The sequence below is a fragment of the Carcharhinus amblyrhynchos genome, chromosome 9 (assembly GCF_965287045.1).
Source record: "Carcharhinus amblyrhynchos chromosome 9, sCarAmb.v2.hapA, whole genome shotgun sequence".
NCBI classification, from domain to species: domain Eukaryota; kingdom Metazoa; phylum Chordata; class Chondrichthyes; order Carcharhiniformes; family Carcharhinidae; genus Carcharhinus; species Carcharhinus amblyrhynchos.
Window position 1 is genome coordinate 36,716,819 of NC_137332.1, and position 243,793 is coordinate 36,960,611.

Here is a 243,793-nt window from a genome sequence, read left to right on the forward strand (position 1 = left end):
AGCAAAAATAGGAAGGAAGATTATTATCTGAATGGCTATAAATTGATAGGAGGGAATGTGTGAGACCTAAACTCATACACCAGTTGCGGAAGGTAAGCATGCAGATGCAGCAGGTGGTAAAGAAGGCAAATGATATGTTTGCCTTCATAGGGAGAGGATTTGAGTACAGGAGCAGGGATGTCTTGTTGCAATATATATAGCTTGGTAGGCCATACCTGGAGCATTGTGTGCAGTTTTGTCTCCTTATCTGAGGAAGGATGTTTTTGCCATCGAGGGAGTGCAGTAAAGGTTTACCAGACTGATTCCCAGAATGGCAGAACTGACATTTGAGGAGAGATTGAGTCAGTTAGAATTATATTCACTGGAGTTCTGAAGAATGTAGATTTGGCTTATCATAATAAATGTGTGTGGTTAAGGGATAGGGCAGGGGAGAGGGCCTGGATAAAATATTCTGTCAGAGAGTCACTGCAGAATTGATAGGACGAATGGCCTCTTCTGCACTATAAGAGTTCTATGAACCTCATAAAGGCGTATCAAATTCTAACAGGACTAGACAGGGTAGATGCAGGAAGGATGCTCCAGATGGTAGGGGAGTTAAGATCCAGGGGTCATAGTCTAAAGATGCGGGGTAAACTTTTTAGGACTGAGATGAGGAATAATTTCTTACCCAGAGAATGATGAACCTGTGGAACTCACTACCCCAGAAAGCAGTTGAAACATTGTATGTTTTCAAGAATGTTTTCATTCATGTTTATGAGGGATTGCCTAAGAGAAAAGTGAAAGAGAAGAGGCTTATCCATACCATTTTTATTTTGAATTTGCACTGTTCTACATTGAACTTATGCAATTTTTAACTTCAATAGCAGCCTTTCATGGAGAACTTTATTGAAAATGTTTTGCACATCTAAGAAGAATACATTTGCTTTTCTATTGTTCGCTGGAGAAGTTACTTACTCAAAATGTCATGGAGGTTCATTAAGCAGGATCGTCCTATTCTAAACCCTTATATTAATTAGATCTTCCCCATATATACAATTCAGATTTGGTTAAGACAATCATTTCCAATAGCTCACTGAGTATTGACATTAAACTTATTTTTCTGAATGCTCACTGAGTATTGACATTAAACTTACTTTTCTTGAATATGGATCTTATACCATCTTATCTTCAACTAATGGCAGATGGGATCAAAGATTATGGGGAAAAAGCAGGATTAGGCTATTGAATTGGGTGATTAGCCATGATCATAATGAATGGCAGATCAGGCTCGAAGGGTCAAATGGCCTTCTCCTGTTCCTATCTTGTATGTTTTTATGTAATGGTACCTATCCAATGTTTATTTTTGTTCTCAGGATTGTCATCTTCAGTTACTCTCAAAAGCTCCCATATTTTGCTATGATTGTGTCCATTATGTGCCTTTTAAACAGGTTTTGAGCCTCCAACACTTACATAACAAATTCCTTTCATCACCGAAAATAATATGGCTGTAAAGTTTTCTAGTCAGTTCTTCAAAAAAGTATTCATTAATTGTGATGAATTGTGTACTAGATTATCAGATTATTTAGGTTTATTTATGAAAGTTTTAAAATATCTCTGCAATCACAAAATGTCTGTACTCACGCTTATAGCTCTGCTTCTAGTAGCTTCTGTGACGTCTGTTTACTTCACTTTGAGCCCACACCCAAACTTAATAAATCAAATGTCATGAGCGTAGGCTCACATTATCAAACATAGATCTGTTGAACCATTGAACACCACAGTACATTCAATTGTCTAGGCTTAGTAATGATCTTATCCAATCTAATGAAGTTTTGTTACACCGCTTCTAAGTATATCCTTCCTTTCATACATTGATTAAAAACTGCCCAGTTGACCAATGAAGACCAACATACCATTTGCCTTCCTAATTTCTTGGTGTACCAGCATGTTAACTTACTTGATTTCTTGTTCAAGGACACCACATGAATATGAACATTTAATAGCTTCTCACCATTTCAAAATATTATGATTTCCATTCTTACTACCAAAGTGAATATCCTCATAACATTCTATAAATTATACTCCATCCAACACTTTCTTGCCCATCCACTTAATCTATTTATGTATTTTTGCAGAGGGTATCCTCCTCACTGTTTCATCTAGATTTGTAAAGCCTGTTTTTCTTTCAAATGGTGGTTTGACTAAGCATATCTTAGGTTTGCATTATAGAATCATATCATGTTGCCTCATAAGTATATAGGTTTTGCAGTTGGATTTATTCTCCTGATGATGCTGCTCTGAAGACTGTTCTGTGTGGATCTCAGTGGTTTTAGTGGAGATTGGATCACCTTGGATTCACTTGAACTCGATGCTTTCTTAAATTGCCTCCATGCAATGTCTGTCAGGCTTGAGTATGGGTTACATTTCAAATAAGAATTGGGACCTTAGCTGTTCATGGCCTGTAACCGGATGTTGTGATCACATGTACCCCCACTGTAGTTACAATTTTCTACCTGCATGATGGAAAGCTAAGGACCTAGCTAGCACATTGTGATAACTCCCATGAATTCCATGGGGAATCTCTAATTGATTTCCCCATGGGATATGGTGAGTATGAGTTCCCTTGCTAACAAGCAATGGCCTACCCAAGTGGATCTTGTCAACTGATCCCTTTATAAGGCAAATACCGGGAAGAGACTGCAGAACTATTGCCTTGGTTTGGACTTGTGTGAGAGCTGTTGATCCAGTTGGGACTTGTGAGACCAACAGGCCTAACCCTGGACAACGTAACCCTGGAAGGTGAAACATGGGAAGATGACAGATAACGTAATTTCCATTTTCATTGGAAGGGAGGTTGTTCGCTTCTGTATTAAGGAAGGTATATCTGCTGTATATTTATATCAGTTTGTGGTTTTAATAATTTATTATTGTGAAATTACAAAATATTTGGATTGTAATTTATAATGTATTTGGATTGTAATTTATAATGTGTAATTTGGATTGTAATGCATTTGGATGAATTATTTAAATAAAAAGAAAGTTGGGACTTATGTACGTACACCACGGAGTAGTGGCTTTATTTTATTTACAATAAATACCATTCCTTTACACTCAGGCTTCCTGAGTTATAACACACTGATGACTCCTGAAATGTCTGCCAGATGGCTATGACAATGCAAAATCAGAGGAGTGTGTCTAGGCTTCAGATATTGATCTATTAAACAGTGGGATGCTGCTTTGGAAGCTCTGACTAGCCTGGCTTTACACAGTAAGAAGTCTCATAACACCAGGTTAAAGTCCAACAAGTTTATTTGATAGTAAACCCACTAGCTTTCGGGGTTTGCCCCTTCGTCAGGTGAGTAATGGCTTTGCCATAATCCCTGAGCCAGCTCCCTGATGGCCAGCCAACATAGTTATCTGATCGTGACAATGCCATCAGTGTCTCAGGTTTTCTTCCTTATATCTGTATTCATATTTTAGTTCGTGCTTTTAGTTTGCCAACAAAGAGATTTGCATTGTAACAAGAGCAAATAGGATGAAAATCTTTCTGGTTGCTTATGGTTACTTACAATGGTCAATAATAGTCATATGTCAATTAAATTCACTCTATCTAATTGATGAATGTGCACTTTTACCTTCTAAATGTTGAAAATTGTTGTAGATGGATGTCTTCTGTAAATTTTGTAGACACAGAAAATACAATATAGGCTCAGATTTTTGCCACAGTGAAGGGGCTCTTGTGAAAGTTGCTAAAAATCAAATATGGAGGTCTCAAATGATATCAGAGCAAAGCTCCCTTGCATCTCATGTGTTCTTTATTATCAGTGAAGTTACTAGCAATGCTGATGTGCAGTGTTGATATTTATTGGGCCACCACACATCCAGATGTTAAAGCAATGCTGAATGTGAACTTGGGAAGCTCCACAGGAGGGCTGGGTCATGAATGTTTGTCATTATTCAGACAATTGTGCTGATGAGGATTTCCCTGTGCCTGGCTCAAAGTTTAAAGTTGATTTAGTAGTGTCACAAGTAGATTTATATTAACATTGCAATGAAGTTACTGTGAAAATCCCCTGGTCACCACATCCTGGTGCCTGTTCAGGTACACTGAGGGAGAATTTAGCATGGTCAATCCACCTAACCAGCACATCTTTCTGACTGTGGAAGGGAACTGGAGCACCCAGAGAAAACGCATGCAGACACAGGAAAAATGTGCAAACTCCGCACAGACAGTGACCTGAGAGTCAAGCCCAAGTCCCTGGTGCTGTGAGGCAGCAGTACTAACCACCCACAGCCTTACATCCATGACTGAGAGTGACAGATCACAGAACTCTAAAGAATGATCTCATGCTGAGATGAGACCAGAATATTACTCTTGTATGAGAATGGCCTGTGGAGGCAGCTGTGATTTAAATGGTCTCTGTAAAATACACATATGCAAACCCTGGCCTGACTCCAGTCCTACCTCGCAAAAATAGGAAATGCCGTGTTTAAAGGCAGGACTTTAGCATTTTTAGCAATTTTCACTATTTTCACCACAACAGAGAGCCCCTTCATTGTGGCAAAAATCTGAGCCTATATTGTATTTTCTGTGTCTACAAGTTTACAGAAGACATCCGTCTACAACAATTTTCAATATTTAGAAGCTAAAAGTGTACATTCATCAATTGGATAGAGTGAATTTAATTGACATATGACTATTATTGACCATTGTAAGCAACCATAAGCAACCAGAAAGATTTTCATCCTATTTGCTCTTGTTACAATGCAAATCTCTTTGTTGGCAAACTAAAAGCATGAACTAAAATATGAATACTACAATTAAATTGCTCGGGGAAAAAAAGCTGTTTTTGTTGCATTTTGCAATTAAAGGCCATTTCTAACAGTGGGGACAGAGGCTATGCTTAGGAATTCTCTAACCACAGGTAAAGCTCTTTCCTGGTGGTGACTATGCTATGCAGTTGTCACAGGCTGACGTGTAGGCAATGCAATTCATTAATTGATATTACTCTATAATTTTCATTGGCAAAAAATTTACTTATTAACAAGATTATGTATTTGCTGTAGACAGCATTGTATTTGAAGGTAGTATTGAGTACTTGCAGTTGAAAATAATGTTTCAATTGAAATCAAGGCTATAATAGGTACCTAACAGTCGAGATTCAGCCTTGAATACAGCATTGTTGTTCTGTAAAAAATTCAAGACAAGTATTTCAACCATCCACACAAAAGATGTGCCCAAAATTCAATGAATTATACCACAATCAAAAATAACTTCTTTTTCTTATATACTTGGCTAATGCAACTCACCCCCTCTAATAAAATAGGAAATGTTAAGAGCAGAAGAAAATATGAACCAGTAAAAGACCATTTTGCCCATGATGTCTTTTTCTTTGTAAGCCATGTACAATGCACCATTTCATGACTTCAACCCAACCTTCAGGTAAAACCTGAAAGGTAGATAAAGGTCTGGAAACATTTAATTTTTTTTATTAATTCATGGGACATGGGCGACACTGGCTCGCCAGGATTTATTGTCCATCTCTAGTTTATGCTGCGCATTTTCCTCCTACAATGCATTGCTAAAGAGAATGACCTGGAAGAGCACCTAGAGAAAAAAATTGGATGAGAAGAATCCTTCCCTTGTTTATTTAATTGGATGTGTTTCACTAGACGCACACAACCTTCCTTCCTGATTTTCCCCAATGCACTCCACCTGTGAGATCCTTCACCTCCAAGAGGAAAGTATGTCTCCATTTTAAAAAATGAAAGACTAGAAGCAGCAGTAAAAAATAATAAATGGATTTATTAATTTACACATGTGTGGGATGGGATGTCAAACTATGGTCCTGTCTGTTCTCTCAGATGGACATAAAAGATCCCATGCTACTATTCCAAAAAGCAGCTGGGGAATTATCTTCCGTGTCCCGGCCAATGTTCATCCCTCAAGTAGAGGTTATCCAATCATTATCATATTGTTATTTGTGGAAGTTTGTTGTGCACAAATTAGCATTTCCTGCATTCAGGAGTGACTACGCTTCGAAAAAAAGTACTCCATTGGTTCTAAAGTACTTTGTGATTTCTGCTGAAAGCTCTCTTGAAACTTCATATGTACTACACCAATTGCATTATCCTCATGTACTTCCTTGCTCCATTACTTCATCAAGGAACTTAAATCAAATTTGTCAAACATGATTTATCTTTGACAAATTGGTGCTAGTTTTCATTTATTCATCCATAATTTTCTAAATGCTATTTAATTTTGTCCTGGGTTATTGTCTCTATAAGTTTCTCCACCACTGACATTAGCTGACCAATCTGCCAATACTGGGGTTGTTCTTATTCCCTTTTTAAGATGCATGTAACACGTACAATCCTCCAGATCTCTGGTACTACCCCTATATCCACAGAAGATTGAAAGATTATGGCTTAGCCAGTGCAATTTCCATCTTTAATTTCCTCAATAATCCAGGTTTGCAGCTCATCTAGACCAGGAGACCTTTCTACTTGAAGGACCATCAATGTTTTAAGTACATTTTTTCTAATATTGCTACTGCCTCCTCCTTTGCTGCTATATTGGGAGCAACCTCTTTGCTCATGGAGACAAATGCAAAGTGCTCATTTAATACATCACCCTTGCCCTCTGTCTCCACAAAAATGCTTCCTTTTTGGTTCCTAATGGGTCCCACCCTTCCCACCATTTTACTATTTGTATGTTTATAACAGCCTCATGTAGGACTTCACCAATTTTATGTAGAAAGTGGTGATCTTGAAACTTACTGCATGGATGTCTCATAATTTTGCTAATTGGAGATTCATACTTTCGTGTCTAAGAGACTCATGTGGTGAATTGACCATGCTAAATTCTCCTTCAGTGTATCTGAACAGGCGCCAGAGTGTGGCGACTGGGGGATTTTCACAGTAGCTTCTTGTAAGCCTATTTGTGACAATAATAAAGTAAACGTTAAACTTTATTGTTGAAAGTGGGAGAAATGCTTTAATAAATGTAGCAATGTTTTTGTGTTGCATATGGTATTTAATCAGGATTCTGACTGACCCCAAAGCATTTAAATGATGTAAGCAGCCTCCTGCGCCAAAAGATTAGATGCTGCTGGCTTACTGAGTACATAAAGTGAATTAGTAACATCTCCTGAAACTTTCATCTCCAACGCTAATCCTTCATATTCACTTTAACAACTGACATTCTTGGGATATCTCATCAAGTACTGCACTTGTTAACTTCCTCAATATTTTAAAATGAAAAGTAATTTGGAGGTTAAGTTTAGTCGGGTTGACTTCTTATTACCTCCCTTTAGGGTGAACATAAGAACATAAGAAATAGGAGCAGGAGTAGGCCATCTAGCCCTTTGAGCCTGCCCTGCCATTCAATAAGATCATGGCTGATCTGAAGTGGATCAGTTCCACTTTCTAGCTTTCTCCCCATAACCCTTAATTCCCCTGTCTATCAAAAACCTATCTACTCGTGACTTAAATATATTTAGCGAGGTAGCCTCCACCACTTCAACGAGCAGAGAATTCCAGAGATTCACCACCCTTTGAGTGAAGAAGTTCCTCCTCAACTCTGATCTAAACTGCCCCCAAACATTTGTGACGTACATATTAGTATCATTTTTCAGCTTTCCTTCAATGACACAGGATTAATTATGTTAGCAGAATCATATTCTCTTCAGAGAGAAGTGGTTTTATTAAAATAGTGGGATTAAACAGCAGTCACAAGACATGGAAACAAAGCATGATGCAAGTTTCAGTCCCAATCAAGAAGAGCTGGAGGAAATCAGCACTGAGCTTCAGGCACGTGCATAAGGATTCTGAAATGTTGCTATTTTACCTGACAGGGTGTAGGATAGATAGCAAAAGTAAAATGGCCTCCCATCATCAAGTTCTATGGTGGAGAGATCATAGGGTGATGGGCAGCTCAGAGAAGTGTGATCTCAGTGAATCTTCATGAGTGCATTCATTGAGTCACATGTGATCTGCTAGGACCTAAATCATACAAAAAGCGTTAATCAGTCATTCAGGAGGGCACTTTACCAGTCAGAGTATATAAACAACACTAATGTAGTGTATTATTTGCACTAAAAATTTCCTAGGCTGATATAATGAATTATTTACCATTATTCTGCTAATCAATGTTAAAAAGAATCTATAGATTTGCAGCCATTAGAGCATTCTATTCAATTACCCAAGAGAGGTATGATAGGATAATTAATTTGGTTAAAATATATCATGATGCATCACAGGTTCAAAAATGGCTGATGTTTGAGTGATCCAAGACTGTGCCATAGGAAATAAGCTGAAAAAGTTTCTTCTATATCCTTTCCAATTGCAAAGTGAATCACATGGACCTCATATCTAGGTAGAAATGCTAATTATCTTTCCTCAGGCTAAAGGGACAATCCTTTAAAACAGAGATGAGGAGGAATTTCTTTAGTCAGAGAGCAGCGAGTCTGTGGAACTCTTTGTCGCAGAAGGCTTTTCAGGTCCAGTCATTGACAGTCTTTAAGTCAGAGGTAGACAGGTTCTTGATTAATAAGGGGATCAGGGGTTATGGGGAAAAGGCAGGAGAATGGGGATGAGAAAAATATCAATCATGATTAAATGGCAGACCAGACTCGATGGGCCGAATGGCCTAATTCTGCTCCTATGTCTAATGGTCTTATGGTCTTGTGAGCGTAACCCACTTTCATTTTGAATTCTAAGCCTTCCCTTTGATCGCTAAGAATCAAACCAAACTGGATTACTGTCAGGTGGATTCAGAACAGGCCACATGACCCCCTCATTTTACCCTAATTTTATGGATACAGTCTCAAATCGTAATAATCTTATGAGCATAATAATTGTAACAGGTCTCTAGAATGCAAAATAATCAGATGTTTACATATTGCAAATTAGGTTCAGCAAAAATAAGACCTGCTTCACGACTAGAGTTCATATTCATATGGATGTGAATATATTGTATCAGTGTAGCTTGCTGTGGAAAGGTAATCACCTACTCTCAATTATCTACATCCCCATTCTACCCACTCCGTCATTTCCCTGTACAAAATAATGCACCCACATTCCATCTACAAGCCCTTAATCTCTATTTACATTTTGACAACAATGATTTGTCTTTGGAAAAACAGATTCATGCTGTGGAATTGAGTCATATAGTAAAGCTTGGTCAGGTTCAACTCAATCCACCTTCAAGCAATCGATATACTAAACCTACATTACACCTACATAGTCATAGTGTAAAACCGTAAGGTACAGTTTTAAAAAATGATGTGTAATTTCATTCTGAAAGTTTCTTCAGGAATGGTATCAAATTTCATAAGCCCATATTCTACTGTGCTGCGCTGCTTTTCTTCTTTATATATTGAATTATACTTTTTTTAAAAGTATGTTTATAGGAGTACATTATCAGATAATCAAATTCCCTTTTAATACAATTTTTAGTGACTTATTGTTCTATTTCTGATGTGTTATATTTAGGTGGCACAAACTGAATTATTGTGCAGAGGCTGATAGGGTCCCTATAAAGAGCTTTATTTTGCATCAAAACTGAAGGAGGACTGTAGTCAACTTAATGTAAGCTTTACTTGTGACTAATAAATCAACTTTAACTTTTGGATGTGCTTATTGCCTTATTAGTCACAGAAATGTGCAGGCAAATGACCATGGCTGCAAATCCTCATGCAGTAGGGTGGCATAGTTCATCTGTTGCCTCTTTTAAGACATGCACTCTTCTGATTAACATCCTTTCACTAAGGCTTGTGCTGCCTGTAACTTTTAGGGAGATACTAACAGATGGGATGTATTGGCAGGTCACACCCTGGAGACTCTGCCTTCCCTGCTGTCAATTTATACTTTAATAAGCATTGATTGGCATTTGACAGGACTTTAGAGGAAACCCTGCCTTTAGAGACTCTCTGGTACTGTAGCAACAGTGCTGCAATTGACCAAGGAGGCCCAAGACCAAGTCCAGGAAGTGCAGAGGTCCCCAGGCAAGGAAGGTGGGGATGGCCTGTGGAGGTCATGCTGGGGACGATCGAGGCCCCAGGGGAGAGGCTGGGGAAGGGAGTAAAGTCCTGATGTCACCACTTACCAGCTTAAGTTGAAATAAGGATGGGCTTTCCAGCTGTGGCCTTGTGTGTCCTTGTGTAAAATCACTGCAAGGTATGGGCAGGTGTGAACCCAGAGGGAATCCCATCCCTGCAATCTCAAAACCCATCAGATGGGAACGTAACATTCAAGCTCAAGAAATCCTAAGGCCTTGTTGCAAAGACCTAGGACCTCAAAAAGTAACTGATTTTTGCCCAAGTAAATCAAAAATGGAAGATATTTGAAGAAAGGCAAAGTAGTTAAAACATTCAATCAAAATGTTGCATTTTTGATCAGTTTAGTGATTGTTTCTTTAATAAAAATTGAATCTACAATATTAAAAATTAGTCACTTCGTAGCCCAGAATTTGAGTATTGTTGGAAAGAGAGGCAGGCTGCTGAAACTTTTCATCTTGTATGTATGAGGACAAATGCAAGAATGCCAAATTTCAAATGATCACAACTATTTGTACTTTAGGAGGAAAGAGCGCTGATTTGTTGGCAAGTTAATTCTGATGGGCCGTTGTGTTGTCATGGAGAAGCAATGGGAAACTAAAGGCGCATCACATCCCGGGTAATTCAAATAAAACACAAGGGTTGAACATATTCCTTTTATTTGCAGAGAGAGGTCCCTGCATCTGAATTTATATCACTTCTAGCAAACATAAATGACTGTTACTAGATGATAAAGATTATCTTAAATTGGTTGTTGTATAGCTGTTAGCACACTCAGGATTGTTCAGCACATGCCTAACAGGGACCCCCAAGCTCCCATTCCTTTCTCCATGGCAACGTCTTGACCAATCAAAGTGGATTTACGAACCAATTAGCACTCTTCCTCCTGGAGTATAAATTGTGATTGTTTGATATTTGGCACCCTTGTATTTGTCCTGACGAGTGCAAGATGAAAATCTTCAGCAGCATGTCTCTCTCTCTCTCTCTCTTCAGCAATGTTATAATCAGCTTTCTTTGACGCAAAAAAAAGGACTGATTATTTTTATTTAATGAATATATTTTGTCCAAAGAAGTGAGGTAGTTTTATATTCTCCTTTTGTTCAGTAATTATTTGACTCCTTTTTAGGCAATGAGTGCAATTGGCACATATATTAGTCATAAGCAGGCTGATAGTCCTGTTCTTTTAAGGATTACAGGATGTTCCCAAAGGATAATCCCAAAGGTAGTCTAAGATTTTAATCTAATGTTAAACCTGATACTTGGGGTAGAAAAATGGAACTAAATCAACATACAAGTTAATCCTATTTGCTGCTCCAAACATCACAATTTGGAACTCCAAGATATAAACTAAAGCAATTGGCAGCAGTGTGCATGACTTTTTAATCAGGCTTTCCCTTATGGATAGTGCAGGAGTGAATGTATTCCACCTCCGTTCCTTTTGCCTTCCACCCGTTCCAACATTACAATTAACATAATATATTTGGTGTGTGTAAAAATTAAGTTAAAGAAATGTATTTGGAAAAATAATTTATAACAAGCCAAATTTATACTTCTGCAGGAGGCAGAACATCAATAAATATTTCAAACATTTTGTTTCTGTTGAAGTGTAAAATCAGAAGGCATTCTGGATGGAAACAGCCACAAATTTCTTTGGCCATTGCTTTTGTTAGAAAATCATTCTACAGAAAAAGAGAGAGGATTTTACCAGTAGGCAGGACAATCTCTGTTCATTACTGTTGCATTGTAGCACTTCAGTTGAAATACTCCTCAAGAATTCCCTTGCCCTGAATAAGCTGGAGCATCACCAGACTCCCAGCCTGACAAACATTACTCCATTAGCCATTGATTGACAATCCCAACAAAGCGCTCCCAGTTGACAGGCAGTAATTTGATACCCAGATTGGATTTTTCTGTAGCTATCAGAGAAATGGTGAACTCATAAAATCCCTACAGTGCAGGAGGCCATTTGGCCCATTGAGTCTGCACTGACCATAATCCTACCCAGCCCCTATCCTCTAAATGCATGTATTTACCCTGCTAGACCCATTGACAAGAAGTGGCAATTTAGCATGGCCAATCAAGCTAATCCACACGTCTTTGGACTGTGGGAGGAAACCCACGCAGACATGAGGAGAATGCGCAAACACCACAGAGACAGTGACCCAAGTCAGGAATTTAGGCAGCAGTGCTAACCACTGTGCAACAATGCCTCCTGTTTATTGACTCCCTCCCCAGCATCTGATTGCATCTTCCTCTCTCAGGGTGACTAGGTGGGTGGAACAGTTGAAGTCTCATTGAGTGCATTGGGTAGGTTCAGTATGGGAACCTGCACCTCACTAGGTGCCACCATTCAAAATGACAGAAATCAGGGCTAGCTGCAGTTAAAAGTCAGGGAGAGAGAGAAAGAGGTTACTTGTAGGTATAAGTGAGACAGAAACAAAATGAATGGTGTCCAATAGATGTCCTGCCATCACTATGGTGATAAACACCACGTACTTTCATGAGCATGGGGTCAGATGGGTAGAATTGGACGTCACACATACAAGAATATTTAGGGCAAGAGGCTTAAGATTCAATTTGGAGATTCCGACCTCAATTTCCTGATCCTCTTTGTTCACATTCAGAGCAAACTGAAGTTTCTATGATTTTAGACCATGCGGTAAACACAAACACTGTACCTCAGGGTTTTGTCACAGACTTGATATTGCACAGGAATTCACTACATCACACATCAATTAGGAAACAAACAATATTCACTATGGAAAACATTTTCCATAATAGGCTGACCTAGTAATCAGCTTTATTAGACATTGGAAGCTATTGTTTTTTGGCATCTGCTCAAAACATCATTCCCTAGTTACCGACTCCATCCCTCTCCTGGGATAGTCTGAATTTAAGCCAGCATGTTCGCAACTTTGGTGCCACATTTGACATACAGATTTTGGCCTTATACTCACATGAGCAATAAGATTGATTATTTCCTTTGCTGCAGCATCACTTAACCTTGGCCTAGTCTCAGATCATCTACTAGTGAAACCTTCATTTATTTCTTCACTACCTCTGGACTCGACTATTCCAACATACTCCTGGTTGTTCTCCCACATTGTAACATTGGTAAACTTGAGGTCATCCAAAATTCTGATGCCTGTGTCTTAACTTGCACCAAATCTAATTCACCTATCACTCCTGTCCTACGTTTTCTCCCTGTCAAGTCACTTCTTGATTTTAAAATTTTCATCCTTGTTTTGACATCCTTGCATGGCTTTGTCCCTCCCCATCTCCATAATCTGTTCCAGCTCCATAACCTTTAGAGATATCTATGCTCCTCTAGCTCCAGCCTCGGGAGCATTGCTGATTTTAAACACTTGATCATTCGTGGCTACACCTTCAGGTGCCTAGCCCTAAGCTCTGAAATGATCTTCCTGTACCTTTCAAACTCTCTACCCCACTTTCCTCCTTTAAGGCACTCCCTAAAACCTACTGCTTTGACCAAACTTTTGGTCATCTGACATAATATCTAGATTTGAACCTGGGTCCCTGGCATTAGGAGGCAATAGCACTAGTCTCTGTGCTACCCAATCAGGTATTTAACTGCACAATACAGTTTTGGTGATCTGGAGATGTTTGGCAGAGGAACAAACAAATAAACTGCTCTAACAAGTCTCATTAATGCTGCTTCAAATCTTGAAATAGAATGCTAGGCAGTTGCATTGCTAAGTTGCTATCCTGCATCAGGATTTGAAAGCAGGCCACACTCCTTGCTATCTCCTCGTTGTGCACCACCCCAACTTCAACAACCATCAAACAGGGTTTAGATGTTCCATTGCTAAACCATTACTTGATTTCCTGCTTTGACATTTTTTGACACAATCGTAATCAAGGGTTTTGTCAGCCATTTTTGTCACCTAAACAATTTCTGCAAATGCTAAGTTAAATAGTTTTATTCTTCTATAGTTCTATTTTTAGTTTTTTGCATTAATTTTCTACATTAAAGGCTCTATGACAAATTCAAGTGTTGTTATCAGACTCATAGATTAATTGTGAGAACACTGAAACTTAGAGGTTGTTTAAAAATAAATGATAGAGAATGTCATTTTGCAAGCAAATTACTCAACAAAAAGGCATTGGGAGATTAGCTGGCACACTATATAAGAATATGTTTCTACTGGATCTATGTGCGGTCTATTGTTTACCTGTTTATCTTATCTGTGCTAAAGTAATAGGTGAAAATTACATTTACCGAGAGTAACCCAACATTACATCTTCTAAAAAGTAAAAATAAATTGTCTCTAAAATGAAGTATGACATCAGTAAGTTGCATCAAATTGTGTCTTAGAGCACATAACATTTCATCATTAAATTAATAATTTTCAAATTTCTCATTCTCAAGATGAACTTGCTCAAAAGTGAATTGCAAAGCTTCCCTAAATGAAGTCTGGTCAGCTAGAAAGGCTAGTCATTAGGGAGGAAGAATGTTTGTGTTTAGTTCCAATGACCAATTCTTACAAAGTCTCACAGACTGATTTGTACAGTGTCAGAATTTATTTGGCAAAAGGAGAATAAGGGAAAAAGGTCACTCAATTTCTCCAGGTAAAAGATGTTACTATGGGAACAGATATGGATCCCATCTACAATTGTGTTTCTACAGGATCGCAGGCTTTGCTCCATTTTACTTTCTCTATCTGCTATATTGACTGCTGTGTCCTTGCTGCTTCCTAGTCTTGTTTAAACATTGACATTTTAATTGAATATGCTTCTAAACATTGACTTTCCAGATAGCTGAATTCCCAGTACTGTGCCTCATCCATCAGGACAGTTGCAGAATGACAGGAGGCTGCTCAGCACGTTGTTCCTGTGCTAGTTCTTTGAAAGAATTGTTGTGCTTGCTCTCACATCCTTGTTTTTTTGTACATAACTCTGTAGGTTCCTCATAGAATCTAGAATCTTGCAGTGCAGAATGATCCCATTTGGTCCATCGAGTCTGCACCAACAACAGTCCCATCCAGCCCCTATCCTCACAACCCCATGCATTTACCCTAGCTCGTCCCCCTGACACTAAGGGGCAATCCACCTAACCCACACATCTTTGGACATTAGGAGGAAACTGGAGCACCCGGAGGAATCCCGCACAGACACGGGGAGAATGTGCAAACTCCACATAGACAATGACCTAAGTCAGGAATCGAACCCAGTCTCTGGCACCGTGAGGCAGCAGTGCAACCCGCTGTGCCTCAAGTATGAAATCTACCTTTTTAGCTACCATATTCCAAATCCTGCCAACTCTCTGAGTGACTACAATCAGAAGATCAGACAAGTTTGCTATCGTTTTCCATCCATTGTATGAGACTCTGCACCGGATGGGCTAAATTTTGATGTGGAGATGGACTGGGATAAACACAGTAAGAAGTCTCACAACACCAGGTTAAAGTCCAACAGGTTTATTTGTAGCAAATGTCACTAGCTTTCGGAACCAAGGAACAGCCAGTTCCGAAAGCTAGTGGCATTTGCGACAAATAAACCTGTTGGACCTTAACCTGGTGTTGCGAGACTTCTTACTGGGCTAAATTTTGCCATGGTGGCAAAGATAATAGGCTGAAAAGCCAAGACAACCTCACCTCAGCTGTTTGGGGAAGTGTCACATTTTGTGCCCAATCAGCATCTGATTAGCTGGTGGTGGGGCTCCCCTCACTTTAATGATGGAGCCCCTTTAGGAACCTGCCCCCAAAAGCTGTCAGCCAGTTGGAAGGTTGGCAGATCTTCAGTCTCAGCAGCACCACCAGAAGCAGTGGCCACAGCTGGGACAGCACCCAACTGAGAGGATGCAGCAATGGCCGTCACCTTTGGAACAAACTGAGCGGGGTCGGGGATCGCCGGGGCCATCAGGCAGTCCCTGGAAATGAGGAGGGGGTCGGTGATGGCAGGAGGGTGGTGTTGCAGAGCAGCCATTGTGATTAGGTGCATAGAGTGCCCAGGTGGCAAAGGGCCATCTGCCGCTGGTAAAGTGCCAGCTGTGAGAAGATGTTTAATTAGCCATTTAGATGGTACAGTTAACTTCTTAGTGGGAGATCTGTTCACCACTGGCTAAATGCCATGGCAGTGGGAAGGAATTGGGCACTGTTACCTTCCCTCATCATTTTATGAACCCTAATCCATCTCCCAGCATGTCCCTAGCAGATTGGTTAAATCCAGCCCAACATATGGAAGTCTGGTGTCTAAACTGGATAGTTCCAGAACTGATGCGATGATCGCAATGCTTGATTAATCTCTTGATTGGAACGTATGCAGCTTGCCAACATTGTGCTACCTGCTTATTTGAATAATTTCTGTACCCCACTAACACTAACTCTGCTATTCATTGGCTAGACAGATCAGCAGGTGATGAATATAGTGAGTGGCAAGCACTGCTTAAAGCTAGCCTGCAATGCTGAGAGAGAGATGTATTGTTATCGGAGCAGGTGCTGGAAGCTGCGTTTGATAAAAAAATCTGACTTGGGAAACAATGAGAAATGGCACAACAGAATGGAGAGTGTGCACCAAGGGTTCCAAACACAACCACCGGTGGTTTTAGTGGAGGAGATGGAAAAGGGAATTGGTGCCCTGTATCCATAGGGAACAAGGATGCCCTCCAGGAAATGGGTAGATTGCCATGGAGGTCAATGCCAGATGTCCAGCTTTGAGCACCAGGATGCAGTAACACAAGAAGTTCAAAGATCTCACATCAGTGAATGAATCTAGACGTACCATATCCTATCTAGAGCACCAGTAACCTCAGCTACTGCTCCAATCACCACAACCCCATCTCTTCTCTCCACTAATAACAATCTCTGTCAATCAGAGGTTTACATTAACACTACAATGAAGTTCCTGTGAAAATCCCTTGGTTGCCATACTCCGGCACCTATTCTGGGTACAGTGAGGGAGAATTTAGCATGGCCAATGCACCTAACCAACACATCTTTGGACTATGGGAGGAAACCAGGACACCCGGAGGAAAGCTATGCGGGTAGAGAATGTGCAAACTCCTCTCAGACAGTGACCCAAGTCAGGAATCGAACATGTGATGCAGCACATGTCACCCTAGAGTTAGGCCACAACTTGAGTACTGTATGCCGTTCATGTCCACAAATGTATCATCTCACACTTCTCTGGCTTGAATTCCATTTACCACTTTCTGTCCACCCCCCCCAGTCCATCATTATCATGCATATTATCAGTGGATGGTCCGAGTTGCCCAGTGCCCACCTTTGGATTGCTATGGTGGCACAAATGCAACTGGCACAGAGGAGCTCTGCAGAATGAAGATATCATGACCATTGCCAGGATATTGAGCATTGACCTGCATGCTTTTCTACCTGGGTCACACATCGTTTGGACATGAAGGCAGCAGAAGCTGTCTCAATCCTTGAATAGGGTAGAGTTGACATGTAACATGTGTACCATCCATAGCACCCTGCAACATGAGAGTTCCTACAATCCTGGAGGCATGTGTTCATGCCACCTGCTTATTTCTAGTCAGAGAAAATTAAACGAATTCAGCTTTCTTTAAGTAGTTAGCTTCAGTGACCTCCCTTACACAAAAATGACAAATTATGGCGAAATATATCTTCTGGAAGAAAACTCCGATGATAAGGTACCTTTAAGAAATGTATTTATATCATGTTTCTTGTGAGACGTGTGTTTAAATTCAGTTCCGTTTTATATAGTGCCAATTTGTCAGCAAACCAGGCAGCTCCATGCAGCAAAATGTAAGAGAATAATTGGTTTTGGCTAATGGGCATTTGTTTTAATCTAATTGAATGCATTCTTGTTTTCTCGTTATTTTTCCCTGGGGCTTCAGAGTAGGGTTTTGCTGAGGTTCATTCACAGAGTCATATACTTAAGGGGAGGAGCTAAGCTTACAGGGAAAAACAGGCAATTACTGTTGGGTTCTAAAAGAAGAAAGAGGTCTCTATCTCTCTGGAGGCTGTTGCTTGGGATCTGCTAGGAGAAAAAGATCTCTCCCTGTCTTTCTCTCCAAAGGTGTGCTGGAAGCTTGAGGACTGATAGCCCAAGTACAAGCATGTAAGCCTATGTGTTGCTAACTGATTTTGAAGAAGAGTTTAATTTATAAGAGGAATATTGCTTGAATTGGAACTAATAAAGATAGATTAGCAGTTAAGAATTGTCTCTTATCATCCTCAAGTGTTTCAACTGGTAAAAGTTAAGTTAAATTATTTGCTATAGTTAAATAAAGTTTGTTTCGATAAAAGTTTCCCAGTGTGCCGATAGAATCACACCTGGAGTGAAACACCTTATCCTCACACTAATGCCAAAACAGAAAAACTGCTGAGGTCTAGTTGGTCTTCATAACATACTTTGGGATTTCTGATCTGTATCTTAACAAAATTGTGGGCTCTTACAGGCTTAAAAACTATAATTCCATGTTTGGCTTAAGATTATTGAACTCAAAGACAGTGGATGTTGAGCAATTGTTTTTCTTTTGCAGGTGTTGCATTCAGCTAGTTTAGTTAGGAAGTGCCTTGTGGAATTATGGTTCTTTCAATAGCTAAGGATTTTCTGGGTGTGGAAGAAATCACTCAGAGTGGTTTACAAAAAGGTGGTTAAAGCAAAGCTTTTGGAATTGGCAAACAAGCTGCAATTGACTATACCTGAAGGGGCGAGGAAAGCGGAGATACTTGCAGTGATAGCTCAGTATTCACAATTACCAAAAACATAGCCAGATGCATTGGAATTGGTTGGAATTCAATTACAAATGAAACAGCTTGAATTGGAGGCAATGGCAAGGGAGAAAGAAAGAGAGAGAAAAGCAAAAGAGAGAGAGGGGCAGTTGCAGCAGAACAAAGAGCAAAAGAATTAAAATAGTTTGAACAGAAAAAATAAATGAATTAGTTTGAACTGTGCTTAAAATCTGAGGAAAAAGAGAAAGAAAGAATAGCACTGGCAGAACAAATAAAAAGAGAATGAATTAGAACTCCAGCAACTGGAAAAAAATTTGAACTTGAAATGTTAGAAGTACAGAGGGTTAAAACTGCAAGGCTGGCAGCAGAAATGACAGATGATTATGAATTAGTTCATAAATCAAGGTTTGGGTTTTGAGATCAATTTCAATCTAAGGGATAGAAACTGGGGAAAAGAGAGTTCCTCAGGTGGTAAAGACAAAAGCGATCTCATTGGGTATGGAGAGGTTAAAAGGAATCATATGAGAGTAGAAGAGAAATAAAAAATCTTAGATGTTTTCATTGAAATAAAGTTGGACACAACGTTGAAGTGTTTGAGGCTTAAGAAGAATACTGGGAAGACAGACATGGGGTTTGTTAAAGTGGTAAAGGAAACCATAGTTGAAGCTAAAGTTGTGAAAAAAGATGTGCAACCTGTTCAGGGGTTCGTTAGTAAGTGAGTGCCAGGTCTATTTGTTCCATTATGTAAAGTAGGGTTAGAGATCTGGTGAAGTGGTGGTAGAAGTAGTAAAGAAAGGATCTTTTTCAGGAATACAGTTTATCCTGGGTAATGATATAGCTGTATCACAGATGGGAGTGAGGCCTACTTTGTTTGAAAAGCCAATAGAAAATCAAATTGAGGTGTTGCAGGAAGCATATCCTGGGATATTTCCTGACTATGTGTTAACAAGATCATAAAGCCATATATTAAGACAGGAGGAGAAATCACGGACTAAAGATAAGAAGATTTGAGGTTCAGTTATCAGAAACCATTTTTGACCAAATAATCCAGAACAAAGAAGAACAGGTGGAGGATGAAGTGGGGGTCTTTAGTTCAGGACAGTTGGCGGAATTACAACAGAAAGATGTAGAGATAAAGCAGTTGTATCAAAAAAACATGCACAGTTGGAGAATCTCAGTGTATACCAGAGTATTATTACATTAAAACTGATGTCTTAATGGGTAAGTGGAGACCTTTACATATTCAGGCAGATGAAAAATGGCCAGAAGTTCATCAAGTCTTACTACTGATGAGTTATAGAAAGGAAGTGTTGTGGTTAGCACATGAGGTTCCAGTAGGAGGTTATTTAGGAGTAAGGAAAATACAAAAACATTTGATTGGCCTGGATTGGCATAAGGATGTAGTAGAGTTTTATTCTAAATGTCACACATATCAGATTACCTCAAGCAGTAACCAAACCTGCCATGGGTTTCCCAACAGTGGGTAAGTGGATAAGCCACCTTATCGCAGGTTGCTGAGGGAAGTGTGGGTTGAGTATTGCAATGGAACTAGGTGTTCCTAGATCCAGAGTGGGGGAATGATACTAGAGGATTGGAGCGTGGTAAATGTTAGCAAGTGTGAGGTTATCCACTTTGGTAGAAGTAATCGTAGGAGGGATTATTATTTAAAAGGCTGCAGCATGCTACAGTGCAGAGGGACCTGGGGGTCCTCGTGCACGAGTCGCAAAAACCCAGTCTGCAGGTGCAGCAGGTGATCAAGAAGGCAAATGGAATGTTGGCCTTTATAGCGAGGGGGATAGAATATAAAAGTAGGGAGGTCTTGCTGCAACTGTACAGGGCACTGGTGAGGCCACAGCTGGAGTACTGTGTGCAGTTTTGGTCGCTGCACTTGTGGAAGGATATATTGGCCTTGGAGGGAGTGCAGAGGAGGTTCACCAGGCTGATACTGGAGATGAGGGGGTTAGCCTATGAAGAGAGTTAAATAGACTGGATCTGTACTTGTTGGAGTTTAGAAGGCTGAGGGGGGATCTTGTAGAGACGTATAAGATAATGAAGAGGATAGATAGGGTAGAGGTAGAGAGATTCTTCCCACTCAGAGAGGACAGCAGGGCTAGAGGGCACAGCCTCAAGTTAAGGGGGGGGGGCAGTTTAGATCAGAGTTGAGGAGGAACCTCTTCACTCAAAGGGTGGTGAATCTCCGGAATTCTCTGCCTGTTGAAGTGGTGGAGGCTACCTCGCTGAATATATTTAAGTCACGGGTAGATAGGTTTCTGATAGACAGGGGAATTAAGGGTTATGGGGAGAAAGTGTGAAAGTGGAACTGATCCACTTCAGATCAGCCATGATCTTATTGAATGGCAGGGCAAGCTTGAAGTGCTAGATGGCAAACTCCTATTTTTTATGTTCTTATGTGACATAGTTATTCAAGAAAGGACGTAAGAATATTCCTGATAACTACAGACCAGTTGGTTTATACTCAATGGTGGGTAAAATTCTGAAGTAATAATCAGGGAAAAATTAACAGAGTTGATATAACTTCTTGATGAAGTAGTAGGGTATTGAAAGCGGAGGTCAGGAACTTCAGCCCCCGATGGACTTCGAATTTCCCACACATGCACAGGCTGGGAGCATACCCAGTTCTGCATTGTAAGTTCTTCAGTCCCTGCACACCAATGCACATAGAAGGTAAAGGAAAATAGTGCAAAAACCTAGGTCTGGTGCTGAGGAATTGAGTGCCATTGAAAAAGAAGAGTCCCAGACCCAGGATTGAAAGCATGGCTACATAGATTATCACATTTTGTGGGGTAACATACATCCTATGAACAATATAAGTGAGTAATCATATTGATTGATCTTGCTGACTTGAAAGATAGGCTGGAGAGGAAGGAAATCTCTAAAATTAACTGGATGAATGCAAGTCATGTCTGATGTGTTACTAAAGAAATGTATGTGTAAAAAAAAATTGTTAGGGATTCCAGAGGAGGGGTGTGTCCCAATGCAATACTTTGACTTGATTTGATTTATTATTGTCACATTTATTGGGATACAGTGAACAGTATCGTTTCTTGTGAGCTATACAGATAAAACAAGCCATTCACAGAGTACATAGGGGAGAAGTAAAGGATAGCAGGTAGAATATAGTGTTACAGTTGCCGATAGGGTGAGGAAAGCAATCAGCTTGATCAGCTTTGCACTGAGTCTGGACATTTTTGACTTTACAATTTTGATTATCCAAATGAACTTTAATTTTCAATTAAAAAGTGAGCAGGGGGATATGTTAATTGTGTTTAATTGTCTGCATGTGATGGGCATTAACTGTGGTTTCACTTGAGCTCATTTAAATAAACATAAAATAGAACAATGCTTCTAATGTGTACGTCTGTAAATATATATTCAAGTATATAAAGATTGGCTCCAGTTCCACCCTTCACCAATTGGCTTTCTGAAATAGAACACCCAGGATTATTACTGAGGAGTTGGTACTTATCTCTCTTAGCATCTGCCACAAATCTGCATTAGCATCTCCCTCTTACCACCAAACTACCAGCCACCCCACCGACCCCCTTGCCCTTTGATTATTTCATGAACTATTCCATATTTCGATCACTAACCTTTTCCCAGGCCAGGGGAAATGTGGACAAGTGGGAAAGTTCCAAAAACAGACGGGAGTAGAGAAGGGAAGGAGTCTAACTAAAATGGCAGTGGGCCAAATTATTCTTGAAGATTTCCACAAATATGATTTTAATATTTACCCTTGTGAATCTCATCTGCTGCACCATTAAGTTTTACTCGATGGAGCATCCATGGTTTGTCTTTGGTGAAAGAGTCCATTAAATTGGATTGGGTTCTCACATGGTTTTGTGAAGGGAAGGTCATGTCTCACTAACTTGATCAAGTTTTTCGAGGAAGTGATGAAGATGATTGATGAGGATAGGGCAGTGGATGTTGTTTACATGGACTTCAGTAGGGCATTTGACAAGGTTCCCTCATGGCAGACTGGTGCAGAAGGTGAAGTTGCATGGGATCAGATATGAACTGGCAAGGTGGATACAAAACTGGCTTGGTCATAGAAGACAGAGGGTAGCAGCAGAAGAGTGCGTTGCTGAATGGAGGGCTGTGACAAGTGGCATTCCTCAGGGATCAGTGCTGGGACCTTTGCAGTTTGTAATCTATATCAATGATTTGAAGGAAAATGTAACTGGGTTAATTAGTAAGTTTGCGGGCAACACAAAGGTTGGTGGATTTGTGATGAGGACAATCAGGAAGATACAGCAGGGTATAGGTCATTTGGAGGCTTGGGCAGAGAGATGGCAGATGGAGTTTAATCCAGACAAATGTGAGGTAATGCATTTTGGAAGGTCTAATTGAGATAGGATATATACAGTAAATGGCAGAACCCTTAAGAATAATGATAGGCAGAGGGATCTGGATGTTCAGGTACACAGGTCACTGAAAGTGGCAACATAGATGGAGAAGGTAGTCAAGAAGGCATATGGCACGCTTGCCTTCATCAGCGGGGGAATTAAGTTTAAAAATTGGTAAGTCATGTTGCAGCTTTATAGAACCCTAGGCCGCACTTGGAATATATGTTCCATTCTGGTCACTACACTACCAGAAAGATGTGGAGGCTTTGGAGAGGGTACGGAAAAGATTTACCAGGATGTTGCCTGGCATGGAGGGCATTAGCTATGAGGAGAGGTTGGAGAAACTTGGTTTGGTCCCCACCTTTGAAATGTACCAGGCATCTGTATAAGGTTTTGTCTGGTTCATCTGCCCAGTAGTTCAAATCTACCCTGAAATCAGTCAGTCACAGTAAACATGTTGCTGTTGACAGGGGAGGTTCCGGAGGATTGGAGGATTGCGGATGTGGTTCCTTTATTCAAGAAAGGGAGTAGAGATAGCCCAGGAAATTACAGACCAATGAGTCTAATCTCAGTGGTTGGTAAGTTGATGGGGAAGATCCTGAGAGGCAGGATTTATGAACATTTGGAGAAAAGGCAGACCATGCCTTACAAGCCTGATTGAATTTTTTGAGGATATGTCCAAATACATTGATGAAGGAAGAGCGGTAGATGTAGTATATATGGACTTCAGCAAGGCATTTGATAAGGTGCCCCTATTGAGAAAGTGAGGGGGCATGGGATCCAAGGGGACATTGCTTTGTGGATTCAGAACTGGCTTGCCCACAGAAGGCAAAGAGTGGTTGTAGATGGGTTTTCTTCTGCAGGGAGGTTGGTCACCAGTGGAGTGCCCCAGGGATCTGTTTTGGGACCCTTACTCTTTGTGATTTTTATAAATGACCTGGATGAGGGAGTGGAGGGATGGGTTGGTAAGTTTGCTGACGATACAAAGGTTGGAGGTGTTGTGGATAGTGTGGAGGGATGTCAGAAGTTGCAGCGAGACATTGATAGGATGCAAGACTGGGCAGAGAAGTGGCAGATGGACTTCAACCCAGATAAGTGTGTACTGATTCATTTTGGCAGGTCAAATAGGATGACAGAGTATAATATTAAGGGGAAGACTCTTGGCAGCGTGGAAGATCAGAAGGATCTAGGGGCCTGGGTTCACAGGATGCTCAAAGCAGCTTTGCAGATTGAGGCAGTGGTTAAGATGTATGGTGTACTGGCATTCATCAATCGAGGAATTGAGTTTGAGTCGGGAGATAATGTCACAGCAATATAAGACCCTGGTCAACTTGGAGTACTGTGCTCAGTTCTGGTCACCTCATTACAGAAAGGATGTAGAAGCCATTGAAAGGGTGCAGAGGAGATTTACAAGGATGTTGTCTGGATTGAGTGACGTGCCTTATGAGGATAGGTTGGGTGAGCTAGGTCTTTCCTCCCTGGAGAGACAAAGGATGAGGAGTGACCTGATAGAGGTGTATAAGATGTTGAGAGATATTGATTGAGTGGATGCTCAGAGGCTTTTTCCCACGGCTGAAATGGTTGCCACAGGAGGACACAAGTTTAGGGTGCTAGGGAGTAGGTGCAGAGGAGATGTCAGTGGTAAGTTTTTCACTCAGAGGGTGGTGGGTGCATGGAATCAGCTGCCGGCAGTGGTGGCAGAGGCAGATTCGATAGGGTCTTTTAAGACACTTTTGGATAAGTACATGGAACTTAGTAAGATAGAGGTTTTAGGTAAGCCTAGTAGGTAGGGACATGTTCGGTGCAACTTGAGGGCCGAAAGGCCTGTTTTGTGCTGTAGCTTTTCTATGTTTCTATGTCTTGATGCTGCCTGTTCTGCTTTTGATATAACAATTGATCAGACTAACAGATAAAAAACAACCTTATTCATACACCCACAGCTATAATAATGCTAACCTGCTGTTAACATGAGTCAGTATCTGTTCAACATGCCCATTTTTACTCTTTGCTATGGCAACTAATAATACTCTCTTCAGATTTCAGGGTCAATGCAACCTGTCTTCTGCTAAAGCCTTGTATTCCACATCAAATCAATTTTCTGAATCCATCAAATAAGAATTGATTGATAAAAACAAGGGCTGTTCTCAAATGTTGTTGGCCAATATTCAAAATATTAGCTATGTTTATTGCCACTCATTAGACAATAGACGGAAAGAAAATCTCCAAAACAAAAATAATAAAGTACCTAGTCTGACAGTGTTTTATGCTAAATATTTTATCTGAAAATATCAAAGGTAATAAGCAAGCATGGTGGTTTAGGGGTTAGCACTGCTGCCACACAGCACCAGGGTCCTGGGTTCAATTCGGCCTTGAGTGACTGTCTGTGTAGAGTTTGCACATTCTCCCCATGTCTGCATGTGTTTCCACTGGGTGCACTAGTTTCTTCCCACAGTCCAAAGATGTGCAGGTTAGGTTGATTGGCCCTGCTAAATTGCCCTGTTGTGTCAGGGGGACTAGCAGGGTAAATATGTGGGATAACAGGGATAGGGCCTGGGTGGGATTGTTGTCAGTGCAGGTTCGATGGGCCAAATGGTCTACTTCTGCACTGTTATGACTCTATGATAACCCATACACTGTGACACTTTATTTATCATAATTAAATTATTACCCCACCCCATCCAGAAGCTGTGTATTCCCCTGGGAAAGGAGAATATTAAAATCCCAGATCAATTAGGAAATTAAAATCTGGAAAATTCCTTTCTGACCTCTGCCTTCTTGATCCAGGAGACCATCCTGATCTGATCGACAACACCAGGTACTTACTACTTGTCTGAGATCTCTGCCTCAGCAAGAAACAATTTTAGTTCTTCCTGGAGTATTTGGAGAATCAACATTCACTCTACAATTTGATTGTACTGATGCTCTATTCTCTGAGAAAAGAGAAGCCTACTAACATATCATTTAGTTTTGCTCCAACACAACATGACAGTGCGACTCCTGCTTCTCCCTTACATGTGCAGGTGAAACTCAATCAGCAACCATCCTTGCATTTAATTTCTCTAAATTATAGAGACACAACCTTTTAAGTTTATTTGGATAACAAAGAGTAACTTGTATTATTCCATTTGAAATTAGCATTACATAATGCCACATTTTTGGGATGAATTTAGTTTCTTTCCTGCCACATTCTCACCTGTTTTAAAGCTGTGCCTTTTTGCTGGAGAATGCTTCAAAAGCTGCCTTCTTTATTTATTCATAGGGCATGGGCATTGCTGGATAAGCCAGTATTTGTTGCTCATGGCCCTTGGTGGTGAGCAGCCTTCTTGAACTACTGTAGTCCACATAGTAGGAAGGGACCCAGCGATAGTGAAGAAATGGAGGTATATTTCCAACTCAGGGTAGTGAGTGTTTTGGAGGGGAACTTCCAGATGGTGATGTTCCCATGCATTTACCGTCCTTGTCTTACTAGACAGTAATGTTGGTGTGCTTGGAAGGTGCTGCCTAAGGAGCCTTGGTGAGTTCCTGCAGTACATCTTGTAGCTGGTTCACACTGTTGCCACTGTGTGTCGTTGATGGAGGGAGTTAATAGGATGCCAATCAAGGAGGCTGCTTTATCCTGGATAGTACTTGGTAATATTAGAAATTCGGCTAAACTGCCACACCTCATGCATGATCCTTCAGTATTAGTGAATTATTACCTTCAAACATTGTCACAACTGAACCTGAACCATAAGCCTAGACCCTTGCGCAGGAGTCACCGCATAGCAAGAAGTGGAAACTTTCCATTTCCCAGCCCAGGAATGGGAAGGCCAATGGTAACAGTTCCAGCTGAGTTCAACTAACTCAGCACAAACATTTAATTCAACTGTGTCCTTTTTGGTCACCAAGGCTAAACGTACCACCCCTATCTAAATAGATTAGAATTAGAATCAAATGTTAAATCCCCAGGAGTCCATATCAGTCCACCTCAACTTGTCCCACTCCCCCACCCTTTCACCATAGCTTCACAGTTTTGTTTCATTTCATATAATCATCCAATTCCCATTTGAAAGCAACAATTGAATCAGTATTCACCACACTCTTGGGCAGTACATTGTTGTACCAACTAACTACTTGTTGGGTTAAAAAAATACTTTTCCTCACAAAACATAGGAACATAGGACTTAGGAGCCCTTCAAGCCAGCTCCACCATTCAATAAGATCATGACTGATCTAGTTATGGTCTTAGCCCAACCCTTGCTTCTCATCTACCAAAAATCTGGCTAACTCGGCCTTGAATAAATTCAATGATTAAGGGCACTGTCTTCCCTGCCGTTCACACCACACTCCTGCTGCAGTGAGGTCGGAAAATTTGGCAACCAGCCAAATCTCCATCCACTGCAACTGGATGGGAAAACACTGCGGCATGAATACTGGTAAGATTCTGGCCCTAATGTGTAATGATTTCTGGAAAGGAATTGCATATACTATCAACACTTTAAGAAACAAATTGTCCTCATTTCAGTTTTAAACAGTTCTTAAATTGTGCCCTTGGTTGTAATCTCTCCCATAAGTTGAAACAGCCTCATGGAATCTCTCCTATCAAGTCACCTCAGTGCCTTATACTTTTCAAAAGGATCACCTCTGATTCTTCTAAGCACCAAGCATAGACCCAATGTGTTCAACCTTTCTTTATAAAATAAGCCACTTATCCCAGCGATGAATCAAGTCAACCTTCTCTGAACTGTTTCTAAAGTAATTGTATGCTTTTTTTTCAAACAAGGAGATCCAAACTGTACACAATATTCCAGATGTGATCTCATTGAGGCCCTGCACAGCTGTAGTAAAACATTCCTGCTTTTATATTCCATTTCCCTTGCAATAAATACCAATATTCTATTAGCCTTCCTAAACACTGTAGCTACATACTAATTTTTTGTGAATCATGCACCTGAACACCCCTGATACCACCATAGTACTGAGTTCTGCAATCTCTCTCCATTTAAATAGAATGCTACTTTTTTATTCTGTCTGCTGAAGTGGACAATTTCACATTTTCCCAAATTATACTCTGTCAAGTTTATGCCCAATCACTTAACCTGTCACTTATCAGTAGAATCTGTCGCCTTTCTACAACTTATTTTCTATCTATCTTCATGTCACCAGCAAATTTAGTTATCATATCTTTGGTTCCTTCATCAAATTAATTGATGTAGATTGTAAATAGTTTGTGCAACAATGCTGATCCCTGTGGCACTCCACTTATTACAGTTTGCCAATCCAAAAAAACCCTACTCTCTGCTTTCCATTAGCTAACCTATTCTTTATCAATATTAGTAGGGGGTTGATTTAGTTCAGATGGCTGGTTAGTGATACAGAATGATGCCAACAGCACAGATTCAATTCCTATATTATCTAAAGTCTGAGAAGGTCTGCCTCCTTAGCTTTGCCCCTTGCCTGAGGTATTGTGATCCTCAGGTTAAATCACCACCAGTCAACTCTTCCCTTCAAAAGGGAAAGCAGCCGATGGTCATCTGGGGCTATGGCGACGTTACCTTGCCAATGTTAGCACGTGACCCACAATACCACGTAATCTTATTTTTTGCACTACCTTTTGATGTAGCACCTTAAAATTGCCTTCTGGAAATCCCAAGTGTACTACATCTACAGGTTCCCCTGTACCTATCTTGTTTGTTACTTTGTCTAATAAATTAGTTGAGCACAATTTTTCTCTCACAAATCCATATTCACAAATCAGACTTTGCCTGAGCTCATCATGATTTTCTAAGTATCCTGGTATAACCTACTTAATGAATTCTACCAATTTCCCTATGATAGATGTTCAGCTAATTGGCCTTTAGGCTTCTGCTTTCTATCTCCCTTCTTTTGTTGAATAAAATTTTTCCATTTGCTATATTTCAATCTACTTAGACCCTTCCTGGATCTAAGGAATTTCAGAAGATTATATCAGATGCACCACTATCTCTCCAGCAACTTCTTTTAAGACCCTAGGATGCAGGCCAACTGGTTGGCTTTTAGGTCTAATAGTTTTTCCAGCTGATAGATCCAACATCCTATCCAAGTTTCATATCCCCTTTTAAATTCAAACACTAAAATTTCATCCATATCATTAAATATTACAATCAGATTTAATTCTTGGAGAGAGACCTGTTTACCAAGGGAAGGCTTCTAAAAAAAAAACTTGACTTCTTGAAGAGTTAAGTGTATGTACCAGAATTTTTATATACTCTTAAAATTGTAAATTGCAAATCAAATTTACTTTGTTATACATAAAGTAACTAAAAGGTATCAAATCTTCACAAAATATCCAAACTCAGGATTTGGATTTAGAGAAACTATCCATGGTGAGGCAAACTGGTCAGATTCCTGATGGGTTTAGTTTCAGTGTCTCTCAGTCTCGGGGTCTTGCTACTTTTTCTACAGTGATTGAACCCAGGTTACTGTTGTTGATGTCTCTTTGTAGCTTCTTCTTATAGAGATTCTGGTGGCACTGACCGTGCTTCCTATCACATACTCACAGAACAGACACTAATTAATCACTGGACTCTGCCAGAAGTTGTAATTTTATTGGGAACATGACACACAGTGATCTGTGTTCAATCACTGTCTGTTCAAAGCATACCAACAATCACTGTCCAATCAATTCCCCTGTTTGTTCCATAGTTGCACATTCTATTCTTTACTGCTCCCACAGTCCTTAGCCTGATACAAAGTTAGTCCTTTTAACCATCAGGCTTTGCTGATGTCTTCACTTTGCTGACGTCTTCACTTTGCTGACGTCTTCACTTTGCTGACGTCTTCACTTTGCTGGTGTCTTCAGTTTGTTGGTATCTATATGAATACCCATCAGGCTACACGCTTACCTTGCAGCAATGTAGCTCTCCATCAACTAAAAGCTTGCATGTTTTATTGTCCTTTCAGTTGTTCCTTTGCTATCTCCAATGTAATTATTTCTATGTAATAAATACCTTATTTGTTCCTTTTCACTGCTACTAAACCTTAGATTGTATATGAATATTTTGTACTCATTCTAAACAATGCTATTCATGATGACTACGTATTTTACATTTAGAAGCTTCAGTAGCCTCGTATTGTATGATTTTGATTTGCTGATCTCATACTGTTGTAACTTTAGGTTTTGGTTTAGATATTTTGCTCATGCTTGATGTCAATGATCAGCCCTCACTGCCTATAAACCTATTTTACGCCTAATACCTGAAAATGTAGAGATCTCAGACATTCATTAGAAATTCTTTTCATTGTATTTAGCTCAATGGATCTGTCATAATCTCTCTTGTGACCTCCTGGACCAGGAAATGTGATGGAAGAAAGGTTCTATTAGACCATAGCTTAACTTACAAACTAAGGAAAGGGTTTATTAATAATAGGTAAGCATTCGAACATACAATACAGCAGATTACAGTATTTTACTGAGGTATTCTACAAAAACAAACATTTAACACAGATACAACCCGTTATTAATAATTCTTAACAGACCCAGCTTTCTTTTTATAACCACAGAAGTAGTGATGAAATGTGAGTGTGCTGCCTCATTACCTTTTGTAAATTCAGCCAGAAATACAGTAAATCACAGTAAATATCTCAAACTGGCATATAAATAATTACACAGAGAATATCTGAAGTTTCAGAGACTATACTCTTAAAAGAGCAATGGCATCAGATTCAAAAATCACTTGCTAATTCACTGCAAAATCCCTGTATTGCTGTGGATCTTAAATAAAACAAGGTAAAATGTTCTGCGAAATGGCCATCAGTGGAATCACATATGACCTTCAAGCCTATTTGCATGAAAGAATATTCTGTCTATTGAATGAATGTGAAAGTCATGCATCATGTCTAGCATATTTCAAATACAGTCCTCGGTCATAACAAAAATCGAAAGATTTTTTTAGAAATCAGTATTAAAAAATAGGTTTCTTCATCTATTAATCAGAATTGTGACACAAAATTCCAGATTTAGTCAGAATTTGGCCCACCCTACTCCCAAGCCAATCTGAACTTTTGGCCAATTTTGCAGAGAATTAAAGAAAAATGTAAATAACTGAAATTATCAATCAGAAACTACTATCTTGCTCTTCTTTAATATTTTTATTCTTGGACCATGATAGTTGTAAGTGGAAAACTGGAGGCTTCGAACTTCAGGAGGACTCTTGTATGTTAATGGTTGTGACGGTAGCCATGAAACATCTCTGGAACAGTTTGTCAGGTTCAGGTGGCTGTTTGTCGCAATCTAATTTCCGACTCTGAAACTGCTTTCTAATTGTACTTGGCCCACTGGACTGATTTGAGAGTTCTGAAATGTGTTCAGCTCCTGCAGAGAAATAAAACAGCCATATAAATGATTAAATAGTTTCTGAGCTGTTCCTGAAGACCAATACAAGCTCTGTGTCAAGTTACAGAGTTGGCACAGTAGTTATTAGTTAAGACAATAATTGAGCTTTTTGAGAGATTTGCCTTTCATGATAATGAGTTTTCCTGACACCTATTAGGGGCAGGAAAATTGCCCCTTAGTGTTTGCAGGTGTGTAGGTTAGATGGATTGGACCTTAGTGTCCCAAGACGTGTAGGTTAGGGGGAATTGAACGTGCTAAATCACCCCTCAGTGTCCCAAGATGTGCCCGAGAGGTGGATTGGCCATGCTAAATTGGTTCTTAGTGTCCCAAGATGTGTATGAGAGGTGGATTGGCCATGCTACATTGCCCCTTAGTGTCCCAAGATGTTTACGAGAGATGGATTTCCCATGCTAAATTGCCTTTTGGTGTCCCAAGATGTGCACGAGTGGTGGATTAGCCATGCTAAATTTCCTTCAGTGTCCCAAGATGTAGATGAGAGGAGAACTGGACATGTTAAGATCCCCTGGTCCGGATGGGATTTACCCTAGGATTCTCTGGGAGGCAAGAGAGGTGATTGCGGAGCCTCTGGCTCTGATCTTTAGATCGTCGTTGGTCTCTGGTATAGTACCGGAAGATTGGAGGACAGCAAATGTTGTCCCATTGTTTAAGAAGGGGAGAAGAGACTTCCCTGGGAATTATAGACCGGTGAGTCTTACTTCTGTGGTGGGTAAGGTTTTGGAAAGGATTATTAGAGACAGGATTTATAGTTATTTGGAGAGTAATGAATTGATTAGAGACAGTCAGCATGGTTTTGTAGCGGGTAGGTCGTGCCTTACTAACCTTATCGAGTTCTTTGAGAAAGTGACCAAAGAGGTGGATAGGGGTAAGGCAGTTGACGTGGTGTATATGGATTTTAGTAAGGCGTTTGATAAGGTTCACCATGGTAGGCTTCTGCAGAAAATGCAGATGTATGGGATTGGGGGTGATCTAGGTAATTGGATCAGGAATTGGCTAGCAGATAGGAGACAGAGGGTGGTGGTTGATGGTAAATATTCGTCATGGAGTTCGGTTACGAGTGGTGTGCCTCAGGGATCTGTTTTGGGGCCACTGCTGTTTGTAATTTTTATTAATGATCTGGATGAGGGTATAGTTGGGTGGATTAGTAAATTTGCTGATGACACCAAAGTCGGAGGTGTGGTAGATTGTGAGGAAGGGTGTCATAGTTTGCAGGGTGACTTAGAAAGGTTGCAGAGCTGGGCCGCGAGGTGGCGGATGGAGTTTAATGTGGAGAAGTGTGAGGTAATTCATTTCGGTAGGAGTAACAGATGTGTTGAGTATAGGGCTAACGGGAGGACTTTGAATAGTGTGGAGGAGCAGAGGGATCTAGGTGTATGTGTACATAGATCCCTGAAAGTTGGGAATCAAGTAGATAAGGTTGTTAAGAAGGCATACGGTGTCTTGGCGTTTATTGGTAGGGGGATTGAATTTAGGAGTCGCAGCGTCATGATGCAACTGTACACAACTCTGGTGCGGCCGCACTTGGAGTATTGTGTGCAGTTCTGGTCCCCACATTACAGGAAGGATGTAGAGGCTTTGGAGAGGGTGCAGAGGAGGTTTACCAGGATGTTGCCTGTTATGGAGGGGAGATCCTATGAGGAGAGACTGAGAGATTTGGGGTTGTTTTCGCTGGAAAGAAGGCGGCTAAGAGGGGACCTTATTGAAACATATAAGATGATTAGAGGTTTAGACAGGGTAGATAGTGATAGCCTTTTTCCTAGGATGGAGAAAGCTAGCACGAGGGGGCACGACTTTAAATTAAGGGGGGGTAGTTATAGGACTGATGTCAGGGGTAGGTTCTTTACCCAGAGGGTGGTGAGGGACTGGAATGCCCTGCCAGCTGCAGTTGTAAATGCGCCTAGTTTGGGGGCGTTTAAGAGATCTGTGGATAGGTTTATGGACGAAATCGGATTGGTTTAGATTAGTGGGTTAGTGTTGTTTTTTTTAAAAAGCTGGTCGGCGCAACATCGTGGGCCGAAGGGCCTGTTCTGCGCTGTAATGTTCTATGTTCTATGTTCTTAGTGTCCCAAGATGTGTAGGTTAGGTGGATTGTTCATGCTAAATTGCCCCTTGGTGTCCCAAGGTATGTAATTGAGTGGACGTCTTTCCAACACTTCCTGACTATTCCCCAGAGGGTAAAGAAAACACTATGGATGTGAAGATACACTGATAACAACATGACAGTTAAGAGGCCTATAAACTACTTCCACAGTTGACTTATTATTTCCTTTGCTATTTCTGATCTCCACCCAAGTCAATTATACATTATGCTCTTCTGAACCAATGTCATCTCTCACTACTGCATTAATTTCATCCTTTATTAACAGATCTACCCCATCATTTTCTTCCTATCCTTCCAAATGGCAAACACCTTTGAATATTCAGGTCCCAGGTTTGGTCAGCTTGCAACCATATCTGTGTAATGGCTGTCAGGTCATGCTTATTTATTTCTAGTTGTGATATCAGTTTGTACATCTTATGAATGGTATTTGCATTCCGTTGCAGAGCTTTTAATTCTACCTTTTTACTGTTCTTTCACATTCTGACCTTAAATGCTGGTGTACTCTCAAGTTTGTACACCTTGTCCCTTCCAGTCATATTCTAGCTATTATTATCTGTATCCTTACTCTGCACAATTGCCTTGTCCTTACTTTTAAACTTATCAAATCTCTCCTTACGTGATCCCTCCCCACCATTTATTTTAAGCCCCCTCTACAGCCTGAGTTATACCAGGATATTGGTTCTAGCACAGCTCATATGAAGGCTGTTCCAATGATACAGCTCCTTCTTTCCCCAATTCTGGTGCCAATGCCAATTAATTAAAACCCATTTCTCCCTCAGTAATATTTGAGCCTTGCATCCAATCTTATGTAACCTATGCAAATTTACTCATGGCTCAGGCAGTAAAACAAAGTTTATTACCTTTGTGGTTCTGCTTTTTAAACTTAATCTGTAACTGCTCATAATGCCTAAGGTGAACTTGTTTCCTAGGCCTGTCATTATTACCAACATGGATCATGACAGCTGAATTATTTCCCTCCCACTGGGAGTTCCTTTCAAGCCCTGAGCATCTGTCCTGAACCCTGGCATTGTGCAGGTAACACATCGGTCTTTAGCAGTTACACTCTCACCTGCAGAGAAGACTGCCTGTCTTCCTAACTGTACTGTCCTCTGTTGATAGCAGGTATGTGTTTTCCAGCTTCCCTTCCAGTGTGCAATGTTGAGTTTGTGAAGTTGAAATGTGATGTTGATAAAGATGTAAAAAATTGTAAAAATGCCAGTGAAAAAAAAACATTGTGTAGTCTCTTTAAAAGCTTTTTTTTCAGTGCTTGGAGGTTTAAAATGCAAAGTACGTCCAAAATCCAAGCTGAAACATTTGTATCAAAAAGTCAAGCAGTAGTCTTGACAAAGACTTCCTGTTTGAATTTTGCCCAATCAATTTAAAGCAAACATTCAGCTACCAAGAATCTATAAGATTTGAATTTAATAATGTTGAAAAAAATCAGACCAATCCTTTGTAGGAAAATTGATAGGTCATCACAGGTATAAAAGAGAGTGCAAGAAGGACAAACAGGATAACAATTGCCACCTCTCAAGTCTTGAGAGGGAGAGAGCAGCTCTCCACTCTGCCAGCTTTATATGTGTCTTAAGAGAACACACCAACTAACAAGCAAAAGTTACCAAAAATCGAAAATAACTTAGAGACAGAGGAATCAACCAAGAAACTCCAGAAAGTTCTGAAAGACACAAAACCTGGTTGTATTTTTTTTGAGCGTGAATAAATTCTGTTATTACTTTTTTTGATTAATGAATGGATTTTGTACTTCTTTGAACAGCATTCCAGTCAAATCTTATTTTATTTGGTATGTTACTTGTTTAGTTAAAATTCTGTTAGTTAAATAAATAAGCTGCTAAGTGTTCATCTTAAAGTGAATGTTAGGTATTTCTGTCAGTTAACTATTAAATGTTTCTGAAGGATATTTCACAATTTCCCACACACTTTTAACAAATTACAAGGCGAGGTATTCCTCTTTGGGGAATTTGGCGTTACTTCTCAAAAGCGGGTCAATCTCCGTGTTGTAACAGCAGTGCTTCTGTGTATTAAAACTCATCTGCTTTCTTTCTTCCTGGTTATCCAGCTTGTTTTGTAGTTTCCAAGCTGCCTCCTTCAGTTGCAATGACTCTTCTATTTTTCAGCAAGTGAAAATTAGTTAAATTAATAATATCCAGTTTTCAATAATTGACAGTCAATGCACATTAAATGTACACTTACACACACTCAACAAAAGGCAATAGTATCTAACTAAATTACATATACTTGTAATTTAGGAGTGTAAATTGCATCAGTATTGATAACTATCATGAGGTTATTAGAATGATCCTCCCAAATGTGGAAAATTTCCCCTTCCTGGGGAGCTACCCGTCATCTAAGACTGATATTGTCACAGAGATCCAACATCGTATTCAATCCACAAGACCATCTTCGGACACCTAAGGGCAAGAGACTTCAACAGCAATGACTTCTAGCCTGACATTAAGATCTTGTGCACAAGGCAGTCGTTCTCCCAACTCTTTTCTACAGCTCAGAAATTTGGGCTATGTTCAAGCGCCACCTGAAGGCCCTGGACAGATACCATCAATGCTACTGAGACTGCATCTCTGCATCAGCTGGGATGATAGGCATACTAACATCAGTATCCTTGAAGGAGCCAAGAGCACCAGCATCAAGGCCATGATCATCCAAAACCAACTCTTTTGGGACAGCCATATGCTTAGAATGCCAAAGTCCCAATTGCCAAAGTAAATCTTTTTCACTCAGCTTAGGAAGGCACCTAAACAACAGGAGGACGAAGGAAGCACTTCAAAGATATCCTGAAGGCTTACCTCAACGAGTACAACTGACATCAACTCCCAAGACATTCTTGCTCAGAAGAAACCTACCTGGAGGGACCTCCCAACTGAAGGGATGCAATTCTTCAAGAACAAGAGGAGGTCCAGAAAAGCTGCCTGAGAAAGGAATGCCAGCAATCTTGAGTACAAGGACCAAGTCCACCTCCCAGAAACACCTGCTAAGTGTGCAGTCTGAGAGATGGCTCTAGGATCAGCCACAAAGGACCCACTGAACCCATGACCAGTGACATGGAGTTGCTTCAGTGAACAATTTTACTTATTAGTAAGTGACCAGTGAAGAAGAAGAGGACAACGGCAATGCTGCGATCGCTTCACAACTAATAAATTACAGCAAAAGGATTTGTCATGCAAAAATGTCATATTGAATTTAATTGCTGTTAAGAATTAAATACCTATTAAATTGTGCATTCAAAATCAGTATTAATGCAGCTGACCACCTCCCACTCATGATCAGTGCATGTGCACCTTCTCACATAATGTTTAGGCAATAGAAAAGTCTATTAAATTTGATGTATTTCTTTATGGAGTTGCTGTTTGTACTTCTCTGGCACAAGCTAAAAGCTTAACAGCAGCATTAATATACATTTAAGAGGAGGCAGTGTAGTGGTATTGTCACTAGACTAGTAATCCAGTGACCCAGGGTAATGCTCTGGGTATCTGTGCTTGAAGCCCACCATGGCAGATGCTGAACTTCGAATTCAATAAACAAAACCTGGAATTATAAGTCTAATGGTGATCATGAAATGATCTGATCTGGCATAGATGTGACTCCTGCCACACAGCAATGTGGTTGACTCTTAAATGTCCTCAGGGATGGTCAGTATATGCTGGTCCACATCACGTGAATGAATAGGCATTGCATAATTAATTTTTAAAAAACTAAGATAATGATTATTTTAGAAGTGGGTATACTGACCATCTCAATACAATGAGAGTCTGGTACATCCTATCCCACAAATATTCAACAGTTGCTTTGGGTAGAATCTCACCACCTTTGAAAATCTATTTCCATTGGTGACAAATACATGTCATGTTGCTCATGACATGAGGATTTTTGAGACCCGTCTACCTGTGCAATCTTCATGAGGCTGCCTCCAATATGCAGTTCATTCAGTGGGCCTGCAGCTTTGTCAGGTCAGTAATTCTACCGGGGTCAGTGGGTGCTGCTTAGGAGGCAAAGAGAGCATGAGGGCATGTCAATATGGAGACAATTCCAGAGGCAGGCATCCAATTTAAAAATGATATACTGGTAGCTGGCCACTCGGAGCAGACAAAATCCCTGGTGGAGTGAAGTGTTAGGGTGGCAGGTCTGGAGCTTCCTCTTGTGGCTCCATCAATGGAGCTTAGTCTCTGTCCCCATTAGCTACCCCATCTGGAGGATGTTACCAGGCTCAGCACTCAGCGGGAGGCCTCTCCGATACCAGGTAGCTTCCAGCTGAGCCCTTACTGACCTTTCTAATGAGTTTCCTAATCACTATTTATTGGCCTCGCAGCAATGCTGGCCGGGGAGCCATTCCCAGCGTGACCCCACCTCTGGCAAAATCATCCAGAGGCTGCACAGCGTCAAATCAGTTCCTAGTTCCCTCCTGGTTCAGCCCCCAAGAACACCTCCACAGATCTTACAAGATTCTGTCATTTATTTGGTGCAGTGTTGGTACATCACAATTAAAACTCTCTCCACCACAAAGCCTCTCTCCTCAGTGTAGATGGAGAAAGAATGATACAACAATTATATAATAACAGTAATGGCTTTAAAATGGCTATTCTGTTTGAGAGTTAAGCATGCTGGGATTTTCGGTCAACTTATAATTAAAGCCAGATGCAGGTCATAAAGTTACTGATTCACGATTCTGGTCTGAGAACTATGGCCTGAAGCTTCCTGTGTTTACTAAATAAGGGAAGTTGTTTACCTCTGACAGATATAATGGCCTTAAATTTTATTGGCGTTATGTGTGGGACATGTCATATGAAGTAAGCATAATGGTGTTGTTCACAAGTAATTGTGTTGGACATTTGAGCCATGTGATTGGTTTCTGGTTATATAGTCGACTGGATAACAAAGAGTCTTCTGGAAGCATGTGGAGAATTTGTGGATAAAAAGCATTGCAGTCCTTTGTTTGCCAAAGACAACTATATAGAGATTAACCATCATAATAAGCATGCCCGGAAGGAATTTTCCTCAGAGAGAAGATAGATTCTACATCGGAACTATTTCTTGGCCAAGGTTTTCCTAAACTCAGTAGTATCTATTTTCAGTTAAATAATTAAAGTTAAGGTTCAGTTAAAGTTAAGAGTTAAAGTTCAGTTGAGAGTTAATGTTCAGTTAAGAGTTAAAGTTCAGTAAAAGAGTTAATGAGTTGCAATTGTTTAAGTCTGAGTTGGCACCTGAAATGGCTAAATAAAGAAAGAAATTGTTGAATGAATTAAAGAGTCAACAACTGTTCTTGTTTGTCTCATTAAACTGGAATGCTTGGAAGATGCTTAAATTAAAAGCCAAATAATATCAGTGAGGCAAAAATTCAGATAAAAACACAGGTCAATTAGAAAAAAAAACTTGAAAATTCTTCTCGTACCCCTTTAGGTGGTTGAAACTATACTAGAGACAGCATTTGTACCTACCTACCTATTGTTTGACGTGTTCCCTGTCCGGCTAGAACTATATCCAGTTCTCACTTCGATGAATTCAGTGAATCAGCGCTCACCACAGCCTGTTCCGCAGGTCCAGTATTCACCATAAAAGAAACACATCCTCGTGTCTAATTCACACCTTACATATGCGACAAGACTTGCCAAAATTCAGGCTTAGGCAGAACCTTGCCAGCTTTGAAAATAGTCTTCCACTGGGGACAAATACATATCCCAATCGTGAGGTTTTTTGAGACCTGCCGTCTGCACAATCTTCTATGCAATGGCTTCTTGGCCCAGTCCAATCAGTGGGTCTGCAGTTTTGGCAGGCTGGCAGCTCTGACAAATAACACTCATGCCCAGCAATGACCATCTCCACCAAGAGAGAAGCTAACCATCTCCTCTTGACATTCACCAAATCTCCCACCATCAACACATTGGGGTCACTATTGGCCAGAAACTGGACTGGGCCAGACATATAAACACAATGGATTCAAGAACAGGCCAAAGGCTGAGTAACTCCCTGTCCGATTCCACAGAGCATATCTAACATCGACAAGGCACAAATCAGGAGTGTGATGGAGTACTCTCTGCTAGCCTAGATGAATGTAACTCCAACAACACTCAAGAAACTTCATACTATTCAAGACAAAGCAGCCTGCTTGATTGGCACAGCACCCAGCAGCTGGAATATTCACTCCCTCTATCATCAGCACACAATGGCAACCCTTGCGTAACATCTATAAGATGCACAGCATCATCTTGCCAAGGCTACTACCACAGCACCTTGCAAACCTACAATTTCTACAACCTAGAAGGACAAGGGCAGCAAATGCATGGAACACTGCCACCTGCACGTTCTTCTCCAAGACACACATCATCCTGACTTTGAAATATATCGCCGTTCCTTCACTTTCATTGGATCAAAATCCTGAAACTTCCTTCCTCACAGCACTGTGGGCATACCACAATGACTACAATTGTGCATGAAGGCAATTCATCACCACCATCTCAAATGCAGTGAAACTGGGTAGTAAATGCTGGCCTTTCCAACAACACCCACCTCTGATGAATGAATTAAAAAAAGAGTGCTATGTAATTCTACTGGATTTACAATTTATCAACTTGTGCCTATTGCCACCACATTTCAAAGGGTTTTCAAAGACGAAGTAAGCATATTAATAGCGCATACAATGTCAAACATCTATAAAACCAATTTCAAATAAAGTTAACTTACCAGCTGTCTGCAAATCTAATCCAGTATCCAGCCTGGACTGTGGTTTAGTGCAGATGAAAAGATAGCACAGCACAAAAACTGTGATGACAAATGTTAGGAGAACCACTGCTGCTATAGACAGTCCCACCAGAGCCCCAATACTGAAACAGATTGTACAAGAAGAGATTTGCTTTTACATTTGATCTTAGGATACATACATGTTGCGGTTTAAAATACTGAAAAAATAACAAATGATTAATTTGAGAAAGATTCCTCTGCATTTAGACACATTCGTCCACATATACGATCATGGGAAAATATGAAGTATAAATATGTGACCAAGCATACATCCTTTCCTGATCAGCACATCCATGAAAATCTCAAACTACATAGAAATAACATGAACTGCAAATGTGTGACCATTTCCTGGCTGGTGAATGTTCAAAAGGCCCAAGGCCCACTGGGAACCAGAGTTTCCCACCTGCAACTGCTGATTTAGATAGGTATTTTGAATTTTGTAACAGTAAGAACCAGAAGTGGTGGTTGAACACAATTCACTCTTGAGTGCAAGCATGGCATAGCTGAGTCCCTTTAATCTTCCAAGCTCATGGAGCCAGCCACCATCAGGAACACGAACAAGCATAGCAGTCCCTGGAATCCTCAGTTTAAATCATAATGTCAACAGCTGACTTACAGCTGGACAATGATTCAGTGGTCTGCAAAATACTGTCCAGTTATATATAGTATCATGGGAGACTTCAGACATTGGAGTACCATGCACAGTTCCAGGATCATTTAAAAATAGACCCACTAATAGTTCTAAAGGATTGTCATCCACACCCAAGAAGTCTTCCTGAACTCAACAGTCTTGGAGATGGATTTCAGAAAAAGAAGTGAAAGAATCATCGATCAACTTATGGAAGAATGTAGAAGTCCTTGACATACAGTTCTTTCAACACCACTAAATTTTCTCACAGCTTAGCACACCAAAATTACATCATAATAGTCAGGACCTTCCCAGTTGGGACAGGGAGACACAAATAAATACAGGTACATGAACCAAGAAAGAGAAACACAGAAAAATACGGTGACAGATAGAGATAGTCATAGAGCATATACTCATAGATCAGAGACTCACCAAGGCAACTTAGACAGCACCTTCCAAACCCATGACCTGTATCATCTAGAAGGATCAGGTTAGGAGGTGCATAGAACACCACCCTGCATACCCTGACCTGATGCCAGTCCTTAACTGTGCCTGCATCCAAATACTGGAACTTCCTCCCTAACTCCTGCGTGAATGCACTTAGGCCACATGAACTGCAGCAACTTAAGAAGCGAGCAACCACCACTTTCTTGAGAGCAAATAGGTGGCACAATGGCAAAGTGATTAGCACTGCTGCCTCACTGCATCAGGGACCCAGGTTTAATTCTGGCCTTGGGTGGAGTTTGCACGTTCTCCCTGTCTGCGTGCATTTCCTCCCACAGTCAAATGATGTGTGGATAGATTAATTGGCTATACTAAATTGCCCCTTAGTGTCATTACCAGTGCAAATATGTGGGGTTACGGGGATAGGGCCTGGATGGAATTGTTGTCAGTGCAGATGGACAAAATGGCCTTCTTCTGCACTGTAGGGGTTCTATGATTCTATATATGGAGAAAGTGGGCCATAAAGAAAGGAAAAGAGAGCTTCAGATATTATACAAACAGTGAGGATCAGAACAAGGGAAATAATGTGGTCACAGACAAGAGAACGGAAGAATACGGCAAAACAAAAAACAGAAAGGGAGGGAACCAGAAATACATGGAGAACAACAAACATAGAAAGATGCTAATAAAGAAAATGCTCCTGGTCATTTGCTATCAAGCATGAACATGTAATCTGAGAAAACTATCTAGGAGCAGATTTGAAAAAAATAGAAATGAAGCAATTGTACTCAACAGCTTCAGGATTTTGATCCAAAGGGCATGTTTCTGGCATGGTAAAATATGCGGCGCTTGCAGTGACAAAAATGCTTTAAATTTAGCGAGATGTTTTTTAGAATATAATCTGTGGCTTTAGCTTTATTCTTGTCAAATGTATTTTTCCTGTTTGTGTAACTGAAGTCAGGTACACTTTAAACATCAATTTGCATTGCGGGACTTCAGGGGTGGCACAGTGGTTAGCACTGCTGCCTCATAGTGCCAGGGACGCGGATTCAATTCCTGGCTTGGGTCACTGTCTGTGTGAAGTTTGCATGTTCTCTCCGTGTTTGTGTGGGTTTCCTCTGGGTGCTCCAGTTTCCCCCCACAGTCCAAAGATGTGCAGGTTAGGTGAATTGGTCATGCTTAATTCTCCCTCAGTGTACCTGAACAAATGCTGGAGTGTGGCGACTAGGGGATTTTCACAATGTCTTCACTGCAGTGTGAATGTAAGTCTACTTGTGGCTAATAAATAAACTTTACTTCAAGGCTTATTAATTCTTTGGTGCAAATTTAATAGGTGACTTTTGATACTGGACTACATGGAGAAAAACATCTTACCATCTAAATATTAAAACGCTGGGGGGGCTAGTTGCTACAGTTTAAGTACACAGCACTGGAAATATTTCACCACTATTTCTTTGCTACAACATGGGTGTTACTAGCTACCATCTATCTTACAACACAAAAAAATACATAATCATTTAACATGTACAAAACATCTATCAATGGAGTAAACCCTCTTTATTTATATATTATATATATATTACATAAATATATAGGAGAAAAGGGCAAGGCAAACTAATTCATTGTCATGTATATATTGCAATGAGGAGAATAATTAATTACTATTTCCACATTACAACATGAGATAAATTCATGACCATCTTTATAATACAATATGGATGATGAAACAGTTACTTCCCATAACTCTTCCGTAACATAGCAACTTTTACCATCATATGTTTTGCCGTATTCTTCCGTTCTCTTGTCTGTGACCACATTATTCCCCTTGTTCTGATCCTCACTATTTGTGTTATATATGAAGTTCTCTTTTCCTTTCTTTATGGCCCACTTTCTCCATATATAGAATCATAGAACCTCCTACAGTGCAGAAGAAGGCCATTTTGATAATGCCAGGCCAGTCTCAACTGCACTGTTAAGGGCTAAATAATCTTTATTGGCACTAATGTCGTGCCTTTAAAAAAAACCAAGCCCCACCTAAAAAGTTGCTACTTTGGTCTGCCCGAAACTTGGTCTATCCTCAACTGAGTGTTGCAGATTGACATATTCCGAGGTCCAGGGCTGCACACTGAGGGACACACTAAAGCTTGGGGCAGCCATTGTGGAGACATAATGGGAAAAGGCTGCTGTCCAAGGCTGTTCAGCCATACTGAGGGGCTGTATGCCTAACACTGAATATGAAAGCAAAATTATTGAAATTGTATTGAAGCAAGTCAGGTAGGAATATGTTATATGAAGGCAAGCTGAAGTCTATTGCACTTCATGTGATTTTTCAATTTGAAATGTTTAGTTCCCAAGCTGCATGTCTGGCATGGAATGCATATTGAAAATATCAGAAGGATCATAATTTGTATGGCGGAACTTAAGAGTGAAACATATTGTATAGAGGCAGGCACTTTCTATAATTTTCAGGTTGTTTGGGTTGTATTGTATTTTTTATAAATGTTATGAACATTTTTGGGGGGAAAAGACTGTCAGTGACTCAAGGAGTGTCTTGTCAGCCAATATTAACATTGACGGTGAATATCTTTACTGGCTGCCCTTCCAAGCCTGCAAAACATTTCTTTTCACTTGTTGACCTGTTGTACTGAGACATGGTATGGTTATCAACAGCCCCCAGTCCCCATTCTCAACCTCTGACTCCCCTCATTTCATACAAATACTGACACATATAGCTGAAGGCCATAAATTAAGATGTGAATTGTGTGGTTGTCTTGAAGCACCCCAGCTTTTTTGGAATCTATGCTCTTAATACATAATAATGTAGATCCACATGACTCTGATAGTCATAAAAAACACCATGAAAGTGAAAAGCAAATTACTGTGGATGCTGGAATCTGAAACAAAAACAGAAAATGCTGGAATCAATCAGCATTTGTGGAGAGAGAATAGAGCCAACATTCTGAGTTTGGATGATGCTTCAGCAAAGCTGACCGTTTTTCTGAGATGGTATCAATGAACTTGCATTCCTTAGCACCCAAAAGGAAGAGGAAATCTTTCTTATCAAGGCGTCGAATGAGACAAAGAATGAATTGAAACTGGGAATAAGGTGAGATAGGGTGAGTCAGTGCTGCTGGAGACAGATCTTGATTTGCTTTATTATTGTCACATGTATTAGCATACAATGAAAAGTATTGTTTCTTGCGTGCTACACAGACAAAGGATACCTGTCATAGAGAAGGAAAAAAGAGGGTGCAGAATGCAATGTTACAGTTATAGCTAGGGTGTAGAGGAAATTCAATTTAATATGGGGTAGGTCCATTCAAAAGTCTGATGGCAGCAGGAAAGAAACTATTCGTGAGTAGGTTGGTATGTGACCTCAGACTTTTGTATCTTTTTCCTAATGGAAGAAGGTGGCAGAGACTATAACCAGGGTGCATGGGGTCCTTGATTATGCTGGCTGCTTTTCCGAGGCAGCAGGAAATGTAGACAGAGTCAACGGATGAGAGGCTGGTTTGCGTGATGGACTGGGCTTCATGAGCCTTTCTGGTTCCTTGCCGTCTTGGACAGAGCAGGAGCCATACCAAGCTGTGATACAAACAGAAAGAATGCTTTCTATGGTGCATCTGTAAAAGTTGGTGAGAATCCACCCCCCTAGACTGGCTAACTCGAAGGGTCAGGAACAAGAGGGGGCTGCTGAGAGGAGGAAGGGGGGTGGGGAGAGGAGGCCTCAGCCTCTCAAGCTGCATAACAGGTTTGAGGTTCTTGCTTCCAGTCTGGACGAGGACGAGGGAGGTGAGGTCGGTGAGCAAACTGCACACAGTGCAGTGATGCAGCAGGACATAGGCAAAGAGAAGGTGAAAAGGAACGTAGTTGTAATTGGGGATAGTGGGGTGAAGGGTATTGACACTGTCCTTTGTCAAAATGACAAAGTGCACAGAAGGGTGTGTTGTCTGCCTGGTGCTCGGGTCCGGGATGTCACATCTGGGCTGCAGAGGAACCTGGAGTGGGAGGGTGAGAATCCGGTCGTTGTGGTTCATGTGGGTGCCGACGACGTAGGCAAAATGCGAACTGAGGATCTGGGGAAGGAGTACGAAAAGCTGGGAATGGAATTACAAAGTAGAACCGACAAGGTGGTCATCTCTGGGCTACTGCCTGAACCGAGTGCAGACAGGCGTAGGGTTGATAGGATTAAGGAAGTGAATGGGTGGCTCAGGGATTGGTGTGGGAGGAATGGGTTTGAATTTATGGGGCATTGGCACCAGCATTGGGGTAGGTGGGACCTGTTCGGGCGGGATGGGGTTGGTCTGAACCGTGCTGGGACCAGAGTGCTGGCGAATTGTGTAAAGAGGACTGTAGACAGGGCTTTAAACTAATTGGGGGGGGAGGGTGCGAGGGTAGGTGACATTACGAGGCCTAAAGTTAAGGAGAGGGTACAGGTAAGGGTGGAGGCCGAGGATGTCCCAATAATAAAGGGAGTAGGGGGCATGAGTATGAATAGGGTCCAGGGGAAGGCTGCGATGAAGGCACTTTATCTGAATGCACGAAGCATTTGGAATAAAGTGGATGAGCTGGTGGCGCAGATCGACACAAATGGATATGATCTGGTGGCCATTACAGAGACGTGGCTGCAAGGTGACAGGGACTGGGAGCTGAATGTCCAGGGGTATCAAGTGTTTAGGAAGGATAGGTGGGAGGGAAAAGGGGGTGCGTAGCTCTGCTGATTAAGGATAGCATCAGGGTGGTAGCAAGGGATGATATTGGAGCCAAAGAGCAGAAAGTGGAATCGTTGTGGGTAGAGATTAGGAACAGCAAAGGGAGGAAGGCGCTGGTGGGTGTCGTCTATAGGCCCCCGAATAATGATCTGGAGGTGGGGCGGGCTGTTAACGCGCAAATAAGTGCGGCGTGCAGGAATGGGACGGCCGTAATTATGGGGAATTTCAATCTGCGTATTGATTGGTCGACCCATGTTGGACGTGGTGGGCTCGAGGAGGAGTTCTTGGAATGCTGCCGGGAAAGTTTCCTTGAACAGTGTGTGTTGGAGCCGACGAGGGAGCGAGCTGTTTTGGATCTGGTGTTATGTAATGAGGCGGGTAGAATCAGGGACCTTGCGGTGAAGGATCCTCTTGGGGAGAGTGATCATTGTATGGTGGAGTTTCTGGTGCAGATGGAGGACGACAAAGTGGGTTCCCGGACACGCGTCCTTTGTTTGAACAGAGGGGAGTACGGTAGGATGAGAGAGGAATTGGCGAATGTGGACTGGGGGAGCGCGTTGGAAGGTAGGTCTGCTGAGGAGCAGTGGAGGATTTTTAAGGAGATCTTTCTTGGTGCTCAGCAGAAATTTATTCCGATGGTCAAAAAGGACCGTAGGAGGAGAGGTAATCAGCCGTGGATAACGAAGGAGGTGAAGGAAAGTGTTAAATTAAAAGCGGAGGCGTTTAGAGTAGCTAAGAGTAGTGGGCGAGAAGAGGATTGGGAGAGGTTTAAATGTCAACAAAGATTGACAAAGAAATTGATAAAGAAGGGTAGGAGAAACTATGAAGCTGGGCTAGTGCTTAATATAAAAAAGGATAGCAACAGTTTTTATAAGTATATAAAAAGGAAGAGGCTGGCTAGGATGAACGTTGGTCCCTTAGAGGATGAGAAGGGGGACTTAGTGGTAGGGGATGGGGAAATGGCTGAGGTCTTGAATAACTTTTTTATTTCGGTCTTCACGGAGGAGGACGTGAATAATTTGCCGGGTGTTAGAGATGGAAAGGTGGTAGGACTGGAGGGTCTCGATGACATGACTGTTACTAGAGAGGTGGTGCTCGACAAACTGGAGGGGCTGATTGTGGACAAATCCCCAGGACTGGATGGAATGCATCCGAGGGTTCTGAAAGAAATGGCAGAGGTGATAGTGGATGCCTTCGTGGTTATTTTCCAGACGTCGCTGGATTCCGGGGAAGTGCCGGAAGATTGGAAAGCGGCTAATGTTACGCCGTTGTTTAAGAAGGGTGCCAGGCAAAAGGCGGGGAATTGTAGGCCGGTTAGTTTAACGTCTGTTGTAGGTAAAATGTTAGAATCCGTCATCAAGGAGGAAATAGCGAGGCATCTTGAGGGGAATTGCTTGATAGGGCAGACGCAGCACGGTTTCGTTAAGGGGAAGTCGTGTCTGACAAATTTACTTGAGTTCTATGAGGATGTGTCTAGGGCGGTGGATAGAGGAGAGCCGGTGGATGTGGTCTTTCTTGATTTTCAGAAGGCGTTTGACAAGGTACCTCACAAGAGGTTATTGCAGAAGGTCAGGGGACATGGAGTTGGGGGTAGGGTGTTAGCGTGGATAGAGGACTGGTTGTCAAATAGGAGGCAGAGAGTGGGGGTCAATGGGTGCTATTCGGATTGGCGGTTGGTGACTAGTGGAGTGCCTCAGGGGTCGGTGCTGGGGCCCCAGCTATTTACCATTTATATAGATGATCTGGAGGAGGGAACCGAGTGTATGGTGTCGAAATTTGCTGATGACACCAAGATTGGTGGAAAGGCAAATTGTGCGGAGAGTGTGGAGAGTCTGCAGAAGGATCTAGATAGGCTGGGCGAATGGGCCAGGAACTGGCAAATGGAATTTAACTTTGGCAAGTGCGAGGTGGTCCACTTTGGTAGGAATAATGGTAGGAAGGACTATTACTTACGTGGAGAAAAACTGCAGCAGGCGGCGGTGCAGAGGGACCTCGGGGTCCTTGTGCACAAGTCGCAAAAACCCAGCTTGCAGGTGCAGCAGGTGGTCAGGAAGCCGAATGGGATGCTGGCCTTCATAGCGAGGGGGATTGAATATAAAAGTAGGGAGGTCTTGCTGCGGCTTTATAGGGCATTGGTGAGGCCGCAGCTGGAGTACTGTGTGCAGTTTTGGGTGCCGTACTTACGCAAGGATATTTTGGCCTTGGAGGGAGTGCAGAGGAGGTTTACTAGGCTGATGCCGGAGTTGAGGGGGTTGAGCTATGAGGAGAGGCTGAATAAACTAGGCTTGTACTCGTTAGAGTTTTGAAGAATGAGGGGAGATCTCATTGAGACGTATAAGATGATGAATGGGATGGATAGGATAGAGGTGGAGAGACTCTTCCCGCTCAGAAAGGACAGTAGGACTAGGGGGCACAGTCTCAAGATAAAGGGGGGGCGGTTTAGAATGGAGTTGAGGAGGAACTTCTTCACTCAAAGGGTGGTGAATCTCTGGAATTCTCTGCCTGTTGAAGTGGTGGAGGCTACCTCGCTAAATATTTTTAAGAAGAGGGTTGATGGGTTTTTGATAAGAGAGGGGATTAAGGGTCATGGGGAGAGGGCGGGAATGTGGAACTGAGCCACTACAGATCAGCCATGATCTTATTGAATGGCAGGGCAGGCTCGAAGGGCTAGATGGCCTACTCCTGCTCCTATTTCTTATGTTCTTATGTTGTCCTTTGACATTCTGCTTACCTTTGTTCTGTGATTTACACATTCTGGTCTCTTTATGGCCGTTATCAGCACTCGTCTTAGCCATAATCACCATTATTTACATTCCTTTTGTCTTTTTGTCCATGACATCTTTGTCCATCCCCGCATTTTAACAGTATAAATTTTGTTCTATTTTCTATTGCCTTCAGCTCTGCCGAAGGTTCATCCAGACTCGAAACATTGGCCAGAATTTTATCACTCCGGGAATCTGAGCGGGCAAGGAGGCGGACAATGGGAAAGTCTGTTGATCTCGGGCTGGATTTTATGGTTTTGGGACGAGAGAGGCCATAAAATCCCGTATATTGGCTCTATTCTCTCTCCACAGATGCTGTCAGAGCTGCTGAGATTTTCCAGCATTTTCTGTTTTACTTCTTGAAAGTGGTTCGATATTATAATACAACTGAACCTTCCCAAGGTGGCGGGGGGGGGGGGGGGAGCATAAATAAAGCCAGCAGAATATTGTGCGCATTTGTTTAGTTGTTTTCAGTGGAGGTGGATATTTATGTGCCTGAACATTTGAATTTATTTGTGTCTGGGTCGAAATACAGGAGTGCGTATTATATATCTCTTTTACAAAATACATGTTTCCTTGAAATACAAGTGGCTTTGGAGCTCTGCCTAGACTCAGTAAGACTGACTGAGCTATAAACCCCCGCTAAGCCCCTTTCCCCCAAATTGCATTGCCAGTTGCATGATTCCAGGTAAATTTACTCTGGGCTGGCAGCCAAATGTCCAGGAGTCATGCGTTCCTGGGAACCACCTGGAGTGCAGAGTAATGTTTCACAGCAATGCTCAGATTGAACGACCCAAAGAAAACAGTGCGCCCTTTTCCAGAAAACCTTTGGAAAGCCACAATTCTAGGAAACCTCTGCAGTGAGTCTCTCACATTGTAAAAGACCTGCAGTAACTTCAAGCTAAAGTGGGAGTGCCGACGGTAGCAATAGATACCCACCAAGAGTGACACTGACAACCTAAAACTCAGCATTTCCACACTGAATCTTCTGCCAAAGCTCACAAGAGTTTACATTGCCATTCATAGGGTATGGGCCGTTTTTCTGCGGGGTTCACACTTAGTTTTTAATTTAACAGGCGAAGATAATTTGACACGACTCAGAATAATGGAGTCAATTCAGTGTTACAATTGTGTTTTGGCACTGACTTATTCTCACTGACTCTTGTTTGAGTTAAATCACAAATATGGCTGTTGCGACGCTCATAACAGCAGATTTCATAAAATCCTACAGTGCAGGAGGAAACCATTTGGCCCATCAAGACTGCACGACAATTCCACCCAAGCTCCTATCCCTGTAACTCCACAAATGTACCCCGTAACTCCCTCTAACCTACACATCCTAGGACACGAAGGGGCAATTTAGCATGGCCAATGCGCGTAATCCGTACATTTTTGGACTGTGGGAGGAAACCAGAGCACCCGGAGGAAACCCATGCAGACATGGGGAGAATGTGCAAACTCCGCACAGACAGTGACCCGAGCCGGGAATCGAATCCAGGCCCCTGGAACTGTAAGACAGCAGTCCTAACCACTGTACCACCTTACCACCCTTTTGCTTGATTCACTTTGACTTCACCCTCTATTTTAGGAGTGTTAGCAACAATAAAACCGAGTTGGTCTTCACTTGCCCTGGTCTGGAGGATGTGAGGGTTTATTAAATATTGTTGCTATGTACAAGAAAAGATATACCTTTGTAGATGGCGTTCTAAAGTGTAAGGGATGACTTTGCTTACCTTAACCACCACATGTAGCTGTACTGGTAAGGGAAGAAGCTGTTGGGGTCATCGCAGCAGTATTTGATATCGTTGAAACCACAGCAGAAGACTGCGCTCAGCTGGCTGTCCGGTTTGGGACAGGTGAAGTTGGGAACGAAGGCGTTTTCGGCATTATAATAGCCGCTGCAGTCCGCACTCATGGCTGGACCAGGGATGAAAGGTCGACGAAAACCCGGAGATGGTCCCAAAAACAAAAGCTGGAAAGATCTGAGTCGAGTGAAGTTCTAGAAAGCTTCAGGAGGGAGCCGGTCATTGACCCCAAACCAAGTCAGAGAAAGAGCCCCTCCGGCTCATCGCCGCTAAAAATGATCAAAACCAAAAAGTGGCTGAGGAACCGGTTTAAAACCTACCTCCAGGTAGTAAGGCTGTCTTGGTTCCGCTGACGCGCAACATACATTGAACTATCGGCAGACTGAGAGCTCTTCAGCACAGATTCGCAGCTCACTGGCAGATACTAGTGTGATCTGTCCCAAACGACTAACTCCTTCTTAGCACAGGGTCCCACTTCTTTCACAAGTGGGAGCCCAGAAATGACTTCACTGGAGTGAGCTGACTGAAGGTCCAAACCAAAATCTCCCCAATTGTGTTTACAGCCCACTCGTGGAACGAGTGCATTCTATAAGTAAAATAAAATGCTAACATAATAAGTAGAATAAGAGTCCACTCAGTAAAAGCAAGTAGTAAAGCAAGTAAAGCTAGTAAAGCAAGAGTCTACTAAATCAGTAAGAACACTTTCAATCGGACCTTCCCTGTCCGTTTTTCTCTGTCTCCCGCACTTTTGGTTGCAGTGGATTACTCCTGAAGCCAAAACATTGCCGCTTCGGAATTAGTGTGATCATGACAGCACAACCTTAATGGCTTCTTGACACTCCTTCTGCCAAGTAACGTCAGCAGTGGTGCTATAATGTAAATAAGATACCGTTCCTTCTGATCCTCAGTAGCCAACAGGACAGAGTCTTAATGGCAACAAAATGGTAAATGGGAGGTAAAAGTAGGGATCGGAAAAGAGGATTTGTGCGTGGAGGCAGGGGGCATAGTTTATTTATTAGTGTCACAAGTAGGCTTACATTCAAAAATGAAGTTGCTGTGAAAATGGGGCAACACGGTGCCACCATGCTGCCTCACAGCGCCAGAGGCCCGGGTTCAATTCCCAGCTTGGGTCACTGTCTTTCCAGAGTTTGCACTTTCTCCCCATGTCTGCATGGATTTCCTCTGGGTATTCCAGTTTCCTCCCACAGTCCAAAGATGTGCGGTTTAGGTGGATTGGTCATGCTATGTTGCCCCTTAGTGTCAGGGGGACTAGTTAATGTAAATGCATGGGGTTATAGGGATAGGGTCTGGGTGGGATTGTGATTGGTGCAGACTCGATTGGCCGAATGGCCTCCCTCTGCACTGTAGGATTCTATGAAAATCCCTAATCACTACACTTCAGCGCCTGTTCAGGTACACTGAAGGAGAAGTTAGCGTGACCAATGCACCAGCATGCCTTTCATACTGTGGGAGGAAACCAGATCACCTGGAGGAAACCTACCCAGACTCAGGGAGAACGTGCAGACTCAGTACAGTCAGTAACCCAAACCAGGAATCGAACCTGGATCCCTGGCACTGTGAAGCAGCAGTGCTAACCACCATGCCACTGCGCCGCTCAGGGGAGCCATTCCATTAATATTTTGCATCCTTTTGTTTGGTGCTACACATGTGAAAGAGGAGGTGATTATACACTAGAAAGGATGTAAAATTGAAATGGAGGAGCTATTGAACAGACTTTCTGCACCTAAAGTTCCAATCTTCTTTAGGCTCAGGAGTGGTGACAAACAATAGAAGAATTGCACCTTTGTTCAATAAAAGGTTATAAAGGTTAGAAGCACAGCAACTACAGACCAATCATTTTAACTTTGGTAGTGGGGAACCTATAAGAAACAATAATTTGGGATAAAATTAATAGTCACATGAACAAATATGGTTAATTAAAGAAAGGCAGCACAGGTTTGTTAAGGGAAAATGGTGTTTAACTAACATGCTGGAGTTCCACAAGCGATAATTGAGAGGGTTGATGAAGGCAATGCTGTTGATGTGATATACATAGACTCTGAACTGCATTTGATACACTGTCACACATTAGACTTTGTGAGGAAAGTTATGGCTCATGAAATAAAAAGGACAGCAGCAACATGAATATGAAATTAGCTAAGTGATAGGACACAGAGAGTAGTGGTTAATTAATGATTTTTTGACTGGAGGAAGGTTTGTAGTGAAATTTCCCAGGGGTCAAACTTGGAATGCTTGCTCTTCCTAAAATATATTATTTATATAGACCTTAGTGTACAGGGGATAATTTCAACATTTATGGATGATAAAAAAACTTGGAAGCTTAGTGAAATATTGGGAGGATGGTGTAAAACTTCAAAAATATATAGAAAAGCTGGTGAAATGGACAGACAAATGACAGATGAAGTTCAATGTGAAGGAATGTGAAATGATTCATTTTGGTAGGAAGAACACAGATGGATAATATAAAATAAAGAGACAAATCTAAAGCAAATGCAGGAGCAGAAGAACCTAGGAGTAAATTTGCATAAGTCATTGAAAGTGGCCGAGCAGGTTGAGAGTCCAGTTAATAAAGCATACAATATCCTAGGCTTTATTTATAGAGTAAAAGAGCAGGGAGGCTATGTTAAATTTATATAAAACATGGTTTGACCACAACTGGATTATTGGGTTCAGCTCTGGGCCATATTTTAGGAAAGATGTGAAGGCTTTAATGAAAGTGCAGTAAAAGATTCATGAGAATGGGCAAAGGGATAATGTACTTCAGTTGGATAGATAGATTGGAGAAGTTCGAACTAATTTCTTTGGAGAAGAAAAGGCTGAGAGGAGATTTGATAGAGGCATTCAAATCATGAAGGGTCTGGACAGAGTAGATAGAGATAAACTATTCGCACTCATGATAGGGGCGAGAAGGAGGAGGCATAGATTAAAACATCTGGAAAGCACTTCCAGAGAGTATGGTGGAGGCCAGTTCAATGGAGGCATTCAAATGCAACCATTATCTGAAAAGGAGGAATGTGGAGGGCTGCACAGGAAGGGTAGAGGGATGCCACCAAATGAATTATTCATTCAGAAAGCCTCCTTCTGTGCTGTAACAGTTTGTGTTTCTGTAATTCAGAGGCCCAGACTAATGTACCATACACAAGTTCAAATTTCACCAACTGTCATTCACCAAATCTCAGTAAAACAAGTTGAAGCACTGGTTACAGGTCCATAGCAATGCTCGTGGAATGAGACAAGAATTAAATGCCAGCATTAATATATAGAACAACAGGTTACAAGCAACTCAACTTATCTGTTTCAGCTCAAAGTCTTTGTACCCCAGTTTTTTTCATTGTTTATCTTCAGTGGCTCATCTGAATTCATGTTAAATGAATACCACATCACACCAGGCAAATCTATGGTAAAGATACAGAAGTTAGACATATGCATTCACTGACTGGCTCGGAATTTCTACAAATGATGACAAAATTTGCCTTTTTACGTGTCAATCTTTCAGTCGGTAATTTACAATGAGGTTTCCGAGCATCTTACTGGCATACACCAAAACTTGAAAACCAATGCGAAACAGAAAGAAATCAGAGTTAAGCAATTGGTAGTCGAGAAAAATATATGACATATGATACATTCATTCTTTTATATATGAAAGTAAAGTTACATGCCACCAAATCGTACTTTATGCACACTATAGGCACGTTTTAAAAATTAGATAATAGAGACTTTAAACTTCCTGATGTAACATTCTGAAACCATAAAAACCCATTGAAATACAGAAAATACAGTGTAGACATGGAAATAAAAAGTAACAAGTTCTTAAAACACTGTCAGAAATATGACTTTTAAGACTTGCTACACCCAACTAGAGTAAACTCAGGAAAGTCATTTTTTTGCATAGCATTGGTCATAATGTTAATGAGTGACAGAGGGTAACTCTCAATAGTCCTTTGACAACTAAAATAAATTGGCTCCAAAGTTCTAGGAAACTCCACATGGCATTAAAGAAAGAAGCAAGTCTCCTTTGATTTATTTAGTCTAATATTGTCACTTGCTGCTGACTTCAAGGAAAGATTTCCACCTAGATCTGGGGATCTCTGCACTATGGTTTTCTCTGTTCACTAGAAGATGTCTGGTGACAAGTCAATGGATGGTGGTATCAATGTTCTGATGAAAGGGCATCGACTTGAAACATAATTCTTGTTCCCCCTTCACATGTGCTGCTGAACCTGATAAGTATTTCCAGCATCTTCTGCTTCTTAAGAAAATTATATTTTCTGTTTTCTTTCATATTTAGGGTGACACCGTGGTACAGTGGTTAGCCCTGCTGCCTCACAGTGTCAGGGACCCGGGTTCAATTCCAATCTCGGTGACTGTCTTTGGAGTTTCCACATTCTCCCTCTGTCTGCATGGGTTTCCTTGGACGCTCTGGTTTCCTCCCACAGTACAAAGATGCATGAGTTGGGTTGATTAGCTGTGATAAATTGACCATTAGTGTCAGGAAGAGTAACAGAATAAATATGTGGGGTTACAGGGACAGCGCCTGGGCGGGATTATTGTCAGTGCAAGCTCGATGGGCTGAATGGCCTTCTTCTGCACTGTAGGAATTCTATGATTCCATTCTATGATATTACCTTTACATTTTCATCCTTGCTCTTCCATCGCTGTTATGAAACAGAAACCCTTTCTCCCAACTCTACATATAGGTTCCTTGTCTTTTTTGGAACCCCCCTTCCTTCCTGTATCCATTCTGCTGAAGCTGAGGTCAGAGGTCGGGAGTGCAAGTCACCATTTGAACACCAAAGTGGCAGAGAAATGGTGTTGATGAATATGCACTCTGCCCCTCTGACAATTCAGATGTTCCATCTCAGCTTTCACCAGCGAGAGTGACAGAATTTCCTACCCCTCAGGCAGTCACCCGGCATCCATCCAGTCGGTTTCTAATGTGTGGCACTACTATCGAAATAAGACTCTCTGAAGAACCTCTCTGTTTGATGTCACAAAAGATGATCGAGATTACTTGAACAGTTGGAAGTACAACATGCAATGACAAGTTAAAAAATGACAAGTATAATGAGCACGGCCTGTGCTGAATTTTTAAAAAACTGTTCCGTATTGCGCTTTGTAGTGGCAAAATCGAATAGCCTTTGAGTGCTTAAAGCATGTTTTGTGAGGAAAAAATTGCAGAACCAAATAAGAAATGGCTGCCACCGTAATTCAGGAAGGATACGAAGGTATTGGGGAGAGTGGAGAATAGTTCCAGGGATGAGGAATTTCAGTTATGAAGATAGATTGGAGAAATTGGGACTGTTTTCCTTTGCAAAGGGAAGACTCCGTGGATGTTTTGATAGAGATATTCAAAATCATGATCTTGACAAAGTAAGTATTAACTTTATTTATTTGTTAGTCACAAGTGTCTAGGGCGGTGGATAGAGGAGAGCCGGTGGATGTGGTCTTTCTGGATTTTCAGAAGGCGTTTGACAAAATGCCTTACAAGAGGTTATTGCAGAAGGTCCGGGGACATGGAGTTGGGGGTAGGCTGTTAGCGTGGATAGAGGATTGGTTGTCAAATAGGAGGCAGAGAGTGGGGGTCAATGGGTGCTATTCGGATTGGCGGTTGGTGACTAGTGGAGTGCCCCAGGGGTCGGTGCTGGGGCCTCAGCTTTTTACCGTCTTTATAGATGATCTGGAGGAGGGAACCGAGTGTAGGGTGTCGAAATTTGCTGATGACACCAAGATTGGGGGAACGGCAAATTGTGCGGAGGGTGTGGAGAGTCTGCAGAAGGATCTAGATAGGCTGGGCGAATGGGCCAGGAAATGGCAAATGGAATTTAATGTTGGCAAGTGTGAGGTGGTCCACTTTGGTAGGAATAATGGTAGGAAGGACTATTACTTACGTGGCGAAAAACTGCAGCAGGCGACGGTGCAGAGGGACCTCGGGGTCCTTGTGCATGAGTCGCAAAAACCCAGCTTGCAGGTACAGCAGGTGGTCAGGAAGGCGAATGGGATGCTGGCCTTCATAGCAAGGGGGATTGAATATAAAAGTAGGGAGGTCTTGCTGCAGCTGTATAGGGCATTGGTGAGGCCGCAGCTGGAGTACTGTGTGCAGTTTTGGGCGCCGCACCTGCGCAAAGATATTTTGGCCTTGGAGGGAGTGCAGAGGAGGTTTACTAGGCTGATACTGGAGTTGAGGGGGTTGAGCTATGAGGAGAGGCTGAATAAACTAGGCTTGTACTCGTTAGAGTTTAGAAGAATGAGGGGAGATGTCATTGAGACGTATAAGATGATGAATGGGATGGATAGGATAGAGGTGGAGAGACTCTTCCCGCTCAAAAAAGACAGTAGGACTAGGGGGCACAGCCTCAAGATAAAGGGGGGGCGGTTTAGAACGGAGTTGAGGAGGAACGTTTTCACTCAAAGGGTGGTGAATCTCTGGAATTCTCTGCCCGTTGAAGTGGTGGAGGCTGCCTCGCTAAATATTTTTAAGACGCGGGTTGATGGGTTTTTGATAGGCAAGGGAATTAAGGGTTATGGGGAGAGGGCGGGAAAGTGGAACTGAGCCACGACAGATCAGCCATGATCTTATTGAATGGCGGGGCAGGCTCGAAGGGCTAGATGGCCTACTCCTGCTCCTTTTTCTTATGTTCTTAAAGCTTACATTAACACTGCAATGAAGTTATTATGAAATTCCCTGAGTCACCACACACTAGCGCCTGCTCGGGTCAATGCACCTAACCAGCACGTCATTCAGGCTATGGGAGGAAACTGGAGCACCTGGAAGAAACCTACGCAGACATGGGGAGGATGTGCAAATTCCACGCAGACAGTGACCCAAGCCAAGATTTGAACCCAGATCCCTGGTGCTGTCAGGCGGCAGTGCTGACCACTGTGCCATCATGCCTCCACCCTAAAATTTCACCTCTAGTGAGAATTGAACCCACGATCACTGGTTTAAACATCACCAGTGCTCTGAACGTTCAACTATGAAGCCAACCACAGGGAGATATTGTTCCACTGGTGAAAGGATGGAGAAACAGGAGGGCACTAATTTAAAGTAATTAGCAAGAGAAGCAAAAGTAATATGAGGAAAAACTCTTTTCACATAGCAAATGGTTAGGGTTTAGATGGCATTGCTTGAGAGTGGTGGAGGCAGGTTCAATCAAATCATTCAAAGGGGAATGTAGACTGTTATTTGAAAAGGAAGAATGTGCAGGGTTATGGGGAGAAAACAAGACAATGTCACTGTGTGAACAATTCATTTGGAGAACTGGTGCAGACGCAATGGGCCAAATGACCTCCCTCTGTGCTGTAACATTTCTGTGTGTCTGTGATTCAGAAATGTTCATGTTTAGCAATAACTCCATGAGTATACCAATAATTCTGAAAAGAAAATACACCTCGATATTAAACAAAGAGAATGGCATACTAATGTGGCAAGATCCTGGACCCTTATTTAACTACACACGAGCCAAGTGTACTGGATTTTTATTAGTGGTTTCAATTGCTCTAAACCAATGATACATCAATACTACTGAAGCACCCACTGTGCAGTTCCCAACACTATAATTATTCCTTAGTGGCATTTGGTCAGTGTTTGGGACTCTTGTTGGTTTTAAATCTTGCTCCTGATTCAATTCTGCTGGGCTGTCTGTGGTTTGAAATTAATGGTGGGAGACTGAACTGATTACAATCCTTGGAAGAACAAATGCAGATATTCTATTCGGTTGCTGGGCTGTGCATTCTGTGCTGTTTTTCTGTTAGTTATTTCAAATGGATAGATGGGAGAATGATATTAAAGTGATTAGTGTGCCATGACTGAAAGATTGGCCTCCTTCCATGTTGTAACTTTCTATGATTCTTATTAAAATAACAGAAAAACCTGTCAGAAACCTTCAATAAACTTAGTGAATCCTGACTTTCTGATTTCTCTCCTTCATGATGCCACATCAGCAAGTATGCAACCTAATTCATTTGCAATTCTGTTTTAATCTGATAGATTTTCCTTGGATCTTTAAACCTTGAGAATCTCCAACTTGATAAGTGACGATTTAAATTCCATTGTCACTGAGCGAACCCATGCCTGATGCACCAATTTTCTTTTCAGGAACATCATACTTAGCTGCTTAACACACAATGAGTCCATGTCTAATGCAAATGTTCACTCACAGGGTCACTGCAAATTAATTGCTGGTTACGGTACTTATACTGACAAGAATGATCACGATCAGTCCAGTAATTTTTAGTTTTCCAAAATATTAACGTTGTGCCCACCTCATCTCATTGCCAAGGAAGATTTCATTTCTGTCTTTATTACTTTGAGTCCACAACTTCTCCAACAGTCTATCAGTTGACTCCAAACATAGATGTCAGTGGCACAGTGGTCAGTACTGCTGCCTCACAATGCTAGGGACCCAAGTTTGATTCCCAGATTGGGAACTGTCTATCTGTGCACTTTCTCCTCGTGTTTGCAGGCAGTATCAATTGTTGCTTTCAAAAGTGAATTGGATAAATATCTGAGGAGGGAAAAAAACTTGCAGGGTCATGGGGAATGGAAGGAGAGTGGGTAAGTGGCTTTCTTCTGCACCTTAACTATCTCATGATTCCATGACTCCCATGTCTCTTCAGCTCCAGCAGCATACATATACTTTACAGCACAATACATTATGAATGCTGAAGATCATATCTTGTACTTAAAGTAATGTAGCCATTATACAAAGAGTCGCCCAGACTTGAAACATTGGCTCTACCCTCTTCCATAGATATATCAGACCTGCTGAGGTTTTCCAATATTTTCTGTTTCTGTAGCTGATAAAGCTATCCAGCTTCACCTCACCTTCCAGTACTTGGTCCATTGCCTTGTTAGCTCGCCGCACTTCAGGTGCATATACAAGTGTTTATAAAATACCCTTAAGGTTTTTGCCTCAACCTCCCTTTTGGGCACTGAGTTTGAGAAACAAAAAAAGTGGTCGACTCAGGTCAGGAGACAGTGCCAGCTAATAGTTTATTGATTTTCAATTGATAAAATGACAGAATCAAAGAATAGTTTCAGCACAATACATTATGAATGATGATGATGAACATATCTTGTACTTACAGGGCCCAATTTTACCATCACGTTGCACCATCGCGGGCGCAAAAACTTGGTAAAGTTGGGCATGATGCAAGTAGCGTGATCTGCGCCGACTTCCCAGCCGGTTTCCCCTCTTCCAAGGCCCGGAAATGGCCACAATTGGGACAGCGCATGAAATGGGCACAATGGCCATTGAAATGCGTTTTCATGCATTTAAATTGCCTTAATGGACTGCACGCCCAACCTTACCAATACTTCCCCTTCACTACTGCGTTTGTCCATCCAAAATCGGTGTGAAACAGTTTTGCTTTACAAAAGTCCGATTCGGGTGCTCCAGTTAGTGAGGAGGTAAGTGCCAAGTGTTGATGGCTCTTTGCTTGAGATCAATGGGGGGGTGGGGTCCACTGCCACTCTGTCTGAGATCAGTGGAGGGAAGGGGAGATCCACTGCCACTCTGCCTGAGATCAGTGATGGGGAAAGGGGGGGGGTCCGCTGCCACTCTGCCTGAGATTGGTGGAGGGAAGGGGGTTCCACTGCCATGCTACCAGAGATCAGTGAGGGGGAAGATGGGGTCTGCTTTCACTCTACCTGGATCAGTGAGGCGAAAGTGGGGGAGGGGGGGTCCACTGTGTCTGAGATCAGTGATAGGGAAGGGGAGAGGGGCCCGTTATCAGTCTTGGTGGTGGAAGGGGCGGAGGGATAAGAGTAATGTTATGGGGGTGGGGCAATGTCTATGAAGCCTGGGGGAGGCATTATCCAGCCCGGGAGCGATGTGGCAAGGGAGCTGCATTCTATCTTTTTCTCGTGCACAGTTGGAGGCACCGATCAGAGCTCCAAGCGTGTTAAACTCCGCCCACAGGCTTCTGCATCAAGATTCAGAATTGCTGATTTTTTGCAGGCAGAATGCATATGGGGACACCTGAGAATGGGTCTAAAAGTTGGATCTGAAACACTCCCAGTTTCAAGTCTGCCCAGCACTTAGAATCAAAATGGTAAAATAGGGCCCATAGTGTAACCATTATGAAGTTGGTGCTCTGATGAAGAGTCATCCAGACTTGAAACGATTTTCTCTCCGAGATGCTGCCAGACATGCCGATATTTTCCAGCATCTTCTGTTTTCTCACATTGATCTGACAGATGGTAATGGCTACTTACAGCCAGAAGTGGTAACCTTATTTTAAATCAGCTCCTAGAACACAATGTTCAGTGTTCCTCTTTGGGGAATTTGTATGTACTTGCATTAACCTCAGAGACAAAGATGCAATAATAAATTCTTTGCAACCAGAACTACTGGTGTTTCTTTCTTACAAGAGCATTCATATTTATGGTTTTAAGTTGATGTTTCCATTACTTGCCACATAAACCAATCTGCTTAACAGAACTTAGCATTTTTAGGAAAATGAGAAGAGCTCAGAAAACCTCTGAGGTCCTTTCTCCATACCTGTAACATAAAGCATACCCGCAAAATACTTTCTGAGTCCCCATTACAATTGTGCCCTTATATTTTTTGTGTTCCTCAAGAGGGACTAAGGCTGCTCTCAGCACACAGCAGATAGTTGATGAAGCATTTTGATACTAAACTGAGATTTTGCAGTTGGTTTGATTTTGCATTCAACCAACCAGGCCCTGGTTATTAAAAACACTCAACTGGATGTCAGTGATAGAATAAGTCAGAAATAAAAACTTATCTTGAGAAATAAATGGATGCAAGTCAATTTTAGGGGATAGAATAAAAATATACTTCAGAATTTAAATAACAGAATAAGATGCTTTATTAAAGGAAGAAGTAAAACAGTTTGCATCTTAAGCAAGATTTATAAAGTGATTGATAAATAGTGTCATACATATTCTTAAAAAAATGAAATCTACCAATGTTGGAATTTCAAATAAAAATATTAATCTTTCATTTTGTTTTGCAGATGCTTCCAGATCTGATGTAGGTTTCCAGTATTTTCTGATTTATTTTACAGGAAAGTGTATCAGGATGGCACAGATTTCCATTGCAATGCTGCTTGTGATTTTTTAAAAGTGGGTTTGGTTTTGTTTAATAAAGGTAAAGGGGAAGATTTCTGTGAGGCATTGCTGTAGAAAGAATAAAGGAGATCCTGTGTATAATGTTCACAATGGTTACATAAGAACATAAGAACATAAGAAATAGGAGCAGGAGTAGGCCATCTAGCCCTTCGAGCCTGCCCCGCCATTCAATAAGATCATGGCTGATCTGTCATGGCTCAGTTCCACTTTCCCGCCCTCTCCCCATGACCCTTAATCCCCTCTCTTATCAAGAACCCATCAACCCGCTTCTTAAAAATATTTAGCGAGGCAGCCTCCACCACTTCAACGGGCAGAGAATTCCAGAGATTCACCACCCTTTGAGTGAAGAAGTTCCTCCTCAACTCCGTTCTAAACCGCCTCCCCTTTATCTTGAGGCTGTGCCCCCTAGTCCTACTGTCTTTTTTGAGCGGGAAGAGTCTCTCCACCTCTATCCTATCCATCCCATTCATCATCTTATACGTCTCAATGAGATCTCCCCTCATTCTTCTAAACTCTAACGAGTACAAGCCTAGTTTATTCAGCCTCTCCTCATAGCTTAATCCCCTCAACTCCGGTATCAGCCTAGTAAACCTCCTCTGCACTCCCTCCAGGGCCAAAATATCCTTGCGCAGGTGCGGCGCCCAAAACTGCACACAGTACTCCAGCTGCGGCCTCACCAATGCCCTATACAGCTGCAGCAAGACCTCCCTACTTTTATATTCAATCCCCCTCGCTATGAAGGCCAGCACCCCATTCGCCTTCCTGACCACCTGCTGCACCTGCAAGCTGGGTTTTTGCGACTCATGCACAAGGACCCCGAGGTCCCTCTGCACCGTCGCCTGCTGCAGTTTTTCGCCACGTAAGTAATAGTCCTTCCTACCATTATTCCTACCAAAGTGGACCACCTCACACTTGCCAACATTAAATTCCATTTGCCATTTCCTGGCCCATTCGCCCAGCCTATCTAGATCCTTCTGCAGACTCTCCACACCCTCTGCACAATTTGCCTTTCCCCCAATCTTGGTGTCATCAGCAAATTTCGACACCCTGCATTCGTACAATCCATAGCATTTTATGAGTGTGCATGCAGGACTTTGAACATTCAAGTAAACCAATTGCAACAGTTCTTTTCCCCTTCACGCACCATCCATCATTGTTATCAGCTGTCCCTCAATTTGAGGCTGACATCCACTCAGGGCCACAAGGTTTTGCCATGGGACTTCATGTGAGTGAACAGACTGACTCTCAATTCACACAACGTTGGGCACATGGGCAAGATGTCCCACAGTAGTGGAATCTGGAATGATGATTTACTTCCTTTTCTTCTCTGCCTCTTCATTAAGACATTGTGACTCAAAAGTGTGATGCAGCTTGATGGAAAGTTGTCACTATTTTGAATGATTGATAGCAAACTGCTCCCAATCATTAATGACATTGCTGCTGCACTTCAAGGAGAGCTTGAGCGTCTTTGAAGTGTTTTTTTATTGTCTTCACATGGAGCACTGACATCTAAGGGCTGGGAAAACAGGACCTGGTGGGGGAAGATGCATTTAGGGCTATTTGGACACAAAAATGTCCACTCTATCGTAATTGATTTCTCAGGGATTTTGCCACAGTACTTGTGCACCTGGCTTCAGAAGGACTCTAGTGTTTATTCAATGGTTCTCCCATTGAATCTGGAGGAAGTGACAGAGACATTACTTATGGAATTCCTCATGCATTTCTTATATGTCACTGATAGGTCTCACTATAGTACATGAGTGAGGTGGTGAAAACTGCTCTGCACACTGGGACGCCTATTGACTTTTGAAGATCTTTGTTGTCAAACACTCTGCCGTATTTGTAGAAGGGTGAGCTGGCTTTTGGATTTCCTCATCAATGTTGGTCCTTTTGAGAGAGATGGCTGCCAACATATGCAAAGAATGGAGGATCTTTGAGAGGGTGCAGGTGAAATTTATCAGAATGGAATGAGAGATTGTAGCTATAAGATTAGTTTGGAAAGCTGAGGTTGTTTTCTTTGGAGCAAAGGCGATTGAGGAGGGATTTAATAGAGATTATGACAGGCTTAGATAAAGTAGAGAAAGAAAAACTATTCCCATTAGCTGATGGTACTGCAACTACTGATGGTACTGGGGCACAGATGTTTTGGGCAAAAGATAGAGGCAGAATGGGATGAAGAATTGTTTATGCAGCACCTGGAACTTGCTGCCTACAGGGCAGTAGAAATGGAGATGATCAAAAATTTCAAAAGAAAACTGGATGGGCTCTTGAAGGAAACATACTATTGGAGCTACCAGGACAAAACAGTGGAATGGGGCTGATTGGATTGCTCTATACTGGTAACCTTGAAGAAAGCTGCACACAGAGATCTAATTATCTCTGTGGCATGAATTTCCCCTTTTCTGACTTTAGTTTGAATCTGATGACAAGCCAAGGGCATCATCAGGCAGCAAACAACCATAGAAGCCATTGAAACCATAGAAAATTACAGCTCAGAAACAGGCCTTTTGGCCCTTCTTGTCTGTGCCGAACCATTTTTTGCCTAGTCCCACTGACCTGCATGTGGACCATATCCCTCCACACCCCTCTCATCCATGTACCCGTCCAAGTTTTTCTTAAATGTTAAAAGTGACCCCACATTTACCACTCTCTCCGGCAGCTTATTCCACACTCCCACCACTTTCTGCGTGAAGACGCCCCCACTAATACTCCCTTTAAACTTTTCTCCTTTCACCCTTAACCCATGCCCTCTGGTTTTTTTCTCCCCTAGCCACAGTGGAAAAAGCCTGCTTGCATTCACTCTATCTATACCCAACATAATCTTATACGCTTCTTTCAAATCTCCCCTCATTCTTCTATGCTCCAGGGAATAAAGTCCTAACCTATTCAATCTCTCTCTGTAACTCAGCTTCTCAAGTCCCAGCAACATCCTCGTGAACCTTCTCTGCACTCTTTCAACCTTATTTACATCCTTCCTGTAACTAGATGACCAAAACTGTACACAATACTTTAAATTTGGCCTCACCAATGCCTTATACAACCTTACCATAACACTCCAACTTTTATACTCGATACTCCGATTTATAAAGGCCAATGTACCAAAAGCACTCTTTACAACCCTATCCACCTGTGACATCACTTTTAGGGAATTCTGTACCTGTATTCCCAGATCCCTCTGTTCAACTGCACTCTTCAGAGTCCTACCATTTACCCTGTACGTTCTACTTTGGTTTGTCCTTCCAAAGTGCAATACCTCACATTTGTCTGCATTGAATTCCATTTGCCATTTTTCAGCCCATTTTTCTAGTTGGTCCAAATCCCTCTGCAAGCTTTGAAAACCTTGCTCACTGTCCACTACACCTCCAATCTTTGTATCATCAGCAAATTTGCTGATCCAATTTAACACATTATCATCCAGATCATTGATATAGATGACAAACAACAATGGACTCAACACTGATCCCTGTTGCACACGACTAGTCACAGGCCTCCACTCAGAGAAGCAATCCGCCACAACCACTCTCAGTTCCGATGCGCCACAGCGAAAAACTGCACCGATCTCCTCAGAAGGCAAACACAGGACACAGTGGACAGAGTACCCTTCGTCGTCCAGTACTTCCCCAGAGCGGAGAAGCTACGACATCTTCTCCGGAGTCTTCAACATATCATTGATGAAGACGAACATCTCGCCAGGGCTATCCCCACACCCCCACTTCTTGCTTTCAGACAACCACACAGCCTCAAACAGACCATTGTTCGCAGCAAACTACCCAGCCTTCAGGAGAACAGTGACCACAATACCACACAACCCTGCCACAGCAACCTCTGCAAGACATGCCGGATCATCGACACGGATACCATCATCACACGTGAGAATACCATCCACCAGGTACATGGTAAATACTCTTGCAACTCGGCCAACATTGTCTACCTGATACGTTGCAAGAAAGGATGTCCCGAAGCATGGTACGTTGGGGAGACCATGCAGACGCTACGACAACGGATGAATGAACATCGCTCGACAGTCACCAGGCAAGACTGTTCCCTTCCTGTTGGCGAACACTTCAGTGGTCACGGGCATTCAGCCTCTGACCTTCGGGTAAGCATTCTCCAAGGCGGCCTTCACGATACACGACAGCGCAGAGTCGCTGAACAGAGACTGATAGCCAAGTTCCACACACATGAGGACGGTCTCAACAGGGATCTTGGGTTCATGTCGCACTATCTGTAACCCCCGTGACTTGCCTGGGTTTGCAAAACCTCACTTACTGTACTGTCTGGAGACAATACACATCTCTTTAAACTGTGATCAGTGCTCTTCCACTCACATTATCAGCCACTTCAGGTCTTGAACAGCAGGTTAGGTGTAAGGATTCGCATTTTAATCAGTAATCTCTAAACTGTCTGTGCTTTATATGCTCTGTCTGAGGCCAGAACTCTCCATTCACCTGACGAAGAGGCAGTCCCCTCGAAAGCTTGTGAGTATATTATCAAATAAATAGGTTGGACTAAAACCTGGTGTTGTCAGACTTTTTACTGTGTTTACGCCAGTCCAACGCCGGCATACCCACATCATTCTTCCATTGAGCCAGTGTCTAATCCAATTTACTACCTCCCCATGTATACCTAGCAACTGAACCTTCCTAACTAACATCCCATGAGGGACCTTATCAAAGGCCTTACTAAAATCCAGGTGGACAACATCCACCGCCTTTCCTTCATCCAACAGTGACGTCATCAAGCTGGGTAAGCAGCCAATCACATTGAAGTGTTCTCACAGACATCAAATGAAAAAGTAAATTGCACGGATTATTTTTCTCTTTTTGTTAAGACCATAAGACATAGGAACAGAAGAAGATCATTCGGCCCATCGGGTCTGCTCCATCATTCAATGACATCATGACAGATCTGTTATGATAATCCTCAACTCCACCTTCTCACCATATCCCCATAATTCTTGATTCCTTTCCATCTATCTCAGCCTTGCACATGTTTAATGGCCCAACCTCTTCAGCCCTCTGCAATAAAGGATTCTACAGAATCATTACCAACTGAGAGAAAAATTTCCTTCTAACCTCTATCTTAAATACATGATCCCTTACACTGAGATTATGTTTTCTGGTCCTAGACTAACCCACAAAGAGAAACAACCTTTCAGCATCTCCCGTCTGAGAATCCTATAAGTCTCAATAAGGTTGCTTCTCATTCTTCTAAACTCCAATGAGTACAGGCCCAAACCACTTAAACTTCTGCTCTTTGGGTTGCATGGTGGCACAGTGATTATCACTGCCACTTCAAGGTGCCATGGACCTGGGTTCGATTGCCGGCTTGGATCACTACCCGTGCAGAGTCTGCATGTACTCCCCATGTCTGCATGGGTTTCCTCCGGATGCTCCAGTTCCCTCCCACAGTCAGGAAAGACGTACTGGTTAGATGCATTGGCCATGCCAAATTCTCCCCTCAGTGTACCCAAACAGGCGCCGAATGTGGATTTTCACAGTAACATCATTGCAGTGTAAATGTAAGCCTACTTGTGACACAAATAAATAAATAACAAAATCTCTCCATACCTGGGATCAAACTAATGAAGTAGAGCAGAGACCAATTCCTACAGGGTGAAAAAGTTAGAGAAAGCAAAGGAGTACCTCCCTCTTCTTACCAAACTTCCACACTGCTTGACGTGCACTCCATGCTAGTTGCATAGAGAATGTCTGAATTTCTATGTTCTGAACAAAGGAACTAGCTGAGTCCAGATGTAGCAGAGACATTTCAAGCTAGTTTCCTTCATTAATTAACTCTTTCAGCTGCTGCCAGTAAATAGCGTCTCTCCCCCTACTGTGGCATACGGATAAGACTTAGAAATTAAACTGTACTTGCAGTTAAATAGAATCATAGAATAGAATCCTTACAGTGCAGAAGGAGACCATTTGGCCCATCAAGGCTGCATGACCAAGTCCCACCGAGGCCCTATTCCCATAACCTCACATATTTACCCTGCTAATCCCCTAACACTAGGGTAAATTTAGCATGGCCAATTAACCTAACCTAAATGTTAAATACAAGTACAAACGATATTACATTTTTTGAACGATATTTTACAGGGTGAAATTCATGATTAAGACTTGCACAAGATTAAGGTGGAAGTTGAAATACCAGAAGCAAATATTTAAAAATATTGGCCCAAATTTTGCAGTTGCGAGGAGAGCAAAACTATTAATCATAGCCAAGATTATCCATCATTCAACAAGTTGTAACTTTTTCAAGAGTTTTTAAAGGCTAATAGTGTAAAGGAACAAGCTCTCATCAGTTCAACCATTTTTATTCGACTGCACTCTGCAGGGATTTCAACAGTGAAAAACAGAGAATCACTGACAGCAACTGGATTTCTGCATTTAACTTCACACAAGCAAACTCCAGAAACTGCAATCAGTTTCAGAGAAGTTATGTGAACAAATTCTGACAGTTTCACCATTATTACAACTGCAACATCCAGGTCATTACTTTTTCAGATAAAGACAGAAAAAATACACTGAAGTCAATGCCACCAAGCTTCCACTATTGCTGTGCCCATACTAATCTTTGAGAATTGCTTCCATTGGACATTGAAAGTACGTACCCAAGTAAAGTCAGATATTTCCAGTAAGGCAGTAATGACGCAGAGACATACGTCACATTTTCCACACTTACCACCTTAGGAGCATTGGCTCCTAGGAACACCATCATTTTAATTGTGTCCAGCTTCATCAAGGCTGGTGGAGGGAGTTTACAATTTAAATGGTCCACAGTAGTGAATTAAATCAATAACCAGCTAGTTGAACAAGACAGTCAAGTACTACAGGCAATTTAGAGAAGGACCTTGAAACCATCCCTGGCATCACAAATCTGAGCTACGAGCAAAGAATGGTGAGATTTGACCCCTCCAACCTATGAGAAGCCAGAGACGTGACATTGAACAGGTGTACAAGATCATTAAGGGAATAGAAAAAGTTAACTTTAAGCCATGGAAATAGAATTAAGGCATTAGGCTCAAACTTGTCAAAGGTAATTTCAGGAATTGTGTCAGTAAATTCTTCACACAAAAGTTAATAATAACTGAATGAAATAAGCTTCTGTGTTGAGTAATGGAGGCACAAAGCTGGAATAATTTGAGCAACTAATGTCTTCTAATATCACATCTACAATGGGGAGACATTGGGATTTCTCTGGTTGGACAAATTAAGAGGGCATCACAAGGTTATATTTAATAATCTTGTGGCACACTTCTCCCAGCAGTAGGTTTTGCTGCAAAGCAAATAAAACCTATATTAAGGGTGGTATATTCATTCAAATTAGTTGTTAATAAAAATATATGTTATTAGTTCAGCAGAAATCTTTCATTTTGATGAGGTGTACATCAGAAAATAAAGTGAAAGGGAGAAAATTGGAATGAATTCACAATCAGCTACATCTTTGTTAATAAATGAAAAAAATGGAAAGATAACAACAGTCAAAATAAAAACAATGCTGCCTGATCAGAAAGCAATATAATCATTATTCCAAATTACTGCAAGATTGGAACTTATTTGGTCATCTTTAACTATTGGCAAAATGTTTCATCTTACCTCACTTGTCAATGACAGGACTTAGGTTTACTGAGAATGGAAATGCTAAACACAGGCATTTTTTTTCTATTTTAGGTTTGTTAAATATTTAACACTAAGCATTCTTGCTGGGTACCTTGTAATTCTGCTGGGATTTTTCACAGAAGGCATAAAAACATAATGATTAGCAGCAGAAGTAGGCCATTTCACCTTCAAGCGTGCTCCACCTCTCAACACGATGATGTTGATCTAATGGTGGCCGCAATTCTACTCGGCCATCTGCCCACAATAATCCTTGACTCCTTTGTACATCAAAATCTGTCCAACTTATTCTTGAATAAACTCAATGTGCTCTCCAGGTGTGCAAAATTTCAAAAATTAACGGTCTTTTGAGAGAAAATATTGCTCCTCCTCCCCATTTTAATGGGAAACCTCTTACTTTGAAACTGGACTCTCCAGTTCTAGTTTCCCCTACGAGGAAAAACATTCTCTCAACACCTACATTAGATCACCTCTCATTCTTCTGAACACCAGTGGGGACAGGGCCAAATCTTTTCTTATAAGACAATTCCTTCATCCTGCAAATCAACTGTCATTAAGGAGGAAATTGCGAGGCATCTTGAAGGGAATTGCTTGATAGAGCAGACGCAGCACGGTTTCATTAAAGGGAAGTCGTGTCTGACAAATTTACTGGAGTTCTATGAGGATGTGTCTAGGGCGGTGGATAGAGGAGAGCCGGTGGATGTGGTCTTTCTGGATTTTCAGAAGGCGTTTGACAAAGTACCTCACAAGAGGTTATTGCAGAAGGTCGAGGGACATGGAGTTGGGGGTAGGGTGTTAGCGTGGATAGAGGATTGGTTGTCAAATAGGAGGCAGAGAGTGGGGGTCAACGGGTGCTATTCGGATTGGCGGATGGTGACTAGTGGAGTGCCCCAGGGGTCGGTGCTGGGGCCTCAGCTTTTTACCATTTATATAGATGATCTGGAGGAGGGAACCGAGTGTAGGGTGTTGAAATTTGCTGATGACACCAAGATTGGGGGAACGGCAAATTGTGCGGAGGGTGTGGAGAGTCTGCAGAAGGATCTAGATAGGCTGGGCGAATGGGCCAGGAAATGGCAAATGGAATTTAATGTTGGCAAGTGTGAGGTGGTCCACTTTGGTAGGAATAATGGTAGGAAGGACTATTACTTACGTGGCGAAAAACTGCAGCAGGCAACGGTGCAGAGGGACCTCGGGGTCCTTGTGCATGAGTCGCAAAAACCCAGCTTGCAGGTGCAGCAGGTGGTCAGGAAGGCGAATGGGATGCTGGCCTTCATAGCGAGGGGGATTGAATATAAAAGTAGGGAGGTCTTGCTGCAGCTGTATAGGGCATTGGTGAGGCCGCAGCTGGAGTACTGTGTGCAGTTTTGGGCGCCGCACCTGCACAAAGATATTTGGGCCTTGGAGGGAGTGCAGAGGAGGTTTACTAGGCTGATGCCGGAGTTGAAGGGGTTGAGCTATGAGGAGAGGCTGAATAAACTAGGCTTGTACTCGTTAGAGTTTAGAAGAATGAGGGGAGATCTCATTGAGACGTATAAGATGATGAATGGGATGGGTAGGATAGAGGTGGAGAGACTCTTCCCGCTCAAAAAAGAAGTAGGACTAGGGGGCACAGCCTCAAGATAAAGGGGGGGTGGTTTAGAACGGAGTTGAGGAGGAACTTCTTCACTCAAAGGGTAGTGAATCTCTGGAATTCTCTGCCCGTTGAAGTGGTGGAGGCTGCCTCGCTAAATATTTTTAAGACGCGGGTTGATGGGTTTTGATAAGAGAGGGGATTAAGGGTTATGGGGAGAGGGCGGGAAAGTGGAACTGAGCCACGACAGATCAGCCATGATCTTATTGAATGGCGGGGCAGGCTCGAAGGGCTAGATGGCCTACTCCAGCTCCTATTTCTTATGTTATCTGAACTACCTGCAATGAAACTATATCCCTCCTTAAATAGGAGACCAAAATTGTACATAGTACCCTAAGTTTGGTCTCACCAATGAATATAAGCAGTTCCTGGCTATCAATATTTAAAAATGGTTGTATCACAACAGACATGAGTCTTGTGTTAATATTTTTAAGCAAGCAAGTATTTCTCAGTGCATGTCATACTTTTGGAATAGGTCAACCTACTAAATGTAACCATGATGTTGTCCTATGTCCAAATTGGTTGGAATACGAGATTTCAATTTGAGTCACATCAGTGCATGAATAGCATACGGTGAGGTGGGTATCTGTCATTAGGATTTATTTTACAGACAGGGCAATAAAGCACAAGCATCTGAAATAATTCAGAAACTTTATTCAATGTATTTCTTTAAGAGCTTCCTCAGGTACACTTTTTTTGTGCAGAAATAGCCAAATATTGGAACACTGTAGAGACTACTGACCTCAAAATATAGCACCAAACAGAATGTAAAAGTAAAACAAAAATATCCATTACAAAATGTGTACGTCTTTCAATGTCTGGAATAGAAGAATACTGTTTAATCAAAAAACATTGAACATGCTGTATCACCAGTAAGAAATTTGATCCTCACAATTTTAAGTGATCATGTGCAATTCATTTCTTTGTGCTGCCAATTTCTTAATCTCAATTCCATTGTTATGGGAAAGCATCTAGTGGAAATCGGGAACCCTCTGTGTGATAAAAGGAACACTGGAGACAAGTGCAATCCCAAGATTTTCTTCCAAATCTCCTGGTTACTAATACAGACTGTTATTGGGAACCACAGTAAGTCATCTTCCTCTGGCTTAATGGCTGTTGGAGCTCAAAAAGGAAAAACAAGATAGAAAATATGTACCCACAAATTAAAATTAGGAAATTGTTGATCTCTCGCAAAGTGAAGGCCTGCCAAGGTTTGATACCTGAGTTGAATCTATGATATCATTCAAGGGGGATAAACAATGCTTCTAAACAAAAAACATCCACCTTTTTGTGTCTTGGAACAGCGCCAACCATGTCACCATTCCACCTTTCCATCAAAAAGTATAGTACTTGAACTGGATATTTCTCTACATACTTTTCTGCCTGAAGAATGAGTTACTCATGCTCTTATATTTTAGTGGTAGACAAGAATGGGGTATTTTAACCCTATGTACTTGTCGAAATCTGGAGGGCAGTTAAAATTCTCCAAATGCCTTATTCACCAATTTCCGGCCTAGTTCACTGTGAGCCCGATATTATCCAGCTCTTCAAAGCAGACAGCAAAAGCACCTGCATAAAACTTATGGAGTCCTCCTTTGAATGCATAAATCCAGGATCCAATTACATCATCTAGCCCCAAATAGAATTTTAATTCTGAGGTAAGCGGAGAAGTCACTGAAGCTTTCTCACTCAGTGAAAATAACAAGAGGATTTTTTTTTTTAAATATGCTTGTGGGGCCAAAAGAAATGTTCATCCAGACCCAACAAGGAAAGTTCATTTCTCCCTTCTTCTGGCCTGGAATATCCCTTTCCTACCGGAGATGACCTCAAACTATCCATTTGTCCTTTTTGCCAACAAGACCTCTGCCCCCAAACCACCAACCAGATATAATTTTTCAACTGTTTCAGGTGGGCAGTTGATAAGGCTCAGTGTTAAAGGTGCATTTGCTGTTCTTTTCCCTCACCGTAATTCCTGCTCCCTTTTTAGGATATAAAAATGCACTATTCTGTGTGTGATGTTACATTAGGAAGTTTTGTAGGTGCTGATTTTACTGACCTTTAATCCATAATAAAACATTCCTTTTTACCTGTCATAAATTGACCTATCTACTTTGTTTGTGTAATTTAATCAAATCACCAGTTTAAAGATTACTTAAAAACATGACAGTTAACATCAGACTCATTTTTTTTAAATCAAGAAAATTGCAATACTGTGCAAGTAATGGATGGACTGTTTATCTTACCCACTATGTTTCTTGTATTATTGTATTTACTCACTTACATTTAAGGCACATATCAAACTTGAGATTTACCTCAGCAAAAATTTAAAAAGGGACATAGGCCATAATTCTCTGGTCTCACATGTCCCCCACTGCTTCAGTCAAGAATGGAAAATTTGGCATTCAACCAAATGTCCGTTCACTGCAGCGTGACAGGAGAATCCGGCCCATACAATTCATCCTATCTCTGGGCAGCATGGTGACACAATGGTTAGCATTGCTGCCTCACAGTTCCAGTCATGTGGGTTTGATTCCTGGCTTGGGTCACTGTCTGTGTGGAGTTTGCACATTTTCCCCATGTCTGCATGGGTTTCCTTCGGGTGCTCTGGTTTCCTTGCACAGTCTAAAGATGTGCTGGTTAGATGCATTGGCTATGCTAAATTGCCCCTTAGTGTCTCGGGATGCCTGGTTAGAGGGATTAGTGGGGTAAATTGGTGGGGTTATGGGGATAGGTCTAGATGGGATTGTTGTCGGTGGAAACTTGATGGGCTGAATGTTCTCCTTCTGCACTTTATGGGTTCTATGGTTTTTTTTAATCTACACATAAGAAAACAACCTATGTTCAGCAAATCTGGTGTGCTGGGAAATGAGATAGTGGACTGTGTAAGACAGAATTGATAACACAAAAAACAATTGTTAAATAGTGGTGTAAAATGGAATCATGTAACATTAGTCATTACATAGCATTGGGTTAAATCACAACTCATCTTTCCTTTTCACAATGAGTTGCCTCACTAGCGATGCAATCTTTGGCTTTATTTCTGCAATTGGAACAGAACTTTCCCAAACATCCACGACTTCACCATTCGCATCCACAAGATACTTCCAGAAATTCCAGTTTGGTTCCTTGCCAGTGGACTCTATAATTAAATTCAGAAATAATTCTTATTATAACCATTGTATTGGTCCGCTGGTTAGGTGCATTGGCTATGCTAAATTGCCCCTTAGTGTCTTGGGATGCCTGGTTAGAGGGATTAGTGGAGTAAATACCATACATGGTAATTTGATGAAAACACTTGAATGGTTGTTTTCATTAACAATTGCCATTTACACAGTGGCTGTCATGAAGTGAAGTCTGACACTGATCCACAGAAGATAATAGAAGGACATGTGCTTAAAGCTTGCTCAAAGTTAACCTTGCCAAGTCGATTTTAAGGAGCATCTTAAAGAAGGAGAGGTAGAGATGTTTAGCAAGGGAATGAGATAGAGAGGTTTAGCAAGGGGATGCCAGAGCTTTGGGCCCAAGGAATCGTAAGAGTGGGAACATGCAAAAGGCAAAACTGGAGGAGCAAAGGGTTGTAAAGCAGAAGGAGGTCACATGGAGAGGGAGCATTAAGTTCATGGAGGGATTTGAAAATAAGGATAAGAATGTTAAAACTGATGCGTTTATGTCAGTGAACATAGGGGTGGGGGGTGGGTGAATGGAACTAGGTTTGAGTTAGGAAAGGCAGCACGGTTTTGGATGGACTTAGGTTCAGGAGGGTAGAAGGTGGGAGACCAGCCAAAAAAGGCATTGAAATAATCAGATCTAGAGGCAACTAAGACAGAGAAGAGGGTTTCAGCAACACATAAGCCGCAACAGAAGTGGGGACAGACAGTGATATGGAAATGAGATGGTTTTGGTGATGGAAAGAATATGGAGTCAGAAACTCAATTCAGCATCAAATATGATGCCAAAGTTGAAAACAGTCTGGTTCAACATCTGGTAGTTCTTCTGAAGGTGGCAATTTTCAAAGGGAAGAAAAGAAAGTGTATGGAAAATGAAAGGTTTGGGAGAATTCTGATCACCACGAATTGAAGCTTACACAATAATGTTTGGCCCCAGTGAATAAATCAACTGGAACATATTGAAACAGCAATATTGAGCCAATATAGTAAAGTATGTTTTCTCTTTATTAACTATAGATGTGGCCGTACTTTGAATACTGAGTACAAATATTTATATTTATACATGGGTGTTGCTGGCTAGGCCAGCACTTTTGTTGCCCGTCCCTAATTGCCCTTGAGAAGATGGTGGTGAGCCATCTTCTTGAACCACTGCAGTCCATGTGGTGTAAGTACACCACAATGCTGTTAGGGAGGGAGTTCCTAGATTTTGACTCTGTGACAGTGAAGGAACAACAATTTAGTTCCAAGTCAGGATGGTGTGTGGCTTAGAGGGGACTTGCAGGTGATGGTATTCCCATGTATCTACTGCCCTTTACCTTCCAGGTGGTAGAGGTTGTGGGTTTGGAAGATGTCCATAGTCACCAATGGTCACCATAGTACAAAAAGAATATTGAGTTTGTTGAAATGATACAGCCGACAGCAACCAGAATAATTGTCCGGATGAAGGGATTAGATTGTGAGGAACAGCTATGTAAACTGGGCATATTCTCACTAAAAGAAGTCAAAATAGGCTTTAGGATTCTAAAGAGTCCAGAATATGTAAACATGATGAACTGTTTCACCTTTCCAGAGAAGTTGAATTATGTATACAGTCTCTGCTTGAATGGGATAAATTCCAAACTAATTTGCAAAAATATAGAGCCAGATTCTCTGACCTCGCTCACAGCCAGAATTCTCTGATCCTGCTGCAATGAATGGAAATTTAGCTGAGCGCCAAATTTTCCATTCTCACAGGCAGTGGCGGTGGAGAGTGAACGGCTGGAGAATTCCGGCCATAATTTCAGAAAATGAATGGCGAGTATGGAACAAGTGCAATATGGCAATGTTGGGTGCGGATAAGGTTTGTTAATTCAAATGCAAATCAGATCAATTTGTTTCGGAAAATAATGCTGCAGCATAATAGGAATTTGAGATGTGATCTATGTTAATTGCATGCTTGGGAGGGACAAGGTGACTTTGGGGTTATGATTCCTAAAGCTTTTCATAACTGGGGGAGGTTTCCTCACCTCATGTCTAATTGATTGCCATGATTAATTAGCTCCATTATTGCTGTCACATGACTACCAGAATGGTGGAAAATGAATTAGATAAACATTACTTTTATTGTCTAGCAATTCCAATGTCTCCATGTTCCACTGTTCAATCCACTGCTATTATGTTTTACACAAGATCAGTTTTAATTCCCTTAATTTTGTTTGATTTTTCCTGGAAAGTGGACAAAACTGACAGGCCAGTGCTTATTTGCCTAGTTCAGGTTGCCAAGGACATCAAGTCATGGAAATCCTTTTATACCTGACACTCTCAATTTGTACCAACTCAAGAAATTGACCTTTGTATCTGAATATTAAATGACTTTTGAGTTTCTTTAGTTAGCATTTTAGCAACTTTAAAATAAAATTTTCCTTAGAAATGTTTATCTTTCCTGGGGAGCACAGAAATTTAATTGAGTGAGTTGGCAAATCTTTCGACACATGAACAAACTAAAACAGATTAATAAAGTTTCCAAATGAATTCACTGATGAATGGGTTTATTCCCCAGAGAATTCAAGACTTTAAACAGGAATTTCCTCACCAGCTGGAATCTCTTGGGATTAACAGCTTCACAGAGGTGATGGTCACCTCAGGCTTATAAATATCATAATTGCATAGGTTCAATTCCAGCCTTGGGTGACTGCCTGTGTGGAGTTTGCAAATTCTCCCCGTGTCTGTATTGGTTTCTTCCGGGTGCTCCGGTTTCCTCCCACAGTCCAAAGATGTGCGAGTTAGATTGATTGGCCATGCTAAATTGCCCCTTAGTGTCAGGAGGATTAGCTAGGGTGAATATGTGGGGTTATGGGGATAGGGTCTGGGTGAGACTGTAGTCGGTGCAGACTCGATGGGTCAAATGGCCTCCTTCTGCACTGTGGGATTCTATGGTTCAATGATTAATGGCCCAAGGGTGTCTAAATGTTAAAGGGCAGACTTAGTTATGATTTGACAGATGTTTAAAATAGATGATGAAAGGTTATATTGTGCTCATGTCGACAATTTGCTTCACCTGAATAGATAAGGGAGGATTAGGAGTCATAAATGCAAAAATAGAACTAGGTCAGATATTACGAGACTCTTCCTTTCGCACAGAATGTAGGGTCTGTGGAACAGGGAACCAGCTCGTGCAGTCATGTTGTTTAACTGATTTCTTTCATATGCTTGATGGACCATTTCCAGGCTGCTTCAATTTCAAGCCATTGTTAAACTAGCTGAACTCAGTGGAGCTGATGGTTAGGCACACAATTGCTCGGCAAGAGAAGGAAGAAATTAGCTAATGCTCCTGATACTGATTGTGATATGTGTTGCACTCCTGTGTGAAGTTATTACACAGCTCGACAAGTAATCCTTCTGAACAGCATGAACACGTAAGCATAGATACAAGAAAATGTTATTTAACAAGCAGTATTTTTTCTTAGCTTATTTTACTGCCCAATTTCAAGGAACGTTGTATAGATGTGCGGGTTAGGTTAATTGGCCGTGCTAAATTGCCCCTTAGTGTCGGGGGGGTCTACGTGGGGTTACAGGGATAGGACTTGGGTGGGATTCTTGTCGGTGTAGGCTCAATGGATCCTTCTGCACTGTAGGGATTCTATGATTCTATGACATGTATAAAAACCTTACCAAGGCCAGTGTTCTGTCATCGTCATTCCTTATTTACAATATGGTCAAAGTTACGGTCAGCAGCTACACATTACAGGTCAGCCGTGAAGTGTTTCATCTGCTTTCCTGAGTGGAGCTAGCTGGTTTTAAAACTCCTGCTTCTCCTTCTGTGGTGGACGAGCCTTCACTTGCCTAATGGTGGAGCTTGTACTCTACGAGGCCTGCAGGCAGGTCAATTGATGATCTCCCGTGGCCATCGTAACTATGGTTAGTTTAAAATTCTAACCCTGCTTCTCATCAGGTCTGGAAATAATGGAGGTTTGAAATTAGTTTTTTTTAAAAAAGCACAACATTCTCTTTTTGCTGTTCCCTATTTGGAAACCGAGGAAAGACTCCTTCTCGTTTTAAAAAAATCACTTACAGGTTGCGGGAATCGCTGGCTAGGTCAGCATTTATTGCTCATCCTTAGTTGCCCTACAGGAGGTGGTGCTGAGCTGCCTTCTTGAACTGTGCAGTCCCTGGGGTGTAGGTACACCCACAATGCTGTTAGAGAGGGAGTTCAAGCATTTTGACCCAGCAACAATGAAGAAATGACAACATATTTCCAAGTTAGGATGATGGGTGACCTGGAGGGGAATCTCCAGGTGGTGGTGTTCCCAGATATCCACTGCTCTTGTCCTTCTAGATGGTGGTGGTGGAAGGTGCTGCTAAGGAACCTTGGTGAGTTCCTGCAGCGCATCTTGTAGACAGTACCCACTGGCAGTAGTATTATGCAATAAATGTTAACATTTATATTTAAAATGATTCTCATTGCAGCTCCCCCCTCCCATTCCCATTCCTTTCACAGTTCCAATCTATTCCAGCACAAACATCAACACCAGTATCTCTTCTTCTAAAGCATTTAGCAACTTCATGGATTAAATAATAGGGGAACTTTCCCAAGTAGTGTTTCTTTCATTGGAAGTGCATATTAAAAATATCACAGTAGCAGACGTCACTTGATGTCTGTGGAAAGGTTGGATGGCAGGGTGGAGGGGGCGGTGGGGGTGTCAATAAAATTGACAAAAGAAAGAATGGGAAAATATTGTTCCTGCTTTAAACAGGTGCCAATGTCCAGAATATTCAGAACTCCTACCTCAGGAAAAATGAATGCGCGATTTAAAACTGCCCAGAAAATAAATGCATCAACACACGTTGGGACTTACGGGAACCCTGATACAGTGATTGGCTGGTCTGAAGCAATGGATAATAAAATAAAGTTTATTTATTAGTCACAAGTAGGCTGACATTCACACAGCAATGAAGTTACTGTGAAAATCCCCTGATCACCACATTCAGGCACCAATTCGGGTGCACTGAGGGAGAACTTAGCATGGCCAATGCACATAACGAGCACGTCTTTCAAGCACGGGGATGCAAGCAGAATGTTATTGGAAATTCACATGTGAGTTCTGATAACCTCTTCTCATGGGGAAGCTAATGCAGGTAGATTTTATTAATAATTTGTTTCCTATTTCAAGTCAATGGTCACTCCTAACTTGTAATGAATCTCATTCTTACCTGTTAAGTATTTGAATGCTGCATTCGCACCAGGGCCTTTGACATTGACCTTACTGAACATTGGAAAGGTCACTCCATAGGTTCTCCGCACAAACCTTTCAATCTCCTGGTCAGACCCTGGCTCTTGATTCCCAAACTGGTTACAGGGGAATCCCAGGACATTAAAATGCATTGGGCCCAGTTCTCGCTGTAACTGCTGCAGTTCTTTGTAGTGATTTTCTGTGAAGCCACATTCACTGGCAACATTAACAACTAATGAGATCTGAAAAATTCGAACAGAAAGATACCAAATTACTGCAATTTAGTATTAAATACACTGCCACACAACAGATTTGTAAGAAAAGTTAAAGTTCATGTAATGAAAGGGATTAGAGGCTCCAGCAATGTGGATACAAATTTGACAGAATAATAGGAAACAGAGTAATGGTCAGTCAACATTTTTCAGGCTGGAGGAAGATTTGAGATGATGTCCCCAGGATGTTGGGACCCTTACATTTCCTTACATTTGGGATGTTGGGACCCTTACATTTATATATATATAAATGATCCAGATGTGCAGGGGACAATTTCAAAGTTTGTAGATAACATGAAACTTGGAAGCACTGTAAATTGTGAGGAGGACAATGTAGGACTTCAAAAGGACATAGACAAATTGGTGGAGTGGAATGATTGGTGATAGATGAAGTTCAATGCGGAGAAATATGAGGCTATGCATTTTGATTGGAAGAACATGGAGAGACAATGTAAACTAAAGGGTAAAATTATTAAAGGGCAGGAGCAGAAGGACGGGTGTAAATGTGAATAAATCATCGAAGGTGGCAGGACAAGTAGAGAGAGCAATTAATAAAGCATACAGTATCCTGGGCTTTATTAATAGGGGCATAGAGTATAAGAACAAGGAGGTTATGTTAAACTTATACTAGTTAGATCTCAGCTGGTAAATTGTGTGTAGTTCTGGGCACCACGCATGAGGAAGAATGTGAATGCATTGGAGAGATTATAGAACAGATTTACACGACTAGTTCCACTTATTTAAAGTGACGTGCTAGAAGAAGCAAATATGGTGTGATGGAACAATCTACACAATGGGTGGTTCGGGTCTGGAGTGCATTGCCTGGTGTGGTGCAGGCAGGTTCAATCAAGGCATTCAAGAAGGCATTAGATGATTATCTGACTAGAAGCTGTGTGCAGGGGTATAAGAAAAGGCAGGCACTAAGTCATAATGCTTATTTGAAGAGCCGGTGCAGACACAATGGGCCAAATGGTCTTCTTTCTGAGCTGTAACAATTCTGTGATTCTGTTACAACAGAAGTAGCAACATAGTAATGTTACATATACAGCACACTTCCCAATAACCAAGAGCCCAAAGACTTAATATACTGCAGAAGTGTCCAAACAGGTTGCCCATGTGGTTTGGAACCTTAGAAATAAGCTTGGGATCCCTTCTCTATAATTTTGATGTACTGACAGCGAGAATCAGCTTTATTGTCTCTTTGAAAGTGATCTAGCATATTGGTGATTCAAAGAATCACAAGGTTGATTATAGTAAAACTTGGTATAAATTACTGCACTTACCTTTGGCAGTAATGCCAAAACTCAACCTTTATGCTGAGTTCAACAAGATAATTGGATTAAGTGCCTTTGGAGGCACTCTATCAAAGAGATGGTTTTCGCTGGTATATTTAGAAGCAGTATTGGTGCACCAGGCATACCAAACCTACGGAAATATCAGAAGGTTAAAAAAAAAACGTCTACCCAAGACTCTGGTAAAGCATCAGGACTGGGTGTTTCCCCATCAACTGGAGGCCCTGCAATTTCGACGGAAATGCATAAGATCCACAAAAACCCAAGGTTAATATTGGCAGGGAGGGCGGGAAATGAAATGAAATGACTTCTCTGGCTACCTCACACAATCAAAACCACTCCAGAAGACCATGTTTATATTACCTGACATATGAAAGTCACAAAATGCATCTGCAAAACATAAGTTTGGAAGCATGGGGACTCTACCCCAAACTGACAAGTAGCTTCAGCAAATTGAATATTTTGGAAGTTTTTACAATATCCATAGGACTGGAAAAGACAGTGGGTAGCAATTTAGTAGTCAGCACGTTAATTAAATGTTCTCTCCTCGGGCTCAATTTTAAATAAATTGACAAAGGAGTAACATGTCAAGATATTACATTATTGTTGTGAATTAGTCATCAAACTTCATACTGATTATTTGTTTTACAAAGACTTACATTTTACTCACATAACCTTTCAAAGTAGAGTATTTAATGCATCCATGCTAATTGCAATGCTTCAAACTGTTTCTTCAGGTCATCTGTAGCTCTCACCATTGATATCTTTGTATGGTTTACAACAGGTCATTGCCTGCTCATTTTGTTTCACCCTGGTGGTAATTTCTTGTCAAACTGGATTCTTAACTTTTGGGAGTTTTGACAGGCTTACTCTGCACAAAATGAGCTCTGAGTAATCGCTAACTGATGCATCATTGAATGGAAGTGTAGTTGCAAGGCTAAGCTGTAATTAAAGGCAATCTACCTGGTGTTGGGTATGTGACTGAAGAGTTTCCTTGTTACCTTATGTAGTGCCATCAAAGTCACCTCTTTGTGAATGTAGGTGGATCAATAATGACAAGCATGTAGAAGTCAGACATGAAAGTGGCATGGTAAGCTAGTTGGAATCTTTAATAGCTAACCAATAATGTATACCATCATAATTTTAATTCAGAAGCCAAACAAACATAATAATTCCTACATGCTTGGATAAAGCCATGGCAACTAACAGAAGCATTCTTGCTTTCAGCCAGATCTGGTACTCTGCCTCAGCTGTAAATTTAAAATATTCTTTCCCCTTTCCTTTTAGCACTGTTTCCAAGGCAACAATTCATAGAGGGGTGGGGGAAGCAACAGGCTTCTCTGTCATTCAGCTGACCTTGCGAGGACAAAGATATATTAAAAGTGGACCAATTAAAAATGTATTATTGGAACAATGCCATTACTGGATCCGCAAATGTTCTGAATATGATGAGCGACGCTTTGTAATGCCATTTGCATTTTCACACAGACATAAGACTTTTTTTTAAACAAAAAGAAAATTTCTTTATTATGCAGTCTTTTAAAGCAATTACTAAGAGGAATTAGACAAGACAACAATAAAATCATGCACAGAACCCTCTTCCCACTTGAATGTTCATTATTCTTTATATATTTTCTCTTTGTATTGACTCCCTATGTCACTACTCCTTAGTGTCACCACCAATAGCACCCACCCCCGCCCACATTCATACAGACAAACAAAATCCTGTGATCATTATCTCACAATTAAAAAATGTCATCCTTTGACATAAAAGTTCAATAGTTTTTAAATGTGATTGCTGAGGACAATGTTACAAAGTTAAGATTATGATTGCTTCAGAAAATTTGCTTCAGAAGGTTAGGGGGCATGGAGTTGGGGGTAAGGTGTTAGCGTGGATAGAGGATTGGTTGTCTAATAGGAGGCAGAGAGTTGGTATCAATGGGTGCTATTCTGATTGGCGGTTGGTGACAAGTGGAGTGCCCCAGCGATCGGTGCTGGGGCCTCAACCATTTACCATTTATATAGATGATCTGGAGGAGGGGGCTGAGTGTAGGGTGTCGAAATTTGCTGATGACACGAAGATAAGTGGAAAAGCAAATTGTGCGGAGGGTGTGGAAAGTCTGCAGAGGGATCTAGATAGGCTAAGCGAGTGGGCGAGGACCTGGCAGATGGAGTACAATGTTGGCAAGTGTGAGGTTATCCACTTTGGCAGGAATAATAGTAGGAGGGATTGCTATTTAAAGGGCGAAAAGCTGCAGCATGCTACGGTGCAGAGGGACCTGGGGGTCCTTGTGCATGAGTTGCAAAAACCCAGCCTGCAGGTGCAGCAGGTGATCAGGAAGGCAAATGGGATGCTGGCCTTTATAGCGAGGGGGATTGAATGTAAAAGCAGGGAGGTCTTGCTGCAACTGTACAGGGCACTGGTGAGGCCGCAGCTGGAGTACTGTGTGCAGTTTTGGTCGCCGCACTTGCGCAAGGATATTTTGGCCTTGGAGGGAGTGCAGAGGAGGTTCACTAGACTGATACCGGAGATGAGGGGGTTGAACTATGAAGAGAGGCTGAATAGACTGGGTTTGTACTCATCGGAGTTTAAAAGGATGAGGGGGGATCTTATAGAGACGTATAAGATAATGAAGGGGATGGATAGGGTAGAGGTAGAAAGATTCTTTCCGCTCAGAAAGGACAGCAGGGCTAGAGGGCACAGCTTCAAGATAAGGGGGGGACAGTTTAGAACAGAGTTGAGGAGGAACTTCTTCACTCAAAGGGTGGTGAATCTCTGGAATTCTCTGCCCATTGATGTGGTGGAGGCTACCTCGTTAAATATATTTAAGATGCGGGTAGATAGGTTTCTGATAGACAGGGGAATTAAGGGTTATGGGGAGAAAGCGGGAAAGTAGAACTGATCCACTTCAGATCAGCCATGATCTTATTGAATGGCGGGGCAGGCTTGAAGGGCTAGATGGCCTACTCCTGCTCCTATTTCTTATGTTCTTATGTTCTTAGATTTCTTCAGAGGATTTTCTCTACTGGAAAATATTAATTGAAAGCTTGGCCACATGCCCATTCCAGTATTTTGACTCTAATTCACTTCGCTGTCTTCTCAAATACCAGTTTTCTTAAAACTATTCCAATTGACCAATTGCACCCCCTTGTGGAAATTCAATAATAAATGTCCATTTTTCTTCACCAGAGCTTTAGATAAAGGGAAATTTCATTTATAATCACACCTTTCATGAACTCTGGCAAGCAAAGGCAAGATGGCTAAAATTGCTTTTGTTAAATGAGTGAGCTGGCTACGTAACTGCAATGTGAAAATGGGCGGCACTGTGGCACAATGGTTAGCACTGCTAACCCACAGTGTCAGCAACCCAGGGTTGATTGCAGCATGGGTCACTGTCTATGCGGAGTCTGCTTGTTCTCCCCATGTCTACATGGGTTTCCTATGGGACCTCCAGCTTCCTCCCACAGTCCAAAAGACATGTTGGTTAGGTGGATTGGTCATGCTAAATTCTCCCGCAGTGTGCTCAAACTGCTGGAGAGTGGCAACTAGGGGATTTTCACAGTAATTTCATGTAATGTAACGTAAGCCTACTTGTGACACTAATTAAATAAAATTGTGGCCGCAGTCTCTTTGCCTTTAAAGCTAAGGAGGAATAATGGATTTGGCTGAAAGCAGGAGGGCTTCCAGCATCTCCCATGGTTTTATCCAAACTCATTTAAATTACTGAAATGCAGCCTGAGGGCTCAGCAGGCATTTGACAGCCTGAAAGCTGTATTAACCACTGCTGTTGTATTGGCCACATCAAATTACACAAAACCATTCAAGATGGCCCAGCCTTTGAGGTGAATGATGTGATTGTCAGTGCTGTACTATTGTAAGAAGACAACAAGAGAACAGAATGGCCAACTGGGTGTTTTTCCAAAAAGCTAAATGATCATCAGAAGAAATATTCAACCATTGAGAAAGAGACCTTGATTTTGTTTGGCTTTGCAACATTTTAACATTTATGGTGTCGCTAATTCATCTGAGACGATTGTGTACACTGATTAAAATCCATTAACGTTTTTGGAGAAATTTAAGGATAACAACGCAAGACCATTTAGGTGGTGTTAACTGTTGCAGCCATTGAATTTAAAAGGTATACATGTGGCAGGAAGAGAGAATATGATTGCCGATGCTTTGTCATGCATTTAATGAAAGAAGAAGGAATGTTTGATAGTGGAAGACAAGGACTGAAATGGATTATACTGCTGTTATATTTGCATGTTTTGATTTTATAAAATGTGTGTATATCTATCGTAGAGTGCTAGTAGTGTGAAATTAAAAGGTTTTGAAAAATTAAGCCACCTTTGAATATTGATGGTACATTTTTCCCTTGGGGGGGTGTGACAATGTTTCACTTTTAAGAAATGTATTTTATTCATTTTTCTCTGCAGATTTTTCAAGCAGGTCCTAGCATTTTATTAGAGCAATGATATCTGTAACCAGTGTTCTCTAATTGTTACTGAAGCAATACAATGTACCTCATGCTGATTTTAATCTGGACTAATGCAGTGCTGTGTTTTAATGGTCCGTTGGGAATTGCTGAGTGGAGCTTGATTTGGGGAAGATTGACAGGTCAGGTGATATGCCTGGGGACAGTTTTTTTCCCAGTACCAGTTTTTAGCTTCAGTTGTCAGCTGCTGCCAGAAGCTGGTGGCAGAAGTCAGTGTGTCTGTCTCTCTCTCTCCAGAGTCTCGCTGAAAGTTTCAGGACAGGGGTGCCTCAGAGATTTAATCCAACATTCAAAGAACCAATTCACCATAGGTGTTAAAAAGCTGAAAATCCAGCATCACATGAGCAGACTTATTTTCGTGCCAAGTTGAGAGAAGGGTGTATGTCTGTGGGATGGTGTTTGACTTGGAACAACACAGATAACTAGCTGCATCATGGGTTATACTGCATGTTTGAATCTTGTAATTGATAAAAATTATTCTAATTTTGTTTTTATATTTTAACTGTGTTCTTAAATAAACTTCTTTAATAAAATCTTACATGAAGTGAAACATCTTAAACTCACCCATGCCATAATCAAATGTAAACCTTAGGATCTAGGCTATCTTCGCAAAGTATGTTGGAGTTTCTGGCCTGGGTCTTAACAATAAGTACCAATGACATAGGTAAACAAAGAGATGAAGTCCTGAGAGCTGAATATAGGAAATTAGGAGATAAATTAAAATTCAAGACCTTAAATATAGTAATCTCAGGATTATCCCCAGTGCTACGTATTAGTGAGAGCAGGAATAAGAGGATAGATCAGATGAATACATGGCAAAAGAACTGGTGTACCACGGAAGGGTTTAGAATCTTGAAGCATTGGGACCAATTCTAGAAAAGATGGGACCTATACAAGTCAGATGAGGGACACCTGTATAGAAGTGGGATCAATATCATCATGGGGGCTTTCACTAGTTCTGTTGAGAAAGTTTTACATTAGAATGGCAGAGGGATGAGAATGAAAAGATAGGCTTAAACAAGTCAAATTCAGATCCAGAAATGGGAGGGGGAACATTATTTTGCGACTTGGAAAGACAAAAGAAACTTAAAAAGCATCCAGCAAAGGAATTTGATTGGGTTGAGCTGCTTATACTTCATTGCAAGGAGTATTATAAACATGGCAGATGAACTAAGGGCACAAATAGACAAATGTCAGCATATTGTCATTGCTATGATGGATGGCTAAATGAGAGGCTAAATTGGCAGCTCTATGATCCTGAGTGCAGAGTTTTCAGGCAGGATAGAGTGGGTGACTAAAAAGGAGCAGGGTAGCATTATTGGTTAGAAAACCAATTACAGTTATGAGAAGGGATGCTCTGCTAAATGAGCTAACAAATGAAACTTTATTGGTTGAATTTAGGAATAAAAAAGGGGCAGTCACACTACTAGGAGCAAACTAGCCTAGAGGAGCATAGATACTACAGAGATCAAATTACAAAAGAAATAAGGAAATCAAAGAGAGAGCATGAAAAAATATTATCAAACAAGATTAAGGAAATTCCAAAGGTGTTTTACCAGTATATAAAGAACAAAAAGTTAAGGAAAAAAATGAGGTCTATCGGAGATGAAGAAGGGAACTTGAGTGAAGATGCAGAGGAAATGGGAAGAGTTTTTAATGAATTTTTTGTCTCCATATTCACAAAGGAAAGGGATGCTATGTATATAGTAATCCAAAAGGAGCAGTGTGAAATATTGGATAAAATAATCATATCGAGAAAGCAAGTATTAGAGGACTTGGAATCCTTGAAAGTGGAAAAGTCGCCGGGGTCAGATGGATTGTTCCCTAGGATGTTGAAGGTGACAGTGCAGAGGGACCTCGGGGTCCTTGTGCATGAGTCGCAAAAACCCAGCTTGCAGGTACAGCAGGTGGTCAGGAAGGCAAATGGGATGCTGGCCTTTATAGCGAGGGGGATTGAATATAAAAGTAGGGAGGTCTTGCTGCGGCTGTATAGGGCATTGGTGAGACAGCAGCTGGAGTACTGTGTGCAGTTTTGGGCGCCGCACCTGCGCAAGGATATTTTGGCCTTGGAGGGAGTGCAGAGGAGGTTTACTAGGCTGATGCCGGAGTTGAGGGGGTTGAGCTATGAGGAGAGGCTGAATAAACTAGGCTTGTACTCGTTAGAGTTTAGAAGAATGAGGGGAGATCTCATTGAGACGTATAAGATGATGAATGGGATGGATAGGATAGAGGTGGAGAGACTCTTCCTGCTCAGAAAGGACAGTAGGACTAGGGGGCACAGTCTCAAGATAAAGGGGGGGTGGTTTAGAACGGAGTTGAGGAGGAACTTCTTCACTCAAAGGGTGGTGAATCTCTGGAATTCTCTGCCCGTTGAAGTGGTGGAGGCTACCTCGCTAAATATTTTTAAGACGCAGGTTGATGGGTTTTTGGTAAGAGAGGGGATTAAGGGTCATGGGGAGAGGGCGGGAATGTGGAACTGAGCCACGACAGATCAGCCATGATCTTATTGAATGGCGGGGCAGGCTTGAAGGGCCAGATGGCCTACTCCTGCTCCTATTTCTAATGTTCTTATGTTCTTAGGTCAGGGAGGAAATAATAGATGCTCTGAGGATTATTTTCGAAACTTCACTAGATGCAGGTGAGGTGCCAGAGTTCTAGAGGAATGCAAAAGTGGTTCAGTTGTTTAAAAAAAGTACAAAGGAATTGCCAAACAATTATAGGCCAGTCTTACTTCAGTGGTGGGCAAGTTGTTAGAGCCAATCCTGAGAGGTCGGATAAACTGTCACTTAGAAAGTCTTGGACTAATCAGGTTTGTTAAGGAAAGATCATGCCTTACAAATTTGATTGAGTTCTTTGAGAAAGTGCCAAGGAGGATTGATGAGGGTATTGCAGTGGATATTATCTACACGGATTTTAGTAAGGCATTTGGCAAGGTCCCACATGGCAGACTGGTCAAAACAGTAAAAGCCCATGTGACACAGGGTAATGTGGCAAATCGGATCCAAAAGTTGGCTTAGCAAAAGGCAACAAAGGGTGATAGTTGATGGCTGCCCTGTTTCTATCTTATCTATTCCCCTCAATCTTATATATTTCTATAAGATCTCCCCTCATTCTTCTGAATTCCAATGAGTATAGCCCCAGTCTACTCAGTCTCTCCTCATAAGTCAACCTTCTCAATTCCAGAATCAACCCAGTGAAGCTTTCTTAAGTAAGGAGGCCACAGTATTTCAGGTGTGGCCTCACCAGCACCTTATATAGCTGTTTTTAAACTTTCTCCCTCTAGCAATGAAGGACAAAATTCCATTTGCCTTCTTAATTACCTGCTGCACCTGCAAACCAACACCTTGTGATTCTTGCACAAGGACACCCAGGTCCCTCTGCACAGCAGCATGCTGCAATTTTTTATCATTTAAATAATAGTCCATTTTGCTGTTATTCCTACCAAAATAGATGATTTCACATTTACCAACATTGTACTCCATCTGCCAGACCCTTGCCCACTCATTTAGACTATCAATGTCTCTTTGCAGACGTTCAGCGTCCTCTGCACACTTTGCTCTGCCATTCACCTTAGTACCATCTGCGAATTTTGATACACTACACTTGATCCCCAACTCCAAATTACCTATGTAAATCATAAACAATTGCAATCCCAACACTGATCCCTGAGGCGCACCACTAGTCACTGACTGCCAACCAGAAAAACACCCATTTACCCCCACTCTTTGCTTTCTGTTGGTTAAACAATTCTCTATCCAGGCAAATACATTACCTGTAACACTGTGCACCTTTATCTTATGTAGCAGTCTTTGGTGTGGCACCTTGTCAAATATCTTCTGGAAATCCAAATATACCATAACCACAGGTTCCCCATTGTTGCTGCGCCTGTAATGTTCTCAAAGGATTCCACTAAATTAGTCAAACATGACCTGCCCTCATGAACCCATGCTGCATCTTACCAATGGAACAATTTATATCCAGATGTCCCACTATTATTTCCTTGATTCAAGCATTTTCCCTACTACAGAAATTAAGCTAACTAGTCTATAGTTACCCGCCTTTTGTCTACCTCCTTTTTTAAACAATGGCATCACATTTGCTGTTTTCCAATCTGCGAGAACCACCCCAGAGTCCAGCAAATTTTGGTAAATTACCACTAGTGCATTTGCTATTTCTCCTGCCATTTCTTTTAGTACTCTGGGATGCATTTCATCAGGACCAGAAGACTTGTCTATCTTTAGCCCCTTTAGCTTGTCCAACATGACCCCTTTAGTGATAATGATGGTTTCTAGGTCCTCACCTGCCACAGCCTTCCTGTCATGAGTTTCTGGCATGTTATTTGGGTCTTCCACTCTGAAGATTGACACAAAATACCTGTTCAATGCCTCAGCCATTTCCTCATTTCCAGTTATTACATCCCCCTTCTCATCCTCTAAAGAACTAATGTGTACTTTAGCCACTCTTTTTCATTTCATATATTTGTAGAAACTTTTGCTATCTGTTTTTATGTTCTGAACTAGTTTACTCTCATAATCCATTTTACTTTTCTTTAAAGCTTTTTTCATGGCTTTCTGTTGACCTTCAAAGATTTCTCACTCCTCTAGTTTCCCACTAATCTTTGCCACTTTGTATGCAGTTTCTTTCAATTTGATACCCTCCTTTATTTCCTTAGATATCCATGGTGGATTATCTCTTTTTCGATAGTCCTTTCTTATTACTGGTAAATACTTTTTGCTGAGCAATGTGAAAGATCGCTTTGAAAGTCCTCCACAGTTCCACAATTGTCCCACCATGAAGTTTTTACTCACAGTCTACCTTAGCCAACCCCTCCCTCATCCCTTTGTAGTCTCCTTTAAGCACAAGACACTGATATTAGATTTTACCTTCTCACACTCCATCTGTACTTTAAATTCAACCATACTGTGATCGCTTCTTCCGAGAGGATCCCTAACTGTAAGATCATTAATTATTCCTGTCTTATTACACAGGACCAAATCTAGGATAGCTTGCTCCCTCATATGTTCCATTACATACTGTTTAAGGAAGCTATCATGGATACATTCTATGAACTCCTTCTCAAGGCTGCCTTAACTGATCCGATCTAACCTATTAAAATCCCCCATAATAATTGCTATACCATTTTGACATGCATCAGTTATTTCGTTGTTTATTTCTTGCCCTATGATGATGTTATTATTTGGTGGCCTATAAACTATGCCTATCAATGATTTTTTCTCCTTACTATTTCTAATTTCCACGCAAATGGATTCAACTTTTTTTTCCATAGGAGCTAAATCATCTCTCACTACCGTCCTGATGTCATCCTTAAATATTAGAGCTACACCACCTCCCTTACCATCCTATCAGTCCCTCCAAACAATCTGATAGTCCTGGGTATTTAAGTCCCAATCGTGACCATCCTGCATTGATGTCTCTGTAATGGCCACCAAATCATATTCGTTCACGATGATTTGTGCCATCAACTCATTTAACTTGTTTCAAATACTGCAAGTATTCAGATAGAATGCCCTTATGCTAATTTTTGTATCTTCTTTTTGAATTTTAACACTTCCATTAATAACATCTCCTGAGTTCTTCTTCCTTTTAACTTTTTTCCTGATTTTTGATGTAGTTGGAACCTTCTCCCCACACTTTGTTCTTGCTCCCTTCTTCTTGGACTCCTTACATAGGTTCCCATCCCCCTGACTTATTAGTTTAAACCCTCTCCAACCGCTCCTGCTCCTGCTTCTAGTTTCTATGTTTCTATATGGAATGCTCTACTTCATAGGCAGAGGTGTAGAATTCAAAAGTAGGGATATAAAAGGATGGAACTGTATAAGACACTAGTGAGGCCACAACTGGAGTAGTGTGTGCAGTTCTGGTGACCACATTACAGGAAAGGCATAATTGCTCTGGGGAGGGTGCAAAGAAGATTTGTTAGAATGTTGCCAGGCCTGGAGATTTATAGTTACAAGGAGAGACTGGAGAAGTTGGGGTTGTTTTTCTTGGAACAGAGAAGGCTGAGGGGGTGACATGATTGAGGGATACAAAATTATGAAGGGTAGGGAGATAGTAGGCAGGGGAAATTTTTTCCTTCGCAGAGATTTCAAAAACTAGGGGTCATAGATACAAGCTAAGTGGCAGAATGATTACAGGGAACATGATGAAAATCTTTTTTATGCATCGGGTGGTGGGTGTCTGTTAATTGCTGCTCAAGTTGGTGGTGGAGGCAGAGACCCTAAAGTTGTTTAAAAAGGGCTTGGATCTGCACCTCAAGTGCTGTTAGTTGCTGGTCTAGGGGTCGGGTGCAAGGAGAAGGGATTAGATAGGGCAGCTGGGTGTCTTGGATTGGCGCGGACAAGATGGGCTGCATGCCCCCTTCTTCTGTGTATAACTTCTATGATCCTATAGAAAAGTTTATAATACAGAAATCCATTAAATCCATCATGTTTGTATCGGCTCTTTGCTTGAGCAATCCAACATTTATTCAATCTTCATTTAAAAAATATAATGGGGTTGACCCTAATCTTTCCCTGCAGTATGGCATTCCACACTAAATTATTTCTAACTTCTTTCCTCAGTCTCTTAAATGTAATTTTATGTTGATAAGCTGTCTTCATTAATTTTCCAATGGGACAAAATAACCTTTTCCTTCATAATCCTTCATAATGTTAATAATCTCTATTTTACATTATCTGTCTTTACAATTACAGGGCAAATAATTCCAGCACCTCAAGCCCTTTCTCACAACCTGGCATTGTGAATCTGCAATGCATGTTATTTCTGTCTTAAATATCCTTTCTATAATAGGCAGCTCAACATAATATTACTGTTATAACTGCAGCTTGATTCATGCTTTGTAAACCACATTGTAAATCATTATGTTCTATTCTGTTACTCTGTTTTTGGTTATAATTCCTACATTTATATTGGCCTTTTTTATAGTAATAATCCACGTGGCACTCAGGCTTTCAGGTAGTTATATGTCTGAATTCCTAGAACGTACGCCTCAGTTTACCATGTTTTTCCATTAAGTGTGCAGTCTTGTTTCTTGTTTTTAAAACCAAAATGCATTATCTCAGATTTATCCATGTTAAATTCACTTTTCTGTCCATTCTGTCAAGCTGTAGCCTGTGCTAAATAAGGTTTAGATAACAGATGTTGAATTTGAAAAGGAACTTGGTTGCATTTTCACAGACAGAATGTAGTTACTAACAATAGCAGTTCCGCATAAGAACTGACTACTAATGGATTCCAATAAAAATTGATGTTAGGGTTCCTGTTCTTCAATAACTTTATCAATGATCTGGATGTAAAGATCAGGGAAAACTATCTGGAAAGTACTGATATAAGGTATCTGCCAGTATGTCCTATATATGAAAAATAGCATGCAGGCAGCACCAAATATGATGGAAGAATAGGCCTTTACCTGGCGTAGCCTTATGCACTAGGTAGAGACAAAGCCAACAATACACACATCATTCAAGAATGTGCGTTCATAGCTGTGGATTAAACTAAGGGCCTGGGTGTGCATGCATGTATGTGTGGGGTCGCAACATTGATACTAGTTTGATGAGCCAGACTTCCTGCAATAGGTTTAGGAAGCCTCATCCTGGAAAATATTGTGCCAAATTTTGGCACCGAGGGAGGTAGCTTGAGTTGGGAAAATTCCCCAATTAAATAAACAAAGTACCCAGAAACATGTAATTTGTACTCTCTGGGGGGTGCTTGGTGGCATGTGGGATAGAGTTGGGCCCGCCAACCCCTGAAGCAGAGCACAGACAGCAACAAGGGCACATGAGTGATAGGTGAGCTGGTTAGAAGGCCTGCCTTAGTTCCCCAGGACTTTGATCCAGTTATTTTAGAAGTTGTAAAGCCTTCAGCTCTCACCTCTCATACCCCCCTCACCCACCACCCCAATGTCAACTCGTGACTCCCCACCCATGTCCCCTCATGCAATCCCCATAATCATCCATCCAGTATCCGCAGACTTGAGGAGCTATGTAGAAAATGGAGGGGGGGGGGTCTCCCAAAAAAGTTCTACATCTCAAATTTGCGTAAAAACTGGAGTAAATCCCGCCAGTTTTTTCAGCAGGATTTACAAAATGAATCATCTACAGTAGCAGGCAGGGCCTATCCCTGCTAGGGAGGCCGACAGCATAGCACTGAGCGAGCCACTGCACATGCACCGAACTGTCAGATGAGATCGGCACGTGCACATGCACCTGTCTGCCGGTCTCCCGATTGCAGGCCAGCTCGATCACTGGTGAGCCCCGTGACTCCCACATCGCCGGCCATGCAACCTCCTCCCTCCATAGCCCAAACACTGGCCTCCCAAACATTCCAGGGCCAGCCTCAACCTCCCCCTTGTCCCCAGCCCGCCTCAACATTTCCCTCCTCCCCGCAGCCCTTATCTTCCAATTGCTCCCACCAATCCAATCCCCCTGGCAGACCCAGCCCTTCCCTCTGCAGCCCTGACCCACCCCCACAGGCCAAACCCCACCCCACCACACCCCCCTTCCACTACCCCGACCAGCCCTGACACAGGCTTCCCTCCCTCTCAGTCCAAATGCAGACTGGCAGCAGGGACACCCCACCTCCACTGATCTCCCCCTAGAGACCGCACGCCCATCAGGCCCCATCCCATTAGGTCCTGCATCCTTGACATTGCCCAATGCTGGGTGGGCACTGCCAAAGTGTCCCCTGGGCATTGGCACTTTGCCCCTTGGGCAGTGTCAGGGGCCCAGGTTGGCACTGCCAAGATGGCAATTCCTGGGGGCACTACCTCTGAGCCCAACCCTCTGGTGGGCCTCAACTGCCCCCCTTCACACCAGCTCCCTACAAGAGGGGAGCTATACACACTCCTGGTGGTGGTGGGGGCAGATGGCAGCAAAAACTTCAGTACCAGGCCCGCTAATATTAAAATTGTATGTAAATTGTAATTTGAATAGATTATGCTGTTCCACACCAAGTTCTGGCAGAGAGCTGATGGCGCTGGAAATCTGCCCTACGGAACATGTGGAGGCTGTGGTGCCCAGCTGGAAGCCTGTGAAATGGCCTCTGTTCCAGTTTCCCAGTCCGCTGTGCTACAAAAGCAGCACACTGGAATGGGAGAATTGCCTCCTGGAATTGTCAGAAGTGGAGATGGGATTTCTGCATGAGTTCTGCTGCCTGACATTTTTAAAAGTAAGTAGAGTTAAAAATCCAGCCTATAGACTTTGGAGAGATTTAATTAGGGGTCCTTTGGTTTTCCTAAATTGAATGGCAGACCTGGGAATGGAAATGAAATTGAGAAGAAGGAGATTTGCTAAAACAAAGAGGGAAAAAAAACACTCCCATAAATTAAACTGGGTGACTAACACATGCTGAAATCCAATACAATAATTAAGAGCCCTTATTTGCCTCATGTAGAGTGCATAAGTCCTCCTCTTGAATTCACAATAATTTGCCAAACTACAGGTACTCAGGTACAGGACTGACAAAGCCATGGTGCATGGATGGATTCTCAAGTGTGCACAAGAGTACTGCTGAAGCTCAGTTAAAAACGATGCTTCTGAACAGCAGATAGATAATTGCTAAGTTTATGGGATGATGGGGTCACTTGCAAAGCCAGTATTAATTGCCCTCCCCAGTTTGCTTAACAAGGGAGTTACTGTCTTGAACCACTCCTACCTGTGTGGTGTACATATACTCACAATGCTGGAATTCCCAACCTTTGATCCAATCATAATAAAGGAATGACAATATATTTTGAGAGAGGGTGATGTGGGATAATCTTGGAGGTTATAATATTTCCATACTCCTGATATTCTTGTTCTTCCAGATTGTAGAGGTCACTGGTTTGGAAATGCTGTCAAAGGAGCTTTGACGAGTTGCTACCATGCATCTTGTAGGTGCTACATACTACTGCCAGATTGTGTCAATTGTGGAGGCAGTAGATATTTAAGGAAGTGGGTGAGATACCTATCAAGCATGCTGCACTATCAAGAATGGTGTTGAGTTTCTCAACTGTTCTTGGAAAAGCACTCATCCAGGCAAGTGGACAGTATTCCATGACACTTCTTATGCCTTGTAGATGGTAGAAAGGCTTTTGTGACTCAGGAAATGAGTTACCCATGCTGAATTCCCAGCAGTTGTAACCAGAACAGTTACATGGCTGGTCTAGTTGTGTTTCTAGTCAATAGTGAGCCCCTGGAAGTTGATGGTGGGAATTCAATGATGGTAACTCAGTTGAATGTCAGAAGAGGGTGATCTGTCTCTCTCTTTGAGATGGTCATTTTCTGGCATTTGTGTAGTACAAATATTACTTTCCATTTAATTCCAATAATAGTTTTTTTAGCATCGACTGCATTGTCATTTCAGGAGTTCTGAACAGGCTACCAAACATTGAAACTATCAGGGTGCAACCACTTCTGACCTTATGATGGAGGGAATATTTTTGATGAAGCAGCTGAAGATGGTTAGGTTCAGGACACTACCTAGATGAATTCCTGCAGTGATGTGCTTGGTCTGAGAAGATTAGTTTACAAGCACAACCATTGGTTATTCCTTAACGGCTGAAGAACATTGATGGTAAGATGCCAAAAACTGAGATTAGCTAACTCAGCACTAATGAGGCATCAAACTTTTTCTTTATTGACTGAGTTTTACACGTGGGGGTGGGGGCGGGGGCGGGGGCGGGGGTGGGGCTTGCTGCCACTTACCTGCCCACTTTTGACCTGTCTGAAATTTTCTAGGGGGGGGTGGGGGATGAGTGGAGGAGGTGCCTAGCAACCCACTGACCTTGGGCTTATTGAGACCCTTGACCCTTAGGTGGTCAGTGAATGACCACATCCCATCATCACAGAAAATTCATGCCATACGAGAAGCTGAGCAGCTTCAAACACTAACAAGTTCAGAAGGTGTTAAAAAGCATTTGGCATGGTAGTACAGTGGTTAGCACTGCTGTCTTGCATGTCAGGGACTCGAGTTTGATTCCCAGCATGGGTGACTGTCTGTGTGGAGTCTGCACGTTCTTCCTGTGTCTACGTGGGTTTCCTCTTGGTTTCAGGTTTCCACCCACAGTCTGAAAGATGTGCTGATTAGGTGCATTGGCCATACTAAATTCTCCCTCAGTGTACCTGAACAAGTGCCAGAGTGTGGTGTCTAGGGAATTTTCACAGTACTTTCATTGCAGTGTTAAGGTAAGCCTACTTGTGACACTAACAAATAAACTTTGAACTTTTAGCCTTATTAGTAAAACACAAAGGCAATTATGCTAAATATTTATAATACTGGTTCAGCTTCATTGTGTCCACTTCAGGGCAGATAATAAATAAACTTTAAAAAATATAAACTTGCTTCTTCATGTTAGGAACCCCTCTAATTTGTTGTGCACCACCTATGCAACTAAATGTGCAGTACCTTGAAATATTTTGTGCAAATGCATATGCCTGATATCAGAGGACAACTTGTACATGGCAACCTCTATATTCCTGTGCACGCACACATACATTGAAGGGATGTTGATGGCAAGATCTTAGTGAGACTGCAGAAGAGATTTTGTAGAACAGTATCAGGAATGAGTGGTTTTAATAATATGCAGATATTGGAGAAACCGGGGTTATTCTCCCCTGAGCAGAGAAGGCAGAGAGATTTAGTAAGAGCATTTAAAATCTCAAGGATTTTGATTTAGAAGAGAAACTATTTCCTGTGGCAGAAGGGTTGGACTCAGATTTAAAATGGTTGACGAAAGAAAGAAGTGACATAAGGAAAGCTTGTACATAGAGAGTTGTTCTGACCTGGAATGCACTGTTTGAAAGGCTGGTGAAAAGCAGATTCAATGCTGACATTCCACAAAAGAATTTGATAAATAAAAATAAATTGGATAAATACTTAAAGGGGAATTTAGACATTGTTGAGCAGCAGAGTGGAACTAAATGGTTGGTACATGGAAGAGTTGATACAGAGATGAAAGTTGTGATGAGAAGGTCACAGAACTCTGCTTCTTTCTATACCGTTGCCATAACTGCAACATAATTCCAGCAATTTCTGCTTTTATTTCAGAGAATCCGCAGCACTGGTTTTCTGTTGTGTTGGTTTCACACATAGGCAACTAGTTTTGCTGGTGATGAAGCGGTACAGATTGTTTGGATGTTAACTTAAATAACCATGAACGGATATCTGGCTCACTTACTTCGGGTTGAGTTGATTTACATAGTTTTACAGTGTGTTGGTAAGTGAAAGTGTTTAGAGAAAAGTTAAAATGCTTTTTTGATGATGCCACGTATGCAGTCCGTGCTTAGAGGGGCCTCTATGCTTCCCTCTCTGAATTACCGATTAAAGGACAGAGAGCCGGTTTATATTGAAGTAGTGAGTAGGCTGCATGCTCCAAATGCAGATGTGTGTCAGATGAATAAAACCTTCATGCAGAAATGAGTTTGCACAGTCCCATTCCTCTACCTGGTTAGTAACGGGGTGGAGTTGTCAAACTTACCGATCCTCTGTACTTATCAAATGAGATTAGCTTCCCTCTGATGTTCACTCCCTTAAAGGAGTAAAACCCTTTGGTTTTCTCCTCGGACGGCGAGACGAATAAGAGCAACACCGTGACCGCCACGACTAACATGGCGATGACTAGCAAGAGAAAACTGAGTTTGGGAAAGGCGACGACTCTGCTGGGCTGTTCCTGAGCTGATTCCTGCATTACTTACTGCCTCCTGCACCAAGATACTTTCACAGCCGTATCCCAGCTCAATCGTGAGCACCAGTCAGCTTAGACACTGCTGCAAAACGGTCGCAACCAAGTCCAAAAAATGTTCTTGTCGCCGCTAAGAAACATTTTCTTTTCCAATTACTTATTCTTGGTTAAGCTCCCCTCCACCCCCAGCGACGGATTTTAAGAAAAAGTTTAAAATTTATTTATTAGTGTCACAAGTAGGCTTATATTAACACTGCAATGAAGTTACTGTGAAAATCCCCTAGTCGCCACACTCTGGCACCTGTTCAGGTACACCGAAGGAGAATTTAGCATGGCCAATGCATCTAACCAGCACATCTTTTGGACTGTGGAATAAAACCGGAGCACCTGAAGGAAATGGGGACAGAATGCAGACACGGAGAATGTATAGACTCCACACAGTGACCCAGCTCAACAATCGAACCTGGGTTCCTGGCGCTGTGAGGCAGCAAAGCTAACCACTGTGCCACCATGCCACCCCAAGAGTCATCAATGTCAAGCAAATTGAGTTGAAATTCCTGGATTCGGAATAGACTCGCTCTTTACCAGTCTTGAAGCATCTGAACATTTTTGTTAAAGATGAACAACTTGGGAAAATCTTACCTTTCAATTTGGACAAGAAATTCAAGAGAGATGCCTATTGGCTCCAGCTCCCCAAAAAATGTGTTTCCTTTCTAAAACAATACAGACTGAGTTTCCAATGCCATCAAACAAAGACAGCGATCAATAAAGAATGCAGGAGACCTTGCCAGGAGCAGCACTCGACTTGGATCTATACTTAACTTGTCTGATCCTGTGTAGAAAAATGGGCAATAATACTCTGCCATGAACCCCAATCCATCATAATCTCTTGCACTCCTGCCCTTGGAGGTCGTCCTTAAATGTACTCCACCAGGTCTTCTTTGGCTTGCCCTGTCTTCTTTTTCTATGGGTGGTGTTCATTCTACGGTCACTCCATGGGAGCATTTGTCCAGAAGACAAAGGACATGACCTGCCAACATCAGTCATCTTTCTATTACAATGTCTGCAGATGCTTCTGACCAGTTCTCTGTAGCACCTCCTTGCTGGTGATACTGTGATTCTCAAGATCTTACATAGGAACACTGGTGAAAGATGTCCAATCAAGGGCAGCATGGACAAGTTGAGCTGAAGGGCCTGTTTCCATGCTGTAAACCTCTATGACACCTTTGCAGATCTCTTCCATGTCTCACTGGCACATATTGAAGGGAGACAATGGCCTAGTGGTATTATTGCTAATTCAGAAACTCAGCTAATGTTCTGGGGACTTAGGTTCAAATCCATCACAGCAGATGGTGGAATTTGAATTCAATAAAAAAATCTGAAATTAAGAATCTATTGATGACCATGAAACCATTGTCAGAAAAACCCATCTGATTCATTAATGCCCTTAGGGAAGGAAATTTGCTGTACTTACCTGGTCTGGCCTACACATGACTCTAGAGCCACAGCAATGTGGTTGACTCTCAGCTGCCCTCTGAAAAAGGGCAATTAGGGATTTAAGATATATTGTTCATTTTAGCCAACAGCAATTTGCTGCAAAACATCATGGTAAAAAGGCATCAGGGTAAGCCATATTCCAAGAGAATATTTAGACCTTGGGAATACGCAAGATTTATCAGTAAAGTTTTGGACAGAAAGAACATCTAGGACACTTGATTTCTTTTCACAAGTAGGGTTTACTCACCATCCAGATGAAATGGATGCATGCCCAGACGTGGAGTTATGTGTTAATCTGGTTTGGCAGTAACCTGTAAGGGAACCCATGGGAATATTCATTTGAACTTTGGACTGGCATCTAAGGTCACTAGGCAACACGGGAAATGGGGTCAGCCAAGACAGGAGATAACTTGCAAAATCTACAGACTAATAAAATGCCATTGTGTCAGAGTAAGATGCGGTTGGCTAAAATGCATGACTGGTATTGTTAATTTGTGTATATTGAAGATGATTGATTTTTAAGCTAATGAAGGGCAAGAAAACATAACTGATCCGTTTTGAATTGTATACCTTAGATTTCATCAGAGAGGTCTGGCAACTCTTTCTCAGAGCTGTGCTGACCCTTTGATGGTCTCTTGGCAGCTGCTGGTTAAATAAAGTTACACCTTTAATACAGAGACACTGGCTTAGTGAGTCTTGTAATGTCTGAAGTTTAGGCAGTATTGGTCACCTTGGGTACCCCATCAACAGGGACTAAAGCTGGCCTTGAGTGATTCTCACATCCCATGAAAGAATAAATAATCAAAAGAATTGATGTACATTCCTTAAGGTTTATTAAAGCAAAATACTGCAGGTGCTGTAAATATTAAATAATAGAAAGGGCTAGAAAACACCAGAGGTCTGGTAGCATCTGTGGAGAGAGAAACAGATTTAACGTTGAGTCCATTATGACTCTCTCTGGAATCTTCCAGAGTCAGATTAGACTTGAATTCTTTCTCTTCTCAGAGTTGCTACCAGACCTAATATGTGACATTGGTTGTAGGGGCTAGAGGCCATCGATGTGAAATAAGAAATAGGAGCAGGAGTAGGCCATCTAGCCCCTCGAGCCTGCCCCGCCATTCCATAAGATCATGGCTGATCTGTCGTGGCTCAGTTCCACATTCCCGCCCTCTCCCCATAAACCTTAATCCCCTTGCCTATCAAAAACCTATCAACCCGGGTCTTAAAAATATTGAGCGAGGCAGCCTCCACCACTTCAATGGGCAGAGAATTCCAGAGATTCACCACCCTTCGAGTGAAGAAGTTCCTCCTCAACTCTGTTCTAAACCGCACCCCCCTTTATCCTGAGGCTGTGCCCTCTAGTCCTACTGTCCTTTCTGAGCGGGAAGAGCCTCTCCACTTCTATCCTATCCATCTCATTCAACATCTTATACGTCTCAATGAGATCTCCCCTCATTCTTCTAAACTCTAACGAGTACAAGCCTAGTTTATTCAGCCTCTCCTCATAGCTCAACCCCCTCAACTCCGGTATCAGCCGAGTAAACCTCCTCTGCACTCCCTCCAAGGCCAAAATATCCTTGCGTAAGTGCGGCGACCAAAACTGCAGACAGTACTCCAGCTGCGGCCTCACCAGTGCCCTGTACAGCTGCAGCAAGACCTCCCTACTTTTATATTCAATCCCCCTCGCTATGAAGGCCAGCATCCCATTTGCCTTCCTGACCACCTGCTGGCTGGGTTTTTGTGACTCATGCACAACAACCCCGAGGTCCCTCTGCACCGTCGCATACTGCAGTTTTTCGCCACGTAAGTAATAGTCCTTCCTACCACTATTCCTACCAAAGTGGACAACCTCACATTTGCCAACATTAAATTCCATTTGCCAGTTCCTGGCCCATTCGCCCAGCCTATCTAGATCCTTCTGCAGACTCTCCACACCCTCCGCACAATTTGCCTTTCCACCAATCTTGGTGTCATCAGCAAATTTCGACACCGTACACTCGGTTCCCTCCTCCAGATCATCTATATAAATGGTGAATAGCTGAGGCCCCAGCACCGACCCCTGGGGCACTCCACTAGTCACCAACCGCCAATCCGAATAGTACCCATTGACCCCCACTCTCTGCCTCCTATTTGACAGCCAATCCTCTATCCACGCTAACACCCTACCCCCAACTCCATGCCCCCTGACCTTCTGCAATAACCTCTTGAGGCACCTTGTCAAACGCCTTCTGAAAATCAAGAAAGACCATATCCACCTCCCTAGACACATCCTCATAGAACTCCAATAAATTCGTCAGACACGACTTCCCCTTAACGAAACCGTGCTGCGTCTGCTCTACCAAACAATTCTCAAGATGCCTCGCTATTTTCTCCTTGATCACGGAGTTACTACTTTATCCAGATTGTGGTGAGAATGTCAAACTCATTACCAAAGGGTGTGACTGAGGTGAATGACATTGATGAGAGATTAGATAAGCATGAGGAAGAAGTAAATATAGAATACGTTGTTTTAGCTAGATGAGAAAAGATGGGAGGAGACTGACTTGGAGCCTAAATGACATGAACTGGCTGGGCAAGTGGCCTGTTCCTCTGCTTATATTCTGAGTAATTTGGAATATTCATGCAGTCACAACTATGGAAATAATATGACCAAGGTGAATTTTGTTTTATCTTTTATAGAGTCTTTAAATTGGACTTTTACAGCCCATTTTCTTCATCCACCTGTACCAATGCTTGCAACAGAAAAGACAGGCACACATTGCTTCCAGCCGTCACTGATGCTCCCCATAACTGTCAGCAGGTGAAGCGTCAGTGTAGATTCGATGGACCGAATGACCTCCTGCACTATAGGGATTCTATGAACGAGGCTGCACAGAATGACTCTCAATGGAAACTAGAAGATATGACATCTTAGTCTGAAGTAAGTCTGCCCAAACAGTCTTTGTTTTCCTAGTTTAACTTAATTTTCTTCTATTTATACCTACACTGTAAAAAGAAAACATTCCATCAATTGAATATGTTTATCTATCAAGTAGTCTAGGTGCTTGTGACTTTGTTTGGTCATTCCATGCAGTGGGATCTATCTATTGTTCAACTATCTTCTCTAACAGACTTAACATGTAGTTCTCTATCACTCAAAGCCTTGTAATCAATCCCACTCCCAAATGAAAGATAAAAATATGGAAAATTTACATATGTTTTAAAAAAAATTGTGTTATGTTTCTGAATGGTGTCGTTTGTTTTTTGCCAAAAATCTACAACTAAAAAGGGCAAGTAAAGCCCTAAAGTTGCTTTTAATTCACATTATTCATTTTTATAGATGTAAATGCTAAACTCATCTTAAATTCACTTGACATTTTTGTAAAGAAATAAGCTTTCCAGCTGGTAGGGATATCCTGAGGGAAACTCACCCCAACACAACACCATCTCTGTCCTTCCCCCCCACAAAAAAAATCTAATGAGTTTATGATTAAAACATTTATTATTTTTTCAAAGCATGTGGAAAGGCTTCGTTGATTACTCATTCTGAATTGTCATAGGGAGATGATGTGGATCAGTTTGAACAGTCCTTGCAGTGATGGTTCTCCACAAATGTCATTCAGTAAACATTTCGATTCAGCATTAACAAAGGAACAATGATGGATAAAAACACAAGAAATAGAAATGGGAATAGACCATTTGGACCTGAGTGTTTTCCACCATTTAGTAAGATCAGGGGCTGATCTACAATGTCAACTACATCTTCTCACATAATCCTCATGTTCCTCAACTTAAACAGTATCCAAACATCTATTACTCCCTGTCAAACATACTCAATAACTGAGCATCCACAGCTCTCTGGAGTACAGAATTCCAAAGATTCAAAACCGACTGAAGAAATTTCTGCTCACCCTAGTCCTCATTCTGAGACTATGCCCCCCAGTTCAAGACTCCTCAGCTAGGAGAAATCTTTTACAAGCACCTACCCTGTCAAGCCCCTTAAAAAATGTTATAAGTTTCAATGAGATCACCTCTTATTCTTCCATATTCTGGGGAACATGGTTCTCATCCACTCAACATCTCTTTACAGAACAATCTACTTAACCAAGGAGTCAGTCAAGTGCAGCTTTATTGCAATTCCTCCAGTTCTTGCGGGTCGAACCAAGTAAACAAACTTAAATTACGTTCGGACAAAGAAAAAGGGGGCGGCTCCCCAAAAGGAGGGGGAACGGCCCCAACAGAAACAAAAAGTACAAAGGAAACTTAAGATGAGTCAAATCAAAATGTGATTATCGGGGTCTATAAGGCACCTCGGCCCCTGCGGTGCCCAACAGGCACGGAAGGCCTCGACTGTGCCCACGGACACCGTGTGCTCCCTCTCCAGGGACACCCGGCCATGAACGTAGCCGCGGTAGAGGGGAATTCCTCCAAGGCAAGTGTTTTGTTCCTTAATCAAGGAAACATAACTGCCTTAAGTAATTGCACTAAGACTCTTTACTCTTGTATTCAATTTTTTTTGTAACAAAGGCTAACATACCATTTGCTTTCCTAATGGCTTGCTGAACTTCCGTACTAATTTTATGATTATTTTACAAGAATACCCAGGCCCCTCTGCATAGCAACATTTCCAAGTTCCTCACAATTTACAAAATATTCTGTTTTTCCAACCAAAGTGGATAATTTCACACCTACCCACATTATATTTGCCAGGTTTTGCCTACTCATTTAACCTATCCTTATCTTTTTACAACTTTTATTTTTGCATCCTTCTAAATTTACTTTCCCCATCTAGCTTTGTATCATCAGCAAACATGGATACATTTCATTTGGTCCCCTTTTCCAAGTCATCAAATGTGACTGTAAATAGCTGAGGTTCAAGCACTGATCTCCCTACAGCACTCTTTTAGTTACACCCTGAAATTTTGGAAATAACCTGTTTATTTCTATTTCTGCCAGTTAGCCAATCCTCATATAGACATAGGAGTAGGTGTAGGTCATCCTCATTCCTTTTCATGGCCAAGAGAATTGAAATACTAGGTTGAAAAGAGCACCCACACTGGGATTTGAACCTTGGACCCTCAGATTAAAAGTCTGACACTCTACTGACTGAATTACCCGGTCTCCCAAGTATGTTGCTCCATTAAAAGACCTCCTCAGCCAATTTGGCTCCTCAAGCCTGTTCTGCCATTCAACAAAATAATGGCTGATCTGATTGTGGCTCAACTTCACATTTCATCTACCATCCCCAGCCCCACCCTTCACAATAACCTTTGACTCCCTTGTTAATCAAGAATATATCTTTGCCTTAAAATAATTTAATGACACTGCCTCCACTGTTCTCTGGAAAAGGGAGTTCCAAAGATTCATAACCCAAATTCAGAAAAATTACTCTCATCTCAGTCTTCAATAGGGGACCTCTTATTTTCAAACTGTGTCCCTTGGTTCTAGTCTCTTTCCACAAGAGGAAACATCACTTCAGCATCCACCTGTCAAGTCTCTTCAGGATCTGGTATTCTCTTCACAATTTATTTCCCTACCTTTCTTTACATCATCAGCAAATTTTGTGACTATACATTCAGTCTCTTTATCCAAGTTATTAGTATAATTTGTAAATAGTTGAAGCCCAGCACTGATCCTTGTGGCACTCCACTTGATAGTTCTGTGTTGGCAAATGTGACCCATTTATGCCTACTCTCTCTCCTGTTGTCTAACCAATCACTCATCCATGCTAACTATCCATCCTCTATCCATGCTGAAACATTGTTTTCAATCACATGACACCTAATTTGTTGAAAACCTCCTGTTTAGCACCTTATCAAATGCCTTCTGAATCAAAATATACTTCATTCATTGGTTTCTCCGCTATCTACCCTGCTAGTTATTCCCTCAAAAAATCTCGATGCTCAACAGTAAAAAAAGTTCACTTTCATTAAAAAAATGATTTTGCATAATCATGATGTGATTTCCAGGTAAACCCAGTCTTAATAATAGATCTTATTTTTTCCCCTAGTGCTGCATTGTTCCACGTTATTATGGTTTTCTCAAATCAGGGTTTCAAGATGGTGAGGGAATGGTACTAGATGATGGTTCATTCAAGGAGCCAATGCAGACATGATGGGCTAAATGCTCTCTTTCTGTATTGTAAAAATTACAATTATAGGTGGAAACATTCAGCCTTGGAGAACTGATCAGATGTGGGGATGAAAGTCAGTTTAGGTGTGTGCATATAATTCTAATTACATTCTACAAAAATTGTTAAAGTAATTTTACTTCTTTAATTTTCTTAATGTGAAAAGTTGAGCAGTAAGGAATCCTAACAGATCATTGCTTATCTTTTGTCCCACCTCTCCTGCTGGGATTGGTTCCACAGCAGCAGCTGGAGCATCTTCAAACCTACCTCACTAAAACAGCCATCATTTATGCATGCATTTATATAGTGAGCAAGTGTCCACCACCTGCATGGTCATTTGGGGAGATGAAGACAAAGTGACAAAAATAGAAAATGCTGAAAAATCTCAGGTCTGTGGAGAATAGAGCCAACATTTCAAGTCTAAATGACTCTTTATCATAGCCTTCATCAGTGATGACTTCACTGGGCAAGTAATCTAGAGGCCCAGGTTGATGCTCTGGAGACATGGCTTCAAATCCTCACAATGGCAGTTAGCGAGATACAAATCTGGAATGTGACCCCTAACAACTATTTCTGTAAAGGCCCACCTGATTCACTAATGGCATTTAGGTAAATAAATGTCAATCTTTACCCAGTCTGACCAACAAGTGGCTCCAGACCATAGCAATAGTTGACTCTTAACTGCCTGCTGAAATTGGCCTAGGAAGCCACTCAGTTCAAAGGCAATTAGGAATGGGCAACAAATGCTGGCTGTGTCAGTGACAGCCACATTTAGAAATCATAGAAACTTGTGCATGAGGAGACCATTCAGCTGAATAAGTCTGCATCAACAACAATTCCACTTAGGCCCTATTCCCGTAACCCTGCATATTTACCTCGCTAATGTCTCTAACCTACACATCCCAGGACACTAAGGGTCAATTTAGCCTGGCCAATGCACCTAACCTGCACATCTTTGGACCGTGGGAGGAAACAGGAGCGTCCGGAGGAAAACCCTTGGGGAGAATGTGCAAACTCCACACAGTCATCCAAGCCAGGAGTCGAACCCAGGTTCCTGGAGCTGTGAAATGTAAAGTTTTGTTTATTAGTCACAAGTAAAGCATCCGTTAACACTGCAACGAAGTTACTGTGAAATTCCCATTGAGGAGGCAGCCAGTGCTAACCACTGTGTTCCACCATGCCGCCCTGTCATTTCATGGAAGAATAAATAAAGGATATCAGCCAGAAGGAAATCCCAGAACCAGTTCTGTTTTCACATTCGCCAGCTGCAGCTGAGAACCCCGGGCTGACAACCAGCAGCATGAACTGCGCGAATACCCCCGCCCAGCTGTCCGTGCCTGCGTCCGTTCCCACAGCCGCCACACTACTGAACCTATCCACCACAATACGCAGGCGCGAACGGAAGGAGAGGGGTACCGCGGGCCCTGCCGGGATTTGTAGTTTTGTGGCTGGCGGAAGTTGGAATCTCTGTCTGTGACGCCACCGGAAATTGTCGCTGCGCCTGCGCACTGTGAGTTTAGTGGATGGCCTGCTGGTGATCGGGAGGTTGTAGCCCAATAAATAAATGGTGGGACACGCTGGGGAGCGCTGGCCGACCCTGCCGGTAAGAGTCTGAGGCCTGAGCGTGAAGGGTTGGGTCGGGACAATACATGATGGCTAATTGTATAAATCGGCAAGTAGGGCCGGCTGTACTGCGGGTGGGCAGGCAGGCAGGCAGGCAGGATTTCGGCGCTTTCGTTTTGCTCTGTCTTTTAGGCCATTGACAGGTTTAAAGCACCGGAGGGAGTCTGATTGCTTGTTATTCGCTCTGGCCGCCCTCTCTGAAGAAAGTCAGGGCGTTTATAACCCAAGCATTTGTCTCGGCGAATCCAAGAGTGTCGCGACCAATTCAGTGAGCCACAAGTGTTACCGGCCTAGAGGTTGTACTTTGGCCACTTAGTGTGATCTGCCTGTATAATATTATTAATCCTATTCTTACTGTGTGGGTGGATGTTTATGTGGAGGGATACTGCTTTGTATTTATTCGTGTCCATAAATCACCATTAATTTTTTTTTAGTCCCCGTCCCTGTTGTTTGTTGGTCAGATGGACTGTTTTAAATTTTACTACATCACTCTTGATTAAAAGAAGGAAAATCTATGATACCTATTGAATCAGATAGATCAAACTGTACGTGTTGAAAGGAACGTAATCAAAGATGCAGAATCTGAGATCGCTTATGTCTCAAATCTACTCTGGCTAGAGGATGGGAAATCTCAAAATCTCCAAATACAGGGATTGCAGTTTGTTAAACATCACTGTATTGTAGCTGCTGCCACAGAGCCCACAATGTCAACTGTATTTAACTTAGATACTTGCTTCAGTAATTTACGTTGGAAAGTTGTTAGCCCACTCATTTTCTCTGTCATAGGCGAAGTAAGACAATTTCACTTCTGGCACCATCACTTAGAATATCCAACTTTTCAAATCAATTCTGTAATTTTACAGAATTCTGTAGACCTACACAACTTGGGACACTAAGGGGCAATTTAGTGCTGCCAATTGATTTGTTTAGTATATACTATTGAGCTTTGCTCCTTCAAAAATCGACATCAAACAATGAAAAACAAATTAGTAGTATATGTATGCTGGCTGTCATGTGGGAAATTTTGACAGCTTCTTACAAATGATGCTGTAAAGGGAAGATATAAAAGTTACATCTTTTCTTAAATCAGTTGGTTATGTTGGGGAGAGAGAAAATGACCTTTTATGTATTTTAATCATTGTCTTACCAAATTATTAAATGCATTGTTGCTACAACTTGTGGTTGAAATGGGATGCACAAAAGAAACAGGTTGAACTAACTAGCTGTATTTGTTGAGTAATCTAAAGTGAATGTCAAAGTTACTTGCACCTCTAAATTTCCATGTCAGTTAAACACAGTGAATTTTTCATTTGCTTTGTCACGTATAAACAAGGAACTAAAGTTATCCCTTGTGGAAATAATGGTGGGGTGATGCATTGAAATGGATCTTCAGATATCACAAGTTGGTATCTGTGTCATCCCAGTTTATCGTTGCAAAATGTTAGTGTCACACCCAAACTCACTATGATCCTAAATGACCATCTTTTGAAAAATGATACTCAATTTGTTTACTTGAGCAACCACTCATTTACAAAATCTATCCTCTTGTACTTAAATCTGCTGAGAAAGATAAAATTTGAAATAATAACACATTTCCCTGCTCAACCTGGGGAATAAATTATTAGAATACCTAAGGAGGCCATTTGGCCCATCAGGTCTGTACTAACAGTCCCACCCAGGCCCTATCCTTGTAAACCCAGTAATCCCCCGAAACTGAGGGGCAATCCCATGCAGACCTGTTCCCTGTAACCCCAAGTATTTACCCTGCTGATCCCCGTAACCTACACAACTTGGGACACTAAGGGGCAATTTAGTGCTGCCAATTGACCTAACCTGCACATCTTTGGAGTGTGGGAAGAAACCCACGCAGACACGGGGAGCGTATGCTATGATTCATTGACCAATCGTATGGAATTTATTCTGATTTGTCCTGTCCACTAACAAAGAGCTTGGCTCTCTGAAATACCCATCTTGGATCAACCTTTTCTGATTATTTTTTGCCTTTTCCTTACCACCTTGCTTTAATAAAGTTTGGACACTAACCATGTCATGTTTGGACATTTCTCAGCTACTTTTGAATTCAAGACACAGGGCATCTCAAACCTTCATTAACATAAGCAGGAGCAGGGAATATGGCCCCTTGAGCCTGTTGCACCATTCAAAAATGATCATGTCTCATTTTCAGCTTCAATTCCACTGTCCCACTCAAATTGATTAGTACTGAGGGGGCAGTTGTATTGTCTGGTGTGGTTCTGAGCAGTATATGTCACAGACTTTCTCCGATAATTCAGTGGCGCATTGGTTAGCACTGCTATCTCACCATACCAGGGAGCTGGGTTTGATTCCCGGCTTGGGTCCCTGTCTGTGTGGAGTTTGCACGTTCTCTCCATGTCTGCATGATTTTCGTCACACAGTCTGAAAGATGTGCTAGTTAGGTGCATTGTCCATGCTAAATTCCCCCTCCGTGTACCTGAACAGGCACCAGAGAGTGGCAACTAGGGAATTTTTCACAGTAACTGCATTGCAGTGTTAATGTCAGCCTACTTCTGACATTAATAAATAAACTTAAAACTTCCTGAACACTACAATCAAGTTTTCAGTTTAGATTATGTCCCTAAATCAAAGAATGGGGATTAAATCAATGGCCGACTTGATTCAAAAACAGGAATGCTAATGAGCCATTCATCCACTTATGTGGCTTTTGTGGCAACATCAGGTATAAATCGTTTCTCGTGATGAATCATACCCACTAGTTAAACGATCTGATGTCCTAATGTGGGTGAAATTCTAGAAGTTGTTGACAACATCACAAACCTTGGATCAATAATGACCCTGTCCCTTGATGCCAAAATCAGCATTAGGATTGCCAAGGCTGCTGTGCCATGTCAAATTTGGAGGTTGACTGTGTGTCAACAGTAAACTTACTGAAAATACCCAACTCCATGTACACCAGATGTATAAAGTTATAAAGTTTATTTATTAGACACAAGTAGGCTTACATTCACTCTGAATTGAAGTTACTGTGAAAATCCCCTAGTTGCTACACTCCAGAGCCTGTTCGGGTACACTAAGGGAGAATTTAGCATGGCCTGCACATCTTTGGATTGTGATGGGAAACCAGAGTACAGAGCGAGCGGGAAACCCACGCAGACACGGGGAGAATATGCAAACTCCATACAGATAGTGACCCAAGCTGAGAATTGAATCTGGGTCCTTGGTGCTGTGAGGCAGCAGTGCTTACCATTGTTCCACCATGCTGCCCCCAGAAGACTTGTCTTCTCATCAGTCTCTTTTACAGTAGGGAAGCATGAACAACTTATGCAAGTCGTGGAAAAGTAACCCTAACTGCCTCAGATGAATATTGGGTATCTCCTGCAGGAGTGCTGAAAATGAAGTATGTTAGGGTTAAGAGATCGTAAAAGTGCAGAAGGAGGTCTTTTGACCCATTGAGTCTACACTGACTCTCCAAAAGAACATCTTGGTCAAAACCCAATCCCCCACTCTATCCATGTAATCCTGCACCTTTACCATGCCTAATCCACCCAACCTACACATTTCTGGACATTAAGAGACAATTTAGCATGGCCAATCCACCTAACTTGCACATCTTTGGATCCCAGCACATTTGCTCTCTTGAGGAGCGATGACTACATTGACTGGGTTATGTGAGCTAAACGGATGAGAGCCACATCCCCAAAGACTTGCCCTGTGTTGAGCTTGCTATTGGCATGAGATGAACAGGATGTCTGTAAGAGAGACCTCAAGTTGATCTCAAGTTGATGCATGGGAAGTCCTTCCTGCTCATTGGAGTGCCTGGAGACAAACAGTCAGGAAGGGCTTGGAAAAAGTAGAGAACAAAATAAATGAACAGATGGTGGAAGAGAGAACCTATTGAAAGGAAAAAATACATTGGGCCAGCTCTCTTCAACTATGCCAGCTGCAAAAGGTTTGCTATTCACAAAATGATCTCTGCAGCTACACCAGACAATGTTCAATCCAGATAGAGAACCTGGACTCAGTCTATCGTCATTTGGGATGGATAGATGCCATTATTTGCCAACTTTGCATACAGTAAATAATAATTGACCCTTGGGGCAAATGGCTTCCATCCCTTCTCCAACTTGTGCAAGACCCAGTTACCTTAACTATTTTGATTGTGTTTCTTGTTTAGTTTTTTTTTGCTTCCTTGTATATTTAGCAAAGTCTTTATGATCTACTTGCCTTCCAATCCAAACCCTAGTCTTTTCTGTTTCCCAGTTGCTCTCTTCCAAGAGTTTCTTGTTCCACTTTGTTTCTTAGGACTAAACCATGCAGTGCTTCTCGCCTCATTAAACGTAATGTGCTGGTCCATAAAGCAATCCCAAATGCATTTTCTTAACTTTGATTGTTTACATTGCTTTTATTTGAGACTCTTTTCCTGAAAACAGAGGAAACTAAGGGGTGATTTAATTGAGGTGTACAAAATTATGGGGGGCCAAGATTGGAAAGACTTGTTTCCCCAGTTGAGGGGCATAAATTTAAGGTGATTGGTAGAAGGATTAGAGGGGACATGAGGAAACACTTTTTCATTCAGAGGGTCATGGGAGTCTGGAATTTACTATCTAAATTGGTGGTTTAGGTTGAAACACAACTCATTTAAAAGGTTCCTGGATCTGAATTTGGAGTGCTGTAACATGCAAGGCTGTGGACCAGGTGCTGGAAAGTGAGAGTAAGTTAAGCAGCTGATTTATTTTTTCTCTTTATTGGCTGGCGCAGACATGATAGATTGAATTGCCTCTTTCTGCACCACAACTTTACTATGATTTTACTGTTATGGGATAGTTCAAAATTATACCTTTCACACAGTCATTTCTTCCTACATTCCCAGAGTTTGAAGTTAGTTGGTGACCTATAATGCAGAGCTTTACCTTTACATGTCTTAAATATGCATTGTTGTAGGGTTTAACACAATTGATACAATCTAACAATTTAGTTATGTTCAGGTTTACTCCTAATGACCGCATGCCCAACACCATTTTCTCAGGTGCAACTAAGGATCAGCAATCAATGCCTGTCTTGCCACCAACACCCACATCAACAAAAATCAATGAAAATTAATGGGTGTGTAGTTGCCTCAGTCTGTTTTGTCAACCTTTTTGAATATGGATCTGACTGTTTTCATTCTACTGGGACCTCCTGTGTCCAATGATTCGTGGTTGTCAGCCCCTCACAAATCATCTTCACTTATTCTGCCAAGACTGAGATGATTACCATCTAAACAATGGGATTTATTTATTTGAAGCCATCGCAGTCTATCCAGGAATTCATCTTCAAGTATATTTGTCGTGAAGTTTGGGAGATGGCATGTTCTATATCTCTTTCCCAGTGAATGCCCTGAGGAAGTTATCATTAATTTAGTATTTATTGTCTGGTGCTCATCATTCGTTTCAAGCTTATTTGCCTTTCTCTCTGATAGATCCCTTGCTATTGGACCATTGAAATCATTTCTTACTCTCACATTTTGAATCTATACTTTTTGCTAGATATCTTTTGCCCCTTCTGTTATCCTTTGCTACAGTTTCTACATAACTTGAATTTGGGTGATACTTTTGTTAAGCCTGAGTTTGTTTGTTTGGGATATGTATTGTTCTGTATGTCTATCGTTCTTTCACAAGTCTTTAATTTGTTTTCCATTGAAATGTTGACAAACATCCTCCTGCAATTCACTTGTCTTAATTTGTCAATGTCACGTAAATTTAATTTTAGTTCTGTGGAGAAATTGGACTGTCTGAGCTATGCAGCAATCCCTGAAGACACAATTAACCATGACCTTAAGTGAGGAATTTGTTTGCAATTTAATTTTTAATAATGTAAGTAAAATGTTCATTTTGCTAGCATTCCAGCACATTGTAAAGTGGCAAATTGCAGCCTTATGGTTACTGAATGAACTCCTAATCTAAAGCATAGTATCAGGGAGATGTGCAGTGTGCTCTTAATTTGTTTTGGGGCAAATTGAACTGACTGTAGCTGTGCACTACAAATGATTATAGTCTGACCCTATTTATTGGTCTGTGTTTGTTTTTACAATGACAGATGGTACCAATACCCGCAATTCGTTTTCTTCAAGATGAGCTTGCTGTAGGATTTTGCAGATATCAGACATGAGGAAATATTTAGGATTAAAAAATGCTTCTGTGCTAGAAATTTCCTAAATCTGTGATTGAAGAGACGTTGGCAGTAAGTTGGATGGCTAGCTCAGAATTGAATTTAAACAATGTTTTCAGAGTGACTTAACACTAAATATATGTTTGAAAGGTTGCTTGCTTTAAATATGGAACTTATTTAGTCACTGTTGTTCTCATACATTTTAATATTCCTCTTCTCTCTGTTCTAGTGGTGGCGAGTTAAGGTCTGTGTGGCCTTGTGGCTCTGTAATCACAATGAATTATTATGCTGACCTTGAGCCCAGAAAAGTTGCTGGGAGGAGCTACAGTACAATAAGTTGGCTGCTTCAAATGTATTGGAGTCAGGTTTAGTACAACTGGTAAGTTTTATTCTATCATTGTCAAGCTTTAGACATTTTAAAATTCCAAATATTAGTTAATGTGTCTGTTTCAGGCATATAACATATGAGCGAACACTTACAATTGTTTTTTCATTACATGATATAAAACATCTGGTTTTGATGCTCATATACTTGGCAGTCACAGCATCAGTAAGCCCTTTGAATGTAGTTTTATTTTAACCATACTGCAACAGCAAATCACATCATGTTACTGTTACACAAATCTGGTGTTGGATACGCAAGATAAGTTACAAATCAAAAATCATTGAGGTCAACAATTGTTCAGCAACCTCAATGTTGTATCGTTTCTTGCTTTGGAGCAAATTTGATTAGATTGACAAGAAGCTGTGAATTGAATAATCTGGTTAGAGTCATAGAGGTTTACAGCATGGAAACAGGCCCTTCAGCCCATCTTGTCCATGCTGCCCCTTTTTAAAACCACTAAGTTAGTCCCAGTTGCCCGCATTTGACTCATATTCCTCAATGCCCATCTTACCCATGTAACTGTCTAAACGCTTTTTAAAAAGGGAAAATTGTACCCGCCTCTACTACTACATCCGGCAGCTTGTTCCAAACACTCATTACCTCCTATGAGAAAAAGTTTCCCCTCTGTACGCTCTTGTATCTCTCCCCTCTCACCTTAAACCTATGGCCTCTAGTTTCAGACTCCCTGACCTTTGGGAAAAGATGTTGACTATCTAGTTGATCTATGCCCCTCATTTTATAGACCTCTATAAGGTCACCCCGAAGTCTCCTACACTCCAGGAAAAAAAAGTCTTTCCAGCCTCTCCTTATAACTCAAACCATCAAATTCTGGTAGTATTCTAATAAATCTTTTCTACGCTCTTTCAAATTTAACAATATCCTTTCCATAATGGGGGGACCAGAACTGTTGACAGATTACTCGGTTCTAATTCAGAATTCTGTTCAGGTACCTCCCCTTTCCTATTTTACTCTCGAGAGTATCATGTTCACATGAGAGACATGGTGGCCCTCTCATAAGCCTCTATCAAAGCCACAATGACTTGATTGTTAGCTGGTGTGTAAGGACAGAAACCAATTTTCCCTCTGTTTCTGTTTGAACCATGACCACCCTACCCCACCCCCACATTCCCACACCACACCCCCAACACCCCCACCCCCACACACCCACACCCAACACCCACCCTACCCCCACCAGCCCACACCCACCACCCCCCCACCCACACCCCACCCCCCCCCAGTCCTACCCCCCCACCCCACACCCCCAACACCCCACTCCTACCCCCCCACAACCCCACACCCCCATCCCTGCCCCCCACCCCACCATGCCCCCACACCCCCACCGCACACCCCCACCTCCCCCCCCCAACCCCACACCCCCGCCACCGCACGCCCCCTCTACCCCACGCTCCCGCCGCCCCCTCCACCCCACGCTCCCGCCGCCCCCCACCTTCTCAAAATCATGGCTCAGGCTGAGAAATGGTTTCTGAGAAATGGTTTCGGAGTAATGCTCAGCAGCCTTCTTGTTACTGGCGACAATAACACCTTTTATGCCTTACTTGCAGTACAAGTTGCTTAAATATCTATCAATTCAGAAGAAATACAACAAAAATGAAAAATTTGTACTCCTTAGAACAATCGTTTCCGCAATGTCATGCGTTCAGATGAAAACTTGACAACAGCATTTTATCCTGGAATATTCTTAGAAGATAATCAAATTTAGGTTCTTTTTAAAGATTTTTTCTACTTATTTCTGAATAATGTTTTCATTTTCAATCTCAGTTAAGTGAAGCTCCTTTAGCTTTTCAGACCACACCCAATCACTCCCTCTTTTAAATGAATGGTGTTTTCTGAACCAGTTTTTTTGTCTTTTTACATTTTTGTGATTTTAAAATAATTAACCGCCGGTAGCTACATTGGGTATTAATGAAATGCTAACTTGTAACCAAGCTAGTTAAATACAATTGACCAGTCAGTCCTTATTGATGATGTAATTCAAAATTTTCGGGCTGGTCTGATTAGCTCAAGAATGCATCTATACAAGCATTTGTAATCACTAAATCCTTAACAGGTTTTGTTTATGATTTTAACAGGAATTTGACAAAAGCTGTTTGTTTCCCTGGGTTATAGATCTGCATCAATCCGTAATTAAGTGACTGACTAGGAGATTTTAATTTTAAAAAAGTGGGAAGAAGATTGGCTGTTGGCAAAAAGAAGGGTGCTATAACAATGGAAGAAGCTAAAAACATTAAGGACGAAGCGCACAAATCTGGGAAATCACCTCGCCTTGTCCGTGGAGAAGGTAAGGACTTGAAAGTTACTGTGCAGAATGACATTGAACAAAAACCTTCCAAAAATCTAATTGAGGGCACTTCTCGAGACAGTGGCAAAACTGTTTCAAACTGGAACAACAAAAAGTCAAAATGGAATGAAGAACTAACAGAAAGAAAGAGCAATGAAAAAACTGCAGAGATGAAATTGGGCAGGAATAGCAAACAAGACATGCCAAACTGTGTAGCTAGCTCAAGGAATTCTGGAGCACGGAATATGCGTGATCAAGGTCACAACCAAGGAAGCCGAGCAGCAAGTGGAATGACGTCAGCTGAGAAACTAAAACACAAGCAAGTTAAGACACAGCAGCAAGTTCTTGGGAAATTTGCAAATTCTAGCACTGGTAGTGGTTTAAAGGCGGTGGATGAAAAGGATTGTTTACCTATGAAACCAAAGGAAGAGATGAAATTGGAGTGTGCAGCACAGTCAAACAAGTCTCCTGTGCACACAAATAGTGATGACAGCACTTCGCCTGGGAAGTCTATGCAAGGTGTCAAAGAAGTGGAAAAGAAGCTAGATGTTTCTGGTAAGGTGAATTATTCAATTAAAATATTTTGTTATTTATTATAAATTTATGCCATGATTGGCATCTTGTAAATTAAGTTTAGTGATACTTCATTGCCCATTGTGAAAACATTCCCTTCACAGTAGTTCTTCTTGATGTTTGTTTTGAGAAATATATTTGTGATATGAATAGGTAAGTAATTTCCTCGTACCTTTTTATATTTCATTACAAATTACCTTATCACTCATTTGCATTATTGCTTTGGAATGATGTTAATGCGCAATAACCTGTTTCTTTAGATTGAGTTCAGTGACAAAACAATCCTGTTCAAATGCAAGTCACTAGGAAGTGTGTAAGTTAGCACACTGTCTTTTCACTTCTTATTTGTGTGTTTGGAGAAAAAAAGATCTGGTCTCTGATTTTAAGAGTCTGTATGAACTATCTGAATCTAATTTCTACTGGTTGTGAGCCATTAAGTTAGCAATATAATGACAACCTTGGAAGAAGAAGCTACAAGATTGGCTGGTATCTGAAATGGAAATTACAGTGTTTTCTAAGTTCAGAAGAAGATATACTTCTGAGGCAAAGTAGAAGGAGCTTTACTGTGTGTCAAAAAGCTCTGTATTTAACTCAAGAATGCATGATGCTGATTTTAGGTACCTGAAATGAAACCAGCATCGATTATATTGAGCACAAATTTCAGCTGAAAGAGAAAAATTAACCAGTTACTTTTGTAGTCTTCTAGAAATGGTTGTTATAAAACATTTCAATGCATTTTGTACTGAAGTAGGCAACACAGATGCAACTACAGTATAGAAACTAGAAGCGGGGCTAGACCTTTCAGCCTTTTGAGTCTGCTGCACCATTTGTCTTGATCATGGCAGATCATCAAATTCAATATCCTAAACCCCACCCCTTCCTATCATGTCCCTGGATCCCTTTAGATATAAGAGTTATATCTAATCTCTTCTTGAAATCACACAACATTTTGGCTTCAACTACATTCTGTGGTAGTGAATTCCACATATTCATCACCCTCTGGGTGAAGAAATTTCTCCTCACCTCAGGTCTAAAAGGTTTACCCTTTATCCTCAGACTATGACTCCTGGTTCTGGACTCCTCCACCATTGAGAACATTCTTTCTGAATCTACCCTGTCTAACTCTGTTAGAATTTTAGAAGTTTCTATGAGATCCCCATTCACTCTTCTAAACTCCAGTGAATAGAATCCTAATCGACTTATTCTATCCTCATATGAGGGACCTGCCATCCCAGGAATCAGCCTGGTGAACCTTTGCTGTACTCCTGCTATAGCAAGGACATCCTTCCTCAGATAAGGATTCCAAAACTGCATACAGTACTCCAGGTATGGCCTCACGATTGCCCTATACAATTGCAGCAAAACATCCCTATCCCTATATTCAAATCCACTTGCTATGAAGGGCAACACATCATTTGCCATCTTTACTGCCTGCTCTCCCTGCATGCTTACTTTCAGCGACTGATGCACAAGGACTCCAAGGTCTCATTGAGTATCCACCTCTCAATTTACACCTGTTGAAGTAATAATCTGTTTTCCCTATTATTGCTACCAAAGTGGATAACCTCACACTTATTCACATTATGCTGAATCTGCATGTAGATACCCGCACACTCTGCGTACCCAAATCACACTGAAGCATCTCTGTATCCTTGTCACAGCTCAACCTCCCACCCAACTTTGTGGGATCTGCAGTTTTGGAGAAAATGCATTCAGTTCCCTCTTCCAAATCATTAATATATAATGTCAACAGTTAGGGTCCTAGCACAGATCCCTGTAGAACCCCACCAGTATCTCATGGGTCAAGTAGTGGCTTTGATTTTAAAAGTGATCTCTTACAGCAAATAAATAATAGTCACAGCTGTTATGTTTTCACATGTATTACATCTAACTGTATCCCAGAAAATCTGTATTTGGTTTTTTGCTCATAATTTTATCTTCACGGCTTTAAAATATTGTTCATTTTTTTCTGGAACATGGCAATTTGGAAGTCAGGAAATTTAGTTTTATAGTAAAGGAATAAAAGAGTGGGAGTGAATTATACAATCCTTGAGCCGATCAATTAGATCATAGAGTAATTACAGAACAGAAGGAGATGATTCAACCCTTCAAGTCCATGCCACTTCTGTCTAGAGCAATTCCATCAGTCAGTCCAAATCACCATTCCTATCGTCCTAGAAGTTTGTTTCTCTCTAGTGCCCTTCCAGTTTCCTTTTGAAATTGTTTATCTCCGCTTTTCGCCATTTGCTGCATAGAATGGTTCTTCCTCTCATCCCCTTTGCATCTCTTGCAAAAACATTCAAATTGTGTCCTCCGGTACTTGTACCGTCTGTTAATGGGACCAACTTTTCTCTGTCCATCCTGTCAAAACACGTCAATACCTTATATATCTTTATCAAATCTCTCTTCAGTGGTCTTTGTAGAAAGGAGAATAACTGCAGCTTCCCCAACCTAACCTTGCAGCTAAAATCTCCCATTTCTGGGACCAATCTGGTAAATCTCCTCTGCAGCCAGATGCGTAATCTGTACCTCTGCTCCATCTATTCCCTATTGCTCCATATCCCACCAGAGGGAAGAATTTTTCTTTACTCCAGCAAATCCTTTACAACCCTTTAGCAGTTACTATATTTGCTGATGACACAGATAGTAGAAAAGTAAGTTGTGAAGAGGCCATAAGGAAGCTACAAAGGAATATAGATAGTATAAGTGAATGGGCAAAGGTCTGGCAAATGCTGTGAATGTTTCCACTTTGACAGAAAGAATAAAAAAGAAGCATATTTTCTAAATGGTGATCTATGACAGAACTCTGAGATGGAGTGGGACCTGAGTGTCCTAGTGCTTGAATCACAAAAATTAGTGTGCATGTACAGCAAGTAATTAGGAAAGCTGATAGGAATATTATTGTTTATTGCGAGGGAAATTTTACAAAATTAGGGGAGTGGTTATGCTTCACTTACACAGGGCTTTGATTAGGCCATATCTGCAGTACTGTGTACAGTGTTGGTCTCTTTTAAGAAACAATGTAAATGCTTTGGAAGCAATTCAGAGAAGGATTACTAGACTAATACTTGAATACTGGGCAGATTGTCTTATGAGGAAAGGCTGGATAGGCTGAGCTTATATTTGCTGGAGTTTAGAAGGAAAAGCAGCTTCCAGTAAGACTTGATTAAAACATGTAAGATCCTGAGGAGTCTTGACAGGGTAGATATGGTTTGGGTTATAGGGAGAGGCTGGATAGATTGGGACTTTTTTTCCCTGGAACATAGGAGGCTTAAGGGTGATCTTACAGAGGTCTTTAAAATAATGAGTGGCATAGTTCAGCTAGATAGTCAATATTTTTCCCAAAGGCAGGGAGTCTAAAACTAGAGGACGTAGGTTTAAAGTGAGAGGAGAGAGATTAAAAAAAAAAGTCCAGAAGTGCAATTTTTTCACACACACGGAGAGTGTCTGGAACAAATTGCCAGAGGTAGTAGTGGAAACAGATACATTTTGTCTTATAAAAAGCATTTAGTCAGTAATATGGAATATTGGGGGATATGAACCAAAAATTGGGACTAGCTTAATGGTAAAAACTGGGCTGCATGGACAAGTTGGACCAAAGGGCCTGTTTCCATGCTGTAAATCCCTATAACTCTATGTGAAGAGGATGTTGCCTCTTGTGGGAGAATCTAGAACTAGGGATTACTGTAAAAGACTGCCCATTTAAGACAGGGATGAGAACTTTTTTCTAAGGGTCGTGAGCCTTTGGAACTCTCTTCCTCAAAAGCTGGTGAAAGCACAGTCTTTGAATATTTTTAAGGCAGAGGGGATAATACTTGAAGTATTATAATGGGGTGAAAGGCTGTTGGGAGTAGGTGGAAATTTAAAGTTGCAGTTACAATCAGATCAGCATGATTTTATTGAATTGTAGAGCGGACCAAGGGACCTGCTCCTACTCCTAATTCACGTGTCCATATAATCATTTAAATTGCCTCAACTTGACACATGGCCTTCAGACCCCAGCCAGCTGAGTCAAAATTGGTAGTACCAGTCTATTCTTGGTAATAAACATTGAAGTCCCCACCAGACTGTTTACTCTTATATAATGTCAGGGTCCTGAATTCATTTAGGGTGTTGAGTGACTGTCTGTGTGGCGTTTGCACATTCTCCCTGTGTCTGTGAGGGTTTCCTCTGGGTGCTCCGGTTTTTTCCCCAAGGTCCAAAGATGTGCGGTTTAGATGGATAGGCCGTGTTAAATTGTCCCTTAGTGTTATGGGTCTAACAGGATAAATACGTAGGGTTCTGGGTTAGGGGCTGGGTGGGATTGTGGTCAGTACAAACTTGATGGGCTGAATGGCCTCCTTCTGCAGGGATTCTATGACCACTGAAGGGAATACAAGTTGAATCTGCCTCCATACACTTGAAAGTGGTACATTTCAAATCCTCATCAATAGTTGCGTTGAAGATGTTTTTCTAAATTTAGCCTTTGGTTCTTTTCCATTCAGCTTAAGTTGTTGTCCTTTGGTCTTGACCTTTTCGCCAATAGGAACAGTCCCTTCTCATTTTCTTTGACCAGAGCCTTCGTGAATTTGAATGCCTTTATCAGACGTCCTATTAAATTTCTCTAAGGATACCCAGCTTCATTAGTCTGTTCATGTAATTGAAATTCCTCATCATTGGAACCATTCTCATAAATCTTTTCTGTATTCTGTCGAATGTCATCAACCCTTTCTAAAATGTGGTACACAGAATTGCACCCAATGCTCTACTTGAGGCCGAATCAGTGTTCAATAAAGATTTGTCTTTAGACTCTCTTTCTAAATCTCAGGATCCTCTGTATGCCTTATTAACCAGTTTCTCAATCTACCCTGTTACCTTTTGTTCATATGTCCTCATATACTGCCAGGTCCCTCTGCTCCTACACCCTCTTTAGAATTGTAACCATTATAAGTTATTTCCACACTCATTTTGTTTCTACAAAAACAAATCATTTGCATCACTCTGCATTGATTCCACGTGCCTCTTGTTCACCAATTTCCAGAAGCCTGTCTGTATATTCTTTTAAAGCCTTATTACTATCCTCTTTACAGATCACAATACTTCCAAATTTTGAAATTATGCCCTAGGGCATTAAGATATATCAAGAAAAATATGCGGTCCTAACACTGATCCCTGGGGATCCCCACAATATACCATCCTCCAGTCTTAAAAAAACAACCTTTCACCACTGCTTTATTTGCTGCCACCCAATTTTGTATCCATACAGCTACTGCCTCTTTTATTCTGTGAATTCTAACTTTGCTGCCAAGCCTACTATGTGGCACTTGTGAAAATCCATGTACATGTCAACCACGTTACCCTTATCAACCTCTCTGTTATGTTAGCAAAAAACTCAAGCCTGTTAATTAGGCATGATTTTTCCCTAAAATTTTGCTCGAGATTAATGTTTCTAAAACCTTTCCCATTATCAAGATTAAACTGACTGAGTTATAATTGCTAAGAGATGTAACTTTTGCAATTCTCCAGTCCTCTAACACCACTTCTCTGTTAAAGGACAATTGGAATATTATGGTCAGTGCCCCTGCAATTTCCATCCTTGCTTCCCTCGGATACATCTTATTGATCCTGGTGATTAGAACCTATCCTCCTAATTTTTATTCTACCAATATCTCAACTACCTTCTCTTTCACTATGTATTTGGCAGTAAGTTCTTCCTTGCTAAAGACAGATGCAATGTTCACCTTAAGCATGCAGTATACATAAACCAATAGGCAAACTTTGGTCAGGTACAACACACTCCAAAATCAAGTGACAGATGCAGCTGAAGCAAAGCCAGTGGATTTCACATGAACCTCCCCTCCCCAGATGCTTGTTGTGTTATGAGTCGACCAGTCTCACTGCAACTCTGTCCTTCCCATGGGGGCTTCTGATCTCCAGGTCCAAATAACTCATCTGGGATTCTCTCCCAAGCAATGTTTTCACACGGACACTTCAACGAGGATCCACCTCCTGGGTTTTAGTCTCTCCTTCTGCTATTCATTGCACCTGAATCACCACTTTCACTCAAGCTACACTTCTATGCCTGCTCTGATATTCAGCTGTGCCAAGCAGAACACCATTGCTTCAAAGGCCTGTAATAAGGAGAAACTTCAGCTGTCTCTTCGAACCTTTTGCCACCTTGCTTTATGTCTACTGCCTCCAGCTGTTTTTCATTAATTCAGAATCTTTTCCTTTGATCCTTACTTTCAAGGTTACCCAACAGGATTCAGTTGGGTAGCAGCAGAGACAGTTAGAACATAGAACATTACAGTGCAGAACAGGCCCTTTGGCCCACGATGTTGCGCCGACCAGTTACAAAACAATGACCCACTAACCTAAACCAATCCCTTTTCGTCCATAAACCTATCCACGGATCTCTTAAATGCCCCCAAACTAGGCGCATTTACAACTGCAGCAGGCAGGGCATTCCAATCCCTCACCACCCTCTGGGTAAAGAACCTACCCCTGACATCCGTCCTATAACTACCCCCCCTTAATTTAAAGCCATGCCCCCTCGTGCTAGATTTCTCCATCAGAGGAAAAAGGCTATCACTATCCACCCTATCTAAACCTCTAATCATCTTATATGTTTCAATAAGATCCCCTCTTAGCCGCCTTCTTTCCAGCGAAAACAACCCCAAATCCCTCAGCCTCTCCTCATAGGACCTCCCCTCCATACCAGGCAACATCCTGGTAAACCTGGTAAACCTCCTCTGCACCCTCTCCAAAGCCTCCACATCCTTCCTGTAATGTGGGGACCAGAACTGCACACAGTACTCCAAGTGCGGCTGCACCAGAGTTGTGTACAGTTGCAACATAACGCTGCGACTCCTAAATTCAATCCCCCTACCAATAAACGCCAAGACACCGTATGCCTTCTTAACAACCTTATCTACTTGATTCCCAACTTTCAGGGATCTATGTACACATACACCTAGATCCCTCTGCTCATCCACACTATTCAAAGTCCTCCCGTTAGCCCTATACTCAACACATCTGTTATTCCTACCAAAGTGAATTACCTCACACTTCTCCGCATTAAACTCCATCCGCCACCTCTCGGCCCAGCTCTGCAACCTGTCTAAGTCTTCCTGCAAACTATGACACTCTTCCTCACTATCTACCACACCTCCGACTTTGGTGTCATCAGCAAATTTACTAATCCACCCAACTATACCCTCATCCAGATCATTAATAAAAATTACAAACAGCAGTGGCCCCAAAACAGATCCCTGAGGCACACCACTCGTAACCGAACTCCATGATGAATATTTACCATCAACCACCACCCTCTGTCTCCTATCCGCTAGCCAATTCCTGATCCAATTCCCTAGATCACCCCCAATCCCATACATCTGCATTTTCTGCAGAAGCCTACCATGGTGAACCTTATCAAACGCCTTACTAAAATCCATATACACCACGTCCACTGCCTTACCCCCATCCACCTCTTTGGTCACTTTCTCAAAAAACTCAATAAGGTTAGTAAGGCACGACCTACCCGCCACAAAACCATGCTGACTATCTCCAATCAATTCATTACTCTCCAAATAACTATAAATCCTATCCCTAATAATTTTTTCTAAAACCTTGCCCACAACAGAAGTGAGACTCACCGGTCTATAATTCCTGGGGAAGTCTCTGTTCCCCTTCTTAAACAATGGGACAACATTCGCTAACCTCCAATCTTCCGGTACTATACCAGAGGCCAACGACGACCTGAAGATCAGAGCCAGAGGCTCTGCAATCACTTCTCTTGCCTCCCAGAGAATCCTGGGGTAAATCCCATCCGGACCAGGGGACTTATCTATTTTCAGACCCTCCAGAATATCCAGCACATCCTCCTTATCAACTGTAACACTGTCAATTCTACTCCCCTGAAACCCAGTGTCCTCCTCAGCTATATCCATGTCCCCCTGCGTGAACACCGAAGAGAAATATTGGTTCAATGCCTCTCCAATCTCCTCCGGTTCCACACATAACTTCCCTCTGCTGTCTATAACTGGCCCTAACCTTGCCCTAACCAACCTCTGTTCTTGACATACCTATAGAACGCCTTAGGATTCTCCTTAACCCTATCAGCCAAAGTCTTCTCATGTCCTCTTTTAGCCCTTCTTAGCTCACTCTTCAACTCCCTCCTAGCCAATCTAAAGTTTTCTAGTGCACTACCCGAGCCCACACGTCTCATCCGAACATTAGCCTCCTTTTTCCTTTTAACCAACGAAACTACTTTTTTGGTGCACCACGGTTCCCTAGCCCTACCAATTCCTCCTTGCCTGACAGGGACATACCTATCACGGACTTGCAGTAGCTGCTCCTTGAAAAAACTCCACATTTCGTTCCCAGTCCCTGTAATCTCCTAGTCCAACCTATGCTTCCTAATTCTCTCCTAATAGCCTCATAATTACCCTTCCCCCAGCTAAAACCACTGGCCCGAGGTTCATGCCTGTCCCTTTCCATCACTAAGGTGAACGTAACCGAATTGTGGTCACTATCACCAAAATGCACACCAGCTTCCAAGTCTAGCACCTGGTCTGGCTCATTTCCCAGCACCAAATCCAATATAGCCTCACCTCTAGTTGGCCTACCTACATACTGAGTCAAAAAACCTTCCTGCACGCTTTGTACAAAAACTGACCCCTCTAACGAGCTAGAGCTATAACAATTCCAATCAATATTAGTAAAGTTAAAATCCCCCATAACAATTACCCTATTACTTTCACTCCTAACCAGGATCGTCTCTGCAATCCTTTCCTCAACCTCTCTAGAACTTTTAGGAGGTCTATAAAAGACTCCCAACAGGGTGACCTCCCCTCTCCTATTTCTAATCTCCGCCCATACTACCTCAACAGACAAGTCCTCATCAAACTTCCTCTCTGACACTGTGATACAGTCCCTGACCAATAATGCTACCCCTCCCCCCCTTCTACCTCCTTCTCTACTCCGACTAAAACATTTGAACCCCGGGACCTGCAGCAACCATTCCTGCCCCTGCTCTATCCATGTCTCTGAAATGGCCACAACATCGAAGTCCCAGGTACTGATCCACACTGCAAGTTCATCCACTTTATTGCGAATACTCCTCGCATTAAAGTATACGCATTTCAAACCCTGCTCCACCCCACCCCTGCGATGCTGTGCATTGCAGTCCCCATCTATGCCCCCCTCACTTTCAACCCCTCTACTCAGGATCCCACCCCCCCTCCGAATCAGTTTAAACCTCCCTGCATAGCCTTAGCAAATTTACCCCCCAGGATATTGGTCCCCCTCTGATTCAGGTGTAGACCATCCCTCTTATAGAGGTCCCACCTTCCCCAGAATGAGCCCCAATTGCTCAAGTACCTGAACCCCTCCCTCCTGCACCAACCCCTCAGCCACGAGTTCAAACTTTCCCTCTCTCTATTCCTCTCTAAACTATCCAGATTCCTGCCCAAGCCCATTAACTTGGCTGTCTTCTTGGGACCTCTTTCTGTCCCACTCTCTGGTTTGGGATCACCTCCTTCGCTTTGAAACCTGCTCCCTGTTCCCTTCCTGTGCCCTGCTCATTGGGACACCTTCTTTGGAATGACACTCCTCTTCCAGGTCACCTGTCCTTTTTGCAGTTTCACAATCTTCCTTTTGTTTTCCTTCTGCACAGAGCTGGCACCCAATCTGAAAAAGTTCCTGCATATGTGCTGAGGGTTGGTTCTTGTCTGAAGACAAGAAAATCTACAAATTGCACGTGTGTCATTCTACGGTCTGTGCATGTACAAAAATCCTGAGGCCCACTGGAAACTGATGTTTCTAGCCTCTGGACTCCAATTTAAAGGGTAAGTTTTTCCTCTTTTCCTTGGGGTTTGTCACACCCTCCGAACTTTCTACGTTCAGCCAGTTCGCAATTGCATTATCCAATTGATATCTGCCATATGCACTCTTTTTCAGTTGCGTCTCATTCCCTATCTGCATTTGGTTGTCCTGTGTTTTGCCTTCACGGAAATGTACCTTGAATGTACCTGAGCTGTACCTTCTTTAAATAAAGCTCCTTGTTCTCTTACAGTTTTGCTTGCTAATCTTTGATTACAATTTTCCTGTGGAAGATTTATTTTTACCTGATTGAAATTGGCCTTCCCTCAATTTTTCTAACTCTGGATTGCTCCTTGTGATTTTCCACAGCTAATCTAAATTTCATGATCATTTGATCACTGTTCCCCATTGACTGCTTGCCCTACCTCATTTCCCAGAACCTGACCCAGCAATGCTTCCTCCTTCATTGGCTTGGAAACATATTGATATTGAAAATTCTTCTCAAGACACTCTAGAAATTCTTGCCCCTCTTAACTCTTTATACTTACCGCTTGGAACTTGGTCGTATCAGGAGGCCCGAGAGGACAGCAGAAACAGTTCAGTGTTGTCCTCAAAACATCCGTGGAAAGGTCAAACGTACCCAAGTGCTTGTCTTGTCTTGGCTGTCCTTGTCTCTTCAGCCTTGTGATTCACCAAAATGGAGAAAGCTCATTTGAGAAAGCACCAAACATATTGAGAAACTTTGGGAATGTGCAGAGGAGGGAGCACACAAACCTCCAAACACCCCATTTACCTAACTCTTCAAACACCTATCCTGCATGTAGCAGTCTGCAGATTGCACATTGCACCATTTCAATACCCATCAAACTGGAATTGGAAGCAAAGCATCCTCAATCCTGATAGACTGCCTAAAGAGAAGTGACACTTTCAGTCTATGTTAGAATAATTAGCCAGCAGCAGTACCAGACATATCTAAAAATGAGGTGTCAACCTGGTGAAGCTATAAAACAGGACTACTTGCAGCATGCAAAAGACATAGCCAAGCAGCATGCGATCGATACTGCTAAATGATCCACAGCCAATGGATTCAGTTCTAAGCTCTACAGTCTTAAATGGTGGTTGACAATTAAACAACTAACAGGACAAGGCAATTCCACAAGTATCCCCATCCTCTATGAAGAGCCCCGCATATCAGTGCAGAAAGTGGCTGAAGAATTTGCAACCAGCTTCAACTGAAGTATTGAGTAGAAGATCCATTTCTGCCTCTTCCCAAGGACCCCAATATCACATATGCCAGTCTTCAGCCAATTCAGTTCTGTCCATGTGATATCAAGAAAGACTGAAGTCACTGGATACCGCAAAGGCTACTAGCCCCGCCAACTGAAAGCAGAATTAGCTGCACCCCTAGCAAAGCTGTTCTGGTACAACCATAACACTTGCATCTATCTGACACTATGTAAAGATCCTAAGGCGTGTCCTGTGCACAATTAGCAGGACAAATCCAATTTGGCCAATTACTGCCCCATGAGTCTGCTCTCGATCATCAGCAAAATGGTGGAAGGGAGCGTTGACACCAAGCGAATTGTCTTTAGCTTTAGGAAGGATCATCCAGACTCTCAACGTTGGCTGTATTTTCTCTCCAAAGATGCTGACAGACCAGCTGAGATTTTTGAGCATTTCCTGTTTTTGTTCCCTTTTTACATATTAGTTTAGAAATTGTAGGAATTCCGTCCCCTTAACTACTCTACCTACCTCTTCTGTCCTTTTAATATCAGGGTAGTTGAAATATTCCATGATTTTTATACTTTTTTTTACTCAATACCTTAATATGTCTTCATATTTCTTCCTCCATCTCTCTTCCACTATTTGGTGGTCTGCAGACTACACATATTAGTCTGATTGATCTGCTAGAATCTTTTACCTTTATCAAAATGGATTCTATTTTTGCTTTGATGATAGCAGCATCCTTTTTTCCCACTGCCAGTACAAGAGTTGGAGGAGGGCACATATCCCAAAGGATTGTAGGTCTCGAGGTTGCAGAAGTAGGGAGTATTGAAGCCAAAGTGTGATTTAAAAACAAGGATGGGAATTTAAAAGATGAGGCTTTGTGAGAAAGTTTAGTGAGCATGGGAGTGGGTTAATGGGATTTGGTGCGAATTACGAACTCAAGTTTCTGGAGGGTCATAGAGGTTTACAGCATGGAAACAGGCCCTTCGGCCCAACTTGTCCATGATGCCCTTTTTATTAAAGCCCTAAGCTAATCCCAATTGCCCCCATTTGGCCCATATCCCTTTATAGCCATCTTATCCATATAACCATCTAAATCTTTTTTAAAAGACAACATTGTTACCGCCTCTACTACTACCTCTGGCAGCTTGTTCCAGACACTCATCACCCTCTGTGTGAAAAAATTGCCCCTTTGGACACTTTTGTATCTTTCCCCTCTCACCTTAAACCTATGCCCTCTCGTTTTAGACTCCCCTACTTTTGGGAAAAGTTATTGACTATCTAGCTGATCTGTGCCCCTCATTATTTTATTAGACCTCTGTAAATCACCCCTCAACCTCCCAAGCTCCAGAAAAACAGTCCCAGTCTATCCAGCTTCTCCTTATAACCCAAGTCATCAAACCCTGGTAGTATCCTAGTAAATCTTTTCTGCACTCTTTCTAGTTTAATAATATCCTTTCTATAGTAGGATGACCAGAACTGCACACAATATTTCAAGTGTGGCCTTATCAATGTCTTGCACAACTTCAACAAGACATCCCAACTCCTGTATTCAATGTTCTGACCGATGAAACGAAGCATGCTGAATGCCTTCTTCACCACTCTGAGCACCTGTGACTCCACTTTCAAGGAGCTATGAACATGTGCCCCATGATCTCTTTGTTCTGTAACTCTCCCCAGCGCCCTACCATTAACTGAGTAAGTTCTGCCCTGGTTCAGTCTACCTAAAAGCATCACCCCGCATTTGTCCAAATTAACTCCATCTGCCATTCGCCAGCTCACTGGTTGATCAAGATCCCGTTGCAATCGGAGGTGACTTTCTTCACTGTCCACTATGCCACCAATCTTGGTGTCATCTGCAAACTTACTAACCATGCCTCCTATATTCTCATCCAAATCATTAATGTAAATGACAAATAACAGTGGACCCAGCACTGATCCCTGAGGCACACTGCTGGTCACAGCCTCCAATATCTAAATACCTCACCCTGGATCCTGTGAGATTTAACCTTATGCAACAATCTACCAAGTAGTACCTTGTCAAAGGCCTTGCTGAAATCCATGTCGACAACATCAACTGCACTGTCCTCATCTCCCTTTTTGGTTACCCCTTCAAAAAACTCAGTCAAATTTGTGAGACATGATATTCCTCTCACAAAGCCACGCTGACTGTCCCTAATTAATCCTTGCATCTCTAAATGCCTGTAGATCCTGTCTCTCAAAATACCTTCCAACAACTTAGCCACCACAGATGTGAGGCTCACTGGGCTGTAGTTCCCAGGCTTTTCCCTGCAACCCTTTTTAAACAAAGGCACAACATTTGCCACTCTCCAAACTTCAGGCACCTCACCCGTGATGATCGATGATTCAAATATCTAAGCCAGGGGACCTGCAATTTCCTTAGCCTCCCACAATGTCCTAGGATACACTTCATCTACCTTGATGCGCTTTAAGACTTCCAGCACCTCCTTCTCTGTAATATGTACACTCCTCAAGATGTCAGTATTTATTTCCCCAAGTTCCTTAACGTCCAACAACAGTAAATACTGATGAGAAATATTCATTTAGGATCTCACCCGTCTCTTGTGGATCTGCACATAGATGACCTTGTTAATCCTTAACAGGCCCTATTCTCTCCCTTGTTACTCTTGCTTTTTATGTATTTGTAGAAGCTCTTTGGAGTCTCCTTTGCCTTATCTGCCAAAACAAACTCGAGTCCCCTTTTTACCCTCCTGATTTCTCTTTTAATTCTGCTCCTGCAACCCCTATACTCTTCAAGGGATTGATTCACTTGATCCCAGCTGCCTATGCATGTAATGTGCTTCTTTCTTCTTCTTGACCAGGGACTCAGGGTTCCCTATTTCTGCCAGCCTTGCCCTTCACTCTAAGAGTGTTTACTCTGAACTCTGGTTGAAAGCCTGCCATAACCAGACATCCCTTAGCCTTCCCACAGATTCCCTCAATTAACTTTTTGAAAATTCCTGACTGATACCATCAAAATTGGCCTTGTCCAATTTAGAATTTTAACTTTTGGGCCAGACCTATCATTCTCCAAAGCTATCTTAAAACTAATAGAATTATGGTCACTGTCCCAAAGTGGTCCCTCACTAACACTTCTGTCACCTGTCCTTCCTTATTTCCCAAGAGGAGGTCAAGTTTTGCTCCCTCTCTAGTCGGACCATCCACATATTGAATGAGAAATTCCTCCTGAATGCACTCAACAAATTTCTGTCCATCCAATCCTCTAATACTATGGCTGTCCCAGTCATTGTTGAGGAAGTTAAAGTAGCCGACCATTACTATCCTATTTTCCTTGGAGCTATCTGTAATCTTACATATTTGCTCCTCAATTTCCTACCAACTATTTGGGGGCCTATAATACAATCCTATCAAAGTGATTTCCCACTTCTTATTTCTCAGTTCTACCCATGTAGACTCAGTGGCCGAACCCTCGGATATGTCCCCTCTCAGTACCGCCGTGATGTTTTCCCTAATCAAAAGTGCAACTCCCCCTCCTCTCTTACCTCCTGTTCTATCCTTCCCATAGCATCTATACCCTGGAACAATGAGCTGCCAGTCCTGTCCCTCCCTTAGCCATGTTTCAGTAATTGGTATATCCCAGTCTCACGTACCCGTTCATGCCCTGAGTTCATCTGCCTTGCCCGTTGGGCCTCTTGCATTGAAATAAATGCAGTTTAGTCTGGACTTCCCTTGCTCTCTATCTTGCTTTTGCCTGATCTGTCTGTTCCTAGGGTTACTTACACTGCCTTTACTACCACTTAATGTGCTCTCTTTAATTCCTGTGCTGTCCTCAAACTTCTTCTCTTCTGTCTCCCTACTGCTTTGGATCCCACCTCTCCCTTGCTTGTAGTCCTCCTGCTGGTTTTGTTTTAGGTTTGAGGAGGAGGTAGGGAGGGAAACACTGAAGTGGTGTTTGGAGTTTAACTGTCCCTTCACAGCAGCTCCTCCACAAACCACCTCCGAGTTGTAGTGACTGCACCTAAGACAGAAGGTGAGAGCCCTGTCTTGTCAGCTTGGATTGGGAATGTCCCAACTTGTTGGGACTCTTAATTGGCTTTAATTTGACTTGATTGGATTGGAATAAAGTAAACAAAAAAAGAGTTACCTGCGACCGCCAATCACCTTCGTCACACTGCTGCCCCCATTTGGACACTTCCCTTCACTCGAAGTAGGAAGATGTCTCCCAGAAACCCACCTTCTGGTCACAGTGACTGCACCTGTGCAAATATTACCTGCAACCGCCAATTACCTTCGCCGCTCTGTTGCCCTTACCTGGTGGAAGATGGGAGGCGAGGAGAAATTTGGAATAATCAAATCTAAAAGCTATCAGAACATGGATGAGGACTTCAGAATTAGATGAAGTGAGGCAATGCTACAAGAGGAGGAAGTGAGTAGTGTTGGTGATGGTGTGGATGGAAACCAATGTTGCAAATGACCTGATTTAATCTCATGCACAAGGAGAGAGATGGTATTTATGGGTAGCGAACTGTGATGACACAGGTATGTGGTTGAAAGCTCACCTCAGTATCAAAAATGACACAAAAATTGCAAATGATCTAGTTCATCCTTGGACAGTTGCCAAGGAGAGGGATGGAATTAATGGCCAGAGACAGTCTATTATAGTGGCAGACAACAATGGCTTTGGTTTTCCCAATATACATTTGGCGGACATTTCCGTATTGGATGCTGCATAAGCAATGTGACAACTGTCCCGAAATGTTAGCTGCTTACTTTTACTTTAATAAATTGAATGGACAAGACCTTTGTTTATTCCACTTTACCTCCCACAAATGAAAAACACCACAAGAATATGGAATGAACAGAAAAAGGAAATCAGGAAACGTGATTAAGAAAACTGACCCAAACATACTGTTAGAAGTATCTTTTTCATTCTACTACTGCATATTGAAAATATCATAGTTGTGTTCTCTAATATTCAGAACTGAAAGTAACACATTGGAACTGAGGTGTAAGATAGGATTACGTAGGATTGGAGTATCATTAAATATGTTAAATGGGGGGAATGTTGGCAAGGTTTTTACTAAATTGAGAAAATGATGGCAATATTCTTATAGAATTTGATAGGGCAATAGAGTACAATCTCCAATGTGGACTGTCAGAATGGCCCCTCACTGACAGGGAGCGAGCATTCAATGCTTCAATCAGCCTCATGATGCTGGGATGTAGGAATAGATCCACAGAGAATTTGAGAAAAAAATAACGAGTTGATGCTTTTTTCACATAATTTATTTGTACACATTAGGAGCAGAGATATTAGTGCCATTTCAACATTCATTCTTAATATTAAGCATTCATCAAGCACCTTCAAGTGTAACAGAGCTAAATGCTGAGTTTTTTTCTAATTTTCTGAATGAGATGGCTAATTAGTACCGAATTAAGGATCGTTTTATTGTATTACTTGAGGATGGATATACTTGTCTTGGAGGCAGTTCACAGAAGATTCACTAGACTGGTTTCAGGGATGAAGGTGTTGTCTTATTGGACCTGTATTCATTGGAGTTTAGAAGAATGGAAGCTGATCTTATTGAAACATGTGAGATTCTGAAGGGGTATGACAGGGTAGATGCTGAGAGAATGTTTACCTGATGGGTGAATCTAGAACTAGGGCACACAGTTTCAAAATAAGGAGTCTCCCATTTAAAATAGAGCTGAAGAGGAATTGTTTTTCTCTGCAATTTGTTAACCTTTGAATTTTTCTTCCATGTAGGAGTATTGAAAGTTGGGTCCTTGAATATATTCTGGGTTGAATTAGAGAGAATTTTGATCTACAAGGGAATCAACGGTTAAAGGGGAGAAGGCAGGAAAGTGCAGTTAAAGCCACAGCCAGATCAGCCATATTTTTGGGGCAGCACTATGGCACAGTGGTTAGCACTGCTGCGTCACAGTGCCAGCGACACGCGTTCGATTCCCTGCTTGGGTCACTGTCTGTGTGGAGTTTGCACATTCTCCCCATGGGTTTCCTCCGAGTGCTCTGGTTTCGTCCCACAGTCCAGTGATGTGCGGGTACGGTGGATTGGCCATGCTAAATTGCCCCATACTGTCAGGGGGACTAGCTAGGGTATATATGTGGGGTTATGGGGATAGGGCCTGGGTCAGATTGTGGTCGGTGCAGACTTGATGGGCCACATGGCCTACTTCTGCACTGTAGGGATTCTATGATATTCCTATTGAACAGGCTTGATGGGCTGAATGGCCTGCACTTGCTCCTATTTCTTATTTCTGTGACCTCATTCCCAATAGGACCCCAACCAAGATTGGATAAAATCATTTTTGGATTTGATCACAGTTCTATTTATTTTTTTATCTTTATTGACATACAGTGCAAAGCACATGGGCACAGTATCAAAAACAAGAACAGAAGCAACAGCATCAGATAATAGAAATATTAGAAATTGCACCAAGTTTCTGACAAGTACTCTAAAAGTCACTATATTCTCAGCAAAATCAGTTAAAGTCTTTTAAGAAAGGTAATATGTAACCCACTGCACTAATGAGTTCTTCAACAATGTGTTTCTTCTAACATTTTATGGGTAATGCAACAGCTGGGGAAATAGAATTCTTCCTGGTTTGAGCACCTACTGTGTATGCACCAGGTATTTCCGTATAAGGTATGCCGTGAATTGATGCGGTAAGAAGCTGTTAACTCTTCCTCGGCAATTTGCCTCAGCCAGAACATCAAAAGAGCAAACTTACTATGTCAGAATCAGACTTGTCGCTTTTCCACAGCCAGCATCCTGTGACCTTTGCATGTGTAATTTAGTGCTGAATTAGTGAGTTGCTTTGTGCTGTAGTCTCGTGAATTCAAATTATTCTTGCCACTACCAGGCATAAAAACTTCTAGGCTGAACTTGTTTTTAAGTTTTAAAGGTATGGGATTTATGTCCCATTCACTGTATATTGGTCTTATCTGTCATAGCTTTCATTTGGGGCAAAAGTGCAGAAATGTATCAAAATTATTGTTGTACATTTGTGATATTTACAGGTAAAGCAACTGTCACAAATGCAAACAAAGCACATCCTTTAGAGAAAGATAATCCAGAAAGCGCACCTGTGATTGATGAGTCTAGAATGACAGCAGAGCAACAGCTTGGACTGAAACAAGCAGAGGAAAGACTTGAGCGGGATTACATTTCTCGTCTGGAAAAAGTAGGACATGATTTACTTTGAAAGTACAATTAAAATTATAATGGTGTTAAGTTAAATTAAAACTGAGAATTAATTTTTGAAAAATACAATACTAAATAAAAAACAGTGCACAGTAGGATTCATAACATAGGTTTGTTCCTTAATGTTGGCCTGTCAGCAGAAGAACTTTATTAATATTGCTAATGAACTGTCAAAACTGACTCCTTTTAGAAGTTGCAGAGGAGAGTGAAAGATAAATGTCCTGCACCATTCCGGACAGGCTTTAGTAAAGGACCTGCTGAAGCATGGTGTGCCAAATGGCATCCTCCTTTGATGTAAATAACAATGGCTCTGAGCACCCATTTGAGGAGGTGCTTGGCTTCCGCTTCATCCTTTCCAGTTGAGCAAAAACTTCTGTAATTTGGACCCAAATAAGTCAGTTTTAAAAAAATGGCAATACTACACCGAAGTACCAGCAAACTGCTCAAGTCTCTGGAGTGGGACTTGAACCTGCAACAAACTGACTCAAGACTGTTGCTACTGAACCACAGCTGGCACCTAGTGCCAATAGTCTTCTATTATTATTTGAATTGTAAGAAAATAACTTCATTATAAACTGTGTCTGAATTTTGTTTGGTTGCAAGGAGAAACTGTGGGGATTAGGTGGGAAATATTTAATTGTAAAATACACAGGTTTTATATTTAATTTTGAAATAAGGGCGTGGCTATTAATGTCTACAGTAATGATATTTTGCAATTGCAAAACTAAAAACTAATTCATGCAGTTGAAATAGCTGCACGTAATGTCTAGAATTTCATAATAGTGCTTTTAAGGATATATCACTGTTCATACAACCATACAATAACAATGGCCTCCCTATTGTTGGCAAGATCAGGCATTGCTTCTCTTTTTTTGAAAGGTGTTTGTGACTTTCTTGTAACCTAGATCTTTCAACCAACTGACAGCAATACTCACCATTAAATATTCTTTATAAGCTATTAATTCAGTATAGAACTGCATTTCTTGTCTTACTGAAGCTTTGTTATATTTGTTTTTTGTTTCAAAGCGTTCATCAGAGTATCCTTCATGTCAGTACCTATGCAAACTTTGCCTAGTTCACATCGAAAATATCCAGGGAGCTCATAAGCATATAAAAGAAAAACGGCATAAGAAAAATATTGCTGTAAGTGCTTCCATTTGTTGTAGATTTGCTACTTATCCTGGAATGTTTACTGTTTTGCAGCTTGCAAAGTTCTACATTAAATACGTTACTAAAGTGATGTTTAAGTCCTTTCAGTACACTGTCAGATGAAATATTTTACCTAACAAAGATTTTAAATTTTTGAGCTGTACGTTTTTGAAGTGTGAATATTTGTTGCCTGTCCTCTGCCTCTAGGAGAAACAAGAAGAAAATGAACTTCGTAACCTAATACCACCAACTCCTGACCATCTGGCTGCATTAAATTCTGCCGTGTTACAGGCTGCACAGCAAGAAGGGATTTCTGAGCAGGATTTTCAAGTCCGGGAAAACATCGTGAATGAGATGGAGAAAATTATTCAACAGCATTTGCCAGGTGCGAATTTCTTTGTGTTATGGTTGTCCAGATGGTCACAGATAGATGATGCGGAATAATGTGCATTGTCCATGAACATACACCTTTAAATTTGAATATGCAAAACATTGATTTGTACTGCAAATGTTACTCATACCAGTCATCATGGATTAAACTAAGACAACCAAGGTAATAGCCAATTTGAAAGTTAATGGCAAGTTGAATAACTTCAGGGAACAGTGATGCCAGGATAATAGCACTAAGAAAAGTGTAACCATATCTTTCTGAAGGATAGAATGAATACAAGAAACTTCAAGGAGATGGAGAAGATGGGCTAGGAATAGGAGGGATTGAAAATTGCTTAGGACAGTCTGGACTAGAGATCTGATTGGAGTCCAGAAAACGAGAGGATCCAGTGAAGCAAGAGTTAACTTAGTGCTGGCTATAATCAAAGGAAGTTATACATTAATTGCCAAGATGAGAGTTGAAGCAAGCCAAAATGCCAGCTTTCTTTTCGGGAATGTAAGGGGCATAGAAAGGTTCTAAGTGCAATAGAATGTTTATCTACACAAAATGAGGCTGGATAAATCTCTGCTGGCATATTTTGCTTTTTTGTTTTACAGATTGCTCCCTGAGATTGTATGGCTCTTGTCTTACAAGGTTTGCTTTCAAAACTAGTGACATCAACATTGATGTAAAATTTCCCTCCCATGTAAGTGTTACGGTGTGTTCCCATTAACATGTAAATTCTGTATGCACATAGTTAATAATTTTAACGAATTTTCTGGTGCCACGGAATTATACTTTATAGGCTTCAACCTTGGTCATTAAATTATCCCCCTAGTTAACATAAAATTATAATTCATTATAAAAACGTCATTTTTTTGTTTTCTTCTACCACAACTCTTTTATCAATGCTAACACCAAATTCTTCCCTAATGAATCATCCACACTCACAAAGAGAACCCTCACGCACGCACTTTCTGATGACACTCTTGAACTTGCTACCTGACATGTTTGAGAGCCCTGCAGTTTGCCGTGCCTCCGAATTTTTCATAATTCTGGCACTAATTGGAAATACTAACTGTGCATTGCTTTGGAGAAGACAAATTTTGTAACTCTGCATAGCTCGCAGAATGTGGAATTAACCTGGTAAAAGATTTGGATCTATCAGAAAATTAAGACTATTTTAGTAAATCTGGATTTTGATGCAGATTCCTGACTTCTGCATCCCTGAAGTGGAGTGGTAAAATTTTATTTGTAGAAGCTTCATTGAGCGTAATCTGAATACTAGAAATTTTCCACATGTCCCTTAATATACAATACTATGATTAAAATGATGCATTTTAATATTATGCAGTCTATAATCGTTTAAAAATTTGGTGCATGATTCTTCCTCTTTCCATTGTGTGAACTTAGTTTTGTTATTGTTTCTTTTGCAGTTGAATCAGCCAGATGTTTTGATACAAGTGCTGGACATTATTAAAAACAGTTGTAAGTTCACTGACTACGTTAGATCATTTTAATGTTTGGCTATTATAAGTGGTGTGGTTAGTAGAGATAGCAGGGATATCGGGTGGAGACACAAAGTGAGCCTCCATTTGCTGAGCCCCTGATTACAGTCATTCGGTTGCGTCAAATGGAGGCTGGCTACTTCTTCACTGGTAAACAGAAATAAACCCCTTATATTTAATCCGTTCTGACGGCCAGTTGAAGCAAGGCATTGGGCAGAAGTCTGGAATTTTAGTGCCAATATTCTCTGTATTCCAAAGAGAACATAGTGCAAGTTAGACTGAAATGACATGAGGAGCTTTTGCAAACAGAAAACGGCTAATCACATACTAATCTGATGATGTAGTCTTGTAAAATTAATTCATTTGTGTTGGTATCAATCAAGGTTTATGAATCCACTTAAACAAAATAAAATGAGCTCATATTTTACTCAACACTGTTCTCTAGAATAGTTCTGAGTATGGGCTTAGGTTAGATGTTGCTCTCATTTCTTTACAGCACATATTCAGTTAGTGTTCATCACGTATAAAAATTTTAGTGAATATCGAACTAACTGGGCGTGTTCTCGAAAAGAAGAGGCTGAGAGCTGAAATGATTGCTGTTTTAATGAGTAAAGGGATTAGATCATGTATATCATTAACAACTTATTACACCTTGTCCAGAACAGGACCAGAGAAAACTGCCTATGCTTGAAGAAAGGGTAAATTGAATACTAATCTGTGGAAATAATATTTCATTGAGTAGTTGGTTGATTTAGGGGAAGGGTTCCCTCAGGAGATGGTGGAGGCAGTTGGTTAGCAGTTCAATATCGATTCATTCAAAAACAAATTAGATCAATTTTCTTTCAAAAAGTAACACTTTTGGTTGCAATATTTGAATAATGAGTGACATAACTTTAAGTGTAGCATGCCCAAGAAAAGCTCCCTTCCTAACAGCATTGTGTGTGTGCCTACACCACAAGGACTGCAGCAGTTCAGGTAGGCTCATCACCACCTTTTTAAGAACAATTATACTGGGCAAAAATGCTGGCCTTCCTGCAAATGAATTAACAAAGGCAAACTGGATGAGCCATGGTTTCTTTCTATATAGCATTGTTTCTAATCTGAAATAGCCTGCAGTTTTTTTGAAAATAGAATTACTGAACATTTAGATCTTGTATCCATTTGTTTTATTTTAAACTTCTTGTACTATTTTAGCTTTGAAATTAGAAGAATATAAAATCCATTATTTGTAAATAGTTCCTTAAATGGTGCGTACTCTCTTCCTGCCTTTGTCCTTCATGTATTTAAAACTTTACCTTCCAGCTTTATATTCAGATGTCGAGTCTGATTTCCATGCCAAAGTTCCAATTATCTACTGCAGGGATATAAAAAGGTTTGTGTAAGCTGCAGTTATATTTTGTTCCTTTCTAAATGTTTGCGGAAGCTACTTACTTTTGATTCAGATTGTATAGAAGGTACAGCGTGAAAAGCAGCATGATATAGTTTATGTCTGACTCTTGGGGATGACCTAATATCTTGAGAGTTCAAAATGACTTGTACAGGCCGTCTTCCAAGGTCCAGTCAAATGAAGGGTTTTCATTTGAGCAAAGACCTTTTTATCTTGTCTCCTGACAAATCCATTGTTCCAACATTTTTTTTCTTGTTTTCATTGCAGACTTCCAACTTTCCAGTATTTTAAGCCTCTAAGATATATTCTGTATTGCACAATTGTACGTGTTGTATTCCCTTTGTGCAGTGAATATATAATTTGCAATAACACACTTTTTAACACAAAGGTGTCAACTTAACTCTCAGCATGCAAACTGCCTCTCACCTTCCTTTGAAAGGCATTGGGCAATATTAAAAATCCAAGTTGACATGCATGTAATACTCTAAGCAGCCTACAAATAGTTGAGGTGAGCGGAGAAATTTTTTTTAACGTTACCGCCTAAAATAAAATCTGTACTGAATACACCACAAGAGCAGCTGGTTTATAAATACATCAAGTCACACCAATCCCAATACTTCATAGAAGATAAATGGGATTGACATGGGAGGCTTAAACACTTGCGTTCAAATTATAGATGTAATGTAGTCATGTCTCAGCTGTGCTTAATCTATACACTTTTCATAGCAATTTGTTTTTAAACTTGTTGACTCAATGGTAACAGTGGCACGTAAGTTAGAAGATTCTGGCTTCAAGTCTCACTCCTGAGACTTGAGTACATAATCCAGACTGACACTTGAGCACAGTGCTAAGGATGTTATGCACTTTCAGAGGTGTTTTCAAATGAAAAGTTAAACTGAGACTGTTTGTCCCCTCAGGTAGACATAAAGGATCTCATATCACTATTCGAAGAAGGGCAGGAGAATGCTCCCTGTATCTTGGCCAATGTTTACCCCTCAACTAGCACTGCTAAAGCAGACCATCTGGCCATGTATCTCATTGCTGTTTGTAGGAAATTATGGCGCATAGATTGGCTGTTGTGTTTCCTTATATTCTAACCAGGGCTGAACTTCAAAAGTACACGTTGACTTTAAAGCATTTTGAGATCCCCTGCAATCATGAAAAATGCTACGTAGGTGCACATCATTTCATTTGTGCTATCATCCACCTTTGTCTTACAGATTTAGTCCCGCATTCCAAATTGCAGTTCTGTTCTTAGTTATGAAAGCTCTTCCATCCCTCATTGAATATTCACATTCAAACTGTTTGCTTCATAAAACAGAGTATAATGGCCCAGGCCACAATCATGTCCATGTATACAGAACATTCAGCAGCATTATTGCAGGAGGTGCAGTAAGTAGAATTTCCTAGTAGACCATTTTTCTTTCCAAATTCCCAACTGAGTGTGACAGAGATGGGGATGAGAAAAAATATTTTCTCTGAGGGTTGTTGGTCTGTGGAAATTTCTTCCCTGGAGAGCAGTGGCAGCCAGGCAAGTGAATATTTTTAAGGCTGCACTAAATTGATTCTTCATTGACAAGGGAGTCAGAGGGTTTAGCAGGTAGACAGGAGAGTGGAATTGAAGATATTGTATGTTTAGTTCAGAGGAGTTCACAAATAGATTCTGATTCTTGTGTGTTGAACATCACATGTTTAATGGTAATACATAACTATGTACATATATACAGGGTATACCCCAAGCTAGGAGCTAACTCAATACTTGCTCTGCACGGGTCTCTGTTCAGCCCAAAATCGGCTCTAGTCTCTTGACATTACATTGGACAGTAGTGTTTTGCAATCCCACATTAATCCTTGCTATGTCAGATACCCTTATACTACAGAGCTACAATCAGATCAACCACGATCTTACCAAATGGTGGAACAAGCTTGAGGAATTAATTGATCTACTCCTGCTCCTAATTCATATCTTTGTATGACCTGACCTATGGAAGCATGGCTGTCCAAAACTGAGATTCAAACTTGCACTGCTGGTTAAAAATGTAGCAACTGAATTACAGCTTATTATTCACTTATTCTATAGATGATGTTTTCACACTGTTCTTAATCTCTTCCCTTGCAGTGGTCTGATTTGTAAAGTCAGTGCAGGGAACGATGTGGCCTGCCTTACTACCAGCCTACTGGCAGCTCTGGCCAAATTGGAGCCTCGACTGATCCCGCTGGTTCTTGCATTTCGTTGTTGGGCGAGGGTAAGCATTTTCCTTTTGAATCAAATGTTTTCATCTTAATCATGATGGTGATGAACACTAAGCCGTTCTTTCAACATTTGGGATTAATAGTCACAAGGTTATCCACATCTGTATTGTTCAACTAAATATCTGAAGTTAAGTCCATTATTCTGAAATATATTCCTCAAAAAAATTCTACAACAAAGAATTGTCACAAAACTTGATATAGGTGCTGTTTTCTTTCACTCGGAGATGAGAGAAAAAAAGCATAGTAACAAACTGAAACCAGGAATTACTCGTGCAATTCATACCAGTAGGAGAGTGGCTCACTGTCAGCATACCTGTCTTTGAGTCGGATAGCTGTGGGTTTGAATCCTACTGTAGGACTTAGGGAGATAACTAAGATCGAATTTTCATTACAGTGCTGTATAAGTTTGCCTTGTCAAAAGTCTATAGTAAATATGTGGCTCAGTGCCACACCATGCGCTCCCAATTGCCTCCTCAACAATAATGAAACACAGTTGGCCCATGTTTCATAATTGGCCACAATATAATAGCAGTCAGCACTGAGCTTGAAGAAAGCTGCCCACTAAGAGTTAGCAATCTCTGTGACCTGGATTTCCCTTTCCCTGTAAAAAGTCTGACAACACCAGGTCCTTTCCCAACATCAGTTTGAATCTGGCGCCAAGTCAAGAGGATCTTCAGGTGTCCTACTGCAATGATGTCATCAAGCAGGGTAAGCAGTCAATTACAATGAATTATTCTCTCAGAAACCAGGAAATAAAATGTGTTGACCTTTTCATCTTTAATTAACGTTTTACTGAGAGAATACTATTAAGATAGTAGCTGAAATATCACAGATTTCAAAAAGAATTTTTATAATGTGAGTTTTAATGGCAAAATTTGGTATTCCACAATTATAAAAGTAGCTTTTCAGACTGGTGAGGCAGTTCAGCAGAAATTAGGAACTTTAAGAACTTAATTACATTTTATTCAACAAGGTCTAATTTTAATAAGGTTTTTTACAGCAAGACTAATAGCATAAAAGGTCAATTTATTTGTCCTTCAGTGATTTCCACTTGATTTCCACTGCATTCAGGGAGCCATCAACAATGCACTTTGAGGAAATGTAGAATCACTGACAGTAACTTCTGGATTTTCACATTTAATTTTATATGTGCAGACTTCAAACATTATTGTAATTTTCAGAGGGGTAATGACAGTAACTACTGACAATTTCACCATCATTGCTACAGGGTACTGCAAAATCCAGGCCATTATATTTTATTTCCCAAAAACTATTTAATTAATTCTCTCATGTGAAAACGTGGATTGCTAATCAAGGTATGCAGCTTTTCTAGTAATGGCTTCTCTTTCCACCCTTATGCTATCACCTCAGGAGCCTCCCAGAACCTTTGGTTCTGTTGACCTCATTTGCAAGCTGCCCCTTGGCACTCGTTCAATTTCCATGTGTACACTGATGACACTTCTCCTGGCCCTCTACTGATTCAGTACTATCAGCCTACCCACCTAATATCCAACCTTGAGAGGAGCTATAGTTTATTTCTAGCCAGTCATTGGAAACAGCAAAAGCCCCAACATGAACCCCATCTCTCTGTCATTAACTCACTCCCTTTCCCTACCTGTCAGCTCAGGCTGCACCAGAGCTTGCACGTTTATCACCTTGTTTGCCTTGAACTGTTTTTCCAACCTTACATCCTGTACATCATAAAGACCATTTACATGCACATTCATAACATTGCCTGCTCCTTTTTTAAAATTCATGCATGGGATGTGGATGTCCCTGGATAGGCCATTTATTGCCCATCTTGAATCGTCCAGTCCTACAACACTTCAAATTTAAATCTCTCATCCTTGTCTTTAAACCCCCCTGTGACCTCGTCCCTACATATTTCTGTAACGTCCTCCAGCTTATTCTTCCAAACTCTGTACTCTGCTGCTGATTTATTTTACAAATCCCTGTCTTCATTGTTGAGCCTGCTTTCAATTGCATAGCCACGTGCTGTAAAATTCTTTTCATAAATTTCTCTGCCTCTCCACTTTCCTCCTGTTCTTTTAGACCCTGCTTAAAGTCCATCTTTTTGACTTATTTCAGCCTTTCCTCACAAAACGTATCTTCTTTGGCTTGGCTTGGCTTCCATTATTCTTTCATTTCTGAGAAGCACCATGAAACATATTCTCAAGTGCTGTACAAAATTCTTTACTAGTTTTCATATTGTCCCATCACCTAGTGACTGTTGATGAAACAATTCTTCTGTCTAATATTTAGAAAACAATAGATTGTAATAAGCTGTTTTTACAATTGCCTATTTAACATTCTTCAAATCCTTTTTTGTTTTAGGTGTGCCACATAGACTGTCAAGCAGAAGGTGGCATCCCCTCCTATTCATTTACATTAATGGTAATCTTTTTCCTTCAACAAAGACAAGAACCTCTTTTACCAGCTTACTTGGGCTCATGGGTGAGGATCATTATACTTTTTCAGTGAGGAGCTCTCATTCTTCTGTTCTCCTTCGATACATATCTAACTCTGTTTAACTTATTATAAAAAGTATTAGAAACGTCAAGTGATGTGGCTGACTCTTTTCTAAAATTACAGCAGCATATATATTTACACTTGATGCATTTCTTTTCTTTCATGGAATGTGGTTACCACTAACTGTCTCTAAGTGAGCGATTTTAGAGGCAGTTAAGCGAGAACCACATTACTGTGGATCTGGTGGCAGTTTCCTTCTTTAATGACATTAGTGAACCAAAACAATCAACAATAGTTTCAAGGTCACCATCACTGATGCTAGTTTTCAATTCCAGATTTTGTTAAGTGAATTTAAATTCCACCAGCTGCCATGGTGGGATTTGAACCCATGCCCCCAGTACAACCTAGCCCTCTGTGTACAAGTCTAGCGACATTATCTCCAAGCCACCACCTCGCCCTAATATCAATGTTCTGCTGTGCAACTAAGACAAAGTGTTGTAGAAACTATTCTCAGGCAGTGGTGCAAAATGGTTGGGGTTGGATTAGCCACTCCTGCTCTTTTTGCACCACTGACCAACATGCATTTCTACCCAAAAGCCTTTTTATAAAATGTGTACTGTAACTTGTTCCCTCGGTGGGAAGAGTTTGTCACTTTTTTGTAATCCTAGATTGAAGGTTTTGACTTGAAAAGAATCGATGAGTATCACCTGAAAGGAATACAGAATGATGAATATGTATTATGGGAGCATAGACCAGCAAACTCTGGGGAAACAAAAAACACAAGCAATGGAGATGGCAAAAGCTCTAATAAAGCAGACCACAGAAAATCTTCAAATAAAAAAACAGACATCACTGAACCTAATAACCAAAGTAGTTCAATGAAGGAAAAACAAGGCAAAGTAAGTGCAGTGTCTTCTCTTTGTTTTAAGGATGCAGTTATAATTTATGTGCTGTTGTCTTCTTAGATTTTCACTGTTTATTGGGTAGTGCAAGTATTAGAACTTGGTGTAAAATTACCTCAATCTTATAGTATTTTAGTATTAACTATGAACTGTACATGATCAGGGCAAAATTGTATTGATAAAAAAAAATCCCTAGCTGAAAGAATTGTACTTCCAATCCAAAGGGTTATAATTGTAATTTCAAGTCTCAATAATATTCATGTTTGTATTCCCACATGAGGAAAGCTTTTGAAGGTTGTTAACTGGACAGCTTGTATTTGAATATGAAAATGTAACAATAATACCCTGCACCATTGAAACTCTATAGATTTGCCTACTGAATTATGGGTGGTAACTGTGTATAAACCCACACTCCACTCTGCTACCTGAAGGGAGAAGTATTCAAAGTGAAAATTTGACCAGAATGAAAAATATCAATGAGAAATAAATCCAGCTAGCAGAAGTACAAGAAGGGAGCATAACTGGAATATATGTTTTTAAGGTTTTTACTACCTCTAAATGTAGATAACTCAGCATCACAAACCATAATTATTTCAATTAACTTTATAATCTCATTGATTTACAGCTGAACCTGTTTAAATATATAGTTCTAATTCCCAAGTTTCTAATTTGGAGGTAACTTTCTGTAACCTAAGAATTTTGCATTGAAAGTAGTTTAATTTATTATATTGACACAACTCTGATTTCTTCCTGGTACTGAATTTTTTAATTGATTCTTTTACTGACACAAAGACCTAAAGAGACTTAAAATTAATTGTGCTTTCTCACATTTTTCTTAGGCTGCATTGAAGTTTGGTTCAGCACACCAAGTTTCTCTTGGACACCTCTGGCTAGAATTACTGAAGTTTTATACTCTGGAATTTGCATTGGAAGAATACGTCATCTGCATACGGGTAAAAGATCTTGTATCAAGAGAGCATAAAAACTGGCCGAAAAGGAGAATAGCCATTGAGGGTGAGGTGAACATATACTTAAAATAACATTTGATATGTGTAATAAATTTATTTATTTATTTTATTAGTGTCTCAAGTAAACTTAAGTTAACACTGCAATGAAGTTACTGTGAAAATCCCCTAGTCGCCACACTCAGGTACACTGAGGGAGAATTTAGCACAGCCAGTTCACCTAACCAGCATGTCTTTCAGACTGTGGGAGGAAACTGGAGCACCTGGAGAAAACCCACGCAGACACAGGGTGCAAACTCCAAATGGAATGCTCATCAACCAATTAAAGTTTAATTTTTTTGATGAAGTAAACGTCTGACAAATTGCAAACTCCAAAATGATAAGATTGTACCAATATTTTGCACTAAAGAAATGAGCTGAGGTTTGAAAGGATAGTAATTAATTTTGCATTAGTGAATGGATCCTTTTATTTTATTTCCTGTCTTTGTTGTACAAATGTCAGTTTGGTTCAGGGGTAACATTCCATCTCTTGTGGCAGAAGGTTGTGGCTAGGTAGTTGATTGCTAAACTCAGCCAGAAGGTGACTACAACATTTTATGTGTTGTTGATAGGTTAAACTTAATAATTAAAATAACATCAGTGGAAAATGTTTTGAAAATGTATTTCTCTCTTATTGCTTCTCTTAGGAAGAGCCTTGTTAGTAAAAATTACTCATGTAACTGATGAGAACTGCATAGACAGAGGAATTTCGATGGAATTTTGGGTACTGAATGGAAAAAGGGATACGGGATTAATGCAGGAAGATGGGGTTGAGGTAGTTGATTAGTCATGATTGACACCCTTTTTTATACACCTCTTGATTTTCTTCTCCACTGACTTTCACTGGAAAGAACTTTGGACAGAATGTAGAACGACTATTTTCTGTCATCTTCTGAGACAAATTTCACCAGCTGTGTGTTTAACCTGGAATTAAAGCCTGGCCTTGCAGATGAGAAGTCTGTATTAACTCTAAGTAATTGCTATGCTCAGCAAAGGAAAACATTAATTCAAATGTTACTGTAAGCTTTTTTATTCGAATTTTCCTTCATTCAATTTCTTTTAATTCTTCCAATCTCTCCGTATTTTACACTGTGGAAATGTCAGCATTGGACTGAGGTGGGCACAGTAACAAGTCTCACAACACCAGATTAAAGTCCAGCAGGTTTATTTTGTATCATGAACTTTTGGAGCGCTGCTGCTTCATCAGCTGAGTCACCCACCTGATGAAGGGAAAGTACTCCGAGGTGTTCCAAGACTCCTTGTTATCCATATTTTACTGACTTTGAAATGTACTGAGGTCTCAGTAGTAAATTCTTTGCATTTCACACATCTCCAGAATAAAACATTATAGGAAACAGAAGTTGAATAATTTTAAACACACATTTCAAAATTTTAAAATGCCCTAGACCAGGGATTGGCAACATTAGTTACAAGAAAACCATTTTTAAAATTTAGTCAAAATCAGCAAGGTCTTAAAAGTCACAATGCTGTTACTCAAATGCCTGTCAATTTAAAAAGCAAGACAAGACAGGAAATGATTATACTTATATTTGCCAAAATGAAAAAAAAACTTTAATGCAATTTCTGCTGTTGGATTTCTTTGAAGAGTTGTTTGATATCTGGACAGGTTGCAGAACATATTCCATCAATCAAGGCCAGTGACCACGAGTCCTTAATGAGCCTGCATCTTCAGAGCAGCAAATTGCCAACCCATGCCTTAGATAGTCTCCAAACTAAGTCATTTTGATGGTCCTGTTTTCTGAGAGTTCTGTTATGAATGCCATTGAAGTATTTTTGAAATGTTGGGTAATACAATTGATGTGTTTTTTTTAACTAGATCCCTTTGCACTAAAGAGAAATATTGCTCGGAGTTTGAACAGCCAGATGGTGTTTGAGTATATTCTGGAACGATTTAGGACTGCATACAAATATTTTGCATCTCCTCAAATGAAAGACGGGATTAAGTTAAAATCAGATGCCAGAAAAAAAGGGAAAGTCAACAGTAAAAAGCCTGTAAAATCTGAAGAACGTTCAGGGAACTGTTGTTTGCCACAGAAGGGAACTGCAGTAAAGAGAGATACTAAAGAACCTTCCATCGATGGAGAAATTACAAATGGAACTAATGACTGTGTAATACAAGTATATACTAATGCAAATGTTGAATCTACTGCAAATGTTAGAAAGGATGTTGAGCATTTGGAATTGGAAACTGTTTCATCTTCCAACAATGGAATTGCAGTGAATTTTAAAAATTGTGATCTGGGGAAGCCAGAGGTTGACAACTGCACAAGAGATCCAAGTGAAAGATTACTCAGTTGTGATTCAGTTGAACAATCCACTAGAACATTTGAGGTGGCTGATTCTTCAGAGAGTTGTTCAAAGCAGGCAGGCCTGGAAGAGTTAGGACATGGGTCCATGGAAAATACGATGCCACCAGCCAGTTTGCAGTTGCATCGACATAAAGACAGTTGCAAACTAGGAGTACATTGCTCAGAAGGAACAAATTGCACTGCCAATTGTGTTTCAACTACCTCACAAACTTGCACAACAGAAATTGAAGCTCCTAGCTGCGCTGTTATTGATGACACTGGAAATGCATCAGAAACAGGGGAACTACATTATGTCTTTGAGAAAAGCATCCTGACAAATGGAAAGGCAAGTTATCCTTTACATTTGCATGTACTGACCGATGTATCTATTGAGAACATTTTTGTTAAAAAAAATTCATCACAGGCTCCCTTGAAATTGCAGGTGCAGACCCATCTACACAATTTGCATAACATTTACCCAACGTTTTCAAGGCTTTGTGTGATATTCCTGAACAGACTTCTTCCCCACCTTTGACATTTAACTATTTTTAATAATGAAGCTAAAATGCTAGCAATCAGAAACTGGGAACTGAAGTATCATGGATTGAAGGTGGGCCTCAGGTTACACAAACAGTCTAATTGATCTGCTTTTACAGATCCCTAGCCAGGATAACCACTTAGCTCGAGTCCAAAATGCATATGTTTTAACTGCAGTAGAAACATCAAAGTTTATGTTTTAGTGGAAACTATACTTACAGTGGTTCAAAGATGTTGGAAGTGTTACTTTTTTAATTTCATTGAGGCTTTCATCCTTGCACTTCAAAATTATCAATTGCATTTGATATTCTTCATGAATATATTGCCAAAACATATAATCTGGCTTCAATTTTTAGTTTAATTTATGGTATAACAGTAGTAGCCACTTTGTATTAGTTGGGGATGAATACTGGATTGAGCGAGGTTAGGCCACCTGGATGTTTTTGTAACATGTATTGTTGAGAAAAATGAGAGATTCGCTTTTTGAATCTTGGGTAATGCTGCAGTCTGAGAAAGAGTAATTGGACAGAGAAACTTGGATGGCCTGAGATACAGTAATGAAGTAAAGAGGATGATCAAAGGAGATAAAATTTAGGGATTATTTGGAAAAATGGGAATAATTGGAGGCAGAGGAGGAAGATAGCATATATAGTCTGAAATTTCTAGATGGGGCTTTAGGATAACTGGAATCAGGCAACAAGATGATTTGTAGCTGTGAGTACTTGAATTACCATGGCAACATAACAGATATTGGAAAGCAGGGAGAGGGCATTACATTTTGTAGTCCGAAACAAACATATGGTGAGCACAGAGTGACTGCAGTAGGATTTTGAACTATTATCTCTAATTGCAAAATTCATCACAGCAAACCTCAAAGAAAAAGAAGAAAAATATATGTCTTTTAGCAAAGGCAAAAGTGAAAACAAAGAAAATCTTTGGAGGATTGGTATTTTGTTTATATTTGGTGTTGCTGGATTAAAATCATCATTAGTTGAGTTAGAACTTAAGATGTCTGCAGAGAGACACACAGGAGGGAGTCCATAAGAACATAAGAAATAGGAGCAGGAGTAGACCAGCCCCTCGAGCCTGCCCTGCCATTCAATAAGATCATGGCTGACCTGAAGTGGCTCAGTTCCACTTTCCAGCTTTCTCCCCATAACCCTTAATTCCCTTGCCTACCAAAAACCTATCTACCCGTGTCTTAAATATGTTTAGCGAGGTAGCCTCCACCACTTCAACGGGCAGAGAATTCCAGAGATTCACCACCCTTTGAGCGAAGAAGTTCCTCTTCAACTCCGTTCTAAACTGCGCCCCCCTTATCTTGAGGCTGTGCCCTCTAGTCCTGCTGTCCTTTCTGAGCGGGAAGAATCTCTCTACCTCTACCCTATCCATCCCCTTCATTATCTTATACGTCTCTATAAGATCCCCCCTCATCCTTCTAAACTCCAACGAGTACAGACCCAGTCTATTTAGTCTCTCTTCATAGTCCAACCCCCTCATCTCCGGTATCAGCCTAGTGAACCTCCTGTGCATTCCCTCCAAGGCCAAAATATCCTTGCGCAAATGCGGCGACCAAAACTGCACACAGTACTCCAGCTGCGGCCTCACCAGTGCCCTGTACAGTTGCTTTTATATTCAATCCCCCTCGCTATAAAGGCCAACATCCCATTTGCCTTCTTGATCACCTGCTGCACCTGCAGACTGGGTTTTTGCGACTCATACACAAGGACCCCCAGGTCCCTCTGCACCGTAGCATGCTGCAGCTTTTCACCCTTTAAATAGTAATCCCTCCTACTATTATTCCTGCCAAAGTGGATAACCTCACACTTGTTAACATTGTACTCCATCTGCCAGGTCCTCGCCCACTCGCTCAGCCTATCTAGATCCCTCTGCAGACTTTCCACACCCTCCGCATAATTTGCTTTTCCATTTATCTTCGTGTCATCAGCAAATTTCAGCACCCTACATTCAGCCCCCTCCTCCAGATCATCCATATAAATGGTAAGTAGCTGAGGCCCCAGCACCGATCCCTGCGGCACTCCACTAGTTACAAACCACCAATCAGAATAGCACCCATTGATACCAACTCTCTGCCTCCTATTAGACAACCAATCCTCTATCCACGCTAACACCTTACCCCCAACTCCATGCCCCCCAACCTTCTGAAGCAACCTTTTGTGCGGCACCTTATCAAACACCTTCTGAAAATCGAGAAACGCCACATCCACTGGTTCCCCTCTGTCTACCGCACTAGTCACATCCTCATAGAATTCCAATAAATTCGTCAAACACGACTTCGCCTGAACGAATCCGTGCTGCGTCTACTCTATCAAACATTCTTCTCAAGGTGCCTCACTATTTCTTCTTTGATGACGGATTCAAGCATTTTTCCAACAACAGACGTTAAACTAACCAGCCTATAATTCCCTGCCTTTTGTCTGCTACCTTTTTTAAACAGCGGCGTAACATTAGCCGTTTTCCAATCTTCCAGCACTTCCCCAGAATCCAGCGAAGTTTGGTAAATAATCACTAAGGCGTCTACTATCACCTCTGCCATTTCCTTCAGAACCCTGGGATGCATTCCATCGGGTCCTGGGGACTTGTCCACCATCAGTCCCGCTAGTCGATCAAGCACTACCTCTCCAGTGACAGTAATCGCATTCAGGCCCTCAACTCCTACCATCCTTCTATCTTTAATATCCGGCAAACTATTCGCGTCCTCCTCCATGAAGACCGAGGCAAAAAACTTATTTAAGTCCTCAGCCATTTCCTCATCTCCTGCTACTAAATCCCCCCTCTCATCCTCTAAGGGTCCAACATTCACTCTAGCCAGCCTCCACCTCTTTATATATTTATAAAAACTCTTACTGTCCTTTTTTATATTTAGTGCTAGTTTAGCTTCATAGTCTATCCTTCCTTTCTTTATCAACTTCTTAGTCAATCTTTGTTGATTTTTAAACCTCTCCCAATCTTCTACTCGCCCACTACTTTTAGCCACTCTAAATGCATCAGCTTTTAATTTAATATTCTCCTTTATTACCTTCGATAACCACGGTTGATTATCCCTTCTCCTACGTTCTTTCTTTACCATCGGAATAAATTTTTGCTGAGCACCGAAAAAGATCTCCCTTAAAGATCCTCCACTGTTCCTCAGCAGTCCTACCGACCAATCTGCGCCCCCAATCTACATTCGCCAATTCCTCTCTCATCCTATCGTACTCCCCTCTGTTCAAACAGAGGACACAGGTTCAAGACCCTACTTTCTCATCCTCCATCTGCATCAAAAACTCAACCATACAATGATCACTCGTCCCAAGAGGATCCCTCACAACAAGATCCCTAATTCTACCTGCCTCGTTACATAACACCAGATCTAAGATAGCTCGCTCCCTCATCGGTTCCATCACACGCTGTTCAAGGAAACTATCCCGGCAGCATTCCAAGAACTCTTTCTCAAGCCCACCGCGTCCAACATGGGTCAACCAATCAATATGTAAATTGAAATCCCCCATAATTATCGCCGTTCCATTTCTGCATGCATTATTTATTTGCTTGTTTATAGCCCGCCCCACCTCCAAGTTATTATTTGGGGGCCTATAGACCACACCCACCAGCATCTTCCTCCCCTTACTGTCCCTTATCTCCACCCACAACGATTCCACGTTTTGCTCTTTGGAGCCTATATCTTCCCTTACTACCACCCTGATATTATCCTTAATCAGCAGAGCTACCCCACCCCCTTTTTCCTCCCGTCTGACCTTCCTAAACACTTGATACCCCTGGACATTCAGCTCCCAGCCCCTGTCACCCTGCAACCACGTTTCCGTAATGGCCACCAGATCATATCCATTTGTGCTGATCTGCGCCACCAGCTCATTCACTTTGTTCCGAATGCTTCGTGCATTCAGATAAAGTGTCTTTATCCCAGCCTTTATCTGGACCCTATTTGAAGGAACGCTACCAACCTTTCTCATGCCCCCTATTCCCTTTATTATTGGGACATGCTCAACTTTTTCTCGCACCCTTACCCTCTCTTTTACTTTAGACATTGTAATTTCTCCCAACCCCGCACCCTCCCCGCCCCCCCTAATTGGTTTAAAGCCCTATCTACAGTCCTAGTTGTACGATTCGCCAGGACTCTGGTCCCAGCACGGTTCAGACCAAGACCATCTCATCTGAACAGGTCCCACCTGCCCCAATACTGGTGCCAATGCCCCATAAATTCAAACCCATTCCTCCCACACCAATCCCTGAGCCACCCATTCATCTCTTTAATCCTACCTACCCTACGCCCATCTGCACGCGGTTCAGGTAGTAATCCAGAGATAACCACCTTGTCGGTTCTGCTTTTTAATTTCATTCCTAGCTTTTCATACTCCCTCTGCAGATCCTTAGTTCCCATTTTGCCTATGTCGTTGGCACCCACATGCACCACAACGACCGGATTCTCACCCTCCCACTCCAGGTTCCTCTGCAGCCCAGATGAGACATCCTGGACCCGAGCACCAGGCAGACAACACACCCTTCTGTATTCTTTATCCCTGTCACAAAGGACAGTGTCTATGCCCCTAACCACACTATCCCCAATAACCACTACATTCCTCTTTACTTCTTCCTCCTTGTCCTGTGTCTGCATCACTGTACCGTGGGCTGTTTGCTCATCAACCTTACAGCCCTCATTATTGTCCACACTGGGAGCAAGAACCTCGGACCTGTTGAGAGGCTGAGGCCTTTGGGTCCCCCCCTCCTTCCTCCCCACTCCCCCCTCCTTCCTCTCACCCTTCCTCCCCACTCCCTCCTCCTTCCTCCCCCCAGCAGCACCCTCTTGTTCCTGACCCTTAGAGTTAGCCAGTCTAGGGGGTGTGGATCTCTCTTGCACCCCATTATCCAGGCTACACTCCCTATCCCTGATGAGTCTCAGAGGTCCGCTCATCTACTTTGAGCTGGAGCTCTTCAAGCAACCAGCACTTGCTGCAGACATGGTCACTGAGAAGGACCTTGGGGTCCACCAGCTCCCACATCATACAGAAACAGCACATCACATGCCCCTCCATCACAGTCTCTTAGTAATTACTGAACACAGTTAAGAATTTAAACTTACCTGGCCCTTTTCTCCCAAGCCCTTTGATCCAAAGCCCTTACAGCTCACTCTCTGCTTCCCTCTCACTCCACTGCCCACTCCTGACACTGCCCGCTGTCTACAGCAGTCCTCCTTTTAAACTTTGCGCAGTAAAAAAAGATCCCTTCCCACAAAGCCCCGTGGCCCACTTCCTGTCTAGTTTTTAAAGCTGAAAAACCGTTACAAAGCCCGCAAAAATCTTTACAAAGGTAATCGCTTATCTTTACTCCATGCGACTTTCACTCCGCCCGCTCCAGCGAACAAGAGACCAAGTGAGGAAAGGCAAGTTGCCATAAGGAGAAAAGCTCAAACCCCCAAGCGAAGTGTAATGGACTTCCAAAAAGAACTAGGTAATTTTATGAGCAAAATTTAGCTAGTTTTTGTGAATTATTTCAATTTCATATTTTGTTATGTTTAAAATTGTTAATTGGGATATCTGGCCAATTGTTGAGGAAACAACATGGTCACTGAAGAAATCAGAAATTGTTCAATTTGGAGCAGTTGCTGGATGTCTCTCAACTGTAGAAAGAATAACTGGTTTTGCTTATTTTGTGTCAGCTAATAATTTATAATAATTGGTTTTTCCAAATTACCTATATTTGTGAAAATCAACATGATTAACTTCATATTAGTTATTTCACCCAATCATTTAAATCTGGGCATTTTGAACTTCCTGTAAGGCTGATAGAAGCACATCATCATATGTATGCATTAGTGACATAAACTAAAAGACAAGAACTTTATGTAGAAATATCACAGTCTAAAACTAATACAAAGATGGTAAGCCACAAATGTTCATGGTAAGTTGAGCACGTTGGGTTAAAACAAATTATCTGCAAATTCCATGCAATAAATGTAATTTGCAGAGTTTTCAGAAAGGAGCAATGATTGATCCCTAATATAGGTGCACTGTGACGGCATTCATCAGACAGTTATACGAAGTGTTCTGGAAAGGGTTAGTCCAGTAGCCCTGGATTGAAGGAAATGTGCTGTATGATTTGGCAGCAAGTAGGCTGGAGGTAAATGTTTCTCATTTTTGAGAAATTCCATCCTTGTGGGAAAATACTTGGGTATAGTAGCAAAGCTGATATCAGCAATTCAATATTTAGAAGTATCATCACTTGGTTAAAGATCATATCGATGCTCATCTTACTTTGATGTATAAGTAGTACAGCAGTCTTAAGAGAGTAATAATCATTCTTGGAGTATTTTAAGTTAATAAATGTTTCCTGTTATCTTCAGCCACCAACAATTGTGTGCAGTATCTGCAAACGAGATGGACATTCAAAGAATGATTGCCCAGAGGATTTCAAGAAGATTGATTTGAAACCTTTGCCACCTATGATAAATAAATTTAGGCAAATTCTTGATCTAGTCTGCACAAAATGTTATGGTAAGTTCAATGCCATTACATGATTAATAACGTAAGTATTGGTTGCATAATGTTATGGACTTATAGAAAATGGTCTACCATCTTAATTGGAAAAGTACTAAGTCAGTATTGGTGCACTACTTGTTTTGTTTCACTTGTGCTAGAAGTATGTGATCCATTTGTCACCATAATATTTGTAAACATTTTAATTTCATGTGAACAAAAATCCAATAATTTACCGTTATCAGTGTAGTATTTTCTAAAGACAAACAGTGAATTCATGCAACATTTTTGAATTACAAACTGTTTGATGGAACCAAAAGGTTGTGACACTGTGATGAGTGATGTGTTAGGTTCTTGATTCATTAGGGAGTCTGGAGTAATGGGGAAAAGGCAGAAGAATGGAGATGAAAAAAATATCAGCCATGATTGAATGGCAGAGCAGACTCGATGGGCCAAGTGGCCTAATTCTGTTCCTCTGTTTTATGATCTTATGATGTTTGTTCTGTACGAAAGCTTGATACTATTTCTTGAACTCTGAAGTTGAGTTTACTCTTACCTTTGCTACTACCTAGTGCATATTTTTTAAAGGCTGAAATTATGGCGAGAATTTTATGTCTTTCAGCAGTGCGCGGGAGGCTGACCCAGAAGTGTGCAGTCCACTGATTCCTGCATAGGAATTTTGCTTTTTGGCCACACACTCTTGCCCTTGCTCCTTTCCAAGCTTACAATTAGCATCAGGAACAGTTTCTCATGCCTGTTTTTAAAAGTGCCACACCATGTTAAACTCTTGTGACTTGAGTTAATATAACAAATAATATAGTGTTGAATTTTGGTTGCAGCTGCTCTCACAATGTAATATGAATAACACCTCGGTGTGAGGGTTCTGAGAATCAGTACTTTAGGTCATTACATCATGCAGTAAAGGGGTAATGCTACAGTCACGGCTAGAATTGGACAGTCGCTCTGCTCTCAGAATCAGTCTTTATTAATCATTTTGAAGATGCAGAAAAGATTGTAAAAATGACGTTAAAGATCGTACAGACTCTGCCATCATCCTTAGCCAGTATGTTGGTATGTTCACTCTTAGTCATGGTGTCAGGCATTGTCTACCACCTCGATGTGCTGCCTCGTCATAGCTACAGGAAATCACTCCCAACTTTTTTAGGTCCGATACCTGAAAATTCAATGGGCAGGCAATGTAAAATTGTAGATGATTGGGTCATAAATGAGCTTAATAGCTTTTTAATTAGTTTTTAAAGAATGGCAGCAGGCTGCCAATTTAGTACCAGCTGTCATCTTTTCTCAGAGACAGGCATGAGGATGTCAGGTTGGGGATCCAAAGCCATCGCACTTGATGTGGACAGCATGCCTGATTTTTCAGATGCAAACAGGAACTAACACTTTTTGAAGTACAAGCTCAAGTAAACATAGAATTGTTACAGCACAGAAAGCAGTCATTTAGCTCGTTGTGTCTTCACTGGCTTTCTGAATGAACTTCTCTCCATAGCACTGCATGCTCTTCCATTGCAGGTAACAAACTTATTCCCATTTGAAAGCCTCAATTTCAGTCAGCACAGTCCAGACCTTAACCACATATGGTGTGAAAAGTTTTTATGTGGTTTTGCTTCTTCTGCCAATTACTTTAAATCTACACCCTGTTGTTTTCGACCCTTTCACCAGTGGGAACAATTTCTCCCCATCTCCTCTGTCTTGATTCCTCATGATCTCACCAGCGGGATTTGCAATTTCCAGATTTTGTCAGATCTTGAATCCCAGCCGGCCATCTCGCAGATGGAGAGTGTGAGATTTCTTTCAGATCTTCACCGGTGCGTACCCTGATGATAAATTTGGAGAGTACCTGACTCTTCCTTTCCCAATTGTTCTGCTGTAGGTAAAATAATACTTCTGAGACTGTTAGTGAGTGAAAATACAGTGGTTTTTATTTCAAAACTCTGGCATCTATACCAGAGTTTTGGGAGAAGCAGGCTCTACCAGACTTCTCATAGAACACAAACACAAGTGGGCATTTGTACTTTATGAGCTCCAGTAGTAATCACAATTCAAAGTTCCCATTCCTGCCAGACCTCCAGTTCTCCCTTCCTTGGTTGTGATTCAGCCCCAGATTTAATCAGGAATTACAGTCCTGCAATCATGACATAGGCTTCAATCCGGCAGAAACCCCTTCTGCAGCAGTACCGGCATCCCCATCTTTGAAGTTACTTGTGTAATCATGGCTGTCCCAGGGAGTCTCTTCCTGTTAAAAGCCGGTATCGCGATCTGCCATCAGCAGCTGTCAAAAGCCAGTATCGTAAACTACCACCTGTGTAACGATGTCCAACTACCACAAATAGGTAAGATTTGCAAAGTCTACAAAATAACAGCCACATTAAACTACCTGTCTTTATAACAATGAGAATTAAAGCATGTAAGACATGAACAAATAACTTATATTACTGCCAGGAGCAGTATAAGCTTGAGAAGATCAGTCATGATGAAAGATTATGTTTGTGACATATTCTAGGTACAAAATCCATTAACCGTTTCCCTACTTCAGTTCCAAATATATTTTTGATTCAACATCTTTGTCTCTGTTTTTTACAGAGATTAAGCTGCATATTTTGAGATGCTTTGCATCTAAGCCATACACACCTAGGGTGTCATCTGATGATGAGGTTCAGCATCTATCAGGGAGCTGAATCAAAGTCAGGAGTTAAGCCAGAATTGGTGTTAAGGTAGCCAAATGGAATAATTTCAAAACTTTATTAAACACTGATGTTTTGCCATGGCTTTGCTCACAATAAGTGGCCTTCAGATGCTCCATACATTTATCATCAAGCATCTGCCACTACACTCAACAATTCCCCTGTCATCCAAGCAGATTCGGAGAAGAGGCCTATCAAATTATTGCATTTCCTTCCACTCCCAATATTTGCTACCTTCCTTCCATTCTCAAACCCAAGGTGCAGCACTGATGAAATGAAATGAAATGTCTTTAATTTTCTTTCAGCCATAGTGAGTTTGGAAATATATTTTTTAAATGTTATGCTGAATGAACTTAATATATTTTCACAGTATTGCAGCCTGAGGAGCAGAAGTAGGGCTGAATCCTAAAATGAAACATAACATAAAGATAAACTTGGGTTGATGAACAGATGAAATGCACAGCTTGTGAAGTGGAGGGAGAACCTCTATTGTAGTGGTAACAATCTAGAAAAAAAAATCACTTTCAAAGAAAAATGTTGGTAGTTGTTTTGTCTCTTCCAATTAGTAAGAATTGTGATATGTGTTAGCTGATTGAAGACTGGGCTTCCACACTTCATAATTTATTAGTTGACAGTAATATCAATGAAAATTATTAAACCAATGAAATACAAAAAAAAGGTGCAGGTGCAAAATCCACTGCAAGTTGAAACCAGTTACATGGATTGGCATTACTAATTGACACTTGGCTTGCAATGAAGGTCAGTTATTTATTACACCAATCCTTAAAGGCAGGCCTCCAGTCGTGAACTGTGCACCTCGATGTATTTTTGTATTGGAGGATAAATAATAAGGAAGAAATATTAACCATCTTTGTTATTTGTAATCAAATATCAGAAAGTAAGTACATCTGACTATGTATAAATACGCCTCAATATTATTATCTTTTTAGTCAAATAAATAAAGCCTGATGAATAACTACAATCTAATATGTTTATTCTTAGATGAGCTCTCGCCACTGGAGGAACAAAATAGAGAACAAACCTTAGCAAGCTTGGAAAGATTTATTCGTAAAGAATTCGATGGTAATTTCCAGAATTTTGATGCATCACACAAAATCCCATTTACTAATGCAATACCTCTGCCACCCAGTCTTGGCCACATTCTTAGAGTATATAAAAATATATAACCGGTCAATTTTATTATAAAAATTATTACAAAGGCATCGCTCACGTCACCATTGTGAATTTGTCCACTTGGAAGTAGAGGTAAAAACTTTGGATCAAACAGTGGAATTGCTTGATGGGCTCATCTCTAACTTGTGACATTGTGTCCTAAATCTGAAATTATGTGCAACAACTTTAGAACAGACAGTAGTCGAAACATTTTCACACACAAGTTATAAATCTGTGAATGCACTATTAAACCTAATGATTGAGGTAGAGGCAATGCCAGCATGTGATGGTACATTAAATAACTGATTGAAGTAGAATGGAATAAAAGAATATGGGAGTAATCCAGTGAAATTAGGACTGTTGTCACAGATGATAAACACTAATACAGACTGGGCCAAGTGGTTTGTTTCTGTGTTCTTAAATCTATAACTCCTGCACCCTTTCCTAATGATCTTCTGACCGTTGCTACCTCTCCCTTCTCATACCACTGGTTTACTCTCCACTCTATATATCTCTGATCCTTCCACTTGGCATTCTTCTTCCACAACCTCCTATTCCGCCTGCTTCTGGTGCTCTTTGTCTCTATTCCTCTACCAGCTCCACTCTGTCCCTCACCTCGGCTCTCTTTTCACTCCTGCTCCAACCTTTTCTCCCCCGCCTAACTCTCACTTGTCTCCTGTTTTGCTGTCTCTTCTCCCCATCTCATTTCTCCCACTTCCTCCTCCTCTCTCTCTGAAAAGTTTAGAAGGTGTTTGAGGCAGGAGATTGTGACTGCAACTAAAGCAGGTAACAGAACACAAAGATCAGGAATGTCAGCCCCTGCAATTGCTTAACAGGTTTGAGATTATTTCAGCTTGTTTGGTTGAGAGTAGGGACTACAGTGTGGATGAGCTACCTGACCATGGCATTATGGTACAGGAAATCATTCATGTGGCTGGGGGAGCACAAAGGAATGATAATCAGGGGGATTGACACTCCTCTCCAGCAAAGACCAAGAGCCCCAAATGGCCATGTTGCCTGCCCAGTGTCATGGCTTGGGATATCTGCTCGGGGCTGGAGCGGAACTTGCAGTGTGAATGGAGAGATCCAGTCATCTTTGTCCAATTAGGTACCAGTGACATAGGCAGGATGAGGAGCTATCACTAAATTAAGAACAGACCTCAAAGTTAATCATTTCTACCTGAACTACATGCAAATTGACACGCAGAAAACTGATTAGAGAAAAGACTGGTGTGGGAGAAGTGGGTTCAGCTCATGTGGCACTGGCATCAGTATTGGAAAATGTGAAATCTATACCTTCAGGACAATCTACATCTGAACCATGCTGGAGCTGTTATTCTTGAAAGCCCCATAACTGGGGAAGCAGAGAGGATTTTAAACCAAGTAGTGGGACGGAGGGGGAATCAAATTTGGTAAATGGAAGAGTAGAAATAATGCATGAGAGAAAAGTACTAATATGGGAAATGATGAACAGACTATGAAGGGAAGGGACAGAGAATTCAAATTTGAGATTAAATCAGCAGATAATGCTAGACCTACAAAAATAATAAAAAGGACAAAATTAAAGGCTCTGTATCTAAATGCATGTAGCATTCAAAACAAAAGAGATTAACTAATAGCACAAATAGAAATCGTAGTCTTGTGTTGCCTTGAATATGGAAGAGTAATGAGTGATCAAATGAGGTGTTTAAAATTATCAAGAAGATTGATAGGGTATTTGGAGAAAAAAACTACTTTCACTGTTGGTGGAATCCAGAACAGAGAAGTATAACCTAAAAATTAGATCTATGTTCATCAGAGGGACATCAGGGAATTCTTATTCACACAAAGGATAATGGAAACCTGCAGTTCTTCATCTCTCTGCCCTTTCAGATTCTCTACAAAGTGCAGTTGAAGGCTAGGCAAATTGCAAAACAGATTGATAGTTTTTTTTTAAAGAGTTACAGAGCCAAGGGGAATTGATGGAGTTAAGGTGCAAATTGAATGATGGTGGAACAGGACCAAGTGGCTGAATGTCCTCCTGCTGTTCCTGTGTTAACCTCTGGACCCAACTGAGATGTCATCTGCTGAAATTTTCTCTTCTCTATTCTCATCCTCCTCATTGTTTCTCTCCTTTTCTTACTTCCTCTGTTCCCTTCTCCCATTTCCTCTCCCCTTGGTTTTCCCTTGCTCTTTCATTTCTCCCCCTCTTCCCCCTCCTTTATAACACTATCCAATTCCTCCTTCACCTCCCCTTTTTTTTGCAGCATTGTTGGATACTACCAGTTTCGGGTATGACTAATGTTTATACATAATCTTTTTTTGAGTACAGACAAGGCAAGACTATGTTTGTTTGGATCATCTAAGAATGGATTCGGATTTCGTGATAGCGACCTGGACATATGCATGACTTTGGAAGGCCATGAGACTGCAGAGGTGAGATTTGTTTTCAGGGTGAAAAAGCAATTGAATTGTGAATTGAAGGGAGGTGACCAGGTTGGACTGGCACAGGGCTGTCCAAGGAAACAGGGAGCTCAGAGTGCCAATAATGCCGCATCGCAGAACAAATTCAGTTTAAAGTTGATATTCAATACTTTTTAAAAACTGGCTGATTGTTTGTTTCTGTCATCAGCTAACAAGCCCATTGGGCACCTATCACAGGCAATCAGATAGCTCGTGGAAATAACATTGTTGTATTGGTATCAACGTTTTTTTTCAATAGAATTGCTATTTGTATATTTGAGATCATATAGCTCTCACAATGAACTTGTCATTTATCATTGCTACATTTATAAAATCATGTCCTATCCTTAGGAAAGAATTGTCACTCCTATAGAGGGTGGATAGCCAGTTAAGGTGAGTGAATAGCCAACTAAGGCCACTTACCTGAGGTCAAATTGGGGCCCCAAGCTGGAAGGAATGAGGCCAAGTGCCTGTAGGCAGCTTCCCAATGGCACCTTCTTCATGGGAGACTGAGGAGCTAGTGCAGATTTTGAGGCTGTCTGCATTGTCTGGCTTTAGCTCCAGTCGCAGATCACCCTGTTCTTTATCCACAATGCTGTGGCCATTTTTTATTTTAAGAGCTTTAAAAGTTACCCAGGGTGTCATTTTTTTTGTATTGTTTGAGGTTAAAGAATCCTTGTTAGTCTCCTGTGAAGGTACAGACAGATGATGTATCCTGGGAAAGACTGTGTTTTATTGTCATGGCACCTCTGGCATAGCTGGAGTTGGGAGAAATAAGTTGGTGCACACCAGAGCATGGTCGGGGATCGTTGGATGCCTAGCCTTTTTTGGGTGAGTTTCACGGAATATGACAGTGGCTACTTGGTAATTGGACTCTTGGAATGTACTGTGAGCATGTCATCCTGTTAGGAGGAGATTCATGTCCTCTCCAAGGTATCCTGACTGTGGACATCTGGCCAATTCCTTTTCCTATTGCTAGGGTTTCCTCCGGGGGCGGGATTTAGTGGAATTCTATTAATGGTGGGCCTGAATAGGGTCTCAGGTGTGACTGGAAATAGGGGAAGTTTGTTTTCTTTGAAGCCAGGGGTGGTGTAAATACTCCTGGCCTGTCTGTGGTGTTGTTCTAAGTGTATCTTGGCTGGGTAGGTTCGGGCAGTAGCTATTTTGATTCTTCGTTCCCAGGCCTAGCAGAGAATATACCAGGTGCGTGAGTAAGCTCACCCCAAGATGTCCCCTTTTGGGGACTTTTGGACAACTCCCCTTCCAGAGGTTTAAGTTCCCCTGGGTGGGTGGTATCCTGTTGTTTGCGAGAACTGAGTGTCAGCCCAGATTGTGGGGCTCCACATTATCTGAACTTCTCCTATGAGGTTGTGTAGCTCTGTTCTGTGTGCACAGTCAAACGACGCTTTATGTCTATAGTCTTAACTTGTGTTCCTCTTTCTCTGAAGTTTCCTTTTGTTATCTGGGTCAGTGGAGTGCTGATAAAGGCTCCGATTTATAATCATAGAAACCCTACAATACAGGCTTCCATTTGATCCCACAGGGTTTCCCTCATGTCAGGAGGAGAGGATTGTATCTCCCCCAGATGTCCTGTCTGTGGGTGTCTTGTCCATTCTTCTTCTGGTTGGTGCGGAATAGGTTAAATTTTCCAGCTGATGATGGAGCTTAAGGGGCATTTCTGGCGTGGCTGGAGATGAGTGAGGCTTATTTTGTGGTAAACCCAAATGTGGTGCGAGAATCCTTGGCTTACTGGCTCTTTCATCTTGTCAATATCCCTTATTTTGTTTGACTCCATGAGTAACAGCTATTTTGAAAATTCATTCTTAGAAGTGTGGAGATTATATTATCGGTTTAGGCCTCCCTAATATAAGGTATCCTGTTATTTATAGGGTCTGGGGTAAATTTAGATACCTGGGTTCTGTTTTATCTGTACTTTTCCAGTGAGGCTGTGTAGCGCTGCTGCTGTTATCCTGTGTGTGAGAATGTATACCACCAAGGCCAAGTGTTGGGTTTGGGACTGTGTCCTAATGTTGCCCTCTTTCTGGGCTATCCCTTCGTTGTTCAGAGGTTTTGGTCCACTGCTTTAGGCTCTGATTGATTTTATCTGACCTGTAGGGACTCACTTATGCAATATAGCTCGGTCCTTGTTATCCTGTGCCATGTGCTCATGGCTTTATCCTGATATCCCCCATTCTGTATAATATCCTTTCATTATCTGTACGAAGGGAGGTGCTGATTACAATGATCATAACGAATTGTAATTGATAATTGATATTCCAAACCAATAGTAATGATACTTGCCTGTCTTTTCTGTATGTATATGTGGAAAATTGATTATGCTGTGTTGTATAAATCCTTGAAAATTTGTTGCGTTGTTTGGAAAAATGGGGGGAAAAGACCTTGAAAATGTCTTTTTTTTAAAAAAAATTACCAGGTGGTGCATCAAGCTGGAGGCACCTTCTGTAACTCTATCCGCTGAAATGGCAGGTGCAGTTCCTTCTCCAGGCTTTCTATTGGCCCTTCAGCTTTTGAGAATGGGAATTGGACAGTGAGCGTGTCCTCTGACTGCTAATTGGCCAGAACATGGAAAATCACTATTGGTTAATTGTTTCCCACACAGTGTGGGGCAGTGGCCTCCATTTCACCCTAGTGTCAGGCTCCAACCTGAAACCCAAAATCCTATCCCTATACTGTGTTAATAAATTAAGCTCTGATTTCCTTGCCAAATTCCCATTTGAATTATATCCTTGAATTTGTTCATGTGCTTGTATGATTGCACCAAATTAAATTCAGTCATACGTTTTATTTCTAAATCATGTTTAAACTTAGTTCAAATTCTCACACCAACATTGTGGGATTTAAACTCTTGTTCTCTGAATTAGATCAGACCTCTGGATTGCTAGACTATTAGCGCAACCACTACAGTTCATTGAACTTAGTTATAAGGTTAATTTGGGAATGGTAGTCTATTCTTCAGTGCAGCAGAATTTCTAATGAAACAGCTAACAGAGCAAAATTGCCCTGGTAAAAATTCATATTTCCCAGTTAATTGATGGATTTGCATTTCTTCATTATAGAATAATATATATGATATTGAATTTCCCCTAACATCTCAATGTTTTAGAGTACTGGCTTTCTTTCCTTGTTGGCACATTAGACTGGTGATTAAGAACAATCAGAGTGCTTGTTTTGTAGAGAACCTTTTATATCACCATGGAGTGCTGCTGCTTCCACCCAGCAATTCTAAAGTAAGATGAACAAATGAGTGAGACCAAACACAGGCTTATTTCTCTTTATTTATCATTTTAGACAGTTGTCCTTACAGCCATTTTTCAACAAACTGTAAAATTGATCTGCGGGTATTTAAAATGTGCCTACTGTATCACACATTGGCTCAGTGGCTCCATGTGGTTATTTACACAAGATGGAAACTTTTGACTTCAAGCTTTATCAATGGATGTGAGTTCATATTTGTTGCTAAAACTGCTGAAGTATAATGTTAGTGGCATATTACATTGTTGGAAACACCGTTCTGTGCACATGCTATCTCTGCCTCTCCTGTGGACAGTAAAGATTCTGAAAAATTCTTCTTCAGGATCTTAATTTTTCCTTACCCCAAGGCGTTCTCCCAGACCCAATTGTTAATCAGTTATTCACCTTAGCCCAACCTGGTGAAATACTTGACCACGCCAATAGATATTTGTCAAACAACTCAATAGGGGTATTGAATTGATTTATACTGATTTTTACAAGTGCATGGGCAGGCTATCAAGCATTTGAATGAAACTTATACAAGTAACCAACATGTAATGTACCTGTTATTCATTGCTCAAGTTTATGTATTCTAATATAAGACGGTATAAAGCAATTTTACATTTTAGTCACCCTTAAGTCCCTTGTTCAAGCATATCATCTTAGATTACCATGATCGCCAAGGCAGTACATCTTGAAATTATAACCACCCTTAAGAAAATGGGCTACTTTTAATAAAACTGTAAGGTGATCTAATTAAAATTTATACAAAAGTCGAATTTGCTTGTGAAATGAATTTCTCATAAATACTTGTTATTCCAGTAATGACTTTGTGTTACAAGAGATTTTTCACAGAAAAACAAGTAGTGGCATAGGAGATTCATTGTGAAAATAGTTATGTCTTCTGACCGTTAAACCTTACTTTGTTGCACCACTGAAACATTGCATTACAGGGTGATGAAATTCTTGACTATGATAATACTGAACAATAAATGTGGTTGCACAAGTTGCATATATTTATTAAATGGGACCAGTTGATAATATTTTGGAGCACGATGCATCAATTATATCTGTTAAAGTCAGTGAATATTCTTCTTTTGCTTTAAACTTGCTTGTCTCATTTTAAAAATGCATTAATTTCTTACAGAAACTCAATTGTAAAGAAATAATTGAAGGTCTGGCAAAAGTTCTCAAGAAGCATCCAGGTAAGTGCTTTGTTTCTTTTTCTTAAGGTGGTATGAACATTTTTTACATACATTTATACTTTGTATACACACAGAACGCTATCATTTCAAGACATAATTGATCATGTAGCTGGAACAAGATAGTTAAAAGCCTGGCTGAATTCCAAATCCTGGTCCCTTGGGTGGCTCTATTAGTGAGGTTAAACTTTTAACAGGCTCAGCAGAAAATGTCCGATTTCTTGGGCCAGATTTGGGAATTTTGCCATTTTTTAATTCATTGGTTATTTTCTTCATACATCTTTTGTTGTTAGGCCTTCATAATAGTTGCCATTAATTTGCGCCATTGGTGCTTTGACACAGGCACCCAGATGTTCCACCTCTGTGGCAGTGAAAAGTACATCTCCAGACTTTTTTGTGATAGATGTTACAAAAATCTACACAACCACACCATACACGCTCTGTTAAGAGTCACAGAGCATGTATGGTGTGGTTGTGCAGATCTGAATGTGGAATTTTCCCACTGGCTTGTGATTCAACATAATGTAAAACGCTGCTACTTCATATACCCTCATAGCAGGCGTAGTCAGAAGCTGACCAACCTTATTCATGGCAGAGATAGGTAGCCGACCATGTTGTCTCTGAGTCAGATCTAGCACTGGGATTACAGCAGCTGATTTATGCCCTTCAGGATAAACATCTAGTCACTTATCATTTTCTGGTGTGAAATCAAATGATGTATCTGGATTGTTATTAGGGTATCCCTTTGCACAAGCGAGGCTGTATACTTCCTGTTGCACACTGAGCTGTCCTTTGCTCTGGATGGATGTGTCTCAGCAAGTGTGAGACAGCAGAGCAGTACAGGCCTGACATTAACATGGTGATGGAGTGCATGTAAACCATAAAGAATATTAAACGTTTGAAGAAATGATCTTCATAATTTCATTAGTGAGGTCTTTCAATTTTTTTGGAAAACCTGCATTTTATTTGCATGAGGAGTCTATTGTTTTTCAGTTTGTGTTGTATTCATGTTTTAAATAACAAGATCAATCATTACACTAAAGAAAGCATTTTAGCAATTTGTGCTCAGCAATAAACATCTCCTATTTTGATAGGTTTGAGAAACATCTTGCCCATAACAACAGCTAAAGTGCCTATTGTAAAATTTGAACACCGACAGAGCGGATTGGAAGGAGATATCAGCTTATACAACACTTTGGTGAGGAAATCTGGAAGCTTTTCTTGCAGATATACCTGGGCCCATGTTAAGTATAAAAATCTGTAGTTAGAACAAAAATTGTATATTGTTTAGTAAGTTATTAAAAAATTATTAAAAATGTAAACATGTTTTGTATGTGTAGGTTTATGTAATGTGAACTTAGTATTTGATCTGTGATGTTGCAAGACTGCCAGTAATAACACTACATTTTACAGGCCCAGCATAACACAAGGATGTTGGCGACATATGCTGCTATTGATCCTCGAGTAAGATATTTGGGATACACCATGAAGGTGTTTGCCAAGGTAAATTTACAATATTGTTTGCAAGTATTTGTCATTGATTTATCCCATTCATTGCATTTGGTCAGGTATTATGCTGCATTGTTTTGTTTGTATTCAGATTAGAATAAAAAGTAGGGGTAAGTGGTTGATTTACCCCATGAACTGTGCTGTAGCATCAGACCAGTCTTACACCATGTTTCCCTACAATGAGAATTGCCAATTTTGACTACCTCATCAGGGGAAGGCAAAGAATGCAAATTTGGCATTGCCAGACAATAAAGGTAACATTAAAAAGCCTGTGCCACTCACCTGCACCTATTGATCAGTTACAAACTGGCAAAGTCCTAAGGTTATGCTTTGATATTCAGCTATAAGAGGAGAAAAATAACTCTGAAATAGGGCACAACACAATTTCCCATTTCACCTTTTTGAATGCAAGAATCACATATTAATGTCACAATAAAAATAAGTTGCAGTTTGCTTTGGGTTGTGAATCTTTGGAGTTCTCTACCAGAGGATTGTAAATGTTTCATCACATTTAAATCTGGGATGAACAGATTTTCAGTGTCTCAGGTAATTATGATATGAGGGGCCAAGGTCATATTGAATGGTGGAGCAGGCTTAAATGTGCAGTCTACTCTTGCTCCTGTTAATTATGTTTTTATAAAAATCGAATTCTATACTAAATTACTGTAAAGAATACAACTTAGCATTTTACTGTATGCTGTCTTTCATGATTTAATGTAGTAATGCTATTCATCAAAAGGTGTGCATTTTTATTAAATAACTAACAATGAGATCACAGTTCTGTGGATGTTTGCCTAACATATTAAAATTAAACCAATAAAAAATATGGCTGTTTCTGTACCAGAACAACCATATACTCAATAAAATGCCATAATTAATGAAACTCAGCAAATGCCTTCAACCACTAATCCCACCAGTTTGCTCATTGAGTCTTATCTTGGGAAGAAAAGAAAGTGTCTTTTGCAGATGTAGATGAAAAACTGGATTTAAAAATTTTCATATATTTTAAAATTAGAACGTCAATGAATGTTTGTTGCATTATGTATTCATTTGATGAACGCCCAACCTCTTAAATATAAAACATTCGATAATTTGAAAAAGAAAGCTACAGCCTCAGTTCTGCAAATTTTAGATTCCATACTTGTAGCTTCTGCTTAAAAAATAGAGCTCAGCATCTCTGTCATTTTTACCACTCAATGCCTTCTTCATTAAAACTATTTCAAAAAGCCAGTCATGAAACTGAAAAATCATTAAACGTTTAATTACTAATAGTCAAAGTATAAACTTAAATAAAGTTTTGTAAAATAATGAAATCAAATTTTGAATTGATATAGTGTTGTAATATACATTCTCGACGCAACATTTACAGGAGGACACAATGACACAGTCGTTTATATTCATTTAACAATTCAATGTGCTTCAGATTCAGTGTGGGCAAAATAAAGGAAGTGCAATATCCAGATGGGGTATTTTGAGTAATTTCACATTTCATGAACAGCTGGAGACTAGTGGTAGCGCCAGTACAAAAAGGAAATGCTGTGGATTCTAGAAATCTGAAATAAAAAGTAAAAAATGCTCGAAATACTGAGCAAATCAGGTCAGGCAGCATTTGTGGAGAAAGAGTCAACTTTTCAGGTTGAGATTACTTGCAGACATATCCTGTGTTTCTGGTGGAAGAGTTGGGGTATTGCTGTAACAAGGATGATGCAAGTGACAGTTACACTTGCCTATGGAACCTGCATCATTTCTTTTATTTGTTCACAGGTAGTGGAGGTTGCTGACTAGTCCAACATTTATTGCTCATCCATAATTTCCCTTTGAAAAGGTAGTGGTGATCCTTCTTGAACGGCTGTGGTCTGTGTGGCATGGGTACACCTACACTGCTGTTAGGAAGGGAGTTCCAGGATTTTGACCTAGCAAATGTGAAGGAATGGCAATATCATTCCAAGTCTGGATGCTTTGTAGTTTGGTGTAGAAGTTGTAGTGGTGGTGTTCCCATGCATCTGCTGCCCTTATTCTTCATTGACTTCAGAATAGCAACCAGGGGAATGGTTATGTGTCTTTGTGAACTTGGATTTGAGGCATGACTGAAGCATGTTCACATTCTCTCCAGTTTTCATCTGATGGGATAGTGTGGAGTCTGTGAAGCATTCATATTAAAATTAAATGGAACATTGATGAATCATGAAAAGTATCTACACATCTTTTTGTTTTAATATTCTTTCTAACTGAAAACATGCCCTTTTTATAGCGGTGCGATATTGGTGATGCTTCAAGAGGAAGTCTGTCCTCATATGCCTATGTCCTCATGGTGCTCTACTTTCTACAGCAAAGAAAGCCACCCGTTATTCCTGTTCTTCAAGAAGTGAGTATTAATGTTCCTAATATAATAAAAGTATAGGTACATTTTTATAGCTCCTGTCTTGAAAATATGTGTATGAAGTGCTGTCCTGTCAGTGTAGATGAAGTAGTCATTTGATAATATAGAACTTGAGTATTGCTGAAAGAAGACCTTTTTTTTGTTCATGGGATGTGGGCATTATTGACTGGGCCAGCATTTATTGCCCATCCCTCAGGGCATTCAAAAGTTAACCACATTGCTGTCGAGGTAAGTACAACAGATTCCCAGATTTCCTGAAGAACATTCGTGAGCAATAATCAATGGTGGTTTCATGGTTTTTCATTAGACTTTTAATTCCAGATTCTTTTATTACATTCAAATTTCACTGTGGTGGGATTTGAACCCGGATCCCCAGTGTGTTACCCTTGATCTCTGGATTACTAGTCCAGTGACAATGCCACTATGCCACTCCCTCCACTTTAACTGCTTGCAGTTAACTGTCAGTCACCATTAGCTAATGTATTCTCCATGATTCTACCAGATTACACTTACCAAGCAGTAAGCACTGCCTTCTCATACAATATAAAATTGTTGTTTCCCCTGACATTGGTATTCTTGCAATTACCCTGATGAGTGCAAGATGTAAAGGTTTGACAAAATGTACTTTTGCAGCAATGCTTAGATCTGCTGAATGAATATATATCTGCTGAACTGTGGTAGTTAAAGGGAAAATATAGAGATTACATTTCTTCCCAAAGTGCTATCTTTTTTAATTAAAGGAAATCGTATTAATCTCCCTCCCTGTTAGACCATTTCAGTGGCCTTAATTATATGGGGTTGTTAATATGTCATACGGTTTTCTGGGGCCTCCAGCAGCTTTGGTTGTTCTGACTAATCAGTAATTCCACTCGTCTTAATTAGAATAACCAAATGGAAAGGAAGACTCCATTGCAGGGATAAAATTGAATTTTTTTTAATTAAAAAGTCAAAATATTTGGCAATTATATAATTTTCTTCTAATAAAAGGCCTATACTTTAAACAAAATATTATTCTTTTCCTTTGTTCCTGAATTGATACTTATTAACTTGGCTGACATACTCTTTCCCTGTGTTTCAACATCAAAGACAATAATTGCTTGTACAATTTACTTGGTGCAGTTACTACAGCAGAATGTTTTTGGCTGAACAGTTCTGTTATCTGAAACCAGAAAAATATTTGTAAAAGATTATGTTTTTCATAAGATACTGTTTTTCTCTGAATGTTAATGTCCGATATACAATTCTATCTAACCTTTTCTGCTCTTCTGGCTAACTTGACTGAAAACTTTGAGGCTGCGTGGGTGCACACCAACTTGATCTTTGAAATTAATTTGAACTTTGAGACAATGAGCAAATCTAAGTACTGAATAAAAAGCTATTGTTTTAACCCTGGAACAGAGAGAATATATTTCGTAACTAGTATACATATTCAAACTATTTTGTCAGTCCTCCAATCCAATTTCCATGTACATACTTTTATTATAGCTTGAGATTTGCTTATTTTAAGATTTAGAAACTGTTTTTTGTGTGCTGCGACAAAAGTGACTGAACACTTATTTGTAGAAGGCGATGTTTTAGAAGGCAGCAAGGGCAAGTAATGCTACTGTTGTTACCTATGAAGAAAGGCAAAGCAGTGGCCAAATTCAAGAATGGGTATTATTATGTTTTATGAGCTTCAGTGCTGGTATTCTTAAAAAAAAGTACAATACACAACATGGGTTGGGGAGATACTATGAAATTTCAAATCCAAAGCACTTGTGATTGTATATGTGCATTTTTGTAAAGCGAGCATAAACTCCAAAACCAATTCTTTGTAGATTTTTGATGGAAAAGAAGTGCCGCAGAGAATGGTAGATGGATGGAATGCTTTCTTCTTTGATGATGTTGAAGAGCTGGTAATATATTGTTTTTGATTTATTACCTTCAAGATAAAACATGGATGTAATGTAGTTAAATTACTGGCATTTAAGTTATGGGAAATCTTATTGAAACTGTTTAGAACCATGGAGGTTTACAAGCACATAAGATGGTAATTTTTCTCATTGTTTCTGTGCCAGACATTTGGAAAACAAAGCCATCGCCTTAGACCTCTCCTTGTACTCTTTCAGCATTTTTCTTTTTAAATATTTTATTCAAATTAATTCTGCTTCCAACACTTTTTAATAGACCATATATCCCATCCTGCATATAAAAAAATGTTATCTTCCTTTGTTCTTTATGTTGCAAGTTTAATGCCCACTGGGCATTAAACTGCCTCACTGAACAGTTGATAAATTTCCTCACCAGTACCATCTGTTTTTCTTAAAAGAACTCTTAAATTTGTTGGACATGATTTTCCTTTTAGTAATCTGTGAATTTAGGGTGTTTTTAAATGACCAGTTTTTTTCCAAACTATTATTTTCATCCTCTAATAATGTCTCGAAGGTTTTACCCACTAGCAATGTTGGGCTGACCACTCTATATTACCTTGTTTATTCCTATCTCCCTTCTTAAACACAGGTGTTACAAATCCTCCAGTCCTCTGGCACTGCTTCCCTGTGCAAGGATGTTTGAAAGATTGTGGTCAGAGCTTTGGTTTCCTCATTTACTTTGCTTAGTATTCTAGGATGCATGCTACCAGGGTCCAGAGCTTTTCCACTTTCAAATTCCACCTAAGTGTTTCAATGCTAACTAACCTCTTCAGTGCTTAATATCCTAGAACTAGAATCAGAATTGCTCCCTTCTTTGTCAAAAATGTATTTGTATTGGCCAATGTGATAATTCTACTGTTGGGGAAATTGTGCTGAATTACTTTGTTTAACTGCCTGATTTTACAGATCAATGTTGTAGACATTTTTCATATATTGTACTGAACTCCTTTTCTAAAATATGTCTTCTCTTGTGCTTTAGAAGAAAAAGGTGCCTGAACTTGGGACAAACAAAGAATCAGTGGGTGAACTCTGGTTAGGCCTGTTGCGATTTTATACTGAAGAATTTGATTTCAAGGAGTATGTTATCAGCATCAGACAAAAAAAGCTTTTAACAACATTTGAAAAGCAATGGACTTCAAAGTGCATTGCTATAGAAGGTATTATTAAATTATCAAGTATATGCTTCAGTTGATAGAATAACACTAATTCCAAGAATATTGCATTGTTTTAGGGACTAGAATCAATACAAAGCTCAGAAAGATGCTGCACTCCTGTCTTTATACAGATCCACTGTAATCATTATGTGTACTGACGGTACACACAGCTAGATTTTTGCTTTGTCCTTTTGAACCCTTACAACAACTCACTATGATTATCTTTATTATTTTAAACAAGGCTGGAGTATCATCTTCAGTCATCTTTCATTACCTTCCCCTACATTCCCTCAATTGACGACTGTTGTTCTATCCCTAGTCCTTTTGCCTGAAGGCTCATGGTAATCATTTATGCTGTAACTGATCACTTTGGATTTAATTTTACCAGGAATTTGGGAGCCTGAAGTCAGACTGAAAAGCCTGGGTCAGGCCCAGCTGTGAGCCGCTCAACAATTTGACTGAAGCTAGTCTCCTGATTGGCCACCTACAGGCCCACAGTCCAATTAAAGATGCTAGGTGCACTCCTGATGTTGTTGGTCTGAAGTCTCAGCAATGCCATCAGGAGAGTGGGCACTACTGAGGCTGGTCAGAGACCTTGAGGCACCGCATAATGGAGGTGCCCATAGACAACAAGCACAAATTGAAGTTTATATGCCAAGGGTGGCACAGTGGTTAGCACTGCAGTATCACAGTGCCAGGGACCCAGGTTCAGTTCCAGCCTCTGGTCACTGTATGTGTGGAGTTTGCACATTCTCCCCCCATGCCTGCATGGGGTTTGTCCAGGTGCTCCGGTTTTCTCCCACTCTCCAAAGATGTGCGAGTTACATTGATTCACCATGTTAAATTGTCCTTATTGGCAGGGAAATTAGCCAGGATAAATACAGGGGGTTATGGTGATAGGGTCTGGGTGGGATTGTGGTCAGTGCAGACTCGATAGGCCTAATGGCTTCCTAATATCACTGTATGATATTAAGTCAGTGGGCCTCATGGAATAAATGGAAAACAACTCCAGAGAAATCACTGGAGCAGGAGCTGCCTAGCTGGCCTCCTCCTGCCTATCCATGTGTGTAAACCCCCATTACCCAGGACCCTGGTCAATTCCAAGACTCCTCACTCAGCGGATTCACCTCAGCTTCAGCAAAATGCCAGTAGCTCCATAAAATAGCCCAAAATCAGGCTTTTCCCAACTATGAAAATTAGCTGCCTGTCTCCATGGAACAGAAGTCTCTCTGGTGACAGGACTATAATAGGAAGTTACCCTGATGAGGCCCTTGCTAATTTCTTGCTGATCTCTAAACTTCTCACCCATCTCCATTCTTGTCACCTGGGTGACCACTAAAATTTAGCTTTTTGTTTTCAAATCCCTCCATGGACTTGCCCTTCCCCTCCCCTCCCTCTAACCACCTTGAACTCCCCCTAACCCTCCAGTTCTGAACTCTTGCACATCCCGATTTAATCACTCCACTGTTAACTCTAACACTGGAATTCCCTCCCTAAATCTCTTCACTTCTGGTTCCTCCTTTAAGATGCTCCTGAAAAAAAAACTCCCTCTTTGATGCTTTGTGGTCATCCCTGTCCTATTATCTCCTTATGTCAAATTTTGTTTGAAAGAATTTTCCAGAAGTCCCTTAGAATGTTTTACTATGTTAAAAGATGTTATGTAAAGGCAAGTTGTTTCTTGCAGCCAACTGAAACTGAAAAATCTTTTAAAAAAATATATGACATGGACGTTTGGATTTTGCAATAGCTTTTTGAGTGTATTTTTTTACTTTGCTTTTTGGATAGGAGTGAGAAAAGCCGAGATCAATTTGACTTAACACTTGGCCAATGTACAGTATGCATTCAGATCACTTCCTTCTCCTTTCAACCAAAGCTGTCTTTCCTCATTATCAGACCTCACAAGCCATATTTTGCCCAAAAGGGTGGAATATTGCCTGCTAATTGGTTGCTACCATTACTGCTCATTAGCCGCAAGAGCGTGAAAGTTTCCTGAAGTCATACCTCCCAGCTTTCTCATTCCTTATAGATGAGTTGGCCTCTGTTCACTGTTCCTGCTCTCCATCTGACCAATTTTGGATACTGTCGGGAACAAAGCATGTGCTGTCATTGTCATCTCTTAGCTAATCATTTTGATGAGCATATGTAATGCCGCTACTTGTGTTTTGTCGCATATTTGTTTCCCAAAGTGTAAACTTCCCATTTTTGCCTTTGCTTTATCCTTAATAAGCAGACAGTATTTTCTGCTGGACTTTCTTGCCATTATTGTTGTTTGTAACAAAAATAACCAATTTTTTTTATGTTGCTTTGTCCACTGATCATGAATTAAATTTCATATTCGTCCATCACCATCTGGAAGAAGTATAAAAAGGTGAAATAAATAAGTGTTGCAAAAGTATTAGGATATTCTGAGATCTTGAAATTCAAGTCTAGTCACATCATAAATTTCTAGATAGTAATAGTGATAGTAGAATAAATGAATGAAGGGAGCTAATACCATTTTATACAAGATGTAGTGATGCCAGAACTTATTTTCCAGATCCTTTTGATTTGAATCACAATCTTGGTGCTGGAGTTTCAAGGAAAAGTAAGTCCTCGTACCTTTAGGCTTTTCCCAAGTTTTTTTTTGCATCAAAAGGCATGAACATGACTCTGATACCAATGTTTGCTGTCTTTGCAGTGACCAACTTTATTATGAAAGCTTTTATTAATGGACGCAAATTATTTGGTACACCTGTATATCCACATCCTGGCATGGAAACAGTATGTAAATACAATTATTTTACTGTATCTTTGTTGTTGATTAAATGTCACTTCCATTGTCAATCCTAACAACTTCTATTAAATAAAACCCCGGTAATATCACCTCTTGGTGCGACAATAACATATTTTATTATATGACAAATTAATGTCAAGTTAATAGTAATATTTCCAACCATATTTGTCTATGATGATTTCACTATAGAAGATAGAAAATAGGTCTTTGAAATTATGAAAAGGTTTGACAGGATAGACATAGGGAAAAGGTTTACACTGTAAGAGAGTTGAAAAATCGGGGCCATAAATATAAGATAGTCGCTTATCAATCCAATGAAGAACTCAGGAGAGACTTCTTCGGTTAGCATAAAAACTGCGCCACCACAGGAATAGTTGAGGCAAATAGCATTGTTGCCTTTAACGAAAACTGGTTAAGAACATGAGGGAGAAAGAAATAGAAGGCTAGGCAGCCAGGGTTCACTGAAGAAGGATGGGAAGAGGCTCAAGTGCAGCATAAAAATTGAAATAGATTAGTTCGGCTGAATGGCCTGTTCCTGTGTGGTAAATTTGATGTCATTAATTATTATTAATAACATCAAATACAGCTGTTGTAAATGCCATCTTTATTTCAAACTATATTTTACGTGGTGTCTGTATAGGTTTATCCATTGACAGAAAGCTGAATTGATGATGCCATGGGGCCATTTTTGTTTTTGTCCATTCATGGGACAGGGCATCACTGGCTGGGCCAGCATTTGATGCCTATCCATAATTGCCCTTGAGGGGCAGTTAAGAATCAACCATATTGCTGTGGATCTGGATCAGGTAAGGACTGTGATTTCCTTCCCTAACAGATATTAATAAACTAGATGGATTCTTAACAACAATTGACATGGTTTCATGGTCTTCACTTCTAATTCCAGATTTTTTATTGAATTCAAATTTCATCATCTGTCATGGTGGAATTCAAACCCAGGTCACCAGATCTTGCTCTGGGTCTCCGGATTACGAGTTCAGTGACAATATCACTATGCCACTGCCTCCCCTAACAGTTATATTATCATATTCATGAAATACTAAATTCCTACAAGTAAAGGTCAACCCATTTGTAGACACTGTCTTTTGTTATCCATTTCAATCTATTTTGTTCATGGCTGAAGATATATGCCCCGAGTTAGCAATTTCAGCAAGAATCCTGAGACCTATATAATTGATGGGAAGAAGGGTATATTAGGAACTGGAATTTATGGAGATAATCATTGTCATCTAGCCTCCATTGCTGGAGTTCACAATGTTTTGCCAGAGAGGCTGGATGGATACTGATACTGGATACAACAGAATCAAAGTTTAAAAGATCCTGAGAAAGGTGAAAAGGAAAACCTACAGGAAAGAAACAATGTTGAGCAACAACAGAATTATGGCTATATGGCACCGCCACTGTAGAAAAGCATGCGGATGAGAAATGGATTTTAAACCATAAAGGGATAAGGAATTTATGCTCAAGGATGAGAATTTTAATGAATTCTGGAGGCAAGAAAAGCATGAATGAGGAATTCAGCAGGTGGGAAGAGTTACAGATATGGAAATAGGCAATCTTTGTGCTTGAAAACTCAGCTCAGGGTTGAACAGGATATTACATTTTTGAACAGTAGCACGGTCAGGAATAAAATTATTAAGGAGTCCAAAGAAGAAGAATGTTTTCTGTGGAAATTGCTGCACCTTCAAAATTGATTGGCAGACAAGTTGTCTTTGAGAAACATTAGAGTGCAGAGCAATAATGGGGAAGTGGAGCTAGGCGTTAATAGCATACATGGAATCTAACCTCCATATCTGGATATCACCAAAGGGTGACATGCTAATAAGGAGAGGACAAGAGTAGATCCTTGGAGTATTCCAAAATGAATTTAGATGCTGTAATTACAACTAGAGATAGGTGAGTGTGGAATCAACTCTCTAAATCTGAACATCAGAGGAGAGGAAGTTTAGGAGGGTGATGTCATTGATCGTTTTAAAACCTATCAATTGATTGAGGAAAATAATGCACTACAGACTCTCAAACATTATTCATTACTGGTTAGGAACGTTTCAGTTGAGAGAGGATATGAGTGGTGAGAAATAGATGGAGGTTGTTTGGAGATAGTGTCCTGTTGGTGATCAATACATTGAGGATGTATAGATGTTATGGGTGATGATGAGATAACAGGAATGGCCTGGATGAATAGGGGAGCTTGTTTGGAGGGAGTTGTTTGAGGAGGACAGAAGGGCAGATCGTTTGGAGAGAGATCAAAGGAATTGGGATGGAGATTAAAGTCTCAGTGAGGGAGAAGATAAAGGATATCATGGGATAGGATTGAGATGGGTTAATTACAGCAGATATGAGAGCTTATATTCTCCAAGGAAGAGGAATAGATGCCAAAAGAGTAGGAGATATGCCAAAATACAATTTGACAAACAGAGAATCTAAAAAAGAGTAGAAAAACAGTAGAAATCAAAATGAAGTAAGTAAATGAAATAAAGCAAATGAAAATTAGATATGAAGACAAAAAATGAGTTGAAGGAAATAAAACTTTGACGTGATTTTTTTAAAATTTAAGATATAAATAAACTTGTTTCAAAATTTCTAGATTTTCGTCTTAGTTATTTAGTGACCAAATTTAGTTTTCCCAGATGTTAAATTTCTATTCATGGTCATGTGATCAACAAAATTGAAATTGTGGAAATAACTTTTTTTAGGATTACTTTTTTGATTCAAAAATCCTAACTGATGGGGAGTTGGCACCAAATGATAGATGTTGTCGTATCTGTGGAAAAATTGGACATTACATGAAAGACTGCCCAAAAAGGAGGAGGTAAGTATCAGTTTGCATTTATATACTTCCTTTCCCATCCTTGGATGATCTCATCTCATTTCACAGCCTATTGATTGATTAGTTTTAAAGTGTATAGCAACAAGATCACACAAACAAAAAATGAGATCAATGAAGATAGCAAGCAGAAAAAGGCTCAGAGAAGACCCAAGAACAAGGTTGGCCCAGACACTGCTGCACTTCTGGTAGTACCGTAGGATTCCTAATGCCAGACAAAATTTAACATTTCATCAAAACATAGCCACTCTGATATGTCATGTTCCCTTAGAGCAGCAGTGAAGGGTCAGACTGGATTATGTGCTCTAACCCTGGAATTTGAACCATGTTTTTTGACTTGGGTGAGATTTCTACCACTGAGACAAATTGACACTTTGAATTATTGAAAAAGTTTTCAACATGATTATTTGATCTAAGAAATGCCCTTTTCAATACACTTTGGATTCCCAATTTTGCCAACTTGAAAAACAGACTGTAGTCAGGGCTGCACATGACCAGCAGCATGTTTAGAGCTTTCTCTCAAAAATGTTATTACGTTTCTTTTCTCGCTGTCCATTTTCTTCCCGCTCTTCCTTCCTTCACTCATCTTCCCTGATGATGATAACGTAATTCTGATTTTCAGTCATTAAATAGTTTGCATCAGTTAGTTTTGATATTTTATTATGAACACTGCAGTACTCGATGAGAAAATGCCAGAAACCTGGATGATCGCCCCTTTTTGGTGCTCTTTTGATATTTAAAGTTTTCAAAACCTGTTCATAAACTCATTTAATACTGGGATAAGTGATAACCCTAAATTTATCCTTGCTATCGTTTTTAACTTAAAGGATTGCAATATTGACTAGATATATTTTATGTTAAGAATGAAGAAGAAAGAAAATGAGAAAGATGAAGAGAAGGATTCAAAGGAGGAAGAAAAAGAACTAAGAGAAAAACGATGCTTTATCTGTGGTGACACTGGTCATATGAGAAGAGACTGTCCAGAATACAGAACAACCCGACCAAGGAACAGCGCTGTGTCTGGTAATTAAACTAATTGTTTGGAGGAAAGAGAAGTATCTGTATTTTACCTTGTGCTATTTTTGTACATGCTAAGAAACATCCATTTCTATTCCCACAAAACCTTCAAGAAAATGTATTTTGTGATACAGTTATTCAGTGATGCTGTGCATTGATGCAAAGAAGAATTAAGCAAGTTTGTCCCTATAATTCTCCTGTTTGAATGTCCAATCTTGATAGTATTACCAAGGAAGATGAAATAATTGTTCTTTTCCAAGAGGGATAGAAAGTTGAAGAATGAGTCATTCCAGAATGCTTTCTCACTTCTATGAAATTCTTTAAAAACCATAAATATATATGTATATATAGTGCCATAAAGTAGTAGAACCTCAAGTTGCTTTAGAGAAGATAGGCATCAAATTTTAGGGGATGTGGACCAAAGCATGACTGAAATAATAGCCTATTAAATGTGAGGCTAAGGAGTTTAGGAAATTCTGGAATTGTATTGCACAAGAATTGCTGGTCTGTTTTATCTGTCCTTATCCCAAGGATGTTACCAAGATGATTTTTTTGGCATCACCAAAATAGCTAGCGTCACCCCCCTTTAAAAAGCTTATTCTGGATTCCTCTGTGTTCTCCAACTATGGGACATCTCTAACAACTCATGTTACAATCCCCATAGAGACTGATAACTTTTAAAAGAAATTTAAACATCCAGTTAATAGCGGAAAGAATGGAACATCAAGATGATATAGCAAGATGTCACATTTCAAAACCTTTACTACAACAAATGACTAAAGCAACTTTGAGTAAACACTATTTTTGTAGGCAACTTGTACTTCAAACTGCAGAAGAGAATACCACCCCTACCTTTCTTAATTTTAGCCCAACTGAAACAACATACTTCACAGATATACTTTACAGTGTTCTTTACATATACATTCAATTTTCACAGAATCAATCCTGAGCATTAATTCCTATTCTCTTCTTTTCACAGCCTAGTAAATTGTGATTCTAGAACTATCTTGCACCATGAGATTTTCTTTTTAAGGAAACTTCTTTATCTTGCACCATGAGATTTTCTTTTTAAGGAAACTCTTCCTTAGCCCAAACTAGATGACTCTTCCAATCTTGTTTTAACTCCACATAATTTTAGTTGTTTCAATCTGAGCAGAGACTTCCACCTGCATTCCTACACGGCAAGCCATAAAGATCTCCACAGCTCTCTTTCTCCCAGATCCAGATTCTCTCTGTTTTACCTTAAACTAAAGACAGAGTTCCAAGTGATAAAAAATCTTGTAAACCTCATGATTGTAACACGTTCCATACCCAGCAGTTCCCAAATATGTTATCGTCATCCAACTTGGTGCAGCTTCCTGTTTGAATCTCTTCAATCCTGCTTTTAACAGACTGCCTTGGTCACTGTTAACAATTAATAAGCAAACCTTGTTTCTCCTTGATCCTTCACTGTAGTCTTTGACATCATTAGCCACTCTACTTTCCAGCTAAGTAATTCCACTCATACTGTTATAATGCAAGAATTGAACTTCCTGGCTTATATTTAACTTCGTAAAAAGTCTGACAACACCAGGTTTAAGACCAACCGATTTATTTATTATAAATACATTTATTATAAATAAATTATAATTATATTGTAAATAAATTATAATTTATTATAAATAAATCGGTTGGACTTAAACCTGATGTTATCAGACTTTTTACTGTGTTTACCCGAGTCCAACGCCAGCATATCCACATCATTATATTTAACTTGGCAGTGATGCATTTTCCCACTAAATCTTTAGGGGATAAACAGATTACAGTTTAATTAATCCTTTGTCAACAATACTAGAAATTAATATCCATATTTAAAGGGGACGGTAACTGTGCATGGAGAAGTTCGGGATAATTGGGTACATACACTACATATATTAAAATATCCTGGAGCAGGTTGATATACTATTTTAGAGCTTGAGATCTTTGTGCAATGGAGTGATGGAGCATTAATTGAATTGCTGTTCTCTGCATGGCAAGTCCCCAATCTCAATGTGGCAGCATATGAACTGGCAACAAGCCAGGCATATCCCAGCTGTTAAAAAGAGAAATCTGAAGACCCAGTTGTCCTGAACAGTGTTAATATCACTCTTTATCGTTGATGTATTAATGCATGGTTCAACACATTCTTTTTTCTTAGGGAAGGTTGTGTAGTTCAGACAAGATGGTGTAGGAAGGCAAGACTTAAATAGAAAATGATGGAGCAATTAGAAAAGGAAAGAAGCATCAAGTAATTAAAGCCTCAAGAATTCAGTAGTAACAATATCATTTATTGTTGAATAATAATTTCTAACTGTCATGTTTCGTATCCGACAAAGGTTTTATTTTTTGTCCTAAAGTTCCTCAGGCTACTCGAAATATCACAAATATACAGACTGTTGCAACTTCCCAGCCATCAGGATCACATTCAGGGCATCAACAGGATTTCCCACAACGTTCCAGACAACCCTCCGAATGTGTGAGTTATTTGTTTCTGGTTCTTTCATAAAGTACTGCAGTTGCACAGGGCTTTCTCCAGCATAGAAGACTCTACATAAATATTGCCTTTTGCAACTTTTCTCTGAAAAACATTTTTCAGTGCTTGACACCCTGGACAAAGCCCTGGTTGTAACTGAGCTGAGATTATCAATGTTATATGGTAATTAATATAACATATATAGAAATCTCTGTACTTACAGCTAAACAGTTGTAGTAACATACTTGTATTTGAAAATGGTATATCAGATAACTCTTTTTAACACTATTATCACTTTCCCCACCCTTCCCACACACAATATTTTGTAAGTTATTTCCTCCCCTCTTAAAGCATGGTTTAGTGAAAGAATGCTAGAAATTGGAAATCCAGTAACTTGCAGCAATAGTCTGTCTCATTGCTTTTTTGTTTCTAATTTTCAGTCAGAACCACATCAGACGCCTCCTTATTCTCCTCAAACTGCACATCAGCAATTAACACCAAATTCATCTCAAACAACTTCTGTTTCTCATCCACAGACCCAACAAACTGCTTCTCAAAATAAGCTTGCACAGACACTTGCTCAGCCAACCCATCAGGTTCAGTTGCCCATATTTCCATATCCTCAGCCTCACCCAGGTCAGTATTCCAATCTGCACTCCCTGGGTTTACTACAGTCACACCAACCACAGCACCAGGTGCAAATGCCCACTAACTCTTGGCCTGCAGTCCTTCACTCTGCATCTAGTAACCATCCCAACATTACTTTTTCAATGCGGTCTAGCAGCAACACAGCTAATCCCAACAATATGAATCTCAATGATCCTAGTATCATCTTTGCTCAGCCTGCTGCCAGGCCTATGGGTATCTCCAACACTCCTCACGATGGACAGTGGCACAATCACATGACTCGCAGCACACTAGTGGGAAATGGCACTCTGGGAGCTTCAGGTATATTTCTTTTTCTCATTATATTAATATGTAACTGTTGTTCTTCTAATATGTAATGGACATGCTTAAATGTAATTTTATAGCTCTTTCAACTGTTTTTAGTACGTGTGCTTATATTTTTTGTCAGATGTTATCGAGCAAAAACACATTCCCTTTATGACCAGATGGCAAATGACAATGAGCTGAAAGATTATCAAATAAAATAATAAATGAGCTTAAAGATACAGTTTGTGATAAACTCCAGAAGATGTCCAACATGTGCTGAATTGGCTAATTTTTGGTCGGGAAAATTGTTAGGTGCTACATTTGCACTCAGAAGCTGGCTAACCCTTTGCCCTTTCCGTGCCATATGTCAGGTGAAGATAGGATTGATTCAATATCTTGTTGATGATGTCTACCTGACCTGTGAAGGATGGCCAATGTCAGCTTACTGGCACCTGTAGAATCAGCAAAATTGAAAGAGAAAGGAAGCAAATGAATTAATCATGCTTTCAGAAGAAGTTGTGATTTTGTCTCATACAGAAACAGTAGAGGGCAAGAAAAGCAGCAAAGTACTTCCCGTATAATTGAATATTTTGGAAATATTTTGCAACTCAGATTATAAAAGTATAAACTACACACAAGTACCTATAGTTTGTCACCATCAATATTTATTTCATAAAAAATAAACCAGTGAAAAAGATAGAGATCAACTTCACAATCTTTGTGTTTTGCTTTTTGAATACTTTATGCCCAAGGGATCCTAACAGTAAAACACCTTATGATGATTATTTTTAATTCTCCAAAATTAGCACCAACAGAAACAAAAAATACTTGATAAAGGATTCTATGCTATTTTTCGAGGTTAATTTAGCCTGTAATTTGCCTCTTCCCATTCCCCTCTTTTTTTCATCTTAAATAACTATGTTTATATTTATTTTGAAAATTAATCATCAATAATAGCACTTTTTAATTCATTATTACTGATAGGAATAAATTCTCATTAAACCCTCTGCGCTGTTTTTTCTCAAATGTCTAGTATTGTATCAATATTTTGCTCATACTTGGGACAGAATGTTGTTTTTAACTGTGTTGGTGATGTAAAGTAAGTACATCTTGCAACAAAACATGTTAACAAGCTACCCTGCTACAAGGTTAAATGTGTTATTACAGAGAAAAATAATACTATGGAAGAGTTACATACCACCCCGTTTGCAAATGGGACAAAAGAATGCACTTTATAGGCTTCTTAATGTTAATTTTAAGCAATCATGTCTTACAACAAACATTTGACTTTTTTTCCTCCATGGAAACGTAGATCAAAGGTTTCAGGGACAATTTGCAAAACTAAATCCTCCACCCATACCTTGGGAGCATCATCCTCTTCCTCATTTTCAAGCACCGTGGCCTTACAGAATGCCTCAGAACTTCATTCAGCAGGGAAATACGAACTATCCTCAGCAGAACAAATCCTACTATTCTCAAGGTACCAATAACAGCAAGCCATTCTGATCAGGTTTAACTATTGCAGAGTGATATGGCAGGTAAATATAGGAGTCTTACTTCTCACTTTATATGTATCCCCTTGTTGTAAATGGTTTTGGGAACAGAACGTATACCCTACATTTAATGGACCTCGTGTACACTCCACTCAAATAGACCGTGGGAAGCCAAGAACTTTTCGTGTTAAATCACAAGCATCAAATCTGTGATCCAGGATTTTATGAATTATAGAAATTGTACCTACAACTAAATGGATGATAATCCTTAAATGCATTGGTTTTGTTCTCTTTCTGTCATCCAATTGATCCAGCCTTTCTGTGATATAGTGCAGAACACTGAAAATGTACTGATAAATTGTGATGTGGAAGCTTAATAAAAACATGACCAACACCAAGCAGAAGCAAGAGAACAGGGCACGGGAGTATCAAATTCCACGAAATCTGTAGTATTTTATAGATTGAACTAGGTTTTGCTGCTGGTTCATTGGGCAAAAGCAGCATATAACTGAACCATACAGACCAGTAGGTGAAGATGGTACCTAACTTTACAACCAGCAAACTGAATTTCCCATCCAAATAATGGTGAGTTCCAGAAAACTTGTTTCACTTATGCAAAGCAACTTGCCTGTGTCTGCAACAATTGACCTGCTGTCCCATTCACACTTAAGCAAAGTTTTTTTTAAACATACTATTACAATTGAAGTTTGAATTTTTCAATTTGCTGGAAACGTGAATACAATGTTTACATTCTCACAATGTAGCTCTGACATTGGTGTTTCTGTAAAACCTGTAAATATTGCTATTTTGACAGGTCCTACAATCCACAGTAACCAGCATTTTCCAATCATGCAACAAGGAAGAATACGGATGAATTACATTCAACAAAAGAAGTGACTTAAAAAGAAATCCACACCATGATACACAGTTGCTGATACTTAATTACTTGGGAAGGGGGAGCAGGAAATTATTTTAAGACTTTTTTTAAACTGTATGATTTGTACATAGACCAAACCTGATTGTAATTTTTACTAGTTTTTTGTTGTGATGCATCACAATGTGACTTATGATACAGATCACATCTATTTTAATGCCTCCCATTTTTGAAGGTGGGGCAAAATCATTTTTTGTTTGAAGCTGATGGAACTGTAAAAAAAAAGCTTTTAAAAAAAACTGGATTTATTTTCTCTTTGTTGTATTCATACTTTGGCTGCCTCAGACTTTGTATATGGTTCTTAAAAAAAGAAAATATGGTTTAAAGATGGTCAGCTGTATTCAGAGCAAAAGTATATAGTGCCAAATGCCTTTTAAAAATAAACTGTAGCTTTTTAAAAACTTGGTATTTTATGATAATTGTTGCCTCTGGACTGTCAAAGCGTAGTGCACAAAGCCTCTACTGGGATCAGTTTAATTAATTCTGTATTTAATTTGTCAACAACAAAAAACTTTACAAATGTTTGGGACTCTCCTGAAAACAGCAGTTGATACTAGTTCAGTTATTAATTTTAGGTTCTGAGATTAACAGAATTTCATTAACCAAAGGTATTAACGGTTATGGGGAAAGTGGGTGTGTGGAGTTAGTTCACAGATCAGGCGTGCTTTCATTGCACGGAGAAAGGGGGTAAAATGACTGTTCCTGAGTTCCTCAACTAATGAACATTGATCTTAAGGAATCCATGCAGTAAAGCCTGTTGACGACAGACACCATAGGGACACAATAGGCATCTGCTGTTTTTTTTTGCAGGTGATCCTATTTTCAAAATGGTCATTGTATGAACTGTAAAAAAAAGTTGAATGGGAAACCCTCTGTTCCTGGGATAGAGCTATGGAAACATTCAATCCCAGAGATCCAGTTGTTTCTTTGGCATAATGTATGCTGGATAAAGAGCTCTCAGTTACACCAAAACTCTCATCTTGCAGTGATCTTGATGTGAGAATTTGGTTACGGAAGGGAAGCAAGCTGCAAACAGAAGTGCCTGGGAACTCAACTCTGAAAGTTCTGGATTAGCAGCTTTGCAAAGAGTAGCAGTCTTGGTTTTAAGTTGTAAAAGGACTGGTATACTCATTCTTTGAGTGTGTCCATTTACACAGATTTCACTGCAACAACAAGCATCCAGCTCTGTCTCCCAATTTTATCCTATCTCTTTGGAAACTTCCTCTTCACGTCATTCCAATATGGTTCCTAGCTTTTTTGACAGCACGAACAGCCCTAACCAGTCACAAATGACTTACTTTGTGATTTGTGACCATTATGCATTGTCCCTCCACAACTCTTCAGTAATGCTCAACACTGAACCATGTTATCCTGTTGCAACATCTGCACCATCATCCAGCATTTGGACTGATGTCCACAGCTAACTATATGAGCGTAGGCAGTGCACCTTAAACGTTTCTGTCTCTTGCAGCTTAACCTGTTGAATCCCACAAAAATCTATTTTACCCGTTCCTTTCTTTAATTTACATTCTGTTGCAAAGTGACATTGTTAGCAATTTACGCTCTAATGACATCCAGCTCTGCCTCTCCACAACTTCCTTCGGTTCTCTCTATGCACCACTCCTCTCCCCCCCCACACCCCCCCGACCCCAACATGCTTCTTTGTTGTCAAACTACTTATTTAAAATTTTGGTTTTTGATAAGTCTGAATATATTTCTGTTAAACATCAGAAAGAACATCGTCAACCACCACCACAAAGTTTGCTATCATTGATGACTCCATTCCCCTCTTTCGCTAGTGCCTAAGGTTAAAGCAGGCCAAACTCCAGTAGCCTGCCAAACACCTGAGCTGAATTTTCAGCTCCATATCCTCTTCATCTCAACACGTACTTCCATTTCCATAACATAACCTCCTCTCAAGGCATCTTTGAAATCTGCAAACTTACCTTCATCTCTTCAGAATCTAAGCCTAATGACCATTTAATAAGATCATAGCTGAACTGGTAGTGGTCGCAACTCCCCTTTTCTGTCCGGTCCCCATAACCCTCAACTCCCTTGTCTATCAAAAGTCTACCCAGCTCAGCCTTGAATAATTTCAATGACCCAGCCTCCTCCTGAGAGAAAACAAATTCACCTCTCCATCTTAAAAGGCAACCTCTTATTTTTTGATTGTGTCCCCCAGTTCTAACCTCCATAAGAGGAAACATCCTTCCTGTATTCACCCTATTGAATCCACTCGGCTCTTCATCCCATGCATGAGACAAATGAACCTTATCTGAACTGCTTTTAAGGCATTTAGATCCAAAGTTGTATATTGTATTCCAAAAGTGGTCTCACCAAGGCCTTGTACAACTGTTGCAAAACTTCCCTACTTTTACATTCCATTCCCTTTGCAATAAAGACCTACTTTCCATTTGCTTTCCTAATCACTTGCTGTACCTGCATGCTAACTTTGAGAATCATGAACCAAATCAGTCAGACCCCTCTGTATTGCAAAGTTCCACAATCTTCATTTAAATAATATGCTGTTTTGCTGTTTTTCTGTTCTTCGTGAAGTGGCCAAGTTCACATTTTCCCACATTAGGCTCCATCTACCAATTTTTTGCCAATTCACTTAACCTATCTATAACCCTTTGCAGACTTCTTATTTCCTTTCAACTTATTCTCCTGGTCATCTTGGTGTCATCAGCAACTGTAGTACCATACTTTCAATCCCTTCATCCAAATCATTAATATAAGTTGCAAACAGTTGAGACCCCGGCATTGATCCCTGTGGCGTACAATTAGTTACAACTTACTACTACCTGTGAAATATTCTATACAGACACTTCGACCATTTTATCACTCAAAAACATGCCTACCCACGTACTCCTAATTTGAGACAACAGAGGCCTGCGTTTCACACTTAGTTTTATTAAAACACTTGCAGGTTACAGGAACAACTCTTACACAATGTTAACTTGTCCCCAAACTAGGCTGACTACCAGAAGAACACAAATATTACCCGCTCTAATAAACTTGACCAGGCTGTCTGATTCAATTCACTGAGCTCGCGTCAATGGATGAACTCAGAGTCTTCTTGGTATAAAGGCACATATCCTTCTTTCAAGATGTGGTTCCAGGGAGCCTGGTTGAAACTGGGGAATGCGCAAACATAATGGGGGCGATCTTCCCAAAAAAATTCTAAGTGTTATAAAAGTCTGAAAATGGGGGTGTGCCACACTGGTACTGCAATCTTCTTGTCACTTGTTAGTTTTTTGATCGCTGGAAGACTTGTGCAGAGGGGAGCCTAAATAAGCCAGTGAAACCAGCTGAAGACTGATCGGGACACCATTGCAAAAGGTGCCCCGATTTGACCATGAAGTGGGAGACCTCCTGCAACACTCTCCCACCAGCGCCCCCCCCTCACCCCCACAGACATCGGGCAGTCACCCATCATCAGTGGCATGTTTTTCCCCACCCACACCAATATAGGTTGACAGCATCAGGACCATCCCAGTGAGTCCCCTGGAGGACCCCCCCTAAGCCCCCCCAACAGCATGTCCCCGTGCCAAACAGAACCCCCAGCATGTTACCCCTGGATCACCCCTATGTTTCGCACCCCCCCCAACCCCCCCACCCTTGCAGAGCTCTGTCTCCTTGCATAGCCATCCCTTGCATAAACTACCCCTGTCTGTGCATACTCCCTTATCACATCCCCACCCCTACTCAGGCCCCATCTCCTTGGCATTACACCTGGCACACATAGTGCCTAACAGGCACTGCCAAGCTGGCACTGCCTGATGGGCACTACCTGGTCATGCCCTCAATCACCTGAAGGCTTCAATGGTCTTCAATCCTCCTGGCATGGCTATGGGGCCTGATCCCCACTGGTGGAGACCAGCAGTGATTCTGGCCGGTGTGTCATCACGCCAGCGAGGATTAAACCTGGGAGGCTGGAAGATGCCATGCAGAAGCAGGTCAGCTCTTTTACTTCTGATTATTTTTATGTATATAGGCCTTGCTGGCAAATCAGGACCAGAAGGATAGCAAACTGATGTGCGCCTATCTTTTATCCCTGCCTGCGATCTTGCCAGCTCAACACGCTGATTGACTGGCAGGGCAAGCTGGTATGATTGTACCCAAACTCTTTTTCTGTTGTTCTAGCTGAGTACCTCTTGATGGTTTAAGATCGAGCCCATCTGTTCAATACGCAAGATAAATCTGGGCTGGTCCCTGTGGGCTTTTGACTCTATGGAAAACTTGGCCTGTTTGAGTTCTATTAGGCTTTTTGCTTGCTGAAGCTGTTTAGCTGTGGATTAATTTAAAATGTTCAATTTTATGTTGGACCTAGTTTCTTAGGCTGTTGGCCACTTGGCCACATTGCCAACCAAAAGATGAACCATTTATTCCTATTTTCTGATTCCTGTTAACTAAGCAATCCTCTATTTAAATGTATAATATCTCGAAATTTGCAAATCACACAAAACTGGGTGGAAAGATGAGCCGTGAGGAGGATGCAAAGATTCTTCAGTGTGATTTAGACAAGCTGTGAGTGGGCAAATGAATAGCAGATCCAAGACAATTTGAATAAATGTGAGGTTATCCACTTTGTAGCAAAAACAGGAAGGCAGATTACCATCTGAATGACTGTAAATTAGGAGACGAGAATGTGCAACAAGAACTTAGTGTCCTCATACACCAGCCCCTGAAGGTAAGCATGCAGGCAGTAAAAAAGGCAAATGGTATGTTGGCCTTCATAGCAAAAGGATTCAAATTCAGAAGCAGGGATGTCCCAATGCAATTATACAGGACCTTGGTGAGGCCATTACCTGAAATATTGTGTGCAGTTTTGGTCTCCTTATCTAAGGAAGGATGGTCTTGCTGTAGAGGAAGTACTGAGAAAGTTTACCAGACTGATTCCTGGGATGGCAGGTGTGAGGAAAGATTGAGTCAGTTACAATTGTATTCACTGGAGTTCAGAAGAATGAGGAGGGAACCTCATAGAAACCTATGAAATTCTAACAAGACCAGACAAGGTAAATGCGAGAAGGATGTTCCCGATGGTGGGGGTGTCCAGAACCAGGGATCTCAGCCTGAGGACAGAGATGAGGAGAAATTTCTTCATCCAGAGAGTGGTCAGCCTTGAGGTGAAGAAGATCAAAGGATATGAGGGGAAGGACGGATCAGGCTATAGAGTTGGATGACCAGACATGATCATCTACAATAGCTGAGCAGGCTCAAAGTGCTGCATGGTCTCCTCCTGCTCCTATTTTTTATGTTTCTGTGTTAATATGTTACTCTCTATGCAGGAGCTCTTTTTTAAGTAGCAACCTTTAATGCAGCACCTTATCAAATGCCTTTTAGAAATCCAAGTATGTCACATCCAAATGTTCCCCTTTATCCACTTTGTCCATTACTTTCTCAAATAACTCTAATAAATTAGTTCAATATAGTTTCCTTTTCTCAAAACCATGTTGACTCTTCTTGATCCCATTATGATTTTCTAAGTATCCTGCTATAACCTCTTTAATCATATATTCTAGCAATTACCCCATGACAAATAGTGCTGGAAAAGCTCAGCATGTTGGCAGCATCTGTAGGGAGAGAAACAGAATTAACAGCTCAAGACCGATATGACATATTTGGAATTGAAGAGAGATAGAAATGTGTTTTATGTTGTTGAAAAAGGGGGAGAAGGTCAGGTGGAGCAAAAGGAACAGTCAGAGGTAGATTAAAGGGGGGAGATTAAATACCAAAGGTGCCATGGAAACAAAAGGCAAAGAGAGTGCAAGTCCAGGTGAGCAGCAATTTACTTGCACTTCTTTCAGTTTGGTCCACTGTATTCACTGTTCAAAATGCGGCCTCCTCTACACTGGGGAGACCAAATGCACATTGGGTGATCGCTTTTCAGAACACCTCCACTCATTTTGTAAACATGATTCCAACCTTCCAGTCACTTACATTTTCAATTCACCATCTTGCTTTCATGTTTGCATCCTGTCCTAGGCTTGCGGCAGTGTTCCAATGCAAGCTGCAGGAACAGCACCTCATCTTCTAATTAAGCACTTTATAGCCTTCTGGGCTCAATATTGAGTTTAACAAATTCAGACCATGAACTCTGTGCTCCATTTTAATTCCCCCCTCACCCCTGCACCCCACAGTGTCAGTCTGTGTCTTGTTTTCAGACTGAGCTGACCTTTATTCTACTATGAACACTTACTCTAGACAAAAGCTTTGTTTCTTTATGACAACTTTTAGCATTCCCTTTTCCTTTTGTTCCACAGCATATTTGGCATTTGATTTCCCCCATCCTCTAAGCAATTCCTGACCCTCCTTTTTGCCTTTTGTTCCACTTGACCACCAGCCTTTCAACATAAAACACATCAGATTTTTATCTTTCTTTAGTTCTGAATGAGGGTCATATTGAACTCAAAACATTCATTTTGTTTCTCTGCAGGTGTTGCCACTCTGAGTTCTCCCAGCATTTTACTTTGATTTCATATCTCCAGCATCTGCCGTACTCTGCTTTTATCCCTATGATGAATATTTAGGCTAACATGATGCTAGTTTCCTGCTTCTTCTATCTCTTTCCTGAATATTTTACTATTGGCTGGGATCTTACCCAAACCTAAGAAATTTTGGAAGATTATTACCAATGCCTGCCTCTACTATCTCTGCACCCCTTATTTTAATACCCTAGGATGCAGGCCATCTGGTACTGGGGACTTGTCAGCCTTTAGGTCTAATAGTCTTCTCAGTATCCTTTTTCCTGGCAATGGTGATTTTTAACTTTCTCACTTTCACCTCTTGATTTTCAAATATTTTGGGGCAGTTTTCTAAATCTTCTCCAAAGACCAAATCTTCCCCAAAATACTTATTTTTACCATTTCCTTTATTAATTGACTCACTCTGTTTGCTCTCCCAGGAGATTACATGGCTTTGGGGTAGCAGAAAAAGATGTTTTGATCAGGATCAATCATCATGGTGCAGTGCAGGCTTGGTGAAGCAGCTGATATTTTCAAGTCTGTAATTGCAATTCAGACCGAAACCAGGCATAGTTTTCCATATTAAACTTGACCAAGTTCTTGTACAGTAACAAAATGGTATGTCGTGTTTTACAATCAATGCCCATGAATGTACCCCAACACCTTCATCGTTTTAGACATCACCACAGAATTACTCAGGTGCCTTTAGGGATCTACAGACTCGAACAACCATTTCTCTTTGTCCACCTTTAATGCTTTTTCCTGAAGGATGTATGATTGTGTGAACATTCACCCTGCCCTAATACATACTGCAATATTTATCCAAGTTAAACTTCAGCAGTCACAAGCCCAATCTCTCAACGCACCTCAAGATCTACCTGAAGTAGCTATTAGTGTGTATGGTCTTAACACACATGTTTTGCATCCACTACAAGTTTGTTGATCCCAACACCTCCATCCAGATCACTCATAAAAATAGTAAAGAGCAATTGTGCTAATACCAATCACTGCAAGTTGCTAAACAGATTAAATAACATTACTTCTCGTTGTGGTTGGAAATGACTGAATTGCAAATGTTAAATGTGTTGTGGGCAGCATGGTGGCACAGTGGTTAGCACTGCTGCTTCACAGTGCCAGGGACCCGGGTTTAATTTCAGGTTGAGATGAATGTGTGGAGTTTGCATGTTCTCCCCGTGTCTGTGTGGGTTTCCTCTGGGTGCTCCGGTTTCCTCCCACAGTCCAAAGATGTGTGGGTTAGTTGGATTGGCCATGTTAAATTGCCCCTTAGTGTCAGGGGATTAGCTTGGGTAAATGCATGGAGTTATGGGGATAGGACCTGGGTGGGATTGCAGTTGGTGCGGACTCAATGAGCCAAATGGCCTCCTCTGCACTGTAGGATTCTACGAAAGGTAAACCTGGAATACTACAAATTAAAAGAGTAGAACAAGGTGCCAAATTCAAACCAATAGCTGAGCTTTATTAGCAGGAAATTGCATTGATCATTTCACCAAATTTTCTCTTTGATATATTAACAAGTACTAAGGCTCCCATTTTCTTTTTGTGCGATGCAATGTCCTCTTAGTTAACTGAAGAGCATTGAAAAAGGATTCATTGATTTCCTGATTATGATTAGATTCCAAGAAATGCTCCAATGGACTGGTATTGCCATGGGGATACTGTGAGTATACAAATGAGCTTGTGAAGGCTGTCTTATTGCCGACAGCAATTTGTCTCGTGGGGATGAACTGTTAAGAAAGGTAACCAGCACACTTTCTCAGGCTCCTTTACGACAGGCAGCACTGAAGATACAATTTCTATCAGCAGGAGGTCAGCTTGGTTAGCCTCTTGTCACTTATTTTGAAAGGCTCTGACTCTTCATTTTAATCTTAATTTAATCTTAAACCTTCTCTCCTTTTTATTTGCAGCATATTTCACCGCCACCTCCAAGCTCGGGGGCTGAGTGAGGCTTGTAAGATAAAGCTCAGAAGAATAAATAATTATATCATTGAGAAAATCCAGGACCTCATTAAGAGACAAGAATCCAGTGAGCCAGCTAACGTCTGATGCCTAAGTTCTTTATTTTGATTAATAGCTGCAATTTAACATCCTGAATTTTAACTGTTCCTAACTGTTTTGTTTTCTGCAATTTATGTCCATTTCTTAAATTACAAGGAAGTTAAGAGTATTCGTGTCCTGGCAAAATTCAGGAGGCTGTAATCAGGCGAACCATCTCATCTGAGTTATGTAAATACTGTTCAAGTTTTGCAATGATAGCTCTGATAGCTGCGGGTGGCACAGTTGTTAGCACTGCTGCTTCACAGTGTCAGGGACCTGGGTTCAATTCCCGGCTTGGATCACTGTCAGTGTGGAGTTTGCACATTCTCTGGGTGCTCCGGTTTCCTCCCACTGTCTGAAAGACATGCAGGTTAGATGCCAAACAGGCACTGGAGTATGGCGACTAGGGGAATTTCACAGTGACTTCATTGCAGTGTTAATGTAAGTCTTAACTTGTGACTAATAAATAAACTTTTATTTAACATTTTTATACTTTATGATTAGGTTTTTTTCTGTGCTCTTTATTTGGCTGTCAGTCATAGTCATAGAGTCATATGTGTCTGTGTTTTTCTGCATCACAATAAAATTTGAAACTTGCAGCGCAGTCCAGAGTGTTGTAGTTCGCTGACCCCGCCACACACATAGACACATGGGTCATTTTTTCACTAATTAGCAATACTTATATGAATGGAGGGGCTGATGTGATTTTTTAGATTTCTTTTCCCCTTTTCACAAGTTTTCAATATTTTGACTGATCTCAAATGGAACCAATTGCATCAGTAAATTTAACCACTCTAAGAAGTCACAACTGGAGCCAATTTCCAATTAATTGGTCATGGCTAGAAGCAGCTCATTTGGCCAACTGAAACCCAGCCAGTCAAAGGGCAATAATCAAGCAGGTCAGCTGAAACTAGCTCAATAACTCAAATGGAACCAGTTCAATTGGAACAAATCAGTTGGGCCTGTTGGACCAATTTCCATTTGACAACCAGTATGGATCCATCTTTATTCAATTCTGCAGTAAGTGTGGCAGAGAGGCCTTTTCAAAACCTGTACAAGAGCCATTTGGTTTTCTCAAGCCAACAGCATCGAGGTACTAATCACTTAAAGCCATCTCCACTGAAATGCTTCAGGGGTGTCCTTAAATTATTCCTGAAGAGATCAAACATCTTCATCACAGTGACCGAACAAAATGGGAGAAATTGCATTTGGTAGGCGCCAATGTCCTGACTTTGTCAGGAATATACAGAAGTGAAGTCAAACCGATGGAGGTTTTTTCACACTCCAAACAGCTCATCTAATTGACCCACGAGGCACTATCTGTCCCATTTGTGGCAAAGGCTGCAGATTGTACATGACACCACAGAACTCATCAAACAGCAGTGAAGTGATTCATCCTCGATGGCCAGAAGAAAGACTGCTGTTATATAATTTGAAGCTATACAGTATTTTTATAGTTTTTTTTAAACTTTACAAGTTATTTCAACTAGGAAAACATGCGCATGTATGATACTGTATGGTACGTTGCCTTTTTCTGGGCCAGAGGTGGCTAAAGGAACCTAACTCAGGTACTCATAGGAATCAGTGTTAGAGCCAATGATTCACTGAAAGTTGATTCACTGAAAGTCACAATGTTAAGGAATGCAACTACAATTTTAAACGAGGACTAAGCAGATTGCTGCTGGCTGGGGCAGTGAAGGATAATGTTACAAAGATGGAAGCAGGCACTTTTTGAGATGGTGAGGATGTGGGAAACAAAGCTCAATTTCAAGCAAAATAGGACACCAAGTTTGTCAACTTGATATCAAGCCCAAAGGCATGGTACGGGTATAAGGTTTATAACAGGAGCTGGTCGTTTTAAAGTTTTAACTGGAGAAAAATTGCATCTCAGCCAGGATTGGGTGTCAGACAAGCTTGTTGACAACAGAAGCAGCAGCAGAGGATTGAGAAGATGGAGTAACAATGGGTGTCATCAGCATATCTAGAGAATCCAAAGGCACATCTTTGAGTAAGAAGTGCACATCCATGAAGGAAGACTTTGGTCTGAGTGAGACAACAACCAAGTGAGTACATTTGGGAATTTGGTTCAAAATGGGAATTTGGTGCATGAGGGAAAGATGTGCTTTAGGTAAAGTTTTTTTTACTATCAACCCACAATATAGTACTGACAGTTGGGTATTTAAGGGCGAAGGAAGAAAAAGACGTGTTAATTTGCTTTTTATGCTTTCCAACATTCTCAGCCTTGAGGAAGTGGTTTTACTCTGCTGAAGAGGCGGCCAATTATTTGATAAGTGACTGGTTAATTTTCTTCCCAAGGTTCAAAACAGTTTAGCAGCTGGTGGGAGGGAAACTAGCTAGAAGCTAAGGAAAAATGTTTTTGGCCAGAACTGAAGGCGGAGGGTGAGAAATCTTGAGGAGATTTGGTTTGGTGAGTATTAAGGGCACAATGTGTCACTGGATACAAAGGTGGAGGTTACCCTGAAGCCAAGAGCTGAGGAAGTTGGAAAGTGAACAGGCATATATTGACGGAGGGGTCTAGTTCCTCAGCAGAAACACACGAGCAAATCAAATGTTAGAATAGTGACAGACCAGCAGAAAATATGGTCTCTGCAGAAAGCAGCAGTGATAATGAAAGATAATTGATCTGAAATATTTCTTCTATTTCTCTCTCTACAGATACTTCTGAACTCACTATTTCCAGCATTTCCTGTTTTTATGGTAGTGAAAATATATAAGGTTCAGATGATAGTGGAAAAGCTGGATTTCTTTCCAAGACATGCACAGCATCAAAGCTAAGAAACAAGCTACAGTTAAGTGTTTCATGATCAGTATGTGGGTGAAAAGATCGGGTGGGGGGAAGAAGGGATGAGTCATAGGTTACCTTAAAAACTGAAACAACCGAGCAACAGAATGGTCACAGCAGCTACATCGCACAACATTATCCAGTGTGGTATTTAGTGCAAAACTGCAGCATTCTCATCAACCACCTCAACTTAAATAGGAAACTCAAATGCAAGCAACTTTATTTTGGAAAATTTACTGGTACTAGATAATGTTTTTCTCTATAGTCTTCCATTGTGGAATTTTTCACAGGAAGTCAGCGGTCACAATTTTAAAGGTTCATGATTTAAACTTTAAAACTTCATCTTTTGTTCCATAGCCTTGCTGTAAAGACAAAATACCTGAACTTGTGAGAAGTATAGATCAGTTATAAAATGTTTTCGTCCTTTTTTTGGAAGCAGCTTGGAGCTATTTTGTTGTGATGAGATTGAGGGTGTAAGGTTCACTGATATAAACTGCATTAACCGCTGAAACTTTTTTTCTGCTGTAGTGATACATCCATTATTTGGAAATCTTGTTTTGTTTGTCACGATGCTCTTGATATTGTAGTAGGATGAAAATGGACAGGGCCATGATACATCTTTCACATGAATGCACAATGAAGGCTGTGAGGCTGCAGAGACATCATTCTTCTTATAGCATAGATAATAATCATTAAAAGCACGACTAGAACATTATCCCAATCACTTATAGGAACCAGCTTTAGATAGAAATTGTCAGAGCATATTTGTTCAAGAAATACTTTCTAATTATTTTTATCTCATTTAATATATATATTCTAATATATATTTAATACAATATATATTCTAATATATACAGTGTTGTTCATGAACTCAAAGCATCCTACAGCCAATGTAGTTTTGAAATGCAATCAGAGAGAATGGACATTGGAAGAGGTTATTAGAGATTCTCAATGCAGTGCATTGTCTGTGGAAGCAGGAGAGGAATTCTTTTCCATGGAATTTGTCCAAGTTTTAAAAAAAAATTATTTTCTGTCTCTTCCATGGCTGTTGGTGGGATCACTTCTTAATTACAGCAAGATTGTGTGGGGCAAGCTTACTTGAGCAGCTGAACTCTGTCATGTTTTTGTCAATTTGAAGGTGAGAGGGAATGGCATTAAGCTCCACTCTAGAGATCTGAACACAAGGCTGACATCCAATGCAGTAATGTGGCAGCACTGTCTTTCCGATGAGACATTAAACCCAGGTCCCATCCGTCCTCTTGAATGGATGTAAAAGATCCCATGGCATTACTTTGAAGAAGTATTATCATAAAAACATCATTTAAAAAAAAAACCTGGTCACAATCTTATTGCTGGTTGTGGGAGCAAACTGGTTGCCATATTTCTACATTACAACACAAAGGTACTGCACTTACAGTCAGATGCTCCACAACTTCTGTAAAAGCAGTAGTTCTTTTTTCTCAAATCTTTGATTTACCAAGCAATAGAACACTACTGGTAGAAGCTTTTACTTTGCCTCCCTCTGGCAGTCAGGCCTAGAGTAATGTATTTCCATTGTTTATAGATCTTGATAAAGCTCTAGAAACCATAGCTGTTTTCTGTAGTAGGATAATGATGCCTAGGTCAGCAAGATTAAAAACTGAAGAGGAATGAAACAATTCAAATTTGAATGAACATTTATTGCTATTTTGAGCACTCACTGCTCAATATATAAAGATGGCCTTTTGGACAGATTTAATATGCGAGCATATACAAAAGGTTTTGAAAGTTACAAAATTTTTCTCACTTTCAAAAAGAAATAGAGTTTTTTTGTTTTCTTAACCTGCATTTTGCCAATGAGGAACAAGCGTATTGCAATTGGTCTAGTTTTCACTATTGTTAATGTGCTTTTAGTACAGAGTACATTAACAGCCTTAATTTTTCCACAGTATTTGTTCTTGCAACAGTCAGAACTTTGACATTTAACATTTGTAGATTTAAGAATGGAATACAACATGTCTCGAGTGAACCTTTATAGAACCATTAATCACTTTTAATAACAAAATTTACTGAATATTATACTAAACAATGTATTTGTTCCATATTTCACAACCAATACTTCACCTAAATCATAGTAAATAAAAACTGTAAATTTACTTTAGGAAGCACTCAACCTACTCACAAAAAAAATAGCAGAAATGTCAATCCTCTGACCCCTCCCAAAAGCTGTATAACAGCTTCACCATAGTATTTTCACATATCAAATGGAATTGTTGCAAATAGCATCTTAAAATCAGGATAAACAAAAAGTACAAATATTGTCAATATGAGACAGGGATATATCAGTTATATCTACAAATAGATCTTGTGACACACTGGAAATGTGTATTTGTGGTTGTATATCACCTTCATTCATTTCCCCTTCGACTCTTCTTGTGACTCTTCTTTGATCTAAAAATAGTAAAAATTATTAGAAGTAGTGCATTCACTCTATAGGACTTAACTAGAAAAAAACAAAGTTTGAAATGATTAATACCTTTCAGGTGTTTTAGAATGACTTCTATGTCTGTGGCTTCTGTGATGACCTAAGTGACAGAAACATACATTAAATGGCAAACAAATTCTCCACAGTTCCCACCACAAAATAACATCACCACCAGCCCCCTCCCTCCCCCCACGTTTCAAAGAGATGGCAATTAATCTATAATATTACGAAACATCACCAAGGTCACTTCAGAGAGCAGTTAAGAGTGAAGCACATTAGTGTGGAACTGGACTAAAATACAGTCCACAACAGGAAAAGCAGGTTTCTTTCTCATTAAGGACATTACTGAACCATATTTACAGACATCACCAGCTTTGTGCACGCACTTTTACATGAAGCTTTTTAAAAACAGAATTCCAATTCTTAAGCTGTCATGGTGACATTTGAACTTAAGCTCTTTGAACACATGTCTGAACCTTTCACACTTGCTGACCCATGGCAATCGCCACACTACCATATATAAGCTGAGAAACTGTAAACACAATCAGTAGTTGCTGGGCTTATTTAGTGCATATGTGATCATCCTAGACACACAAAGTATATAGGACATAATGTACAGCTAATACACATCACAAGCTTAAATTAGAAATTACTTGAAATGTATTTTTAAAGATTTTTGCCAGCCACGCATATGTAATGACTTTCTACTTAATCAATCAGTGAATCTTAATTCTCAATTTTGTTTCTTAGATTGTGTATAGTTTGAAATTCTGGTTTGAATTTCCTCAATGTAACATTATTCCCTCATTAACCTTTCGACCATGCAGTATGTATTGGTTTACTTCCCCCTTCAAATTGTCTAATCTTCACTGCTTTCCTCTTCTACCCATTAATTCGAACTCCTCTCCCACAGCTCTGATGAACCTCCCAAATTTTTATTATTTATTCTTGGGATATTGGCATCACTGGCTCATTCCTAAGGTGAAAATTGACTTGAAAACAAATAAAATAAATTATACCTGGAGATTTGGATCTTGATCTGTGACGACGATCTCTAGATCGACTGCGATGACGCCTGGGACTTTTGCTGCGATGTCTTTCACGACGTGGTGATGGGCTTCATTAAAACAAAAACATCAAATAAGAAATAAAAACAATAGATGCAATCACTACCTATAATGACAGGGAAATAGAAAGTGTCTTACCTTCTTCTCTTGGGGGACCTGCTTCGTCTGTAAAATACAAGATTAAGAATTTGACAACTTTTGAATACTTCCTTTAGCATGATCTAAAGGAAAATGTACCTTTACTATGTTAAGTATAACTGAAATTTTTCCCAAAATTGTGATTATTCTTGTGTCTGTACGCTTTAACTCCTAGATCCTAAACACCAATAAGAGACATCTTAAAAGAAAAGATTTACCACAACTCAATAGCATAATTACTTACAGAAAGTGAATAAAAGATGAAAAGAGCTTTAGGTACTGTAAATCATAGAATCCCCACAGCGCAGAAAGAACATTGAGTCTGCACTGACTCTCTGAAAGAGATCTGAAATACACAAGGGCCAAGGTATCAGAGCCCTGCCAAATGGCCTGCTGAATCCACTGGAGGGAGCCTTGCCTTGGTAGGTTCGTAAAATCCTCACCCAGGTCTTGAAATATAGAGTTATAGGGTCGTAGAAGTTTACAGCATGGAAACAGGCCCTTTGGCCCAACTTGTCCACGCTGCCCTTTTTTTATAAAACCCTTAAACTAATCCCAATTGCCTGCATTTGGCCCATATCCCTCCATACCCACGTAACTATCTAAATGCTTTTTAAAAGATAAAACTGTATTCGCCTCTACTACTACCTCTGGCAGCTTGTTCCACTCACCACCCTGTGTGTGAAAAAATTGCCTCTCTGGTGGACACTTTAGTATCTCTCCCCTCTCACTTTAAACCTATACCCTCTAGTTTTAGACTCCCCTACATTTGGGAAAGGATATTGACTATCTACCTTGTCTATGCCTTTCATTATTTTATAGACCTCTATAAGACCTCCTACGCTCCAGAGAAAAAAGTCCCAGTCTATTCAGCCTCTCCTTATAACTCAATCCATCCAGTAGCATACTAGTAAATCTTTTCTGCACATTTTCTAGTTTAATAATATACCTGAAATGCTAATCTACTTCCCTTTTCTCACATGCTGATTTGATTCATTGTGAATTTCCAGCATTTTGCATTTCATTTACTTGTTAAAAAGTTAAGACTGCAGCTGCTTTCTCACCGCCTTGGTGTTTTGCTTCGACTTCTTCTGTACCGCGGAGATGGAGATCTTCGAGGCCGATCAAGATCACGGTAGCCTCGTCGTGGAGGCTCTGGTGATGGCACTCTGTCGCCCTAGATGTTAATGACATTAATGTACAGAAAACTAAGGCAGCAAATTAACATTTATAGAATGCATTTTGCTGTCAATCTACTGGATACATACACAGACAATCAAAGTTAACTCCATCCCTTCAATCAGGTAAATTACATTGTTGAGATAAAGTTGTGTTAATTATGCAAATAAAAGTGCTTTTCAAAATAAAATGTAACTAGTTTGAAAAATTACTTTCAAATAGAAATTTAAGAAACATTTTCTACCCAGCAGAATGGGGAAAGGATATCGAAGAGGTGAGGGGCAAAGGGAGGGAAGATTGAAGCTCCTTCAAAAAAACTTAATAAATATTGTGAGAAACGCACAAACATGTTTGAGTGTGCTAAAGCTCCAATTTTTAAGAAATCAAATTGGCCCTAGTGTTTATTTTCTATAGAAAATAACAAATGTAGTTTTTAATATATGGAAGTTCTAAAATATTTAAATGTAACGATTCTATTTTTAGAAGATACATAGGTCAACAAAAATTATGCAGTTTAGTAACAATACTTTTTTTTTAGGATTGAATGGATCATCTCAGGTTTGCACTTGCATGCTGGGAGAAAGACTAAAGTTTGCTTAAAAGTAAGTTTATTGTGACAGCTTTGTTTGGGCCAAATAATCTGTTCTTAAAACAGTGTTTTAAAAGTGCATGAAAGTACAATAAACATACCCCTTTTGAAAACAGTTGAAGCTATTGTCTCAATAAAAGACAAATATCTGATAATTAGAATAAACTCATTAGTTGTGTATAAACCTTATCATCATCATCATCTTCATCTTCACTAGTGTCGACATCATCCATATCTTCCTCCAATGCACTGACTCGTGTATCCAGCATCTCTGCTTCTTCCAACACATAGCGTTTCTGGATGAACAAAATACTATTTTAAAGCTGACTCACTCTCATTTATTACAAATAGTTCAAACATAATGAAAGTTTGCAGCTGCAAAATTCAGAACGTACAATGGATATTTGAAATTAATTAAAATTTTATTTCATTTAGCAAAGGGTTACCCATTGCATACAAAAAGCCCTCAAAGTTTTTTTTGAAGTATCAAGAAACACCTAAATCTAGCCATTATTGCACTTATGCAAACCACTTCTATTAAATTTCTGCTTGCAGAATCCCAAGTTATGGATCTTTGGAAAATATAACTGTTGTTAACAGTCACTCTGGATGGGGTATGTTCCTGCCACCTGCCCCATACTTTTATATTCCCCCTTCCAAATACCGAAGGCAAGATTCTTAATGGAAAAGGTTCTACTCGTGAAGAGAGCAACGTAGAGTACCTGCCCTAGAGATATTCATTTGAAACTCCAGGAGAAAGCTATTTGATCGGACAAAATAACAAGCAATTTTGCCGTCTGGCTCAGTGCAGCCTCGTTAGCCCAATCACTGTCTAAATATATCTATGATCTTCAGTTGGTCATAGAATCAGATGATTTCAAAGTTTACTACCATTAGCAATTCGCCTGAGCACGAACCAGTCAATGTCACCCTACAGCAAGATTTGGAGAGGATCCAGGCTTGAGTTGACAAGTGACGAGCAATATTCAAAATCACCCAAGTAGTAGGCAATGACCACTTCCAACAAGTAAAGGCGCAACATCGAGGGCCGAAGGGCCTGTACTGCGCTGTAATGTTCTATTGCCAAATCTACCAATGCTTCAGCTACCAGGGCTCGTACAAAGAATATACTGGAATTCTTGCATCCTATCTGGATGGAAGAGGCATCCGAAACAGTCAAGAAACTTGATACCATGCAGAACAAAGCAATTATTTGGCTGACTCCTCTGAAATGATCTCAATATCCACTGCTTCGTACCAATACATGCACTACATCTGCAGCATTAGCCAAATGCACTGTAGCAACTTATCAAAGTTACCCTGATAACTCCTGCTAGCCCCGTGATCTCGACCAGAGGAAAACGGCAGCAATACAATGGGAACACTCAAGGCATTCTTCCAAATCACAAATCAATTGGAGTTGGTTCCTTGTTGACATGAATTTCCTGATACCAAAATCACCACAAGAACTGCAGAGATTAGAGAATGCTCACTGATTTAATTAGGAATGGCTGCTTTGGCCATATTCAAAGAACACTTTTAAAAAAAAGTGGCTGTTTAACTGAGAGATTTCCCAGTTAGGATGTTGGTGGCCGTATTGTTTAAAGTCATCATGTAGATATACTGCCTGGATACAGACAAAGTCAAATTAAAGAGAAGACAAACATGACTAATTCATCCTGCACATTCTCATTTTCTTAGATGATGTAATGTATAGAAATTAGTTTTTCCGCTTACATCAAAACCTTGCATTGAACCAGCTCAACTGTGTCAAGCAACTTGCCTATTCTGAACAGGAAATGATCTCAGTCCTTATCCAAACACAAGCCTTTTCACATTTAAAAGATGCATCCTTCAGAGTGTTGACAAGTTACTCACCTTACAGTAACAGATATAGTCATAATCTAGCAAATGAACAAAGCAAATCTAGTACGTGGGGTCAATACTGAATTGATTTAACAAAGAGACATGAGTGCAATCGATCCATATATTGAAGATTTGTTTCACTATTTTTGAAGATTTTGAGCATTTATGTAGAATTTTTCAGGACACTAAAAATTATTATACACTTTGTGGAGAATATTCCATTACATTCTGACTTGGCCTTGTAGAGGGTAGACAATCTCTGGGGAGACAGGAGTTGAATTACTCATCACATGATTCCTCACCTTTCCTGCTCTGGTAGCCACAATATTTGTATGGCTAGCCCAGTTCAGTCTCTGGTAAATGATAACCCCGGGATGACAGTGGGAAATTCAGCAATGGAATGTTATGGGATGACAGTCAGATTTTCTCTTGTTGGAGATGGTCATTGTCTAGCACTTGTGTGGTAAAAATGCTACTTGTCACCCCATGCCTGGATATTGTCCTGGTCTTGTATCTGAACATGGACATGGACTGCTTCAGTATCTGAACATGGACAGTATCTTCAGTATCAGAGGAGTTGCAAATGGTGCTGAACACTGTGAAGTCATCAGCAAACATTCTCACCCCTCACCTTATGATGGAAGAAAGATCATTGATGAAACAGTTGAGCTTAGAACATTACCCTGAAGAATTCCTGCACTGATGCCCTGGAGCTGAGATGTTGACCTCCAACCACCAAAACCATCTTCCTTTGTGCCAGGTATTACCCCAGCCAGTGGAGGGGTTTCACCCCGATGCCCATTGACCCCAGTTTTGCCAGGACTACTTGATGCCATACTCGGTCAAATGCTGCCTTGATATCAAGGGCAGTCACTCTCACCTCACTGTCAGTAATTATACAAGAAAAGTAAACCATGTTTTACTCCAAGACACAATTTAAGAAACAATTTTCTGAACCCCAGATATTCTTGTTTGTTTTAAAGTGCTGACTCTTTAGTGCATATGGTTCCATAGGCATCATCAGCCCTTTGCTGTTTTGTCATAGTAGCCATTCTTTATGCATGAGCCTACAGTATGGATATTGGCACACGGTTTAATCATGGTGGTGTTTGGGGGCAAGGGGACCAAGGAGGGAGGCACTGGCACATTGTAGCTGTGTCAATTCCCATTCTCACCTAATACTTTTCAATAAAAGAGGGTGGATAAAAGGTCAGTCTTTTCATTTCCCTCATGTTAAGTACAATTAATTGGAGATAAAGAACAAACATTTCTCAATATTATAATTTTGTACCTGAAGTCGGGGCAAGATAATATCACAAACTCGCTCTTCATGGAGTAACTCATCCATAAATTCATCCACATGAATAAGTTCAAACTCTGGAGAAGAAGAGAACATGATAATGTGAATCCAAAGTAATACATCAAAACTTGAAGTTTCATCTTGGTTTAGAAGTTATTCATATGTAAATAAGTAAGCACACATTGATGCCATTTAAGAATTGATTGACTTGGAAGAAAATTAAGTCTAAAATACCTAGAATTAAAACTAGATCCTGAAGCTTTTGACACAATTTCATAACTCGCAATATGCAATGTCAAATAAACAAAAAATAATTTTACAGTAGACAGGTTTAATACAAGCAGATCAAGCATGATTCAAATCACCGGATTTCTGAACTGGTTTAGTTTACAACCATCAAGGATACAACAATAATTTTCAAGGATTTAAGTCAAAAATGAAAGTTTGTTACTGGGGGTGAATACTTGTGAGTGAACTGAGATTAGAAATTGACGTGGTACCAAGCAACTGATAATAAAGCGATATCATATCACTGCAATCTATTTTTCAATATCATTAGCGAACAAACTATATTTGCTCCAAAAGTTTCATGCCACAAGGCACTTAATTCTGGAAAACAATTAGGTCCCACTTTTACTCATAGCTGGCACAATCTTTACCTCCATCTCTCTTCTGTCTCTTCACTTTTCGATAATCATTATAGAGTGGTTCCAGGTATTTATAACAATCAATGGCAGAGCCCGTTAGCCGCATGTACAATGCACCCAGCAACCTAACATACCTGGGTTAAAAAAAAATTAAAAATTAAAGCTTCAGTTAGGAAATTCTTCATTTGTAAAACACATTGCTTCATTGATAATTTAATAATATTTGACACCAGAGAACTTCACTGTGCAATAAGAAAGCATGTATGTAATGCGTCATTGATGTCATTGCAAAGGGCAACTAATATCATTGATTTCTCTCTCCCCAGAGCAAGGACAATTACATTTTATTTCCTGCAGTTTCATATTTTTTGTAATAATCTTCATTCATGTTGAAGAACGAATAGTTTAATGTGCACAGCTTCCTCAAATTGGTGTTCTTCAAGTACATGTTAAGAATGGTAAGTCAACCAAGAACTGCATCGCAATTCAGCGTGACTTTGTTCTCAGAGTCCCCATATGCATATTTTCTATCAGGAAACATCAAACAGCAAAATGAACCAGAAACTGTGGCTAATTATTTATATTTCAGCATATTCATCACTTTGACATCCATCTGGATCATAACTGGATAATGAACATTGGAATTGATAAGTTTAGGAATTATTTGATTATAAATAAATTTCACGTACTTAAAATCTTCATTCTTTATAAATTCAACAATGATATCCTTTTCGGGTTGAATTTGAAGCATCTTAAGGGTCAGACAAAGGAATGGTGAGGGTTTAATATTCCCACCATAGACGCCACCAATGTATTTCAGTTCCATGGCTTTGTCCACAACCAACTCCGCTAAGAAGCAAAGGAAAAATCTCTGTGACAATATTTTCAAAGCATAGGCCAACTTCTCGGTAACTGAATCAATATGTTATTACACCTAAAAAATAAAGCCTTGTATGGATTGTAATAAGGAAGATGCAAGAGCTAACAATGAAAATGCAACTGACTGAATAAAGAAAGTTTCTGAACTACAATTTAACACAAGTGCAATTGGGTCATCAATAAATCACTCACCTGATGAAGGGGCAATGTTCCAAAAGCTCATGCTAACCCGTTGGACTTTAACCTGGGGTTGTGAGACTACTTATTGTGCCTATCCCAGTCCAACGCAAGCAACTCCATATAACAAATAACCCACATAATAAATAACTCTTGAGCCCTCCATCCCCGCAACTACTGCCCCATCTCCCACCTTCCTTTCTTTGCCAGAGTCCTTGAATGTTGTCACCTCTTAGATGTCTACGCACCTTTCCTAGTATTCTGTTTTTGAATCACTCCTGCCATACTATAAGATGAATCTTGCCAAAGTCACAAATTATATCCTATGCAACTGTGACAAAGGCTAATTATCCCTCTTTGTCCATCTCAACTTCACAGTGGTTAGCACTGCTCCCTCAGAGCATCAGGGACCCGCGTTCGATCCCCAGCTTGGGTCACGTGTCTGCATGAATTTCCTCTGAGTGCTCTGTTTCCTCCCATAGTCCAAAACATAGATTGATTAGGTGCACTGACCACGCTAAAATCTCCCTCAGTGTACCCAAACAGGCAACATGGGGATTTTCACAGTAACTTCATTGCACTGTTAATGTAATCCTACTTGTGACAATAAATAAATAAACTTAAACCTGTCTGCAACCTTTTACATGGTTAACCACACCAGCCTTCACCACTGACCAGCTGTGTGATACTGCACTTGCTTGGTTCCATTCTTACTTATTTAATTAAAGCCAAAGAATCACTTGCAATGCTTTCTTTTCCCATTCATACACTTTTCTCCCTGATGTCTCTCAGGATCTTTGCCTCCTTCCCTCCTATTTCTCACTTGCATGCTGCCCTCAACAATATCACCTGAAAGCACATCCGTTTCCCTGGGAATGCCAATAACATCCAGCTTTACCTCGCCACCACCTCTCTCAACTCTTCTGCCATTTTTAAATTGTCAGACAGCTCCAATACCAGATCAGCAGAAATTTTTACAGCTAAACTTTGGTGACATCTAAGCCACTGTCTTCAAAGCTCACCAGAAACTCCATTTCCTAACTAGCCACCACATTTTTCTCCAATAGACAGTTCACAACCTTGGTGTTACATTTCACCCACAGAGATTCTGACCACATATTTGTCTCATCAGTAAGACCACCGATTTCCACATGAAATAGTTGCCACACTATTTCAACACAATTCTGTTCAGCCTCACACTTTTTACTCCCTGCATACCTGAGATCGTCCATATCGTAACTCGTACTGAGTGCTACTCACCCATTATCTACATTCTTGTTGACTTACACTGGCTCCCCAATCGAGTAATACCAACTTATTTTCCGATCCCTCAAAGGCTTCATCCTCCCTACCTTTGTAATCTCATTCAGCCTTACAACCTTTGCAGATATCAGTACTTCTCCAATTGTGGTCTTGTATTTAATTCACTCCAACACTGGAGGCTGTGTCTTTAGCTGCCAAGGCTATAAGGTCTGGAATTCACTCTGTAAACTTCACCTCTGCACCTTGCTTTCCTTTTTCAAGATGCCTCTTAAAACTTATTTTTTTGCCAAAGCGTGTGGTCATCTGCCCTAATCTCTCATGTGGCTCAATGTTAAATTTTGATTATGATTCTGTATAGTACCTTGCTAATTATGTCATTCCTCATTTTTCTTCACAAAATGTATTAACTCACACAACCTAATTAAATTACCCTGTCCAAATATTTGCCCATTCTGCTAACCTATCTATGCCTCCTTTTCTACTATTGTCAAACACTCATGTTGTCAACATTATTTTGAGGCTATGTTGATGTGAAAAGAGTGAAATCTCACTTATTATAAAATCTCTCAAAGTTTATTTATTAGTCACAAGTAGGCTTACATTAACACTGAAATGAAGTTACTGTGAAAATGCCCTAGTCACCGCACTCCGGCACCTGTTCAGGTACAATGAGCACGACCAGTGCACCCGACCAGTGCACCCAACCTGTACATCTTTCGGATTGAGAGAGAAAACTGCAGCAAACCCACGCAGACACGGGGAGAACATGCAGACTATGCACAGACGTGACCTAAGTTGGGAATTGAACCTGGGTCTCTGGTGTTGTGCGACAGCAGTGCTAACTACTGCACTACTGTGCCAATCAGGGGAGGCATTCAATTAACATTTTGCATCACTGTAGGAGGAAACCACAGCACCCGGAGGAAACCCGCGCAGACACGGGCATAATGTGCAGCATCCACATAGACAAACTATAAAATCTCTCTGTCTTCACATTCAAGTTCGGTAACCAGTTTAGTTCTTTTTTTTGAAATCCAAAACTAGCTGAAAAGCCACGAACAGCATTGCGACCTCTACTCACGAACCAGAACAGGCCAAGATTTCTGGTGGGAATATGAAAAGCCATCGCTGTAACCGAGTGGCTGTTCTAGTCCAAACAGACCACAGAGAAGCGGTTACTGTCCTGGCAAGAGGCCCAGGCCTCAATCATACTCTAAAGCTGTGTTTAATTCTCCAGCCCCATTCTCTACCTGTCAGCCCGAAACATTCTTCCTTCCAGTACTTGGACTCGTAGATACGGGTGCGAATGATTTTCTCGATCAAATACTGCGGGTTGGTCCCATGAATACTATGAGCATCTTTCACCGTCCGGTTCGCCATTGCAATCCCGGCAGGCAAGGCGGCACCTTAGTCAGAGCACACCCCCCACGGCCGAGCAGACATCCCGCTCACAGCGCCCCCTCCAGCCGGGCCGACATCCCGCTCCAGCGCCCCTCGCGGCCGGGCAGACATCCTGCTCACTGCGCCCCCTCCGGCCGGGCAGACATCCTGCTCACTGCGCCCCCTCCGGCCGGGCAGACATCCTGCTCACTGCGCCCCCCCCGCGGCCGGAAGGGCCCTCGGGTAGTTTGTAATGAATTTAAATGTACCCAGAATGCAGTGTGAGGTCTCAGCTGACCGGAATGGCGCGAAAATCTCAGATTGTGGTTGAGGAGAGCGGAGCGGAGCGGAGAGGATAGCGGGGAATCGGGCGGAGCGGAGAGGATAGCGGGGAATCGGGCGGAGCGGAGAGGATAGCGGGGAATCGGGCGGAGCGGAGAGGATAGTGGGGAATCGGGCGGAGCGGATTTTAATTCTTGTTTCACTTTAAATTTTATCCGGGTGTGGATTATCCTGCTTCTCCTCAGCGGGTGGATTTTACTTCATTTTTTAATGTTTTATTCTCTGGAGTTTGCCGAATTTGTGCTGAAATGAGCAGCTATCTGACCAGGTTGAAGGAGCGGCAGAGACACATTTACAGCTGGGCTGGCAGTGCTGTCGATGTGAACCGCAGACTGCGGCAGGCCGACTATGAGTGAGTGACCACTGAACCTCATCCAGATTAATGTGTGATATCTGTATCAGAGAGACTGGGATCTGGAAATGTGACCGCCTCAAGTTACCCTAATCCAGCCCTAAACTGTATTTAGTTATTCATGTCCACCTTTCACTCCCTTGTCTGAGGTCAAGCATCAACCGACTCAAGAACAGCTTCTTACCTGCTGCTGTCAGAGTTTTGAGTGGACTTACCTTGCATTAAATTGATCTTCCTCCACACTCTAGCTATGACTAACATTACATTCTGCACACTCTCGTTTCCTTCTCTCTCAACGGTATGTTTTGTCTGTATAGTGTACAAGAAATGATGCTTTTCACTATACTGATATGTGACAATAAATCAAATTGTTAATCAAGAATCTATGGAGCTCTACCATAAAAATATTCAAAGATGCTTCTTACCTAGTTTCAGAGACTTGTGATGTTCGGGCGGGATGGGGTTGGTCTGAATCGTGCTGGGACCAGAGTGCTGGCGAATCGAGTAAAGAGGACTGTAGACAGGGCTTTAAACTAATTAGGGGGGGGGAGGGTGCGAGGGTAGGTGATGTTAGGAGGTCTACAGTTAAGGATAGGGTACAGGTAAGGGAAGAGGCTGAGGATGTCCCAAGTGGTGGCGTTACAGCAAATAGGGTCCAGAAGAAGGCTGGGATGAAAGCGCTTTATCTGAATGCACGAAGCATTCGGAATAAAGTGGATGAGCTGGTGGTGCAGATCGACACAAATGGATACGATCTGGTGGCCATTACAGAGACGTGGCTGCAAGGTGACAGGGACTGGGAGATGAATGTACAGGGCTATCAAGTGTTTAGGAAGGATAGGCAGGAGGAAAGAGGGGGTGGCGTAGCTCTGCTGATTAAGGACAGCATCAAGGTGGTAGCAAGGGATGATATTGGAGCCAAAGAGCAGAAAGTGGAATCGTTGTGGGTGGAGATTAGGAACAGCAAAGGGAGGAAGACGCTGGTGGGTGTCGTCTATAGGCCCCCGAATAATGATCTGGAGGTGGGGCGGGCTGTTAACGCGCAAATAAGTGCGGCGTGCAGGAATGGGACGGCAGTAGTTATGGGGGATTTCAATCTGCATATTGATTGGTCGACCCATGTTGGACGAGGTGGGCTCGAGGAGGAGTTCTTGGAATGCTGCCGGGATAGTTTCCTGGAACAGTGTGTGTTGGAGCCGACGAGGGAGCGAGCTATCTTGGATCTGGTGCTACGTAATGAGGCGGGTAGAATTAGGGACCTTGCGGTGAAGGATCCTCTTGGAGAGAGTGATCATTGTATGGTGGAGTTTCTGTTGCAGATGGAGGAGGAGAAAGTGGGTTCCCGGACACGCGTCCTTTGTTTGAATAGAGGGGAGAATGGTAGGATGAGAGAAGAATTGGCGAATGTGGACTGGGGGAGCGCGTTGGAAGGTAGGTCTGCTGAGGAGCAGTGGAGGATCTTTAAGGAGATCTTTCTTGGTGCTCAGCAGAAATTTATTCCGATGGTTAAAAAGGACAGTAGGAAGAGAGGTAATAAGCCATGGATAACGAAGGAGGTGAAGGAAAGTGTTAAATTAAAAGCGGAGGAATTTAGAGTAGCTAAGAGCAGTGGGCGAGAAGAGGATTGGGAAAGGTTTAAATGTCAACAAAGATTGACAAAAAAGTTGATAAAGGAGGGTAGAAGAAGCTATGAAGCTGGGCTAGCGCTTAATATAAAAAAGATAGCAAGAGTTTTTATAAATATATAAAAAGGAAGAGGCTGGCTAGGGTGAACGTTGGTCCCTTAGAGGATGAGAAAGGGGACCTAGTGGTAGGGGATGGGGATATGGCTAAGGTCTTGAATAACTTTTTTGTTTCTGTCTTCACGGAGGAGGACGTGAATAATTTGCCGGGTGTTAGCGATGGAAAGGTGGTAGGACTGGAGGGTCTTAATGACATTACTGTTACTAGAGAGGTGGTGCGCGACAGACTGGAGGGGCTGATTGTGGACAAGTCCCCAGGACCGGATGGAATGCATCCGAGGGTTCTGAAAGAAATGGCGGAGGTTATAGTGGATGCCTTGGTGGTTATTTTCCAGACGTCGCTGGATTCCGGGGAAGTGCCGGAAGATTGGAAAACGGCTAATGTTACGCCGTTGTTTAAGAAGGGTGCCAGGCAAAAGGCGGGGAATTATAGGCCGGTTAGTTTAACGTCTGTTGTAGGTAAAATGTTAGAATCCGTCATTAAGGAGGAAATTGCGAGGCATCTTGAAGGGAATTGCTTGATAGGGCAGACGCAACACGGTTTCATTAAAGGGAAGTCGTGTCTGACAAATTTACTGGAGTTCTATGAGGATGTGTCTAGGGCGGTGGATAGAGGAGAGCCGGTGGATGTGGTCTTTCTGGATTTTCAGAAGGCGTTTGATAAGGTACCTCACAAGAGGTTACTGCAGAAGGTCAGAGGACATGGAGTTGGGGGTAGGGTGTTAGCGTGGATAGAGGATTGGTTGTCAAATAGGAGGCAGAGAGTGTGGGTCAATGGGTGCTATTCGGATTGGCGGTTGGTGACTAGTGGGGTGCCCCAGGGGTCGGTGCTGGGGCCTCAGCTATTTACCATTTATATAGAGGATCTGGAGGAGGGAACCGAGTGTAGGGTGTCGAAATTTGCTGATGACACCAAGATTGGGGGAAAGGCAAATTGTGCGGAGGGTGTGGAGAGTCTGCAGAAGGATCTAGATAGGCTGGGCGAATGGGCCAGGAAATGGCAAATGGAATTTAATGTTGGCAAGTGTGAGGTGGTCCACTTTGGTAGGAAGAATGGTAGGAAGGACTATTACTTACGTGGCGAAAAACTGCAGCAGGCGACGGTGCAGAGGGACCTCAGGGTCCTTGTGCATGAGTCGCAAAAACCCAGCCTGCAGGTGCAGCAAGTGGTCAGGAAGGCGAATGGGATGCTGGCCTTCATAGCGAGGGGGATTGAATATAAAAGTAGGGAGGTCTTGCTGCAGCTGTATAGGGCATTGGTGAGGCCGCAGCTGGAGTACTGTGTGCAGTTTTGGGCGCCGCACCTGCACAAGGATATTTTGGCCTTGGAGGGAGTGCAGAGGAGGTTTACTAGGCTGATGCTGGAGTTGAGGGGGTTGAGCTATGAGGAGAGGCTGAATAAACTAGGCTTGTACTCGTTAGAGTTTAGAAGAATGAGGGGAGATCTCATTGAGACGTATAAGATGATGAATGGGATGGATAGGATAGAGGTGGAGAGACTCTTCCCGCTCAAAAAAGACAGTAGGACTAGGGGGCACAGCCTCAAGATAAAGGGGGGGCGGTTTAGAACGGAGTTGAGGAGGAACTTCTTCACTCAAAGGGTGGTGAATCTCTGGAATTCTCTGCCCGTTGAAGTGGTGGAGGCTGCCTCGCTAAATATTTTTAAGAAGCGGGTTGATGGATTTTTGATAAGAGAGGGGATTAAGGGTTATGGGGAGAGGGCGGGAAAGTGGAACTGAGCCACGACAGATCAGCCATGATCTTATTGAATGGCGGGGCAGGCTCGAAGGGCCAGATGGCCTACTCCTGTTCCTATTTCTTATGTTCTTATGTGACCCGCGAGAGAAAATATTTCTCCTTGTTTCTGTCTCAAATCAGCGATCCCCTGTTTATAAACTAGTTCTTGATTCTCCCACAAGAGGAAACATCCTCTCCATATTCACCCTGTCCATATCCCTCAATCTTAAAGGTCTTGATCAAGTTGCCTCTTACTTTTCTAAGCTTGAGTGGATATAAAACTATTCTTCCCAACCTTTCCTCACAAAATAACCTGCCCTTCCTGGTGTTAGCTTCGAAGGTTTACCTCCCATCTTTCCTTCAGTAAGGAAGCCAGTATTATACACAAACTCAAGGTGTGGTTTCATGAATGCTCCATACAACTGAAACATAACCTTCCTACTTCAATAAATGATAACATTCCATTATCATTCCCAATTACTTGTTGGGCTAAATAGCCTACTTCTACTGGCTCTACCTGTATGCTATCAATGTCCTGGGACTATCATTGATCAGAAACTGAACTGGCCTGGCCATATAAACATTGTGGCTATAAAAGCAGGTCAGAGGCAAGGAATCCTGTATTGAGTAACTCACCTCCTGACTTACCAAAGTCTGTCCACCACCTACAGGACACAAGTCAGGAGTGTAATAGAATACTCACCTCTCAGCAGGATGAACAACACTGAAGAAGATTAACAGTATGACAAAGCAGTCCCTATGATTGTCATCCCCATCCGTAAACATTCACTTTCTCCGCCACCACTGTACAGTGGCAGCAATATGTACCATTTCGAAGATGCACTGCAACAAGTCACCCAGCACCTTCCAAACCTTTGACTTCAGCAGTGCTTCTATGCACAGGTTGGAGTTCACAGTACTCAGCCTTTCAATTCCATTCCTGTAGAAACGAACTGAAGTGTTTTATGTTTATATAACTTTGTTAACCTGTGTTGCTACTTTGTCTATCTGTAACACTCTGATCCCTCTGTCCTCTGCACCATTTAGATACTTATTTTCCAAGATGTATTCAATTTCCTTGCTCTTCTTACCAATATATGCTCCCTCACACTTTTATATTGACACTAATTTGCAAGTAGTATATTCATTTTGCACGTTTATTGGCAACTTGGCACTGTTGTCTCACACTGCCAGGGACCCTGGTTCGATTCTGGCCTTGGGTAATTGTTTGTGTGGAGTTTGTATGTTCTCCCCATGTCTGCGTGGGTTTCACCTGGGTACCTTGGCTCCCTCCCATGGCCCAAAGCTGTGTAGGTTAGGTAGATTAGCCTTGGTAAGTGCGCGGGGATGAGGCAGACGGTGATGCTGGGGAGATGCTCTTTTGTAGAGTTGGTGCAGACTCAATAGGCTGAATGGCTTCTTCCTGCACTGTAGGGATTCTCTGGATCTTCTTGTATTAACCTTCCTTTATCTTCAGTCGTAAATTGGTGTTACTGGTTTGGGTATAAATCTGACGGTATCTTGGTGGTTGGGGAAAGATGGGCCCATTTTCTTGCCGTCCACGCATTCTCTGTGTGGATTATTTCACTCTTTTCCCTGATCTGGAATGTCCTCTCGATACTACCTGAGCTAATTTTATGTTTGATTGTTTGTGCCTCTGTGTTGAGAATATGTGTTTAGAATATGCAATAAATGCTCTTTTTTCTGTTTGAGACGCTCTCTCTTGTTGCCCTCATGAAGTGTTGACAGTAGATTGTTATCAAGTTAGCGACTGTTTGAATTAGGAGCAATGATATTGGGCCAAAACCTGTGTTTAGTCACATTAGTAAGTGCAATATGCACGCTGCATTTAACATCAGCACTCTACAATTGGGAGGGAGAGGAAGAAAAGAGGCAAATTCCCAGTCTGATATAAATCCAGCAATTCCAAATTGAAAAGTGCTTGGTTATAACACACTGGGCTGAATTGACTACGGAGGTGTAGAGGTATCCTGTCATATTATCTTCAGTAGTTTTGGTGGATAAATCTGTTCAAGTGTAGGACCAAGCATGAAATCAGGTAGTTCTTGTTCTTTTCAGCCTGGATCTAGTATGTCTGTTGTGGGGCCCATGAATTGGATTCAATTTGATTTTTTTTTTGGAGCAGGCAATAGATGGATTAAGGGCTTGCCCTGTCCACTCAGCGCATTGGCTTTGTAACTCTGAGAGAGAGCAATCGTTTTTTAAAATGCTTTAGGAAGGAAAAGTTAGTTTATTTATTAATTATAAGTAAGGCTTACGTTACATTGCAATGAAATTCAGGAAATAGGTGATACAATTTACAAACAAAATAAATACCCTCAGCGGTGTCACCCTGTGAAAGATCCAGTTTTTCTGTGATTGGCTTCAGGGGAAACCAGAAGAGGTGTGTGAAGTTTAAGTTTATTTTATTAGTGTCATAAGTAGGCTTACATTCATACTGCAGTGAAGTTACTGTGAAAATCTCTTAGTTGCCACACTGTAGCGCCTGTTCAGGTACACTGACCAATGCACCTAACCAGCACATCATTCAGAGTATGGGAGGAAACTGGAGTACCAGAAATGTGTCCAAACATATGCAGGTTAGGTAGATTGGCTGTGCTAAATCGCCCCTTAGTGTCTGGAGGATTTGGAGGGTAAATACGTGGGGTTACAAGGATGGGGTCTCAATAGGATTGATGATGGTGCAGGCTTGATGGGCTGAGTGGCCTTGTTCTGTACTGTAGGGATTCTGTGGTTCGTACCCAGAGAAAACCCACGTGGGGTGAACGTGCAGATTCCGCACAGACAGTGACCCAAGCTGGGAATCAAACCCGGGTCCCTGGCACTATAAGGCAGCAGTGCTAACTACTTGCCAAAATTAACACTCCATTTTAGTGTCCAAAGTTATTATGTGGGCTTATATTAAAATTTACTTCCCATCCAGAAATAGTCAGCTATATATACCCTTTAGTAGTCAGCTGATGTTGAGGGTTGTGGTTCTGGAATATTAGCATTTTGAACTTAATCTGTTTTACAGATTTTTAGGTAGATTGAACAACAAACAATTTACTCCTGAACTAATTCTCCCAAAGCTCAAGCACAAAAGTTGAACCTTTATAACTGTCCTTTCGGAGAGTTGGTGCAGACTTAATGGATCGAACGGCCTCCTTCTGTACTGTAGGGGTTCTATCATTGCATAAGCAGAGATCAGTCAGATCAGCCATGATCTTATTGCAAGAGGAGACATGAAGGGCCAAATGGCCTAATCCTGCTCTTTCTGTTCCTATTTTTATGTATGCCACAATTGCATTTCTTGCACAATTACTGCATGTTGGTTGTTGAGAAGGAACATAAGGTGTTTTGCAGATACAAATTTGTAAAGTCACTGTATATTTTTGCTTCTTTAGAGGTATTCAGATAGAATATGAAGGCACTTCTATCAAACATCACATCAACATTGGAGATTTTGTTTTAGTCAAAAGTGAAGATGAGGATCAACCGTATGTAGCTAGACTGCTGAAGTTGTTCGAGGCTGGTAAGAGCAAGTTTCATATGTGAGCTCATCAATGTTTATGGACCAGAAACAGCCTCTCATTTATATGAACTAATAATGATTTACACAAACTATTAGTTGAGCCAAAATTAGGTTAATAGCTTGCCCACAAAAATATGGTGTATTTGGGCAGTCTAAACCCAGATTGCAGCATTCGCCAAGAACTTTACTGTGGACAACTTAAAATTATGCAGCAGTACCAGGAATGTATGTAATACCTATTTCAAATATCCATTGGCTCTACCAGGAAACAACAAATGGCTTTACAAAATAGGAATTCAGCTTTATGGCAGTGTTGTGTTGAAGACCATTTAAGTTGAAACTTCTGCACACTCTGGTCCCTCCATTATTTTTTATGTACAGTTTGAAACATTTCAAACTTCATATTTCTCTTAGTTGACATGGGTTTATTTTCCTCACCAGGTAGTCAACAACGTCCCACCAAGAATGCAGTGGTCCAGTGGTTTGCTCGTATTGAGGAAATACCCAAAACAAAGCAGAAGCTATTGGGAAGGGAAACACATCCTAAGGAGATTTTCTTATATGATGTCCCTGGCTGTGATGATCATATCAGTGCAGAGACCCTCATTAAGACTGTGAAGGTAGTACTTGAGCGCATAAACTAAACAAGGCTGGCATTTCAGTGCTGTGCTGCATTGTCAGAGGTGCTGGGCTTTTGGATGAGGTGTTTTTTCATGGTCTCACCTGCACAACTTTAGCCACAGCACTGAATCAAGACAATTTATCCCATTGCTACTTACACTGCTGTATGCAATCTTGCAACCTCTGTATTACTTCTGCCTGATTTTTGTGCTAAACATTAACTACGTACTTTACAATCGAATTAGATCTAAGTTTTGTAAATTAGTGGCAGTGAATGGGTAGCCTTTAGTAATTGAAGCTGGAATAATTAGTTCGAACAATTTTGTTTTGCAAGTTTCTTCGTGGACTGTCAGTATGATACATGACATGGAGCAGTTTAACACAACAAGTGGTATTCAAATAAAGACAGCCCAAAGGTTACCCTGATCATGGTAGCCATTATTTCCATTGCTACATAAAGGGAATTTGTTTGATTAACTGTGTCTTGCGTTTTGCTGTAGCTTGGTTAATGTTTTCTAGTTATGTGAGTGCTGTTAATGTCTGCTTACTGCAAAATTGAAACTGTGAAGTACAGAATTAGCACATATTTTACCTAGCAATTACTTTCTTTGTAGTGTTACAACTTTAGATTAGTTGCAGTGTGAGGAGATAGGCTGTTCTTTGGCACCTGCTGTGCTTTCTGTTGGGTTTTATAAACACAGTAAAAAGTCTGACAACACCAGGTTTTAGTCCAACCTATTTAATAGTCCAACCTATATAAATAGGTTGGACTAAAACCTGGTGTTGTCAGACTTTTTACCGGGTTTTATAAAGACATGGTTTACATCAAATTAATTTATTTTCTCTTGGGAGGCATTTATTAGCCATCCCTAGATGTCCTAAGGCATTAAAATCACCTTATGTTGCTGGACTGAGAAAATCGGGATAGCAGGTCCCTTCCTTTAGGAGACCAGTGAACTAGTTGGACTTTATGACAATCCAGCAACTTCCATTGTCGTTGTGTCTGGTGCAGTCCCACAGATTGCAAGGGCTTGTCATTTAATTTCACGTGGACCACCACTTAAATGATTCTTTCCCCTACAAATGTTTTATTGTAAAAGCTATGTTATAATCTGTGCAATGATTTGGAAATTAGATTTACTCTGTAGTGGTGTGACATGTGTTTTGTTTTTGAATGACTTGACGCAGTCCTATGTAAATGGGAAATTAACTTATTTTGTTCACCTATATGGTTGATGAAGTGGAAAGTAGCCCGTTCTCGATCTAATCTATTTGGAGCCCCCATTCAATGTTGAATTTGAGATATTAAATTAGTAACTCGCATTGACTCGTGATATTATCATTGGCTTTCTTTTGGAGTTTATATTTTCAAAGTGTCCTGGAAAGGGTGAATATGAGGCAATAGGCTAATACTTTCCCAAGCATCTCTGCATTGTGAAGTGCCTTATGTGGAAAATGCATACTCTATCAGGATGTGGGTACCCACATCCTGATGGAGATATGCACATATTACATTAGTATCTGCCATATTGCATAAAATATGTGCACTGGCTGTAGGAATATGAATATGAAGCATTTCAAATGTAAAATAATTTATTCAAATCAGGGTCCTGCAAAAACCAGCATCAGCCAATATTCAATTAAGTAACACTGGCTGCAGATTGTAGGCTCTCTGGAAGTAAGATGTGATGGCCAAAAGCCTCACCATTCAGCAGAGCACCCTTCATCCCATTTTATTTTTCTGGTACTGAGCTTTGAAGTGATGAATCCAGGTTTTAAAATTGAATGGAAAACCTGGTGTCGATGCCAGCCTATAATGTCTAACTTTCTTTGCTAAGACTAAAGACTCAGTGGTTAGCACAGCTGCCTCACAGCTCCAGGATCCCAAGCTTGATTCCTGGCTTGGGTCACTGTCTGTGTGGAGCTTGCACGTTCTTTCCGTGTCTGCGTGGGTTTCCTCCGGGTGCTCCAGTTTCCTCCCACTGTCTGAATTTGTGCTGTTTAGGTGCATTGACCCAAAGAAGCATCAAAGTGTGGTGAGTAGGGGAATTTCACAGTAATTTCATTGCAGTGTTAATGTAAGCCTTACTTGTGACTAAAAATAAACGTAACTTGATGTTGCTGCAGTTATTAGTTGATGCTAAATTTTGGTAAACAGCAAAGAAAAATATTGTTTTTACATTCATTCTGAACAACTTTGGTAAGATCCAAACTTCTTATTTCAGGTGCTCCACATTGGTGCCAAGGAACCATTTCCTTCTGTTGAACCCGATGATGATGTTATGTTTGTTAAATTAAAGTGGGATGGAAAGAAGTTTAATATCGTGCCTAAAAATGCATTCTCTGACAAGAAGACCAATGATGATCATCATCATAACGAGTTGGATTCCTTACCCATACATGTACAGGTGTCTGATGTGAATTATTCTCCAAAGCAGAATATTGCTGTTGGCAATGGAGATGGGACATTAAGCAGAAATGTTACCAACCACAAGTGTAAAAATGGCATTGTCGAGATGATTGCTGAAGGGAAATCTACCTATTCTGGTCAAAAAAACTCCAATGGTAAGAGGAGCATGCAAATCTCGAACGGGGATAGCGGCAAATCCAAAGTTCGGCGGAAGCTTCCGCTTTGTGGTAAGTAAGAGTGTGGGTCTGATTTTTGGCTTCCTTTGTGCCAAGGGGACACCTGCTACTTGGGGAAAATGTCGAGAAATAGAATGGAGACCTAAGCCAGCAGGTCTCTGATAATTACTTTGGAGGGGATAGTGATTTTCCACCCCAAAATAAGTAGAGGCTATAATGATAAGGACAGATGGGACTTTATTTTTAAAGGCATCATGGTGTTGGCTGTTACCTTTGATAGATGAAAGGTAAATAAGTCTTGCTAAGACTATACAAGGCACTAGTTAGACTGCACCTGGCATACTATGAACAGTTTTGGTCTCCTCTCCTCTGGAAAGTTATATTGGCATTGGAGGCAGTCCAGAGAAGATTCATTAGGGTGATTCTGGATATTGTTGAATTTTCTGATGAGGAGAGGCCCAATAGCTTGGATCTCTCGATAAGGACACCTTATTGAGACAAATAGGATTCTGAGGGAGCTTGGCAGGATAGATGCTGAGAGGTTGTTTTCCCCTTGTGGGATGTAGGATCAGATGGCATAATCTCAGTGTAAGGGGTCACCCTTTCAAGAAAAAGATAAGGAGGAATTTCTTCCCTCTGGTAAAGAATTCCACAGATTCACTACCCTCAGAGAACTGTAGAGATTAGGTTAAATATGTTCAAGGCTGAGATAGACAGATTTTTAATTCATCAGGGAATTCAGGGTTATGGGAATAAGGTGGGGAAGTGGAGCTGAGGATTATATCAGATCAGTCATGATCTCATTGAATGGTGGAGCAGACTGGATGGGCTGAATGGTTTATTTCTGCTCTTATGTGTTAAGGCCTTATCGCATGTAACCTTTATATTGATTCTGTAAAGCAGTCTAACACAGCTTGAATAGAACTGGAATACAGGGGCATTGGTAGGCTTTCTGAGCTATCTATGTGTAATCAGTGCAGGGGCATTTTGGAATCCTTTGTGGAGAGTTACACAAAAATGGTGTTAAATATCCTCCTACATCTCCTAAATTTTTGAGTTATCTGCAAAGGCCACTAATCTGTTGGAACAGGTTATCTGAGCAAATTGGGTCCTTCAGGTTCTTGGTATAGAATCATTTTATATTTTAATTGGAGCTTTCAAATGACAGTGCAGCAGAAAACGTTTGGCTGGAATTTTACTGTCCCATCCACCGCCGGCGAGCAACTAAAGAAACTGTAAAATCTAAAAGGTCAATAGACCATGAAACAGTCTATTGACCTTTTAGATTTCACAGTTTCCGGAGGAGCAAGGCTGTAAAATTCTGCTCTTTGTTTTCTTGGTGCGGTAAGGTCATTTGTGTTCTTAAGTCAGATTTAAAACTTGTTTTCTAAATTGCAGATTTCAGCAAAACTTCTGAAAGTAAGCTGAGAAATGTTTTGTCCGAACCCTTTGACGACGATGTTGATGAAGATGTTCTTGCGAGGAAACTTTGTGAGGTGGTGAAACCTAGAGCTATAAAACACACAGAAGACTTTAATGGTATTTCAGATGATGCCCTTTCGCCCTGTAAGAAGATGAAAAGTAAGACTGGAATTACTACCATTTCTCCACTTAGTCTGACCAGAGGCAAGATGAACAACCAAGTTGCTAAATTGCAATTGACACCTATTGTCATTAATCCTAAAATTAAACAGCAAGACTCTTTTAGCCAATCCAGAAAGAATGACAAAATTGATTCTCACAAGTAAGTTGCATAATATTTTAACTTTCCAATGCCAAATTGTTTATTTCTTGAGTAGACTGAGGTCCAATGTTGGTTTACATCAATGTAACAACTAAAATGTATAAGTGGTGATCTCTGGTGATTTGAAATGCTTTTTCTCTGACGAGAGGTGTGAACCTTTGGGCAGATACAAGTTTAAATTTAAGGAGGTAACAAGGAGGATTGATGAAAGTCGTGTGTCTGATGTAGTCTACGTGGCTTTTAACAAAGCCTTTGACAAGGTCCCACATGGCAGAGTGGCCAGAAAAGTGAAAACCCTGTGATCAAAGAAAGGAACAATTTAGATGCAAAACTGGCTCAAACGCAGAAAGCAAAGGATGATGATAGATGTTTTTGTGACTAGAAAGCTGTTTCCATTATGATTCTTCTGGCCTGTAATGAATTCCTTCTCTTTTGTGATGTATATCACTGATTTGAATTTGAACATAGGAGGGCGTGATTAAGAAGTTTGCAATGGTATAAAAGTTGGCTGATAGTGAGGGAAAAAAGCCTTAGAATGTAAGAAAATATCACTGAACTAGTTGATGGGCAGTAAAATGGCAAATGGAATCTAATCTGAAGGAAGTGAGAGATAAAACACCTGATAGGACGAATGAAGCATACAGAACTTAATATAAAGACCAGAGAACACCCACTGGAAACTGCTTCCTCAACCTAAAAACATCTGTCTACCATCACCCTTTGCTTTCTGTGTCTGAACAATTTTGCATTGAGATTATAATTTTCCCTTGATCATTAGGCTTTTACTTTTTGGGATCTTGTCAAAGGCCTTGCTAAAAACCGTGTAAACTACATAAAATGCATGACCAAGATGCTGGTGGAGGTACATGTCCACAGATACCTAAATGCTGCAGGGCAGGTGGATACTTTTTGACTCGGTATTAACTCTGGTTCTCTTTCCACACACGCTGCCATTCCAGCATTTTCAGTTTTATGATTGAACTGAATATTTTCCTTTATTGACCATGCCACTGAATAGAACTGCAAGAAGGTTATGTTTGAATGGCATAAAACACAGATCAGGCTACAGAGTACTGCATACGGTTTTCTGCCACAGTGGTTAGAGTGGGGACTTACAGGGATGGTGCCTGGATTGGAGAATTTTAGTGAAAAAGAAAGGTGGGGTAGGCTGGGATTGATTTCTTTAGAAGGGGTTGAGTGGAGATTTACTCAGTGTATGACCTTTTGAGGGGCCTAGATAGCCTGAGTAGGAAGGACTAATTTCCTTGGGGTGGCATTGCAGTTAGCACTGCCGCCTCACAGCGCCAGGGACCCAATTTGATTCCCAGCTTGTGTCACTATCTGTGCAGAGTCTGCCTATTCTCCCCATGTCCATGTGGGTTTTGTCTGGTTGCTCCCATTTCCTCCCACAAGCCAAAGGACATGCTGGTTAGGTACATTGGCCATGCTAGATCCTCCCTCTGTGTGCCCAAATAGGTGCAGGAGTGTGGCGACTGGCGGATTTTCACAGTTACTGTATTGCAGTGTTAATGTAAGCCTACTTGTAACAAAAACTGTTTTCATTTCCCATGGCAAAGAGGTCAATAACCATGAAGCATGGAAGTCTGGCAGCATGTGTGGAGAGAGAACCAGAGTTAATATTGAGTCAAATTGACTTAACCATCCACCTGCCCTACGTTTAGGGACCTGTGGACATGTACCCCACAAGCATCTTGGTCAGGTGTTTTATGTAGCCTACTGATTTTTAGATTTCAAGTAATTGTAGAAGAATTAGAGATGAGATGAGAATACCCCCAAAGGGTTGGGGGAGTGGTGTCTAGACTTCACTGACTGAGAATGGGAGAGGCAGAAACCCAAATGACATTTTAATATGTTAAGTGCCATAACCTGCACAGCCTTTGACCAAGTGATAAAGATCTTTATCAGCTCCCACAGACACAATGGGACAACTGGATCATAAACTTCTGATCCAATGATTCTTAGAATTGCAGTGAACCTAGCAAATTTTTTTTTAAAATTAATTCTACGAGACATTAATGTCGCTGGCTAGGCCAACATTTATTGCCCGTCCCTAACTGCCCTCCATGTCAGAAGTCATTTGGAAATCAACCACATTGCTGTGAATCTGGAGTCACATGTAAGCCAGACCAAATAAGGACAGCAGATTTCCTCCCCTAGAGAACATTAGTGAACCAGCTGGGTTTTTACCCAGCTGGTTCATCGTCATCGTTGGATTTTCTTAATTCCACCATCTGCTGTAATAGGTTTTGAACCCAGATCCCCAGATCTTGCTCTGGATCTCTGGATTACTAGCCCAGTGACAATACCACTGCCTCTTGAAGTGAAAAATTAAAGTTGAGTTCCCAAAAAGTATTCTCAAACTAGCTCAGGGTCTTTATTTTTTATTAAGAAAAAGCTGCGAGATTATGTTTTTGTTGTACATTTGCTGTGTTCTGTACTATCCTGAAAGAGCTTTTCATTAAATCCACTTTAATGAATACAGTGAGTTGAAGTATATTGACAAAGCATTTCAGTTGCTTTTCTATTTTTCTGGGGGATTGAGATCAGCTTGAAGTACCTTGCCTTAAGTGGGTGAATAGCTTGGCACGAATAAGGGAGCATCAGATTAGGCTTGTTGTTCATAAAGGCCATGTCATGTTCTGTGGATTAGCTGTTGATTTTCAGCTCCCATGTGACAACATTTTCAGATGAAGCACTAACTACCTTCAGAAACCTTCTTCACTTTGCCAACTTAAGCATGAATCAATATCAAGCATCTCAAACATAATATATAATCTTTGTAAATGTTGAACTGTTGGCACCCCAGTAGCCAGAATTTGTGACCTTTCTGAATAATATTCTGGGACACCCACTCCTAACCACTGGAGAAGGCAGGCCTTCCTTCTCCAGTGGGTAGACTGGTTAGTACATTTCTTGCAGCTCGCAGTAGTCAGTTCCTCATGTACTCCACACAACCATTCTGGTTAAAATATATGGAAGATGATGTTACGTGTTAGGGCTAGGACTCTCCCAGTAGCCTGAGAAACACAAAGCAAACACCAGGGATTCCTCTTGACTGTAAAGGGAAGTGATTCCAACCAATTACCAACCTACATTCCTGTAACAGGAATTTTCTGAGGCGTCCTTCTGTGGGCAGTGGGATAGGGTGGGGCACATGTACTTAAGAAACGAAAGGAAGTTTATTGCTATTACATGCATTAGGAGAAAAGACAGTCAATGAGTACCAACTATCCTCTCTACCATAATGGTACATGTATGGGATTGATATACTTTTTCCGAACACTTAGATCTCCCGCCCAGCTTGTCACCCAAACTGGAGGGCCCAATTACAATACTGTACATTATTATCATAACCAATAACACTCCACCTGCCAGCGAGATTAGGAACTCATTAGTCCGAGGCATCTGCAAATTTCTCCTTCGTTACTAAGAAACCTGATCCACATAAATCCGGTAGATTCAAGAATATTGCTAACACTTGTCAATTTTAATTTGTAAAAGTGTTCAATTCCCCTGCCTGAGCCTGGCTCCTTTATTAGCTTGTAAAACTTATCCAATCACGTCAGTCATGAGCGAGTGCACTCCTGTACTTTCCAAAGCCCTGATTAACTTGCAGCTGCCTGACTCAAGCTGATAAGAACTGCTCTCTCTCTGCCCCATTGCCCCAAAGAATTCAGTCTGTTTGCTACCATCTACTTCCCATCATGCTGAGCAGTTATATCATCAGTTGGTCAAGGTTCGCAAGACACACGTTAAGAATACAATTTAATTTCATAATGCTTGGTTAACTTGTGTTTATACAGACTATCTTTGCATATATTGCATTAGGCATATGATGACTCCTTATTCTATGTAAAAGGCACCTTGTAATCTTCATATTAACCTTGTTACTTATTATAGTAACTTTAAAATGAGGGCCTTTTATACTCAGAGTTTTATACTACCCTCCTTCAATTCTTTTGAATCTGAAGCACAGCTATGCCACAAATCTGGAAGTCTTGAAGCAATCCTGCTACAAGTGCAAGGGAATTAAAATGTATGTTAACTTGATGCATGTACAATGTGAGTAACAGCACAGAAACAAGGCCTGTACCAGTGTAGATACTCCATACAAACCTCATCATTCATCAAACCTGATGCATGCTGCCTTCTATTCCTTCCTCGGTGCTTAATTAGCTTTCCTTAATGTATTTTATGCTATTCTCCTTGGTTATTTAATGTGAGAGTGAGCTCCAGTATGTACAGTGGTTTATAAAACATGTAATCAAATGCACTTTCTGGGTGAAAGTTGGGAGAAGTCTATAACCATGAGTTCAGAGGTGATTAATAGTAAGTTAAAGCTTTGCATAAGGTGGACAGTATGCTGCTCCGTGGTACAGAACCTCTGCCACTCTTAACATCATTTTTTTTTCACTTTTTGAAGTGTAAGACGGTTTCTAATTTGTCTCTTCCCAATTTTGAGGTCAAAGAAACCGGAAACCAAAAGTAAAATGGAAAACATTAGTGATACTCCAAGATCTCATAGAAAGTCTGCACTACGCTGTTCAGTTGCTCTGAAACAGTACTCCTCTAGGTAAGACTTTACAATCATAATGGTTGGTTTTGATTCCCCTTCAATGCAGAATAATCCCTGGCCTTATTTTGTACAAAATTGCTGGAATTTGTTCTTTTGTGTAGTTCAGTCAAATTAATTTTCTAGGTTTCTTGGATTGCAGTATATTGTGATTGATGAATTAGCCCAGTAATAACGTTAAAACCAAATGTTGATTATGGTTGAAAATGCCTGAAATTTGGATGTAATAATCTTCCATAGTGATCTAAGAGATCATACTAGCGATCAGTTTTGAGTGATGGAGGCCCAAAATGTGGAATCGCAGAGCTGAGTGGAAATGGGAAAGTTGATATGTGTGGTGAGAGGAGTTTCTTTCATAAAGACTTAATACTTCCAATCTAAACCTCTTTCCGCATTTTTAAGTACAATATATTTTTGCCTTCAAAACATGTACAGTGAAGTCTTGACCTTGAACATTCGATATTTGATTCTCAATTATGATATCGCATTGCTAGTGTTTCTGGATCAATTTCTGCAGTGGCCAAGTTCTATTTATAGTATATTTGTCCAAGTCTCCTGAAGGCATTGATGAAACACATGATCTGTGATTTACTATAACCCTCTGGTGCTCAGCAAGATGTCCATTCTTTAAGGCTGGTTGTTGAGTTTTGGCATCTGTTTATTAATTCATCACAGATCACTATTTAAATATAGTCTGCATATCTCCATACATCATCACATGCAGTGTGTTTTTCCAGTTAGCATCCGAGGGATGCACTTTATCATAACTTCATTTGATTTTGATTAGCTGGATCACTGCTGATTTATAGCGCTAATTTCTTGTGCTTGTTTATTTTTCACAACCCAGCAAACTTAATATTGAACATATTGTTTCAGCTTGATCAATTCGTGCACCGTATTTCTAGTAAAAAGTCTTCACTTTAATTTAGAAATGATCAGAATGATGATGAATCTAGTGAAGATGAATTCCTTCCAGACAACCAACAAAACAGCGAAAGCAGCAGTGAGGATGAGGAGCAAGAGGACAATTTACCATTTGATAGGAAATCTGGAAAGAAGGTTATTCCTAAAACACCAAGGACCACTGCAAAGGTGCCTGTAAAGACTCCATCCAAAACGGTATGTTAATTGTGGAAATTCTTGACCAGGACTGACGTTGGAGACACCTGGGCAGCAGATTTATTTTATCTTGGATGAATTACTTGCAAATAACACTTGAATCCAAATGGTTTTGCCGTTGTCTACAGGTAACACAAGCTGCTAACTGGCTTCATGTAGTTTAGCTGCAGAAATGAATGTGCTATCATTAGTAAACGCAAAGCTTGTAGGCTGGGTAATTTCTCTTAAACTTAGCGAGTTTTAATCCCAAGAGGCCAGTTTATATGCTGTATATTCTGCATTTCCGTTTTGTGCCTCCCTGAATAACCATTCCATAACTCTGCTTAGTTACTGCTTAATATACATTGGATAATTTCAAGGAAATACAGCTTAAACAATACAAACACAGTCAGTTTAATAACACAGCGTTGCACAGAAAAGACCTTAAAACACTTTCCCCCTTTGCACCAAATTATTTGGAGATATGTGATATTATTTTCAAACTCTAAATGCAGTAATTGGCAGATAAAATGTGTACCAGTATTTAAAATCTGCAGTCAAGGGAGTGACTGTGCAGTAGATTTGTTCACGATTATATGACAGAGATCTTTGTTCAATAGTGCATATTTGATGTTTTTAAATTATCATCTTCAGCCTGTTTCAAGAACTCCTCGGACCCCAAGGACACCCCACCATCCCACTCCAAGTATTCCTCAGAGGAACCAATTGGCTAAAACACCTGTCAGTGTGTTGGAAGAGGCTAGAGCAAGGTACAGAGTACAAGGGTATCCACTGTGGAATAAAATCTGCTATTTAAAATAGAAGCTGGTAAAGTTTAAATAGCTGGGAATCTTAAAAATAGCTTTGTTGGCTTCTTTTAAAAAACAAATATGTTGAATACATTTAGACTAATAAATATTTAGATTTATCATGACAACTTGTTAAGCCCGCAGTACTTTGTTATTATGAAATGTAATGTCTTCATATTATTGATTCTTAATATAATACTAGATTCTAAATATGTTCCCATGTATACTGATTATTTTGACTTTATTTTAATCAAGAAGTTAGAAAGGCTTATTAGCAAAGTTGAGGAACATCGAAATTGCTAGATGTACCATCTTTGGAAAGAGACAATGAAAGATCCCAGTCATCAAAGGCAATGGCCTAGTGGTATTATCATTAGACTATTAATCCAGAAACTCAGCTAATGTTCTGGGTTCGAATCCCACCACGGCAGATGGTGGAATTTGAATTCAATTAAAAAAATCTGGAATTAAGAATCTACTGATGACTATAAACGATTGTCGGAAAAACCCATATGGTTCACTAATGTCCTTTTAAGGAAGGAAATCTGCTGTCCTTACCTGGTCTGGCCTACATGTGAGTCCAGAGCCACAGCAATGTGGCTGACTCCCAACTGCCCTCCAAGGGCAACTAGGGATGGGCAATAAATGCTGGCTAGCTATGTCCCACGAATGAATGAAAAAAAGTTAACTGGCTTTATTATTCTTAGATGGAGGGAAGAATGATTTAATTAAAACAATCCAAAAATGGGTTGTTCAGTTGGCAAAAGGGAAAAATAATCTAGTCAGTTACCAACCCTTGTGTTCTGCCTGTATTGACTCCTCCTGAACAAATGATAATTGCACCATCTATGAAACTCTTGAGTTTTTTGACTTGTTTATTTTATTTCCTTAAGATTACATGTGTCTGCAGTACCAGAGTCTCTACCTTGCAGAGAACAAGAGTTTCAAGACATCTACAACTACGTGGAAAGTAAAGTGATTGATGGTACTGGAGGGTATGAAACATTTGCTCTTGTTGAAACCATTCGGTATTTTTTTTGAATGACTTCTGGTTTTGATTTACTGTGTTAGTGAATAGGATGCACACCCTGTTGGCAATACATTTTGAAGATTTTGTTAGTCCAGTGATTGATAGAATACAGGATGAAGGCTCTTCTCAAAGGATCATTACTTGCTAGGAGAGCAAGTTGAAGGAAAATCTGTGCTCCTGCTACACTCGCCTTGCTATTCATTTTGAAATAGGATTCGTATATGGTTCAGGAGGAACTGTTTTCAATTCTATACATGGAAAAGAAAGACAGCTTAAATTAGAAGACTTCAAAAAGGATAATTTGAAAAAGCCAAGAAAATAAAGCAAGGCAGTTACTGGTACTGCAAATGGCAGCTGCTAATGTGAAATGTTAACTATCTGCCCCAGGCATTACGCACCAGCTTTTCAACAGTTACATTGCTTGAATTCAACGTATTGACTTGAATTTTACCCTTGTAACGATGGCAGATCTGTCAGTGCTTGCTGTCAGTGAATCTATGAAACTGATAGCAACCTCTGGATTTCTGGGTATAATGGCACAGTGCAGATGCCAAAAGCCCTACTGCTTAGAGTCAGTCGTACCTGGCACAAAGAAAAGTGGTTGTGGTGGTTTGATGTCAATTACCTCGGCTCCAGGACATTACTGCAGAATTTCTGTAGGCTGGTGTTCTAGGCCTAACTATCTTCAGATGCTCCTTCAATGACCTTCCATCATTAGGTCAGAAATGAAATGTTTGTGGATGACTGCGCAGTGTCCAGTATCATTCATGACTCCACAGATACCAAAACATTCCATGCCTGAATGCAGCAAGATGTGGACAATATACAGGCTTGGGGTGGCACTGGCAATTAGCATTTGCACCACCCAAGTGCTAGGAAATGACCATCTCTAGCAAGAGAGGATCTAATCATTGCCTTTCACGTATAATAGCATTCCCATCACTGAATCCCCCACTATCAACATTCCGAGGATTATCACTGATCAGAAGCTGAACTGGACTAGTTGTGTAAATAGTGTGGCTACAAGAGCAGGTCAGAGGCAAGGATTGAATCATTTGCCTTCTGACTCCCCAAACCCTGTCCACCATCTACAAGGCACAAGTCAGGAGTGTGATGGAATACTCTCCAGTTGCCTGGATGAGTGACTCGACACTATCCAGGGTCAAGCAACTATCGACAAGTTGCACGACTTGCCCAAGGCTCCTTAGCGCTTTCCAAACCCATGACTGCTACCATCTAGAAGAGCAGGGCAGCAGATAACTGGGAGGACCATCACTTCGGTTTTCCGTCCAAGTCACTCACCACCCTGACTTGGAAATATATTGCTGTTCCTTCACTGTTGCTGGGCCAAAATCCTGGAACTCTCTCCCTAACAGCACAGTGAGAGTACCTTCCCTCAAACACTGCAGTGTTTCAAAAAGGCAGCTCACCACCACCTGCACAAGGGTAACTAGGGATGGGCAATAAATGCTGGCTTAGCCAGTGATGCCTATATCCCATAAATTAACTTAAAAAGTATAACTGGTTTTTAATGGCATACCTGTACTAAGTTCGTAGTTATCATGGAATAGCCTCCCTTACCTGGAATAACTAATTATTTAATTTGTAATATGTCAAATGTTTTCAAGAACTTAAGTTTAATTTTTCAGCTTCTACCTTAATCTTTTCTGTATATTCCCATTTTTATTTCTCCGTAAAGTGATTAAACAGCAAAAGACAGTAAATGTTTTTCTACTACTTAATTTCTTGTTTGAAAATTTATCAGTGTGACTGGCCAGTTGTATTACCCTTTTATATTATTGTTGCTGTAGATCTCCTTGTGTTGAGACAGGAATCAAAGTAATATTTTGGAGTAGAAAAATCCATGCCACAGGTCACTAGATGTTTGAGGGCAGCTGTATTCGAGGTCAGCAACAAGTGCTGTCAGTTCACCGTTTACCTCAGAATTAGGGTCAGTACAATTAAGTTTTCCATTTCTGCATTAAAATCAAGTTTTGCTTTTCGCAGGTGCATGTATATTTCTGGGGTGCCGGGGACGGGAAAAACTGCAACAGTGCACGAGGTGATGCGGTGTTTACAACATGCAGCAAAACAAGATGATCTCCCCTCTTTCCAATTCATAGAAATCAATGGAATGAAGCTTACAGACCCTCATCAATGCTATGTACAGATATTGAAGGTACAAATTCAATTTTGGGGCCAAAATGTAATCAGTGCTTTGGTGTTTAACACACAAGTATTGAATTTGTTGACTCCTTGAAAAAAGGAATGTGTATTTGTATAGTATGTTTCTTGCCCTCAGTAGCCTAAACAATACTATTGTGATCTCAATTGGTGTTACAACTGGACATAAACGGAGAGGAAAGTGAGTCACAGTACTGCCAATTAGTTTTTAACAAGAAAGAAGCATTATTAAACGTGAAAGATTTGATTATAATACACTATTCCTTCACTCCCCCTTACCTTGACAAATTTTGAGGATAACACCCCATTATGAAACTAAGTGGCAGATGCCACCCAATTGATCTTCCATTGATTTCTCCTCAAATTCTTCCCAGATGATTGTCAGATGAGTGTTTCCAAATTCTACTCTTAAAACGACATGCTTTAAAACCATCTTTCGACCAATGCTTTCCATCAGCTGCTTTCATCAAGTATCCAACCCTAGATTTTCCAACTCTTGAGATTCCTTTGTTTTGAATGCTTTTGCACAAACTTTGAGCCACCAATTGCTCCACAGTTATTTTACCTATTGCTTTATAGTCTAGTAAGATATCATGAACCTTAGAACCACTTCAGATATCTTTCTGGTTCTCACTTGTCAACTCCTTATCAGTTCTGTCTGTGGCTTCAATGAACAATATTTTATTCTAATTCCACTTTCCTCTGTTCCTTTATCCTAAGAGTTTCTGGAAACTTCTCAATTTCTCTAGTTTCCTTAACCAGTTGTTCTTTCGGTTTCTGATACTTGCCTCCTTTGCCTCTTTACTCCATTGTATGGCTTTTCTTCTAGCAGTGCTGAGAGAGATGTTTCCCTCGCCCTGCAAAGCTCTCTCTACTCTGGTTTCCAATTAAAAACTATACTCAGAAAGCTCTTTTCCTAAAATTGGCCCGGGTTGCTGTGTGCTTGAGATCTTGTAATATGAATAGACAGGAATCTATTAACATTTCATCTAAAAGACAGCACCTTTGACACAGTCAATACTGTAGATAAGTTTCAGCTGAAATTATTTGCTTAATTCCTGAATGGCACCCTCTGACTCAGTCAGCTGAGTTATTTTAATTGCAGTATGCAGCTTAACCACATTGAGCTGCTTGAGCTTTATATCTGCACATACCATTCCTTCCGAATGTTGTTTATAGAGAATATATGGGTATGCTACTCAATACATAATCTCCTGAAAGGTTTGATGAGCGCTTGGTTCTTTCCACTTGAGTCTGATGGTTAAATGCTTTGATTATACTAAAGACTACAGCAAATATTTGGGGCAGTGTTATGGTGTTGGCATGCCTGGAATCAAATTATTAATACAAAAGCACATTTGCGTGTTAAAAATTCCATGTTACAATGTAAGAGGATAGGAAAGTTTCCTGCTGCCTGGGACAACATTCTGCCTTCAATCATCATCAACAAACTCGATTATACCTAGTCATGTATCATATTGCAGAATCTTCCTGTAATCGGACAGGCAATAATTGTACTTCAAAAATGCAATCAGTTGTAACTGAGTTACTTTGTTCATTTCGGAAGGATAAAAGTAAAATTGTAAATTGAAGTTATTCTTTCCTTTGTATGTGGACGAATTACACTTTTTTTAAACTTTCTCACCTTCCTAGTTATTAACAGGGGAGAAAGCCACTGCAGACCATGCTGCAGCATTGCTTGGGAAGCGGTTTGGTACACCAGCACCAAAGAGAGAGACCACAGTGTTGTTGGTGGATGAGGTGAGGATGGGGTATATAGTACTAAACCCTTGGACTGAATCCTTTAATATTAGGTGGAAGTGTTGGTGATATTTGTTGTTTGGTAAGTTAATTTCCCTCACCCAATGCAATTACACATTTTTAATGTCTTTTCTTTGGGTTGACTATTGCAACAGTGGAAATTGTCTTTTCTCCCTGTTAAGTATGGCTTGCTTGATTCACAGCAATTTTTACAGCATGGTGATTGACACTTGCTATTTTTTTTTGCTCCCACTGTAAATCATTTTTTAAAAATATGAACACAAATGTTAGTTATAGTTTGACCTGATTGAGACACACAGACCACATCATTGTCAGCTGTTCCTCAATTTGAAGATTACATCTGTTCAGGGTTGCAGGTTTCTGTTGACTGAACATGTCAATTCCTGACCCACAGATCTTTAGACATGTGAGGCAGGACATCCCACAAGGTAGTTAGATTCAGAGTTTAGGAATTACTTCAATTTCCTTCCTGCTGTACTGTTGCTCTGCCTCATCATTAAGGTGTTTGGAATGGAAGCACAATGCAACTTGATGGACAATTTGTCACCACTTTGAACAATTGGTAGCAAGCTCATCCCAGTCATTCATGTCAATGCTACTGTGAGCTTCAGAGTATTTTTTGAAGCACTTCCTTTCTCCCCTCCTGGAACACTGGCCATTTGTGAATTGAGAAAAGACCTGGCAGATGTGGTGTTTTCAACCATACATACACTGCCCAGTCCGTTTGTGATTCAATGATCTTGTGAAGAAACAATTAAAAGCAAACTCATCCAGCTTTTTTGAGTACACATGTAGCTAATGGCATGAGCTAACTTCAGTGTTCAATGTGTTCCTCTTAGCTTGATCTTTTGTGGACCCGGAAACAGGACGTTATGTATAACCTGTTTGATTGGCCCACACGAAAGCAGGCAAAATTGGTGGTTCTGGCAGTCGCCAACACAATGGATCTACCAGAGAGGATCATGATGAACCGGGTAGCAAGCAGGCTGGTGAGTAAAACCTATTGTACAAACAGTTGACAATTTTTTTTCGAACAAGTCATTGCAAACATTAAGACATTCAGTGTGAAATTTCAGAGAAGTTGAAAATAATGTACAGATTTCATTTGTATTTCAAAAGCAGCTCCAGTTACTCATTTTGCTTAACTGTTGGCATTGTATAATTTTATTATATAATTTAGTTATAAAAGTCAGAAGATTTGTAGATATAACAGAACATATTGACTTCTTTCATATTAGGGGTTGACCAGAATGTCCTTCCAGCCGTATACCTACAAACAATTGCAGAGAATCATTTCCTCCAGGCTCAACCGATTAAAGGCTTTTGAGGATGATGCCATTCAGCTAGTGGGTAGAAAGGTGAGTGATGTCTAGTTGAATAAAACGGAAAGTTGATGAATTGAGACAAACAATGAGTTACTTTAAAAAGAAACCTTGATCAGGAGGAACAGTAAGAGACCAGCAGGCTCTTTTTTAGTTTGGTTTGTTTATTAGTGTCACAAGTAGGCTTAGACTGCAGTGAAGTTACTGTGAAAACCTTCTAGTTGCCACGCTCTGGCGCCTATTTGGGTACACAGTGAGAATTTAGCACGGTCAGTGCACCTAACCAGCATGTCATTCGGACTGTGGGAGGAAACCAGAGCACCAGGAGAACATGCAGACTGCACACAGAGTGACCCAAGCTGGGATCCCTGGCATCGTAAGGCAGCAGTGCTAACCACTGTCACCATGCCACTGAGAAAAGGGCACTTCTTTTCAACCGAGTAATGCAAGGAGTTATTCACCACTTGTGTATATAAATACCAAACTACTTTGTACCCACGCAGGTGGCAGCTCTGTCTGGTGATGCAAGGCGTGCTCTCGACATTTGCAGGAGAGCTGCTGAAATATGTGAATATTCAGCAACTCAGCAAGCCACATCCAACCTTGTAGGAATGCCTCATGTGGTACAGGCTCTTGATGAAATGTTTTCCTCGCCATACATTACTGCTATAAGGTAAATAATTAAATGCTGTGTTGACTTTATTTGATTATTAGATGGTCCACTGTTAATAATTACAAGTTCTATATACTTGATTGTGCAGCGTTTCTTCAGTGCTTCCCCTGTTGAGTCCAGTGGAAAATAGTCTCAGTAAAGCTAATTACTGAAATGAAATTGCTGGATGGTTGGAAAAACCAATGTGGTTCACTTCCTCTTTAAAGAAGGAAATCTGCCATCCTTGCCCAGTCTGGCTTATGTATGACTCCTGACCCAGAGCAATGTGGTTGATTCTCAACTGCCCTCTACAATTCCTTAACAAGCCACACCGTTGTATCAAATTGTCATGGAAAGGTTTAATGAGAGTAAAAGAGAACGGACTGACCAACATCAACCTAGGTACTAGGTAGTTCAAAGGAACTCACAGGCCTGTTAGCCCTGCCAGGTCACCCTTGCTAACATCTGGGGACTTGGCTCAAAATTTTGAGCTGTCCCAAAAATAAGCGAAGCAAACCACCTGACCAAATCGAACACCAAATTATATCTTCTATCCAATGTTTCAGACTCCTCCATCACCATCCCTGTGTCTGTCTGTTCCACATACAAATTAGGAACAGAAGTAGGCCATTCAGCCCCTTGAGCATGTTCTGGCATTTGATGAGAGCATGGTTGTTATGAATGAGGCCTCAACTGTACTTTTCCTGTCTACCCTCCTATAGCTCTTGACACCCCAGGGAGTCTAACTTTGGCTGTCCCACCCTTTCTTTTTTTATGAAAACATGTTTACTCTGGACTCCTTCAATCTCTGCCTCCCACTGCTCTAACACTGATTTATCTTCAGATAGTTGCTTTCAGTCCACTTTTGCTGAGTCACTCCTCAGCTTGGTAAAATTGACACTGCCTCAATTTATAACTTTAACTCCTGTTGTATTTTGTTCTTTTCCATCATTATGTTAAAACTAACTGAATTATGACCATTACCACCAACATGTTTTCCCACTACTACTCATTCCACCCGCCCAGCTTCAGTTTCTAAAACTAAGTCCAGAACTGTGTCCTGTCTTGTTGGACTTGCTACACATTGGATAAAAATGTTCCTCTGCATGTACCTTAAGAATTCTGTTCCAGATTTTTTTTTTCACGCTAAAGCTATCCCCGTCAATATTGGAGTAGTTAAAATTCGTTTTGATAACAGCTGTACTGTTTGCACTACTTTGAGATTCACCTCCATATTTGCTCTTCTATCTCTCTAACAGTTTGGGGGTGTATTGTATATCTCAGCAGTGTGACAGCCCTCTTTTTGTTCTGAAGCTCAACTCAACTGATGATTTTTCTAACATATCATCCCTCCCCACAACTTTAATTATTCTCTGACCAAAATACCCACTCTTTTTTTTAATCCCCCTCTCTATCTTCTCTGAAAACCCTCTAACCAGGAATGTTGAGGTGCATTTCTGTCCCTATTTAAACCAAGCTTTTGTAATAGCGATGATATACTGCCATGTTTTTACCTGAGCCCTGAGCTTGTCTGCTTTATCTGCTATTCTCCTGAAATGAAGAATATACCCTTGACCTCTCCCAAACTCTTTTTAACTTTCTATTTTGTTTCCTCTGTCTTCCAGTCTTGCGTACGGATTTTCTGTCTTCTATTACCATTTACGATTTTGAGTCAACCCTTTGGACCCCAGCCCCTGACAAACCAGTTTAGTTTAAACCCTCCTCAACAGCACTGGAAAATCTCATGCAAGGATTCCAGCCCCATCGAGGGTGCAAAATACCCGGCTTGTACAGGGCACGTTTTCCCCCAGGAAAGGCCCCAATGCCTCATGAATTCAAATTCCTCCCTCCTATATCATCTCTCCAGCCACAAATACATCAGCTCTGGTTTCTCTGCTCACCAGCTTGTGGCACTGATGTTAATCCAGAGGTTACTATCTCCCAAGGTCATGCTTGTCTTTCTTAGGACCTCATCTCTCTGTCATTTATACTAATGTGAACCATAGCCTCTGACTGTTTCACCCTGCCCCCAGAGAAAATCCTGCAAGTGTTTTGATATCCTGGTACAGAGAAACAACATACCATCTTGGAGTCATGTCTATGGCTGCAAAAAGGCCTATCTGTTCCCCTAACTATTGCGTCCCCTACCACTATTCCACTTTCACTCCTCTTACTTCCCATTTCTGTAGCTGAGCCACCCGTGGAACCCCGAACTTGATTCTTACTGTGCTCCCCTGAGGCCTCGCTGGCCTCCAAAATGGAAATCCAATTCATGAGTGAGATAAACTCGGAGGACCACTACACTGTCTGCCTGGTGGTCTCTCATTCCCTCTCTGCCTCCAGGCTCCTAACCTGTGGTGTGACCACTTCCTTAAAGATGCTACCCACATATTCCTCAGCATTGCGGTTGTACCACAATGACTCTAGCCACTGCTCAAGCTCACATTTCTGCAGCTGGTGATGACACCTGCACGTGTGCTTGTTTAAGCTACGTGAAGTGTTCACGACTCCCCACATGCCACAGATAGACATTCTGTGCAGCTAAACTGCCTGCCATACCTTAAGGTACCTCTTTGACTATTTACTATATTTGAAGACTAGAAAGTAAAGTAGACTTATCGATTAGTTCTTCTTGTTCCTCTAATTTAGGTACTTAAGGATTATGTAAAATTTCTACATTTTTGTATTTTTCTAAAGCATAGAACCTTACATTTCCCCAGCTTAGAGACCAGGAAAGAAAATCTCAGCCCTTTTCATCAGTCTCCAGGAGTTGGTATATGATGGAGCAGCTCTTTCGCCCTGTACACCAATTCGCAACTTCACACTCTGCCAATCTCTCACTCGGGCGTATCCTCATGTCTCCTTGTTCATCCCTTACTGTCCCCTTGAGCTGATATAGAGCCTTGTTCTAAACATGGGTATAAGAACTGTATTGCAGAGGTGAGATGCAAGTGGCTGCCCTTGATCTTAAGCGGAAGCAGGTGAGCTAGTTTACAGAATTGGGCAGAACAGCTTTGTATATTGTTTCTGTATTTGTGCACCTATAATATAGTTTTCTGATGTCCCCCACCTACTCCAGTTTAGCAGAGCAATATTCTGTGACTTGCTCTTTGACATTCTTAGCCAAATAACAATCTGTTCTAATGTGAAAATTTTAAACCAGGAGAATAAGATTGCAATTTCTGTTACTAAATATTGTTTTTTGTCTGTGCCACAGGAATGCATCTGCTCAGGAACAGATTTTTATGAGAGCAGTGCTTGCTGAATTCCAAAGACTTGGTCTAGAAGAAGCAACATTTCAGCAGGTAGATATAGCACTTTCTGTAAAATGGTCCCCAGTACTTATCCAGCACATCTTTGCACCCATGTACAGAAACCTATTAACAGGCAATGTATTTGTAGACATTGCAGGAAATATATTGAGATGTTATAATCATCCTGTATAACATTAATATTGGAACAAAATACTTTAAATTACTTTTTTTGAAACTGTTCTTAATTTTAGTACGGAATGTTATTTTAAGCATTTGTTTAATAATTCTGTAAATGGAATGGGCAAAAATGTTCCATTGAAATATAATTTTTACAGGGATAAAATCAGAAAATGCTCAATAAAGTTAACAGGCATGGCAGCATTTGTGAACAAGTCATATGGACTTGAAATGTATCTCTTTCTACAGATGCTGCCAGACCTGTTGAGTTTATCTAGCAATTTCTGTTAATTCAGATTTCCAGTATCTGCACATTTTTGCTTTAATTAGTACAGGGAAGTTTGCTGGCCCTTCTTGTGACTAAGGAAGAAATTGGTAGCAAGGGAAAATATGACCAATGACTGTAAATAAATGTCACACAGGTGGGAATGTCAAAACAATATGTTTTATGCTATAAAATGCAAGCAAACAGTTACAAGCTGCTTCCCATGTTCTGTATAAAATCAAAAGTAGAAAGCATGTCTGCAGTCAAACATTTTAATGTATGTATAATTCTTTCTTCAACCTCATAATTGTTTCCCACCAAAATGTGCTACATTGCAAAATCTCAAATTGGTATATTTTTCATAAAGCAGCATTTTAACACTCTTTTGTTTAAAGCTTTGCATTCCAAATTATTTTTCTACCAATACCATTTTTGCAGATCTACCACCAGCATATGGGACTATGCAGAATAGAAGGTCTTCAGCCTCCAACGATATCCCAGACTATGTTAGTTTGTGCAAGACTTGGGGCTTGTCGACTACTACTTGTTGAATCCAGTAAAAATGATCTGCACATGCGTGTAAGACTGAATGTTAGCCAAGATGATGTCATGTATGCCTTAAAAGAGTGATCTGTTAGATATTTGTAATACAATATGAAATGTACAGAAGTGTGTGTTGTTATTTTAGTCCTTTAATTCTTTGGCAATGTTAAAGTTTTAACAATTTTACATTTTCTACAAAATCTTCTTGGGACAAAGTTATTTTAAGTACTTTGTATAATAAAGAATTCTTAAATTGGCATTACATAGTTTGATATCTTGAATGGAGCATGAGTACTACAATTGCACTTTTGTCTGCATACTACGTTTTCTTCCTTCCATGTATTTTATAAAAATTCCCATATTACATGTTGTTCCTTAACTAAGCAGGCACTTAACTCATCCCTAAGTGAACTGCTGTTTGCTACAAGAAACCTGATTGGGGTGATTTGATCTTCTTCCTTCTGAAACACTCCATGTGGCCTATTTTTTTCCCTCTTAGCTACACCAAGATTGAGGAATTAAATACAAACTTTCTTTCAACTATGTTGATATGATTGATGTTAAAATAGTTATTCAATTTTACTTGTTAAGTGAAACAGGAGGGAAAGCTTGATTGAACTTGAGGAAGTACTAGACCACTTTGGCGATAGCTTGGAACCCCTTGGGATAAGCAGGAACAATTGGGTCCACATGCAATCAGAAGGGGATCAAAACTATACTAGTTGTAAAGCAGGATTGGGGGGTTGGAGAGTTCAGGACAGTTCATAAAAGTTCCTGTTTTGCCATTTGTTTGTTTCACTTGTCTGAATGTGCTGTTTTCTAAATGTGTCTCCTCCAGAACACCATGTCAAACAATTCGAGTAAATTCCTACTGCTTCTCTTACCAGAGGAAACTGCATAACAGAAATATGAAAGTCGTAGTGCTGGGAGCAAGGAGAGTTGGAAAGACTGCTTAGATAGTACAGTTTCTTACAAAATGATTCATTGGAGATTATGAACTAAACACAGGAGCTCTATACTTAAGACAGCTTAGTAATAATGGCAATCAAATTAATTGAGTGCAAAACAGTCCCTATGCTAATCAGGCAAATGGTGATGATTCTTGCAGCCCAGATATAACCTGCTCAATTCGCTGGGCAAATGGTTTTGTTTTCATCTTTTCACTTAAGGACCTGAAAGCTCCATTCATTCCTTCAGCAGAATCAGGGAGATCTATCCTAATGCTAAATTTCCATTTGTGCTAATAGGAAACTAGGCTGATTTACCACATACACAGAAAAACTGGTGGAAATCAATGAAGGCAATAGGTTGGGGAGTGGGGGAAAGACAGATTTTTTTGAAGTTTCTGTCAGAGGAAATTGAGGTTCGTGCTGCTTTCCACCCAGTCTGCCATGAGGCCAGTAAAGTGATCGGAAGCAATGATGGGGTCAAGGGGTGTGCTTTTAGCCAGGTCCAAATTGCCAAATATGCAATACCTTGGAAGACAATTAAAATAAGCTCTTTCATCTAATGTGAAATCCACTATATCTGTTTAAGACATTTTTTGTGGAGGTTTCAAGCTCCAAGATGTTTTTGTTTACCTTGAGGATGACTAGGAATTGAGTTCAGAAGTCCCCAATAAGGTGAATCTTCAGATTATCTCACAAACAGAAAATAACATGACATTTTTAGTTTATGTTGCATCTTTCAAATATTATTTTACATAACTTAATTGCAGTGAGTACTCTGTGCCCTAGAATATGGATAATTGTTCTGATGTTTATGATGCAATCTGTACACAGTCACCTGCAGCACGAGCTTTGTTTCTCACTACTGCACTAGTTCGCATTAAGTTGAAAATTATTCACAGCATGAAACAATTTATAATTATGGAAATATTATTAAAAAATGGGTTTGGCATAGTGCTTAGATGATAAATATGCTGCAAAGTGTAAACTAAGCCATAGAGACCAGAAAGGTTTTTAGCACTATTGTTCTTTCAAAGAGCAAGCACAGGCACAACAGATTTAGTGGCCTTTTTCTGTGCTATTGAGTTTCTATGATTCCTAAGCCCAAGTACCTTCTGGTTGGATACAGTGAGGTTTAATCAAATGCATAGTTGAAATGCAACACGTATGAAGTTGAAAGCTAGGATAATAAAGTACCATTTTATCCCATCTCAATTTTCTCCCAAGTGTAGGTACTGTTCATCAGTTGGATCTATTGAAACAAGACTATCTATGTACAAAACATTCTTCTATTTTACAGTTAACAAACTAACATGCTTTTAATCCACTTTCTTGGCTAACACAATATCCTAATCAGTAGAAAATTTGACTTGACAATGCAGTGGCAAAATACAGACTAATGGGAAATAGAACACCAGCAACATTGAACAGGTAGGAAAATGCTAACAAGTGAGTTGAGTTCCAGTACTGTCCAAAACAACTTGCGTACAGATATCTGCTCCCCTTTAAACTTATACATAGCGATTTTCCTGATCTTGCATGGGAATTGCTAGATAAAAAGCCAGCAAGGTTAATCTGGTTGGTCTCGTAATTACATGGTACAACAATAATTAAATCATAGCTCTAATTATTCAATCTATCACAGTTACAACAAGTCCAGACATGAGATAAGAAGTCTAGTGATGAATAACTTTAGGAACCTTGCGCCCAATTTAATTTGTTCTAAGTTTATTTTTAATATCAAAAGTCGGCTTACATTAACACTGCAGTGAAATTACTGTGAAAATCCATGTTTGCATGCACCAATTGTATGTACACAGCATTTTTGGTAACGCGACTTCTGAATGTTGATCCAAATCAACATGAAGACTGGACTAATCAAGTATTTAATGTTGTATCTGACTGGCTTGTTTATCCAGAGAGGTGGGTCCCAGGTTTTAAATGAAAACATCCTAAGAGAAAGGCTCTCAATATAATCATACTATGTTGGTGGCAAATGGTTAGCACTGCTGCTTCACAGCACCAGGGACCCAGGTTTAATTCCGAACTTGGGTTACTATCTATGTGGAATTTGCACATTCTCCCTGTGTCTGTGCGGGTTTCCTCCCACAGTTCAAAGATGTGCAGGTTAGGTTGATTGGCCAAGCTAAATTGTCCTTTAGTATTAGGGGGACTAGCAGAGTAAATAAGTAGGGTTATGGGGATAGGGCCAGGATGGGATTGTGGTCAGTGTAGGCTCGATGGACCAAATGGCCTACTGCATTGTACAATTTGAAAATGTAAATGAGCAGGGGAACCTTGGTGTCCATTTGCAGAAAGCCTTTAGAGATGGCAGGGCAAGTTGATAAGGTGGCTAAAAACGCATGAGTTTTTTTGACACAAAAACAGAAAAAGCCGGAGAAACTCAGATCTGACATCATCTGTGGAGAGAGAATAGAGCCAATGTTTTAAGTCAGGATGACCCTTCGTAAGAGCTGAAGGCAAAGAAAATCAGACAAGATTCTTTGATTTGCAAAGAGAGACATAGAATAAATAGCAAAGGTGATGCTCTAATTCTGTAGCAGAGTGATGCAGTAGTGTTAACTTTCAAA

At 40.7% G+C, this 243,793-nt stretch overlaps 5 protein-coding genes and 2 pseudogenes across 9 annotated transcripts; 3 read left to right on the plus strand and 4 right to left on the minus strand.

Annotated features, from left to right (window-relative positions):
• Positions 1-31,238: 31,238 nt before the first annotated feature.
• Positions 31,239-50,780, minus strand: LOC145348349 (protein shisa-like-2A). The gene is made up of 3 exons (XM_080196558.1): positions 50,599-50,780; positions 40,263-40,402; positions 31,239-31,411 (listed from the first exon to the last, which is right to left on the minus strand). Exons 1-3 carry the CDS (start codon positions 50,778-50,780, stop codon positions 31,239-31,241), a joined length of 495 nt encoding a protein of 164 aa, XP_080052684.1.
• A 20,941-nt stretch (positions 50,781-71,721) lies between these two features.
• gpx7 (glutathione peroxidase 7) lies at positions 71,722-98,187 on the minus strand. The gene is made up of 3 exons (XM_080195457.1): positions 97,951-98,187; positions 79,396-79,657; positions 71,722-74,177 (listed from the first exon to the last, which is right to left on the minus strand). Exons 1-3 carry the CDS (start codon positions 98,158-98,160, stop codon positions 74,014-74,016), a joined length of 636 nt encoding a protein of 211 aa, XP_080051583.1. The 5' UTR covers positions 98,161-98,187; the 3' UTR covers positions 71,722-74,013.
• Positions 98,188-107,269: 9,082 nt separating this feature from the next.
• Positions 107,270-185,996, plus strand: tut4 (terminal uridylyl transferase 4). Of its 5 annotated transcripts, XM_080195459.1 has the most exons (33): positions 107,270-107,363; positions 112,002-112,091; positions 113,456-113,599; positions 113,757-113,906; positions 116,040-116,766; positions 134,837-135,000; positions 136,047-136,163; positions 136,377-136,554; positions 137,157-137,245; positions 137,976-138,027; positions 139,350-139,419; positions 141,554-141,680; positions 144,022-144,141; positions 144,825-145,055; positions 145,898-146,072; positions 147,900-148,717; positions 155,270-155,420; positions 159,107-159,187; positions 161,589-161,692; positions 166,119-166,176; positions 167,268-167,371; positions 167,587-167,676; positions 169,934-170,047; positions 171,880-171,957; positions 172,952-173,129; positions 175,663-175,710; positions 175,804-175,886; positions 178,614-178,729; positions 179,607-179,767; positions 182,137-182,255; positions 182,693-183,200; positions 184,498-184,665; positions 185,493-185,996. In XM_080195459.1, the coding sequence occupies exons 5-33, from the start codon at positions 116,139-116,141 to the stop codon at positions 185,573-185,575; spliced, it is 5,013 nt and encodes a 1,670-aa protein (XP_080051585.1). In that variant the 5' UTR covers positions 107,270-107,363; positions 112,002-112,091; positions 113,456-113,599; positions 113,757-113,906; positions 116,040-116,138; the 3' UTR covers positions 185,576-185,996. The 5 variants fall into 5 exon arrangements, with proteins under 5 accessions (XP_080051585.1, XP_080051587.1, XP_080051588.1 ...); XM_080195461.1 differs by lacking the exon at positions 112,002-112,091 and having other exon boundaries at positions 107,276-107,363; positions 116,003-116,766; XM_080195462.1 differs by lacking the exon at positions 112,002-112,091 and having other exon boundaries at positions 107,276-107,363; positions 184,498-184,723.
• LOC145348218 (NADH dehydrogenase [ubiquinone] flavoprotein 2, mitochondrial pseudogene) lies at positions 166,300-167,031 on the minus strand (annotated as a pseudogene).
• A 12,599-nt stretch (positions 185,997-198,595) lies between the features above and the next one.
• prpf38a (pre-mRNA processing factor 38A) lies at positions 198,596-209,917 on the minus strand. Its single transcript, XM_080195463.1, has 10 exons — positions 209,757-209,917; positions 206,877-207,036; positions 206,200-206,321; positions 205,532-205,617; positions 202,560-202,670; positions 201,671-201,783; positions 200,607-200,633; positions 200,421-200,518; positions 199,453-199,501; positions 198,596-199,367 (listed from the first exon to the last, which is right to left on the minus strand). Exons 1-10 carry the CDS (start codon positions 209,884-209,886, stop codon positions 199,325-199,327), a joined length of 939 nt encoding a protein of 312 aa, XP_080051589.1. The 5' UTR covers positions 209,887-209,917; the 3' UTR covers positions 198,596-199,324.
• Positions 209,918-210,238: 321 nt separating this feature from the next.
• On the plus strand, positions 210,239-240,495 carry orc1 (origin recognition complex, subunit 1). The gene is made up of 16 exons (XM_080196559.1): positions 210,239-210,580; positions 217,467-217,594; positions 218,036-218,214; positions 220,441-220,852; positions 222,200-222,545; positions 227,029-227,139; positions 228,069-228,258; positions 228,892-229,007; positions 229,940-230,041; positions 232,084-232,255; positions 233,914-234,021; positions 234,882-235,031; positions 235,281-235,400; positions 235,868-236,037; positions 239,234-239,321; positions 240,151-240,495. The coding sequence occupies exons 1-16, from the start codon at positions 210,477-210,479 to the stop codon at positions 240,340-240,342; spliced, it is 2,688 nt and encodes an 895-aa protein (XP_080052685.1). The 5' UTR covers positions 210,239-210,476; the 3' UTR covers positions 240,343-240,495.
• A 583-nt stretch (positions 240,496-241,078) lies between these two features.
• On the plus strand, positions 241,079-241,790 carry LOC145348351 (ras-like protein family member 11A-like pseudogene; annotated as a pseudogene).
• Positions 241,791-243,793: the final 2,003 nt, after the last annotated feature.

Coding starts and splice junctions, on each gene's coding strand:
- prpf38a (XM_080195463.1), bottom strand. CDS start 209,886: ATGGCGAACCGGACGGTGAAAGATGCTCATAGTATTCATGGGACCAAC. Junction 206,322..206,876: donor ATAAAGAATGAAGATTTTAA/GTACGTGAAATT, acceptor TTTTTAACCCAG/GTATGTTAGGTTGCTGGGTG. Junction 200,519..200,606: donor AGGTCCCCCAAGAGAAGAAG/GTAAGACACTTT, acceptor GTTTTAATGAAG/CCCATCACCACGTCGTGAAA.
- orc1 (XM_080196559.1), top strand. CDS start 210,477: ATGAGCAGCTATCTGACCAGGTTGAAGGAGCGGCAGAGACACATTTAC. Junction 210,581..217,466: donor CTGCGGCAGGCCGACTATGA/GTGAGTGACCAC, acceptor TTGCTTCTTTAG/AGGTATTCAGATAGAATATG. Junction 236,038..239,233: donor CCATACATTACTGCTATAAG/GTAAATAATTAA, acceptor TCTGTGCCACAG/GAATGCATCTGCTCAGGAAC.
- LOC145348349 (XM_080196558.1), bottom strand. CDS start 50,780: ATGAGTGCGGACTGCAGCGGCTATTATAATGCCGAAAACGCCTTCGTT. Junction 40,403..50,598: donor AGCTACATGTGGTGGTTAAG/GTAAGCAAAGTC, acceptor AATCTGTTTCAG/TATTGGGGCTCTGGTGGGAC. Junction 31,412..40,262: donor ATTAGATTTGCAGACAGCTG/GTAAGTTAACTT, acceptor ATTTCTCTGCAG/GAGCTGAACACATTTCAGAA.
- tut4 (XM_080195459.1), top strand. CDS start 116,139: ATGGAAGAAGCTAAAAACATTAAGGACGAAGCGCACAAATCTGGGAAA. Junction 146,073..147,899: donor AAGGAGAATAGCCATTGAGG/GTGAGGTGAACA, acceptor TTTTTTAACTAG/ATCCCTTTGCACTAAAGAGA. Junction 183,201..184,497: donor TGGCACTCTGGGAGCTTCAG/GTATATTTCTTT, acceptor ATGGAAACGTAG/ATCAAAGGTTTCAGGGACAA.
- gpx7 (XM_080195457.1), bottom strand. CDS start 98,160: ATGCAGGAATCAGCTCAGGAACAGCCCAGCAGAGTCGTCGCCTTTCCC. Junction 79,658..97,950: donor TTGATAAGTACAGAGGATCG/GTAAGTTTGACA, acceptor CGAATTTTTCAG/ATCTCATTAGTTGTTAATGT. Junction 74,178..79,395: donor AGCATTCAAATACTTAACAG/GTAAGAATGAGA, acceptor ATTTAATTATAG/AGTCCACTGGCAAGGAACCA.